The sequence below is a fragment of the Barbus barbus genome (assembly GCF_936440315.1).
Source record: "Barbus barbus genome assembly, chromosome: 20".
Lineage (NCBI taxonomy): Eukaryota > Metazoa > Chordata > Actinopteri > Cypriniformes > Cyprinidae > Barbus > Barbus barbus.
Genome location: NC_136748.1, coordinates 27792313 through 28041263, shown reverse-complemented (window position 1 = coordinate 28041263; position 248951 = coordinate 27792313). Strand labels below are relative to the sequence as shown.

The 248951-nt window shown below is 37.2% G+C and overlaps 8 protein-coding genes and 1 pseudogene across 14 annotated transcripts; 3 read left to right on the top strand and 6 right to left on the bottom strand.

Annotated features, from left to right (window-relative positions):
* Positions 1–583: 583 nt before the first annotated feature.
* On the bottom strand, positions 584–6883 carry vsnl1b (visinin-like 1b). The gene is made up of 4 exons (XM_079443004.1): positions 6649–6883; positions 4467–4633; positions 2939–3154; positions 584–2275 (listed from the first exon to the last, which is right to left on the bottom strand). The coding sequence occupies exons 2-4, from the start codon at positions 4626–4628 to the stop codon at positions 2078–2080; spliced, it is 576 nt and encodes a 191-aa protein (XP_079299130.1). The 5' UTR covers positions 4629–4633; positions 6649–6883; the 3' UTR covers positions 584–2077.
* Positions 6884–15173: 8290 nt separating this feature from the next.
* LOC306886156 (AFG1-like ATPase) lies at positions 15174–27764 on the top strand. Of its 2 annotated transcripts, XR_013785609.1 has the most exons (14): positions 15174–15297; positions 15800–16017; positions 16100–16151; positions 16242–16343; positions 16721–16851; positions 17009–17108; positions 17602–17660; positions 18296–18378; positions 18795–18865; positions 19046–19146; positions 19231–19371; positions 19452–19568; positions 20799–21025; positions 27699–27764. XR_013785609.1 is itself a non-coding variant. In XM_079443058.1 (13 exons), the coding sequence occupies exons 1-13, from the start codon at positions 15189–15191 to the stop codon at positions 20925–20927; spliced, it is 1413 nt and encodes a 470-aa protein (XP_079299184.1). In that variant the 5' UTR covers positions 15174–15188; the 3' UTR covers positions 20928–21303. The 2 variants fall into 2 exon arrangements, 1 of the variants encoding a protein (XP_079299184.1); XM_079443058.1 differs by lacking the exon at positions 27699–27764 and having other exon boundaries at positions 20799–21303.
* On the top strand, positions 23135–29069 carry foxo3a (forkhead box O3A; the record flags this gene model as incomplete). The annotated part of the gene is made up of 2 exons (XM_079443056.1): positions 23135–23692; positions 27699–29069. The coding sequence occupies 2 exons, from the start codon at positions 23135–23137 to the stop codon at positions 29067–29069; spliced, it is 1929 nt and encodes a 642-aa protein (XP_079299182.1).
* Positions 29070–51058: 21989 nt separating this feature from the next.
* On the top strand, positions 51059–52479 carry ddo (D-aspartate oxidase; the record flags this gene model as incomplete). The annotated part of the gene is given in 8 exon segments (XM_079443872.1): positions 51059–51230; positions 51346–51362; positions 51366–51454; positions 51540–51695; positions 51942–52206; positions 52210–52366; positions 52369–52448; positions 52450–52479. Coding segments are annotated over 8 exon segments (966 nt in total).
* Positions 52480–52592: 113 nt separating this feature from the next.
* LOC306885903 (uronyl 2-sulfotransferase) lies at positions 52593–61148 on the bottom strand. The gene is made up of 8 exons (XM_079442709.1): positions 60795–61148; positions 59894–59931; positions 59614–59769; positions 59350–59429; positions 58270–58423; positions 57430–57527; positions 57086–57243; positions 52593–53492 (listed from the first exon to the last, which is right to left on the bottom strand). Exons 1-8 carry the CDS (start codon positions 61009–61011, stop codon positions 53221–53223), a joined length of 1173 nt encoding a protein of 390 aa, XP_079298835.1. The 5' UTR covers positions 61012–61148; the 3' UTR covers positions 52593–53220.
* Positions 61149–62861: 1713 nt separating this feature from the next.
* LOC306885889 (SAM and SH3 domain-containing protein 1-like) lies at positions 62862–164213 on the bottom strand. Of its 2 annotated transcripts, none has more exons than XM_079442692.1 (20): positions 163280–164213; positions 89594–89722; positions 88850–88897; positions 88641–88690; positions 84752–84789; positions 84130–84216; positions 83926–84038; positions 83015–83116; positions 79436–79568; positions 78560–78954; positions 78093–78167; positions 77805–77948; positions 77304–77436; positions 75995–76164; positions 75704–75913; positions 73903–74053; positions 67761–67892; positions 64941–65695; positions 63795–63926; positions 62862–63712 (listed from the first exon to the last, which is right to left on the bottom strand). In XM_079442692.1, the coding sequence occupies exons 1-20, from the start codon at positions 163769–163771 to the stop codon at positions 63671–63673; spliced, it is 3531 nt and encodes a 1176-aa protein (XP_079298818.1). In that variant the 5' UTR covers positions 163772–164213; the 3' UTR covers positions 62862–63670. The 2 variants fall into 2 exon arrangements, with proteins under 2 accessions (XP_079298818.1, XP_079298819.1); XM_079442693.1 differs by lacking the exon at positions 163280–164213 and adding an exon at positions 96404–96563.
* A 3310-nt stretch (positions 164214–167523) lies between these two features.
* LOC306886694 (syntaxin-binding protein 5-like) lies at positions 167524–204874 on the bottom strand. 4 transcript variants are annotated; one of them, XM_079444003.1, is made up of 28 exons: positions 204416–204874; positions 202077–202174; positions 189779–189860; positions 189493–189593; positions 188707–188841; positions 188482–188545; positions 188311–188394; positions 187153–187276; positions 186134–186212; positions 185514–185668; positions 184828–184900; positions 184608–184755; positions 184464–184531; positions 184255–184295; positions 183806–184026; positions 182270–182457; positions 181918–182043; positions 180919–181070; positions 179565–179627; positions 178745–178819; positions 178601–178648; positions 177653–177697; positions 173594–173833; positions 172173–172530; positions 171921–172086; positions 171717–171828; positions 170336–170556; positions 168253–169608 (listed from the first exon to the last, which is right to left on the bottom strand). In XM_079444003.1, the coding sequence occupies exons 1-28, from the start codon at positions 204557–204559 to the stop codon at positions 169567–169569; spliced, it is 3453 nt and encodes a 1150-aa protein (XP_079300129.1). In that variant the 5' UTR covers positions 204560–204874; the 3' UTR covers positions 168253–169566. The 4 variants fall into 4 exon arrangements, with proteins under 4 accessions (XP_079300131.1, XP_079300129.1, XP_079300130.1 ...); XM_079444004.1 differs by having other exon boundaries at positions 178745–178801; XM_079444005.1 differs by lacking the exons at positions 178601–178648; positions 178745–178819 and having other exon boundaries at positions 167524–169608; positions 204416–204869.
* Positions 204875–211741: 6867 nt separating this feature from the next.
* Positions 211742–213599, bottom strand: LOC306886775 (ras-related protein Rab-32-like; annotated as a pseudogene). The gene is made up of 3 exons: positions 213386–213599; positions 212735–212998; positions 211742–211879 (listed from the first exon to the last, which is right to left on the bottom strand). The product of its transcript is annotated as a ras-related protein Rab-32-like (transcript).
* A 2455-nt stretch (positions 213600–216054) lies between these two features.
* On the bottom strand, positions 216055–244460 carry LOC306886774 (metabotropic glutamate receptor 1-like; the record flags this gene model as incomplete). The annotated part of the gene is made up of 10 exons (XM_079444083.1): positions 216055–216880; positions 219744–220674; positions 225850–225976; positions 226406–226574; positions 226935–227181; positions 239960–240195; positions 241536–241785; positions 243029–243697; positions 243813–243847; positions 244351–244460. 10 exons carry the CDS (start codon positions 244458–244460, stop codon positions 216055–216057), a joined length of 3600 nt encoding a protein of 1199 aa, XP_079300209.1.
* Between the last annotated feature and the right edge of the window lie 4491 nt (positions 244461–248951).

The window sequence follows — 248951 nt, the reverse complement described above, 5'->3', positions numbered from 1 at the left end:
TATTGATTTCTTTAGTGAAAAAGTCTGAATGCGGAGAGAAATATACATAGATCAAGCACGGTTTACAAGTGAAAACAGTTCTAAACAAATTGTTGGTGGATTTTGACATGATAGGACAACATGAGATGGACTTTCTCACTGAAAGAAGCGTTATTATGGATTATGTATTTTGAACATAAGTGACATTTGAACTTAAAACACCCTAATGTTGGATTTGTTTCTTACAAACACACAGCTTTTTACTTAGAGATATTAATTGACTGGAGTGGTGTTTTTATCAGCTGTTTGGACTCTCATTCTGACGGCACCCATTCACTGCAGAGGATTCATTGGTGTAATGCTACATTTCTCCAAATCTGATGAAGAAACAAGCTCATCAACATCTTGGATGTCCTGAGGGTGAGTAACTTTTTATTTTGGGGTAAAATATTCCTTTCGGTCTCCAACCGTTAGCACCTGCTCATTCAGTATGTTCAGAATTTGTATTTGTCAGTTTAAACCTACATCCTCTGTCATAAACCACAATGATCTTCCTAGATATCATTAACCATCTGATTTGTGCTCACACACGACCAAGCACCTGCGTTCTGAAAACAACCCATAGATAGTTTATTGATTTTAATCACAATGTCATCAGTGCAACTGTTACATACCGAGTTGAAGACATGCCACAAATAAAACACAAACCTCATATTACACAATTAAATGACTGCTTCAATTTGGCTTTGCCGTATTAGGTACAAATATTTACAGGGCAAACATATACACTATTTATTGGGCAGTTGCATTTTACAAAGATGTGCCTTGTTCTCCGCCAAAGGGACTGACACCGTCCTGAATGTCACAAGATGTGAACGTAGGAGATCTGGAATGCCATATTTTTAAAGTCTCAGGAGAACGTAACATACGGAGGATACAAAATGTCGAGAATAACATAACGAGGGTACTGGAAGTAATTGAAAAGTTGCTCCTGAGGGATGCAGCTAAAAACCATGGGTACTGGAGTAGAAATACTGTTTTACAAAAAACGGTTGAATAAAAATGCAGCACACTAAGAGTAAACGTGTACCAAACCCATTTAGGATAAGGTTTTGTCATAAAACCAGGGGAAGCGGATTCATTACTAAACGCCCTCCAGGGAAAATTTGCTTAAAATGTTATATTGCCCTTTCTGTATTATTACTAAAAACGAATTCACAGGCAACCATTCATGCATGTGCGCAAAGTAAAAAAAGAGCGTAACACAATAAGAACGATGCCAGCGGTGGTCTTTTAACGTCAAGGAAAAGAAACATTGGTTTTAGACTGGTTATACAGGTTATTAGGTCCTCGTGTCGGTGCAAATTAGGATGAAACCAGCAGAAGCCAATGGCAGATGCAAATCATGACGGAGGCGGGGCTGGACGTGTGCCTTACAGAAAGCTTTTACCACACACATGGTACGTCTTTAAGAGGAAACATGCACCCGAGGGAGGACATCTAATGGATAGATGAGGAACGAATGTAAATCTCACACATTAGCATTGTTATTGATACTATCATTTATATAAGGCCTCCCTTGTATTATTTGTCAAGGTTGCCGAAATGAAGAGAGAGTAGATTTGTACACTTAGGACATGCATGCAAATAACACATTTATATTCTCAAGTACAAGCACGTTTGGAAGGAGGGCTGCACAAACCTCTCCGCCCTCCTTAATTTCGAGTATTGAAGTTCGACAGACTGATTTCATCGTAACATTTAGTGTGACGCGCTTCGGTTCCCAAACTACTGCGTGAAGTACGGAAGTAGTGCGGCGTGTGATCGGAAGTATTGCGGCTAGAAATTAAATACGGTGGAGCACTTCACTGACGATGGATGCGTGAAAACAACTGGACTCGTTTGATTTACACGTCTCACATTGTTGCATGTTGGAAATATACTCTAAACTCTTTAGCAGTTAACGTTCTCATGCATACTAGTTGTTCGATCACAAGAAGAAAGTTTGTTTAAAAGTAGTCCAAACATGTTACTCTTGTGGAAATGAGAGTGGAAATGGATAACTCGTTCAGTCCGGAGCATGCTAGCATGCGCAGCCTCACTTCTGCATGTCGCACTGCAAGAGCAGTACGATGGACGGGTCGCTCTTGGCGGCTTCTTTGAACTCATCTAGTGAGATCTGGTCATCGTTGTTTTTATCCATCTTGCTGAAGATCCGATCCACTCTCTGCTGTGGTGTCAGACCGTCCTCGTTCATCTTCATCATTATCACCGTGCCCACCATTTTATAAATAGCCTTCGCACAAAGAGGAGAAAAGACATGAGGAGGCGCTGATATGCCCAGTATTCGAGCTGAAATGTCCTTCTAATTTATTTTCTCAGTTTTGCCATTGGCACTTTCCATAAATATGATACATGGTAATTTTAAATGAAGTTGAAGTGTGTGAATTCTGTGCCACTAGCGTCACCAAGCAAATTACGTCCAGACCCATCGGGTCACTCAAATATACAGATCGCAATTCTGTTCCATGCTGCTAGTGGTGCAAACGTCACACACCTCACCTTTAAACAATTACATATGAAACTAAATTAAGGATGAATCTGCAACCTTGCTACTCATTCTGACATGTATTTATTTATTATTTCATACGGTGGGCGAGAGAGCTCAACGCGCTGCAACTTCAAAAAACACATGCAAATAGAAAAAGCACCAGCAAATCAAGAAAACATCTTCATCAGTTTGACAGCAGGTGCTGCAAATGCTCACAACACAACCAAATAAAGAATTTTATTTGCTTTGTGTTTCTTTGGTTGTGTTTTGAGTATTTGCAGCGCGTGTGTTGTCAAATTGATGAAGTTGTTTTCTTAATTTGCAGGTGTTTTTTTCTATTTGCAGCGCGTTGGGTTGTCTCGGCCACCGTAATTTCATACTTATTGCAAATAAACTTTTTTCTTATACCTCTATAATCTCCAGCATCTCCACTCGAGTGATCTTGCCGTCTCCATCCAGGTCGTACATGTTGAAGGCCCAGTTGAGCTTCTGCTCGAAGCTTCCCCGTGACGTGATGGACAGGGCACAGATGAACTCTCTGAAGTCGATAGTACCGTCGCTATTCTTATCAAAGGTCCTGAATGCATGCTGCGCAAACTTTGACGCATCACCGTAAGGGAAGAACTGCAGGAAAAAATTAGATTTGCCGATATTTTGCTTTAAATAAAAATGGAGGTCTCAAACTTTAACTAAATATTCAAGTTTAAAGCTGAACTTGTGAATCTGGACAAACTATTAGAAACTGCTGTGTTTGATTTTCTGTGGAACATAAAGAGAAAATATAATTCCGAAGAGTCTTCAAGCAGTTATTTTATTCAATATTTTAGTGACCTCAAACAAAATTGAGTCTTGTGACGTGCATAAGACTTCCTCTCTGCTTCAGACCAAGATTATTAGTGAATATCGTCTCACATCTGGCTGTAGATGACTTGAAATATTGCTGTTCAACTACATGCTTTTCTGTCCTTTTTGGACCTTAGTAGACGTGAACACTGTTCTATTTAAAAGTTCTTCTAAACGTCTGCCCACATACAGCTCTGGATTGACACGAACGTCAGTAAATAATGACAGCGTTTTCATTTTTGAGTGAACTGTTCCTTTAAGAGGGATTTGTGAACAATTCATTGATTTTCATGTGAATTTCCTACAGCAGTCACTGCAGGTTCTGTTCTTTGCTTCAGGTTCATTCCTCGGCAATTCATAAAAAAATAAGTGGGCATTGAGCAGTGGGTACAAGTACATCTAACAGCGTGTTTTCACTGAGGTCCTCACAGCGTCAGTCGTTTTTATGAATACAATTTCACAGACGGATGCTTTGACTGTAGTTTGTGCTTCGCTCCAGTAAAATGTGTTACCTTACTGTCCTACGTTAAACATACTATGACACTTACTTTCTTTTTTGTAGCTCTCTTCTCCTTTTCTGACCTCCTTATTCTACATCTACAGCTACATTTTTCAAAACGTCGTCTTTTTCCTGACATTTTTATTAAACCCAGTTATATTTTTTCAAATCAAAGTACAATTTCAGCATTTTTTTTTATTTTAGCCCAATTTGTTTTTAGCCTTTTCCATGACCTTTTTATTAAATCTATATTTTTGCATGGCCGCATGGTTAATTTCAATAATCCTCAAAGTAAAATTTCTAATTATTTAAAATTTACTGGCTAGGGAGTTCTGAACGGATGCCAGTTTTTCATCTCCTTTTTCCTGACCTTTTTATTAAATCTATATTTTTTCAAAGGTTGAATGGTTACTTTCAATAATCCTCAAAGTAGAGATATGTATAAAGTCAAACAGGTTTGGAACAACATGAGAGAAAATGATGACAGAAAATTTATTTTTGGGTGAACTATCCCTTTAAAACTTAGTAAAAGCCCCAAGTAGGAGCTCTAGTAATATTGATTTTTTAATTGCATTAAAACCTGTAGATTCTCACCTTAACATAGAGCTGCTGGAACTCCTCCAGGTTTAGTCGACCGCTGGGACAGTCTTTCAGGAAGCCCTTGTACCATTGCTTGAGCTCATGTTCATTAAACTCTGTGTTCTTCACAAGGTCCTCCATCACCTCAGGGGTCAGTTTGCTGTTCTGTTTTCCCATGATTACTAAATGAGGAAGAAAGAAATAATATAGAATATTCTCCCAGATCGAAACTGTTAATGAATGGCACGTTTACAGTTATTTTCTGACAACTGCTCTTCTCCTAAAATGAGAATCCGAGTTGAATTTTAATCCATCTATAGACACTGATATCAAAATAGAGCAACAACATAAACTGTCACAAAATAATATTTTTTTGATTAGTTGGTCACGTTTTAAAAGCCAGTGCTGATCATTTGTATATGAGCATCAGCCATTAAAAACAGTGTATTTGTAAACCTCTTTCTAAGGAGGAGGTTGGCTGATATGCTGTATGCATAATACAATTTAATAATAGCAAATAATAAAAATATTTTTCAAAGTGGTAAATGAAGATTATTGGAGTTCATTTTACAAGAAAATATTATTTCAATTTTTCTACTTCAGAATTCTACATTTATTGTAGTGTGTTAATTTGTAATTATTTGTGAAATTTACTAACATTTTTTGAGTGATTATTTTTTGTAGAGTACACAAATTTGCTGAAATAATGCTTATATATAATATATATAAGTTTATTTATTTTAAATCACTCAGATTATTAGAAAATGTGTGCTGTCCAAAGATTTTAGATATATACTTTTGACAATAGATTTTTAAAAACGATACCTTATTTTATTAGCCAATAAGGCCGCAGGACCTAATTGCAAGAAACAGTTTTATAAATAAATAAAAAAAGATATAATGAAAAGTGTATTGTCATTTAAGATTTTCTCAACGTAAGAGCTTTCTTCAAACTGCATGCCAATATTTGGTTACTTTGAAATATGAAATTGAAGTTATTGCATGGACAACAGAAATGGTGATTCCACATTATGTCAGTTCCCAAAATATTATGCACCTAACGAATTGGAAATCTCATATACACCGAAAATAGCTGACTTCCGCATTGCAAAATAAGCTAGATATATAAAGAAGGAGCAATTTGGTGTCGAGCATAAAATATGAATCTCCACATTACAATGCACACAAAATAGGCTAGTTGTAAAATGATGTCCAGTGTGATCAGCTCGTCCTGGCTGTGATGTTGTGCTTCTCGAAATAGATCAAAGTCACAAGAGTTTATGTGTAAATGGGCATCAGGTAAAATAGGCTACAAACGGGGAGGGGTTGGAGAGGGGCTTTTTATTTTCATGTGGAGCGTCTGTCTGCTGGCAGCCTCTCCTGCATCAAATCAAATGTGAGCGTGAAAAACAGAGCAGCCTCGAACACATTTGATAAGAATGCGGCTTTAATTAAAGACAGTCGGGAATTATTACCCACACCACAGATAAGATCGTCACTCTTATGTAATAGTGCTGAGGCTTTTTCAAGCACCGATGGCTGAACGAATGACCTTGAGAAGGGAAACCACTGGGAAGCGATGCAGAATAACGATCCGTGATCTTTAACGGAGGAGACGCGTTGAAGAGCATCGTGTCACCATCTGTGCGCTTGCTTTAGATGCTGTTTATACATCACGAGCCTTGTGGTGTGACAGAATATGGGTAGAACATCGTTTACTTATGCCGAGCCTACTCGGGCATTTTCACGTGTTTTTATTGATGCACCAATGTGAATTTGGACCGATCCGCCAGAGCCCGCAGAGAAAAGACGCAGTCCCTTTTGCTCAAATCACATCAGAAATCTCTCAAGTGAGGCTGAGAAGCATCAGTGCATCTCTCAAATTCATTACACAATACCAAAGGTTCGTCTCTGAGCAAATAGGCAGTAACAAGCAACCAGTGAGCTTTTGTTGCAATTGTCAAATGTTTTAATTAAAGCCTAATACACCCTTAACCTGCGCAAAGTGCTCAAATCAGGCCACGTAGGCTACTAATAACGCATGCGAGTGAACGTCACTCATTCATTCACACGTTCACCCATTCATCACCATTGACGCCTGTTAGATCGTTTCTCTGCATTAAATGGAAAAAGCAAAAAAAAAAAGAAACACACATGACTGCGACAGCTGCATATGCACGCATGCATCGCCTCTTACCTTTAAGTAACGCGTTAGAGGCTGATGGAAATGTGCTGGTGCTCGCAAGCCGTCCGGTTTCGCGTGTGTCGAACCCAAATTCGTCGCGTTTACTGAACGCCAAATAACGTGTAAAGGTGATTCCAGCAGACACGATCCCGCTTCCGTCTATGTGTGTGCGCTATGCGACGCAAGACATGCGGCATGCAGAGAGCATCACCACCACCACGCTATGCTGCTCCTCGCCTGCGTTTGCGCAAATTGGATGCTTGCAACCAGGGAGCTCGTGTCTATTAACAACAGTATGCATGCTTTACGTGCGAATCTGTTGGTGAATGGTCTTTATTAACTATTGCAAAATCTCTCTGTTCTGTATGTTGGGGTTCCCAAAGTCTCCAGTGCCATATGTGAGGGAATAATAGTTTATTTTAAATTAACCTCATTTATTCCGTTTTCTGTAAATGTGTTCATCTGACCTAGTTAAAATCCAGTATTCTTCAATTCACATAGGCATGCAATTTACTGGATTTTAACATTCCTTTTATTGAGAACCAAACATTTTCTACAAATAGTATAACCAAACATGTCAAGGCACGAAAGAAATGACAGAAAAATGTACAATGCTTTCTAATTTTTACTTTTAGACATTTTTCCAAAAATGTCAGTTTTAAATTGTTCAAACATAAATGCTGATTCAATTTAGGGTCAGTTTGAGCCCAGCAAAACACTGCAGAAAATTCAGTTAAAGTGAAAGAAAACAGTTGGTAAATGCGCTCAAATCTTAGGCTGATGATACACGGTGCAACTTTGGGCATTATTGCCATCAATGGGCAGCCAGGTGAGACACAGGCCCACGGCCGATGTAAAGTATCCAGATAAAAAATATGGGTAGCACTTTATTTTACTGTCCTGTTCCTCCTGTACATACTATGTACTTATTGTAGTAATTACAATAACTAGGTACTGTAAAAAGTGATAAGTTGACTTTGGAACTGAGGAAACCTGTTGCCTTAAAATGATTAAGTAAATAATAATAAAAATAAAAAAAAAGTTAAGTGAACTTGACAATTCACTTAACTTGTACTTTTTATTATTATTAATTACTTAATTGGGGAAGTCGTGGCCTAATGGTTAGAGAGTTGGACTCGTAATCCAAAGGTTGCGGGTTCGAGTCTCGGGCCACCATGTGTGTTCACGGTGTGTGTTCACTGCTGTGTGTGTGTGTTCACTGCTGTGTGTGTGCACGTTGGATGGGTTAAATGCAGAGCATGAATTCTGAGTATGGGTCACCATACTTGGCTGAATGTCACTTCACTTTAATCATTTTAAGGCAACTGGTTTCCTCAGTTTTTTTGAATTGTCAACTTATCACTTTTTACAATGCAGCCTATTTATGAAATATTGTGTGTAATCAAGCAGCACGCAGACTCAACCAGAGTAAAACAAGCAAAGTTTCACAAAAGTACAATATTTCATTGTGTTTGGGGCAAATATCTGCACTCCTTGAATGCAGAATTTGGGAGCTGTAGCTAACTGCTGTAATCACTGTAAAAAACTAAAATTGTTTCAACTTAAAATAATTTACCCCGCTGACTTAAAATTTTTCATTTAGTCAACTAAAATATTCCAGTTGTCCCTTTAATTAACATTGAGTAACTTAAAATTTTTAGTTTAGTCCACTTGAAATTTTAAGTCAGCGGGGGTAACTAATTATTTTAAGTTGAAACAACTTTTTGAAACAATATTTTTTTTACAGTGAGTGAACCTACCCCTACCCCATTACCTTATATTACCAGATCTTTCTTGGTTAAGTATACACTGTAACTATATGTAAGTACATGTAAAATAAAGTGCAACCAAAATTTGTTACTCATTCTCAATGGGAAATTGCCCAAGCAACATTGCTCAAAAAGTTGCCTCATGTCTCAGAGACCCCAAACATATGTAATATTTTCATGGGTGTTTGAAACGTTAATTTATCCTTATTTTTTACGTAGCTAAGAGCGGATGTGGCCATTTTAAACCTGAATGAGCGTGGCTTCTGGTGTCTTAGCTTCCAGTTATTTTTAACAGCACAAAACAGGTCATTACGCTGCTTGATATAACAAATTGGTATTTATTATCATATTATTTTAATGTATTCACTTAATTATAAACATACTATGTAGTGCAAATATTTGTACTATTTACATTAAAAAAGAAGTAACATGAATATGAGGGTTATTGAAAACCTAAATGAGGTTTTAAGATTTTCTAGTGATTTATAGCAGAGATATTGTATGTGGTTTTAAATGGCATCAATTTGAAGGATTTCTTTAATCACTTGCAAATGTAGTCTGCTTCCTTTTTGAATCAACAGCTCAACAGCTGAACCAGCCAATTAAGCGGTTGGAAAACTGTTGTATATATAATTTTGCTCACATTCATTTTAATTGGCTTCAGCCTTTCAAGTCATTTTAGTGGAAACACTAGGCCTACCTCTGTTTTGTTAGTCATTTACTCACCCTCATATTGATTTATGACGTTTTTTGTGTATGAAACAAAGGTTTCTTAGCAGAATGTCCAAGCTGTTCTTTTCCATGAAGGTTAATGGTGGCCACATGCATGGTCCTTCAAGGAAATGTCTGATACTGTAATATTTTTATAGTGACATTTTTATCATACAGAATAAGTAATTACATATTACTAATGCATTTCAAAGCAATAATAATAATATGTGGACCAAATGTTTTCATTTCTCTAGATTATTCATGTTTATGTACTATGCTGTAGGCATTGTGCTTCCAGTAAATGAACTTCATATAAACTATCATCTCTGTTTTGGCTCAAAAATGTACATTCACACATTTAGCAGATGCTTTTAAGGCGACTTATAGCTGAGGAGAATAAGCAATTCATCACATTATGATAATGATTTCTCTGGCAAAGCAGAACATCTGTAACCAAAAATGTTTCACAGTTGAAAGACTTCATTTTCAGCATTGACTATCTTTCCAACGTTATTGTTGAACTACTTTCTATAATCATATTTTGTATAGAAATGCAAACATGCATTTTTAAATGCTTTAATAATTAAGTCAGAAACAATAAATGTGTCAAATATGACATAATGTTTATTTGTCTTCTCTCAGTGTGACAGCAGAACTTCAGATTCTCGTTTCAGTCCCATTTATTTGATGTTTATATCAGCATTGGCATCAGTCTCCTGTGAGATTAAAACAGAATAAAAAAAACAAGATTTACATTCGTACAGAGTTAAATATGCATTAAAAACTATTAATGCTTCATAAACACTGAACCAAACATCATGTGGAGGTCTGACGTCCTGTGGATTTAAACATTTGAGGGGGACAAAAAGGAAAGAATGACATCATTTTCCCCTCTGATGTAACACAGCCCATCTATTCATGCTTCTATTCCTGTAGATGAAGCAGGGTTTCCTTCTTACCTGCTGTGATGTTTTGTGAGCAGTGATGCGGGTTGAAGTGAATGGGTGAAACCCGCAGGACGGTTTGGGCTGATGGGACGCGAGTGAATCACGGGGGTTCACTGAACATGACGGCGGTGCAGAATAATCCTCAGGATCCGGTGACTCAGCTGGGTTTTGTGAAGTCAAGAGGAATCAAGTTTAGTGAAGAATACAGTGCTTGAATGATGAAAAAACCCATAAAGATCATGTGTGTCAAAGATCGAGTACCAGCACTCGTGCATGACAATATCAACATCAATTTGTATTGTTAAAAGCACTATACAAATAATAGTGACTTGACATTCACTAATTCATCATGTTATTTCATTCTGTCAGTGGATTCAAGTGATGTATGTTTTTGAATGTATGCTTCATTTATTATGTTATTAACACTTGAGAGAAAGAAGCTCTACCAGATGTTTTCTCTTAATTACACAACTAATCGTGTAGACAGTATTTAACTTATTTTAGATAAACATGTCTAATCAGGTGTGAAAATACTCTATTAATTGTTTCAGAAAACTATTTCTGACCCCAAACTTTTACTTTTATTTAGCAAAGATGCATTAAAATGATCAAAAGTGACAGTAAAGATATTTATAACGTTACCAAAGATATATATATCAAATAAATGCTATTCTTTTGAACTTCATATTCATCAAAGATATAAAAAAAGGTTCCACAAAAATGAAAAGCAGCAAAACTGAAAATGTTTCTTGAGAGCAAATCAGCATATTCGATTTCTGCAGGATCATGTGACACTGAAGACTGGAGTAATGATGCTGAAAATACAGCTTTGCATCACAGAAATAAATTATATTTTAAAATGTATTCAGATAGAAAGCTGTTATTTTAAATTGTAAAACTATTCCACAATTATTCTGTTTTTATCAAATACTTTTGATCAATATATATGATGACGAGCATTCTTTCAAAAACATCTAAACATTTTATAGACCCCAAATTTTGAGCATTAGTGTATATAATATCAACAAATAAATAGGCATATTTAGACATGTTTTTTTATTATTATTATTGTTGTAAACCCTGTTTTGGACTAATGAAACACTGTTGTGTGGGTGTTGAATTTCTTAGAATTGTAATTCAGTTAATTCCTCGTCCTGCCATTCCAATTCAGCTTCCAATAAATCTCCTACTTGAGTGGAATTTAAATTCATTAACTCAAATAAAATGCCGCCAGTCTTTTGAACAAATTAAAACAGAACGTTATTTTGAAATAGAACGTTCTGAGAACATTCTATTACAATTGACTTGCTTCTGGAGGTGACATCACCATTCCTGGCTTCAGCTGCCAATGGGAGAATAAGCTTTCAGAATGCATGTCTAATTATAACTAAAGAAGATACTCCACCGGGTCAGCTGACATTTAATCAATAACAGAGGTGATGGATGAATGCAGCAGCTGCTTTAAAGAGCAGTGCGGAGAATAGAAAGAGGGCGATAAATAGATAATAGAATTCCCTGTAGCCACGTGAAAATACATTTTGAGCAGAACAGATGATGACATACATGGGATTTAGAAGGGCTAACCTTAAATCCTGTTCTCGCCTCTTCCTTGTAACCTTCATTGAAGGAGGAGACTCAGGATAGTGATTCGAAAGATCCGTGTGGGTCTCCTCGTGAAGCGCTTGGGGCCCGGTCTCATTCCTGTCTGTCTGGGGCTGAATGAGCCGCTCAATGAAACTGATTGCATTTCACTCCTGTTGTTTGGCCTTTGTGCCACATCCACAAGAGCACGCGTTAGATCTATAGACAACAAACAGAGAATATTGACATGGCAGGTTACTGGCCATTAAATGTACTAATACACTTTAGAGTGGGGGACATCCTTGATTTCTAACTTGATTAACAGGCCTGGAAAATGTATTGGAAGTTTCTTTAAACTCTCAGAAGAAAAAGGTACAAAATTGTCACTGTGTGATACCCTTTCAAAAGGTATTATATTATGTCCCTTTAAAGTGCTAAAATACCTTTTACAACCTCAGTGACAGTTTTGTAACTTTCTTTCTGAGAGTGTCCTTTAAAATGTTTTATGAGTGCTGAAACTGCTCGTTGTGAGTGCAATCTACATAAAAAAGTGCATGTACAGTAATCACAAGCAACTAATTAAAGGAAATTATTTGGTTGTAAGAGTGCGGGAATCATAAACATCAACTTGTTTGTAATTTGACCTATTTGAAAGGATGCTTGTTGAATTTCATAAAATAAAAGTAAATAATAAACTTTTACTTTTAGTCATTTAGCAGACGCTTTTATCCAAAGCGACTTACAAATAAGAAAAAGTAACTAAAACTAAAAGTTAACACTCTGTAAATACTCTATACACACCCATTTAAGAAAATACAGAAATTAAATCAAATTGACAAATGCATACAACAACATTTCAATAGTAAACATAAAAAGGTAAAAAAAATATACTTATTTCTTTTATTTCGATACTTATATCCTTTGCCGGTGTCCCAGCCTGGTGGAGTCGCATTATATATAATAAAATATATATATATATATATATTGTTACTGTACAATTATTAGTAAAAATCAGAAATTGAAATCGTTAAATTTCACAAATAATTACAAAGAAATATCATGTGATGCATTGAATGAAATACAATTTTTTAACGTTTTCTCCACCTGTTCATTTGGTTGACATTACTAAATTTATTTTAGATCAATATGCCTGATCAGGTATATCAGAAAATATATTTTCATATTTCAATTCTTTTCATCAGCAAGGACGCATCAAATTGATTAAAAGTGACATTAACTGCATTTCTAATGCTACAAAAGATTTATATTTTAAAATAATGTAATTCCTTAAAAAGAATACAAGGGAAAAAGACTGAAATTGTAACTGCTCCTTGTGAGGGCAAATGTTCTACATGGTCCTCAAACCAGCTTTTTTTATTATTAAAATAAAATAAAATTTAAATAGGTTTTGGTGATCAAATGTAGATAAACACTCATTATGCAATATGATAATTTTATGAAGAAGATATTCTTTCACAGTTGTATTTTCAGACTCTTATTAGCCCTCATAACAAGGCAGGTAATTATAGTAGCTGTCGTCCTTTTGCTTTAGATGTGTGTATTATTCTTCACTTTCCCCCAAAATGCATGTCTGGATCTATAGAAGGCTGAGACTTCACACACACAGTCCTCTTATTAGACTAAAGCATTGAGTGCAGGAGAAGACGAGTGCTTTTGACATGGACACACACACATAAACATCCATCTCCCTCACACCAGCATGAGCCTGCATTAAGCAGCTATAGACACAGAATGAAAGCACTACACATAATCAAATACAACGAGCACAGCTAAATAACGCTAACCTTGTCACCTTGCCTTCCAGTCAAAGCCAAAGCAAAAATAATGTCAAAAGCATGCAGGAAAGCTTCAGTACAGTTGCTCCTCTCATCATCCACAGCATGTCATGAAGCCACAGCGTGTGCTTCAGTGTTCATGATGCTGCACAGTCCTTGTTGTCATGGAAACAGGCATCCAGATCCTGGGCTGCTTCCCATCACGTTCATAAAACATTCTTCCATAAAGCTAATATGAGGTTGAGGAGATGGGATTATGGCTAGGCCGCTGGCTGTCATTATATATGTCAGCAGTAACTGTATTATGGCTGGCTGACTCATTATCAAATCCTTCAACACATGGGAAGATTTTACATGGATGCACACATTAGACTAACATGGGTATTATCAGTTGCATTAAAATGGAAAAAACATAAAATGAAAAGGAAAGAAAAAATAAACAGATAAACAAGGACACCTCAATGAGGAAGAATGGTTTCATTTAGACTTTTTAAGAGATTTTACAGTATTGGAAATCTCAGCAAGAAAGACTCAAATCTTAAAAGTGTTAAGAAATTTTTTCTTGTGAATAAGAAAGATAATGAACAGTACAACAGCGTGGACACTGCCAGAAAAATATAGGGATATATTTTTAAATGAAAAGTTTTAATCACACTTTATAAAATGAGATCGATAACAACTTAATTTTTTCCCAATTTTAAGGAATACACACGAGAATTTCCTATTTTCAAAAAAAAAAAAAAAAGCATGCTTTTAATATTTTGAAATATATTTTAGAAAATATATTTTGGACATTTTTATATTTTGTATTCGATGTGACTACCGTGGGTTTAAAACACTCTTTAAGTGACTTGACGCAACCCGTGGCTCTTCCTTGTTTTTATGTCTGCATTTGTACTGTTAAAGCTCTGCTCAAGTTTTTTAGGTGTTAGTATCAATATGTTAGTCTTAAGGTCAAGGCAATGTGCTCCAAAACTTGCATTTAGAAGATATAAGCATTCAAAGCTTGCAGTTCGTCACTTCCGCCAAAAGTTTGTTTTGACGTCACATCGTACTTCGTCTTGTCATCAAACTCTCTGTCCAATCAAATGCTCTCTAGAGTTCGAAGCGCCGCCCCCTACACTATAAATAGACGCGGAAGCTGCGGCTGAGCTCGGTCACAGCATTAGTATTTCTGTATGGTGAATGGCACGTAGTGCACTATATAGGGGACAGGGAACGATTCAGACAGTGTAAATATGCTTTCCATTGAGGAAAAAAGAAGTCTAGTTTCGCGCTGTGTCACGCTAACCGCCACACACACACACACACACACTCTCTCTATGTGCAGCTTTACGGAGCTCATAGTCTCTGAACGGCTTTAGCCCAAGCTGTGACATAAACGAACGCTATTGGCTATTTTAAAAAGGGGCGAGGCCGCTTGATATGTCCTGCCCTGTTTTCCTGTTTTAGTCAAAATGACGTCAACACGCTGCATGTTTCAAAGAATTTTAGGAGACCTCTGGTACTCAGATTTTGTACTCAATAAAAAAAAAAGAAAACCTTTAAGCCACGCCTGGCTTCTCAGTATTCAGGAGGCGAATTTGGGAATTACGCTAAACTCATGAATATCAATTAGGTCCTTCTGACGTTGTTTGCGAGCTGGAGCGGGGAGACACGTCAGATAATTCATATGCATGAACAAAGACCACGCCCACATCCACTGTACAGGGCGTCCTTGCATTAAAGCTTCCGCAGTTTGAAGCATCATGGCAGCCGCTAAAGCGTCCTCTGTGGCGCTCGGACTTCAGTTCTGTGTGAAAAATAAGCTTCTGTCGAAGTCAGCTTTACCTGGTATTGTCAGCTTTGTTAAAAGAGGTAAGAGCTTTCAATGACACTTGAATGACAGGAATATTTATGTGAAAATGTCATTATGTTCGACAAGAACACCCAGTATGTACCGAAATGTTTTTATCTTAAAATTATTACAGGTTTTTATCTCCTTTTTCTCTTGACTGTTGTCTTAAATGTATGTCAACAGCTACTAAAGAAATTATAATATCGTAATATTAGTTTGTAGGACAGTATTTACATAAATTATCTTCATTTTTGTTGAGCTAGAAAGTTTTGATCTAGATGTTAAAACTTACATTTAAAATCACTGCTAGAGAGCCTTGTTAAAACTGTACTCTTGATTTAAAAACGTATAGCTTTTTGTGACAACTAGCCCCGCTCTCCCATTGAACAGGTGTTAAATAAGAACAAAGTTGATAGTGGTCCTTTAGCATGAGAAATAGAAATGTTGTGCAATCATGCTGATCTTGTTCAACACAAGTATTCTTAACATCATTCATCTCAATCTCTAATTTCTGTCTTGCAGGTCTTGCCACAAGTATGTTATCTCAGACTGTTGAAGAGCCCAGTGCCACGGCTTCTCCAAGCAGCAGTTTTCCTGGACCGCTGGAGCATTACAACAGTCTCATTCAAGACGGACAGTTACGAGAAGATCTGCAGCAGAGGGCTGCTGTGGAAAAACTGGATCAGATGCAGAAGGATCTTCGAGGGTACAGCAATGAACGCTCAACGCTTTTCTCAAAGGTAAACAACACACATTTATGTGGCCTAAAGCAGTCAAAAATATGCTTTTAATAAATTCAGACTTCTTTTATCTCTGCAACAGTTCTTCTCCAAGAGAAAGCCACCGAAAGGTTATTACATATATGGAGATGTTGGTAAGTTCTGTGGCATCATATTGTGGCTCAGTCAGACTTTGTTGTCTTGTTATTGATCTGTTATCAATGCTTATTTTCTCATTCTCTCAGGCACTGGAAAAACTATGGTTATGGACATGTTTTATGATCACGTAGAGACAGCGAAGAAAAAAAGGGTCCATTTTCATGGATTCATGTTGGATGTGCATAAACGTAAGTTAACAATTTTTTTTTTTTTTTCAGATTTGAACAAGATGCTGTTTTATTGGTGTTTGTGCACTGATAATTCTTAGGTTTTGTTTATTTCTTATTTTATTTTTATAATATTTAACTATTAGTTTTATTGATTTTGTGATAACCTCATAACATTTGCTAAATATATTATTTTTCAACGTTGTCTGATATGGGCATCTTCAATGCTTTTTAAGCTAAAGACAGAAATGAGCTCAAAGTGCATTATTTAGCATCTGAGTGACTGAAATATTCCCAGAGCCCAAAAATATAGTTGTATATATCAATTATAAACCGATGCCAAAATGAGTAAAGTTGCCATTATTTGCTCTTACTCAGATAGACTCATGTTTATATAGGAATCCATCGGCTCAAGCAAAGTTTGCCCAAGAGAAAAGTGGGTAAAATGGCAAAGGCGTATGATCCTATCGCACCGGTTGCTGAAGAAATCAGTGAGGAGGCCTGTCTTCTGTGTTTTGACGAGTTCCAGGTGAATGTTTCACTCAGTAATCGTGTAGTTGCAATCTAATCAAGCTTTGTGATCGCTTCAGGGTACTGAGATCTGCTTCAGTGCGGTGACAATCAAACTGTACTGAGAATAATCGGTATTGATTCTTAAGGCTTCTTGTGCTTTCTCTGTTCGTTAGGTCACTGATATCGCAGATGCCATGATTCTTAAGCAGCTCTTTGAGAACCTCTTTCTGAATGGGGTTGTAGTTGTTGCCACATCTAACCGACCTCCAGATGGTAAGAAGCTATGAATCCAGCAAAATACTGAATGAATTTAGTTGTTATACACATTCTTTTGGGTATAAGGTAACCCTTATCAGTTGCTTGTACTAATCAATAGATCAACTGACTCTTTGAAAAGCCTGTTATTTGTAAATTTGTTTCTTCAAAGTGACCGCCAGTGACTATGCAACACTACAAAAAATATTTATAATAGTTGTAATTAAATTATTGGAGTATGTTTTACAAGAAAATACTATTTCAGTCTTTCTATTTAATTTTAATGTTTAATTCAATGTTATTTACATTGACAAATTTATTAAAAATTAAACATTATTCATAAATTTTTTTTAATGATGTTTACTAGCAATATCTGAGTGAAAATTGATTTGAAGTAAATCATGCACCATTATTGTTTTGAGTGTAGCATCACATAATGTGTGCGGTTTCTTTCAGTAACTCTTGGCTTCCAAATCCCAGTTTGTTTGGAGCGCAATATCTTGTTTTACAGATCTGTACAAAAACGGATTACAGAGGGTGAACTTTGTGCCCTTTATCGCCGTGCTGAAGGTAAGCACTTCAGCAACAGGTGTATTATCTAATACACTTAGTGCAGTGTTTATTGGTGTTATGTAGGGTACTTAAAGGAATAGTTGACCCAAATATGAACATTTGCTGAAACTTTACTTACCCTCAGGCCGTCTAAGATGTAGATGAGTTTGTTTCTTCAACAGAACAGATTTGGAGAAATGTAGCATTGCATCACTTGCTCACCAATGGATGCTCTGCAGTGAATGGGTGCCGTCAGAATGAGAGTCCAAACAGCTGATAAAAACATCACAATAATCCACACCACTCCAGCACACCAATTATTGTCTTGTGAAGTCCGTTTTTTTTTTATTGTGACGTTTTTAATCAGCAGTTTAGACTCTCATTCTGACGGCACCCATTCACTGCAGAGGATCCATTGGTGAGCAAGTGATGCAATGCTACATTTCTCCAAATCTGTTGAAGAAACAAACTCATCTACATCTCTGATGGCATAAGGGTGACAAATTTTGGCAAGTTTTAATTTTTGGGTGAACTATTTCTTTAATGCTCTTGTCTTGTTGCACGTTTGGGAATAAAGTCAAAAGAGTGATAATGCGTGTTAAGATGCTTTCAAGTGCTGCAAATAAAGCAGCAGTCTAATGTCTTGTAAACAGGACTACTGCCAAACACTGCGTCTGGATTCTGGAATAGATTATCGGAGAAGAAATCGCCCTGCAGCTGGGAAACTCTTCTACCTGTGAGAAAATTCATTATGTTGTACAAAATGAGATGTTACTGCATTAGTTTAGCAATGCACTCTTAATCAGTTATGGAAGTTGACTACTTTCTTTAATCAAAGACCAGTTTAAAGCTGAAGTGTCAAATTTCTGCACAACTAATATTACCAAAAAGAGTTACAGAAATGATAGTTTTCAAACAATCCAAACACACACCATTAGATGAGTCACTGTTGCTTAGGCAAGTCAGGATGTCAAGTTTTGAATATCATCATAAGTTTTACTAATGTTGTCCTTTCATATTAAGATGGGGCATTAAAATTTAACATCCAAAACATGACATGCTTTGCTTGAAAAGTCAATGTTAGTAGGAGTAAATAAAAACATTGTATTATGAAGTGATGAATTATTTATTAAATATTTTTGAATTATTTAGTTCCAGTGAACCTGATGTTGACGCAACACTCGATAAGCTGTTCGATGAGATGGCCTTCAAACAGAATGACAGTAAGTTGGCTGCTAATGTGTTTGCTAAATAACAAAACGCTCTCATTTAATTAGCTGATGGTTTATCAGTGGAATTTCAATGGCAGACCGTTAGATACTCATTGCTACAGATGTGAATGTACTTAACATTATGTGTGTTATGCATCCAAAATAATAAAATGTTCATTTTGTTTATCACAGTTACTCGGCCCAGATCTCTAAAGGTACATGGCAGGATATTGACACTTGCTAAAGCATGTGGGACCATAGCAGACTGCACTTTTGAGGAGCTGTGTGATCGAGTAAGCTTGCGTTTCCTATGTTGTTTCACCATCCTCCACTGAAATGAAATATATTAGTGAGTAATGTGTTGTTTTAACTGTTAGCCGATAGGAGCCAGTGACTACCTGGAAATCTCTGCTGTGTTTGACACAGTTTTCATCCGAAACATTCCATTGCTCACTTTGAACAAGAAGACGCAAGCCAGACGCTTTATAACTCTCATTGACACACTATATGAGCACAAGGTAAGTCATGATGAAATTCTTGTGATTTCTGTTGGAAGGTCTTAAGGCACCTCTCACAGTTCGGTGGAATATCTCCACAGGTTCGAGTCGTACTGCAGGCTGAAGCTCCATTGGATGATCTGTTTGTTCACGAACATCATGACGATCACGACCATCATGACACTCATGTTTTATTGGATGATCTGGGCATTTCAAGGGTAATTTACAAACTGTTTGCTATTCAGATTCTTTGAGAATTAAATAAGGAACCTTTTTTTTGTTGCAAGCTGAAAGTTTGGGGTTGGTAAGGTTTTTTTTTATATATATATATATATATATATATATATATAGTTGTAAAAAATGTTTTGAAAGAGATTTCTATAGTAAATATTGTGCAGTATTATTAACTGTTTTCTATTTTAACATATTTTAAAATGCTATTTATTCCTGTGATCAAAGCTGAATTTTCAGCATCATTACTCCAGTCTTCAGTGTCACATGATCCTTCTGAAATCATGCTAATATGCTGATTTGCTGAAACATTTCTTATCAATGTTAAAAACAGTTTTGCTGCTACACATTTTTGTGGAATCTGTGATGCAATTCATGATTCTTTGATGAAAAGAAAGTTCAAAAGAACAGCATTTGTTTGAAATCTTTTGCAACAAATGTCTTCACTGTCAATTTTGATTAACTTATTGTATCCTTGTTGAATAAAAGTCTTCATTTCTTTGATTAAAAAAGTCTTACTGACCCCCAAACTTTTGATATAGTAGGGTGTATGTTTATGTTGCTCAATAGGACTGGCCAAAATGAGAGTAATGAAATCACGATTGAGAATGTTCTGTTTCGTTATGGTGGGTGGGGTGTGCTTAATTGTCATGAAAATAAAATGCTTCACTAATACTGCAAAATAAAACCCCTTACTAGTCTTAAAAAAAAAAGTCACTTAAAAATCAACTAGTTCACCCAAAAATGAAAAATTGTTGAAATTTTACTCAAACTTAGGCCATGCAAGATGTAGAGGAGTTTGTTTGTTCATCAGAACAGATTTGGAGAAATTTAGCATTACATCATTTACTCAGCAATGGATCCTCTGCAGTGAATGGGTGCCGTCAGAAAGAGTCCCAACAGCTGATTAAAAACATCACAATCCACACCACTCCAGTACATCAATTAACATCTTAAGACAAAAACTGCCTTTGTAAGAAAAAAAATTCAAGACATTTTTAACTTCAGTCCATTGCCTCTAGCTAAAATACAAGTCCTTTAATCCATAATATTGCTTTCTCTATTGAAAACAAACTCATCTGCATCTTGGATGACCTGAGGGCGAGTCAATTTTTAGGTGAACCATTCCTTTAAAAATCTCTTGATTTTTAACCTTGATGTTGATCTCTTCACACTGATGGACAGCAGTGATTTGATTTTCTCTTTTAATGCATCAGGATGCAGGCAGCTCGCTGGCGATCTTTACAGGAGAAGAGGAGGTGTTCGCCTTCCTGAGGACAGTATCTCGCCTTACTGAGATGCAAACAGAGGAGTACTGGGTTGCAGGAGATCGGAGCTCTAAGTAGCTTTTTATCATTACTAACTCCATATACACAGCGGCCATCTCAACTATCTTAAGACTCAGCCTCTCATGAGGTCTTGGGATCAACTCCATTTTGATTTGGTGAGGACTGTATTTTAATCAGAACTGTATAATGCTGCACTTTATAAACGCACATGCAAACATGATCGAGAGACTAGCCTCTTTTTGAGGTTTGGTCTTGAATGATTGGCAGGTTTTTTTTGAAAGAATGTGGATATGGATCTGCCGAAGATGTTTTGAAATCAGGCTGCCTTTCTGGTTCTATAAATGGTTTGTGGAATATTTTGACAACCTATAGTTGTCAGATAGCTGATATGCAACCCATTTAAGATTGTTTGCATTAAAAATATTTGATCTTTTATTGATGTCTGATTGTTCTGAACCTTTCTCTAGTACTTCTGTTTGCAGGTAGGTTTATGTGGTTATTCATCATTATTTGTGTCCAAACCATAATAGGAGAATATCAGTCATGTGTATTTGGGTCTAATGAAGGATACCTGGTTGGGCCTTTGCTGTGGGGACCTGAGATTTGTTTCATTAGAGGTACTTGCTATATCAAGCTCATACTGAGGATTAGGGATCTGAACAAATTCCAAATTTTAAGTGTTACATTTTGGTGTGTATCTTGTCTATAGCACACATTGTGCATGAGTGATGCCTCAAATTTGTCAAAGAAAAGTGTGCTTTTGACTCAGACCAGTTCACCAATTTATTTATTTAACAGTCCTATTAATATTTTAAAAGAGGTTCTCCTAAATTTAAAAGTGCAAACACCTCTACTAAAAAATAAGTAGAATTTTAAAAATGTAATAAAAAAAAGTACACTTCTATGAGATAAAGACTCCAGTCATAGCTGGATAAAAGACAGTTAATTTTTTTATGAAATTGGTCACATTAAAAATAACAATATGCCTAATTTAATGAGAATACAGTAATGATGCTGTAATAGTTATTTTAATAATTCTAATAATAATCAAAACATTTATTTTAATTATAATTAATTCATCTATACATACCAGTGGTCTCAAACTCAATTCCTGGTGGTCCACAGCTCTGCAGAGTTTAGCACTAGCCAGCTCCAAATCACACCTGCGTGGAAGTTTCTAGTGATCCTGAAGACCTTGATTAGCTGGATCAGGTGTGTTTGATTAGGGTTGGAGCAAAACTATGCAGAGCTGTGGCCTCCAGGAATTGAGTTTTAGGCCAATGATCTATAATTTATTCAAAATAAACCTATTGCAGTATAGGCCAAAATGACCTATGAAAAAAAATATATTTCAAAGAATAAAAAAATGTAATAACATTCTATTGCGTGCGAGGCACTTTGTCTAGAAGCCATTATTGGAGAGCGTGTTAAATAAGAGCTCTTGCGATGGCATATCTGTGTAATTGTGAAGATGACGTGTGTGGCAGTGGATGTGAGCTCCTGTGCTGCTCTCCGGCCCTTTAAGAAGCAGTTCCTCCGACTGGTTCCAGGGGGCGGATGATCTTTGTGTTGCTGTTCTTCTTTGTAGTTTGCAGCGAAGCAGCAGCGCATTAAGGGCTTTGGCAGTGCTGGATCGCCCGGGTTGCGGGACGCAACGTCCTGCTCGGACATGGAAGAGGGATCATGGAGGTTTATTGGGGGAAATCGTGTGTGTGTTAGGACTCATTCGTGCTGATTTGCAGCGAGACGGCTGTGGAGGTATGGCTTGATCGTTTGAGGACACTTTAGCTCACGTACAGCCCTTCTGATCTCTTTCAATGAGCGATTTTAACAGGCGGCAGCTGCGTTCTGAAACAATGTAACATTCGCATTATGATGTAATGTTGCAATGTAACGCATTCGCAGCCAGACGTCATGCAACAATGTAACAAATTTGACCGTTCCATTCTTTATGCTTTTGAACCACGGAAGCTTCATTAAACGAGTAGAATGGAGGCATTTTCGCTTGTTTTGTCGTTTATTTAACGCTTAAAACTAACCAAAAGCGAGCGAGATTCATAAACGAGTCCTTCTGTGTGCTGCAAGTGGCCATGAGCGCATTTGTAAATATTCCCGAACATCTCCCATCAATTCGATTCCCTAAGTGTCCCGCATTGAAATGTGGACTCTAGAAGTGACCCATTAATGGCATGCACGAGGGCACTGCTCCTGTTGTGTTCAGAAAAGTCGTCCATACATCATTCATTTGAAGGAGACCAGGAAATATGGCAGAGGAGATAGATAAACCTTTGGCTGTGGACGTCGACATAGACCCTGATTTCGAGCCCCAAAAAAGGCCCAGGTCCTGCACCTGGCCTCTGCCCAGACCGGAGTCCAATGCCGGGAAAGCAGAATCAGCAGAGGTGGGAATCATTCTCGAGGAAGAGGCGGATGAAAATGGCACTGACGATGCTTCTAGTGGCATTACAGGCGCATCAAAGCCTGTCGGTGTGACAGAAGGAAACCAGGCTGTTGCTGCTCCTGCCATAGAAACCAGTGCTGCTGTCAGTGATAAAGACTCTTATGGTTCTCCTCTATCTTCCCAACATGCTCTGCCCGCATGCAACGACTCCAGCATCAACGGTCTGATTCCTCAGCAGCCCAGAAAATGCTCTGCCCGCAGGAACGCCTGGGGAAACTATTCCTACGCGGACCTCATCACACAAGCCATCGAGAGCTCGCCCGAGAAACGACTGACATTGGCCCAGATTTATGATTGGATGGTCCGGAATGTGCCATACTTCAAGGACAAAGGTGACAGCAACAGCTCTGCAGGATGGAAGGTACGTCAGGTCAAAGATACGGGTTTTTAACCTTGTCTTGCGTTACGTGCATATCGGGACTGTTCTTGAAATCCATGTTGCAGCTAGTTCAGGTTTATTGGGATATCTCAATGGCAAAAAGTGTCCCAATTTACTAGAATTCACACCTATATGTGCTTATTTTCTTACAGTGTGCAACATGCATGCTGGATATGTAGTCAACTATGTGGTTTGCTGATATAGTGCATGCTGTTGTGGTCATGCCAAAGGGCGTTACAGCAGAGAGGAAAGTGTCACTGAGGAAATCGCTTTTAAATGCCCCTGCTTTCCTCATAATTTCACCAAGTACTGAAGCATGATCAAAAGAACGAGATGTAGCAATATCTATAACATTTTCACTAATCATTCTGTGTATGATCAATAGGATCGCACCTTTTTTCGTGAAAATAAACTCCAACATTATAGGGCTTTTGCTACGCTCGCTTCTCTCATCCCTGTTTGATTTGAGGGATTAGCTTGGCCTGGAAAAGCAATTTATCCCAACATTGAATCAAGTCTAATGACTGCTCTTGGTATAGCTGGATTTGAATTGGAGAAAAACCTCTGGAAATCCCTGTGCAATCCTGCAGATGTAAGGCTGTTGTGCAGATATTGCATATAAAAAGATGATTTGGCACCTTCCCAAACAAGCTGTTTTTTACAGTGCAGATTGTGTCAAAGCAGCTTTACAGTATTAAATAGGAAAATAGAATAATTACTAATTTATTTAATATTTGCACTATGCATAATATAATTTGGATAACTTTTGCCCTTTTTGTATAATCGAGACATTTAAGAGTCAATGTATATTTTAAACCTCATAATGAAAGCAGTTCACAGTAACATGTAGGTTAGTTTCCAAATTGAATGTTTAAATCCTGTCTATTTGCTAAAACAGACATATTGGTGATTCTGTAAAAAAGAAAAAGGTCCAAGCAGATTGAAGCAAAAGCCAGCCGTACTCTGCAGAAAAAGCCATCCTGCAGAGTGTTTGCATCTGCCTGCCACTGAAGGAGGCAAAAAAGAGAAACCATGGGCATATCGTCAGTGTCAGGGCTGCTATTGGCTGTTATGTCCCCACCTCCACTTCTGATTGGCTCTCGGCTACAGCATAAGACGCAATCAGCTGACTGGAAACTATGTAGGTCAGTGTGTAGCAACATGTGAAGAGCTTTGGTGTTTGACTCTGAGAGACAGCATTGTGTGTAAACTGGCGGTGCTCCAGTGCTGTTCTGAGTGGTGCTTTGCTCAAAAGGGACTGCATCATGGTTTTCAGATGATTTCAGCCCCTCTTTTCAGCTATTATATTTATTTTTCATGGTCTTGTGTAGATTTAATTCAATAGAAAGCAGCACCACAGAATCTTTAAATTGATTTGCAGTGCTACATTCACATAATCTGACACTCTATTTAATGCAGTGGTTTACTAATGCAAATTTTATGAACGGATAAATCTCATGAAAACTGTCAAGAACAAACCTAGGTTTTGGACTCAAAAATATTATTATATAATAAACGTGTAGAATGGATGTCAATATGCTCTTCAGCAGCAGTTGTCATTGTAATTGCAGGAAGAGCAAACATGGATAAAATAATTCAAACTGGTTTGAGACCTGATTGAATTTGTCATTGAAGATGCTGCTCTTATTTCAAGTTTAGTTGGTAATGATCTGTTTTGTAATCAATGTAGAATACCAACAATCAATCTGATGGATGTTTTAGATTAGATTCTCAATCCAAGCAATTCAGTTAGCCAGTTTAACAAAGCAAAAAAAGGAAAACTGCTTGCGTACTTTAAGAATGAGTTGGGAAACATGTTCTTCTTCGAGAGGAGAAAGTTCTGTCTTAGATTAAATCCAGTAATAGGCTTGAAGCAAAGGCATTAAAGGGGACCTATAATGCAAAAATCACTTTTATAAGGTGTTTGAACACAGTCGTGTAGCCGCAGTGTGTGAAAACAACCAGCCTATAATGTTTAAAATCCACCAACTAATCTTTTAGAAAACCAATAAATCATGAACAGTCTCTCCAAACGAGCCGTTTCAGATTCTCCCTCTGTTCATGTCACCGAGGGGAAAAAGTCCTGCCCATTTGTGACGGTCTCTGCCCTATTAAGGCCAAAGTATACTTCGCTTTTTATGCGTAAACGAGGGACAGCATACAGTCGAACGCGCAGCCTTTCGAAGTATACTCCATTTGAAGTTGTACGCGAATGCAGGCGGTCAACACATGCGCACTAGAAACCTTCATTCATGTTCAGTGTCTGCTCTATTTTTCCCCGTTAAGTCATGACTGATATTTTTAAACTCTTTTAAACCAAAGCTGAGCTGTCTCATACCCTCTCGCTCGTCAATGTGAGCATCTGTTGTTGCAGTCTCTGCTGTTTTGTCTTCATTGTCGGTCTCTTTGGTTTCGTTTTCTACTGTGAAACAACGGCCTGGGACAGTGTTGCCACCATGTGGGAACACCTGATTACAGCAAAATAACTTCAGTGCGCATGTGCGACCTCAGCGTACAAAGTACGCACGGTTACAAAAATCAGAAGGTGGGCGTAAACTATCAGCAATGGCGGGCGTTGCGTTGCTATTGATGTTCATGGCTTTACGAACCTACATCGGCATCCAAACACAGCAAATCAAACGTGTTAGCATTTAGCTGCTATTTCAAATATGGCGGTCCAAGTTTCTGGTTAGTCTTGTTGGTCACGGTAACCCCGCCCCCAGCTTCTGACGCAAGCGGTTATTCCTTCTAGCCCAGCAATGTTTTGGTGCTACTTATGAACCGCTTTTACTGGTTCGGAGCTGGTGCTTTGGATGTCGAAAAACAAAGAACCGGTTTGAAACTAGGCTCTGGCTCCGAACCGGAACTAGGGAACTGCCTTGGTGGAAAAGGGGTATCGGAGAGGTTCAAAGGTCGTTAAGGTGATGTTCATGGACTGTGTTGAGCAGAGTCCAGCTTTCTACAAGATGTAGCAGGCACCGCATTTGATAAATTCACACCATTTTAGACTCGGTCTGCTTATTCATCAAAGAGGAAAACCATGTCTCGCTTGTGAATTATCACATCCCCTTATGCTGCATTATGGATTGCTGAACCTTCTGTGCTGCAGTCCACATTAATGCAGCTTCACTGCACTGTACTGCACTCTTAAACTTTGTACATGATTGAGGAAGTCTCCATGAATCTTTCAGCTTTCTCTGCAGTAGGAAAAATTTAAGATAGTTGACTAGTATTATGGTGCATTACTACCTTGAGAAAATCCTGGTCACCAAATGTGGTGTTTTATTAATGTTTATTACTGTTTTCTGTTGCATACATGAAGTGCCAAAACCCAAACACTGTTACCCAGTTGAATTTCACAACACAGACCAATTTTCTGCACAGCCCAACGGACAGCGTAGAGCGTGTTAATTTACTTGTAGATTGGTCTTGACCACAGAGCCCAGACCCAGTTGAACTGTGTGTGTGTGTGTGTGTGTGTGTGTGTGTGTGTGTGTGTGTGTGTGAGAAATTCAAACGAGAACAGTCTTTTTTTTTTTTTTTTTCTCTATAAAGCTGCTTTGGAATATTGTGTACTTTAAAATTGCCATTCAAATTTTGTTGAATTTCAGCACAGACTTTTTGATTGCAAACCTCAATGGGAATCACAAATGCCTAGCTGTTAATTTTTTTTTTAAGTTTAATTTACTTGGTTGAAGACCTAGGCTTTGAATTCTTGACCTACACAAATGGACACTCTTGATCAGAGGGGTCACATGACTCTTCGATCTCGGTTTAAAGCAATAAAATCAGAGTGGCATTGTTAGTCACAGCATTGTGCTCTCTAGAGTTCAAGATTATTTGATGCTTGAACATGAGGCCATTATTCTGCTTCTTAATAGTCAGATTGTTAATATATGGAGCTGGGGAATCTAAAACGAGAAGTATATGAATGTTTTAAGCATGTCTTATGATGCACAGCTCATTATCTACTCTTCTCTTTTTGCAGAACTCAATACGACATAACCTGTCACTCCACAGTCGCTTTGTCCGGGTCCAGAATGAAGGAACAGGAAAGAGTTCATGGTGGATGGTCAACCCTGATGGCGGAAAAGGGGGTAAAGCTCCACGGAGACGTGCCGTTTCAATGGACAACAGTAACAAGCTCATCAAGAGCGCCCGTGGCCGTGCTGCAAAAAAGAAGGCCGCTCTTCAGGCCACTCAGGACGGAAGCTCCGAGAGTTCCTCCAGCCTGTCCAAATGGACTGGCAGCCCGACCTCCCGCAGTAGCGACGAGCTCGATGCTTGGACTGATTTCCGTTCCCGCACTAATTCTAATGCCAGCACCCTAAGCGGACGCCTTTCCCCAATTCTGGCCAACCTTGAGGTGGATGAAGTTCCCGATGACGACTCCCCCCTGTCGCCCATGCTGTACTCGAGCCCTAGTAGTATGTCTCCGTCCACTGGACTGACCGAGCTACCCCGTCTAGCTGATCTTGCAGGAACCATGAACCTCAATGATGGCCTCTCCGACAACCTAATGGATGACCTTCTAGATGACATCAGCTTGACGTCTTCCCAGTCTCCAGGCCAAGACGAGAGTGGGGCCAACCTACAGGGAAGCCCTGTGTTTACCTTCAGCTGCTCTGGGAGCAGTCTGGCAATTCCCTCTGGCAGCTATGGCACCAACTCCATGTTTAGCCCTCCATCCGTCACTGGACTGAGGCAATCTCCAATGCAAACGATTCAAGAAAACAAGCAGGCTACATTCTCCTGCGGTTCCCTCTTTAGCGATCAGAGTCTGCAGGATTTGCTTAGTTCTGAGTCCAATAGTCGCAGCGATGTCCTTCTTACCCAATCTGATCCGCTTATGTCGCAAGCCAGTGCCTCCCTTTCCTGCCAGAATGCCCGTCGCAGTGCCCTGTTGCTGCGTAATGACCCTATGATGTCCAACCAGGCTGGGCCTGTGGGACAAGGGGGGCTCAAGAAGGTGTCGCCATCTGGATGGCAGATGAACTGTGTCTCGGGCAGCGAGTCAGACTACCAAAGCTTGATGAAGCAACATCTCCAACAGTCTCCCTTCAGAAGCACGTCTATGCAGCTCAACCCCTCCGATTCGTTGTTGTCAGGTTTCAATGGCAGTGTGACCTCTGTTCAGTCGGTGTCTCAGGACCAATTCCGATCTGACTTGGATCTTGAGGCGTTAAGTGGCAGTTTCGATTGTGACATGGACGCCATCACCCGCAACGATCTGATGGATGCCGAGGGCCTGGAGTTCAGCTTCGATTCACATCTCCTCTCCTCTCAGAATGCTAACCTGACTTCAGGAAGCTTCTCCAGTACCAAACGAACCTCCTCCCAAAGCTGGGTGCCAGGTTGATCCAGCCAGGCCCAGAAATGTAGTGAAGGGGCAGAACACCGCATTTGAGCCAACTGTCCACTGCAAAGCAACTGTACATTATGCTGTAGAAAAGCTATTTGACATCTATTGGAATGAGTTTGAGTCCATGTCAACGATTTACCCAGTCGGTGTTGTAGTTTTGTGGCTGTATGTTTTGTATCGTCATGATTGAGGCTGGTTTGACTGACGTTGTGAAAAGTTTCAATATATTTAACCACGAAGTGCGTGTAGGTTAATTTAAACACCAATGACTAGGTATTGACCTCAGCTGCTGGAATACATGAAGTGGAGTACCATAGAGAGTAGGTTGTTTATACTTGCATGAAGGCTTGGCCAACAGTACTTCCCTTAGTCCATTTAGAATACAAAATCCGAAAGCATCTGGGAGTGTGGAAAGAGTAAAGTCCGTTTGAAAGACAGCAGAAATCTTGAATACTCATTAATAAAGTGGTCCCTACAACAAGTGGAGCACCGTTGAGGGAAGGTTGTCTATATATAAAGGTTTAGGTAGCTGTTCTTCCTTTAGTCCACTTAAAATATAAAAACTCTCCATTGCAAACAAGGGTGCCTCCACAATAGAGAGAGCGCTTTCAAATCATTTACGAGTGTGGAAGCCAGTTTGAAAACCAATTAAAGGGATAGTTCACCCAAAAATGAAAATTAGTCCAAGATTTATTCACCCTCAGGGCATCCTAGGCATGTCTGACAATCCTCTTTCAGACGAACACATTCAGAGTTATATTTGACATTGTCCTGTCTGTTCTGTATAATTGCAGTGAATGGTGCCCCTTTTTCTGAATCAGAAAAATAATAAAAAATTAATCCATAAAACTTCTCCACATGGCTCCAGGGTGTTAATAAAGGCCTTCTGTTAGTTTAAGAAAAATGTTGATTCTTAACTTTATAAACTGTAATGTGCAGCTTCCGGTTGCTCAAGCAGGCGCGTTTACGATAAGGCGGTCAAGTGTGTGAAAGGTGCAACGTAAGATCCGGAGAGAAGAGTGTAATCTTGCGAGAACCAAGTTTTGTGTACAGCACAATGAAATGAGAGCAAGTAAATTGTATCTGTTTTGATTAAAATGGTGTGTTCGTGTCAATACCCGGGATGTTTAAATAAGTTTGTGAAAGGTGTTTTGTTTTGCTTTCTCCTCTGTGCATCCACGTTCATCACTCTCTTCCTGGATCTTATGTTGCGCCTTTCATTACACCTACGTCATCCGCTCGACCGCCTTTTTGTGAACGCGCCTGCTTGAGAGACCGAAAGCTGCACATTACGTTTTATAAAGTTTTAAGAATCTATATTTTTCTTAAACTAACGCATAGTTTCTGTTCAGAAGGCCATTATTAACACCCCAGAGCCATGTGGAGTAGTTTTATGATGGATGGTAAGTTTTTTTTTTTTTTTGTTTGTTTTTGTTTTTTTTGGATTCAGAAAGAGGGGCACCATTCACTGCAGTTATACAGATTGTAACCGGGACAATGTCAAATATAACTCCGAATGTGTTCGTCTGAAAGAGGATTGTCAGACATGCCTAGGATGCCCTGAGGGTGAGTAAATCTTGGACTAATTTTCATTTTTTGGGGAACTATCCCTTTAAGAATCTTGTTCTCATTGATCAACTGATACCTATGACAAGTGGATGATCGTAAAGTGGAGGCTGTCTATATATGAAGCCATGGACAACTAAACTTTCCTTGGTTCGTCTAGAATAGAAAGATTTCCAAAACCCACCACTGCGTACAAGGGTGCTTACACACTAGAGAAAGCTCTCATGAAAGTAATTTGGAAAGAGTCGGTCAGTAAGAAAACCAACTCAGAATGTTGAGTTCTTATTGGTCAGCTGGTACCTATATAGAGGATCATAGAGAGAAGGTCACAACTAAACCTCTCTTGGTCAATCTAGAAAACAAAACCCCTAAAACCCACCACTGCATATGAGGGTGCTTACACAGTAAGAATTTCTTATGAAAGCATTTGAGATGGTGGAAAGAGTTGGGTCTGTTTGAAAACAAAGCAAGAATTTGAATTTCCATTAGTCAGCTGGTACTTCCAACAGGTTGCACTGCAGAGACAGTTAAAATATCAATTTATGGTTGTCACTCTGGCAAACCCTTTGCGTTTTCTTCTGTCGTTGTGATACTTTAGCCCCATTGAAATCAAGTCAACTCTAGTCTGTAGGTGCCCTTAGGTGGTTGTTGTTTCTTGTAACTGTGATTGAGATGAATAGATTTCTAGTCCTCAAAATAAACTTGCCTTTTGCCAAACTTGTCCTCAGGACAACTGCAGAAATGGCCTGTTTACAACAAACTCTTGAGAATGTTTCTGTTGTCTGGAAAAAAATGGCCATGGAAAATCCATCTCTTTCTCCAACTATTTTTTTCTTTTTCTCGTGATTCTGTAAAAGGGAAGAGGTTGTGTTTTTGTGAAACCAGTGAACATGTATCCTTGACTCCTTTTACAGAAAAATGAACTGATATAACCTATTTTAGTGTTCTGCTGTATGATACTAGTTTGTCAGTGTTTCCCATGGATTTCCTAACACAACCTGTGCATTTATCTTGCTCAGAATTCTTGAACACTAGCATCTCCATCACCTCTAAACTGTTCACTTCCGTAATCAACCATTTTAGAATAGATTGAGCTATATATTTGTACTTCTGTGTACACACGCACACACCTCATTCATGAAGTCATTGCTGTATAAATTTTGTAAATCAATGGTTTTATGAACAATTTAGACATTTGTAAACAATTCTTAAATTGTTGCATTCAATGCCATTTAGTGTTTGTGTGCATTTACTGTACATTGACATGCATGCACCCAACCAAGAATGGGTTTTCAAAATTCTCTGTAAACCATACATTTGTTGTGCTTGAATTTCATGAATGAGGCCAGTAGCGTGTGTGTCTGTGTGTGTGTGTGTGTGTGTGTGCGCGCTGTACACTGAATATGTGTTTGTGTCTATACACAAATATTGGATTCATTCTAGAGATAAGGTATATTAACAGTTATACATTTTGGAACGCTGATTAAGGACCACTAGATGTTTGTGTATTTGTAGCAGGATAAAATGAAGCTAAGAGCATTTGGTGCTAACTGAAATGGTATTTGGTCAGTTCATATGGCTGGCATGTCACGTTCTTAGCATTTGTGTGTATATATCTGCACAATGGCTGGTGCTAGTACAAAGCGTGTATCAGTTGTGATGGCAGTGTGTTTTAAGCATCCTAACAGTTTAAAAATGAAAGGCAGCCACATTGTAGTATTACAGCCTGTACGGATAAGCTATGTAAGAAAACACCTATGTTGTCCTGTATTTCACTGTTGATCTTGAACATGCCAGACAACCAAATTCAAAGCTGATGAAAAAATAATGCAACTATTCCATTTGATGATATAGTAGTGCCATTCAGGGACAACTTGCAGATGTTTCAGTAGTTACACCTAATGATGTTTTAACATTACAGTCGAATGTACCTTTTGTTACGGTCAGCTTCACACCCAGAATTTTCATAAGCTTCGTAAGCACTGCTTTTTATAATCAGCTAGTCACAGAATTTCAGATGACTATAAAAAGTTGATTGTGCTGTTTACCTTTTGTTGACTTGGTTTTATATTGTTTAATCATAATTTGCTTCCTTTTAATTGCTTTTAATTTTTATATTTTCATTTCGTTTGAGTTAGGATCATTGTTCTTTTCAAAAGAACTGTAAAAATCATAATTTTGAAGTTTAATCTTAAAAAGGGAATTAACACAAATTGAGAACGTAATGTGTGTGTGTACCACTTTACACCACAATTGGTCGTTAGTTAGCATCCACTCAATGTTTGCTTGACTTGACCCTGTGTATTTTGTTACGTCCTTGGACATGCAGTGCATATATATAATGTCACGCAGTGATGTGTGACGGTGTTCTTTTCCCTTGTGAGTGTCTCTCTCTCCTAGTCGCTCTAGGTTTCGTCTGCTGATTACCTGGGAAGGCGGATTGGCTCCTTTCAGGGCGTCGCTGCCTTTAAAAACGCACGTCTGCGCAAGACAGGAAGAGAGGGGCGCGGCGTAGAGTGTGTGATCTGCCGAGAGGACGCGTTGGTGTCGGCGTTCCTCCGGCTTGTTGTACAGTTGATAAAGTGTTGAAATTATTTGCTTAAGGTTATTTTAACTGTTTTCCCCTCTGTTTAGTTTTGTTTTTATGTTCAAAACTGTTGGTATTAAAAGGTAACCTGTAAATAGAGCAAAGCCACTTCTGTAGGAAATGGGTGCCTTTTTCTTTTGGAAAAGTATATTTTCTCCTGGTTTTAATTAGATAGGGAGGCAGGGAAGTGGTATGTTTTTTCCTTAATTTCTTTTGTTAAGGTAAGAGTGCCTAAAAGAACCGTTTGATTTGTTTGTTGTTTTGGCTTATACTCATTTCTGAAGTTGATTTAGTAGCTTGTAAAAAAAAAAAAAAAAGAAGAGAGAAATTAATTAGTTGCTCCTACAATAAATGGAAGTCAACGCTTTCTTTTTGTGATGTTTTTTGTTACACCAGGTTGTCCCTAGACTGGTACGTAACATAAATTGGGGGCTCGTCCGGGATTTGAACCCGGGACCTCTCGCAATCCCCTGAAACAATGACGCATCCTGAAACAAGTTCAGATTTTAAACACACATTATGTAAAGGAACTCTGTTGTATCAAAGTTCCCTTACATAATGTGTGTTTAAAATCTGAACTTGTTTCAGGATGCGTCCAGGTGGGTATGCGACCTCAGCTTCCAGTGGAGGGGGTGTACCTCGTACTAGGCAATAATTTAGCTGGAGGTAAAGTTTTTTTCGCAGCCTATCATTGTGGATACCCCTGAGGTGTTGGAGGAGCTGGCAGGAAAAGCTGAACAGTCTTCTAGTGCGTTTCCAGTCTGTGTGGTAACGTGCGCTCAAGCTCGTAACCTCCAAGATGTTGTTGACTTGTCAGATTCGTTTTTAGTATCTGATGGTGAAAGTGGAAGCTAAAATTTTCGTTCAGCCTGAGCTAATGTTACCTGCAGGTGAAAGTGTTCACAAAAATCATAAGTCCCTTTAGGTAGGAAGAAAACAGTTGGCCATATTGCAAAAATCTGATCCTTCCCTGATTGCATGTTGCAGCTGCTATTGACAAGGATAGTCTTCCCGAGTATGGGGTTAAATTTTATTGGGATAACGAAGTGCTTATGCATAGGTGGAAAAAGAATGACACTTTTTGTCATTCCTTCAGCGTACCGTGCACAAATATTTAAATTTGCTCATGACCATGTTCTGTCGAGTCATTTGGGCATTAGGAAAACCTACGAGAGAGTGCTCCGTTACTACTTTTGGCCGGGGTTGAAGTCCGATGTCTCCAGCTTACTGCCGTTCATGTCATCTATGCCAGCTGACCGGTAAGCCTAATCAGAAAATAATTTCAACACTTTATCAACCGTACAACAAGCCGGAGGAACGCCGACACCAACGCGTCCTCTCGGCAGATCACACACTCAACGCCGCGCCCCTCTCTTCCTGTCTTGCGCAGACATGCGTTTTTAAAGGTGGCGACGCACTGAAAGGAGCCAATCCACCTTCCCAGGTAATCAGCAGATGAAACCTAAAGCGACTAGGAGAGAGAGACACTCACAAGGGAAAAGAACACCATCACACATCACTGCGTGACATTATATATATATATATGCACTGTATGTCCAAGGACATAACAATTTCAATTTTGGATAATGTAAACAAGGTAGTGCAAGGCAAGGTGCATGTAAATAAAGCTTGTTCAACACAAATTGTTTCTGTAGTCTTTAGTTTAATTTGTTGTAAAATAAGTAAGTTATTTAAAGGAATAATTTACTAAATTTGTTTATTCATTGGGACAGATTTGGAGAAATGTAGCATTACATCACTTGCTCACCAGTGGATCCTCTGCAGCGAATGGGTGCCGTCAGAATGAGTGTCTAAACGGCTGCTAAATACATTACAATAATCTACTAGTAATCCACACCATTCCCATCCAACAATTAACATCTAGTGAAGCAAAGATGCATGTAAGAATCTAACTACGTAATTGTTTATAACTATTGGTTTCCTTTTGTAATTGTTGCTTGATTTGTGCATGTTTCTCACATGAGAAAACCTTTGCACTGGAGGGAGCGATGTTATGGAATATGGACTCGTATTTTGGCTAAAAATGGCTGAATGGAGCGTTTTTTATAAACTTGCATCTTTTTGCTTCATAAGATGTTAATTGATGGACTGGAGTGGTGTGGATTAGTTGTTTATAATTGTAATGTTTTTATCAGCTGTTTGGACTCTCATTCTGATGGCACCCATTCACTGCAGAAGATCCATTGGTGATCAAGTGATGGAATGCTAAATTTCTACAAATCTGTTCTTAAACTCATCTACATCTTGGATGACCTGAGGGTGAGTACACTGTCAGGTTTTTTTTTTTTTTTTTTTTTTTGGTGAACTATTCCTTTAATCCCCGTCCATTCAAACTGTTCACCTGATCGGAAAATCTAATGCTTTTAAACCATTATTTGCATAATTGCAAACAACATGCAATGAGGTCTAAGAGTCAGTTGGCAAACATCCTCATTTATTTGATTTAAGTGGCAGTTTAATGTGGTTCATGAATGCACATAGACTTAATTTAATGAAAACCCTGTTTACTCTCCAGGCCATACAGCTTTCATCTAAAATACACTTTTAAAAACAGAACTATAAATCCTCCAGGTTGTGTGGCTTAAAAGAGTAACACGTTTAACAGGCCTTTTTAAACGTTTAACAGGCCATAAAGTTATCTTTGGTTTTCAGAAGCTCATGTTCAACATTCAAATTTCTCACCTCATTTTCTTCCTGTTATGCTTCAGTTTTGACACTTTAAAAATAACCTTGGAGCATGATGTTGCCATTACTGTTCTTGATGGTGAAAATGATGCGACTGAAATCATTTGATGTAACCCAAACACACCTCAGTCTCATCAGACCATCATTTTCTCTTTTGGTTTTGTCACATGGCTTCTAACCACTTTCCCAAACTGACCAAGTCTGTGATGGACCAAAGAGATTGTCAGTGTCTGGACAGTTTCAGCCTAGTGCTTCCAAGAAGGTTCAAACCTTTGCCTGCCAGGTCTTTTCTTTTCCTAGTTTTTCCAGTGGCCCCTCGCTGCAGAACAAAGATCCAGGGGGTGGAGATGGGTGGGTTTAGGGATCAGGGGGTGGAGATTGGTAGGTTTAGAGGTGGAGATGAGTGGGTTTAGGGATCAGGGGGTGGAGACGGGTAGGTTTAGGGGTGGAGATGAGTGGGTTTAGGGGTCAGGGGGTGGAGACGGGTAGGTTTAGGGGTGGAGATGGGTGGGTTTAGGGATCAGGGGGTGGAGATTGGTAGGTTTAGGGGTGGAGATGAGTGGGTTTAGGGATCAGGGGGTGGAGACGGGTAGGTTTAGGGGTGGAGATGAGTGGGTTTAGGGGACAGGGGGTGGAGACGGGTAGGTTTAGGTCTATGTAAGGTGGGAGGAGTTGGATCTAGATCCATCCACACCCCCTGGATCTTGTGTTCTGCAGTGAGGACCATCTCAGTTTTTCGCCCTAAGAAGGGCGTCCAGATTGTCTGTGGTTACCAAGGAGACGTGTCTTATGAAAATATATGAAATGTTCATTCAGACTGAGCCTCTGTTGTCGTGGTGTTTGATTGCTGATATTTTTCCAAAATGAATGTGTATTCATGCACACGTAGCAATCACGCGCTCATTCATAAGCGCTGTACAATCAGTGGTGATTGATTGTGTTAAGAAAATCATTCATAATGTTTTACTGCTCTCTGTAGGGAGGACAACAACCCCCTAGTGACAATAGCTGTAAAATGTGTCCTTGTGCACTCATTGGTGAGGATCTCTGATTGGCTATCGGCTGCTTTTGCCAGGAACCAATCGGTGCTTCTGTATCCAAGTCAACTTGGAATGTTGAGCTATTTAAATCCAGAGAAGATGGATCTGATTTATGGACTCTTACATTGAAAATCGCCCGATTGGAAAGTTGTATGTGTTTAAAATGACAACCAGCTAAGTATTCTTTACAAAAATCTATTTGATTTCCATCTCACACAAAGTCTTGACTACCTAAGCTGTTTGAAATCTTGCATTTGATAAGATTAGTATAATAGCTCTTTCTGAAATATAAAGAAGAAAAAGGTTTACCTTTGAGACAGGTCTGTTCTCTGCTTGTCAGCACAATACAATCGAGTCACTTGACTGAGTTTTCATCGCCCTCTGCAGGTTAAAATCCCTTCATTTGCCTTCAATTAGTTTGCTTTATAGATATAACAGTGCGATATTTACACTACTAAATTTTACTGCGATAATATATTTTTTGTGCTAAAAATAAGTGTCTAAAGGAATGCCACTGGAATTTCTGTGATCATTAAGAACCAGTTCAAACATAAGTATTAAATAACACCACATTTGATTCTTTTGACAATTCTAATTTTGAGCCCTTAATTATATATTAAAGTTTATGATATGTAACGTATTGAGACTATTAAAGTAAACTCGCTTGTGTTTGGATCTGAAGCTGTGATTTACCGCCATATTTTTAAAGCGCGTCTGCGCGCGTCTTTCGTCTCTATAGCAACTGAGCAAACACTGCTACATTGTAGCAAAAGATTACAGCAGAGACACTTTTAAAGTTATTTTGTTTTTCCGTATATTTAGTTCTATCTTTTGAACGCGCTGCGAGTAGACTGCTCTACAAACAACTAATAAAGCCAGTTTCACAGCTGTTTCTGAGCTGAATCTGGGGTTATGAATTGAAGATGTCACATAAATACAGATTCGGTTCGTCAGTGGAAGTGGAGCAGCTGGAGGAAGAACTGTCTGCTCGGATTCAGGCTCTGAAGACTGAGATTGAGGACAATGAGATTTTACACCAAATATCCTCAAAACCATATAGGTGAGACATCTGATAATTATAACTTTCATTAATGTCATTAACCAGCATTATTAACTGCATTAGCCTATGCAATGTTTAACATTAGTTCATGTACATTTACATATTTAAAAACGTCATGGAATTTGATTAATTTGTATTTAGATTCATATCACAAGAATTTTATGTATTTTAGGTATAATATTTGTTAGTGACTTGTTAATGTTTATGTTTTTATACTATATGAATTATTCAAAATATTTTCCTTCCTGATGTATTCAACAGACCAGAATATTATTAAAGGAAAAATTGAAATTGGCTGGAAATTCGTTTTTGTAGATGAGTTTGTTTCTTCATCAGAACAGATTTGTAGAAATGTAGTATTACATCACTTGCTCAGCAATGGATGCTCTGCAGTGAATGGGTGCCGCCAGAATGAGAGTCCAAACATCTGATAAAAACATCACAATAATCCACACCACTCCATCAATTTAATTGCATACAGCTGCATTTTAACTTTAAACCTGGACCCCTGGAGAAAGACATTATGAATTATGTACTTGTATTTTGGCCAGAATGTATTTGTGATGCATTTTGTTTCTTACAAACACGCAACCTTTCACTTCACAAGACATTAACTGGTGGACTGGAGTGGTGTGGATTATTGTGATGTTTTTATCAGCTGTTTGGACTCTCATTCTGACGGCACCCATTCACTGCAGAGCATCCATTGGTGAGCAAGTGATGAAATGCTAAATTTCTACAAATCTGTTCTGATGAAGAAACAAACTCATCTACATCTTGGATGGCCTGAGCATGAGAGAATTTTCAGCAAGTTTTTTGGGTGAACAATTTTTTTTTTTTTTTTAATGATCTACTCTTGCCAACCTTTTCAGCTCCGTCCATATTCCAAAAGAGGTGTCTTTCCTTTTTCCTAGGTGGTCACTGGACAGACTTTTCATTTATCTAAATACACAGATCTGAATAATTTTCCAACCACTGAAATGTGTGTTTGAGAGTTTCTTTCAACAGCTCTCTGTCTTCTAGCAGTTCTGGTGAAAGCAGCGGTGCTAATCTTCTTGAGAAGGATGAAGATTCTGAAGATGTTGCCAAGGATCCTGTAACTGTCAGAGGAGCTTATGTGTCTTTAATCTACCTGAGACACCTCAGGATCAAGGTAAAAACCAGTCAAAAACTGGCATTAAAGATGTGATAGGTTTCAGAGGTTTTGGTCTTTCCACCAACAGAAGCACCAAAATGTAGTCCACTCTTCAGTGTCACATGATCCTTCAGAAATCATTCTAATATGCTGTTTTGCTGCTCAAGAAAAATTTAATATTATTATTATTATGTTGAAAACAGCTTGTGGATGCCTTTTCAGGATTCCTTATTGGATAGAAATTGTAGAATTACAGCGTTTATTTGTAACATTATAAGTGACTTTACATTCACTTTTGATCAATTTCATGCATCGATTAATAAAAATATTGATTTATTTAAAAAATCTTACTGAACCCAAACCTTTGGACAACAATGTATGTAATTAATTTAACAGGATCAAAATGAGCACAAATAAGTAGTTCATTGTATTTCCTCTAGCTTCTATAAAATGATTCACAAAGACAACCATACTCTACAAAATTCATTGTGCCGGTTGAAAAAAGTTCATAGGTTACCTTTTGCTGAATCCACATTTTAAATGCTATCTGAACATGTGCCGTGTAAATACCAGTGTCATACCACCAGAGTATTGTTTTACATGGGTTTTTTTCTCCTGCTATCTCACATCAGGGTTTTACTCACTTTGAGTCCTGTCCTCTCTTTTGTGTAGCGTACCTGTCTGAGCATGCTGAACTACCTGCGGTCAGTAGAAAGGACTCTGGTGATGGACACTGCGTGTCTGGAGCTGGCTGGAGGAGATCTGGTGAGAAATGTGGAGGAGACGGTCTGGATGAGCGCTGCTAGAGGAGATGATGGCTCTACCGGACCTCTTGGATCTCATCACTACATCTACAAAAGCCCAGTTGATTATAAGGTTCCTTACTTGCAAATTCACTCAGTTTTTTAGGAACAAACTAATGCAATGTGAAAGGCAGAGAGTGTGAAATCTCTCCTCTGCTTTAGGTTCACTGTGCAGAGTTTATGGAGTTTCCTGAGGTGGAGAACCTTCATGACTATTACAGCACAGATGGGAGCTGCATCTACACGCAGGACCAGCGAGGTCTCTACATCATCTATGATGTGGCCCTGATAGACCTGGAGGAACTGGAGCAACATCTACTGCTCACAGCGTCTCATTTCATACAGAGGAGCAGAGGTCAGGGCAGAAGCTCTTGTCTATAGATTTTTATCCTTAAATATGCTCATTTATCATTAACATATGCATGTTTTATGATGATTTATATTGCAATGCAAGATGCAACAAGCAAAATGTTAAAAGTAAGGTACAGCAACTTGCATAATCTCATGAAACTGTGTTCACAACTTATTTTACTTTATCAGAAGAATCTCCATGTGATAAAGTCATGGTGACTACAGTTAAGTAAAACTATAAAAAAAAAAAATTCAATAAAATAAAATCAATACAAAACTATTTTTTTTCAGCTAGTTGTGAAAGCAATTTTCTGAATTTTCTGAAATAAGTAAAACTAATTTAACAAAAGCTAATAAATAAAAATTTATAAAACTGTATAGACATAAAAAAACAAGTATAAAAAGACAAAAACACACAAAAGTACCAAAACTTTAACCAAAATAAAGGTGAAAACTAAAAATAAAATGTAATTCAAAATATTAAGCAAAACTATAATAGTATATCAATAATACTAAAAGAACACAGGGAAAAAGATTTTGAACAAGAAAACATTTATGTCAGGACCGTATTTTTATCCTTTGTGAATTGATTAGAGGATGAAAAGTAGTTTAGCATGTTTTTGACTTGACAGTGTAAATACAACTTTAGTTTTTGATCTGTTTGACAATCATCATCATCATGTTGTTCTCTCAGAATTACATGCATCTGATGGATCTGTAGGAGAACTTCACTCCTTGGCTAAAATTGATGTGGATCGGTTGGCTGTGCTTTTAGACATATGGACATGTGAAACACAAAATACAGGTACATGACATGACTAAAATTTGATTATTCAATGATACTATACTCTACCATTCAAAATCTGGTAATGTTTTTGAAAGAAGCTCACTGTTCTATTTGAATATGTGTTAAAATGTGATTTATTCCTGTGATGCAAAGCGTCTTTCTTAACATCATTACTCCAGTCTTCAGTGTAACCTGGTCCTTAAGAAATCATTTTAATTTGTTGATTTGATGCTCAGGAAACATTTCTGATTATAATCAATATTGCAACCGAGATACATTTTTTCAGGATTATTTGTTGAAAGTGCAAAGGAACAGCAATTATTTGAAACATTGTAATATTATGAAATGTAATAAAAAGTAAAAATTTACCCCAAATGTTTGAAAAGTAGTGTACATCAATGATAATCTGCTGTCTTGTGTTTGCAGCTCTTGAATTGCCATTTGGAGACGTATCAGCATGTCACCGATCCAGAGGAACAGCTCGGGTTGGCTCAGGTCATCACAGACGTCATGCACAGAAGGCCACAGATGGATTTAACCGCTGGATATTTTGTTCAAGCTTACAGGGACTCGATCGGCTGCCTCCAAAGCCACCAACAGCTCATCAAAGTAGTGCTAAACAGTCAGGTAACCGAGCATTTGCTCTTTACTCTAGTTTAATCCACCTGAGCTTTCATATTATTTTATTCTCTGATGTTTTCTGAATGTTAGATTGATGACCAGCGGCAATATCTGAAGAGAATATGGAGGGAGGGACAGAGTGGTGGTTCAAGTGAATACGGCCTGCCTCCAAACTACATCCCTAAACATCTGGTTTCAGTCGGTGGAAGCCGGTAAGGAAAAATATCAACCTTATCTTCAACATAAAATCAAATTTAAATTCACTCTGTGTATTTTTCTTACTAAGTGTTTGAAGACTGGAGTTATGATGCTGGAAATTCAGCTTTGCATCACAGCAATAAATTACATTTTAAAATGCATTCTAATAAAAAAACTGATATTTTAGATTGTAATAATATTTGACAATATTACTGTTTTTACTGTATGTTTTATGAAATAGTGTAACTATAGCCTTTGTGAGCATAAGAGACTTCTTTCAGTAACCTAAAATATTCGTAATCATTCAAATTTTGACCAAAAACATTAAAAAGGTGGAATACATGTTTGAGGATGTCTTGTTGTTCTTTAATTGCAGGCCTGCTTTGAAGAGTGTGTATTTCTTAGAGATTCACCCCTCACTGTGTTTGGCGTCTCGGCTGTACGAGGGCCCTGAACGGGCCTGTGCTGAACTGTGTGAACTGCACAGAGCGAAAACACCAGAGCAAACTGGAGCAAAAGCTCCTGGAAACGGCCCTGCGACATTGGCACACTCTTGCTGCACCTGGAGCAACCTACAGTTCTCAGACACAGAAAGATGTATGTCTTTTTTGATCCAAATAAGCTGTCAAAGTTGTTGTGATGTTTAGGGGACAAATAAAAAGAAAAGCATCTTCTCTCTTTTGAAAAGCACTTTATTCACGTTAAAGCATTAATGAAATAAAATTCAGTACAAAATCAGACAGACAATTTTGGGTTAAATGCATTGTCACTTCACAGTATGATAAAGCAGAGATGCAAATAATCTTTAATAGATGCCTGATACAGTCAGTGTTCTGTATTGTTTCAGTTGTTCTCAGATGGGTTCATCGAGAACCTGGTCAGAGAGCTGGGACTGTCTGTTGTGAGATCTGCAGAGGAACAGGAGAGGAAACAAGGCAAAGACAGACAGTTGTTCATGCTGAAGACGTTCTGCACATTACTAGAGCTCGTCACACTCCGTCACCGCATCATTGAATCAGCGGCAGAGACCCAGCATCTGTCCCAGTTGAGTTTACAACTGCTGAGCAGTTTAAATTTTCCTTGATTTAAAAAATTAATAAAAAAGAACAGAATTCATTAAACTATCAATGCAGAATTCAAAACTTCAAATCCAGTTCATATAATTGAAAATAAGATGCAAAAATGGCTCATTGCTTTATTTCCACAATGGTTGGGACAGAAATTGCTCGAAGCCCATTTGACAGACATGGCAGCATGCAAGTAGACTGTTTAATTTTTTGAAGTCAGAACGGGTGGAAAATTATCATGAAAAATTAAATGATGACTTATTGGAGCAAAGAAAAAAAGTGGACCTGTGGGGTAAAATGACCAGTAATATGCCATCTTTAATATATTAATTTAAATACAAAATAAATATTAGGAATGTGAATTACATTTTTCAAGTAACTAGTAAAGTAACTCATTACTTTTTAATTTAGAAGGAAATATGAGTTACTTTTCATATAAGTCACACTCGTTACTTTGTTTCCCATGTCTTGACTGACAGCTCTCGTGTTGCCATGTTGAGAGAAATCGGGAGTAAGTGCAGAGGCATTGTGTAGTAGCTATAGACTAAATACGAACATGCATTTACTCCTCTCACCTGCACAAAAACAGATTCAGTATTCCTCAAAATCAATTTAAACATTCAAATGCAAACTCAGAATATGACGCAAACCTGCAATAATTAAAGCTGCAGTCCGTAAGTTTTGCCTCTTTGTCGCCATCTCTATTTGAAAACCTGGAACTGCAGCTCTGTGCAGAATTATCTTCTGTGAATCTAACAATCGATTAGCTCACATCAAACCATGCAAATTATTATTATTGTTATAATTTATTCTCAAATTATTCGTTAACATCAGCATTGCATGACTATGAGTATAGTGTGTATTAGCGTGTAGATTTCAATTTCTGTACAGTCTAATCTCTAATTGTCATGCCATTCAAATTTCATATTAAGAAATTCTTTTAACCCAAAAAGCAAACTATGCTCCCTTCGAACTGGTTGTCTTTAAATACAAATCTTGTGTAATCTGTAATCAGAAGCACATTTAAAACTGGAATATATATTTAATTTCATTCACATGTGTTTCATAAACGCGTAATCCTTTCTGGATCACAATCCGCCATCAAAATGATACATTTAATTATTCTAGCTGCTGTGAGAAAAGGCTATAAACGATCCGCTACCTGCAGGATCCTCACATGTGATAGCCTAGTAGCTGGGACAACTTCTTTATGTTTACAGACAGGAACGTAATGACGCAGTGCCATGCTCGAATTTCCCGCGGAAACCTACCAATTAGAAAACATTATTATAAGCTAACCATTGTGAATCGGGCTCAAGTAAAGCGATAGTTTTAAACACTGGCTGGTTATGTACTTGCTCAAATAGTGATTTCGGATCATTTTTAACCCAAAAACGTTACGGACTGCAGCTTTAAATATGTTAAATAAGACAAATATCATTTATGTATTTAATCCCATTTTATTAACCAATGTCTTTGCTACAGACCTTCGATGATCCAATTCAACTATACTAATAATCTAAAATGACACATTTTTGTTGTTGCTGAATAGTGTTGAACTTTCTTCTCCTGCGTCATATTTTTCATGCAACTAGCGGCGCCCCTACTGTACAGACGTGAATATACATTTCCTTCAGCCTGAGGCGTATTCATTTCACTTTTGGTGTGAAAGGGCATATACATATGTAAAATAAGAACTTTTTTATATTAAAAACAAACAAGCAAGCCCTGCCCAGATTTAAAAAGTAACTCAAAAGTAACGTAACACATTACTTTCAATAAAAAGTAACAAAGTAACATAATTAGTAACTTTTTTAGGGAGTAACGCAATATTGTAATGCATTACTTTTAAAAGTAATTTTCATCAACACTGTTAAAAAGTATATATCATTGTTACAGCATATTCATATAAGCATATTTTCAAAATAATTACAATTTGATATATCTATATCTGTATATGTCTCTCTCTCACTCTCTTTCTCTGTATACAGTATTTCTATCTGTCTATCTATCTATGTGTGTGTGTGTGTGTGTATATATATATACACACATACATACATACATACACATATATATATATATATATACAGTATGCTTTAATTTTAAATGTCATAGTGTTGATGGATTTTATATTATTATTCATTTATATTAGTATGTTTGATGAAATAGTTCAAACAAACAAAAATTCATAATAAGATAAAATTGTCATCAGTTTTATTTTAATATTTTATTTTTTACTTAATTTTTTGTTTCATAGTTTTGATTTAAATCTGTATTATTAAAAATGTGGAAAATAGTGAAAAAACAAACAAACAAAACTAAATAAATAAAAGGATAAAATAGTACATAGTCCTCAATTATTTCTGTTACCTGGTGAGCTTTGCTCGGCTGGGGAATCCGAACACTTCCTTCAGTCCCAGCAGCTCTCAGAGGCTCACAGCAGACTAAGGCTTAGAGAGCATCGGTATATTATAACTCTGTGGACACACACTACCCTGTCTTGTTTTTAGCCGATATTGTGTGACGTCCAGCCCAACATTTCTTTATGCTCTGATGTTTGTCCAAAGGGGCTGAACTGTGGGATGTCCAGCGACAGATTGACTCTCTCGGTGAGCCCAGAAGTTCAGAGGCTGTCGCGAGGCTCCTGCAGCTACACAGGGACGTGCTCTTCCTGCGCTTTGATACCGCAGTGCGCTACATGATCGGTGCTGGTAAATTACAGATTTCACAGTATTTGGGCCAACGACTACAATGTTACAGAGGAGAGCGTTTAAAAAAAATCTTGTTTAAAATTCCTATTCCAAATTAGAGATGTAATCTTTGTATATTTATGCTGGATTCATAAATGTTTGAAAACCTTTAAAAAAATATATTTTTATTTCCATTGACATCAGATGAAGAAATATCCAGTGGTGAAACCATTAGGGAAATAATAATAATAATGTATAATAACCTTTTTCAAATTTTCCTTAAACTTTTCATAGATGTTAAAGTACACATTATTATTATTATTATTATTAGTAGTAGTAGTAGTGGTAGTAGTAACATTTTTTTAAGAGAAAAATATTTGTAAAAATATAATTAATTTTGTCTTTTGTCGGTTTTACCATTTCACAACCTAAAATAACCTTATCATGAATAGATCAAATTATATTTGAAAAAGAAAGTAACATTAGTCTAAATTTTTATTTAGTATCATTAAGATACTAGCCTATTATTTTTTATTAATATTTTGAATTTTAAATTTATTTTCTGTTTTCATTTTAGTTAAAGCTTTAGTTAGTTTGTTGTTTTTGTTTAATTGTTAATAGTTTTTAATAGTTGTGTAAAATAAATAAATATTAAATAAATACATTTAAAAAGTAAAATATATTTTTGTTTTAGTTGTAGTCTAGTACATACAGTTAATGAAAATGAGAAATGTTGCTTTGACAACTAGCTAAAATAAAATAAAACTTTTTTTGTCAGAAAATGAGTATTAAATTACTGACCCGTATTCACATAGTACTTTTTGATTCTCCACAAGGGAGGCGTTCCTCTCCTCTGGAAACCTCTCGGCCTATCAGAGCGTGAGTGAAAACATGAGCCACGCCCTCCCTCTCATGAGTGACAGCATGATACGGAGGGGGTTAAATTTAGTGACAAAATACTTTTAATCTTGAGGTGTGTGTTCTTCTGTTCTGTAACTTGAGAGTACAGATTTATAGTGTGTTCATACATCACTGTTTGTTGCCATTTTTTAGGGTCTTGATGATAACATGGAAAATGTGGAGAGAAAAACGGAGGTTGCGTCTAAAACTCAAGACTCCATACAGTCCCTGATGAAGCAGCGGGGGTTTTTACTGCTGTGGAAGCAGATGGAGGTTTTTAAAGAGAGCTGGACTCAACGACAGACGGGTGTTGAGAAAATAAACACCCCTGCGCTGTTTAAACACTTATCTCAGCTTTACAGGTCATGCACATTTCATCACTCTGTAACACTCACTCTTTCATAAAAGAAACAAATATGTACAGTATGTGTTTACTTGACCCATGATCTTGTGTTATAGGGTGGAGATTTACTTTCCCAGCATGCAAGCTCTGGCCCAGCAGATGGAAAAGGAGAAGGAATATGAGATTTTGCTGTCCTTCCACCACCTGGAGCAGCAGAAGTTGATGTCAAAACTTCTGATGGCAGGTAGTGCATGTGAAACCGGGTAGTTATGGTAAAACTATTAAAACATTTTTGTTAATTAAAATTAAACTAAACTAAAATATACTGTAAATGATAAACTTGGACCAAATGAAAACTAAACTAAGCTAAACGAAAGTCATATATGCTGCCTTGACAAATAACCCAAATTAAATTACGAATGGACTACAATAAACTGAACTAAAAACTAAAACGGAAATAAAATAATTGAATCCTAAATAGTATTATTTAAAAAAATTAATGTGACAAAATGAAAATGACAAAAGAATAAATTAAACTAAAATTAAAATTGAAAATATAAAAACAAAAGCTAATTCAAAATATTAGTAAAAACTATAATAGCATATAATTTATAAATTATAATAGAATATTAAGTTTAAGTTGAAGCACTAAAAATGAACTGGAAATAAAAACTAAATCTGAATTAAACTTAAAACCGAAATAAAAATAAATTAAACGAGTCTTAATTTAAAAAGAAACTAAAGCTAATTAAATTGGCAAACGAACATAACAAAATGACTAAAATTAAAGTAACATTTAAAATGAAAACATTATATGAAAATATAAAAATAAAGCAATAAAAGTTAAATAATAAATTTAACTTTTTAATAAAATCTATACATTATATTAGGGTATGAAGTTTAAGTTGAAGCACTAAAATTAATAACTGGCAATAAATAAGAACTAAATCAAAATAAGAATAAATAACAAAACTGAAAAAAACAAAACAAACCTATATAAAAACGACAAAAGCACAATAAAAAAAACGAAACAAATCAAAATGAAAACTGTATAAAATATAAAAATTAATTATAATTAAAAATATAAATAACTATAATAGTATACTAAAATAATACTGATGTTTACCTGCTTTTTATTTACAAACACTGGCATCTGTAAAGGATCTGAACAATCAACAGGCTGTATTACTGCAAAACTAAAGAAGTGATGCAGTTTTGAGGAATATTTATTGTAAATGTTCTAGTCTGCCACCACAATGCTTAAAAGTGAGAAATAATAAATCTTAAATTGTGAAGTCATTTTCGGGAGTTTGTTAGTGTGATTCTTTAACTGATGTCTTTGGCATGGTCCATTTGAGACTGATGATTTTGCCGTGTTTGTTGTAGTTACTGAGACTCTTGGAGGTCACGGAGTGTGACATGATCAGAGCGCTTCAGAAGAGGGTTAGCATTGAAATGACTCTAGTGATGTCGGAGCGCTCACGGCATGACGCACGGCTCCCCGCAGGTACCCAGCATCCTCTTCTCCTGCAGGAACCCAGAGGAGATCAAAGAGCACGATGGGAGGATGGCGCCGGGCCTGATTCTCTCTGCAGGCTGTCATTAGAAAGCCAATAAACTTCACCACAGCTAGTCTCTTATATTTAGAATATTGTAACATTTTCATCGCAACAACAAAAAATAGTCCTCTCTGAAATGCATCGATTACCTTCTGCTGTCTTCACATGTCATGAACTGTGGAAACGGCCTTCGATGAAGCACAGTGTTACTCTAGAGAGGCCACAGATTGTGAAGGACTTCATCCAGTGGTTGATGAATGGTGTTGAGCGTGAGACTGATGAACAGGTAAATATTTCTTGCTACACTTCTAAAAACAAAGGTCCCTAAAGAGACACCCCCTTTCAGTGAACAGTTCTTACATTTTTTTTTTTTCCCTTAGTGTGAAGAACGTATATCAATATGATAAAGAACCTTTTTCCACTGTAAATCCATCTATGGGTGTTAAAGGTTCTTAATGAAACTTTCAGGTTCATAATAACCTTTATTTTAAAGAGTATAGGGTTAAGATAGCATTTTTCAAGTTTCGAGTTCATTTGCAAAAACAGATCCATTTTTAACAATTCTCAGATATCATGTTTTGTGCCTTCCAATTAATCTCAATCAAACTGCAGTTGGGTTATTTTGACTAGGTTAAAAAAAAAAAAAAAACCTTGATAACATAACATAATAAAAAACATGCTTTTTGAAAATGTAAAAAAACGGAGTTATCTTTTTTTTGCAAATAAACTCTTCAATTAATAATGGACTGATATATGGAGTGTTTTCTAGGTGACGTTCTCCAGCGCTCATCTGCAGGAGTGTTTGACTGAACTGACTTGTGCTGTAATGAATCACGAGCGGAGCATCTTCCAGCGATATTCCCAGTTTCATGAGCAAATCCTTCAACAGCAGGAACGACTTCTTTACCAGAGAGAGCAGGTTTGTCTACACTATTCATGGTTTTGTGTCTCTTTTGCTCACTAAGGCTGCATTTATTTGATTAAAAATACAGTAATAACCATCATATTGTAACATGTTAATTCAATTCAAAATAAAATTTTTCTATTTGAATATATTTTAAATTGTAATTTATTTCTGTGATACATTTTTTTATTTTTCCAGTCATTATGGATCACAGTCTTCAGTCACATGATCCTTCAGAAATCAATCTAATATGCTGATTTGCTGCTCAACACACATTATCAATGTTGAAAACAGTTCTGCTGCTTAATATTTTTGTGAAAAGTCTGACAAATAGGAAGTTCAAAAGAAGAGCTTTTCTTTGAAATAAATATTTTGTTACGTTATAAATGTCTTTACTGTCACTTTTGATCAATTTAGTGCATCCTTGCTGAATAAAAGTATGAGTTTCTTTTCTTTTTCTTTTTTGTTCTGTTGGTGAAGTGAAAAGTTAAGATGCATGTATTTTTCTCACCTGTGAATAATCTGTATCCACAGGATGTTAAAGAGCTGGAAGCCAAAGAAATGCAGGCCAGTGACCCCTATAGAAAGGTATACGCATGTTTGTGTGTATATCTCCATGATTCTTCACTACATGCTCATTAAACACGTCTGGTCTCAGGTGGCGGATGCGTGTCGTGGGATGATGGCTGACATCACGGCTCTGCGTGCCAGAGTTTGTCAACTGGAGGAGGAGAAGAGAAGCTTGGATCAACATCTCCACATCAAACACGCTGGTTCGCCAGCTAATTTCCACAGGCGTCCTTCTGAAGGTGTGTAAGTTTTCAGTGTTGACATAAAGACTAAAGCCGCAAAAGTTAAATTTTGATATCATAAAATCATTCAAACATGAACTACAGTTTATGTAGCGTGATGTCAGCTGGCTCAGCTCTCTGGACAACGTCTGGACAAATACCATATGAATATGGGCCAAGATGTGCGACAGCTGGTGAGCAGCGTGAGGAAGGAAGGTGTGGACAGAATCATCAAACTGAAAAATAAATTATCCTCCACTAATGATAACGAGACCCTCATTCACACACTTCATGAGGTGAACCGCTGGAATGAGCTTTGTTATAAAGGAATAGCCATACGTTATATTTTAATATCTCATAAAAATATCCAAGTCATAGTTCACCCCTAAAATAAAAAAAAGAAATATATACATATATAAACACACATTTATTAGCAAATTAATGAATAATGAATTAATAAATTTTGTTTTTTTAATTATTTGTATAGAAATAAAGCCTATTTGGGACCATGTAGACCTTTTGATTTCTAATGTGACAATCTTCTTGTCACTAATGTAATGTTAAAAAATATGGAAATATTGTGGTGTATGTTGGTAAGATTTAACTTTGAATAATGTATAAATATCATATTAAACATTTACTGGAAGAATGTTTGTTCATAACTGAGAAAACCTTAGCCAAAGTTCTAGCTGGTAAGTAGGACAGTCTGTTATTTATTGACTTTATTGGCACAAATTCTGATTTTATGGTTGTCTTGCATGGATGTTAAAGTCTGTGTGAAGGGAAATAAAATGCAAAGTTTAAAATGTGACCGTGCACACGTTCATTTGCTCACTGGAGCAGTTTGTCTGTACCGTATGTTGTAGTTGATCTGAGGGATGAAGCGTGTAGAGGTGGTCGTGGTTGGAGCAGGTGTGATGGGTTTGTCCACTGCTGTGTGTGTCGCTGAGACGCTTCCACATTGTTCTGTGACTGTTATTGCTGAGAAGTTTTCACCAGACACCGCCGGTGATGGAGCTGCTGGAATCCTCTTGCCCAGAGAGTTTCCTGGTGAGATGATGCATCAAACCTGTCGTTTATATCATATGTTTGGGATTGTGCATATCCATTTTTAGGCAACCAACCAGTCCGGTCTAAATTGATTGTTACTGTCCTCTCTTACTAGACATCCCTCTTGAGCGGTAACGGCGTTGGTTCAAGGAGTCGTTCGATCATCTTCTGGCCATTGCAGATTCCCCTCGAGCCTCAGATGCTGGCGTGTACTTGAGCTCTGGGTAAAACCCTGATAACAAAAAAGCAATAAGATGATATATTCAAGTATTTTTCATCTTTCACAATCTTTACTTTGCTGCATCTTAGGTACCACATTTTTAAGGAGATACCCTGCGACAAAAAGCCCTTCTGGTCAGATATTGTGTTTGGATTCAGATACATGACGGATCGTGAAATGAAGCGTTTTCCTAACAAGTTTGGTCAAGCGTTTACCACATTAAAGTGTGAATGTCTGAGCTACCGGCTACTGGCTGCATATAATTCAGCTTTGCATCACAGTTAATTTTATTTTTTTTTTAAGATATATTGAAATAGAAAACAGCTATTTTGAATTGTAATAATATTTCACAATATTACTTTTTACTCTGATCACAAAAATTCATCCTTAATGAGCATAAGCAACTTCATAAAGCTTGCAAATTTTTGACTAGTAGTGCATTTGCACACAAATAAGAAAACTACAGGGCAATAGTAATCATAATAAACCAGTGTTATGTTTTCCACTAGATTAAGAGCAGTTGGAGGTCAGATCATACATGAAAAGGTGACTGATCTTCATAAACTGGCCCTGAATTATGATGCCATCATGAACTGTTCAGGCCTCGGCTCTCGTTTTTTGGTGAAGGATGAGGAGGTCTATCCAGTACGAGGACAAAACGCTCCATGGCTGAAGAACTTCATCCGAGATGGAAATACCTACATCTACCCAGGCATCAGGTACGTCAGCATCAGAGGCACGCGGCAGGCAGATGACTGACGGCTGGAGGTGGATGAGGAGGACAGCGCGGGGATCCTGGAGCGCTGCTGCCGGCTGGAACAGTCTCTGCGAGCGGCTCAGGTGATGGGCGAGTGGGTGGGGCTGCGGGCGAACCAGCAGGTGGAGCGCCAGTATCTGAATGTGCAGGGCCGTCAGGTGCCTACGGTCACGGCAGCTGTGGTGTTACTCTGAGCTGGGGAACGGCTCTGGACACGCTCGATCTGCTGAGACAGAGTCTGTTTGGAAAAACCACCTCAGGCCAGACTGTGAATCTGCTGTGTCGTAGTCTAATAGTGATGCTGCTTTACATTTTTATGCAGATATTTTTGCTGATAAGAAATGTCACTTAAATCTTAAGATAAATATGACATCAGTTTGCATCTAAAATGTTTAATAATTTCTTTATTCATTTGTAGGTTGTTTTCAATATGGAGGTAGAATGTATTGTTTACAGAATCTGAATGAGAAAATAAGTAAATCGTTAGATGTTGAAAGGCATTTTCATATGCCAGTTTATGTTGTGTTAGAAAATACTATTCATTTATGCAGTTCTGTTGCCGTCAACTAATGAATGACTCAAATTTACTGATATAAGATTGTCAGTGTAACATCAAATATTTTTGAAGAATATTGATTTGACAATCTTACTACTAACATTTGTTTTGTAAAAAATAAGACACTTGACAGAAATAACAAGTACTCATAAGTGATAATGGATATCAGGTATTCACAAATGACCACTAAAATCAAAATTCCGTCACATAGAATACCACCAGCACTGGGAATTAACCCCCCCGATTTCTGTAAGAAACAATTATTGAATTTGACAAATATGATGCAGGGCTGTTTTACACGCACCCTCACTTCAGTGCAATCATTTTTTTTTCTTTTACAAATAAACGTATAAAACCATGATTTTCAAGCTTTGTCCAGTTTTATGGTTCAGTAGGACCTGAATGATCAGTAATTTGACTCCCGTAGACTGTATCTGCTCCGGTCTCAGAGCATCTCTCAGGTGTGTTCGGTCCAGTCGAGTGAGTCTTCGGTTTCCTCTTCCTCCAGCTCCTCCTGTAGGTCTTTCCTCTGAAGCACACTGGAATAACGTCTGGAGGGTTTTGGGCCGGATCTCAGGCCGATCTTCCTCTTGGTGAGGTGGAACTGAGCTTTGACGAAGTTGTAGAATTTGTACTCGTAATCCATGCGCTCATAAAGCACCTGCAGGGCCTCTAGATTAGGAGTCTGCTTGTGGATGGTGCCTGTCATGTTCCCCAGCTTCCTGTATTCTGAATCAAACAGAGCCAAACACAGATTTAGACTCAAATTTAACATTTATTTTCATAAATATTACTAAAAAGTCTAATAATAAATTAATATTAATTAAGCTTAATACTGAAAAGATATTTAAAAAAAAAATACATTTACATACATTTAATTTTTAATAAGTCAAATTACTTTAGAATTCATTTAAATATATCTATATAATTTATATTCAGGTTTATACACACACACCTCCAAAAGTATTGGAACAGTAAGGCCAATTCCTTTATTTTTGCTGTAGACTGAAAACATTTGGGTTTGACATCAAAAGATGAATATGAGATGAGAGATTAATATTTCAGCTTTTATTTACAGGTGTTTTCATCTGGATCTGATACACAATTTAGAAGATAGCACCTTTTGTTTGAACCCACCCATTTTTCATGTTACCAAAAGTATTGGAACATGTGACTGACAGGTGTGTTTTGTTGCCCTGGTGTGTCCTATTAACTGATTATTCAAACAATAAATAGCACTGAATGTCTGCGCTCCGTTTCAGATCCGTGCAGACTGCATTTATAGTTAGTTAGACGTGTAACCAACATGAAAACCAGAGAGGTGTCTATGGGTGAAAAACGAGCAATTGTGAAGCTGAGAGAAGATGAAAAATCAAACCATTGCACAAACACTGACAATAGCAAGTGCAACCATTTGGCATCTCCTGAGGAAGAAAGAAACCACTGGTGTACTAAGTAACACCTCAAACGGGTAGATCAAGGAAAACATCTGCAGTTGATGACAGAAACATTGTGACAGCTGTAAAGAAAGACCCTAAAACAACTGTTAGTGACATCAGCAACAACCTCCAGAGGGCAGGAGTGAAGGTATCACAATCTACTGTTCGTAGAAGACTTCATGAACAAAAGTACAGAGGCTACACCAGAAGATGCAAACCACTCATTAGCAAGAAGAATAGGAGACGAGCCTCAAAAATTCTGGGACAAGGTTTTATGGACTGATTTTATGGACCAAAGTGATGGAAAGGCTAAAGTTTGGAGAAAGAAAGTATCTGATCATGATCCCAAACATACAAGCTCATCTGAAACACAGTGTACACAGGTGTACATTATAGTACACATTACACAAGTAATGTAATGGCTTGGGCTTTCATCGCTTCTTCTGGGACAGGCTCATTAATCTTCATTAATGATGTAACACATGATGGCAGCAGCAAAGTCTACAGAAATATTTTGTCTGACAATTTACAGAAAGATGCAACCAAACTGATTGGGAGATCCTTCATCATGCAGCAAGATAATGACCCTAAACAGTGTCAAAACAACAAAAGGAGTTCATCATCAGGGGCAAGAAGTGGAAGGTTTTAGACCGGCCAAGTCAATCTCCACACTTAAACCCTGTAGAGGATGCATTTTACCTGCTAAAGAAGAGACTGAAGGGAGTAACCCCCCAAAACTGAAAGAGCCTGAACATGAAACATGAAAGCCTGGAAAAGCATCACAAAAGAAGAATGCAAAAGTTTGGGGAGGTCACTGAGTCACAGGCTTGATGCAGTTATCGAAAGCAAAGGATTTGCAACTAAATATTAAGTCTTTTTCACTTTAATCTGTTAATTCTATCGGTTCCAATACTTTTGGTAACATGAAAAATGGGTGGGTTCAAACAAAAGGTGCTATCTTCTAAGTTGTGTATCAGATCCAGATGAAAATACCTGTAAATAAAAGCTGAAATGTTAATCTCTCATCTCATATTCATCTTTTGATGTCAAACCCAAATGTTTTCAGTCTACAGCAAAAATAAAGGAATTGGCCTCACTGTCCTGATACTTTTGGAGGGCACTGTATATATAGACAGAGTTTATAAAGTAATTATACAAAATTTATTGAAATATAATTTGTATGTTTATGTAATCTGACCTAAAGTCATTACAATTAAGTTGTGGAGTGCCCAGGCAAACCATCTGAAATATACGATTTACAGGTACATCTAAAAAAATTAGAATTTTGTGAAAAAGTTCATTTTTTCTTGTAACTTATTTCAAAAAGTGAAATTTTCATATATTTTAGATTCATTACATGTAAAGTAAAACATTTCAAAAGTTTTTGTTTTAATTTTGATGATTAGAATTTACAGCTCATGAAATTAAAGAATCAGTATCTCAAAATATTAGAATATTTACATTTGAGTTTCAATTAATGACCATCCCTACAGTATAAATTCAGTGTATCTCTTGTTCTTTGAAACCACAATAATGGAGAAGACTGCTGACTTGGCAATGATCCAGCAGACGAACATTGACGCCCTCCACAAAGAGTCATTACTGAAAGCTGTGGCTGTTTACAGAGTGCTGTATCAAAGCATATTAAATGCAAAGTTGACTGAAAGGAAGAATTTGGATAGGAAAAGGTGCACAAGCAACAGGGATGACCACAAGCTTGAGAATACTGTCCAGCAAAGCTGATTCAAACACTTGGGAGAGCTTCACAATGAGTGAACTGAAGCTGGAGTCAGTGCATCAAGAGTCACCACGCTCAGACGTCTTCAGGAAAAGGGCTACCAAGCCACTTCTGAACCAGAGACAACGTCAGAAGCGTCTTACCTGGACTGTGGAGAAGAAGAACTGGACTGTTGCTCAGTGCTCCAAAGTCCTCTTTTCAGATGAAAGTAAATTTTGCATTTCATTTGGAAATCATGGTCCCAGAGTCTGGAGGAAGAGTGGAGAGACACAGAATCCATGTTGCTTGAAGTCCAGTGTGAAGTTTCCACAGTCATTGATGATTTGGGCTGCCATGTCATCTGCTGGTGTTGGTCCACTGTGTTTTCTGAAGTCCACAGCCATCTACCAGGAAATTTTAGAGCAGTTCATGCTTCCTTCTGCTGACAAGCTTTATGGAGATCCTGATTTCATTTTCCAGCAGGACTTGGCACCTGCCCACACTGCCAAAGGTACCAAAAGCTGGTTCAATGACCATGGTGTTACTGTGCTTGATTGGCCAGCAAACTCGCCTGACCTGAACCCCATAGAGAATCTATGGGGTATTGTCTAGAGGAAGATGAGACAACAGACCCAACAATGCAGATGACCTGAAGGCCGCTATCAAAACAACCTGGGCTTCCATTACACCTGAGCAGTGCCACAGGCTGATTGCCTCCATGCCACGCCGCATTGATGCAGTAATTCATGCAAAAGGAAGCCCAACCAAGTATTGAGTGTATAAAAACGAACATACTTTTCAGAAGCCTGACATTTGTTTAAAATATACTTTTTTATTGATCTTATGTAATATTCTAATGTTCTGAGACACTGAATTTTGGGTTTTCATTATCTGTAAGCCATAACCATCAAAATGTCAAGAAATAAAGGCTTGAAATATTTCACTCTGTGTGTAATGAATCTATATAATATATGGGTTTCACTTTCTGAAATGAGTGACAAAAAATATTGACCTTTTTCATGATATTCACATTTTTTGAGATGTAACTATATATGAATTTATACTGAGAACTCAATGCTGAAAAAAAAAAACAAGCAGCTTTGTTACCAACTAACCATCAGCTTGCATGCTAAACATCATCTCTGTAAATCTGAAAGAAGTCTCACCTGGACTTTTGTAGATGTTCAAGACGTCAGAGAAGAAGTGTGGAAGGAGTCTCTCCAGCAGAAGCAGCACATCCTCAAGTTCCTCCAACACTCCTACCAGCAGATAATGATCCAGAACGTTTTGCTTGGCCGTCTCCAGCGCCCACAAACCTGGCTCTCTAGTTCATGACAGAAGATTGCACCATATATTACTCAGTTCCAATGGCATCCACTCATGGGCACGTACTGATAGTGATGGAAGCTTTCAAATGAAGCTTTGAAACATTTACAAATCTCTTGTTTTGGAGCTTGGATAAAAATGCTTGAAACAAATCACATAAGTAACATATGAGCATAAAGGTCACCTGCACTGAGGATGCTGCCCACAGAAATATGGGATAATGTAGAAGAGCCGGGGGTTGGAGCATTCTGGGTAACTTTCCAAGATGCACTTGTTGATGTCCTTTGGTCAAGAAGAACATATTGGAAACATTTACATTTATGCATTTAGCAGATGTTCTTTATCCAAAGATGAACAAAAGCAATGCATCCAAGTGGCAACAGTAACATTTCACAGTTAGTTATGCTAGTGCGGTTACACTGATTTATAGCTGTTGAACTGGACTGAAGCTCTGAGGACAGTGCTGTGTTTATAGATTCATCCACAAGGGGTCTGAACATACAAATGCTGTGACTGTGGGGTCATTCATATCAGTCTCCAGCCAACCAACCACCCACGCCTGGCTATTTCCTGCTGGTGAGCAAACAAAACCACAACATTCCAGGCAAAGTGAACAGATGAAAATTAGTATTAAGACAGAAATCATGCATATCCATGTGCATTGTATAGAACGTATATGATTGCATTGGTATCTTTGGAGAAACTGTAAACGTCTAGTTGTCTAGTGTTTCCCTCAGTTGACGTCATTGTACACACTACTGTACATCGCCTGTAAAGCACTACCACACGTCACACTAATGACTGACAGGAAAAGCAGCAGCAGTCAGTCTCACACTAAATATAGAGTGAGTAAACTGTGCTAATAAACGCTGCCCGCTGAGCAGTGAAGGAGGCATTCATGTGAATCGCACAGTACACACTTCATTCATTCACTCGCTGCTCATTACTGTACATTTGTAATGTTTCTCTATCCTCAAATGAACGGCTACTTTCTTCAGAAACACATTAGTTTTAAAGCTCTTACTAAGTATCTCTCGTCGTCTTTCATCCCAGGGGTCCGGACGACGTGATTCTCTTCCCCCCTCCAGTCGCCGAAGCGCCGGAAGAAATAATTGGACAGGAATCGGTTGATGGGATCTCTGATGATGTTGATGTGCACGGGCTCATCCGTTCTGAATCTGATTACAGTACAGAGAGAGAGGACTCGTGTTACAATATACCTTATTTTACACCTTCACAGTCGTTCATGGCAAAGATGGAAGTAAGGGTTAGTTTGTTGTGATATTCCACACATATTCAGCGATATTAACTCTAAAATGGGTTTGCAGAAAGTTTCCAAAACAGTACTACTGTTAACTGTGGAAGTCAAATAATATTTCTCAAGCTTTTTCCCCATTATTTGTGCTCAATATAACCCATCTAACAGGAAATGTTCTAAGAACTTTGGCTGGCAAGGTTTTCTAAAAGTTATGAACAAACATTTTTCAAGTAATATTAATAGTTCAAAATCAGTTACCTGGTCTTTATTAATGCTCTCAAAATGTCAGCACAAAAAACATTTATATATTGCTCTCTTTTCTGAAACGTCTTCTAACATTTTTAAACGTTACTACACTTTTCAGAATGTTCAGAGAACATTCAAAAGTAACACTCATATTGTAATAATCTAAATGGAACGTGTTAACATTCACACAACCAAGAAAAAAAAAGAAAAAAAAAAACTGGACGTTTTGAATGTTCAGAGAACATCTAGAAATAATGTTTTCATAAAGCAACATTTCTATTCGCTGGGAATGAGCATTAATCTGCAAAAACTATATTTATTTTGCTACTTTCAGGTCTCTTGCGCTAGTTCATACAAACATGAATGCTATGTTTTTTTTGTAGCGAAAATAACCTAAGACTTTAGCATTTTTAGTAATAATAATTAACAATTACTCATTAATTAATATAATCAATACATATTAAGAATAATTGCAGAATTTCAAAATCAAAATTCAAATCAATATTTTCTCTTTTGATTTATTTGATGAGTTTCTGTAAGATACAGTCATTCAGATCTCTGTTGGTTTTTTTGACTATACTAAATAATGCATCAACTTACCTGCTAAAATTGAGAAAATGCACATGTCGGGTATAAAGAAATGGCTGAGGAGTTGTGCTGATGTTTCTAATCAGATTTTCCTACACAGGAATGAAAGAAGAACAGTTAACATGAATTACTAGTGATGGTTCAGTGGTGGCTGATGGCTCATACAGTATATAAACCTATGGGAATTATAATGAATTAATTCAATGGCAGCTGATGTGATGCTCAAAAAATAGGAAATTTTTACATTTTCAATTGACAATGATAATTTTTGATTACCTGTTCTTGTTTGGTGAGTCTGGTCTTGTTGTGAATATCAGAGGAAATGAGGGTGAACTGATGAGTGTCCGCCAACATGCGCAGCAACAGAACTATAGTGCGACTGCCACACTTCCCCACTCTGTTATACACAACCTGACTCGGGAACGGTAGAGCCTGTAACAGAGAAAACTCTTACAACATTCAAAGCGTTTCTACTAAAGAATAATCTTACATATTAAATGGCATAAACATGCATATGCATCAGTTAAGTACAGGATATTACATGCAGTGCTCTTACTCTGGGTGCTAAAGATCCATGGCCACCAGCAAAACTCCCTAAAACGTTTAAAATAAAATCAAAATAAATCCATCTACCATACATATAATTGTGCATATTGAATTATGCATAGAATCTTATGATAGAATCCTTATAGCTCTTGAGAAGAAATGCCAAAATATTCCATCCATCCACAATAATTGCACATTTATTAAGTTTAATCTGTATATTATTTGTAGACTTCATAGCTTGGGGACTAAAATGTAAGACTGGTCTCTTTTAAATGAGTATTTTAAGAACTGATGCTTTGTCAAATCCACAGGTTCTTCCACTCCTCCATCAGTTTTGGTGACTGCTGTTATTGTAGGACAATGAAAGGCCTCATATCATGGGTTTATATGGACTCGTGTGGAATTCACCGGTGGGTCTCATGAGCTGCTCTGAAAGCCAAAAACAACACTGCTGTGGAATAGACTCATAGTGGAGAGAGGAAACTTTGACAGTCCACTCTTTATGAACCTTGACTGATGCCATTCACCTGAGAACAGAACTACAGTAGCAGGCTAAAACTTTAGAACTTTAATGAATCATGAAGGTGCATTCAATTAGTGAGACATATCAGGAAACTTCATATTGCAACAAATGACCAGTTTAGACTCGAATACTACACATTTAAAGAACCTATTAAAGTTACTTGATAAAAAAATAAATAAAATGTGAGGTTTTCAGTCAAAAGTCCAATTAAACAAATGCATGTGTTCACCTAGAAGTTCAAAACAGTGGTAGTTTAAAAAACAAAAACTCAGGACAAGTAATTTCATGCATGCATGCATTTCATATTGCCATATCAGAAAGCAGAATTCATTGTGACAACTTACCCCATGAGTCCTGATAAACGCATACAGTATGTTTGAGGTCTTACCGAGATAATATCCCACATCCAGCAGGATTTTTGGCGCTTCTCCGTTTAACTGATATAACACCGAGCCCAGGCAGAAGATGAGGAGAGCGGTCAGACAGAAGAACAAATCCCGGCGCGATATTCGGAGCAGAACCACCGCGAGCCAGTTCCCCCTGCGGCTCCTCACGCGCATGTAGCCGCTCAAGTGTTTGTGAGAGGGGGGATTTCTGAAAGTCATTTTCTCATGACTGGAATCCAGAGAGATGATACTAATCTATCTGCTCTGTATTAACGCACTACCCATGTCATTCTGGTCTCAGAGGGGCGGGACAGCGCCTTGTCTCCATGTGTTCATGTCTCTGTTAAACCTGCGGTGTGCATGGAGGTTTGGGGGCGTCAGACCCCCAGTTTGGGTCTCTCTCGCTTTTCTTTCAATTTTTTTTTTCAGAATTGCGTCATATAAATTGAGAGTTATAAAGTCAGAAATGCGGGATGAAAAGTCGCAATTACTTAATTAAAAATTAATTATTATTTTTTTATTCAGTGGCGGAAACGGGCTTCCATAGTCTACAGGTACATCTCAAAAAATTAGAATATCATGAAAAAGGTCGATATTTACAGATAATGAAAGCCCAAAATTTAGTGTCTCAGAAAATTAGAATATTACATAAGATCAATAAAAAAAAAAAAAGGACATTTTAAACAAATGTCAGGCTTCTGAAATGTATGTTCATTATGCACTCAATACTTGGTTGGGCCTCCTTTTGCATGAATTACTGCATCAATGCGGCGTGGCATGGAGGCAATCAGCCTGTGGCACTGCTCAGGTGTAATGGAAGCCCAGGTTGCTTTGATAGCGGCCTTCAGGTCATCTGCATTGTTGGGAACCAGCTTTTGGTACCTTTGGCAGTGTGGGCAGGTGCCAAGTCCTGCTGGAAAATGAAATCAGCATCTCCATAAAGCTTGTCAGCAGAAGGAAGCATGAAGTGCTCTAAAATTTCCTGGTAGATGACCACTGAGCAACAGTCCAGTTGTTTTTCTCCACAGCCCAGGTAAGACGCTTCTGACGTTGTCTCTGGTTCAGAAGTGGCTTGGTAGCTCTTTTCCTGAAGACGTCTGAGCGTAGTGACTCTTGATGCACTGACTCCAGCTTCAGTTCACTCCTTGTGAAGCTCTCCCAAGTGTTTGAATCAGCTTTGCTTGACAGTATTCTCAAGCTTGCAGTCATCCCTGTTGCTTGTGCACTTTTTCCTATCCAAATTCTTCCTTCCAGTCAACTTTGCATTTAATATGCTTTGATACAGCACTCTGTAAACAGCCACAGCTTTCAGTAATGACTCTTTGTGGAGGGCGTCAATGTTCGTCTTCTGGATCATTGCCAAGTCAGCAGTCTTCTCCATTATTGTGGTTTCAAAGAACAAGAGATACCCAGAATTTATACTGTAGGGATGGTCATTAATTGATACTCAAATGTAAATATTCTAATATTATGAGATACTGATTTTTGACTTTCATGAGCTGTAAGGTCTAATCATCAAAATTAAAACAAAAAAAACTTTGAAATGTTTTACTTTAAAGGTAATGAATCTAAAATATATGAATGTTTAGCTTTTTGAAATAAGTTACAAGAAAAAATGAACTTTTTCACGATATTACATTTTTTTTAGATGTACCTGTATATGAGAGATCCTCAAATCTGGCCCACTCCTGCAGAGTTTAGCTCTAACCCTAATCAAACACACCTGAGCTGCTAATCAGAGTCTTCAAGATCATTAGAAAATCACAGGCAGGTGAGTTTGATCAGGGCTGGAGCTAAACTCTGCAGCAGATTGGCCCTCCAGGGAAAGATTTGAGGAACCCTGGTCTATATTCACGCTTGAATATAAAGGTCAAAAACATAAAATTACAAATTAGACGTTGCTAACATTTCACTTTCCCTCCAATGCGTTTACAACCTAATTTTTAAGATACGAATGGCACGGTCATTTTGTAACTTGAATGTGCGCTATTTCCAGCGTTTGCAAATTATATGCTGATTCTTAGAAATGTATGTAGTCAAATGGAATATAGCTATATGGAAATAAACTAATTAAGAGCTTTTTGACTTTATTAGTTTTTAAAACACATTTGTCTCTGAAAATCCATTTTACAGTTCATTCATACCAACTTGCATTAGTCCATAAAATACCAGAACCCTTCTTTATCTCAGAACAGAATGTTATAGATTAAAATAGGTATGATAACTGTTACAAGAAAATAAATCCTATATTACATCAGGAAATAAATATGCTTTGAAATCAGTTTGAACATTACTGAAAATATAAGAATGCGGCATACAGAAAACATGCTTTTTAGTCTCAGCAGATTTTTTAAATATTAATCAAAATAACAAAAAAACTGCTTCTGGAAAATAATAATTATGATAATGGTCTATCCAATATATCCAAAAAATATTACAACAAATCTAGGTTTCCACGCAGAGTCACTATTATATGTACATTTTCAAAGGCAATATTTATGGTTCGCACAAACTCCTAGAGTTGCTTAAAATTGTGACTATTATATATAGACCATTACAGACTGAAATCAAAAGCTGATTCAAAGCAAATCACTCATTGGTGGCTTCATTCAGAACACATCCACATAAGAAAGTCAAACTATTTCAGTTTCTACTGTGCTGTCTAAACCCTAAAAGGACAGAATAAGTCAGGTAAGGACAAATTCTAGCTGGAAAAAACATTCGGCTGAATCAAAAGCAAGTAAAATTCCATTAATATTCCAGCCCTTGTCAGTTTTGATTGATCAGGAATCAGTTCAGCAGTGTTTTTAAGCTGGATTTGTTATGTGCTTTCGATCATCTGTCGCTCTCCAAAGCTGCTCCCACAGTTCTGAAATCCTCAAGGAATCCCACATATCTCTGACAAACTTCTCAGTGGGATCTGTGAGATATGAAAAAGTCAAAGTTAGACACATTTGTAAGTGACGCTCATCATGCTGTAAGTCATCAGCAGACAGACTCACTGCTATACGATGCTGCTTCAGAAGCTGATGGATTCTCGTCTGATCCATCACAATGGCAATGTCACCCAAAGGTTTGTCCAGATCTTCAGAATATCTCTGAACCAGAGAGAAGGGCACTCCATAACGGCCATGCTGAAAAACAGAAATGAAGAATATTATAATAGAATATAATACTATATTTTACACTATATTTAACTAACTACATTTTCCATTTTTCTGAATAAAATTGAACTTTTCCCATGCAAAACTCTGGATGCTAAAGAGTGTTTTTATTTTGTTGTGATGTTGCAATCTTGTTTAACCCTTTGGTGAAGTCAACAGGGTAGACACGCATTCCTTAAAAATAAATATATAAAAGGACTATATTTTGTACTAATATTTTTTTTTATTCAGTATATTTATTCCCTAATATTTTGTATTTTAAGGGAAAGTCATGGGACTATATTCACCATTTATTTCTATAAAAAATAATGCAAATAAAAAGTATATTTATAATATTATTTGTAGTTCATTTGTTGGTTTAAAAATTAGCAAAAGCATTTTAAATACAATATTTAGAATATATGGGTTTTGCATATATTTAGACAGCCAAAAAATCTATGTTTTTATATTTTTATTTCCCCCATTCACTTCCAATGGTGGTATTTTTAAAAATAAAATGATATTTTGTTTCAATAATGTTTATTTCTTCATATTTAGTATTTTGAGGGTATTAGACAATATATATATGATTTATTTCTTAATATAAATCATAGAAAAACATTTAGTGCTGTTTTCAATTAGCTACAGTGTTGAATTACAGTTCATTACAGTAAACAATTAATTGCAGTTTTTAAGTTAAAAAATACAAAACAATTCAACTTTTTCGCGGATGATTTATATACTTTATTGCCCCCACAAATTGCTCTATTTTCATATTTTTAATTTTCTTCCATTGCAATGGTGGTCATTTTTTTTAACTGTAAAGAACACGTGTGACTATTTTTTAGACCATTTATCCTTTTCTAATCATGTCCACATTTTTTGTGTTCATCTTTTTTTGAGTCTTAATGCTCAAACACCACCACTTTAACATAATTAATACTTTAATATAGACCATTTATCTTTAATATACACCATTAAATCAAGTTAAAAAGGCAGATATACCTTGTCAGAATATGGCTCTTCTGTGAGGTCGATACCATCAGAGCACAACTTTTCCTCCACTAAAGTCTCCAGGTAGGGCGTTTTTCCCGAGTGAACTTTCTTTGTAGGTCTGTAAATGAGTGACTTGGAGATCCTGGGAACTTCTGGACAGGGGTTTGACTTAGATGTGCTTATCTGCACCTCCTTTCTCCCGAAGCCAGTGTCAAAGCCCTTCAATGACGGCAGTGGAAGAGGTTTCGGAGGAACTGGTGGTTTCATGCGCTGTGTGCTTGGAGGAAGATCATCTGCAGGCACCACATCATACTCCACCACTGAAACGCTGGAGGATGGCTGAGCTCCGTTTCCAATCTCTTCAGACTCGTCAGGTGTGAGAAGGTTCTCCTGACCTTCACCTGGATTCTCCTCAGTACTATTGGACACCGTTTCTGAGCTGTCCGGCTGCTTTCTCTCAGGACATCGCAGATGAAGTTCCTCTACTGAGAAGTAAAGTTTCCTAAGCTCAGTTTGAGTAGACGGCTGATCCAGCGCGTCACAACTGCGACTCAGGAATCTTCCTCTGAACATGCTGTGGTTTCTCCTCAGATGAAGACTCTTGATGGAGTCGATCTGCAGTGGAAGTGGACCGTCCTGTCTGGTTTGTGGGTTTAACCTGCTGGAATGGCAAAGGGGTGGGATGGGAAACTCAGGGGAGGAGAGATGGCTGGACTCAAAGCCTGATGAGGACCTGCTTAAATGAGACGTCTTTTTGCCTTTGCCTACAAGAAGATTCATGTAAAGAAGATGTGATTCAACATGGAACAACAGGAAATATATATATAGAAATATATTTTAAATTTTACACTACCACTCAAAAGTTTGGTGTAATTTTTTTTGAAAAAGAAACAATTTCTTTTATTCAGCAAGGGCACATTAAATGGTCAAAAGTAACAGTAAAGACATTTATAATGTGTTTGTGTGTGTGTGTGTGTATATATATATAAAATGAACAAAATATCTTTAAAAAAATATCTGACCCAAAACATTGGAACTGTAGTGTATTTACTTGACAGATCGTAGACTTGTGTAAAGTTCTGCATGCAAAGAGAAACTGGCATGTTATGCAAAGTGATGAAATATATAGTTTACGAGAGAGCAGAAGGTTCTGGATGGAAATGGACAGGAGCAGACAGGAATAAGCAGGCGTTTCAGATGAGTAGATCATAGAGCGTTTTATTCCATATCTTCTGTAATGACAATAACTGGTCAGTGACACAGACAGAGCTCAACCGCCGTCAGTCCCGTGACCCCTCACAAGAGTTTCGCTCGGATCCATGAACACGGACCTTTTTTAGCCACAGTTGCAAAGAACATGTAAGACATTTTGGATGAATCTCACAAAACCTGTCAAGAACATTTCAGGGTCATATTTAATCCCAAAATCACAGTTATATTTTGCTTAAAGAAACAAACACTATTTTTAGGACCATAATCAACTTTTAACATTGTGAGATATCGGGAATTAAACACAGGCCCCCTTCAAACGGTTAAAAAAAATCTCAAAATTACTGTAATGCAAAAACATTATTGTAGAATTAATTCATTTTAATACAAGAAATAAATGAATAATATTACAGATTAAAATAATATGAACAAAAATATTTGTATTTTAATTAAATTCATGATATTTTTATATATAAAAAGATTATTAAAATCTGTATTAATACATTTCGGGGTCATATACAGTATAATCCCAAAACCAGAAGTTATATTTTACTTAAAGAACTGAACACTACTTTTAGGACCATCATGAACTTTTTGCATCGTGAAACAGTCAGGATTCATTTTATAGTCCTTTTATTTTTATGTAAAATAATATTAAAATTAGAATGAGTGACAGGAGTCTCAAATGCTGCTTTTTTGCCCTTATAACTAATTAAAAAATAGTATTAGTGTTATGACAAGCACCATTTAAAATAAGAGGAATTACACAAAAACATCTGGATGCATTACTGTAATGAGAGTTTGCATTTACATGTATTCATTTAGCATTTACAGGTAAATGTGAGGGGAAAATGTGTTTCAAAGATTTAAAATTGAAGAAGAAAAACTAAATTAACTTTAAAAGAGGCTTTTCTCTAAACAACATTTAATTTGGTAGTTTTTAAAAAGAGATTTTGGGGTGAAATGCGTCCTGGACATGTTTTCATGAGATTCAATCTTTTAATTCTCAAGACATATTGATGTCATCGCAGCTATGATTGTATCTTTTGTCTTTACCAGTGGAGCAAAATGTATCGTTTTGTTTTGTACTGTAAATATCTACTTTAATCTCATATGTTTACATATCACAAATGATTTTTAGGCACATCTAAAGATATTGTGCAACATTATATCATTTTTACTAGAAAAATATACACACACAAACAGCATTGTCTCGCAAGCACAAGCAAAAAAAGAATGACTCTTCACAAGGGCTCTTCACATGAGCATGTTAGGACTAGAATTATTCATTTATGTGATCAGATTTCAAGCTGTAACAGTGAATAATACTGATTCAGGACCAAACTTCCTCACTCTTTTCGTTCAACACAAATTCAGCAAGCGCAAAAAACGGCCATTCTCGAATGGAAATGGACTGAAGTGAAATCTCAAAGCAAAGTCACATGAAGAGAAACTGATGCCGAGCTGTCGGAAACATGGATGAGATGCTGTGAAAGTCCCAGTGCTCCTCACAGCAGAGAGAGAGAGGAATGAAAGCAGATCTGACTGGATTCATGCAGAGATCACAGACAGGAGGAAGAGGAGGGCTGGAGAGTCACAGACGAGGAAGGCTGTCATTACCGTTCTCCAGGTTCTCGCTGCTCTCGTAGCAGCCCGAGTCACGAGGAGAGTCCGCTGGCGGCACGCTGCTCTCCGACGGAAGCTTCTCCTGGGAGTCTCCGGACGATCCCTCGCGCTCCGGGTCACTGCAACCTGCAGATCAAACCACAACAACATATGATGAAGACACAATAACTGCAAGAGCAATTTACACCTTTTTCAGATTGCATTTAACATTATAGACCAGTGGTTCTCAAACTTTTTACACCAAATACCACCTCAGAAAATATTTGGCTTTTCAAGTACCACCATTATGACCCACATTAAAATACAGTAGCACTATGCACAGTTAAAAAAATAAAAAAAATTTTTATAAAAAAATTTATTATTAAATTAAAATATATTGTACCTAAAAGTGAAATAAAAACTAATGTACATAAATGTTTTAAAAAAAACCTGTACTTAAAGATTAAATGAAAATGTATGGTACTTAACATTTAAGTACAGTAACTTACAGTTTTAACTTTTAAATTGCTACAATACATTTTCATGTAATTTTTAAGTACAGTACAGTTTTTATTTAACTTTAAAATAAAAAGTACTTGATAAAAATTAAATAACAGGCTGTATGTGTAGCTGCAAGTAACAACAATCAGGCCACGTGTCCAGGAAAGCCAGCTGAAAACGGCCAGCTGTGAGCGCTTATTTTAGAGGGCAGCGTATTTTAGTTTTTTTTCAGTTGAGACGCTGTGGTTGCTATTATATGGAATATCTGCTGAAGTAATATGGCAGACGCATCGCGAATGAAATGTTTCTCCAAGCATTATTTTTCATAATATTATGGTACTCCGGCAATTCCATCTGGTAAAGACATAAACACTCGGAGACAATATTAACTTCTCCATTGTTATTCAGTCGTAGTACAAGCAGGGTGTGACGATATTAGTCCCGCCCCTCCTCCACTGTGATTGGTTAGCTGACTAAAGTGACTAAGTTTTACCCAAAGTTGAATATTCTTCAACTCTCGGCGCCGAGAAAAAAACGCCCGAGTGCTCAGCATGAAAAAGACGCTCCCATTTAAAACAATTTAAAAAATTTGCTAGCCTCAGGGGAAAAAAAAAACAAAAAAACGCTTTGGTGGACACATGGCCTAATTTATATTTCATTCAGAGATTCCTCTGCGTACCACACTTTGAGAACAACTGTTATAGATGGTTTCATTGGGTGCACGCGCCTGGCCCGAAGTTAACTTCCGGTCTTTGTTTATCGTTCTGCCTAGTGCCTAGTGGCGCCGGCTACAAACGCAGTTAAAGTTAAAGTGATGAGTAATGAAGTTGCTTTGTGTACAGCCGTTACCGGAGAAACCTCTATTTCTCCCGCTTTAAAGCAACTCCTCCTGGCAGAGAATGAATTTGCATGTTTCAATAAGTCCGCCTGATTTACGCAGCAAACATATTTTGCTTGTTATATAAAATAATCTACTCTAGAGGGACTTAGCTGTTATTGATTCTATTTGGAAGTCTACCAGAAGTTAAGCCAGTAACGGTTGTTTATTTTATTTTTTGTGTAAAATTTAATGTCGCATCTGGCCTATAATGAATATTTGCAATGCATATAGATCATATTAATTTATTTACATGATGTATGATGCTTTCAAGCAATTAATCATTAATAATCATTAATGATGTACCAAAGCACATGCTATTTTTGAATTTTATGTCATGGATTTAACTGCAGCTTTAGTTAATGAACATTTTTATTTTACATATTTTAGTGAATCATATTTTTCCATTTTTTTAGAGGTGGGGACGGAGAGCTGGGTTAGTTTATTCTGAAGGGTTTCTGTGATGGTGTTAAAAGCGGAGCTGAAGTCCACAAACAGGATCCTCACATAAGTCCCTGGTCTGTCCAGATGCTGCAGGATAAAGTGCAGTCCCATATTGACTGCATCATCCCCAGACCTGTTTGCTCTGTAGGCAAACTGCAGGGGGTCCAGTAAGGGACCAGTGATGTCCTTCAGATAAGCCAAAAATCTTTCAAATGATTTCATGGCTACAGACGTTAGAGCCACAGGTCTGTAGTCATTAAGTCCAGTAATTTTGGGTTTCTTTGGGACGGGGATGATGGTGGAGCGTTTGAAGCATAAGGGGACTTCGCACAGCTCCAGTAATTTGTTAAAGATCTGTGTGAAGATGGGGGCCAGCTGGTCAGCACAGGATTTCAGACAGGCTGGTGACACACCGTCTGGGCCTGGTGCTTTCCTTCTTTTGTTCTTCCTGAAGACCTGGCACACATCTTCTTCGCTGATTTGAATTGTAGGTGTGGGGGAGACAGGGAGGTGCGGTCAGGGTAGGCAGGGTAGGCAGTGCCTCACCAATGTTGACATTACATTTATTAATTCCAAGAGCTTTATTAATTCACCACAAACCACATTATTAATTGCATTTATTTTATTCCAAATATAAATTTTTGTAACAAAAATTTTCAGGAATACACATATAATATACTAATTTTGCCATAGTTTGCTCCTAAAAACCATTGTTTCATGCAGGAAATTCAAGGCCATGGCCATTGAGGTAGAGGTTAGCAGTGCCTCTTTGGTCCATAGAACGTAGTTTACGTAGATTTGCGCATGCGCAGTCAGTTCTCATGCTGTCTTTAATTATCAACATTGAGGCAGAGACCGAGTTTGCTTCATGTCACGTGATCCACTCGCTCTCACTCAATCCGCGCTTCCCGATACTTTGCATCTAGCGGCGCCTAGCGTTGGCTGTCAACCTAGTTCGACGGCTGTGAACCGTTGGATATTTGGATATTATGGATATTTATTACTTAAAAAGATTTTCAACATTGTCCTATGAAGAAAAAAGAGCTTTTTTGAAATTGAGAAATACACCCAACAAAGAGGACTTTTACAATATATGAACATATATGCCACATTGATAGGTCACAGCCTACCCATGACAAGATTTCACCGCACGTTACTGGGGGGAGAAGAGGGTTGCTGGAGGTGTTAATGGTTGTGTGGAGAGGTGTTCAGGGCGGGTATGAGGTGATTTTTCAAAACAACAATAAAACTCGTTCAAGTCGTCTGCCAGGTGTTGATTCTCCAGAGTGCTGGGGGATGGTGTCTTGTAACTGGTGATATCCTTCATGACTTTTCACACCGAAGCAGGATCACTGGAAGATAATTTTTTCCTTCGCTTGTCAGAATAATTCCTCTTTGCCACTCTGATCTCCTTTTCCAGTGTGTATTTGGCCTGTTTGTACAAGACTTTATCCCCCTTTCTGTAAGCATCTTCTTTGGCCTGACGGAGCTGTCTGAGTTTTGCAGTGAACCATGGTTTGTCATTGTTGTAGATTAGATGAGTCCTTTTAGGAATGCACATATCCTCACAGAAACTGATATATGATGTTACAGTCTCTGTGAGCTCGTCCAGATCGATGGCAGCGGCTTCAAAAACAGACCAATCAGTGAGAGAGAAACAGGCTTGTAAATCCTGCTCTGTTTCGTTAGTCCATCTTTTAACAGATCTTAATACAGGCTTTGCAGATTTAAGTTTCTACCTGTAGGTTGGAATAAGATGAATCAAACAGTGATCAGAGAGTCCTAAAGCTGCTCGTGGAACAGAGTGATATGCGTCCTTTATTGCTGTGTAACAGTGATCCAATATATTACTGTCTCTGGTGGGACATGTGATGTGCTGTCTGTATTTTGGCAGTTCACGGGAGAGATTTGCTTTATTAAAGTCCCTGAGATGATTAAAACAGAGTCTGGGTGTTGTTGCTCACTCTCTGTGATCATATCAGCGAGTTTCTGTAAATCTACAGTAAATACTCGGAATTTGTGCTCTGCATTTAACCCATCCAAGTGTACACAGAGTAGTGAACATACACCCGGAGCAGTGGGCAGCCAATGCTGCGGCGCCCGGGGAGCAGTTGGGGGTTTGGTGCCTTGCTCAAGGGTCTCACCTCAGTCATGGGTGAGGGTGGAGAGAGTGTTGGTTATTCACTCCCCCACCTACAATCCCTGCCGGACCTGAGACTCAAACCCACGACCTTCAGGGTTACAAGTCCAACTCTCTATCCATTAGGCCACGACTAACCCAGACCCAGATAAGTCCTGCTGATTAATTCAAACAGGTGCAATTAATACAGGTAATGAGTGGAGGATAGGAGGGCTTCTTAAAGACAAACTAACAGGTCTGTGAGAGCCAGAATTCTTGCGGGTTGGTAGGTGATCAAATACTTATTTCATGCAATAAAATGGAAGTTAATTATTAAAAAAAATCATACAATGTTATTTTCTGGATTTTTTTTAATATTCTGTCTCTCAAAGCGGAGGTGTACCTACGATGAAAATTACAGATCTCTCCATTCTTTGTAATTGGGAAAACCTGAAAAATCGGCAGTGTATCAAATACTTATTTGCTCCACTGTATTTTAAACAGAAATGTCAGGCTTCTGAAAAGTATGTTCATTTCTATGCACTCAATACTTGGTTGGGCCTCCTTTTGCATGAATTACTGCATCAATGCGGCGTGGCATGGAGGCAATCAGCCTGTGGCACTGCTCAGGTGTAATGGACGCCCAGGTTGCTTTGATAGTGGCCTTCAGGTCATCTGCATTGTTGGGTCTGGTGTCTCTCATCTTCCTCTAGACAATACCCCATAGATTCTCTATGGGGTTCAGGTCAGGCGAGTTTGCTGGCCAATCAAGCACAGTAACACCATGGTCATTGAACCAGCTTTTGGTACCTTTGGCAGTATGGGCAGGTGCCAAGTCCTGCTGGAAAATGAAATCAGGATCTCCATAAAGCTTGTCAGCAGAAGAAAGCATGAAGTGCTCTAAAATTTCCTGGTAGATGACTGCGTTGACTGTGGACGTCAGAAGACACAGTGGACCAACACCAGCAGATGACATGGCAGCCCAAATCATCACTGACTGTGGAAACTTCACACTGGACTTCAAGCAACATGGATTCTGTGCCTCTCCACTCTTCCTCCAGACTCTGGGACCTTGATTTCCAAATGAAATGCAAAATTTACTTTCATCTGAAAAGAGGACTTTGGACCACTGAGCAACAGTCCAGTTCTTTTTCTCCACAGCCCAGGTAAGACGCTTCTGACGTTGTCTCTGGTTCAGAAGTGGCTTGGTAGCTCTTTTCCTGAAGACGTCTGAGCGTGGTGACTCTTGATGCACTGACTCCAGCTTCAGTCCACTCCTTGTGAAGCTCTCCCAAGTGTTTGAATCAGCTTTGCTTGACAGTATTCTCAAGCTTGCGGTCATCCCTGTTGCTTGTGCACCTTTTCCTATCCAAATTCTTCCTTCCAGTCAACTTTGCATTTAATATGCTTTGATACAGCACTCTGTAAACAGCCACACCTTTCAGTAATGACCCTCTGTGACATACCCTCTTTGTGGAGGGCGTCAATGTTCGTCTTCTGGATCATTGCCAAGTCAGCAGTCTTCCCCATTATTATGGTTTCAAAGAACAAGCGATACCCGGAATTCAAAATATTCTAATATTTTGAGATACTGATGTTTGACTTTCATGAGCTGTAAGCTCTACTCATCAAAATAAAAACAAAAAACTTTTGAAATGTTTTACTTTACATGTAATGAATCTAAAATATAAAATACATTTTTAGATGTATCTGTAATACACACTACCGTTCAAAGTTTTGGTGTCGGTAAGATTTTTGAATGTTTTTGGCATTTATTTGATCTGAATAAAAACAGCAATAATGTGAAATATTATTACGATTTAAAATAAGTGCTTTCTATTTAAATATATTTTGAAATGTAATTTATTATTGTGATGCAAATCTGAATTTTCAGCATCATTACTCCAGTCCTCAGTAACACATGATCCTTCAGAAATCATTTTTAATATCTTTTGTAACATTATAAAAGTCTTTACTGTCACTTGTCACAATTGGCCAATTTTTTTTTAATTTTGCCTAAACTGTAAATGGTAGTATAAAATTTATAAAAAGTCTTTTATAATCAATACAACTACCATCGTCTTTTAGTGACCCAATATTAAATCAGTGAGACCAGTAGACTATTCTATCTGTCGGTGTGTGTGTGTATATGTTTGTGTGTGTGTGTGTGTGTGTGTATATGTTTGTGTGTGTGTGTGTGTGTGTGTGTCTCTCACTGTCACACTCCTGCAGCAGCTCGACGGCGGTGAGCAGCACGGCTCTGTGTTGAGGATCTCTGATGTTCAGCTCGTCCAGATCTTCCTCCTCCAACAGTTTAAACGTATCCAGATCCTCATAACCATTGAACAGGAACGTAGGCATGTGCTCCTGCGCGACAGTAAACCAGGGTTATGATCATTAACTGAAACTAAAACTCACTTGTTGATGAAATACAAAATTTTGAGGCTAAAATACCATAAAATATAACTACTAGATTAAAAAAATCTCTCCATTATAGGGATGGGCATTTTTGGCAATTTCTTATTTCGATCATCGATAGGTTTCAAAAACGATTAATCATAATTAAAAATATGACATGAAAACATAAAATCTATGAAAACATGAACACAATTAGATGTTAGATTATGATTATGATGCAGCAATGTTATTAAAAAAAGAAGCATCTAAAAAAGAATGAAGCTGACTTTATGACAATAAACTGAAACCTGTTCTATGACACTTCCTATGATATTAATCAGATAACTTAGATACATAACATAAACGTATCATTACAACTTGTATCTGCACAAAAGGATGCATATGCCAGTGAATTTTAAGTTATGTGCTATAGTGAGAGAGAGAGAGCGCTCCCGCTGTGATGCGCTTTCAACAACGCGCTGAAACACGGGCAAGGACAGAATTCACTCTAGATTTCACATTCTATAAAAGTCTCATTATAATGTTTATGTCATTAATGCTTATGGCGGATTTGTGCTATTTTCATCTACATTATCAAGTGATTCCTAAAATCGTGTTTTCAAAGCCATACGAAGTACGAAAACCATTTTAATTGAAGTATGCCTACTGTATGATGACAACAAATATGATGAAAAAAATCACTGTTGCATTATAATAGGATCAGTATTTTTTTAAAAAGAAACATCTAAAAGCAATATGACCCTCTCAAATAACTTGCATTGCATTTGAGCATGAAACTAAATACTGGTAATCTGCAGCGCATTTAGCTGCATGCAAATAAATGTTAACATCCCAATGCATCCTATATTACATTAATCAGATTTGTATGTAGCTAACCCAGACATCACTACGTGACTTCAAAGCCAAGCTTCTCTCTCTTCTCTTGAACCGCATGCTCTTGCAAGCTAAACAATCAGAGCTCAGGGTGCCACCCATCAGATTTTTATATATTTTTTCCCACGATCATCGTTTTCATGATCGATCGTCGCTGTCACGCCAAGTACTAGAGTACTCGATCGCTGTTGCACATCCCTACTCCATTAATGTTCACTTCAGTATTTTATTATAAATTTGTAAAATCAAAAGCTATATCTGTTAATATTATTTACTGGATAACATGAACTAACAATGAACACTTGTATTTGTATTAACTTACAATAATAGCGATTAAAAAATACTGTAACAAATGTATTGCTCACTGTTATTTCTTGTTACTTAAATGCATTAACTAAGATTAACTAATGGGACCTTATTTTAAAGAGTTACCAAAATTACTAACTGGGTACTAAAGTTACTATTAAAAACTTTAATAGTAATATTTACAGTAAACAAAATGAATAAAGAATAAAGAAATAATAGAAGTATATAACAAAATTAACAAATTAATATGAAAGCAAAGTATAAAAATAAAAGCTAATTCAAACAATTAATAAAAATAGTGTAATATATAATAGTATATTTATAATATTAATGAACTTGGTAATGTTCTACCATTAAAATATTGCATCAAAAAGTGTCAGATAATTATGGGATTCATTGAACGGAGCGTTATTGCATTACTTTGAGATTGATGCGCTCCAGAAGCTCCTCTACAGAGGTCGGTTTAGGAGGGCGATTTTTCCTCCTCTTCTTCACGCTGCGTTTGGGTTTCTCCTCTTCCTCGTTCAGCACGTCCACGTAGATGAACTTAAACGTTCCCACCTTGTTATTGAGGAGCCCCATCCACGTGCCCATGGGCGGCTTACTGATGATGTCGATCAGATCTCCTCTCTGGAAGAGCAAACACATGCTACAGACACAGAGCAACAGAAGCTGATGGTCAGTGTATTTCTGAGAGACCAGGCGTCTGACCTTGAGCTTGAGGGAGTCGGTGTCATACGGGCTCGGGGTGAAGTCTGTGTGAACCAGAGCTCGGCCACAGAAGGGTCCTCTGTAGGGCAGCTCGTCTTCATCACCGTCCTCTGATTTCACACTCTCACGGTTACTGGTGGACGAGTCTGTGGTGCTGACCGTCTGACCGCCTGCAAAACAACTCCTGCTTTAAAAACTACCCTCAAAAACCTGCTACTCTTTAAAGTACCATGGAAATACCATAGTATATGAATATGGTAATCATTTAGGACCACAGTTCTATCAGCATTTTAGTTCATTTTTTGTTTGTTTTTTAAATTATATCTATATTATATAGCTTTCTGGTCAAATTCACAGTCAAACATTATTGAATAATGATGCTGACCTATAAAACTGTTTAACTGAGCTTTGTCCAAGACAACAATTTAGATTTCTTCTAGCAAATAAAATAATTTCAAATCAAAAATGTATATTTTATGTGCATTTATTTGATAAGCAGCTGCGTAATTAGTAAAAAAATTTGTATCACAAATTCAAATTATTCTATTCTATTCTGTTACAGAGCATAAATTCCGAGTATGGCTCATCATACTTGGCCAAACGTCACTTCACTTTATATAAACAATTACTTAATATTAAGATTTTTAAATAGCTTAAATACTTGTTTTTATTTTAAATTTTTGGTAAGTTTTACTAATTTTTGTTATGTGCTTTCTTCGTTTTTATTAGTTTTTTTAATTTCTAATATGCTGTAATATTTTTAATATTAGTTGAATTGTTTTAATTTTTTATTTCAGTTCTAGTTGTAGTAATTTTAGTACTTCAAAATTTAATTTCTATTAGTTGGCAATGCAACATTGCATTTTTATTTCAAAATGAGAAAATGATTTGTAATATTAATTATTATACAAATTTATGCATTATACATATCTATTATTCATATTTTTGTATTTTCTTTACATTTTTCTATTTAGATTTAATATAATTTTTATTTCAGTTTTAGTAATTTTAGTGCTTCTACTTAAGCTTGTTTTATTTCAGTTAGTTGTAAATTATTCGTTTCACAACTTTTTTTTTTCAGTCAATAGTCAACACTGCAACTTTCAGCTTTTTCATATTTTAATGAAAACACAATATGGCAATTTTTTCTAGTGATGATCATGGTTTTATATTTGGCTTTTATATATTTTTTATTTGATATTACTTTTATAAGGTTTTATATTACAAAGGCTATATTTGTTTATTACATTTTGTCTGACATTTTCACAAACAAGCCTTTCAAAAGTATATGTGAAGCAGATAAACTCACTCGTGGAGCTCTGTCCGCTGAGGGAACTCCTCAAACTCTCCACTGATCCTCCGGCCTTGAGTTTGGGTTTCTCCAGAGAGTCTGTGTCCGTGTGAGGAGACTGTGGGCTGCTGGGAGCTCGGCTCGGGCTTGACTGAGAGTCACAAGAGAACAACAACACACTGAAATCAATACAACTGCCAACAGAGGGCGCCACAATTGTAAGATGGTAAAATGTAATTTTGCTCAATGATAAGTGGGGTTTGCATCACTATTACTTTTGCTCATTTTAGAGTCAGAGATAGAACAACCTAAAAAGCAAGCAACCTGATTTTTGCTTTGTAGACTAACTCTTTGACTTGGGCCAGTAAGCAACCACCACTCACAATTAGTCTCTTGGCTTTGCAAGTTTAGACTGTATTCTGCTTTGACAAAAATTACAGGTTTGCTATACTGGAATTGCTCAAATCCACAGTCTTTCCAGTATCTTGCATTATGAATGAATCTTTATCAAACAATCACCTGCTCTGATGGAGAGGAATTATATTTCTTGGATATGCGTTTCCTCATGGTCTCTTTAACAGATTTCACCTTCTTCCCCAGAGAGATACGGGAAGGTGTTGGAGATCTGGATGCGTCTCTCATGCTGATATTACCATTTTCATTCTGGAGGATAGACGTGACATTATGCACAATCTTAATCTTCTCAAAATGATAAGAATGAAATGGAAGAAGTCTGGCATAAATAGATCTGAATGCATTTGGAATAGATTTTATGAATTAATTTGCATGTTTACAATGTGTCCTTACTGTGGGGTCACAGCTGCTGTTGCTCATGTACACAGATCGGCTTGTGAGATCAAATCCTCCAAAGCTGCAGGTCCTCTGTGACACAACAGTTAGTAAAGCACTATATGGATCAAGTTATATCTCTACATTGAAATCTTGACATACAAGTTACACATGAAGTGAATAATGACTTAAATTTTGTCCATTCCTCACACAAAGCTATCATATGACTAGGGTTTTTGTCATTTTGGAGCTAGTATAATAAAATAAAATAAAATAAAATAACATGAAATAAAAGACTAAATAAAAGACTAAAGTAGAGGAAATAACAAAACTAAAAATAAAAACAAAACAAAACCAAATAAAATATATTTTTTTATATAATAAATAAACATATATAAAATAAAGAATACATTCAAAATAAATATAAAATATAAATTAAAATAAAATGTCATATAAAATAAAAAAAATGCAGTGGCAGCACTCACTCCATGGTAGTTAGAAGGGCTCAGGGCTCGTCTCATCTCCCCATCCGTCACGGAGCGGGACAACCTGGGCTCGACCACACCGTCTGCCTCAGACAAAGAGGATCCGCTGCCTGCGTCCAGCCCAGAAACCGCTCCGCCGGGCCTCATCGAGGGCTCCAGACCCTGACTGCTGCTGGACTTACTGAAGGCCTTGAACAGCTTGTGGCTGCTGTAGGTGTCTAAGCTACTGGAGGAGGGAGACGTGGTCAGACTGTCCGAGTCTCTGTCCAGAGACAGCTGTTCATGAAGCACAGAGCTCAGACTGTCACCCTGGGACACGGCGAGACATTTATGAACCCCAGAATACAGAGAGAAGCCCTCTTCGCCCAACAGGAGCACTTCAGGACTCACAGGGTCTAGATGGGAGAACATGAAAACTTAGTTGATCCTTAATACACATTCTAGGTCTTAGTGTAAACGATTCATCAGTGCAAATGCTGTTTCAAATGCTAGTTAATAACTTAATGTTTGGCTTTGTAACCCTTCATCAAATGAAGGTGTAGATTTATGAAATGTCAAGTCAAGCAACTGCACAATATCAAAAAAGGAAAATAGTGTGTCAATAATGTAAAATAAAAAGATAAAAAAAAAGATTTTCAGTTAAAGGCATTTCATTATTGAATTCAGTGATGTCATCATCCAGCTCAGTTCAGTTTAAATAGTGTCTTTGCAATCAGGTCGACAATATCGCTGGAAATGAAGTGTTCCCAACTAAGCAAGCCAGAGGCGACAGCGGCAAGGAACCAAAACTCCATCAGAGACAGAATGGAGAAAAAAACCTTGGGAGAAACCAGGCTCAGTCGGGGGGGCAGTTCTCCTCTGGCATTCATCCCTCACCTTTTGAGCCATGTTTTTTGGCCTCATCGATTCTGATAAGCTTCTTTCTCACGCGTCGAGTTGAATTGACAAGTTTATGAAGTCGACGAAAGGTGACAGACTCTTCCAGCTCATCTTCCGACTGTTCTCTCGACTGTATGGGATCAGGAAGAGAAAACTGGTTAGGGTATAGCTTACTACTGATGAAAACACAAAATAAATATATAATGAAATAAAAAAACTATATAAAAGAGACAAATATAAAACATAAAAACTAAATAATCATAAAAAGTAAAATAAGACCAAAAAAAAACCAAACAAATAAAATAAAATAAACTGGTTACTACTGATAAATACACAGAACAATAAAAAATAAAAATAAAATAAAAACAAAACAATATAAAATATTAAATAATATCATAATATAAAATATCAATAACAAATATAAAACACAAAATAAAATATTATAAAACAAAATACATAAAACAAATCAAAATAAAATATTTTATATGAATTCAAAAAAGAAAAGAAAGAAAAGAAAAGAAAAGAAAAGAAAGGAGGTTTACCATATACAAGGTAAAAGGTCCATGCAGACACTTTACATGTGATGGAAAATATTTTGACTCATTATTGACCACATACTTTCAGTGGTCTTTAGCATACGGTAAACCAAAGATCCCCTGTATGGAAACTATAAAAATAGATGACTTGTGAACTGAACAGAGAGACTCTCAAACTCATGAACTTCAACAGGTACAGTAACTCGTCCTGCAGCGATTTGCTCCAGACAGGACTGATTCCTCAGATCATGTGTTGTTGAGGAGAGCGATGAAGTGATCAGACACACCGTTTTCACCTACTAGACCATAACAAAGGTGAAGAAACCCCACAGACACACACTGAGCCACATCTAGAGACCAGAATATCACAGAGACGGAGGGTGCAGGACTCAGTTCTGGCTTATTTTCAGCAGGTGGAGCAGCCTGTATTTCTCAGAATCAACTGTTTTAGCGGTAGACGGCTGTGGGCTCAGAAACCACATGCAGAGGAGACAGACACATCTCGACTATAATTACCCCATCATTTACGGTTCATACTTATAATGCAGAATAGCATGTGTCTGACAGCAGGTGCTAAACATGCGTGGCTCTAGCCACACTTCAGACCCATAAAACATCACAGGCCCTGAAATAAACCCGGTGAAATGTCAAATCCAGTCAGCCAGAGACCATTAGAGTCGGAGCGTTTGCTAATGTCTGCTATAAACGGCTCTTGTGTGCGAGTCTTAGAACTGAACTATTTCAGCGGGTGGGATGTTACGCAACTGGCATCTGTAAAATTCAAGCAGAGAAAGTCAAACTATTTTCATCGATGAAAACACTGTAATAACTGGTCATATTTTGGACGTGTTGGGAAACTCAGACGTCTCAGCATTAGGCCTATCACAATAACAACTTTTTGTTGTGCGATATATTGCCCCAGAATATTATTGTCATTTTAAAGACCATTTTATGCCACTATATATATTATCATAATGTAACAGCATAATAATGCAAGAAGGCCTACACACATCCAAATGACAACAAACTTAATTTTTAAGAATATTTAGAATATGGAAATTGAGTATCAAAATATTAGATACCTTGAATAAATAGTAAATAAAGTGCAAAGTAACAAGTAGAAAAAAAGGAAGATGCACAAAGAACTTGTATGGAGATTTTTCCCTGACCTTCTTTTCTCTGTAAATTAAGGGTGCACACTATTGCTGAAAAACACAACCTCTACTTAGCAGTCAGATGTCCGTATGCACAAAGGCACAGGCTCCTAAACAAGACCATATCTGCAGATGAAACTTTTTGTAGAAGCATTTTTTAAATTTGAACTAGCAACTCATGACTACACCACGTTATGTACGAGAAGCTGCAAAAGACACAGGCGCAAATGGAATGTACAAAACATGGTGACATAAACTTTTAAGTAAATATAATGGGCGATATATTGTGTCACCAAAAACGATCGAGGTCATGTACATATATTGCGCGATAAGTTGATATATTGATTATTGCGACAGGCCTACTCAGCATGCTGAATTCCTCACATAAAAGCTTTTATTCAGCAAGGATGCATTAAACTGATTAAAAATGTCAGTATAGACATTTATAATGTCACAAAACTGTTCTATTGGTTATTTTTTTCTATATGTTCTTTTGAACTTTCTACATATCAAAGAATCATGAAAAAAATAATCACAGTTCCATAAAATAGGAAGCAGCACAACTGTTTTCAACATTGATAGTAAGAAGAAATGGTTTTTTTCAGCAGCAAATCAGCATATTAAAATGATTTCTGAAGGATCATGTGACACTGAAAACTGGAGTAATGATGCTGATAATTCAGCTTTGCGTCACAGGAATAAATTACATTTTAAAATATTTTCAAATAAAAATCAGTTATATTAAATCACAATAATATTTCACAATTTTACTGTATTTTCGATCAAATAAATGCAGCCTTGGTGAGCATAAGAGACTTTTTTAAATAAAATAAAAAATCTTACCAACCCCAAATTTTTGAACAGTAGTTTAAAGAATAACATACGATTAATAAGGTGCATGTTGAAAAAAGCATTGACATTTCCATGCAACCAAAAATATAGGGTAATATCATAACATTAGTTAATAAGTGACATTATATGCTGAAATTCAGTTTAAATATCAGCAAACAAGTTTGTGACCAAAAGATGTTTAATTTTTTCATTAAATGCTGAAAAATTAAACAATTATTAAACGCTGCAGGACAATGCAGATGCTGACCAGATACTGAGTCTCAATGATTTGTTCATATCACTAACCTTAAAAGCAATCATAATACTTATGCATGTCTTTGCAAACACAACAACTAAAGTGCAAAAGCCCAATATCATTATTTATTTTTTTTAGCATGCAACAAACGGTGGCTCTGTCCAGTGGAATTGGTGGAATGGATCCTGCATCCGAGCACCTTAATCACACAATCCCTGCACAAAAGAGCTGTGGGCCGCTGAAGAGAGCGCAGCCCTGCATTCAACCGGCCAAAAATGCACAATGGGGGGTTACAGCATTGAGGGGATGAATGGGACCCCGCCTGGAGGCCCAGAGGGGCCGTGGATCAAATCTAGGACATGACGGGGGGATGGAGAGGTGACAAATCCCGCGGGTAGTGGTGAAAACCCTGCTGTGAGTGTCTGTAGACAGAAGATCCGCCAATAAACAAGTTCATCACAACAAACACGGCTAATGGATATTTACGCCTTCCACGTCATAGATCGTAGATGCTTCAGGAGGACACGGGTGACTTTGGGGGAGAGCTGGATTTTCGAGATGGTCCTCACTGCAGAACACAAGATCCAGAGGGTGTGGATGGATCTAGATCCAACTCCTCCCACCTTACATATACCTGAACCTACCCGTCTCCACCCCCTGATCCCTAAACCTACCAATCTCCACCCTCTAGATGTGGATCCAACTCCACCCCCTGGATCTTTGTTCTGCAGTGAGGGGCTACTGGGATTTTTGCAAGAAGTTGTTATTAGCAAACACAGAAAGTGACTGGGAAACTTACGTTACAGTAGGAGGATTCGGTCATGGAGGGACTGGGTGTGTTGGTGCAGTTGGTCGTGTCCGCACTGTTGGACTGCTTGTTCTGCGTTTCATACTCCTTCAGCTGAGGGAGCCAAAAAAACCTGTTAGCCAATGTCCCATCCTCAGTGGTGGACAGTAACATAATAGCATAATATTGTCATTTTTACTTCACCACAAAAACATTTTCATTATTTCACTGAGACACGATAGCTTTATCCAATTAATAAACAAGCTGATTCGTTCCAATGAATCTGTTGAATTGGTTCTCAGATTGCACGGAGCAATTTATTTGTGAATCGGACTAATCCAACTGCAGCTGTTCTTGTGTCAACAACTCACTGATTCAACGATCTGGTCAAAATGAAAATGTCATGACTTCAATGATATAAAACTAGCATATTTGTATAGCGTTCCATTAAATTGTTAATGCATTTTGCCCCTTGTGACATCTGTGCATTGTATTTTTATACTGCTTTTTACCACATTTACACAATTTTTGTTTCCCTTAATATTTAAAATAATTTTTCACTTGTTTCCACAGCTGAATTATCAGTAGTTTAACCTGATATTTTAGTATATTGAAGTTTAATGTTTTGATAGTATATAATAAGTTTTGGTAATAAAACTAAGTTTGCTTATACATTTGTTTACCTATATGCAAATCAATCTAGTGCTGGCTAGAATAAATAATAAAGTTCAATGTTCAGTACTTTTAATAATGAAGATTGTTTTTACTTTTACTCAAGTAAAATTGACACTGAGTACTTATTTTGGAGTATTATTTTATTAGTTTATCTGTACGTTTACTCAACTACTTGATTTGTGGACTTAGTCCTCTACTACCCATGCATCACATTAGGGAAGTGAAATGGGTTGTGAACTCTTTCTTACCCGAGCCAGAGCCTCCTCCACCGTGATCATCTTCTCCTTCACCATCATCATCAGCTGGATGCGTTCTTCATCACTCATCGTGATCTCACTGGCCACGAAGCCCAGATCTTCTCCTGTGAACCAGAGGTCAAAGATCATGCGTATTATTTAAAGCAATATTTTATAAAGATCAAATGGAATTGCGACTAAAAATGGGTGAAGAACCTCTCGGTGGCGCTCGAACGCTCCCTTTCTGTGCCTTGCGGAAGTTTTGCCAGAACGATTTGTTTTTCTTTCTGTCCCATTTTCCTGCTGTTAGACACGGTTTTAAACACAATGAATGTCTGAAGAAGTATTTCTTGAGATATTTAGGATATAAGTCAAAAGTTTGGAATATATCTTCAAATTACATTTGAAGATATATTCAAATAGAAAACAGTTACTTGAAATTGTAATAATATTTGACAATTTTACAGATTTTTTGATCATATAATGCAGACATTCAACCATTAAAAAACAATTATTTCAAATAGATACTAAAGGAAAAACAAGTGTTTAAATCATCATGAAGTTGAGACGTGGAAATAATAATGAGTAGGTGTTACATCTTTTGACAAATGAATCATCATGAATTCATAAGATTTTCTAAATAATATTATAGGGTATCTACAAACGAACACTGCTTATCCACTAAAATATAAAAAAAATGTTAATTAGAAAAATTGTACATTCACTCTTGACTTTTCCAGGCCTTGAAATCACAATTTTAAAATTCCCTTATACTCCCACTGACTGTGTGAACCCTGATTTTACTCATTTTTATTCAAACAAACAATCCAGTACATACCAGATCCATCTTCAGAGCTGGACTTGTTCATTGATTGCCTGTAAGAAAAAATTAACACACAAATGAACTCCAGCAAAAGCATCTCCATCAAAACATGATCACACCGTGTCTCATCTCACCTGCTCTCCCACATTATTCTCTTCATTTTCAGCCCCTATCCATTGATTTCTAGGAATGTGTCTGTGTCCTAACTGCGGGGCAGTGGATTAGACTCAGCTGTCTGTCAGAGCGCATAAAGACACATACTGCTGCCGGCCGCCACACCACACCTCACTGCAACAATGGAGGCTTTTTCACACACCGGAGGGGTTTTACAGCGACAGAGCGCTCACATGGCCATTGAATTCCTCTCCCTCTCTCTTTATTTGTCTTTCTCTCAGCAGATGCGTGCTGCTGATGTTAGCATGTACCTGAGCTCTCAGAAGCAATGCAAACCTTTAGCCTTGTGAGGGCAGACATATGTGAAACTGCAATCAAATGCATCTTAACCCTGCATGTTCAGTACAACAATTATTAGTAATGGTTTTATAAGTAAACATTGATATTAAAAATGATCAATTTACCAAGTAACATTGTTTGTTGGTATGAGTATATACTAAGTTTGGAATCGGCAAGATTTTATAATGTTTTTGTTCTTTTGCTCAACAGGGCTGCATTTATTTGATAGAAATATAACAAAATCAGTAATATTGTGAAAAATTATTACAGTTTAAAATAACTGGTTTCTATTTGAATATATTTTAAAATGTAATTTTTTCCTGTGATGCAAAGCTGATTTTTCAGGATCATTAATCCAGTCTTCAGTGTCACATCCACAGAAATGATTCTAATGTACTGATTTGCTGCTCGAAAAAAACAAACAACAAAACAATATTATTATCAATGTTGAAAACAGTTGTGCTGCTTCATATTTTTGTGGAAACTATTATATATATTTCTTTATTGTTTTTTAATTAAGTTCAAAAGAACAGTATTTATTTGAAATGGCAATCCTTTGTGACATTATAAATGTCTTTACTGTCACTTTTGGTCAATCTATTGCATCCATGCTGAAAAGTTTTCATTTCTTTAAAAATAAATACTGATCCCAAACTTTTGAGCAGTAGTGTATATAGCATATATGTTATTTTACTCTAATTACTATGAATTATATTTTAAGCTATCTATTGAATTTTTTTTTAATAAAAGCAAAAAACCTTGAGAGACATTACAGTAATTTTATCATTTTTTACTATGGTAAAATAATTGTATGTGGTCTTTTGTTGCTTATTGTTTTATTTCACAATAGCTTTGACCGTGGCTCATCCACAAGAATCTGGTTTTTATTGTTTTGTTTCATTAATCAGTTGAAATTGGGAATAATGAAACAAAAATAAACTAAATTGACTCGTGCATTACGTGTATTAACATGCTGATGGTGGCGATTCAGATTATCTCTCATCCGGTGCACAATGGAAGGAAGGAAAAAGAGAAATGAAGAATAAAGAGGTCAACAGGAAATGCATGCATCATCTCCAATGTCCCGATGACCGGATGTGATTCATTGTTGAGTAACTCTCAGGCCTGCTGTGTCTCATTTAAGTACGTCTAGGAACTCAAAATATCCCATTTCTGGTTATTAGGTCAGCTCTAATGGAATCTGCACACCTCGGATCACTTCCTCCTCACTCTTAACCTCAACATGATCCCTGACACATAACATACCCCTCCACATGTCACTTTTCGACGTAACTTGTGTTCACTCTCACCCACCCTTCCTTCCCCTAAACAGTTATCATCTCCCTCCTTCATCAACTCTAACAGCTGACAAATTTGCCACATTCTTCATTAATAAAATTACAAACCTCACTGCACAATTTTCCACACCACAATCTATCAAACACATCTTACCTGCAAACATACACTTGTTCACATCCTTCTCTCCACTCTCTGAGGCAGAAGTCTCTAAACTCATCCTTTCTAGTCATCCTACTACCGGTCCGCTTGATCCTATTCCATCTCATCTCCTTCAAGCCATTTCTCCTGCAGTTGTACCTGCACTCACTCACATCGTTAATACATCATTTCACACTGGAATTTTTCCCTCAGCATTAAAACCGGCTCGGATAACTCCACTTCTTAAAAAACCCACTCTTAACCCAACTCTTTTAGGGAACTATAGACCGGTTTCCCTTCTAACTTTCATTGCAAAAACACTTGAACGAGTTGTGTTCAACCAAGTCTCTGTCTTTCTCACACAGAACAACCTCCTGGACAGTAAACCAATCTGGCTTCAGAAGTGGACATTCGACTGAAACTGCCTTGCTCTCAGTTGCTGAAGCCCTAAGACTTGCAAAAGCGGCTTCCAAGTCTTCATTACTTATCTTTCTGGATCTGTCTGCTGCTTTTGATAAGGTCAACCATCAGATACTCTTGTCAACCCTATTGAGAAAGGGCATCTCAGGAACCGCACTCCAGTGGTTTGAGTCTTATCTCTCAGATAGGTTCTTCAAAATATTTTGGAGAGGTGAGGTATCCAAGTCAACATCTAGCTACTGGGGTGCCTCAGGGCTCAGTTCTTGGACCACTTCTCTTTTCTGTCTACATGGCATCACTAGGTTCTCTCATTCAGAAACATGGCTTTTCATATCACTGCTATGCTGATGACACTCAACTCTACCTCTCATTCCATCCTGATGATCCGACGATAGCTGCTCGCATCTCAGTGTGTCTAACAGACATTTCTTGCTGGATGAAGGACCATCACCTTCAACTCAACCTAGCTAAAACAGAACTGCTTGTAGTTTCAGCTAACCCATCGCTTCATCACAATCTCACCTTCCAGTTAGGCTCATCTACCATAACTCCTTCAAAAACATGTTGTGCCCGGTCCTGCAGATTTGCATTATACAATATTAAGAAGATCAGGCCCTTTCTCTCTGAACATGCAACACAACTCCTTTTTCAGGCTCTTGTTCTGTCCAATTAATTGTCTACAATTAATCCAAAATGCTGCTGCAAGATTAATCTTTAATGAGCCAAAAACAACGCACGTCTCACCTCTGTTCATCAATTTGCACTGGCTACCAATAGCTGCTCGCATTAAATTCAAGGCATTAATGTTTGCCTACAGAACCACCACTGGCTCTGCACCCCTTTACCTAAATCCATTACTTCAGACTTATGTGCCCTCTAGAAGCTTGCGTTCTACAAGTGGACGACGCATTATTGTGCCATCCCAAAGAGGCACAAAATCACTTTCACAGACTTTTTCATTAACTGTTGCCATCTGGTGGAATGACCTGCCCAACTCAATCCAAGCAGCTGAATCCTTACCCATCTTCAAGAAACGGCTAAAAACTTATCTCTTCCATCTTTATTTAACCCTCTAACTCTAGCACTCTCTATTCTAATTTTATTTGATCTATCGGTCTTCTTTTTATTTAAAAAACAAAAGAAAAAAAAACACACATTTGACCTTCTATCAATTGCATATTTATTCTCTAACTGCTAGCTTTTCTTGTAAAACTAACATTAGCTTTTTTTTCTATTCTATCTACTTTCTTATAAAAAAACAAAAAAAAAAAAAAACACTAGGTTTCTTTTTTCTATATTCTATCTACTCGTTTTCTTTATATATATTAAAAAACAAATTTTTATGTGTACTGCATTAGGCTTACCAATACTTGTAATAGCACTTGCATGTTGTTGCTCTTTTGTTGGTTTTGATTGCTTCTAATGTCCTCCTTTGTAAGTCACTTTGGATAAAAGCGTCTGCTAAATGACTAAATAATAATAATAAATAATCTTAAACATTGGTGACTAGAAAGTCCCTTAATCATGTTCTTGGAACAAGAGCAGTTTGCAAAAACTGGATGAGAATTATTAAAATGCAACAACGCACACATACCTTCTCTCCACCTCAGGTGTGGACACGGCGCTAGACAGACCCAGTGACTCCTGGGAGGAAAAATAAAGACATTTTAGACTCTTAACAACAAATATAGCCTGAGATAGTGTTTGAACAAAGAGTAAAGATGACACTGCTGGTGTCTTTCCCATAAAAGCACAACTTCCTGGACAGGTCATTCCCTCCACTGACCGTGATTCATTACCCACCTGGATTTCCAACCGCAGCTGAAGGGATGTTGTTGATTCAGCCTTTCCCTGAGAAACAAAGTCATACACAAAACCCTCAATGACAAACTCTTCATTCCTCATTCTGTGATAACTGTTATCTAGCTGAACCAAATGACACATCTAACATCATTTTCATTGTGAAATTTCTTGCTCTTTTGAAATGTTAGACTATTTGAAAAGTTTCTGGTCAATTCTTTTTTTTTTTACTTAACACTTTTATTCAGCAATGATGCATTGAATTCTTTAACGGTCACAGTAAATATATTTATAATGTCACAAAAAAATTAGATTTAAAATAAAAACTTTCTATTCATTAAAAAATACAGAAATGAATATATTGCATCATGGTTTCAACAAAAATATCAGCACTGTTGTCAACATTGATAATAAGATAATTTTTTTGAGCAGCAAATCAGCATATTAGAATGATTTCTGAAGGATCATGTGACATTGAAGACTGGAGTAATGATGTTGAAAATTCAGCTTTGCATCACAGGAATAAATTACAGTTTACAATATATTCAAATTATATATTTTTAATCATAATAATATTTCTGTTTTTCTGTATTTTCAGTTAAATAAATGCAGATTTGGTGAGCAGAAAAGACTTCCAAAAACATTAACCAACCTCAAATGTTTTAAACAGTAGTGTAAGTGGACTTTATTGAAAAATAAACATACAATATGCCTTAAATAGAGGCTCATGTGAGTTGTTTTTTTTACCGTCTCTGCTTCTTGAGCGACTCTGCGTTTGCGTAACTCCTCCATTCTGTCACACACTTCGCTGTAGGACGTGCTGTAATACTCTGAATACTCTTGGGCCAGATCCTCGATGTTACCCAGAGAGCCATCCTATAACACACAAACAATACAACCATTATCTGCAGTCTGAAAACAGCAGTGAGGAGAAAACGGCCTCTATAATCATCGCAAAACTGTGACGTGTATCCAGTTCTCAGTCCAAACAACTCTCGACAGACCAGGTTTGGGCCTTTGAAAGCTGCTTCAGGTATGGTGTGTATTGGTGTACTGGCCTAAAATGTTCTGGTCAATATTCTTGGTCAGGAGAAATCAGCTTTCCCTCAGCATGTCTTCCTGGTATTGTATTGACACACAGAGACGTGACCTCTCTCGTTTACTCACTGGAGACCCAGAGGGCAAAGCATCTCAAGATCTGCAAGCTCATCTCCTAAAAAATTCCCTTAAATTTTTTCAGCACACTGACGTTTTAGTCAACTATGGCACCCATATAAGAATGACATACTATACATTTTGATGGTAATGAGAAAGGTTTGGGATGCAGAAATTTCAGCAAAATTATAAGAACCTGCTTTAAAGCAGACAAATAAATATTGAACATTTTTACTAGATGAAATGTAAAATAATGATATGTACTTCTAGTACAAAATCCCTCAGTTAACCTCAGTTTGAAATGCTGGTAAATGGCCCATGGCACTGACAAAACACACTTGACATTAAAATAATGACATTTACAAGGCTACTGGGTCTTATTTTTACATTATTCAAGTGAACTGTCATCAGATCCCCAGGCTTAAAATTAAATCACAACAATATGAAATGTGACATTAAACACAAAGTAAATCCATATGCTATCACTAAATATTATATAAAGACAACAAAAATACTTAAGATGTAGGATGCATGCTAAAGAGAACTTAAATAGATATAGAAATAGACATTAAACATAATAATAAAATAAAATAAAAAATCCCTTTCTGGAAGACACTAAAAATAAAAAATCCCAAACTTACCAAGATATTCATGAGGTCTGCCCATACATGCGAAAAACTGTCCGGTGTGCTCAAATCCCCACAGATTTCTTGATCAGTGTTTGTTTCACTATCCATAGTCAAAATGATAATCTACTGCTCCAAATATAAAACTGCGTTTTAAAGGCACATCCTCACAGACAGAGAGAAGGACAGCAAGAGCCAAATGTTGTTTATCCTGTCTTCAGATGAGAAAACCATAATGCACCACTCATGGGTAAAATATTAAAGAGAAAGTGAAGCAATCTGGAACGTCTTCTGGCTTTAACACTCCTGCTGTCCAACAATCACATGCCCAAATATAAATCACAGCCAACTGGAATCAAACAGCATGAGATCCAGCACTGATATATACACCAGTCAATGAAACGCATTAAAAACAGAACAGAGCTGAGAAACCACAACTACTTATTTGTGAAGTCCTTATAACTGGCTTTTAATACTGTCCTGTCCGAGTGCAGAAGCCCCTGAAGGATCCCGGCATCACAGTCAGTCTGAGTCGGAGCGCACCTGCGTGCTGATGGATGATGTTCACAGACACTGAGCAGTTTATTGAGGGCGATTAATATTCAAAGACTGAGCTGCGCTGTGCTGGAGGAAGTGACACTTCCAAAGACTGACTTGGCTCAGATTCACACACATCAATGAGCCTCAGAGACGGCCATTCAACAGCCAGACAGCCTCGGAAGACATCAACAAGGAGATTCATTATAAAAACAAACACAACAACCAAAATAAGACGAGCATGAGATGAGCTTTTACTGATTAATAGGTCTATTTCTATATGTTATGCATAAGTCATTAATTAGCACTGCTTCCAGCATCAGAATTATTATAATTTATACTTGAATGAATAATAAGCTATTTGACAAAAGGGTTACAGTATTTTCAAGCATCATGCAGTTACTACTCACTGTGAACGGACTTTTGATTTTCACTTGATTTTGACCACTTTACATTACTCAGAATACCCTAACAACCCCCTAGCAACCACAAAGCAATGCACTACTCCAAACACCTTAGAAGTAACCACACAGCAATGTGCTAAAAACCACTAAGATCACCTTAGCAACTGCTTAGAAATGCCCTGGCAACAACCTAGCAACAACAGTTGGCAAACAACACTCACATACAACGCTCTAAAAAGAACATTACAAATGCTACCTTGGCAACTTTTATTATTTTATCTTAGTTCATATTTTTTATTTACAGTAAGTGTTGAAAATGGATCCTCTGCAGTGAATGGGTGCCGTCAGAATGACAAAAACATCACAATAATTCTCAAGTAATCCACACCACTCCAGTCAGTCAGTTAATGTCTTGAAGTAAAAAAAACAAACAAAAAACAGTTTGTTTGTTGTTTGTAAGAAACAAATTCATCATAAAGGTGAGAACTTTAATTTTCAGCTTGTAAATGGTGCTTGATCTTCTGAGTCAGACCACATGACTTTTTCACTGGAGAAAGCAATACTACGGATAAAGGACTCTTATTTTATGCAGAAGGAACAGTTTAAAGTTAAAAACACCTTAATGATGGATTTCTTTATGACAAACATTCAGCTTTTTTTCTTCAAATGATGTTAATTGATGGACTGGAGTGGTGTGGATTATTGTGATGTTTTATCAGCTGTTTGGACTCTCATTCTGACGGCACCCATTCACTGCAGAGCATCCACTGGTGAGCAAGTGATGTAATGCTACATTTCTTCAAATCTGTTCTGATGAAAAAAAACACCTGCATCTTGGATGGCCTGCGGGTGAGAACATTTTCAGCAAATCTTCATTTTTGGCTGAATTATTCCTTTAAACAATGTACATTTCTGGTTGAAAGGAAAATGTGCATTTACTGGATGGTATAAGAACTTGCAACACAAAAACAACCCCCACTAATAACATCAAGTGAACCTTGATGACACGCATATAGTGTGTTTAGCACTGCTCAGATGCTTTAAGACACTCATTCTTCTCAGTTTAGTCATACTGTGGTTTGTTTCCGTATTCTCACAGACACAATCTAAAAGTAGATTAACCGCTGTGAAACTCTGACCTACTGTTTGTATTTCTTTTCCCACAGTCCTCCAGAAATTTATGAAAAAACATGGGAGATCTCTCTTCAAATAATCAAGCATGTCTTGGGTTAGAAAGCTAAACTGCAATTTGCTAAAAATGGCTTAAAATGCAGTGTCGTCTTCATGAAAATGCTGTAACTTTATATCGACGAATGCAGAGAAGATCTGAGGCACAGAATAGATTCTTATACTCGTGAGACGCTTCCTTCATCCGGCTGAAAACATGCGCATTCCTCCAGAGCGAGAGGCACAGGGGTCTCGTGGTTGTGCTCTCTGTGACTAGCTCGACTGTCCTCAAAGAGAGAACCATTCATTTGTTAAGTGACATGCCCTCCAGTCAAAGCTGTGCGAAATCTGGCCACTTTTCATCAGTTAAGAAAGCCTGCGATGCTGAAGAGAAAAGCTCTGTGACGGGCCGATCTGAGCTGCCCAACACAGCCAGCCTGTGATAAACACTTTAATATGGTCCAATCACATGGTCTCTCTGCTGTCTCCTATATGTCTCCCTTTCATTGCATGCAATCAGCAATTTTCAAGCCGTTAAAAAGAGCTATGAAATATTCATGCATTGAAACCACAGGTACTGTATGTGTGCAGTAATAGACCATAACCACATATGAATTATGCATGGAAATCAACTATAAACTGTGAAAGAGTGAACTAGTTATTTTATTTATTTACATAATGTAAAATACATAAAATGACAAATAAACTAATGATTATGTAAAGCTGTCCTCAATTGTAAATTGCTTTGGATAAAAGCATCTGCTAAATGACTAAATGTAATTGTAAATTTAAATATAATTTAATTTTTACACTCTTATATAATCCAAGAATTTACGCTAATAACCAAGAAATTAATTCCTTCTTCATAACATAAATGCACATCTGAACATAAAAGCATAAACCAGTAAAATTAATTAATTCAACCTTACATCAAACTTCTCAAGCCACCAGCGGGACATGAGCATGACATTTTAGTTAACAGGGTTTTAAATGGGGTACAATGTCACACCACTCTGGACAGAATGAAAGCGTCTGAGCGGCTCGAGGGTCTCAGCATGTGTCGGGATGACGCAGCTCATTTATCTTCTCCTCTCTGTGGAGCCGGTCAAACAGAAGTTGGCTGCACCTCCTCATTAACCAGGGACCCTGGGCATGATGAATGGGATGAGGGGAATATCACAGCGGCTATAATGGCTCTAATTCCCCGGGTTATCTGACAGCAGGACTGTAAGAGTAGCCCAGGGTCACGACACATTCACCTCAATTAGTTTTCAACAGCTCCTGGGAGACGATATCTCTGAGGGGAATGTGGCTGTCGCATTAATTACATTTCATACAGCCCCGCTGCCAAACTCAGACTGCAGCTACAAGAGGACGGCTATTTTAAAGCAATACCCAGGTGAATAGGGTAAAAAAAAAAAAAAAGGAAAAAAAGTTTCGCCATACAGTACTTTCCCAGTTGATTGATTAAATTAAGAATTAAGAAGTTTTCTGAAATGTTATGTTTAAATATGCAAGCACTTATCTGCATATATTTTCAGAACAGAAATCTAAAGATTGGATAAAGACAGGTTCAAAATTCTCATTGATATATTAGAGCGGGGATTTTGGCTCTTTTTTTTTAATCACTCATTAAGTCTAAAAACACTGTCAACAGCGAGAAAAAATTAATTTTCACCATGCCTTTATGAATAAAGTGCTGTATAAAAATCAGGTGAATAATATGACTAAACCTCTCCGTAAAAACCCTTCAGAATAAAACTGTAAAGTTTGTTGAAAGAGAAAAAAAACCCCAACTCATTTTGACAAAAATGATTTTTAAAGTATTGTAAATGAAATCTATATTGTAATTAGCATTTAATAACAGATTAAATGCAACAACAAACATTTAAAAGTGTATTCTGGATGTTTTCTTTCCATTACAGTCTGAAGCAACGTGCTATGCAAAATAACCCAAAATCTAGTGCATGAAAAAAAAACAATGCTTTTGTCTGAAGCATAAGCATAAGGAATTTGAAGAATAAGCAATATCGAATATATACATTTTCTAAACCAGATTTTTAATCCAAACTTGCCATCACAATGATAGACAGTCACGGTTTCTTATTTTGGCCTGGTATATGATCAAATGAGGTGCAGACGTACACATAAGTCATATCTATAGAGCAGAATATCACATAGATTTAAACGTGGACTTTCAGTGAGAAACAACACCTTAGCAACCACATAGCAACACCTGGGTACTATTCAGAACACCCAAGCTTTTTGGCAGCAACTTTTACAAGTATGATTTTCCATTTTCAAATGTTCCTGTCACAACTTAAAGCACACACATTTCCTCATCTGATTCATTTTGAAGGAAACCAGAGATCCTGATATACTTATCAACAAATATCAACTTAAGTGCACACACATCAGTAACCTTCATCTGCACACACACACACACACACACACGCGCTCCATACAGCAGCAACAGAAAATGACACAAGCAGGACTTCTCCAGGATACATTTCAGCTGCATCACTGTCATTGATTAGCCCACGCACAAATGTGGAGGGCAAACATCTTAAAAGTTTATAAATGATGACTATGCTGTGCAGCTGGAGACCTTTCCGAGCGTGTGAGGAATTCCTGGGTTTCTCTCGCTCTGTCTGCGGGATTCGTGAACGTGCTGAAACATTTAAACCAAAGAGGTTCTTTAATCAATTTCTCAGCCCCTTCCTGTCTTTAGTTCACAAACAAATACATATTTATTCACTCGTTTTAAGTTGTAATTCTCATTATCATTGCAAACTGCATGATTTAATGGCATTACAACAAATAATGATATATAAACTCTTTATATATCATGGTTTTATTTGTTGTAATGTACGTATATGTATATTTTTCCCCATCCTTTATTTGATCATATTCAAACAGACATCTCAAAAAGAGAGAACAAATAAAGTGTTGACTTTGGAAGGTCAATGGCCAAACTTTTAATTTACAGTACTCAGTAAGACTGATTTTGCAATCTTGTCTAACAAGTTGGACGTTCACACAGTTTGTGGTGTTCAGGATCTGAGCAAGAACAACCGAATGAATGACAACATCCCCTAAACCATAATCAAAGCCAGACGAGCTTGAACTCTCAGATTAAACAGAGCAGAACGGGCTAGTTGTCACATGGGACGTTCTCAGCAAGTTTATCACTTCTTCACAAATGTAAGGATGGGGAAAGTTGTCGTATGTTTTTAATGTTATAAATGTGTCAGTGTTGAAGATAAACAGATGCAAGAAGGAAAAAAAAAAAACATTGAAAAATATTCTGTATCCATGTAAAAAAAAAGACCAATAGGAATTCTGTTTTCAAACTTCTACATTCCTTAAAAACATAAAGCACCCAAAACTAGACACAATCTAAAACTGAAATGAGCTATAAAATAATCTAGAAATGCCATAAAAATCTTAGGCAGAAAAATAATTGCAGAAGTTTAAAGATTTAAAACAAGCTAACCTGAAAGTTCGAGCAGCAGCAATGAAAAGATCTTAAAAACTATTGACAACACATTTATATTCCCTCATTCAAGTCTAATAACTCATCTGAAGCATCATGAAAGTTAGAACATGTCCGTTTACAAGTTCCATTGGAGCTGAAAGCCAACCCCCCATTGAAAAGTCACACTCACCACTATTTTCGTGTTGAACATGCGGCTCCTCAGTCCTCGACATGCATGTCTGAAGCTCTGTTTGACTGCTGAAACTTTCCCTGGACGCTCAGAGAACAATACACGCTGCTCTGACGGAGGACTGACCCCCACACATCCATCACACAGACACTCAGCCAGCGGTGGGAGTAAATGACATGAAATATACTGCAGGGTGGAGCTGCGAAACCCTCCCTCTCTCTCTCTCCAGCTGTGGGACAGTCAGAGCAGATACTGCCACCGCAGTTGAATAAACTCCTTCCTATGTGCTTTTAAAATGTGCGCCTGTGAGGCTGATGGGGCAGAAGCAGATAAGATTACCCTGACAAAAGCTCAACAGATCTATCTTATTATCAGCATGGGTAAAAAGATACGGTCCATACGCTGCTGACGGGAGGAAACCTAATTCAGGAGGGCACAGAAACACTGTTTGATAAGTTTGATATGGAGAATTTGTGTGCACTTAAACAGATTAATGACAGACATCAGGATGAATCTCACAAATAAATTTCAGGTTCACACAACATCCTAAAATTAAAGAGCAATTATATTTTGAATGAAGAAAATCAAGCCTATTTTGAGGACCTTAAAAAAAAATTGCATTATATTTTCATAATTTATGAAAAACATTCTAATTATGGTCAAGTCAAGTCAATATTATTTAATAATAAAAGTATGGGCAGTATAAATGACACAGTATTACATAAAACAATATAGTAAAATATAATATAATAATATAATTATTTTTAATTGCAAATCAAAAAGAAAAAATAGGAAATTATACTTTGTATAGTTAATTTTTTGTCAAGTCATACTCAATGTTTTCTTAATATAAAATAAAATATAATAATATATTATGCAAATCATATTTAACTTGCATATCAAAAACAAAACAAAACAGGAAATTACATTAAATTTACATTAATATAATATAATATAAGACATAATGCAAGTCATATTTTACTTGCAAATCAAACCAAACAAACAAACAAAACAAAAAACCCAGGAAATTACATTTTGCATAAAGATGATAAAGTTTTTTGCACAAGTCATATACTTAAAATATTGATGATGATAATAATAAAATATATAACAATTGAAATATTGATTGAATAATAACTTTGTATTGAACAACTTAATTATTTTTTTTATCATGTTTTCTTGAGATTGAGCCATTAGGGAAACAAACAATTGTTTGGTGAATAGCTTCAGCTCACAAAGACTTATAAACCAAACTCGTTTGCATACACAGAGCTCTAAACACCAGTAGATGGCAGCAGACATCAGCTTCACATCACTGTCCATTAGAAGAGGTTTGAGCTGGACTGATATTAGTGATTAGCAGCATCTCCTCACACAAGCAGAACCAAAACCACTAATACCATGGCGTATATTGACAGTACCAGTCCAAATCATATGCCTCATTCATTCAATGTGTGCTGTTCTTTATAAGTGATCTCACCTGGTGAACAATGAAGTATATAGTAGGGAAAAAATCCCACAGACTTAAACTGAAAGAGGGAATATTCGTATTAACAGTAGTAACCAATATCATTAAATTGAAATAATTCAGTAAAGCAAAACTCAAACGGCAACATTGTCAGATGGCTGCAGTGACACCTTCGCTAATTAAAATGAGTGATCTAGTTTTGTTGCATCATGCCGTTGTCTCTCAAACACTCACAGACATTACATTCACTTACACAGCACTATTGATCAGTGAGACTGTGAGAGGAAGTGGCTGGGAGTCTGTTTGTGGGTCTGGACATCATTAGATCAGTGGCAGATGGCCGGTCGGGGATCTGCATCACGTCTGTGTGTAAAAAGGGCATTTTTGCGCACCAGTGCACCAGCAGAGCAATTGAGCCTGTCTGTCCACGTCTCTTCTCTGGATTTCACATCTCACTGGCTGTTTGAACTCACTCATACTGCACCAGTTCATACAACTGCACTCTACACCACTGACAGGCCACGTCTGAGATAAACACACTACTGATTTACGATGCAGACACAATGCTCATAAGTCAGACCACTTATAGAAATTAAGCTGCAAAAACAGGTTGTTCAGAAATCATATTGAGAACATTGAAATATGCCTGCCCATTTTGGAATTATTAGGACACTATAGTTTTTATTAATGCTTTGAATTAGTTATTCGTTTTAGATTCAGTAATTTGGTCCAATATCTCTATAGAGTTTTTATTTTAATTTTAGTTTTTAACTAATTGAAAATGAGAAATGCTGATTTCACAATTAACCGAAATAAAATGTTTAAATTGTTTCAAATATTTTATTTCAGTTCAAGTTTATTTTATTTCCAGTAACAAAATTCAATGTTTTTAATTTTTATTTTATTTTAATAACCCTGGCCCACCTACATTTCCACCTACTCAGCAACTACAAATCACATTATATATTTATATGTGCATATATATATATATATATGTATATATATATATGTATATATATATATATATATATATATATATATATATATATATATATATATATATATATATATATATATATATATATATATATAAGTATATATATATATATATATGTGTGTGTGTGTGTGTGTGTGTGTGTGTGTGTGTGTGTGTGTACCTACTTAACCATATTTTGGGGACAAATTTGTACAAAATTTCCAAAAACCTCCCTTATATATATATATATCTGATGACATTTAAGCCACACAGATTATATTCAAAAATCTTTCCAATACTTAAAGTAATAATGTATCTTATCCATTTCCAGTGCATAAAACAAAGTGCTCTGGATTTGTTTCAGCACTGAATCTCTCGGTTCATTGTTGAATTTTCCTATTTTTCACATTATGAAGGTAAAATGGGTTGCAAAGGCCATTTCATTTTGTCTTTACAAGTCAAACAGCTGGTTTAATTTTCCATATTTCCAAAAGCGAAAACCTTTTTTTGGCACAAGAAACCTCATCTAACATTATAAGCGGACTTCTAATGAATGCATCCCCTTTAGTGAGAGTCACAGAATCACACAGCTCTCGTATGGTGAACCGAGTGATTCACATCAGGGCTTGTCGTTCTGTTTGTTGTTTGTTCCAGTCATCCAGTCAAACGAGAACACATGTGACTCATGCCCATAACAGCTATCACTCAAAATCTAGCGTGATGCTTCCAGACACTGGATATCTGGCTCTCTTGGGGTCGTACAGCCCCATGTTGGTCATGTTGTGTGATTGTGAACTCAGCGTGACCTTCTGCGTCTGAATAGCGGAAAGCACATCCAACGGGCCACAGCTGTGCACAGAACATTCACTCTTCATTCAGCTTATTTATTTGGTTTTGCATTATGTGGCTTTAATTCTGCCCTCTTAAAAACAAAAATCAAGGCTGATTCAGAGGATTGCCAGGTGTTTTGACGTTCCCGCTTCTCACACAATTGCACCAATCAACATTTCTGTGCCAATTACATCCACTAATTATAATTTATGAACCATTTTGTGAATGCACTGCATTTTACGAATGTCTCTTCATGTTGTTTTGTTGCTGGTTATGGATTAAAGCAAATCACTCAAACCCACATAAATATCTGCAATACAAGTTATAGATCTGCAGCCCATTTCACTTCCATAATGTGACATATAAGGAACAGGATATTCAAGTTGTGAGCGCTGTATATGAGTTTATCAGAACAGATTGAGAAAACATCACTTGCTCACCAATGGCGCTCCTCTGCAGTGAATGGGTGCCGTCAGAATGAGAGTCCAAACAACATCACAATAATCCAGAAGTAATTCACACCACTCCAGTCCATCAGTTAATGTCTTGTAAGGTTACAACTGTATGTTAAGAAACAAATCCATCATCAAGGTATTATAACTTTAAACTGTTGCTTCCGGCCAAAATATCAGTCCATAATCCATAATAGCTAATGCTTCCTCCAGTGAAAAAAGTACATCCCCTGTTGTTCTCTCATCAAAATCCAGAACTGTTTTTGCTTGTAAATAGTGCTTGATCTGTGCAGATTTCTCTCCTGATTCAGACGAGATGACTTCATCTCTGGAAAAAGCAATAACATGGCTCACATTTTAGCCAGAGGCAATGGCTTGAAGTTAAAAATGTTAAAATGATGGGTTTGTTTTCTTACAAAGACAGCTTTTCACAAGACATTGACAGATGGATTGAAGTGGTGTTGATTACTTGTGGATTATTGTGATGTTTTTATCAGCTGTTTGGACTCTCATTCTGACGGCACCCATTCACTGCAGAGCATCCACTGGTGAGCAAGTGATGCAATGCTACATTTCTCCAAATCTCTTCCCTTGAAGAAACACATCTCCACCTTCATTGCCTGTAGGTACGTACTTTTTTTTTTTTTTTTTTTTTTTTTTTAGCATATTTTCATTTTTGGGTCATCTATACTCCTTTAACCACACTAATTAACTGTGACAGCAATGACATTACAGCGGTTGAGCATTTTGACTAAAGATTACGTAAACACACCCTTTTCCCCTTTGGAATGACGTGCACGGTTCAATCGTGCACTATAGCATCAAGATCCTACATTAAGTTAATTTCACATTGACATTAATAATGACAAATCAACGAAGGCATGATGTGTATGTGTATAAACTGAGCAGACTGTAAATAAGCCGAGCTCTGTGTTTAAGACACTGCATGTGTTTTGACCGTGACGACCTCCAGGGCAGCAGGATGGCGTCTGTGTGGCCCGTCTAACGAGGACAGACAGCTAAGTGAATTTTGACAGGTCTCTAGAGACAAACAGGGTTAAACAGACGTGCCTCTTTGTAGCCAGCTGTCAGTCACCCATGTACTCCTGTCACACAATAAACCCACACACTGACAAACAAAAACACTTCAACCATCTCCCATAGTATATGCTTGTGTTTAAATTATGGCTAGCATTTGTCTGTCACTGGATTTAGTCATTACAGGCAGACCAAACCAGAATATCACATTTCATCTACCTTGTCATGCAAAAAGATACTTTTTTTTTTTCAGGAAAAAGACACCATATATATTTTAACCTCTGAAATGGATCATGTTTAATTCAAAGAAGCCAGCATTGTGCTTTTTAATTAGCCATGGATGAGTGATCTGGAATTGCCATGGACTCTATCTGTGATCCGCAACACATCGGTCTGCAAGGAGTTTCTAAGCATGTTATCATCTCAAAGAAAGCATCTCAGACTCTCACCTGCTGTAAAGTCAATAAAGTGACCCAGTGAAAACACACTGACCTCACTTCTCAGCGGCTGACCCACATACTCATCTGACAAACCTCAGCAGATCAAAGTGGATTTAAAAAAGGAATTTCCTTTAGAATAACATGAACATGAGTCTGTTTTAGTTTCTTGGTGACTTAAAAGGACTTTGGAATCATACATTACACAACAGCAAAATCAGAATAAAACAAAATGACCAGAAAATGCTGAAAATCAACAATTCGCAAAATGGAGCTGCATTGAGATCCTCGTATCTCTGGGAGTGAAGCATTTAGGGCCTCAATAATGATGAAACCACAAGAAACGTTTATTAATAACCAGAATCTAAAATGATATTGAGATATCTTTATTTATTCTTGAGTTACAGGCATGCAAACTCTGGAAAAAAATAATATTTATGTCACTCAGACAGGTATGTTCAATGCAATGGGTTTGATGGAGGAAAACCAGATACATTTCTAGTTTCAACGATATTTGTTCTTCAGACATTCCCCTTTAAAAGAAAAAGTATAAGCTGTATGCAAAGTGACCCACATTTGGTTTTTGACCACTGAAAATTTACCCATGGAGCCACACTGAAACCTTCATATATCTGGAACCGAACCATTTATGGCCTTAAAATGAAGACGCCAAAAGGACAGTTTTTTAAGAACCAAAATCTAAAACGAATGCCTTTAATATGTCTTGAATTAATGCAAACATTGGCAAAAAACACAAGAATGCTTTTCCCATTTTTGCATGGTCACCATTGCCATATAATGCAACAAAGATCGCTAAAGTCAACAGATTGACCCAAAAGATGTGAAAAATAAAAGGAAAGACAGATCACCATGAACATTTCAGTTCCACATGACTGCAATCTCATTTCAGCTTCACCTCCACCTACAACTGCAAAACATCACTCTGTTTCTTCCTAAAAGAGAACCCTTGTTGTTCTCATCTTTGAATACAGGATTATTGTTTGCCGGAGCAGGAACGGGGACATCTGAACGGCGCGTCCTCTTGTCCTCAGCTCTGACTTCTCTCTGCCATCTGACCGCTGATGCTACTCTAGGCTCGTCTTTTCCAGCACACTGCCTCTGACACCTTGATGTTGCACTTAGAAATCTTCTAGGGACCGGCTTTACTGGTTACACAATGTCCTTTTGGCAGCACATAACCACCTCTTCACATCCCAGCACATTCATCACCGACACACGAATTCCTGACAACCTGTAGATTTTTCTATAGCTGTCCTATCCTGTCTATACATGCTGGTTTCCAGATGCATCTGTATATTAACGTCACAGATAAAGACAAAATTTTATACAATGCTGAGAAATCTGATTAGCTAATCATAATATTTTACAGTCAGAAATGTGTATAATGGACTGCTAAACTGCTATAAGTGTGTAGTATATTTTATATATTTAAGCACATTTTTGTATATTTATATAATTTATATAAAAACTTTGTATGTATATTATAGATTTTTCTCAAATATATCACTAAAATAAAAAAATGTCGGCTTCTGCAGTAAATGTAAACTAGAGGTCTCCACGGGTCCAAATATTCGTACCCAAACCCGAACAGACCTGTAAATGTGTTGCAAGGAACTGACCCGGATCCATTATTTTTTTGAAAGTGGGACCCGAACCCGTGCAGGCCCGAGAAATGCCTTAAATGTACTACCCGGACCCGACCACTATTTGAAAGTTGGAGCCGAACCCGGCTGGGAAGACACAGCCCCGAGTGCACCCATCCCGATCGGCACATATTGCACAGCAAATGCTATTAAGTCAATAAACATGTTGCGGAAAAAAAACCTTTTCCTCTCTCTTGGTCGGGTCGGGTCTCGGGTCCTCCGTGAAGACCTCTAACGTGAATTTGCGATGCCTTGAAAGTGCACAATACAAGTTTTTTTTGACAGTTATGTGTTTAGGGTTCAGATCGCGCTATATGTGGAGAATAATGTGGGGCAATCAGCTCTTTTTTTTAAAGTGCCGTTTATTGTTTTTTGCAAATTAACTCTTCATATATATATATATATATATGTGTGTGTATGTATATATATATGTGTGTGTGTATGTATGTATATATATATATATATATATATATATATATATATATATATATATATATATATATATATATATATATATATGTATATATATATATATATGTATATATATATATATATATATATATATATATATATATATATATATATATATATATACATATACATATACATACATATGTATATATATATATATATATATATATATATATATATATATATATAAAATGTATAAAAATATATAATAATAAATAAATAAAAATATATAAAAATATATGATATTAATATATTACACTAATATATTTCTACAATCAGTTTATTAATACATTTAAATAATTTGTAAATAATTTATATTAGATCGTATTTTAATCACTTACATCATTTAATATAATATAATATAATATAAATCATGAGTAATGACTAGACTTTTTTAATTGTAATAGCATGACATGAAATTTGCATTTGGTTATATTGAATTTGGGTTTACGTCTTCTAGTATAATCCAAAGAAATTCTGAGTTTAAAAGCACCAAAAATCTCTTGCACATACACTCTCTTCTGGATGAATAGCGTTACATGACGTTAATTAAAAAACTAAAAGCAATTAAGCGTCTTTTGTCTTCACACATCATGTACTTTAGACACTAGACAGATGCAGCATCACATCCAATAATGAAGCAGTGAAAGCTGTGCTGCTGGCATTCAATACGCATCATGAATCATGAAATAGATTGATTTTTCAGTCCCCCCCCATGTGGCCGATTTAAGGTTGGTTACCCAAGTGTCAGGTTTTCACTGCTTCTCCATCAACACAAGAGCCCAGCTCACCCGCCGCGATCCTCCAAACACACAGACACAAAAAACCCAAACCTTCAATACCACAGACACCCTGAAAATAAAGAAAACTAAACACGATCTAACATCTCCATAGGAATATATTCCAGCACTGAATCATGTCAAGAGTCGTCTGAGAAGCACAGATTAAAAATATAAATCACATGACATGAACAAAGACATGATTGAACTCTTAAGGTGTAGTTTTAGGGTGATTTTAACATAAAAGCAGCTTTAAATTGTAGGCTGTGTAAGATGCACTCACACATTTAAAACAAAGCCCAATTAAAGCCAATGTGAATCACACCGCAGTCAGATAGACGTCTCTTTCTCTTTCGCAGCTCTGCTGGCTCTCTCCTTATTTAACGAGTGTCTCCGTATCCCAATCCCATCTTCAATAGCAGCAGCACCGCTGGGCAGATTGAGATCTCAATTACCCTGCTGCGCTCCATTCATCTTGCTCTCTGTCCGTTTACTTCCTCTCCTCTCCATCCATCCCTTTCTAATCTTCCTCTTCTCACTCTTCACAGTTCCCTTCCATTTCCAATACCCTTTTTTATTTTCCTGTTCCAGTGCAATTTCTCATTCGGAGGACAAATCATAAAACTCTCCTCAGTCACAGAGACGTGTTCAAGAACAAAGCAGCAGAACTCAGAAAATATTACACAAACACCTATAAGCAACCGAGCACATTTCACTGGAGCAATATGATAAAAGACATCAATGTTACATTATAATTACAATTAGTTAACAATAATAAAAAATAAGACATATTATAATTATTCATATATTATTGTTGATAATATTGATTATTATAATGTAACAACAGTTTCAGGTACAGGGATGCTGAATAAGAATAATAATATTAATAATAATAATAATAATAATGAAGAAGAAGAATCTATTATTAATATTATTATTAATGCTTAAAAAATAAAAACTACCACATAATGATTATATATCATACAAAATATAATTATTAAAATAATAATTAGTAATAATTAGTAATAATCAATTTTAATAAATTATTATTATTAATGAGAATAATAATGAGAATAATATATATATATATATATATATATATATATATATATATATATATATATATATATATATATATATATATATATATATATATATATATATATATATATACACACACACACACACACACATATACACATATATATACACATATATAAATAGTAAAATATAAATAATAATAATAATACAACTACTAATAATAATACTTATAAGTTTTCTAAATTAAATATTAAAAATATTTTATATTATTATATTATTAATTAGAAGACAAATATTAAATTATTCATAAAAATATAAAATACATATATGATATATAATAATAAATATAAATAATAATACAATTATTATTATTATTATTATTATTATTATTATTATTATATGCATTTATTTTACTATATTATATACACATACTGTACATATTCACAATATATTCTACAAGAAAATACTATTTATTTTATTATATTAGCATATATTTAATATTTTTTAAGTCAGAAGCTATAAAGTAGGCAGTGTATTCTGAGGTGGAGAGTTGGCCAGTCAAACAGAGAAGCTGATGAAAAGCTAATGTGAGTTGATAGTTCACTTTGATGAGATTTATGCTTCCCTTCATACTGAGAGAATATTGCTCTTCTGTGCAGGGGTATTAGCTTTCAGCTTTAGCAAATCATCACAAACACACAAAATCAGCTCAGAGAAACCACATACGAGGCCTCAGACTTACTGTCTGCTGGCTTCAGAAGCGAGTTGAGGATATTTTTGATGGCTGTTTCCTGCAGCTTAATAACATACTTGTCAGCCAGCTTCCCTTCATTTCTCATTTTCTAATAAAAATGCTCAATGTGCATTTCGGTAGAGAAAACCAGATTCGCAGCAAAGCTCTTGCAGTGTGAGATGAATGCTGAATCAGTCAAACCCCAGGGCTCACCAAACGAACAAATCTCATCTTTGTTTGATCTTGGTTAAATAGTTGAACTTTAATGGTAAGTTAGTGGTGTTGTGGGTGGACTAAATCAAGTGCCCTCAAAAATACAGGATGATTCAAAACAAACAAAAGTACCATCAAGCAAAAACACCAGGATTTCTGCCTTGAACCACAAACTGAGAAAGAAGGAAAGCAAAAAAGCCCCAAAAAGCTTCCAATTCAAGAATAACCCTTTCTAAATGAGATGCTAAATGCAAAGAAAAGAATATAAAGTACAAGAAAATGTAAATATCAAAAATGTTCTCAATAGACCTAATATTTCATATGATGCAAGCACCTCGTTCAGAGGTCAACAACACAAAAATAATGGTGTAAAAATTATTTTCACTCAGAAACTGAGTAACACAGTAAAATGGCAAGTAAGATGTTGAATTAAATCTAACATTAATTCAAGAAAATATTAAGATATTACAGAAAGATTGAAACAGTATTTTCTTTTTATATATACAGTATCTCACAGAAGTACACCCCTCGCATTTTTGTAAATATTTTATTATATCTTTTCATGTGACACTGAAGAAATGACACTTTGCTCCAATGTAAAGTAGTGAGTGCACAGCTTGTATAACAGTGTACATTTGCTGTCCCCTCAAAATAACTCAACACACAGACATTAATGTCTAAACCGCTGGCCACAAAAGTGAGTACACCCCTAAGTGAAAATGTCCAAATTGGGCCCAAAGTGTCAATATTTTGTGTGGCCACCATTATTTTCCAGCACTGCCTTAACCCTCTTGGGCATGGAGTTCACCAGAGCTTCACAGGTTGCCACTGGAGTCCTCTTCCACTCCTCCATGATGACATCACAGAGCTGGAGGATGTTAGAGACCGTGCGCTCCTCCACCTTCTGTTTGAGGATGCCCCACAGATGCTCAATAGGGTTTAGGTCTGGAGACATGCTTGGCCAGTCCATCACCTTTACCCTCAGCTTCTTTAGCAAGGCAGTGGTCGCCTTGGAGGTGTATTTGGGGTCGTTAGCATGTTGGAATATTGCTCTGCGGCCCAGTCTCTGCTTCAGTATGTCCCAGTACATGTTGGCATTCATGGTTCCCTCAATGGTTCCCTGCATGAGTAGCTCCCCAGTGCCGGTAGCACTCATGCAGCCCCAGACCATGACACTCCCACCACCATGCTTGACTGTAGGCAAGACACACTTGTCTTTGTACTCCTCACCTGGTTGCCGCCACACTTGCTTGACACCATCTGAACCAAATAAGTTTATCTTGGTCTCATCAGACCACAGGACATGGTTCCAGTAATCCATGTCCTTAGTCTGCTTGTCTTCAGCAAACGGCTTTCTTGTGCATCATCTTTAGAAGAGGCTTCCTTCTAGGATGACAGCCATGCAGACCAATTTGATGCAGTGTGCGGCGTATGGTCTGAGCACTGACAGGCTGACCCCCCACCCCTTCAACCTCTGCAACAATGCTGGTAGCACTCATTCGTCTATTTCCCAAACACAAACTCTGGATATGACGCTGAGCACGTGCACTCGACTTCTTTGGTCAACCATGGCGAGGCCTGTTCTGAGTGGAACCTGTCCTGTTAAACCGCTGTATTGTCTTGGCCACCGTGCTGCAGCTCAGTTTCAGGGTCTTGGCAATCTTCTTATAGCCTACGCCAACTTTATGTAGAGCAACAATTTTTTTTTCAGATCCTCAGAGAGTTCTTTGCCATGAGGTGCCATGTTGAACTTCCAGTGACCAGTATGAGAGAGTGAGAGCGATAACACCAAATTTAACACACCTGCTCCCCATTCACACCTGAGACCTTGTAACACTAACGAGTCACATGACACCGGGGAGAGAAAATGACTAATTGGGCCCAATTTGGACATTTTCACTTAGGGGTGTACTCACTTTTGTGGCCAGCGGTTTAGACATTAATGGCTGTGTGTTGAGTTATTTTGAGGGGACAGCAAATTTACACTGTTATACAAGCTGTACACTCATTACTTTACACTGGAACAAAGTGTCATTTCTTCAGTGTCACATGAAAAGATATAATAAAATATTTACAAAAAATGTGAGGGGTGTACTCACTTCTGTGATATACACACACACACACACATACACACACACATATATTCATTATGTATACATACACACAGACGTGCGCGCACACAAGAAAAGATTTTTTCTGCAAGAAAAAAATATTTATATTAAAGCACATTTTGTGTTCAAATATATAATAGCATAATGCAACATACCATAAAAGCAGCATCACTTACAGTCTGATGAAGATGCTTCAAAGCAGATGTTTCCTTTTTTTGTGTGTCTCAAGTTGTCTGTGCTGAACATGGCAAAAGGCCAATCTCAGATACCAGACACAGAAACTGACAGAAAAAAACAAGACAGCTACTGAAACAGATGTGTTCTTTCACGCCACAGAATGAGTGAGAAAGAACAAAACACCAGAATCATCTTTCAGGACGTCTGGAACAGTGACATCTGCAAACACCAGCACAGAAAGTGAAACTTTTTCCCAATGCATGCTAAATTAAATGCATCTGTAGTCTATTCAAAGTTCCTCAGTGTTTAAAGAGAATTTGCAACCCATTGAAAGTTAGCATATCTAATAAAGATCATTTTGGATGTCATAAGAAAAAAATAGAGCATGCTGTGTGTCCTGAGGGAGTGGCACCTTGCGAACGGCACACAGAAAGTACAGCAAGGCCACAGCTGTGTGATTATCACGGTTTCCACTAGGATGCTCTCAATCCACTGAAAAACTAAATCTGGATTTTTGGAAAACAAAAGGTAAGAGGAGAAACAAATCGGATGTGATGGCTTTTCAGTGAACATTCATCATAGTGACAGGACGTCACAGTCAGTGTACAGAAGAAGATTCTTGGGGCGAACCTCAAACCATCCGAGCGCAACCGTTGGAGCGGGACAGAGAAACACAGCAAAACAAACGGAAACAAGGATCGGGACCTGCTTAAAGAGAAGAGACAGAAGTCAAAGACTGTTTCTGTCCACTTCTGTTACTCTTACCTTTTAGTACTATTTTTTTATTAATGTGTATAGTTTGGGGTCACAATGTCTTTTATGCTCACCAAGGCTGCATTTATTTCATCGAAAATACAGTAAGAACTGTAGAATAATTTAATATTATTGCAATATATAATAAGTGTTTTCTATTTGAATATACTGTAAAAATGTAATTTATTTCTGTGATGCAAATCAGAATTTTCAATATCATTTCTCCAGTCTTCAGTGTCACATGATCCTTCAGAAATCATTCTATGCTTATTCTTTATTCTCGGATGAATAAAGTTCAAAAGAACAGCATTTATTTGAAATTTTATTTTGCTATTATTGAGCATTTTATTTGAAAATATCTTTTGTAACATTACAAATGTCTTTACTGTTCATTGATCACTTTAAGCTTTTAAGCATTTTTGCTACATAAATTATATTAAAAAGTATTAATTTCTTTAAATAATATCTTACTGACCCCAAACTTTTGAACAGAACTAGATAGACTAGATCTTTTTAATTTTCATAAGATAAGCAATAATGTCCCTGAATTCAGTAGTAGATGCTGATATGCAAATGCTGAGGTCACATATTTTTTTATTCATTCCGAACAAGCTTAAAGAATTACATATTAAAACAGGACAATTAATTATCAAACCTCTAAACATTTAAATTAGCTGTTTACAAGGTTATTCAGAATTATAAATGACAAGAGATGAACTCTAAATCGACTGCACAATAATGATTTGCATGCAATGTTTGTGTTTATACTTTGCACAGATCATCAAAGTAATAGAAAATAATGAGGGTTGTGTGTAATTATGCATGTGCAGATAATTGTCTCCTGCAAAGATGCGGCCTCTCTTGATATGTTTTGAATCTGGCTGCAGATTCGTGATTAGTGTAATTAATTTCCCTGAAATACATCTATTTGCTGCCAACATATAGAGCTAATGCCATAAAGAATTAACTGCCCTGTGAATAATAAAGCTCCACTCGGGCTTCTGGGCAACTCCAGCACTTTTAATGGAGCCCATGGGAGCTATTTGACCTTGAGTGTTAACATGAATATTCTTTAGAGTTTCTGCGTCAACACTCCGGACGTTTTTTTTTTGGCTGTGATAGAAGCGCTTAAGAGCGAGCGGGTGGGTTATATACAATTCCTCTGATGCTAGTAAGGGTTTTATGAAGGTTATATTTCCCTACAGCCATCTCACTTCTGTTACTGTAGGGGAAAGACACTGAAAATGAGATGATGGCACTACAACAGCACATTTACACATACTAGAGCACAAAACAAACATCTGCTTCAGCTGGTTCACTTCCCACATTCAATATTCATCAGATTCCACAACAACATAAAGCTTCCTTCCCGACAATATTATTTAACTAGATGTCACATTAACCAAACTGCTACAAAGGGACAGTTCAACTAAAAATATAACTTCTGTCATTATTTGTCTCATTGGGAGAAACAGACTTATACTTCAGACTTATACTGTATAAACAAACTGAAAAAAAAAACCTTGGTGATGAAGTCATAACCTTGAGCTCATTAACACAAGACCGCTCACCCTCAGCCGTCCCTGCTGAATGCTGGTACAGTATGCAGAGGTTAGCCAATCACAACAGAGGTCATTAACATATTTGTATACATATAAAATTGCATTTGGTTAAACTTAAGAGCAAAAACAGCCTGTTAAAAGTCAGAGAGAATGATCATAAAAAAACTAAACATAAAGAATTTTCAAGTAGGAGTTTTAGGAAATCTCCCCGTCTTTCCTTGACTGATCTTCATGCCAAATCAGGAAGGATGTGTCCACATGATGCACTGAGCAGCTAAATGTCAACGGGCCAGACATGCTGCCATCTCAACGCATTTGAGCTCGTGTTTTCCTCGCCGTGTTCATCAGGGGCAGCAGCGGTCCAGTCGACTGCCTTCACATACAAACTCAGCGCACACTCTCAAACACACACCAGAGTTCGCTTAAAAGTAATCTTGCATCTTTTTCCATGTAAACCACAATGCAAGAAAGCTGAATGAGACAAAATATACTATGTATAACTAATAAAACTCTATGGTCTTTTTGAGTCACTGAAATTACAGGGGTCTCCTACTTTGCAGTACATTTTCATGTCTCCATTATATTGGAATTTGAATATTTGGAATTTTAAAGAATTTGCAACAGAAATGTTCCAAATTGACATCATCCTCCAGGAAGTGACATTATTTTGAAGGTAAAAGAGCAGCACAATCACTATTGAGTATTATCAATGGAGCCTAGCTGGGGTTTAAAAACACATAATATTCAGTAATATTTTCAAATGGACTGCACTGACACTTGGATGAGAACAAAACTTGACCTGAATTGAGATGAATGATGACACTACTATCTTTCTGTACTTCATAATTCATGAATTTGCCATATTGAGTCTCTTATTAAATTGAACTGAATCAACATTGAACTGACGGGAGCTGAATAATGACATTATATTTGGAAGAACTTTGCAACATTAATACTGCTAGTTTCCTGTTTATTACTGTGAAGCTGCTTTGAAAAAATCTGTATTGTATAAAATGGGATGTTTTATGGTGTTAGTTGCTTTGTAGTCTCGCGTAGCCAGACCTTCAGACTGACGGCTGAAGGTCTGGAATAGATGGCAGCTTTTATTGGCCAAGGCCCGCCCATGATGCCGTTTGACCAATATGTCAAACAACCAATCACAGTTTGTTTCGTTCAGCGTCACGTTTCGGTAAGTGGAAATGTCGCCACAATAACAGACACATATGTAAAACTCCCAGATGTATTTTAAAGATTCTATGCCGCGAACTTTAAATATTTCACATAATTTTGTAAATCCAGCGTTTATTTGATCCTGATAAGCGTTTGTCGTCACAGTTGTAAACACAACGGCTTTCTTCTTTTGTGAGGGGGTTTGGTGCCACGGCATCTTTGTTTCCAGGCGGAACGTTAAAGAACGCGACACACACGTCTCCTGGAAATCCTATAGAATTCAACCAATCCGACGATGACTTCGACACTCCTGAAGTGTTTCCAGATAAGTGTGCCATATGCATCAGACGTCTGAGGCTGAGACTAGTTGCTTTGTGTCAATAGACCGTTCAATCCTGTTTGATCAAATAAAAAAAAATCTCATAATATCGTCATGTCTAAAGATTTTTAACAAAGCAAGACAATTACCTTTGAGCTGAAGAGAGTTTAAAAGGTACTGCAGAACAGAACTGACCACCAGATAGTCATTTAAGGACACATGGAGATAAAGTTTCATTAGAAACATGCAATCTGCTTTATATCTGAACATCTGAGCCACCCACAGCAAAAATGACAAAGAGCCACATGGGAAATAAATGACTGTAAATCATGTTAGTGAGTTCATATAAATCATTGACCTTATAAAATAACGCTTAAAATAAAGTCCTTCTGCATGAGTTCAGTGATACAGAGTTTAGTCCCATGTAGTGTTGTTTTTGGCTTGGCTTTGTCTTCTAAATAATGCCGCGAGTGGGGCTTGAGGAAGTGACGTCGCCTGCGTCTGCGCAGTGCGCCCTGAAGTGAGACACCGGAAACAGAAATACTGCAAAATAATAATAATAACGCGACTAAACGAGACGAAATAACGTTATAACATTTCGTTTTGTCTCGTTTTAGTCAACGAAAATGAAGAGACAATTTAGCATAGTTTTTATTTTGTAAACCACATTTAGTCTCGTTTTTATTCATCAACAATATTGCATTATACATTTAATTATCGTCACATGACCAGCATTTACGTTGCGTCTCGTCTCGTTTTCGTCACGTGATAAAGGTTCGTTGACGACGATATTTAGTCATAATTTGTTGACGAAAGCAACACTAGTCCCATGCACATTTGACAATAAACTCAAATGCAAATCACACTATTATTTCGAAGATTATTGGAGTATATTTTACTAGAAAATATTACTAGAAATATTACTTCATAAGTGGCATTTCTTTCCAACTGTTTGTGAAATGCACTAGCAATTTCCATCCAAAATAAGTCAAATGCAAGCACACACAAAAAAGATTTTTTGAAGTTGTAAATATAAATATGTTTTGAAAAAACATACTATTTCACTCTTTCTACTTCAAAATTTCATATTTAATTCAATGTGTTACTTGCCTTTTCTTAGAAATTGGTAAATTTCATAAATAATCACAGTGTGAAAATTGTTATAAAAGTAAATGCAAGCACACTGTAAAAACATTTTTTAGCAGTTATAAATAAAACAAAGATTATTAGTGTAGGTTTTACAAAAAAAAAAAATACTTTAGTCTTTTTACTTCAAAATGTCATGTTTAATTCAATGTGCTACATGTCATTTCTTTGTAAAAACTGTTTCAAATGAAATTAAAATGCAACAATAATGTAAAAAAAAGATTATTTGAAGCTCTAATCTAAGATTATTGTAGCTATTTTTACAAGAAAATACTATTTCAGTCTTTCTGCTTCAAAATATCAGTTTTCTGTCCAAATATATAAAGTGTCTTATATTTTCACAAATAACAGTAAGCGCAGCCTGTTTTGTTTGCTAAAATAACAACAAAAAATCCTTTTATTAAACATTGCGTGACTCCATAAGTGCTGTAGCCCCCATCACAACCTCACTCCTCTTCTAGCAGGGTTGCAATTTCACGTCGCAGGGCGCCAAGGTCGTTTCACCTCTAGGGACGAAGCGTAAGCTGTATCAGCAGTGCCATCAGCGCTGTGTGTCAAACGTCTGAGGTTCACCAGCAACCAGCAGCCCCACCAATAGGGTTGGGCATCGTTTTGATTTGAACGATTCTGATTCCGATTCCGATTCTTCCTTTCGATTTCGGTTCTTTTCGATTCTCAATTCCGATTCTTTGTGGGCTGGAGTCAAAACATGTCACAGGCTCATTTGATTTCACAGAGGATAATTTTATTTTGATTCAATATGAGTTTTAGTTTTAGGAGCTGCAGCCCATGTAGGAGAAAATTACCACATATGCGGTAACTTTTCTGTGGCACTCTTCCACTTTCTCCGCTGGCATTTTCCCCTGCTTTGCTGCCAATGGAGTTTCACAACGTGTCTCCACCGGTTTAGCATTAGCAGCAGTAATATTAGGACTGCTACTAGCGTGGGCAATTTGCATAACGCTACATTCATCTACGAGGGAAAAAAAAAAATTTCAGTAACGTTGTTGTTCACCAAATTTGGTCAAGCGCTTTATTGTTGTCACTTATCTGATTGTTGTGACGAGGTAACGTTACTAACGTTGGTTAGCGCAGGGTTGCCCAAGGAGGACGAGACAGTGGACCTGCGCAGCACGTCAAACACGCTACACTCCTTAATTTGTACATCATGTAGGCGTTTCGTCATATTCGTAGTGCATCCTCCCGTGCAAGATATCATTTTGTCACATGTGTTGCACTGTGCCGACCCAGGCTTTTTTAGTGTGAAATAAAGCCACACTTTTGAGCGCCGCTTACCGTGCTCCATAGCTGCAACTGAACAAGCGCGCGGCAAGCACTTCCGGAAATACGGTGGCCACAATGGAAACCAAAACTTGCGCGTTTGGAACCGATGATCGGAATCGAAAACAAATTTTAGAAACAATTCCAATGGCATCGTTATTTTTTTAACGGTTCCAAGTTGGAACCGGTTCTCGATGCCCAACCCTACCCACCAATCACTCGCTCCAGGGTTTGCTTAAGGAGGGGCTCCATGGATGGCGTGCATGGCAGGAGTGTGGCAGGTGCACGGCCTTTAGCGCACACACACTGCTGTGTGTTGGCTGGATAAACTGCTTTATTTACTGCATCGCCAATTAACAATTAACAGCTAAGCTAAATATATAACCTGATAACTGAGTGTCTGAGGAGGGTGACAGATGCCAGCCTGAAATGACTAGCGCCAAAACATACTCTTCTTCTTCTTCTTGGTTTTTAACGGCGGCTGGCAACCAACGAAAATAGGTGCATTACCGCCACCCCAAAACATACTCTATGCAAGTAAATAAATGTAAATGCTTGGACCACGTGTTCCAGTAAGACAAACCTGAAGGGGGCGATGTACTTACCGTCACATTTCTGAGACATTAAATTGTTATTAAAGGGATACGCCACCCCAAAATGAAAATTGTCATTAATCACTTACCCCTGTCGTACCAAACTCGAAAAAGCTTCGTTCGTCTTCGGAACACTATTTAAGATATTTTGGATGAAAACCGGGAGGCTTGTGACTGTCCCGACGGTCCTTGTGACAGCGTACGCTGCTGGAGTCCAGCGAATATTCTCCAAAATGGCGCTACGCTGACTCAGAGGAGACGAATTGTTGAATAAAATAGTTTTTTTGTTATCTTTGCACAGAAAAAGTGTTCTCATCGCTTCATTAAATTCAGATTGAACCACTGATGGCAGGTGGACTATTCTGACGATGTTTTTATACTTTTATGGACCTTGACAGTGCAATTTACTATGCAGTCAATGGGACAGTCACAAGCCTATATATATAAAAACATATATAAAAAAACAAACAAACCCCCCCCCAGAAAGCAGACTACTTTTAAGATGCACACACTGCGTACTCGGAAACACTCTATAAATGATGGATGACGATGGAGGGCTGAAGTCTCCATTACTGTCCCTTGAATAGAGAACAGAAGCAGAAGATGAGCAGCACCTGTCAGTCGCTCACATGAACACCTCCTGATCACAGTCACAGAGAGCAGCAGTGAATGGAGGTGTAAGAACACTGTTAAAAACAGCACATCTGATACAGTGTTCTAGCATCTCGTTCTAAAGCACATGCTGAGATATAATGAAACTTACAGGAATTACCATTTTTGTGCTTTTTTATTCACTCTTATCTCATGTCAAGCCAATATGACTTTATTCTTTGCAACAACTTCACAGCATTGTTAAGGATTAACAATGCAGACTAATTTGTACAGCCTTCTTTGAGCATATTTACCAAGGGTGCCGATATTTTTGGCCATGACTGTATCTGCACGAACATGCACTATATATTCAGAAAGCATCCTCATAAATAGCCTTCAGCGAGTCATAGAGGAGGTGAGGAAGTGGAGTAGAAAACTGAATCACGAACAATCATGATCTAACGTTCACAGTGTCTTCACAGGCCATCATGATTGTGCTCCCTTGCAGACGTAGAAGAAGAAGAGATCTGGCATCCTGCAGACATCAGCTGCTTTTCATTTCAGGGCCTCATGGGTAAATTTAGCATGGGCGCACAGAACTCGCCCAAGCTGATGTATGTTTGTTTTCCCTCTCTCTCAGGCTGTAATTGGTTACAAACAAACGAGGACGGAGCGCAGCGGGAGGCTGGATTAGATCGAGGGTGTTTTGCACTCACACTCATAAGGGCAAATTGGAGAGATCGGAGACCTGTAAGACCTCTGCGCATCCATAGATTCCTTCCAGACAGCAGACGTGTGACTAAACTCAAAACAAACCAATTACTCTCAGCGGGAGCTGAAAACTGAGACCAGATTGAAGGATCTTGGAGTAACAAAAACAAACCGTACAGATGAGTCCTACCATGTACTGTATTATTACATGAACGTCCAGGTCAGACCTTATATTATCCTAATTACCAAACATGTCAGAACACCTACAGAAAAGGCATAAGTCAAGAGCATATAAAAAAGCAAATGACTAGGGATTTCTGAGCATGGCTGATTTGTTGATGAACAACATAATAGTCAATAGCCCCGTTTCCACCGCAGGAACTTTACCCAGGAACTAGAGACTTTCTGCTGGTACTCTGTGTATCCACCGCAGGAACCAGGATCTAAATAAAGTTCCGGGTACAAATTTGCCCCTCAGAAAGTCCCTGCTCGCGTGGTCGTACTTTTTTTCAAAGGTCCGGAACTTTCGGGGGCGGGACTTGGGTGCTGAGCATGCTGATTGGTTGAGTTCAAGCAGCATTGCATTTCAACGACCATATTCGCTTAATTTTTTTAAATATTACTGTTATCTGTTTGGCGTCTGACAAATGACTAAATGTAAATGTAAATGTAAATGTTATCGTGTCGTGAAATATAGCTTTAAAAGTATTTCTGTAGTTGTTTAAAACTCAAATCTGCGATTTATTTATAAAGACAGCACCTATTTGAAAATGTGCTTCGCCGATTTCAGAGACGTGAGCTCCACGCGATCACAGCGTGCTCATGTTTTCCACTGAGAGGAGCATAACCTCAGCTAGTCCTCTCTGTAGTGGTTAAACATGAGATATAATTCACTTTGGGTAAATCTAACAGGTAATCTTTGGTCTTTATTCTATTATTCTATAAATCGATTATTATGTTGATAATATGAAAATGAAAAGAGGCAATGCTGTTTGATATATTATTTCATTTCATTGTAATGTATATTCCCTAAACTACATTTCTGCGGCTATATTAATATGTTTAAATGAAAACTAAAAGAGGCAGTGGTGTTTGATATCATATTTCATCCTATTGTAAATACAGTGAGGAAAATTTCAGTAGCCGAGGCAAGCTGACTGATGTTATCAAGTACGCTGCTGTTTGCAGAATTACCAGACTTGCGTCGTCCCGTCCACGACACTCCCAAGTCGAAGTCTGAACCACCGAGGATGCAAGTCTGAAATTTGCGTATTTGGTATTGAGAAACAAGCGCAGACCTAAGTCACCAGACTATTTGCCTATTCTTCTCGGTACTTTAGACCGCAATGGAAACGGTGGATGGAAATGGTAGAATAATGGAAATTATTACAGACACATTACTGGACATAAAAGAGAACTAAACAAAAAGCAAACAAAAACAGAGCTTATGTAACAAATCCACCACCTTCAACAAAACATCTCAAAGCCTCCACGTTCTGTTGCACTCTGTTCATCTCCAATAAACTGCAATTTAAAAGCAAATTGGCAGAGGAGTTACTAAAAAAGGCCTTGTCAGACATGCAAAAATATTCACATTAAACTTGTAGATATTATAATTTCGTGCAGCTGATTCAATGCACAAATGAACTGTATTCAGATGAGGAGCGAGAGAACATCATGAATATTCATCTGGTGAAAATGGGCCAGAAATATAATGGTGCCAGTAGATGTACAAACACTCCCCAAATCAAAACGCAATATATACGTCTCGTTCAACACACAGGACCCAGAATACTAAATAATCTACACTTTAACTGCCTCCCGCATACAAAAGCAGCTTTTCTCAGCTTTGTCTTCCAAGAAATTAGATGCGTTCTAAACTAAATGTACTTATGTAGTTATCTTTTAACCTAGTCTTATATGGTTCTTAATAGTAAAGGTCCACAAAACGTTTAAAACAACCCTTTTCAGATATATTGTTCAGAATATTATATCTTTTGAAATATATATATATATATTTTTCAGATATATTGTTCATTGATCCTGTGGCAATGATTTTAATTCTGCAGGTCAACAACACATGAATGGCTTTTGCCAGTAAAACTGGCATGAAAATAACAAATACATTCTACTGTAATTCAAAATCTGTGGACTAAAGGACTAATCCAGATTTTCTGCATGGATGAGCAGACAGATCTCCATTTAACAATCAATGGCATTATCTGCATACTGTAGAATCAAGCCAGGCTGACTGGAGGAGGGGACAACGGTCTTTAAAAAAAAAAAAAAAAAAAAAAAATTTATATTATATAAATACATTTCATTTAAATAAATAAAAAAAAAACTTGCAAATGTGCATTTTTGACTAAACATATGCAGTATGCATACTGAGACCAGAATATTATTGAGACATGTATTAAAAAAAAAAAAAAAAAAAAAAAAAAAAAAAAAAAAAAAACTGTATGATCAATAAGTCATGGCAACATATGTTTTTCCATCAACCACTTTATCTTAGTATTGAGATAATAATTTTTTTTAAATTAAAGATTAAATTAAAATCTTAAATATTTTTAAAATTATTTTTATTATATATATTTTTTTAATTGTCATTATTATTTTATATTAAATTTTGTTATTTTTAAATATATAAAATTTTAATTATATGTTAAATATTTTATATTTTAAATGTGTATAGCGTGTATTAGTTATATTCAGTTTTAGTTATTTTAGTAAATCACATTAAATTAATTATTATTATTTTATATTATTTAAATTATTTTATATTTATTTTAGATGATTTTACTTAAGTTAAAGTTTATTTTAAAGTAAAAAAAAGTGTTTAAGGATTAAGTTTTAGTTAACTAATAGCCCTGCTCATCAAAATGGTTTAATTTCAACTTCACTTTAAGTTATACAAGATTAAAAAAATTAGTTAAAATGCCTTGTACAGCTCATTTGATTATACTTACAAATTTAAGACTGAACTAAATTGTGACCCTGGACCACAAAACTAGTCTTAAGTCGCTGGGGTATATTTGTAGCAATAGCCAAAAATACATTGTATGGGTCAAAATGATAGATTTTTCTTTTATGCCAAAAATCATTAGGATATTAAGTAAAGATCATGTTCCATGAAGATATTTTATAAATTTCTTACTGTAACTATATCAAAACTTTATTTTTAAATAGTAATATACATTGCTAAGAACTTCATTTGGACAGCTTTAAAGGCGATTTTCTCAATATTTAGATTTTTTTGCACCCTCAGATTTTCAAATAGTTGTATCGTGGCCAAATATTGTCCTATCCTAACAAACCATACATCAATGGAAAGCTTCGAAAAACTGACACTTAAGACTGGTTTTGTGGTCCAGGGTCACAATTTGTTAAGTTGAATTAGGTGAAATTTTTACAATGTTTGTCTTTTTTGACTTTGCAACTCAAGTAACAACCCTAGCAACTGCATAGCAACACCCTGGCAACCTCTCATAAACAACACTCTAGCTCTGACATGTGACTCTTACACATGCATGTCAAACAGTCCGTAAATCTGCACTATATAACTGAATCTTCACATGCACGACACAGCATTAGAGGAAGGTCAGCTAACAGCGAGCCTGAATTTGCCTAACTCTCACAGGTGAGTCACACAGCACCGCCGGCGTCTCTGTTCGGCCTGATTCAGCCTCATTATGCCATATGGGCAGGTCACCCCGCAACCCAAATGTATAAAGGTGAGCTGCGGGCATGCTGGGTAAACGTAGCTGTCACTGCAGTGCGGCACGTTCACGTCTATCTGCATGTGCGCTCCTGGCCACAGCGGCCCGCGATCAGGCCCGTAAGCACACCAGCATCGGTTTGTGACTGAGCAAACGAGTTCCCATGATGCATGAGGCCAAAAATCCAAAAATAAAAAGGAAACATCTGCTGTCATTGTCAGAGAACTGTTGGTACAGATATACAATGACTGAAATAGTCTTTGAGCTTTAACCTGAAATTATTCTTTAAAACAGTAGTTTTCAAACCGGTCCTGCGAGCACCACCAGCACATTTTCTGTGTCTCCCTCATCTATCACACCTGATTCAGCTCATCAGTAGAGACTGCAAGACCTTAAATGAGGGTGTCAGATATAGGGAGACATACTAAATGTGAGGTGCTAGGGGTGCTTGCAGGACCGGTCTGAAAACCACTGCTTTAAAATAATAAGGAAAAAATGTGACGTTGCCCACAACATTTGTTAGAGATGGACAAATTTACATTTACATTTATTCGTTTAGCTGACGCTTTTATCCAAAGCGACTTACAATTGCTATATATGTCAGAGGTCGCACGCCTCTGGAGCAACTAGGGGTTAAGTGTCTTGCTCAGGGACACATTGGTGTCTCACAGTGGATTCGAACCCGGGTCTCTCACACCAAAGGCATGTGTCTTATCCACTGCGCCATCACCACCCCAAATGCCATGGTTTTCACGGTAGATCTGTCATCTCAACAGTGCGGCCAGAAGAGCAGTCTTCGTCATATTAGGTTTGTTTTAAAGGGATAATTCTCCCAAAAAAGACAGTTCTGCCATCATTAACTCAACCTTGTTGTTCCAAACCCATGTGAAATGTTGCTTTGGCAGCTAACCGACACTTTAACTCAAATAAAAAAAGCTAAACAGAAATATAACATTTCTAAAACTTAATTGATATTAAGCTGAAATAAAACCTAAAAAGAAAGAAAATTAGAAAAATTTCCTTGGCAACTATAACAGAAATAAAAGTTCAAGTACTAAAATCACTAAAACGAATAAAAAATAAAAATACAAATAAATAAGTTTTAGGACAACTTTGATGTAAGGTTTTGATCCACCTCAAATATTGACTAGTCAAAATATAACAAGCTAAATATGATCAAATATATTAAAGGTGCCATAGAATGCACTGATACAATATTTTAAATTGTTCTCTGATATTTACATAGAAGCTATGTGGCTTAGGTAAGGGCAAAAATTCTCCAGAAATGGTTTTACATGTCCATTTGCAACCCTAGGATTTCTCCCTATAGAACTAAATGGTCTGTTATTACCTTATTTGGAAGGGTCATGAATAATAAAGTTGAGCTCTGCTCTGATTGGCTGTTTCACATTGCGGCTCATTTCAGTAGCTCACACAGCATGAAGGAAACACAGGGCAGTTATATCATTGTGTAATTATACTGTACATAAAATGCGGGCATCAGGGAGTCGCTATTAATATACTGGGCATTGAAACTTCGAGATTCGCGATCGCATGTACTCTGTTTATACTATGGAGCGGCATTACTTCCCACACATTTTACAAGATCAGATGCTTGTCAGTGGTGCTCAGGATCTGTAAATCATTTGCCATCATCCTCATCTCTCCTTACTCTGTTTATGTGGTGAGTGAAATCTTATGTACTGTAATGTAACAGGCTACCGCTAGCAAGGAGCTAACCATGTCCCTTTAGTGGCTCGCGTTATTTTATTAGAACGCGTTATTTGCTTTCCGTGCCGTTCTGAATACAGACACCAACCCATCCCTGCACTTCACATCCCCTGCACAGCCTGGAACATAACATTTATTTCCATGATTTGCCATTTTTCTGTTGTCCTCGCTTGTTTCTTCACAATACCTGCAGAACTTCTGATGGTTCGGCTGGCGGCTGGCCTAGAACATGGACGGATATATGCAAATGTTGAGGGCGTAACTATTAGTGATCCCGACTGTAACGTCACAGTCTGTGTTATGTTCTGATTCACCTATTTTTCAGTGGCCTTTTGCATTCACGAGATTAACATAAGGAGGAGGAAACAATGGTGTTTGAGGCTGACGGTATGTCATTTCCATGTACAGAACTGTTATTATTCAACTATGCCAAGGTAAATACAGTTTTCCATTCAATGGCACCTTAATAATAATAATAATCAAAATATTATAAATGTTATCATACAAAAAACCTGATGTGTATGCGTGTGTGTGTTAAATGTTAAACATTATGTTTTCAGAAAGTGTAGAATTCAGAACAACAGCGGAGCAAATCTCACCACAATGATGCTAAGATGCTGTAAGTGGTTGTCAGGGTGTTGCTATGTACTCGCTTTTCTGGGTGGTTTTTAAGGGCTAGTCCAAGTCAAAAGAGTTCATTTATGGTTTGAGTTCCTCCTTCAGTGTTAGTCTGTGCACCTGATTCAAGATGCACGATTTGAGCAAACATTCATGTCTGTAGTACAAAAAATGAAGTTAAACCTCACCTGATACTTCTGGTTTGCTTAGTTGGAGATTAAAGACCTTGAACTGAGCTGAGCTAAATTACAACACCATTGTCTTTTGGAGCCAATTTACTGCAGAATTTGAATTTGTCTCATATTTTATATGTGTCTGAAATAAAATTCAGGTTAAGGATTTGAACAAGCCTCTAACCGAACGAGGAACTGTGATAGTGCTGCTTGATTTAGCAAAAGCCACTTATGAAAATCACGAAGGCAAGTCTAGGAAACAGATGATGTGCGAACAGTGGGGAATGTCATTTTACATTTTATTTATCACTTTATCTAATTAAGAGGACAACCCCCCTGTCCACCCACCGCCCGCGAGATAACTAATGATCACGGCGCTTTGACGTGACGCTAAGTGACAGATCCGGCCGCAATTTACCGCCCTAATGAGTGTTTAATCTGCGCTGGTGTGAGATAAACTCCCCGAGGGCTTCCACTCGTGTTTTTACTGCCGATAAGCTTTCATTTATCACCAATTAATGCAGCTTCCCACCAGCAGCATCCCGCGCTTCATCATCAGCGTAAGCCCAACTGACAGCTGCCCATCAACATCAATGACCGGCAGACAGAAGAGAAAAAACAGCCCGGTCGGCACGACATATTACGAATGACAGATGCAAAAATGACGCTGATCTCTGAGACAGATGGAAGATGAGACTGGAAGGGTCATGGGATGGGGGCGACGAACAATGTCATACACGTAAATTCACCCGCTCCCGTGAGGGGAGGCAGGACCACGCTGTCAATTACAACATCAATAATTAAAATAGTTGTAGGTCCCATTAGCAGGGATGTACTTCCATGAATAGTTAATGATCCTTGCAGGCACTTTGACCACGTGCCCCTGCGAGGTAAAGTACACTCTCTGCAAGACAGAAATTCTCTCCGCAGAGAGAAACCCTGCCGTCCTGAAACCTGTCCCAGTGACAGTCCTGCTTTGTGCTATTTTTATGCATCCTGATACTCAGCGTTTAGAAACTGAAACCTTGTTTTCTAAGAACAGGATCGAACACAGAGAACGTTTCATCACAGAGGTATGACAAACATCTGTGAATCTCAGAAAACTTGTCTCAGACTTGTTTGGGTCATTTTTTGCATTGTGATGTCATTTTTATAACCCCTAATTTATAAAAAATTGGAAAAAATCAGGTGGCATTTGGCCATTTTGAGATTATCATTATTTTTGTTTGTTAGCTAGTCTAGTTGAATTTTCTTTTTACAAATACTTTTGGGGAAATTAAAAAAATTTTAACAAAATTTTCACAATTTCAAAAATGTAAACATAATACATTTAAATTTTTGAAATTTGGAATTTTTTGTTATAATTTTTTAATTTCCCCAAAAGTATTTGTAAAAAGAAAATTCAACTAGACTAGCTAACAAACAAAAATAATGATAATCTCAAAATGCCCAAATGCCACCTGATTTTTTTTACCCCCACTCCCTCCACCAACAATCCCTGCCGGACCTGACACTCGAACTCGCAACCTTTGGATTACGATATACATACATACACACTATATTGCCAAAAGTATTGGGTCACCCCCTTCTAATGAACAGGTTTGACTACTTTAGTAATTTCCATGAGTACAAATCTTAATGTTTAAGCATATAATGATATTCTAGGGAATTGTGTGCTTCTAATTTTATAGCAAGAGTTTGGACAGAACCCTTTTCTAGTCTAACATGACAGTGCCTCTGTGTATAAGACATGGTTCAAAAAGAAATAATTGATTCAGTCAGTGTGGAAGAACTTGACCGGTCTGCAGAAATCCAAGTCTTGATCTCAGCAGAACACCTCTGGTGTGACTTTAAATGCAGACCTTGAGCCGAAAATTCATTGCCTACAATTGTTAAACAGTCTAAAAATTAGCCATCTAAAAAATGGAAAACAGCAGGACAAAGCAAGCATCTGCTCATACGAAGAAAAGACAGCTTGAATTTCTCTCATGTCAGAGTGTTTCATCGGAGTCAAACCCCTTTCTCAGCACAGGACTCCTGTCAGCAACAAAAGCACACTGTGTTGGTTAAAAACCTCTTCAATCACAGGCACATTAAGTCTCATGTGAAGTGAATTTCACTAACAGATGGATAAAATGGGCTGTTTGAAAGACAATGCAGATGAGATTCTGCATTAGAGCAGAATTACGCCTCACCAAAGCAAGAACAGTGAGATTAGAGATGCCGACTCATGCTGGCCTACACAGAGCGGGGGGAAATATGTCAGCACACAAACATCAGATTAGAACTGTACTGTTTAACATAAATCTGTGCTGTCCAGACTCAAACCCGTCTCAGATTAACAGAGCGAGTGCATGGCTGCGCTCCAGATCGTACAGCAATCAGCAATCCAGTTTATCTGAGCAGGTCTGAAACTGATATAATGACAGAACAGAAAAGGGTTTTACTTCAGAACAGAACACTAAAATCAAGAAACAAGGCATTCAAGTCGATCACAGTTATATATTCATAGTGAAGTGACATTTAAGCACATTGCAACATCTAGACTAGTCCATGTTCAGATAAGTAACAAACATTCAAAAATCAAATAAAACATTTCATTCATGGGGATGAACACAGAAACTAGCCTCATTATAGGTCAATTTATCTATAATCTCTTAAGGCTGGAATATCTATACACGTATATCTAAACAGGATTTTTGTCCTGATTTTCCACAGATTTACAGTCTGGAGAAGTTGATGCTAGTTACCAAAGATCAGAGCCAGTCTGTAGATTGGAGTTGGCTTAACTTAACTTAAAGTGACAACCATCAGTTAATACTTCAAATCTGTTTATGAAGTATTTACATTGATGTTCAATGTGGAAGAGCTTAAAGAGAGCACACTGAGCTTAATTGGTGCAGCAACAATTTGTAATAAATTTTATGTAATATTTATTAAAATGACAGGATTTTGATAAATAAATAGTCTAGGTCATGTATTAAATTCATACATATTTTAATGAACAAATATTATTAACAATATCTATGAAATTATACTTTTTCTTATTGATGTCACACTGAAGCAGTGTGATTTTTATAGTAGTGTACCCTTTAAGCTCACCTTAAAATATTATGAAATCTTTAAAAATTACAGTACTGTAAAACGACAGACCAGCAATAAACTGTCAATTTATAATATTATGGATGTAAAAGTACAATCCAGTAATGTCTGTGAAGTAATATGTTAGCGTAGCACACAATCTTATACAGCTAGTCAGCTAACTGTGTTCTGTAGCATCTGCGCTGTGTTGCTAAAACTATCTTTTGGATCTAACTCTAATTATTTCCCACATCCAAGTTCCAGGTTATAATATGCAAAAGTCTGAACTTTAATCTCTTAATTTTAATATAAGTAGTGAAGTTTACCCAAAATATAGGCTTAAAAGTCTAAAAAGTGCCTCTTTTGGTGAACGTTTTTAGACAGCTTTCAAAATGTCTGCCAGACAGAGTGAACGAGCTCTTCATGGGTCCACTTGGATCCGAAAACCTGAGACCCGAGCTTTATATTCGACTGTGAGATCGGTAGTCGAATCAGGCTCCTCCTATCGAAGCATCGAATCGTTGACTATTCGGGGTCACCCCTAGTTAATTTGATTAGCTTTTATATACCAAAGTGTATTAATATTACTATTTCAAGGATGAGGGCAACCTGTTTATGTTGGCATCAGTGTAATATGAATAGCTTCTATCAAGTGACAATTCCCATGAAAATATTCTAGAGGTTAACTTGGCAACATAGCGTGCCAACCTGATGCTTCCTCTGAAGACTGCTTAGATGTGTTGGACTTGAAGCAGCGCAGCTAGACCGATCGCTGTGTGTCATCAAATACTGCGAGAGCTATAAGAGAGCGGGCGTCCCTTATGCTTTCTCTCACTGTACTTTGATGTCATACACCGATCGAGTCGAACACACCTCTTTACTCTTGCGTGTCACGTGACCGAGTGTAATTGGTTGTAAAATCACGTTTTTTTTCATATCGCGATATTATCGCAAATGCAATGAATCGCTCAGCCTTAGTCATAGTATAGACTGCATCTCTCCAGATATAGGTCTTTCTTGTAAATCTGTCCATACTCTTCCTCCTCGCATGGATTAGAAAGATTAGGACATTTCACAAGAATAATTCCACATCATTGTCTCGCGTGTCTGAACAGCTGTCGCAGGTCATGAAGACACAATCTAATCTTCCTTTGTCTTCAAATCCTGATTATTACATTTCTTCTAAGATCTCCTCCGAGTGCCGTTTAAGATGAACATACATTTTCATCCGATGTCATGATTTCTCATTTAAAGTCACATGTGAGTTAAATCACTGATGCTTTCACAATGAAGAGATAATAACAAAATAGTGTAATTGACATTTTGGGTGGTGCTCAGAGCGTGATATACTGAATCTATGTGAGTCTCTGCTGATGATTTGTGTTATTGCTTTTTTAAAGATCATTATTTTGTGTGTTTGGTGTAACAGAATATGTTGACATGCTTTAATGTTCAAAAAACAGATTATTTTTCAAATACTGTACATTATTGTAGTTCCTCTATGTCCCGCCTCCCTCAAACGCACCGTTTTCTACAAAGCCCCTCCTTCCGACAAGCAGTCTGCTCTGATTGGCCAAAGGGCTGTCAAAAAAAAAAAAAAAGTCAAATATTCGTCGAATTTAAAATAAAAATCCACATTCGGATACAAAAACGCAGCAATCGAATTTTAAATGCGTGTCATACGTGCCACAAAAGATGAGATGACTATGTAGGTGTCGTTGCATTTTAATGCTTTTTTAATGTCTTTTCAGTTAATAATCCACTGCTCATTCAAAAAAATAGCGGAAAAAGAGAACATCACTGTTATTTTAAACATTATGTACTTTCAAAGATAGTCTTGTTTTTTTTATTGCTTTGAAGAAACGTGCATTAGTACGGTAATATTTTGCTCAATGCGCCCTCTTGTGGCCTCAGGAGAGAAGCCAAAAGCTTTTTTTCCCACGAACAGAAATTATGCCTTTTAAATCCGAATATAATTCGAATTTTGCTAATATTTTAGTACAAAATTCCAATTTAGTTTTTCAGTCAATTTGACAGCCCTAATTGGCCAGCTGACACAGTACATTGTGACACCACAAGCACGCATCGGAAATGTAATGCCCCTTACCATAATCACGAACTTCAGCTTTCAAAGTAAATATAAAGACAGTTAATAATGTCCTTAGTTTTACCATCAGTTCAAACCTGAAAGGGGAACAGAGTCGCGTGACAGACACAGTGATGATGCTTGTATGTATTTGCAGTACACAAGCCGCGGTTAAGACAGCTGACAAAATGGGAGAAAAAAAAAAATCGATTCTCCGATGCATCGCGATTCTCTCTTCAACGATTCTGAATCAGAATAGATTCTGAGCTTGTTTTTTTTTGCGCGCTAGAGACGCGGCGTGCTTCATTGCACAGAATTTGCGCTGTGAGACGTGTGCATTGCTTGACAGTGTGTGCTTCCACCCGCTGTGTTTTGCTTTAGATATGCTTTCATTTATGCAGTTTGGAATGCAGTAGATGCACGAAACTCGCACACTGACAGACTTTCACGTGCGCTTTGTGTTTGTTTGTCCTGAAGCTCTTATTTATTTTAAGTAGCCTGCTTATATAATAATAAAAAATCTAAATTTTGCACAAAATAAATTTGATATAAAATGTATATGAATATATAGCCATGTGCAGTAATATTGAAAACTGAGAATGGGACGCATCTTGATATTGAGTTGATAATGATAATCGTAATTGAACTGAATCGTGAAACCAGTGAAGATTCACACCCCTATTTTTAAGATGGCAGTACTGACTGACAGAGGTTCCAACTAGAAACAAAAAGCATAGAAACTGCAATTTTGGTTAAAATGTAAAGTTGTAAAGATGTATTTGCACAGCAGAAGAATTAATTGGGGAAAAAACGTAGATCAAGAATCGTTTTGGAATCGGATCGTGAAGTGGCTGAAGATTCCCACTCCTGCAGATCGTATACAGCTACATAACACACTAAAGAAAAGGAAAACAAGAAATCGCATCATATGACCCCTTTAAATGTGTTTTTTTTCCCAGGTGCACAGGTCTGGTGTCATATTAGCTGGTGTTTGGGCTGGTCTGCCTGCCATCTGGATTGTCTGGGATTATCCTGGAACGACCGACTGACCTGCACAAATCCTTTCCTCACTTCAATACAGAGAGAACTAAACTCTACCTGATATACACAGAATTTATAAATTTACCTAAAAATGAACACTGTACCTGATCAAACTGTCAGCTTAAAACACAAACATTCTGACAGGAAAAACCCACTCAAGTTCTATTGCGCCCTACTTTTTCTTTTTATAGCAAATCTTTCAGAAATATGTTATTTTGCAAAACTAAAAATGGGTTGCAAATGTTATTTTGTCGACTAATATAGTGAACTGCCATTTGATAGGTATAGACTGTCTTAACGATATGCTTTGCTTGTTTTTAACAACATTTAAAAAATAATACAAACTATGGTAACGTCAATCAGACGTGTTTTTCGGTCTACATAGGCATGTTTCAAAAACTAATAACGCACAGATTCTTTAAAATCAGAATTTCTGTCCATGTAAAAGTAGGTGACTAATTATTTCAGATATCATATAGTTCTGCTTATACTCACCTACACTGAAAAAATATTATTTTGAAAATAAAATTATTGGATTATGCTTCACAAGAAACAACTATTTCAGTCTTTCTACTTTAAAAATGTAATATTTTATTCGATGTGTTACTTGCCATTTCTATGTAATTAGCCTATATTTTAAATTTACCAGCAATTTTTTGAGTGAAAATTGTTTCATGGTAATGTTAATTTCAGTGATTTTTCCTAACTGACAACCGTCGCTCGTTAACCATTTATTAACCGTTAACCGACAAGATTATTTTAAATTAGAACAGAATTAAATTAGAAAAAATAAGTGTCTTTGACCCGTTAAAAATACTAACATTTGTTTCCCAGGGATTCATTTTACAAGTAGCCTATGCAGAGTTTCGGTTCATTTTTGTGCTGCGCCATACACATACTGTGCTCATCACATTTTTGAATCTCGCCATACACAATCAAGACTCAGCTAATGAGCTGATGGAAAGCAGCTATTGGCCCGACCAATTAACCCACTATCTGACGAATAGCAGCCCTTCTGCAAACTGTCACGCGGGCAACGCCTACTTGAATTCATTACCGTTTCATGAGATCTATGGTATCATGCGGTCTGTGTGACCTTTATTTTCTGCTGTGCCTGAAGATGGAAGAAAGAAGAAAGTGGGTCATGTGATCGGCTGTATTTCATGCACGCGTGTTTAAAATGACCTCTTGCTTTGTGAATGTGCAATTACTCTCGGCACGTCCTGGCATTTCTTGTGTGTGAAGCAATAAAGAGGGTCAAGAAAAAGGGTGTGAAAAGCTGGCACCGGAACTCATAGTCCAACTTGCAGCATTGCATATGCATTTCATACATATACATATATATATTTCATATTCATTTAGATCAGCAAGATTACAAGAATTTAAATGTGCACATGCACTAAGCTGACAGAAATTTGTATAATATCATGAGAAATGTCAAGCAGAACTGGTTTCCAGAATCTCTTCTAACACTGACAGACTAGAAGAATGAAAAAACACCACAAAGGGCACATCAGGCATGTTGGAATGAATCATGACATTGATGAGTGAACATGCACCTCAACGGTGGCATCTGATGAAAACTACAGATCCTCAACACTTAAGATCATACAGACGGGCTGGACCACACGTTTACATCAGCATTTACCCCGTCAATTGTGCTTGTGTTCAATACAATGCTTTTGCTTTCAAACACTTTGACAAACCACATAATAGCACATTTTGCTTTTTGGAAGCAGTATTTTTTTCTTTGCAACCTCAAAATCTACCAACAGCCTTGTCAATGAATAATGGCCATTCTCAGTTTTTATATATTTTCAGTGAATCTGTCAAAATATAACTTTAGGATACTACAGTTAGTTTGTTTTCAAATTGGAAAGAATAAAATGCATTTTATATATGTATAGACAACAAGGAAAAATATTGCAGTCAGTAAACTCCAATTAATTTCAATTAAATTCCTCAAGGTAGTAAGATAGCAAATAAAATTGTGATTTAATTGTAATAGGATGCAGAATTAAAAAAAGTTCTGATATTCAAAATCTTAAACAAGAAAATAAAAATTTGAACGCAAAAAATATCGATTTGAAACTTTTGAAGAAAGACAGAAATATAAAAAGATAGAAAGAAAGAATGAGATGGACAGATAAAGAGTTGCATTAAAGTAAGACAAGACAGAAAAAAGGAAACATAAAAAGATGAAAAAGACAGATAACGTCCCATATTAAATCTCATCTGAGCACAGCTCTAATGTGTGTTTGCAGCCCGTCACAGAAGTCATGCACAGGACTGTGCTGTAATCACAGCGAGTGAGAGGCAGTGTCAGTGCTGACAGACCCTACAGAGCTGCAGTATCGATCAGAGTGTCTGTGCATTATCAGAGCTCCTCATGAGGTGTGAACGTCCCCTCACAGAACAGCTGCGCTCATCATGTGTGTGAGTGTGTGAGGCTCTAAAGGCCTGATGGAAGGAAAAGGCCATGCACGAAACAGTCTGTAAACAAGAACGTCTGATTGGCTGATGGAAGAGCTCTCCAGCGAGCCGCACAAGTGCACTTGAGAGTGCAATTACTGCCAGAAAGGCTGTGCAGATTCACAACGGCCCCAAAACCCCTGAACAACTATGAGCTGTAATACTGAAGGCTGTGGGACGCTACAGACGTGGGAACGATGGGGGTTAACAGAATATTAACTGCAGCCAGCAAAAAAGTAATGATCACCATTAATCAATAATTACTCAAAGTTAATATATATATGAAGTCATTTTGAAAAGAGGTAATGTTAATCGCTCAGAAGTTTTTGCAGCCTATACGTCTCAAAGTGGATTTCAAATAAAAAAGTGGAAAGAAAAAAGGTAAAAAATTTCTGTAAATTTACAAGGAAATTTAACAGTAAAATGCTGTTTTCATACAATAACAGTACGTTACTGTTTTTTGCAATGCATTGTGGGACAAGATGACCAGCAACAGTAAGACACTGTTATTTAAAAGCATAATACCATATTTTGCCTTGTACGTGCGCATAGGACGACATCTTAGTTTATCAGCATGAGGTAATTTTGCAGCTCTGCCTTTTATTGTTTAATTTCTAAAGTACTTATTACTTTTAAATATTAAAGTTTAAACATCCAATTAAGCTTTTGGAATCTAAATTGGATTCGTGATCATGTGTTTTTATCAGCAAGTTACCACAGGAGCGTGAACCCTTTGAACGAACTGTCGTCGTATCACACACAAACTGGTAAGAAACTCTCTTTTTTTTCTAACCTGCACATCCTAAACTTTATCTGAGTAAAAAATACTGTATAATGATGTTGTTTATCTTGTGTGCATGGTTAAAAGTTTAGCGTGAGGTTCACACCGTCCATTATCTGCTGCTGTTAGTTGCAACTACGCTTTTGGTTTTATCTGTAAGTTACCAAGAACAATTCTGAATATTAACATACATTATAAAGAGCCAGCAAAGCGTAATTTGATGACAGGATAGTGTGTTTTAATCACTGAACAGTAACCGAGCAAGATATGATAGCATTGTTAGCTCGTTAGCATACTGTATAAGTTTACTCAAACTGCATTTGATTTGCTATTTACTACCATCACAATTTATGCAATGGACACATGTCCCAATCTTTATGTAAGCAAAAGATATGTGTGTATGAACAAAATTCATAATTCTTGCATGATTACTGTGAATGTGCAAACCACTGCTAGGGATTGCAAAAAATAGCGGAATGACAGTCGACAGACGGTTTTATTTTATTTTTAAACTTTGTTTAAATGTTTTTTGTGGGGGATGTCTGTAATTGGTTAACTAGAGAAGCTATCTGTTCTTTACGTTATGTTATTCTTGTCCTTGTAGTTCAACTACTGAAGGCTGACTTTGCAGAGAAGCAAAGGACTCATTCTTTTAAAAATAAAGGTAAGTTTGCCTATTGTTTGTTGAAGTAATCATTCACCTAAAAATGGTTATCTCATAATTACTGAACCTTATGCTGTCTCAAACTCTTAGGACTTTTTCTTGGAGGACAGGTGAAGATATTGTCATGGAGAAATGATGTCTGTTCTGACCATACAGTGGAAGACCAGTGGGAACCAAACTGTCGAGCTCCAAAAGGAACATAAAGGTATGATTAATCACCAGTCATTTTGTCTGATATCAAAATATCAGACCAAAGGACCACAAATTAGAGAATGGAATTGCAAATACAGTGAAAATTGTTTTCACCCAATTGAATCACTTCAGAAAACTGGCTAAACCATGTGAGTAATAATCTTTATCCTCCATTTACTGTTTGTCTGTTGCTACTTGAAAGTTTGATCCCCATTCTTTTGCATCGTAGGGACAAACAGGCATATCATCTTCATTAAAAATCATCTATTGCATCATCAGAGTTTAAATCAGCATACAGGTGAGTAAATGATCAGAAAATTATCATTTTGATTTCCTACTCTGAATCTAAGAGGCTGTAGAATATTGCAACAAGTAGCACATTGTTTTTTGTTTTGTTTTTTGTTTGTTTGTTTTGTTTAGTTTTTTAATTTGTCATTTGCAGATACTGTGAGCCATCTTAAATTGTTTTCTTTACTAATAGATGTCTGCCACTCCTTCTGACCTTGAGAATATGGGTAACCTGCCTTTGATTCCCTGCTTGATCCTTCTTGGTAAGTATATCATATTAGATATGTCTGCATTTTGTTTCACTAAAACAAAGCTCACGCTCCAGACTGACACTAGTTTCTATTATCAGCAAAATATCTACCTTAAAGGGTTACTCCACCTCAAAATGAAAATTTTGTTATTAATCACTTACCCCATGTTGTTCCCGTAAAAGCTTAGTTCGTCTTTGGAACACAAATTAAGATATTTCTGATGCATTCTGACAGCACTCTGACCCTCCCATAAACAGCAATGTAATTAACACCATCAACATCCAGAAACGTAGCAAGGAGATCGGTAAAATAGTTCATGTGACATCATAGCTATGAGAATACTTTTTTGTACTGAAAATAAATAAAATAACGACGTTATTCAACAATTTGTCTCCTCCACATCACTGAAGCACTATTTTGGAGAGTATCTACTGAACGCAAACAGTATATGCTGTTCTGTGTCAGCTGCACCACGTGGATACGTTTTCTACATTTATTTACGCTTTCATTTGAATGAAAACAACGTATCCGTAACTTCGCACACTTACGGTTGAACCCCTGATGTCACAAGGATAATTTTACTGATGTCCTTGCAACTTTTCTGGACGTTGATTGTGTTAATTACATTGCTTTCAATGGGAGGGTTAGAGAGCTGTCAGAACGCATCAAAAACATCTTAATTTATGTTCCGAAGACAAACAAAGCTTTTACAGGTTTAGAACAACATGGGGGTAAGTGATGATTTTCGTTTTGGGGTGGAGTAACCCTTTAATGTGCCTCATATTAGAAACCACTTATTATAAATGCAGTATGTATGACTTATCAAAATCATACACTGGAAAATGTTTAGAATTGAAACTTGTCTACTCTTATTCTTTAGATACTTTGCTGGTATAAATCCAGAAAAGAGGATCAAAGCTGCATGGAGAAAAGAGGTGTCTTAAATAACTGGAAAAACTGCAGAAGAAGACCCAAGATGCCGAAGACGACCATCAGTCCAGAAGTATCTCATCCTTAACTCAAACTTATGCTGTCTCAAATCTGTAGTTCTTTCTCTTGAAGGACAAATTAAGATATTGTCATTAAGAAATATTTGCCCATACAATGGAAGACAAATGGGAGCCAAACCTGTCAGCTCCAAAAGGAACATAAAGTTATGATTAATCAAAGACACCAAAATATCAGATCAAAGGACCACAAATGAGAGATTGCAATTGCAAGATGTACAGTGAAAAGTGTTTTCACCCAAACAAATTGAATCACTTCAGAAAACTGCCTAAGTATTTGAAAGTTTGATCCCCATTTTCTTTTGCATTGTATGGACAAACAGACATTTCACCTCCATTAAATTATCATCTATATCAGAGTTTAAATTGGCTAATGCTGAAAAAACATTAGCTGGTGTTCACTGAAGCTTGATTTGAGAGTATATTTGCATTTTATGAACAAAGACTTTATGTACAGTATGTTTGGATGCATGCCTGTTTTAGGGCATATTGTAAAAGTTTATCTAGTGTTGTATCAAAATAAAAAACAAAACATAACTTGACTTTGTTCTCTTTTGTAATACACGGTCAAATAGAAAATGCAGGGTATAATCTGCATTTAAAATTGAGATCATGGCATTATAAGTAGTATGTAATTTAACAGATATATGCTGCTAAATTACAGTAGTATACTGTAGATGACAAAACAGCATTTTACTGTTAATTTAAAAAACAGTAGCACACTGTATTTTTACAGTATGATGCTGGCAACCTCAGCTGCCAGTAGATTACAGTTTTTTTTACAGGGAAATTTTTTACAGTGTAGTTTAAAAATAAGGTAGGAATATTTTTAAAAATCAAAAAGGCAAGAAGCTGAAAAATAAATAAATAAATAAAAAGGTCAAAATATACCCCCTCCCCAAAAAAAAAAAACAGAAAGAGAGAAAAGATGAAATAGAGAAATCTGAAAGAATAAAAAGGTAAAATTTAAAAAAAAAAAAAAAAGTAAAATTTTAAATAAAAATAAAAAAAATAAACAAATAAAAATATTTAAAAATATATTTTTTTAAAGGCACAAAGTTTAAAAACAAAAGGTAGAAAGATTAAAAAAAGTTTAAAAAAAACAAATAAAAAAAAGGGTAGAAAGTTAAATTTAAAATGTAAAAAAATGCAAAGGTAAAAACAGTCAAAACAAAACCTAAAAATAAAACAGGTGAGTGATGAAAAGTAAAAAAAAAATTCTAACAAAATCTAAAACACACAACAAACAAACATCAAAAAGAAGATAAAAAAAATTGCAAAATCAAAAAGGACGGATGGACAGATGGATGAGCAACAAGAAACCAGCTAGCAATCATTCAGAACACATTAGCAACGGCATTGCAACACCCTAGCAACCAGAGGCAACCTCTTAGCATCTTATTTATATAGTTACTGAGATCAAATCATTACAATCATCTGACACCTTTTATAAAATAGTAGTAAAATGAACTGAAAAGCTTAGCTTTTCATGCAAGGCACATTTCTAACAGAAAACACATTCGCAGTCTACTTGGAAAGCTGCACACACACAGATATTTATACCGTCTGCTCAGGTTTAGACAGAGCCACTCAATCTTGAATCTATAACCCGTCTGGTATAAAGTTCATCAGGAGCCGACTGAAGCCGAGCGATGTTTCTAATAAATACTGGGTGCTAAAACGTGTCGGATCGATTCTCCTTGGCTCGAAGCAGGACAGTAACTGGTTTTCAGTCGCAAAATGATAAACATGTGCTGACCTGGTGGATCTCGTCTCATCCAATTAGGCTTTAAACATGTAATGTGCATAATTCAGCATTCATTTTTGTCAGAGAGTGTGTCATTTTTTGAAATAACGAATAATAATTGTTGATAAATTGCTATGGGGCCTGTTGAACAGACACAGCAGTGAACATGTGAAAATATAAATAGCGGATGTGAAGATAAATATCCAATATTTACCAAAAACTGTCAGTGGAAAACATGTTGAGAAAATTTTGTAATTTTTCATAGTATATACATTTTACATCTTGCCTTCTTGCATTAAAGCATTGCTGGAAACCCTGTTTGCAACATATAAAACCTGTCCAATCAGACTGTGACGCTATCTTTAGTTTTTGTAAATCTTTAGGTTGGGACGGTGTTAAGACAGACAGTGTGAACACCAAGCAATCCAGGGCTAAATGTATCATTTTCTTTTTTGGTCCAAATGAACTAAGTGAACTGAGCTGAGAACCTTAATTGAAAAAAAAAATTCCCAGTAAAAATGCTAAATTACACTCTGCTTCAAATGTATTGCTACAAGAGGGGAACATTTTACATTATATTATATGTTCACATGATTTCAGTGACTGATTGCTTACTAAGCTTGTCTGTGTAAAATAGTTTTTACGTTATAATTCATAAAGACAAGGTTAGTTTTATCACTTTAAGATCATGCATAATGCATGTCTTGTGGCTATTCATTTAAAAAAGTGTTTTTTTGTGAAATTAAGTAAATTCCACTTCCTAATATTCCAATTCAACTTCCTGTGGAATGTGGCCAGTTCAATCTAAATTCCAACACTTAAATCTTTGAATCTTAAATTCTAAATGCCTTTATGTAACCCTGATCTTTTATTTTTTATTTAAATGGGTAGGTGAAAATTATTTTATTTGGTAATCAGCATTTCTCCCCAAATCACTAAGACAGAACCTGAAACATTTTGAATCTACTTGGAAACACTGGCTCTTTGTATGAAAATCAATCTTTAAAATGGTCAAAAGGCTACAAATGATCAATATGGATTTTTTTTACATGATTTTTTTTTTTAAACCACTCCAAAGGGTCTCTTTGAAAAATGACCCTCTCTAAAAATGCAACCTCAAATCGCTTGCATTATGCATGATGGTGAGCCATCTGTTAATATTCTAAAACTCATGGTAAAAAAAATCCTGCCATGAACTTATAGTGTAAAAGAAAAGAAAAATATTTCCCTTTAGACACATTTCATAAAGAACCCAAGTTTGTGAAGGATTAACAGAAGAAACCGTGTCAGCATGTCAGCAGCTCTCTGACCATGAAGGTCTGTGGGCTACACAGGTGCATTTGCACAGCGAACAGTAACAGTTACTCCATAAAAGGTTCCATTAAACAGTGTTCAAGCATGCATAAATGATGCACAAGCCGCGGTCACATAGTGCTGCACTGGCCTGATGCCGCTCGACTAGTACGGTGACTGCCTTCATCTCTAGTGGAAGATTTGTTTGGCCTGAGGACCAATTCTGCTGATATAGCCTATTTAACATGGAAACAAAAATAGCTTGAGCTGAGAGCACAGTTTGAGAATGTGACCAATGTCACGACTCAAAGAGAGAGAGAGGTGCGATCAGGCCACGTCGAGCTGCTCCAGACGTGACAGCTGCTGTGAATGTTCTTGAGGAACAAATACACTTTTTCCATCGATACGTGGCGGAGTGTAATCTGGAGCCGTTCTGCACATTTCTAACCATTTCTAATGACTAAGAGACTAAAACTCAAAACAAAACTAGATGGCTTATAATCAATGAAATGTGCATTTAGATGGACATTTTTATTGTTCATTTAATTCCTGAATTCAAAATAAATTAACAGAGTAGGGCCCAATGATTTCCGCGATGCAGAAAACACGGACGGAATCGCGGAATCCAGTCATAAAAACAGAATTTACAGTTTAACGCGGAATGTCATGGAATTTGTCAAAGTTTGGATGAATTAATCAAAAGTAGGTCATTACACTTCAATCAAATCGTGATATGGACTAGTATCTGTAAATATTAAGTCGATTTAACGATATGAATCCTGCATGTTCTGCGCGTCTCTGTATGAATGGAGCAGACGCGTGTGGCGCTCGTGGTGATTTCAGCGTCTGCCTTCTCAATGAGGACATAAATACATGAGCAACATCTCCAGAACTGCTCTGAGAGTCACTTCACAAGCATTTTACCATTTCATTTGAGTAAAACTAGCGTCATCATATACACACAGAACTTTAAAAGGTATTCACGGCAACCCGAAAAGTTTGGTTTAACTTAAAGACATTGTGCCAGAAATAGGCTACTACTACTACTACTACTACTACTACTACTACTACTTACTGTTAAAAGGAATATATAAAACTTATTTTTTTTTTTAAAGAAATAATAATAATCACAAAATTAAATTTTAATAGTAAATCCCCTTTATTTGCCAAAAGTTTTAAATGTTTAATTTTCATTCATTAAAATATAAATTAAATCAATGTTTTATGCCTATATCTGATAACCAGTAAAATTAAAATACACAACACAGAATTTCTGGGGGGGGGGGGGGGGGGGGGGACATTTCATAAGGCTACTGTAAGAATAAATAAAAATAGATTGTATGCATTCAGATAATTACATGCTAAAACACAGAATTTGGTAACAATAAAACATAAGGCGAGAAGAAAATAAAACATTTCATACGGCCCTAAACATGTCATTTTTGTTACACTTTTAATAAATTAATGTTCAATTGTATGCGTTTCATGACTTTAATTAATTAGACATGCTTTTTGATTAATAACATTTAATCTGACCATTAAAAAAAACAAAAAGAGTCCAGAAAAATTAAAACGGAAAATAACGGAATCCAGAAAAAATAAAACGGAAAAAACAGAATTTAGGAAAAAATAAAACGGATTTCATAGGGCCCTAATAGAGGTATTGAACAGAATGTGGAACAGCAATTTCCATGTGAAAAAATGACTACTGTATTGCTTTTACCCATAAAAGCTAAGTTTGAGTGTTGCCTTAAAGACTTGATTGATTGTATTAAAAGAAGATTAAAAAGACAAATATAGAAATACAGGTATTCAGATACAATATAATAGAACGACAGAAAAAACCAATAGAATGATAAAATGATGGAATGATAGAAAGACAAACATAAAAAGAAAGAAAGAAAGAAAGAACATTATATATAGAAAGAACAACAGACTAATGAACAATAAAATGAACAAACAATAGATAGATAGACAGATAAAGCAAAGAAACGAACAAACATTTCATAGATAGATAGAACTTGCAAACGAACAATAGATCGATAGAATGAACGAACAAGTGAATGAAAGAACGATAGACAGAATGAGTGGACGAACAATAGAACAAGCGAACAAGCAAACGAAACAATAGATCGAACAAGCAAACAAATAAACAAATGATCAATCAACAGATCCGTAAACTCCACTTCATGTCATTCCAATTCAAATTCTTATTGAACTTCCTGTGTATTGTGGCCAAATCAAGTCAAATTCACACTCATTAACTGAAACAACACCTCTTTCATTCTGATTTTTTTCAGTTATATCAGCATTCAACTGTGAATTGAGTGGAAGCACGGTTCGCTTCAGAGAGCTTCTCAGTTCCCACAAAACCACTGTTCTCCAGCGTAACAGGTACACAACACGGCTTCCTCTCTTTTGTGCCTTTCTAATGACATTTCCGCTTCAGCTTTTACCTCCTTTGCACCCACAAATTACCACCATCTCCAGCTTTCACAGGCTCTCGCCAGCGCAGGAGAAACGCCTTCCCTTTCAAGTCTTTGCGCTTTAATTAAGAGCCATGTGACTAGCATGTGTCTGTGAGCTGGCGGCGAGCGCGGCTATTCTCTCGGCCTGATTGAAATGCAGCGCACAGCGTCTAGACGCCGGGACCAGCTTTAGCATTGTTCAGAGCAGAATGGCCACAGAAAAAGCCTGATTTCTGAACATCCAGACAGGGGGAGAGGAGGATGCTGCACGGGTTCGGATGCGGCCTCATGCAGTAATCCATCCAGAGAGGCTGTGAAAGTGACCTTCAGTGAGTGCTTTAAAACAACAAGCCCGTCTGCTCACAGAGACATCACCAAATCATTTTGTTTATAAAGATTAATCCTTAGGTCTTTTATCACGTCTGGTAACCCATTACAAGACCCCATTTCTCCGCTGGAGATTTAGGTCAGAGACACAGAGGCTTTAGAAAAATTCTTACATTATGAAATCATGCATCGTTGTTTATTAAAGCTTGTTATATATTCATAAGGCATTTTAATGAAGCTGATCTAAGTTTTATAAAGGCATAAGTGGTAGTTGAGCATGAATTGTGATGCTTTTTCATCTGAAGCTGTCTTCACCGGTTTCTCAAATATGTCACTATAGTATTCACAAACAGACAGTCCCGTCCCAAACACCATGAGATGAGGCAATGTTTTTGTCTGGTTGGGATACACAAAACACAAAGCAATATTTGTGAACAAACAAAAAAATTGAGTTTTATTTTAACACAGTTCAGCACTTTTCCGTGCCTTAAAAAAAAATTACTGTTATGTTGCAAATTGAGCTGGGACAACTGGGATAACTCCAATTATAAAGTTTAAAAAATCCGTAAAAACTATTGACTATATGGTATTTTACGCTGAAGTACATAACACCATTTAGTTCATTGTGAAGTTTTAAAATAAATACAAATAAGTGGTGTAGACACTGTGATTGGCCACTTGGAATTCAGAAATTAAAACTACTAATAATGGCCATCACTTCACAAACTCATAACATGTTCACAATACATCTGCCTTGAAAGGGTCATACATTAGCCCTAAAAATCAATTTCTCTATGGAGAAAATTAGAGATGCACCGATTGCAATTTTCTTGGCCGATTCCGATTTCCGATTTTTTGGAAGTGTGACCTGCCGATACCGATTTTTGCCGATACCGATTTTCTTTCTAAGAACTATAACTGACAGCATATACAAACATAAACCTATGCAAATTTCAACTAAAAATTATTAATAAATAATAAAATAAATAATAAAAGAAATGATTAAACATTACAATTCCCCCAATCTGGACTAATTTACAGATTTTCTCTCACTTAAACAACTCTCAAAATAAAGTGCTCTGTTACTGGAAAGAGGAAGAAATGGTTAACTTAAAATTAGTTGCTTTATGTAACAAAACAGATGTCATTTCCCACTGTTTATAAATGGTCATTTTTTCCCCTAACCTTATTAAATGTCATCTTTCACATCAAATTCTCACTTTGTTTCAATTAGCATAATAAGAAACCATTCAAATTAAATTAGTATAACAAACTCTATCTTTCCACTGCTGAGGAAACAGAAGCTGCATCTGAAGTGCTATTAGATGCATTTACAGACAGTTTGGTGAAGCTGAGGTGCCATAAATGCATTTACACAGCAAAATTTCAAATGCATAAATCATTTTATAAGATTCATGATTCATTTAAACCTACAAATAAATGTTGAAAAAATGCAATGATACTTTTAAATATGACTAAACCACCAGTAGGTGGTGGTAAATGTCTGTTTTAATGAGAGAGCCATTCATTCATTCATTCATTCATTCATTCAGCAGATTAATTCAAACGGCTGATTCATTCAGAAATGAGGCAATTGACTGTCCTTATGATGGGCCACTGAATCATTGACTCACTCGATTCGTTCAAAAACGTGGATTCATTCAGTAACGAAACACCGCTGTGTTGCTCGGACACACAACAGTTCTGCTGTCGCTTTGATCGCAACTATTTTCGTCAATATTTTGTCTAAAATCTAGGTCACTTAATTTTAACCTCTTGTTTATTTAAATACTATTGTATAAAATCAGTGTCACATTGCAATCGAGCTAATATTGTTATTCAGGGAAACATCATGGCCGTCTGATGTTGCTTACCTAAATCTGAGACTGACCGACCGGTCACCGATCCGGACCGGTAATGCGAAAAATCGTCCGATTCCGATCACTGGCCGGTCAATCGGTGCATCTCTAGAGAAAATGCATGGGATTTTGACTTCCAGATCCCGACTCCAGCGCTCTATAAAACTCGTCTTCCCACATGATACATTAAGATATAGCCTATTAGCCTGTCGTTCATGCTGCTTATCCAATAAAGCACAATTTATCAAACAACTTCCATTTTGCTACAGTTCATCCTTTGAGAACTGCAACAGATACACATGCACAACTTTTCCTTAACCTAAATCTTCACATGGTTTGCAGTCTCAAAAGACAAAATGTACATGAAAAGCACATTGCAGCTTCCTCTTGCTCCACACTGACCATGTTCTACAAGCAACATCTCAATGTACATGTCAAGAAATGTGACAAAATGGGGACAAAGGAAGAGGAAATACAGATCTGGACACGAGAACAAGCTGTTTCCTTTAGTGGGTGTATGTGCGTGCGCGTATGTGTGTGGAGGTGAACAGAGGACAGGTGGTGGACTAAGAGTGCTGTGTGTTGAGTAGAGGTGCGAGACGGGCCGTATGCCCGCCAGACGGCTCGATTTTTCCATCTTGAGCTCCCATTTGGGAATTTGATTGCACAAGGATTGTGTGTTTACAAGGACTGAGAATCAGGTTCCATCTTTCAAAGAAGACTAGCTGCAACCGATTCATAAAGGAAGTATTACTTCTTTTTTTCTTAATTCTGAAAATGCAAAACGACGTATTTCAGAGTTTGCGTGTAATAATTATAATTTAGGCTAATTTAATTAGTTTTATATAAAAACAATCAATCAGTGATCGACCAATCAGCACACAGCAAAAAGTCATTTTCTTTCATGATATTTTTGTCTTGTTTTGCAGTAAAATATCTAAAGATTTTTTTGGAATCATTGAATCAAAATGACATGTTCTCTTTGTTTTCTGAGACATATCAAAATTACTTAAAACAAGGACGGATACCTGCCAATGGGATAAGAAAAATAAACTTAATTCAACAGGAAAACTAATTTATTTTTCTTAATTCTTACACTGTAAATAATCGAATTAACTAAATGTTGGAAGGGCAAAAATATTTAAGTTGAGCTAATTTTATTGCTTGGCCTTAGTTGAGAGGACATATTATATTAAGTCTACACAAACATATTTGAAAAACATTGAATAAATGGTTATTTTCAAATCCAGTCAACAATTAGCTATACTAATGTTGACTAATCTAATAAAAACATGTGCACTATAAAACTTCAGTAAAGGTTGAGCCAACTAAAAAAATAACAATTCAGCCAATACTTTGATCTGAACGTAAAATTTCCGTGGAACTAGTTACTAAATAATAATTAGTTGAAACCCTTTGAAATTTTTTACAGTATGAAAAATGTCATTTTGCCTCACAAGTAAGGGTGTGGACGATAAAAATGTCTCCATGATCTGCTTTTGAAGACATATCGTAGTATCGTGCAACAGCAGCACATTCTATCAGTTGCAGTTTTGTGAGTTTGTATCACAAAAGTACATTATTTGCATGTGTTTTAAAGCCTTGCCGGTGAAACGTTTCATTCAAGCGCTGGTCTGATGTGCGCTTTTTCTGAGCCGTACACCCGAAGCGCGCGAGCTAAAAAGCCTGTTTAACAGCGCCTGATTACTAACTTAAAGATTAAGTTATCTTTTGAGCTAATACTGTAAAAACACACAAGATTTACATATAGACTCATCTAAAATGAAAGTACACAGTTGAGAGAAAAACGGATGCGTGTATATTAGATGCGTGCAGGTCTTAAAGGGACAGTACTAAACATGCAGCCGACTGTCATTAAAGGGATAGTTCACCCTAAAATTTAATTTCTGTCATTAAAGGGATAGTTCACCCTAAAATTTAATTTCTGTCATTAATTATGTCATTATTTGATTTAAAAATGTTTAGATATTTGTATTGGAAAACAAGACAATAATACTAAAAAGTAAAATTCAAAAGGAAATTCAGAGCAGCTCATCTTATGGAAAATTTATTTGTGCCAAGAAACAGGTCTCAACGGGACGGTCGTGCCATGTGCCCGTTCCACATCCGAAGGGAGTGTTCTGTCCGTCCCAGCAAGAGAAACCGGCACATTCTGCCTGCCTTCCAGCAAAATCATACAGAGACCACAGGCATTTGAGTTGTCATGGCTACGTCACCTAACCAGCAGGATTAAAGCATATGAGCAGACTAAGATGTGTGAGCGCACATCCCCCCCGAAACAAACGCACAGACGCAGGGCCGGTTCAGATAGAGGGAGAAGTGTCGGACAAAGCAGATTACTTTCTCTCCTTCAAGCCGCCACAGCGGTAAATCAAAGCGGAGGTGTGAGAGTGCAAACGTTCACTGCAGACACAGTGCTAATCCATTAAAAAGCATGCTCACTTTATAAAAGAGAACCTCCGAACGGTTCAAAAACCACCACAGAGCATCAAATTACATGCTTGAATCTGCTAGAGATGCGCTAATAGAGAAATTTCAACTCGCATAATATTCATGGTAATTTTGTAAGTGCACTAAAGAAATTATGAATGAAATAATCTCTAATCATTCAATATATGCTAAACATAACAATAGGTAACATCTCATGTATTATTTACCACACCAAAACTGTTTTAATTAGTGAATCATTAGACTGATTCAAACCGATAATTCAGAAGTCCAATAGTGACTTGAGAGTCTTTTGCATAGATACATTAAAAAGAATTGCTCATAGGAGTCATTTGTTCATGAATCAGACTACGCTAGTCGTTCTGTATGTTTGCAGACAACAACTAAGGACAGAAATATGTCTTATATATTCATTATCCATGTGTAATTTCATACTAATTAAACAAATCTTGACTCTCAACCTACAACAGCCAATATTTATTTCACATCCAGGGCCTAAAATTAACACTCGCCAAGCGCCAAATGCGAGTGAATATGTAACGGTGTCAGTCGCCAGTTGGCAGGTAAAACCTCTATGAAATATAACAATGCAATGTAGTGAAAACAAAAGCCAGTTTTTCAGAGATTCACGGTTTCTGACGTAAGCAAATAAAACAATCTTTTCCGAAGACAAGATCATTGTGAAACTGTTCTGTCATAAGCGACAAGAGCGAATCAAATTGTAGGATACAAACGGGCTGATAAGGTCAGAGCAGTGTGATGGCCGGCTTGTCCCTACACACGGATCTAATAACCTTTACATGAGAAGATTTTGCTGCTTCATTTCAGAAGATTAACTTTTCCCTTCTTTATTCTTTATAACCCGAGAATGTGGTGACACACCAGGGGTTTCACCGCTCAAACGGTGCAGTGAAGTATAGTTTGACAGGCTGTGTGTTCGGCGAGGAGCGTCTCACTGCAGAACACAAGATCCAGGGGGCATGGTTGGATCCAGATCAAACTCCTCCCACCTTACCTAAACCTACCCATCTCCACCCCCTGATCCCTAAACCCACCCATCTCCACCCCTAAACCTACCCATCTCCACCCCCTGATCCCTAAACCCACCCATCTCCACCCCTATACCTACCCATCTCCACCCCCTGATCCCTAAACCCACCCATCTCCACCTTTAAACCTACCCATCTCCACCCCCTGATCCCTAAACCCACCCGTCTCCACCCCTAAACCTACCCATCTCCACCCCCTGATCCCTAAACCCACCCATCTCCACCCCTAAACCTACCCATCTCCACCCCCTGATCCCTAAACCCACCCATCTCCACCCCCTGATTCCTAAACCTACCCATCTCCACCCCCTAGATGTGGATCCAACCACGCCCCCTGGATCTTGTGGGCTGCAGCGAGCCCTACTTGCGTTCGGCTGAACACACAAACCGAGCTGCTTCAGACAGCGCACCAGTAGCGCTTCAGCAGACGAAAACACACAATATTGTCAAAACTTAGATTAAATGTTGTTATATATTTCAGAGCCTATTAAATAGGGCTGGGTTAAATAGGGATTTTATCGATTAACTCGAATGTGTAGTTTACGTCGACTTGTTTGAATGAAAATCGGTTTTCTCTAACATCCGCTGATGCTCCCCTCTGGGCTCCCGTATTCCCTCTGGGCTCAGCCCTGCCCCCGCGCGTTTGCCATATAGGGTTGGGCCGATTGACGATGCTACCGTCCATCGCCGATGGCTGATAGACATCACGATGTTAAGCCGGCATTGCAATCCCCCCCCTGCAATCCGCCGCATCCTAATACCATGTACGGAAAGAAAATGACGTGTACTACAGAACATATGGAATAAATACGAGATGGGAGGAAAATATATATTTCAATACTTTCTCTCGCAGTTTTATCATTGGGCAATCATACTGTATATAAAATTCCGGGCATCAGAGAGCCGCTATTATGCCTGGCATTGAAACTGCTTTTGAATGCACAATCTCTTTTAGTTTCACTTTCGATTCACGATCGCACGTACTCTGTTTATACTATGGAGCGGCAGTAGTTACCACACATTATACAAGATCAGATGCTTGTCAGTGGTGCTCAGGATCTGTAAATCATTCGTCCTCGTCTCGCCAAAAAACAACCTACAGTCATTGATATTCAATGCTGTTGAATTTTTTGTTTGCACTTTATCAGAACTACCTCCTATCTACTGAAAAGCAAGATGTTAAACTTGTATTTTTGTGAAAAAATGTTTTGTCATCTGCAGATTTAAATCGTAAATCTGATTTTTTTTCTTAGGCCATATCACCCAGCCCTACTATTAAATGTAAAAAAAAAAGGCTTTCAATTATACTGTAATGTTGAATGGCTATATTTAATAGGTAAAATTGAGGGAAAATGCATTTAATAGAGACGCCAGTAGCAGGACAAATTAAAAACATTGTAAATATATGTTTAGTCATTGTAGTAGTAATAACTGCCTGTTTTTGCAAAAAGAGCTTCATGGCCGTGTCACAGGCCATTGGCAGGTGTGGCAAAAAGTTAGTTTTAGGCCCTGTTCACATCCATAGGCCGATAACCAATATGACAGCTAATTTTAGAAATCGAAATAATTTTACATACTTTTCACTCTGAACACAAGCAAAACTGTAGTAAATATACAACTTTCAAGAGAAAATGTTCATTAAAACATTTTTATAAAAATGATAGATAACGGTTTACTACTTCTATAAGCAAAAAAAACAAAAAACTGGTTGAATCAGATGCTAGCTACCGGTTTTTGTGCAATCAAATCAATGCACTAAATAATTTGAATAATATAAATAATATGACAAAATAAGGCGTATCTTTGAGTTTGTAAGACAGGGTTATAATAGTTTAAAAATTAAAACCATAAAAAAAAAAAACTGGATTGTTGAAATGAAAGAAATGTTAACTGAAAATATAAAAAAATATTATCACTAAAATCTTCACTTAGTGTGTTATTTAACCAAAAATCCTAAAACTTAAATAAAAATTAATAAAAAAAATATATATACTATAAAAAAAACTAAAACTAATAAAATTGACAAAAACTCAAAACAAAATGACTACAATTCTGACAAATTTAAATGAAAACAGAAAATAGAAAAATAAAAACTAATTCAAAATATTAATTAAAAAAATATAATAATAGTATCTCAAAGGCAATAAAACTGATTTATGATAAAACTGGTTTAGCAATATAGTCCATTACTGGATTCAAAAACAGGTATGACAAAAAAGCTACTCTTTCAGAAATACTGGGCTCATGGTGCATATTTGATCAGAAACTAGCACTTTTCTAAGTACTATTACATCTTTACATACTACAGCTCAAGCTGCTGCTCTGACATTATTATTCCATGAAGAATGGGGGTCAGACCCGACATGAGCTTTACATCTCTCAAACGGCCATCTGAAAAGACACACACAGCTGTCAGCTGTGAGGAACCTAGGGGCCGCGGGCCCCATTCACAGATTAGCTTCTGCTGGACACCTCCTGTCTGAAAGCGCTCGCTGCTCTCCAGAGGAGCCGCAAACTATGGGCCGATCGTTTTCTCTGAATGACGCCGGTACTGTACAGATGACAGAGCGCTCTATTGCTTTGGAAGTGGCAGTGGGATTTGTCCAATCGGAGGGTTTTGTATGACAGGACACTTCCCTGGGGCCCCGGCTCTTGGAGACAAAGGAAAATATTTACATGTGAATTCAGCTGAAAAGTACATTACGGTTGTCTTCTCCATCACACGTGCGTTTTGCTTCAGAATATCGAGTGTAAAATGAACACTGACTGATATCCCACTGAACAAAATGAGCCTCGGATGTGGAAGAAAAGGCAAATATTGCACATTTCATTTAGCACCTGTAGCAGCTCCCAAAAGAAGTGGGAAGAGATTTGACATCTGGAATATAAAGAAAATGGCAACGAAATTGGATGCTAAATCCTTTGGGTTCCTAGATCCAAAAAAGCAACAATAAAAAGATGAAACTAAGCAAACACGTGAAAAAGCTTATTTTAAGAAAGAAATAGATTGTTGAATTCACAACCAGCTGTGAGCTGTACACCCAAAATCAGTTATTTTTTATAAATAATTATATATAATATAATAGATTAAAAAACATATACATAAAAAAAAATCATACAAATATATACATATATACACACACTTATATACATATTCACCAGCCACTTTATTAGGTACACCTGTTCAATTGCTTGGTAACACAAATTGCTAATCAGCCAATTACATGGCAGCAACTCAATGTATTTAGGCATCTAGATGTGGTGAAGACGACTTGCTGAAGTTCAAACCGAGCATCAGAATAAAGGGGGAAGAAAGGGGATTTAAGTGACTTTGAACGTGGAATAGTTGTTGGTGCCAGACGGGCTGGTCTGAGTATTTCAAAAACTGCTGATCTACTGGGATTTTCACGCACAGCCATCTCTAGGGTTTACAGAGAATGGTCCGAAAAAGAGAAAATATCCAGCGAGCGGCAATTGTGTGGACGAAAATGGCTTGTTGATGTCAGAGGTCAGAGGAGAATGGGCAGACTGGTTAGAGATGATAGAAAGGCAACAGTAACTCAAATAACCACTCGTTACAACCAAGGTATGCAGAATACCATCTCTGAACGCACAACACGTCGAACCCTGAAGCAGATGGGCTACAGCAGCAGAAGACCACACCGGGTGCAGCTCCTGTCAGCTAAGAACATGAAACGGAGGCTATAATTCGCACAGGCTCACCAAAATTGGACAATAGAAGATTGGAAAAACATTGCCTGGTCTGATGAGTCTCGATTTCTGCTGCGACACTCAGATGGTAGAGTCAGAATTTGGCGTAAAGAACATGAAAGCATGGATCCATCCTGTCTTGTCTCAATGGTTCATGTTGGTGGTGGTGGTGTAATGGTGTGGGGGATATTTTCTTGGCACACTTTGGGCCCCTTAGTACCAATTGAGCATCATGGATGTGTAGCCGACAAATCTGCAGCAACTGCGTGATGCTATCATGTCAATATGGACCAAAATCTCTGAGGAATGTTTCCAACACCTTGTTGAATCTATGCCACGAAGAATTAAGGTAGTTCTGAAGGCAAAAGGGGTCCAACCCAGTACTAGCAAGGTGTACCTAATAAAGTGGCCAATGAGTGTGAGTATATGTATATATATATATATATATATATATATATATATATATATATAAGCATCTGCCAAAAGCATAAATGTAAATCCCTTAAATAAATATGAATAAATTAAAAATAAAATATAAATAAATATAATGCAATATAATTAATAATAAAAAAAAAAAAATTCATTTTTTTTTTTATTTGGAACTAAAATTATGGAAAATGAAAAGATCATAAATTGAAATACCCGTTTACTTCAAATTTATGCACTTGACAGGCTTAACACTGCATTGGTTCAGGTTATACATTTTATTGATTCATGCATTCACATGACCTTTGCATTGCTAGCGCAATACTCTACTGTTTCAGCTTCATATAGTTCATGTTTTCTGAAACATGAAATATATCAAGCACTAATGTACAAACAAACAACAATAAACAAAGAGGCCATGAATTAGAAAGACCCAGATACAAACAATCACTTCAATGTTCACCATAGTCATCACAACAAATCTAGCCAAAAGCACTAAATGGTCAGCATCTGTTTAGTAGTTCAATCAGGTTATACAAGCATCATGCAAACTCTTCAGTCTCTAAAGAAAGCGGTTTTGGTGTGATTTTAAGGGCGCTGCCGCTGAAGTCCTCAGAGCTGTAAATGGATGGATTTGTCAGTAGATTAACTCTTGACTCTTACAGTCAGAGCTGTGCTGGACATCCACTGCGTCCGACCGCCGGCTATAACGGCCGTCTGCCAGCAGAAACCAGAGTCACTACAGACAGCAGATAACTAGCAGCTTTCACCCGAGCGGAAAGGATGTGTTAGTCCTCAAAATAACAACATATTATTATGATCTTCCACTCTGCTATAAAGATCACCATGACTTACAAATGACAAACTGTCAAAATCAGCTTAGTTTAAGTGCATAACAAAACATATGTCAATTCTATCCTGATTGTTATTATTTTTTATAAGCATTTATAATGACATTTACAAAAAAAATTTTTAAAAACAAACATTTTTCAAAAGCAAATACACATTAATTGTGAACAGGAAGAGCAAGGACATCAATTTAAAAATGTAAAAAGGGTTCATTTTGTGTGTAGCACAACTCTATGGACGTTTGAGGGTTGTTAAACAGCGACTCTTATGTTGAAGAGCTCTTCTGAGCAGCCAGTAACATCACGACACACAGCTGTGTTTGTTCGGCTAAAGTGTGCATTAAAGAGGATCTCCATCCCGTCTGTCTGCACACAGAAACCGAAAACAGATGCTGAACATGGAGCAAAACGCCCCTGTCTCTGAACAATTAACCACCAAAAGGGTGTACAGCATCCATGCATTATAACTCATGTAGAACATGTTGAAGAGTGATTCATACTTAATCTAAACATGCCACAATGGTTTAAAAAGCAAAGAAATAGACAAAAGATGCAATCATTATTGCGCAAAATGACATTAGAGTAACATCAGTGTTTGGAAACAATCAAATTAAATTCACACACATTAGGACTGGTAGTATGACCATATACCGGCTAATTTTTTTTTAGTTTTTAATTCACTAGTTTATCCATACAGAAATAACACTATATTATGGTGTATATAAAATATATAGCCTATATACATACACACACCGAGAGAGAGAGAGAGAGAGAGAGACTATATTATGATATATATCATTATCTTTATACTAAATTATTTAGTTTTCAACAACAAAAAAATAAATTATTAGTTTAACCCATAAATAATTACTACATGGTAATTTAAAATTAATTTCCAGCAAAAACAAAACAAAAAAACTATGGTGTATTATGATTTACTTTAGACAAATAATAAATAAATTAGTTAATTCATTAGTTTAAAAAAAGTTTAAAAAGAACGACACACTATTTCCCTGTTTAATGCTGTAAAGCTGCTTTGACACAATCTGCATTGTAAAAAGCACTGTATAAAATAATGGTGACTTGACTTTGATCTACAGGAATGCATTATAAAGGAATGGATTATAAATTGAATGATTTGTGATGGATTATCAACTAATTATGCACCTTTCTTGTAGGTGTGTTCAGAGAGTATATCATATTTTTAATTCATCTCAAAGTGCATACAGCACAAAATCTGGCAGTTAGGGCAAATTCTGTAAACACTGAATTTTTTTTTTTTTCTTGTGCTTGCAGGTTCATTCTGAGAATCAACCCTGGTGGCACCAAATGCCATTCAGAGTCACAGATCAGATGTGCGCAAAGACAAAGCATCAGCCTGAATCCCCTCGTGGTGTTTCTCATCAGAGAGCTCGTCAACTTTGCCAAAATTACTGAAATTTAACACAACAACACAAACAAATTTTTACTGTATTTTATTTCTGTGAAGTCTGTTTTGCCATGCTGCAGATAACAGTCCCCAGGGGACTGTGGTGATGCCCTTTTTCAGCTAGCACATGCTAGAGTTGAAGATTCGTAATTTGTATTTTTAAAAAGAACATGTTCAACAATTAAAAAGAATATTATAAAGACAAATGCTAATGAGTTATTGTGATCTTTATGGGGTTGTAAAATAATATGGTATATAGTGTTGTACTGCAATTAGATTGAAATAAAGAAAATAAACTGAACAGTACTAATATTGACAATACAGGAATAATATTTTAAATGAGAATACAGTAATAATATATCCAGCTACTGTAAAATTTACAGCATCTCTTTACAGTGTAGTTTCGGTGCCTATCCGTTGGCACCCGAACGAGCAGGGGGTAATAATAAAATAATAATAAAAGCTGCGAGCATCTTCTGGAGCGGACAGCAGCAAATACCAATAAAGGTACATATTCTTTCTTTTTCTGAAATCACTCACTGTTATACTGTACATTTGTTTATAATTTTTAAAAATATATTTAATCATCTTGTAAATGACACTACTAATAATCTATGTAATTAACGGGTTTATCTTTTATGAAGCCTCTTTGTGAGTTGAAGCATGGGCAAACTTGGTACTGGAGGGCACTGTCCTGCAGTTTAGCTTTAACCCTAATCAAACACACCTCTACCAGTTAACTTCATTAGGACCAGTGTTGGGCTAGTTACTCAAAGAATGTAATATATTACTCATTACTAGTTACTCCTTTCAAAAGCAATATTGTTACTTGTTACTTTATGGCAACAGTAATTAGTTACACTACTGTTTCTTCAAGACCCACAGAAGTTGTAACTGTGTATCTTCCACATAAAATTCTTATAGAATGTTACTAATAACATATTTCTGCCTCATCATCTGACCAAAATCTACATTGGATCGCAGTCAGAAGTTATTACAAATACTCAATAGTGATTGATACAACACTTCTACTCGAATGTCACTATCAATCTCATTAATTGTCATGTGCAGCTTTAAGCTAATTGTAAGTTCTCCATTACATATACATTTCATTATGTATTTTATCAAATCACATAAGTTTGTAAGAAACTGTTTGATTTTTCAAAAAGACTTTTAATTATAGTAATATAATGTAGCACATGTTGATCAGAGGGATGTGGGTGGGATGTAAAGCCAGAGTAAAGCACAACTTACACAACAGTGTTCAGATCATCTTTTTTCCTGCATGACAAAATCAATATAATGCAATATTTCCATCTGCTGAATGTAAGCTTTTCCATATTCCAAGCTTGCCTGCTGCACTGGGGACATCACATGCATGTGTGAGTCGTGAAAATTATGAAAATAAATCTAGGAATTATTTGATTGTTAGATTTTAAATCAGCGGGATTGAGGCAAAAGTAACTAACTAAGCTGTTTTATGGATAGTAACTGTAATATTATCACTGAAATCTTATTAGGAATTAGTTACACTACTAGTTACTGCAAAAAGTAATTTTATTAAGTAAGTTACTAGTATCCAGTTAGTTCCCAACAGGCTACAGCTAGGTGAGTTTTATCAGGGTTGGAGCTAAACTCATTTAATATTTAAACTATAAACAAATATACTGTACAGTATAACGGTGAGTGATTTCAGAAAAAGAAAGAAAAAACCTTAATTGGTTGCTGCTCTCCGCTCTAGAAGAAGTTGTTGTTTTTTTTCCCTCCCTGCTGATAGGTGCCCAAACTAGCTCTTCTGATTGGCCGAAATCCTCTGATCTCTGAAGAGTGCTCGCCGTTGCCTCTACAGGTGCACAAATCACTTTTGCTCCATTTGTCACACAGATATGTGGTGCAGACGGGAGAGTGAGTGAAACTAGTCTTTTGCAGGTGAAAAATACTGTAGAAAACATTGTACAAGTGTGCAAATCTCATTGCAAGAATTCAAATACTGATTTGTGGATGTACAAAATTCGCCCGTGACTTCACATTTTTGATGCAGGTGTGTGAATGTGTTTTGCACCATATTCACTGTAGCAATAGCAGCAAAACATGTGAGTACGAGTTTCTTGATTTGTGATTCGTAGAATAGGATTTGTGCTCCTGCAATGAAGGATCCAAGAAAGTGTAACTGTTGTGTCGTGTTTGTGGGAGAGAGAAAAAAAAAAATCTACAAATTTGCGACTTTTGTCTGTAGCCACACATGTGTATCAGTAAATTTGAAGCCATTGTCTACAACTATACATTCTGCTGTCACAGACACTCAGTTATTTTGCACCAAATTTACCTTCATAGTTATTGTAACACACTGAACTGTCATATTTCGATCAAACGCACCCGCTCCTACCCAGGCTGTTAGGTCATTTACAGCCATAGTTTATTTTGATTAACTGCTCCACTAACACAATAAAGCCGCACGCTGTGTGTTCCTGTTCAAAGCATCCATGCATAAAGACAGAGGCCAATGGCAACACAAATTGATTGTGCGGTGGAGCAGACAATGAAAAGGACAGCCACCATCAAAAAAGCACATCCCTGTTTCCCAGAATGCCATCGGACCGGTTACATCTGTCAAAGATAATCCATCAACATCGATTTGATACGGAGTATGTCCTACAAATCTAGTCTATAGGGTTTACTCTACTCCAGTGATGTTGTGAAGACTGCACACGTGGTTTCTATTTTTGCGCATAATTTTAGTACTTGGCTACCGGTGTAACCTGAACCATTTCCAGAGCGGACCTTTGCAAAAACGGTTTATTTGCAGCAAATATGTAGTAACATGGCAGCAAACTAAATTATTAGGATGTGCGCACAATGACAGCATTATGCAACAACAAAGCAAGCCACAGCAAAACATGAACATCAGAAACCACTGCAAAGTTGAGCAGATTTTATGCAAATGTGCATTGATGTAAAGACCAATGGGAAAGCAGAAAGTGGAGGTCATCTGATCCCCCAACAAATAACGATTGATATTCTAATCAAGTATTATACACACAAATATATGTGCGTGTTAAAAACACTTGTTACTTATAAGTATTTAAATTATTTAAATTAAGTCAAGTATTTAAATTATTTAAATAATAAGTATTTAAATGACTTATTACTTGAATGTGTTAAAAAAAAAAACACTTCATAATGAGATTTTCCCCCCACTTTGTATAGTTTTGCTTCAATTATAGGTTAGAATTTTGTTAATTAAAAAAAAAAATGTAATTAAATATATATTTATTCAATATAATTATTGCATTTCCAACAAAAAAAACTACAGTATATTATGATATTTATAGTTAACACGAGACTAAACTATTTAGTTATAAAATATTATTATTATTATTATTATTATTTTTTTAATTAATAAAGTAATTAAATAATAAATTTTTCCAAAAATTACTACAATCACATAGTTATATAATATATTTAAAAATATTTTAATTGAATTTACAGCAAAAAGCTATATTATGGTATATGGTGTTGCTGTGATATTAAATTATTCATGATGTTATGATGACATTTGACTTTGGTCCTAAGAGACACTGCATTCAAGTAACTAGCAATGGCTGCATTTGTGCACTGTTGTGCATTAGCATCTGAAAATATTTGCTTTGCAAATAACATTAAATTGTCTTATAGTGCAGAAAGAACATGCATCACAAACCAAATGTTACTTTACACTGACAACACTGTTGAGACTGAGTTTAACTGCCATACAAGAAAAGCTGACTAGCTTCTGCTTCACACTTAAGAGTGAAGAAAAACAGCACTATAATGACCAGTAAGACGTCTAAGTGGGTTTTAAGCACTACTGCAGTTGTGAGGCCATACATTCATGTGAAATAACGCTCATATTGGGTGGTAATCCTTCAAAATCCAGTAATCTTAAAGCGTTCGGGTCGCAGCTGTGAGGCTGGTTCACCCCTCACCCTCAGGTCACACAGTATCACAGCGCACTTCCATCCAGACAGCCAAGAAAATTTATTTATCTGAGCTTGTAGCAGCAAACTGCTGTAACTAAGGGTAAAGGTTTGTTAAAAAGAAACTTAAATGCAAAATCCTCTCAAAAGAGCTCTGAAGTCCCCCAACAGTGTTTCTGTCAGACTCATTCAGAAAGCACATCTCTGAGGGCCTCTTCGCAGCCAGCCTGCTCTCTGTTCCAGTTTAAAACTGACAGGAGAACAGATTCACTCGGATTTAAAAACAGCAAACACAAAGTATGAGTCCAAAACATGATGTAGTTTGTCCTGAAAGGACGGGCCGTTCAAGGGAACTTCAAAATGTCTCTGCGCCCGCTGCCAGACAGAAACCTGAGAGAAATGTTCGAAATCACAAAAACCCTTTGCTCAGATTTAATAAAAGGTCAGCGGTGACTCATGAAATGCTCTCCAGAATGCTGCACTTTACAGTTTGTGCCTGAATCTTTTATGAACATTATCCGGTGGAGAATCCGTGCACTTCTGTTGTCTCAGTCCTCAGAAAACACAGATCTGTGGAAGTCAAGCTCTTCATTATATGTGAGATGACGACTCCAAAATGAAAGTTCTGCTCTTGTTTCTCCTCCCCGTGTTGTTTGAAAGCCTTGGAAATGTTTGTGGAACACAAAATAAGCCAAGCAAGTTGCATTTTTCCATACTTTATAAGTAACTAAGGCTGTCAAGCTCCAAAATGCCACTTTCTATGAAGAATTCAAATGTAAACATACTCAATGGAAACTGACAAATAAATAAAGAGTAGATGATGACTGATGAGGAATTTCCATTTTTTGCCTGAATTATCAGAAACAGAACTGAACAATCAGTAAATATAAATCTGAAGTCAATTTATAGATAGATAAATAAATTAAAATATTTAAAATAATAATAAATAGTTTCAATGTATATTCAAAGTAATTTGAAATGTATGTATAAAAAAATATTTACTAATTTACCTAATTACTAATAGCTTAACTTTATTAATGTAAATAATTTATCAGTGTATTGTTCTGACAAATAAATAAATTCTTTAAGCACGGAAATCTCAACTGACTTGGTTTACTTCAATAAAATACCAAACTAAAAATGTCAATGCAAAAAATGTATCGGTGTAATGTTTTGAAAATAAATGAAACATAAATAATAATAATAATATTTAATGTTTTACAACCCCTTCAGTGACCTATCCTGACATAATTTTAAAAACAAAAACTGAACTGGATCAAATAAAGTGCAAAGTCCAGCTCTATTGTTTTTTCTCATCCTGTTTGATAAAAAAAAAAAAAAAAAAAAAAAAAAAAGTCTCATTGCAGGCAGAGTTGTGAATGCTGTTTTTAACCTTAAACTAATTAGTTTGGCTGTAAAACAAATTTAAACATGTAAGTGTGTCATCAAATGTTTTACAGCTGGAAAATTGATGCCTTAAACTGGTTTTAAGCCCCAGTGTGAGGCATTTCCTAACACAACTTACATATGATGAAGAAAAGTGATTTAGCAAAAGCCCAGCATACCGACGAGCCCCATGGATCCAAAAAAAACAAGATCTGAAAAGCCAAAACAACAAAGCTCCAAAATACAGCTTAACCAGATTAGAGGCTTTGTCAGGAAATATAGTTCTGACAATAGTCCATCAGGCAAAACAGCTCATCTCAACAAGCCAGACGAGTCAGAGAAACATTTATATCCAAAAGGTTATGCATTGAAGTTTAGAACTTAGGGTTAAAGGTTAGTTCAACCGGAGCATAGCATAGTTACATAACGTATGAAACGCTTCAGTTTTTTTTAAAAGAGCGCCGTGTGGAAAAAAAATCAGGATGCTGCTTCCTAATGTAAAGAGACAGGCTCCTTCCGAGTCACTAATGAAGCCAGAAAGAATACTCCATTGATGCCTTGATCTCTCTTGCCACATGCCACAAGGACCTGCTCACCCTGACCAGACACGACTCATCTGTGGTGACACACGCTTCACTTACACAAGCTTTTTTTGGAAAGACACCGGTTTGGGAAAGATCACTTCATCCAAGCCAGCACAGGAACCCTCATCCATTCATAATGCAGGTCAGACAGAATACGAGCTGCGCTTACTATCAACCTCCCACTGCTATCCAAACACACTAAACGGAGGCTGGGTATCCCATGTTCTGTGCTGATACAAAACCAACAGGAGGAATCAGTAGAATTTGACTGGAGGAGATGATCTACTAAACCTAAATCTGCAAATGGGTTAAAATGGAACAAGTAATTTTTCACTATTATTTAGAAAAGGATTTGCATATTCATGGGTTTAAATGAAAGATTTTTGTTATAAGAGACAAAAACAGCCTTATGCATTAAATGCACTCCATTCCTGGTATATAAAAAAAATAGACCTGATTTTCAAAAGTCAACAAATTTGCGACTGCTGAATGTAACATTTTTGACAAGCCAAAAAAGTCTGTTTCTAAGGAACATGTCATTTATAATGAAGTGAAGTGACATTCAGCCAAGTATGGTGACCCATACTCGGAATTCGTGCTCTGCATGTAACCCATCCAACGTGCACACACACAGCAGTGAACACACACACCGTGAACACACACCCGGAGCAGTGGGCAGCCATTTATGCTGCGGCGCCCGGGGAGCAGTTGGGGGTTCGGTGCCTTGCTCAAGGGCACCTCAGTCGTGGTATTGAGGGTGGAGAGAGCGCTGGACATTCACTCCCCCCACCTACAATCCCTGCCGGCCCGAGACTCGAACCCGCAACCTTTGGATCACGAGTCAGACTCTCTAACCATTAGGCCCAAAATTCAAACATAGTTCTTTCTCCCCTTACACACATTATCATGTCCGTCAAAAATATAAGCTGTCTGTCAGTTGGAATATTAGAACTGAAAACACTGACACGCTCATGGGCATCAATCATAAACAATCATTAAGAAAGAAAGAAATAATTATCACCTTACAATCCATCTGTTTTCAAATCCGTATCATTTGAATATCACAACATTGATGTCTGTCAAAAAATAACATGCAAAATAACAATAGTATTTACGAGAAGAAAGAGGTCCAGGGAGCACATGCTCAGACAGACTTAAAAGTATTTAGACAATTTTCACAACTTTCAAAATTGTTTAATGTAATTTTTGTTTCATAAACATTTGTTATGTTACAACAGTACAATCCATTGAACACACCGCACTTCAGTCCCATTTTCATTCCAGTCAAAAATTAAATATGGCACTACCCTGACTAAGGTCAATATTTGAAGTTTTCCAGTATTTACATTTACATTCATGCACTTGTCAGACTCAAGAGCTTTTATCTGAAGAAATGTACACCGTGTTGAAGGCATACATTTTTATCAGTTCAACCGTGGTCATTTTACTGGCAATTAAACCCATGATCCTGGCGTTGTTAGCATCTAGCATACACACACAAAAAATGATTTTACAATAAAAACATTTACAATCTAATTTAGCACATAACACAAAAACTGTACCCAGAATTCAAACAGTGGCTGAAGTATTTAGCCAGTATGTAAATCTGACAAAGACATGACAGTCAATATGAATATGGGTTTGCAAAACTAGGGCAAGTAAATCATTTTGGGTGAACTATTCCTTTAAACCCTAAATTTGGTGTTAAATGCATTCTTCAGTTCAGATTCCTCTCAGTCCACGGATACGCTTTGGAATAAGCCTGGAAAACCACAAATACATGTTTAAATCAAGCTCGCTCAAGCGCACTACGTTGTTAGTTGCAATCTCAATTTGCAAGACAATTTGGGAAGCAGCAGTTCGCATTCCGTGAAACCAAGGAAGCAAGTGAAAACATTTTAAAAGTGGGCCACTCTTTACAAATGCAAATGACAGTAATGATAATGAGGACTTTGGCATGGCATGAGACATTAAATGGCTCTCTAAGCTCAAAGCGCAATGAAGCCATCTGTCACCAGAGACCCGTCACTGATAAATGCGCTGATAAGACGGCATAATGGAAACACGACTCGGACAAGAACAAAAGCGGCGGCGGAGTCCAGTGACAGCTCACCGCAGAGGCATGACAAGCTCTCTGCTACAGGTGGATATGCCGCTGAACGCTGCAGCGTTTAATGAGTCCCTGTATACTAATGAAGACTGTTTATTATGTAAGCAGATATAGCAAGAAAACATATGCATAACAATAAAAGACGGAGAGGGACTCAATTTATTTAAAAATGTGTAACCTTTATATTGATCTATAAATGTAATTTATATTTAAAATGTGGAACTCATTGGCAGAAATACTGCAAAAAATTATTTATCTGTATTTTGTATTATAAATACACTGATGTTAGGAATAAAAATAGGCCCTATGCATTACAATCAAAGATGGAGAGGGACTCAATTAACTTAATTAAAAAAATTATAATAATTGCATTTAACAATAAGTATAATTTATCATTAAAATGTGGAACTGCACAGAGACCCCCCCCACACACACACACAAAAAACACAACTTAACTAGTATTTTATTACATATATTGGTACGCAGAGGGAAAAAATATGCATTACAACAAAAAACTGAGAGGGACGCAATTTATTAAAAAAATGGGCAACATTTATATTGAAATATAAATATTATATATTTACATTGAACTATAAATGTGATTTATTAAGAGTGAATTAAGTTTACTTTTTTTTCACCCTTAATTATTTTTTATTGTTGTAAGCATAAACATTAATAAATTGTGTTAGCATTATCTTAAAAAAAAAAGAAAAAGATTTGGTAATAGGGTAAAAAAAAAAAATTGAAGATTTTAATATGCACTTTTACTTTTCAAATGAGCACATGTTTTAATGATGTTCAGATATTTTTACTGGAATACAAGACAAAAATGAATCTGAACTGATCAAACATTATATGCACACATTTAATTTTCTCAGCCTTATTTAGTTTTTTATTGTTTTAAGCATAAACCCCTATAAATGTTGTAGAATTATCTTTAAAATAAGAAAAAATTAGCTAATAGTGTAAAAAAATGTATTGAAGATATATTTTGATATGTCATTTTACTTTTCAATGAATATATTGTTGTAATGATATTCAGATATATAATTTTTGTGAATGTTTGAAATGATCAAACATTATATGCACTGTTATAAAAGCATTAGTTTGTGCTTCATATTGTTTAATTAGTCATTGCACAATAAAATAAGACAACTAAACTATAAAGAGTTGTGCAGACCTAATCGCTTCTCAAGGTCCAAAACATGACTTTCATAATAACAAAACTGAATCTGATCATGCAAAAAAAGACAAAAACAAACATTAAATGTGCATTGCATTAGCCTGTCTATTATTTAAAAGCTCTTGAGCTTTGAATGATGCTCAGCGGAGATAACTGTGCAGTAAATCACTCTATTAATAGCATTCAGTGTAGTTAATGGATTACAGTTCTTGTTCTCCAGGTTATCGATTAGAGCCAAGACTCGCCTGCTCTCAAAGCCCCAGAGTGCACTAATGAATAACGACTTCAATTAAGGTTGTCTAATACTTCAACGTCTCCGGCGGGATAAAATCATCTGACTTGGAAAGCATCAAGCATGCCGCAACATACTGTACTAGACCAACAAGACCTCAGAAATAAGTTTAAGTTTATGATAAAAAGACAATATGATAACCACAACATTTAATGTGCTGCCACTCAATGCAACTGCTTGCTTGGATACTTGCTTGCAATAGTGATGGACCAATATATCAGCCAGAGCAATTATTCAGGCAATATTCAGACTTTTTAAGATTATAAGCAATGGCCATTGAAACGAATAGTTCATTAAAAAAAAAAAAATTACTAACCCTCAGGCCATCCAAGATGTAGATGAGTTTGTTTCATCAGACCAGATTTGGGGAAATTCAGCATTACATCACTTGCTCACTAACTAATCCTCTGCAGTGAATGGGTGCCGTCAGAATGGGTCCACACCACTTCATTCTATTTTGTTTGTAATAAATCCATCAAGACATTTAATGAACTTTAAATGACTGTTTTTGCTTGTAAACAATGCCGTGCATATTTCTCTCCTAATTCAGATGAAAGCAATACTATGGATAGAGGAAGTATATTTTAGCCAGAAGCAATGGTTAGAAGTTAAAAACAACTTAAGGATGGATTTGTTTCTTACAAACATGTTCACTTATTTCTAACAAAATTTTCACTTATATTAATTGAAGGACTGGAGAGGTGTGGATTATTATCGTGATGTTTTTATCAGCTGTTTGGACTCTCATTCTGACGGCACCCATTCACTGCAGAGCATCCATTGGAGAGCAAATGATGTGATGCTACATTTCTCCAAATCTGTTCCCATGAAGAAACAAACTACATCTTGAACGTTATGAAGGTAATGCACTTGGTCGACCACCACTGCACAAGTAAATATAATAATGCATGACATTTAGCAGGCACAACCTTTCTTGGATGTTTATTACTCCAAAAATGAGACTAAACACACACACCAGGTGAGTAAATTTCAAGCCAACGGGTAACCTTTGAAAGCAGGAAGAAAATGTAAATATCTCTGCAGCAAAACAAAGAGCCGGTGCAAACATTTTCAGGTGATGTGACAGGAGCTATAATGACGTAAAGGTTAGTACTCACTTTATACGAGTAGGGCATTTTGCTCAGGTCAATTCCATCCTTCACCAGCTTATCCCTTATCATTATCTTCAGCTTGAGTTTAGGATACACCACCGGCTGCTTGTGGTTCTCTAGTGCATTAATGTCATTGGAAAGTCCGACCCTGGGCCTGTCCCAAGTAGAATTGACCCAAGACTTGGTGCATTTCTGTTTGCAGTCACTAATTTGAGGGCATGTGCCATGTGGAAGCGGTTCAAGGGTGAAATACAGTCCTGGTGCCACCTTCCTGTCTTCATCTCGGAGTCTCTCCACGGCCCGGAGAACCTTTTCCCGGTGATATGGAGTGAAGACACCGATGGCATCTAGGTCAGGGTCTCCTATCTGTTTGCACACCTCCAGGTCATCATAACCATTGTCAACAAATGCCTCCACATACTGACACAGCTGGAGGGTTTTTAGCCACTCGTAGACGATAGTGGGTCCGTTGCTCATCATTCCCAAATCAGAGGACATTCCCAAAGTCCATTCCTAAGAGCACATAATACATTCTTCCCATCTTCAGTGCTATATCAACACTAGCAGTCCATCAGTAGTAAACAAGACTTTCCACTAATGCCTAAACATAGTAAATCTCAAGTAAAATTTGGTTTCAGTGCAAAGAATCCATGTAAACAAAGTTTAAAGTGCATTGTATTTACCTCAGAAATGAATACAAGCTTTAGCATATGAAAATATCCTCGTAAAAGTGTATGTTTTGTCATATATCCAGTCTCACAGCTTGTAAGCTCATGACCGACACTGGTTTCCTCTCAGCATCAGATTATCACTGGAGAAATGCCGTTTGTAGCCAGTGTCAGCGAGTCGCTTTCTTCCGCGTGTCGGTTTATTTTCCATTGATCCTAAACTTAAAGGAAAACAAAGAAGATGCTGCGAACCAGACAGACTGAGCGCGTCTAATTCAACGCAGCGCCAGACGCCAAATTGAAGTTTCCCTCCCCTTCATTCTGATGCGCGTTTCGTAGCTGCTGCTTGACTGTAGCGCCCCCTCCAGGCCGCAGGATGAACTGCAGTCATTCACAGGCGTGAAACTTAAAAAAAATAATAATAATTATGTCTGACCATATATAATTATTTTTATGCAGTTTTTCAATTTGTAAAGCATTATCAGTCGTCCAAATAAATTAATATTAAAGAACACGCAGGCAGAATTTTATGTCAGTTTCAGCTGCAATTTATACACAGATTTTATGCAGAATCTAAAAACATTACATTTTTACTTAGATAAAAAAAGTGTTATGGTAACATTTTTGTGTATTTAATATTAGCTTTTATTACATTCTGACACCTTTTTGTTTTAATTTGGCATCTATAAAATATATAATAATAATAATTTTACACACACACACACACACACACACACACGCAATTAAAGCAAACAGGTGACATGCAATATTTCTGGTTTCTATTTAGATCATAGCCTACATTTTATTTCATTTGTATTTATTTCAACAGGTAAAATAAGAACTAGAATCATTACATACATATTATCTAATGATTATTGAAATTATAAAAATAATCTAATTGTTTAATCAGTGATTTATCACTACAAAACACCTGTTCATTTTGATTAGGCATCTGAAATATATAAATATTTGTGACCCTGGAGCACAAAACCAATCTGTAGCAATAGCCAAAAATACATTGTATGGGTCAAAATGATAGATTTTTCTTTTATGCCAAAAATCATTAGGATATTAAGTAAAGATCATGTTCCATGAAGATATTTTGTAAATTTCCTACTGTAAATATATCAAAACATTTCTGATTAGTAATATGCATTGCTAAGAACTTCATTTGGACAACTTTAAAGGCGATTTTCTCAATATTTAGATTTTTTTGCACCCTCAGATTCCAGATTTTCAAATAGTTGTATCTCGGCCAAATATTGTCCGATCCTAACAAACCATACATCAATGGAAAGATGATTTAGTCAGCTTTCAGATTATGTATAAATCTCAATTTTGAAAAATTGACACTTAAGACTGGTTTTGTGGTCCAGGGTCACATTTGTGTGTGTATTGAAGAAATATATATGCGTATGCTTCTGGTTTCTATTCAGATTATACATTCATTTTTTAATATTACATTTATTTATTTATTCAAAATTGAGAGTGTAAAACTGTGGCATCTAGTGGCCAAAATATGCAAAATGAGGTGTGGAATCAAAACGGCTGTAAGGAAATCTTTCTGTTACATTTATTTTCCATTGCACAGTTATGTCTATAAACATGTTTCCTAAACTGTTGGGTGGCAGCAGATTAAGACAAACATTCATGTGAAAGTCTGAATAATAAAACTGTACAATAAGTCGGCTATGATGAGAAAACCTGCAAACCCATGAAGAATCTTCCCCAAAACCGACCCTTTTCAGGAGAGTATTTTTTTTCTTTTTCTGGAGTACAGCGATGATGTTCAGGGAAACTTAAATAACAATGCCGTGAGTATACTATCAGGAAAAAAATAAAAAATTAAAATCTCGCCTTCATAATCAATAATAGACAGTAAATACTTGTGATTTGTTGCTTTACAAACATCTCACTAGCAGGATTAAAGAAAAAGAGCCTAAATATAATGTAGATGGATGTTTCAAGTTTGTAAACACGATATCATGCTGCCTTTTGTGCAAGAGAAATCAGAGGACGGACAGAGATTCTTCAGGTGGTCTTTCCCTCTTCCACAGACAACCAATCAGATGGCTTGATTCAGCGAGAATATATACACGACCAGTTCATCTTAAAATGCACCCTTTCATTTTAAACAACATAATAAAAGTATTCAATTAAAAGTAAATGATATATTTCTATATATATATATATTTCAAATGTATAAATATATTAGAATATCATTAAACTGGTAATGAGGACAAATCTGAGAGTGAGCCACATTTACACATAGCATGTCTAATTTTGGTCCTTCTTAAAGAAACAAAAATGTCCAAAATAAAGACCAATACCAACTACAAAAACATTAATAATAAAATGACGGTGATGTCATTACAATATAAAACATATAGTGCAAAACCACACAACTGCTCATAGAAAAGAAAAATATATGAAGCAGAGAAGCTGGATTAGATTTTCAAACACCATGGCAACAGAAGGGGTCAATCTATCCATACATGTAGAGATGCCACTGATGTTTTAAATGATAAGGAACATCCTCTCGTCTCTGAGAGATCAACTTTCACAGCAGAGCAACTCTTTGGAGTCTAGTCAGATCCCGGTCACCATCTTCAGTAACTTTGACAGCGTCAGCACTCTCAAGTTTGTCTTCAGAAATATTCATATTTACAACATTTGGCAGCACTTTGACAAACAAAAAAACAAACAGAAAAGCGTTCATGGAATAGCTCACCCAAAAATGAAAATTTGCTGAAAATGTACTCATCCTCAGTCCATCCAAGATGGAGTTTGTTTGTTCATAAGAACAGATTTGGAGAAATGTAGCATCACATCTCTTGCTCACCAATGGATCCTCTGCAGTCCTGATAAAAACATCGCAATAATCCACACCGCTCCAGTCCATCACTAACACCTTCTGACGCGAAAAACTATGCATTTGTACGAAACAAATCCATCATTTTGGCTAAAATACGAGTCCATAATTTAGCTTTCTCTAACGAAAACGTCATCTTGCCTTAATCAGGAGAATACTATGCACAAATCAGGTGCTATTTACAAGTGAAAACAGTTCAGAACAGCTCTAAACAAATATGTGGGTGGAATTTGATGTGAGAGAACAACTGGGGATGGACTTTTTCAGAGGCATTATTATGGATTATGGATATATTTTTTGCCAGAAGCAATGGTTTATAGTTAAAACGCTTTAAAAAACACAGATTTTTGCTTCTCGTAACATTAATTGGTGGGCTGGACTCTTGTGGATTATTGTAATCAGCTGTTTGGGCTCTCATTCTGACGGCACCCATACACTTTAGCAAGTGATGTAATGCTAAATTTCTCCAAATCTGTTCCCATGAAGAAACAAACTCATCTGCATCTTGAATGGCCTGAGGATGAGTACGTTTTCAGCAAATCATCATTTTTGAAAGAACTACCTCTTTCTTATGCCTGATTGGAAAATAAGCGTCAACAGATTTGACAGATGCTCCTACTTTAAAACACAAATAGCAGCAATTTCTTGCACCTCATAAATAAGAAAACACACTTAAAGAAAACATCCCAACATATGCTTTCAAATATATTGTATCTTTAGTTTATAGAAACATGAGCATACACATATTCTTGCATACATGTATGTTCACGAACACACGTACGCACACGAGTCGAGGTTAGCATATATTCATGGGTCGCAAAGCAAAGGCAGAAGGTAATGTCCATCCGTGGGCTGCTGATCGAGAGTATGGAGTTGCATTGAACATTTAGTGGTCACCTCCACTGCAGCAACAAACACAGAGATAGATATATTCACCTCTCTGTGAGGATGACAAACTCATGCATTAGTCCATCCGAAAAGGCTTCTTAGAAAATACACAGAGAAATCCATTCGTCATGTACTTCAGAGGAGGAAGTCACCAGGTACTGTACTGAGTCTCGCATATGCCTTGAGATTTCCTCGTCCAGGTGCAGTTGCATCATGGGAAATGAGGAGGAGGAACCTGTTTTGCATATGAAGAATCAGTACTCTCGGCACATACCACCGGTGTCTCTCATGTCCGGAGAGCGGATGGGGTTTCTGACATGTCATTCATCACAAGGCACATAATCAAGATCATGCCTCACATTTCCCAACTCTCACTCGCACTCCTTCGCGATAAAAATATCCTGCTCCTGTAGATCAAAAATAATTCATGTGCTCCAGATCTCTGTTTGTATATAACCAGCAAATATTCAGCAGTTATTCCTACCGGTGAAACCTTTTAAAAGCACATCTGGGTCACATTTCACCCCCCAAACTCTGAAAAATGAGAAATTACAGTTTGCAGAAAATTTATTTTGCACTGTGAATAATTAGGCACATTTTTATTCTGTAAGGAAAGAAAATAAATAAATTTAACAAAATGTTAAAAAATATTTAAATTGATAAATATATTTATATATCATAGTGGTATTTGTACTGTCTTTAATTGTATTACAGTGTTTTTTTCTAAGCACAAATCAAAAATGAATGATCTTACAAAAACATTTGTCTTCATGCTAAATATTTTTTCTTTTGATTTTGGTGTGAAATATGAGCCAGACACGTTTTTATACAGACACGCTATTAGATCTTTATATTTCCTTAAAATGAACATCTTTCTCCAGTGTCAACACAGCGTATAGTGTACATCAAAGTCCCTAAAAGCTCTTTTGAGACCTGATCAGTGTAAACCAATACGTCCTTTAGACGAAAGAACAACAGAATGGTGCATGATCAGATCAGCTTTGCTGCCCAGGCTCGTCTGCAATTTCATATGGCAAAATAATCACATGATATGTGGTAAATACAGCAACTTCCAGCCCTTTAGAGGTGAAATTAAATGGTACTTCATCACATCTAACATAAGACAAGCCGGCCTTTTCCAAAGCTAACATGATTACTGGGTGAATCTCATGAAATCTAGTTATGCTTCAACTTAAGATCAAATTTATGTAATAGTTTGCTTAAAGAACACCACTGCCTCCTAAAAATAGGTTTTCTTTATGCAAAATATTGATTTTGGGGTGAAATATTAGCTAGATGAGATTCATCCCTATTCCAAAAACAAGAAAAAGCACTAATTTCCTAAATTAAATCACTAGACATGCAACCTATTCTTGCTCTAGTGACAGATTATCAGAAGCATTAAGCTTGGCAATGCTGCAGACGGTAGACCTTCTTTTGTCAGCTCTATGTCCCTCTGACACATTTCATTCTTAAATCTTAAATCTTTCATTTCCCAAAATGTCCTTTCCGTAGTTTCTTTGCAGACAGAATGGCAGTGAAAATGACAGCATGGCGGATGAAGGTACCGGTGATGGGCCTCCTCTCCCAAGACAAGATCAGGAGAGGAAACTCAACTGCCACCGAGAAGGGAAGGGAATCCCATCCTGATGCGTTTCACCTGTCCCGTTCCTTCCCCTCCTGTCTCCTCTGTCTTTCCGCAGCTCCTCAGCTCGAGGTAATGCTGCGTGATGCTGTGCTGAGCGCATGTGGCAGTCTCTGGACATCACAGAGAGAGAAAGATACAGGAAGAGAAGGAAGAAACGGAGGAGAGATGATGGATCTGCTGTCTTCATAGGAAGGTCCGCTGACTCCCTGCAGGGACCTCAGAGCTGGTACCATTTCTTGTCCTTGTATTTCAGCATTATCTGGTGGAGAAAGGCAGATGGTTTACTCTCTATGAAACAAATTAGCCAACACAAATATCACTGTTTGACTACGGCTGCATCTCAAAACCTAGAGAGCTGCCTACCTAGACAGCATTTCTGGACATTAATACCAATAAAAATTACAGTTTCTCAAAAAAGGAATTTGCAGGGCTCTTCTGATTTTTGTGGCCTAAAATGCAATATTTGTGGAATTTTCCACTAAGCGCTTCAGCAGTGAAAATCCACAAAAAAAAATCATGATGTAAATAGTGTAAATCAGTAAAAGAATACAATTACCTGTACATAATGAACACTGTCACTGAATCAGTGTGTAATCAGTGAAAGTGAAATTCACTCACATAATTTTAAAAGTGCATACTGTTGAAATAAAGCATTATGAGGACTAGCAAATATCCAGCCCAATATACATTATATTCAGTATTATATATAGAAGTTTAATAGCATCATTAACCATTAACAAGTTTAAATGCATCATTTTCAGAAAACAAGACTTAATATCTTAAGTCATTATGCATCTCAAGTAAATAAGAATGTTGAACTGGAAAATTACAAAAATACTGAGTAAAAAAAATCACTGTTTGCAGGGAATGATTGCATTATTTCACAATCCTGGAGGGACTGAAATGTGCTCACGAAGTTTTGAAACGCAGCCTCTGTATCATTTTAAAAAGCAGTAGTTGTGGTGAATAGCAAGTGATCGTCTCACATCATGAGCGTGTTTAGAGAAGGAGTCAGCGCTGGACATCATGGCTGCTGTCCTCTCCTCCAGCTCGCCTAGTTTCTGTCCTCTCTCATCCAGAGCTATCCTCGCCCGTGCCAACTCTCCCACCACACCGGACGCGGCCCCCTTCATGCCCTCCATACCACCTGGACCTGGGATGTGCTGCGCCAGGCTGCGTGAAGCCTTACCAGCAGACACCTCTCCGACTGCAGGCGAGAACATACAAGAGGGATGTGATTCAGTGCCAGCAAACGTTTTTCAAGAAAGTACAAATTCTAAAATAACACTTAGAAGAGAAACTTAGTATCATCCCTTGTCATAGCAGAAATTTAGAGCTTGTCTACCTTTTATCTGTGATAACCACTGAGGTGAGTGTGTTTCTTTTGCATCTCATATTTTGCCTGGCTGTTTTCACTTTTTGATGAGAAAGGAGTAGTCTATATTGTGCATTCATAACAAAATGTGTATTTTTTTCTTCTTTTTTAAGTAACAGTGCTGAAAGCAGATATTAATTTATGCAAATTACATGAGAAAAAAAATCTGAATTATCACTAACGAGAATTTGGAGTGAAATATGCCTAATTTTTGTGGGAAAAAAAAATCTTCCTAAAAATAAATTTCTGAAAAATAGTTTTAAAAAAAACTAAATAAAAAAATTTAAGTTTTTTTTTATTCTTTATGTAAAATTAGAGAGATTTCACAAAAGATCTTAATTTTAGAGATAACTTATGACCAATTTTCAGTCTTTGTGACATTAATTATATTGTTTTTCTCTATATAATACTTAGAAATAAAGGTTCTTTATTTCTTTCTGGCTCAGGTTAAAGGTTCTTTAGGAACCTTTCCATTCCACAAAATGTTCTTTATATTTTGGAAAAAAAAGGTTCTTTAGATTATATAACTGTTCTTCTCCACTCTTTTAAGTGTACTGTACATTAAAATGCTTTTCTACTGTAAAAAAAAATTCCTCACTGTAAATATATCAAAACTTAATTTCTGATTAGTAATATGCATTGCTAAGAACTTCATTTGAACAACTTTAAAGGCGATTTTCTCAATATTTAGATTTTTTGCACCCTCAGATTCCAGATTTTCTAATAGTTGTATCTCAGACAAATATTGTCCGATCCTAACAAACCATACATCAATGGAAAGCTTATTTATTCAGTTATTATTATTATCTCAATTTCGGAAAATTGACCCTTATGACTGGTTTTGTGGTCCAGGGTCACATTTGAAAAGTTTGATTGATTAAAAACAGTATAGATATCAGACAAAAAGAATGATAAACAATCAGACAGAATTTTAGATCACTTCTATTTAAGACAAACTGATTTTTATGTTTGAGTGCCAGATTAATGCTTACACAGATCCTCTCTGTCTAAGGACTGAGCCCCGCCTCCAAATAAGCCCTTGAAGAAGCCTCGGTTTGGAGCCTCTGGTGTCTCCACTGGAGTAAACAGCTCTCCAAGCATCTCCTGCAATAATGAGCACCTCAAAATAAATGCCAAAAATGGAAAATTTTGCCAAAAAGTTTACAGGTATGATAAATCAAAGTACACAGTCTGACCTGCAGGTTATCACAGGTTTCCTGGTTATAGGTGATTCTTTGGATCTCAGTGGGCGATGTGAGGTACAGGGCCTGGCCTTGGTTTGAGAAACAGAAGGTTCTGGCTATCCTCATGTCTGTCAGGGGAAGGTAGTTCACATCTAGCAGTGGCCGCAGGCTGGGCAAACTAAAATAAAAAGACGGTTTACAGACTTATGAGTCAAAAAACTAAATATTCTTTGAATCCTTTGAATATCAGGTTAACCATGTTACCTGAGGGTCATGATATGGCCATTGGCACAGAAGCAGGCGATGCCGACCCCTGCAGTCATCGTCACCACATCTGCTCGAAGTACGAAGGAGGTCTCTGTGATGTTGTGTTCATAGACACAGTTTTGGGAGGGCATCGCCACCACCTTAGCCTGTTTCTCTGAGCAGACCACAGCGTATTGACAGTCTGGGTTCTCCTGAGATGAAGGAGACGAGGTGGGCCGGCGTCTCCGTGGCCGTTCTCTCTCTTCCTCAGGGGCGTTGGGCTCATACCAGGACTCGTAAACGTGGGGCAGAAGGGTCCCGCTGGCATCCAGCTGGGCCATGCGCAAAATACCTCCCTTCAAGCGCACTACTGGACCTGTGATGACAAGAAGTCAAGTTAATTGTATTTGTATCATTAATACCTTCATGCCTTATAGTTGCATTAATCAGATTAGATCTGAGTGGCAATATAGTTACATTCTGCTATGATACAAGCAATTAAGCAGTTGAGATTTGCTATATAGTGTAATCACCCTACGCAAGTGCACTGCATGTATGCAGATAAAGTAGGACATTCTTATATATCCAACATTATTTAAAGAGCTAGGTAATTATATGGTTACATTTTGCGAAAATATAAACAATCACATACATAAGATTTGCTATACAGTATACTGCGCGTACTGTTTCCAATATATGGATATACTTATATCTTCAACTTTATATAAAGAGCTGGGTGATAGCTGTATTTTGCGAGATATGCTATATAGTATATTGTTTTACATGAATATACTAGATGTGTGTAAGTGTGAAACCAACAGGTGTGCCTTTTCCCATCAATCGCTGTTTCCATCCAAAGTTACGAATTGAAATGTAAAGCTCCGAATGGAACTTGTGTGAAAATTGGAATACTGCATAAAACATTTCCGAATAAAGTACCGTTTCCATCCCATGTTGTTCAAGAGAACAAAATCGTCACTTCCTGGTAAAGCGATTAATTTCAGTAGGACTGGGAATGAGAGCTCCACACAAGGGTGAAAAAAAGCTCTTCACGCATATTTTGCTCACTTTCAATTTGATCATGCAATTTTTAAAAAGTGACTTCTGTGCGAGCTGTGCTTCAACGGTACACTATTGACAATAAAAAATTCACTTTTTTTCTTTCTCAATTATCCACGTTATCTAATCACATGATCTATTGAGGCAAAGTTTTTCATTGCACATCTAGGAATTTATTCGCTGAATGTGTTTCCATCATATATGTGCATGTCTCCACATCAGGAAAAAATGATCTGCCTCAATGGAGTGCATACATTTTTATGCACTTTTTAAGATTTTATGTGTCTTGGCATTTGTATCCGGTGTATTTTTATGCAATATCCCAAAATCTGTGTAAAAATATGTGAATAGAAACATAGCTAATAATAAGCACATCTTACCACAGAAAGAAATGCCCACAGGCTGTTGCATCCTCTGCTCTGGTGTGGAGGGCACTGTGAGGGCGATGGCCAGCATGCTGCCTAATGAGTTGCCCACCCACAGGCTGGGCATTGCCACAGTCTCGCTCTTCTTGGACAGGGAGTCACAAAAGTAGAAGGAGGAAATGACATCGCGTGACTCTCTGTCAATACTGGTCACACTGGAGCTGCGTGAGCGGCTGAATGAGTTGTCCCTGGCGTCTGAGAACACGGTGACCCATTAGGGACAAAAAGACAACAATAAGAGGACAATTAGCATTACTTTTTTTTAAAATCAAGTCTGAACCACCTTAGGACACCTGAAATCAAAGGACAAAAACAGTCAAGCCATTAAGCAGTTAATCTATTTCTGATACATTCTTAGTAAATACGTAGTATTAATATAAACAGGAAGACATACAGGAACTGCACACAAACCATTGCCATGAAATCACAGAACAATTCCATTCAGTATGAACAAAACTCGCAATCACCAATTACATAACATTGCTATGGTGTTTTATTTTCACTCTCAGAGACCCAGATGCACTTAGATAGCTTTCTGGCAAGGTTACAAACATTCTAAAAGCAATGCAAAGATGAGTCTCACCAAAACATGTTCATAAAAACTAGAGAACTTAACACAGGTTACTGCTGGTTTGATAATGTTTTATGTGTATTTTGGGATGATGAATTTTTATTTTTTTTAGTTTTGTGTAATGATTCTGTATTCCACTAATAATATTAAACTTTAATCTGTTCAAAATCAGACACTGAAAAAAAAGGTGAAGGAATGTTTCCAAAACCAAACTTGGACGGCATCATTCAAGACAACAGGCAATTCCCACATGGCAGGCTCCAGTGAGAGTTAGTATAAACCAGACCAGGTCAGGTCAGCCTAAAATAGGGCCACTCACTGGGGTCACAGAATGAGGTCTCACGGAAAGACGCTGTACGTTTCTTCATTTCCTTCACTGAACTCTGTTGTTTCTTACCAGGGAGAGAGCAGTGACGCCGTAACCTCCTTTCTATACGCAGAACAGCATATATTATAACTAGCTAGCTAATGAATATATTGCACCTAAAACATTTGTACACTTCTCTATTCATGCATGCCAGTCTATATAGGTCTATAACACTTGAAGAACAGTAGTGCATGATATCCCGAAAACATGATTTAAAGTATTTATTTGTTGTAGGGGTGGGCGATATGACCACAATCTTATAGTACGATTTAAGTAATTTTATTTCATGGTAACAATATACAGGTATCTCTCAAAAATTCAAAAATTCATTTTTTTTTTTAACTTATTTCAAAAAGTATTTTAGATTCATTACATGTAAAGTAAAACATTTCAAAAGTTTTTTTTTGTTTTAATTTTGATGATTAGAGCTTACAGCTCATGAAAGTCAAAAATCAGTATCTCAAAATATTCTAATATTTACATTTGAGTTTCAATTAATGACCATCCCTACAGTATAAATTCTGGGTATCTCTTGTTCTTTGAAACCACAATAATGGGGAACACTGCTGACTTGGCAATGATCCAGCAGACGAACACTGACGCCCTCCACAAAGAGGGTAATTCACAGAGGGTCATTACTGAAAGCTGTGGCTGTTTACAGAGTGCTGTATCAAAGCATATTAAATGCAAAGTTGACTGGAAGGAAGAATTTGGGTAGGAAAAGGTGCACAAGCAACAGGGATGACCACAAGCTTGAGAATACTGTCAAGCAAAGCTGATTCAAACACTTGGGAGAGCTTCACAAGGAGTGAACTGAAGCTGGAGTCAGTGCATCAAGAGTCTCCACGCTCAGACGTCTTCAGGAAAAGGGCTACCAAGCCACTTCTGAACCAGAGACAACGTCAGAAGCGTCTTACCTGGGCTGTGGAGAAAAACAACTGGACTGTTGCTCAGTGGTCCAAAGTCCTCTTTTCAGATGAAAGTAAATTTTGCATTTCATTTGGAAATCAAGGTCCCAGAGTCTGGAGGAAGAGTGGAGAGGCACAGAATCCATGTTGCTTGAAGTCCAGAGTGAAGTTTCCACAGTCAGTGATGATTTGGGCTGCCATGTCATCTGCTGGTGTTGGTCCACTGTGTTCTCTGAAGTCCACAGTCAACGCAGTCATCTACCAGGAAATTTTAGAGCACTTCATGCTTTCTTCTGCTGACAAGCTTTATGGAGATGCTGATTTCATTTTCCAGCAGGACTTGGCACCTGCCCACACTGCCAAAGGTACCAAAAGCTGGTTCAATGACCATGGTGTTACTGTGCTTGATTGGCCAGCAAACTCGCCTGACCTGAACCCCATAGAGAATCTATGGGGTATTGTCAAGAGGAAGATGAGAGACACCAGACCCAACAATGCAGATGACCTGAAGGCCACTATCAAAGCAACCTGGGCTTCCATTACACCTGAGCAGTGCCACAGGCTGATTGCCTCCATGCCACGCCGCATTGATGCAGTAATTCATGCAAAAGGAGGCCCATCCAAGTATTGAGTGCATAATGAACATACATTTCAGAAGCCTGACATTTCTGTTTAAAATATCCTTTTTTTATTGATCTTATGTAATATTCAAATTTTCTGAGACACTGAATTTTTTGGGTTTTCATTATCTATAAGCCATAACCATCAAAATTTCAAGAAATAAAGGTTTGAAATATTTCACTCTGTGTGTAATAAATCTATATAATATATGGGTTGCACTTTCTGAAATGAGTGACACAAAATATTGACCTTTTTCACGATATTCTAATTTTTGGAGATGTACCTGTATATCACGATTTATTTATTTTTGCTTTAAATAAGATCTTTATGATATCAACATTTTTGATACCAAAGATATGTCTTAATTCTCGTCACAAGTGACAATTCTATATATATATATATATATATATATATATATATATATATATATATATATATATATATATATATATATATATATATATATATATATATATAAATAAATAAATAAATAAATAAATAAAAAACTTATACTAGCCTTAAAACAAAAACAAAAAAACAAGCTCACTGAAGATAAGTAAACAGTCACTGATTAAATAAGAATAGGAAACTAATTACAAGCAAAAGGACAAAAAAACTGCAGTAGAACATATAAATAAGAAATGCTATATACATTGTATAAGGTAATCAAATGCATAAAAACACTGCATATTCTTCACTGTGTAAATTAAATACATATTTCTTTTTATTAAAGTTACAAACGTGATTTAGTCAAGAGCAGTTAAGAGATTTTCTCTCTTTTGTTGCTTGAGTAACATGAGAGTAGGAATATTAGACTGCTGTCACTTTAAGAGCAACCGGATCCAATATACTGTTACGTGTGTTTTCTCTCTCAGCTGTTTACTTTCACTTAAGACCTAAATTACTGTGTTTAAGAGGACACTTGCAAAGATGGGCATTTTGATATACATGCATACATACATACATACAAGGGTGTATTTAACCATTCAAGCCCTATAAATCGGCAAAAATTACTCAGTTCAATACCCCCGCACCATCTTAAAAATTACTCAGACAGCGCATGCATATAGCGAAATGAGTTCTTTCACTGCTGATTGTGTTTCAAAGGCTTAGATTCACTTATTTTTAAAGCGCAATGCTTAAAAATGCATACAAACGATAAGTTTTCATGACCACATAGCACAGCAACGTCGCGTGAGCGTGTAACCGCGATAGAGATCTCTGCCAGTTGGCAAATTTCTACTGGTTAATCATGTCTACCGGTATATCGCACACCCCTAATTTGTTGCATGCAAAACAATTATTGCATTTATTATTGTAGTGTCTACTATATCAGATTTATTCAAACTCTGCATAAAACGCCAACTATGACTAGTTGTTTTTCAGACATGTCCAGTTTAATTGGGCAGTTCTAGGCTAGAATAAGCTGCAAACTGGACCAGACTTTATGCTGATAATATAGGTAGACTGATTAAAGTAATGCCCAGATCCCCTGCAAGAGATGCACAGCTACTCCTAGAAACTAATGTGAGAGAACAAACGCTTACCATCTTTCTGATCAGCAATCATGTTTATTTTCCGGGATATCTTAGCTGGAAAAAAGAAAACATTCTTCTGAACATAAGTCATTCATCTGGGAAATGATGGTTACTAAAGTTAAAGAATTTAAGTAAGTATTAATCAACCGGTTTAAGAAAGAAATAAGCAGGTTGAGACTAAATTTATCAGCTGGAGGATCAAGATGTAGAATGAAGCCAAAGAGCAGCCATGAGCCCATCAGCAGCCATAAAAAGAGATGTTTGTTCATCTAGTATGTTACAATCAGAAGCAACTCGATCATGCCCGGAAAATTGCATTGAGATTAGTGGCAATGAAACCAGCACCGCTCAAGAGTCAGAACACCAGGAGCCTCATTTCTCTCGCAAATATCTGTCACTGTGTGTGATCGCCCTGTCTATGATTTCAGATGTTCAGTAGAGATCTGTGTGCAAATGCATTCAAAATCAGGAATTTTAAATGTCTAACATCATTTTCATCATCCTGTGTATTTTTACCCTTGAAACGCACCAGAGCAGGGTAAAAACCTGTAATGTTAAAGGTTAGAAAAAAGCATTTTAGATTTTCTTTTTAAAATGATGAGAATAAAACCGTTTTAATCTAAAATGTCAACATGTGCAGTATTTACAAACCATTTTAGAAAAAAAGATTCCAAAAACATTTTTTCCCCTTTAGATTAACATGTACTTATGAATCATTCACTACTACTACTTTGAAAGTGGTAAATACGGCTCTCAAATAAGATCTCAATGGTCCACCATTTATGGGCACACCTAACCACCAAGCAACAGACACACAAAGCTTAAGTTCAGCTCTACTACGCACTTAAGCAAACCCTTTTTAATTTGTTTGGTTAGTTCATTTGGTTAGTGCACAAGTGCCCATTAGCACAGAAACTGAGAGACCCAGACTGCTGTAATATGAACATTATACAGTACCAAAGTCTTTGGCAACAGTCTTGGATATCTGCTTGCTTTTGGACTTCACTGGAAAATGTATTGAATAAAACCAATCAAAGAAAATAAAAGATTTCCTAGGACAAAAAAGCTGTTTCTAAAAGGTGTGTTTATAATGTACCGTACCCTTGTCAATGAACTTTTGTTTGCTGTCTTCATCAGAATTGCACGGTGAACCGGAGCCTATAGCAACAACACAGCCTGCATAATAATGTGACACAGCCGATGGGGTCTTATGTAACTTTTGGCAACTATATGCATATCAAAGTTAAATTCCTTGTAAATGAAATGCACTTAGTCAGCACACCTGACTGGGAATCTGACTATGCTTGCAGAATTGTTTCAATTTTTTGCTGTGCTAAATAATTTTTAACTATAATACAGCTTCGCGTCCAATGCTCTGACATGCAGTGTTTGTCAATATGTCTGTCTATAAGTTGCAGTGTGCAATTTCTGCATGACCAATGGAACTGCATGGGTTTGGCGGGACTACCAGTTTATTCAAACCATGCCGACAGGGGTCCTTTAGTTCAGTTTAGTGGTGCAGAAATTACACATTGCACCTTAAAAGCCACACAAAATGAACATGCTTTCATCACAAACTCAACCTCATGTTGTATCAATATTGTTTTATTCCCTTTTGTTAAACACAAGTGTCTAGAATACTTGAAATACAGATACATATTACTACATTTCGGGAGCTTGAAAGTATAAAATGAAAGTGGGTGGTGATTTATGAAAAACAAAAGATTTCTGTTCTGCCTCCTTAAATACATGTTTAGAACAACAGAAGAGTGAGTAAATTATGACCGAAGCTTCATGTTTGAATGAATCGTTCCTTTAAGGGTCTGTCAATCAACTCATCATAAACTACCATCAATCAATGCTCTCAATATGTTTTGTTCTACCAGTAAATATAAGGGAGAAAGAATGAAGGAATGCTTACCTGAAGTTGGTGATTTGCATCTCTCCTCTGGTGCGGCTGATGCATCATTACCATCACAAAGACCTGTTGAAACAAACAAGTCTAAACCAAACAGCCTGGCTGACATTTATGCAATAAACATCACGTAACACTTAAATAATAAACCAACACAAAAATAGACTATAGTGTTAAACAAAGAGAAAAAGAAGAATGCAGACAGATATAAAGAGAAGGACAAGACCTTTGATGAGTGCCGTGTGACTTACTGAGGTAAGAAGAATGAAGCTTTTTCACAGATTCAGAATAAAAGTTAGAGAGGCCGGACATGCAAGACTTCTTATGCAGAGTGTCTTTATGAAACCAGAGAGACGAATATTGAAAGTGTGAGAGAAAACAATGACACAAAATCAAATGAACAGCAAATGAAGGCCTTTGAACTGACAGAGTCCAGAGACTGAATTCAGGGTAGATTGGACATTTGTTCTGCATTTATTATTTTCAATAAACGAGTGAAAATAATTGACAATAAATGCACAATATTAGTGATCAAGATAATGAATACTTCCCATTAAAATTAAAAATTGAGTATTTTTTTATTATTATACTACCAAATTCAAACAGAATTGGATGCTTGTTTCTGCCAGATAATACAAATAAAAATAAAAAAGGTAATTGTGACTTCTCAATCACAATTCAGACCCTTTTTTCTTTTAAAGACTGTTTTCTCAGAATTGCAAGATATAACCTCCAATTCAGAGTAAAAAATCAATTGTGAGATAAATTCAGAATTGCGGGAAAAAAAAGGACTGAATTGTGAGATAAAAAGTTGCAATTATTTTATTATGTGGTGGAAATGGACTTCCATACAAAACAGTACAGATGAAAAATTGTGAAGCTAACCCCAAAATGAGTAATAAGTGATTGATTACTATTAAATAATGAACAAACTGCCTTTTCAAACACCTCTTAAATTTGCTATTTGGGCACATAAATTGGTAAATTGTTCAGTGCATCACTAACAATAATGCGAAATGTCACATGGCCTTAAACTCAGTCTGTTGGCATCTGTGTATTTCAAAGACTGAAACTCAAACAACAAAAAGAACAAGTAAAGACAGGGGACAGAAAAGAACAAACACCGGCGCCCCTTTTTGAGCATATGGATCGGATGATTTTCTAAGATCGGTGCAGATGGTTCCTCGGCCAGAGATGACCACCTGGAGTTTGAAGGATGCAGGAGCACCATGGTCCGGAGACTGACACTGCTCATGTTGAGCATGTGCTTAACTTTATCAGACAGAAACACAGACTGACAACATGCAGAGGTTATGATTATTAGTAAGAGGATGAAGCGTTCTCTTAGATGTTTGTTCACCTGCCGAGGGCTGTCTGGTTTTGCGGGGTGAGCATGGTTGTCTGTGGTGAAGATCTGTTGATCCGTACAGCTCGGCTGTGCTCACGTTTAGAAGCAGAGTTTTCTGAAGGTAATCAACCACGGCAAGTCCATTACCATTGCCAAAAGCAACTCTGTAAAACACAACAGATTCACACTACTGGTCAAAAGTAACGAATGATTAAGATTTGCAACCAGGGTGCATTTATTTGATCAAACTACAGGAAAAACAATAATATTAAGACACATTATTACAATTTAAAATATGTTATTGCAATTTTATTTTATTAAAATACAATATTATTATATTTTATTGCAATATATTTTAATGTGTAATTTATTCCTGTGATGCAAAGCTGAATTTTCAGCATCATTACTCCAGTGTCACATGATCCTTCAGTAATCATTTTAATATGCTGATTGCTTTTTTCTTATTATTATTATTTTTATTGTTATCAACGCTGAAAACAGTTTTTTAAAGTACGGGTATTATGTAAAAAATAAATAAAAAATGCACTTAAGCATCTATAAATAAAAAGTAAACTGCTATTTCTTAGCTTTGACAGTTTGCTTTACAACATTTGTGCAGCATTAATTTAATCACAATTTCTACTCAAGGCTCCAGAAAGGCTCAAGGCTCTACTCAAGGCTCCAGATTTGTTTGTATATAGTTGTTAACAGACTGATAGACTTGAATATCAAATTAAAACGTCTTTAGCGATGGTAATCAGATATAAGAGCATATTGTGGCTCATTACATTTGTGCATTTCAACAGTATTCAAGTAGTTAAAATTCTTAATTCTTAATAAAGAACAATTATTCAAGCATGGCTGCTAGGGCTTTAATATGATGGATCATGACACATAAAACTTGTCTGAAAGATATTGAATAGCTGTTGTGGAAAGGAAGTGTTTTTAAATGCTCAGTAAGGACATCATATGTGCGATAAATGAGCTAGTGTTGTTGTTTCGTGGACTTACAGGCCATATGCAGAGTTGACAGCCAGGCTGGTGATCTGTTGTGGCGGCTCCCCGCTGACCCACACCAGCTGAATGAGCAGCTCCACCTGGTAACCCGGAGACTGTTTGAGAGGAGAACTCCTGACCCTGGCCAAGCAAGACACAGGACACAATTAACTACATGCTAATATAAGCACAGACCAAATCATGTGGTCAAACAGCCAGACATTTAACCAAAAATCTGGTCCACATGGCCAACTAACACAAGAAAAGACAGTTTCATTAACGTGAAGCGACCAAAGTCTCTGTTTTGTTGTTTTTACATGCTTGCTTAGGGATGAGTAAATCTGAAACAGATGAAAACAGGCTGTACTTGAGACAGGGCACATTATCTCGCAGGCCGTCAGACAAGTTGTTGCTGCTGGTGGAGGGGTGGGACTGAGGCAGGCTGGTCTGAGGGCTGGATGAGGTTCCTGGGGTGGAAACAGCTGACGCCTGCTCGCCTCCGCCCTCGGGAGACTCCACTTCATTCAGCTCACACTGCATACGCACCTCCAGGAGCTACAGACACAAGACAACTGTCATCAGATCCATCCAACCATGTGCATGTTCACAGATGAAGATACAGATTTCCATGCATTTAATGGCCAAAATTAAGTCAGGGTTCTATAGGCAGTTGACATGACAAGTAATTGCACTCTTTCATAAAAAAAAAAAAAAAAAGTCAATTCAATATTCTCTTGCATTTTCTTAAATTTGTCCATCAATACAACTATCTATGCAAATAATTTAATATTTGAGCATTTTCAACAAAACTGACTGTCCTCATCATGAACTGTGAAATACAGAAAAGTATTAAAATGAATGATATGGACAGAAATTATATGGATAAAAATACTAAATATATTAGCCTTATCTTATTATTCTTTTTTTTTTTTTTTATTCTGTGTTGAAATGATTTTAGAGGTTGACTCTACAAATTAAATGGCATATTACCTTGAAACAAAATATATTAATTTGAATTCTATGTGAATTTTTTTTTTCAAGGAAATATGTGAAGTCGCATGTAAAGTCAAAAATCTAAAAACAGAAAGAAATCTCCATAACTCCCAGATATAATTGAAGGACACCTAACAGGTATAAAATTAAGAAAAAGAAAAAGCTGTTGGAAAAGGAAATATATATAAAAGGGACATTAGCTTGATCTGCATATGGTAACACTGTTATTAATGGGTATAATGAAATATAAACATTTCTACATTTATATACACTGATTTCTCTTGTAAAGTGACTCGCTAAATTAATTTCTAATTGAGAAATCTCTTGGGGAGCTTTAATATTATATAATACTGCTAATACACCAGCAGGAAGATATTCTCCAGGCTTGTAAGTATAAAGAAGAGTTTTACCCACTATTAATTATATTTGTAATACTTATGTAGAGCTACTTCCATGTTCATTTATTCAGTCCTGCGGTGTGACACCTACTCATTAAAAAACAAGGTTTTTAGCATTCATAAGCATAAATAAGTGAGAGCTTTACTCATTTGTGTGGATGCAGCATATGGTATTCTAACTGCTGGAAACCATGTGTCAAAACAACTTAATGCTTAATGAAATATCCTGCAGTGTGCATACTAAACGCCATCTAAAACGGCTTTAAACAGCATTTTTCTAATTGCATTATAATCACCATGCAGTTTTTAGGACCTCGTATTAATATTAAGCATTTGGCACATAGCAGGACCATTTAAAATGAACTTGTGAAATGAAGAACGTAAATCAAATGCTGACCAGCTGCATCTGTGACAAATCTATACATTTTAAACTAGTATGTTGTTCATTTATCAACTACATATATACACAACCTGCACATTTACACATATACATGCATTTAAATGGGTCAGACCTGAACCACTTCAGTGGTGACTTCCTGTTTGCTGAACCTGTAGACTATGACATGAGCTGATACTCCAGCCACACAAAGCACACGGCTCTCTGGACACCAGGACAGGATCTGGATGGCGAACGGATCTTCATCTACAATTTCAGTGCTGGATTTCTCCTCTTTACCGCGGGGCTTCTCAAACACCTTCGCTGTTTTCAGCTTATACAAAACCTGAAGCATTACTGACAGACACAAAAGAACAAATTCAGCATCTTTATTAGTTGTCGCTAAATATTTTTACAAATTATTAGCAGATCTGAAAAATCTGCAAACTAATGTCTTAAATATAGCTGAGAGTGTTTTACTCTTGGTAGCTGAAAGTATAATCAAACTGGCCAACTCAAAATAATGCTGTAGGATGTACTTGTGACATAAAAAATAAAAGTATGTTTTCTGAGACAGAAACTCACATGCTGAGGCATCCCAAAACTTGATCGATCCATCAGCATGCCTGTTAATTTCAGAAAGAAAACAGAAGAAAACAATAACAGCCCTGGTGCCAAACAGAAAAGCATTTTTCCTTCCAATACCAAAAAATGATTTCCCTCTCTAATCCGATTACTATACATGAAAAGGCTTCGGGACAACAAAGAGTGTGTGCATGTGAGAGATCACTTACCCAGTGATGATAATCTCTGAGAAACTTAGTGTTCCCTGGCCCCAGTTACCTCCACTTATGGGCCATTCCTGCATAAAAACACAGATTTGAATCAGCCGTTTTAGGACTATCTGTTTTCTTAAACAGCGGAGGGTAAAGCGTTACCTTCTTACTGAACCCTTGTCTCTTCTGTCTGGAGCCCACTGAGTAAAGTGCAGGAATGACTTCAGCTGGACAGTCCGCAAAATATTCGCAGCAGGTCACCGGAGACTCGTGGATGGACAGAGGATACGGATTCTCAAAGATCGGATACCTGCTCAGAGAGGTTTTTATAAAACAGCTGCACAAACCAGGACAGTGTGTATAACGTTTGGCATTTACTCACCCAATTTGTGCAAGGTCAATGACAACCAAATCCTTCTCCAGCAGGACAACAACCGCATAAGGCTCCTGGAAATCTGTGGGGATACAGAAGGAACCATTATTTTAAACACTTAAATTGGGCATTTCAACAAAATGAAAAAAAATGTTTTTGATAAATATTTTTCATAACTAGATTTTTATTTGAGTTCTTGGATAAATGATCTACATTGCAACAACAACTGTCTGGTCTAAAAATGATAGATTTTTAGAAAATGTCTAAAGATTTCTTTCCTCATAACATAGCACTTTGTCTAGTTTTAATTTGTATATAAATATTAAATATACATAACATAAATATATGTCCTAGAAAAGCATTTATAAATATATAAATGTTAAAAAAGTATATAAAAATAAAAGAAAATAATTAATCATCAATAAAAAAATTTTTTTAATGATATCGTCCAGCCCAACAATATAGCAATTTGTCTAGTTCTGAGATTAACTACAAAAAAATAAAAAATGAACTAAATAATATAAATAATAAAAAAAATAACATATAAGACAATAACATATTTAAAAATAAAAAAATGAAACAATACTGCTTTGTTTTCTTTAATTGTATTTTGCCTCTGTTGTTTTTAAAGGCACTGTTAATTATACAGTAAAGGTTATGGGAGAAATCCAGCGATAGGTGGGGCAGTGACTTGCCGTTTGGATACGGGGTTTCACTCAGCGTAAGGAAATCCACTATGGAGTAGTCCATCTCCAGCACTGCAGTGCTTTTCCCATGCATCACAGTCAGACAGGCTCGCCTGCCCACTGTATCATATGACAAACCTCCACACAGTATCATGAATGGGTCCCTTAACAAAACAAATGAACAAATCTCATTTTTCCATGATGCAAAGAGAAGCCAAGCCGGAAGTGAAACAAATTAGTGCTTCATTCAGAAAGAGTGGAATGTAGAAAATGATTAAAAGTAATACAAAATGTACTGTCATATTAGCTGTATATTTTATGTCAGTCTTCTGAAAAACATCATGTCATCTCCATAAAACCCATAAAACCGAAGCGTCTATGCCAGACAGTGTCTCGCAATGCAAGGTTGCACAAGTCTCAAACCAATGCATCATGCTCTGTTTGCTTCCTGTATGCAACCATGAGAAAAATGTATTGTCATATTAGCTGTATATTTTATGTCAGTCTTCTGAAAAACATCATCCCCGTAAAACAGAAGCACCGATACCAGACAGTCAACGCGTGCAATGCATCATGCACTGTTTGCTTCCTGAATGCAACCCTGAGTTCAGCTTCCTCTGAGGCCTTACCCTGCCCTGGTAGTTTTGTACTCCACTTTCAAGATGGGTTTGCATGGCTCAGGCTTCTTTCCATCCTTGGGCTGTTTACCTGGGAGAGAATATTGCATGGTAAACAAGGTGTGCAAATAAATATGCCTTCATGTATTTTTATTTCCTTTTCTATCACCAGTCTCTGTGTATTCTTATCATGGGAACCACGATAAATTAAGTGTAGAAAACTTTAGGCACATCATGGTTTGATTTTGATTAATTTGATTTGAATTAGATTCCAAAACCATTGTACTACTACTCATTTTAAAAACAATAAAATTTTTAATTTTAACGATTAATAGTTAAACAGATTCTGCTCTTTTGATAAAGAATCATGATACACTTGTAAATAGATTATTTTGCTTCACCCTTACTAAGGATTTTAATTTCTTTAGTGAAAAATCTGCAGCATTAAAGCTGAATTTCGTAATTTTTTGAAGGTTGAAACACATTAACACAATGAAACCGTTTTTAGAAGCAGAAGTTGTCATGGCTGTCTAAACTTCTATAGTGGTGAACAACAACAACAAATATAATTTTTGCTCTCCCATTTGCACCAATAGCAAAAATCCATGAGAATGTATATATGACTTTACAAATGAGGAAAAAAGTATAGTGAGATTACATTGGTCAAAAAGGAAGATGTCAAATTTCCAAACACTCCAAATTTAGAAACACTCAAGTAGTTAGTTAGCATTAAGAATATACACAATTTTGTTAGATTTACAACATTCATAACTGTTGAAACGTGTCATCACTGTCTGTGAAAAGTGTCCATAAGTCATTCATTCATAGGCTGATTGCCTGAAAGTACAGTGACTCTTTAAAAACATTGATCTGCTTCAGAAACCTGTTTGGAAACAATCATTTTTGTTTCATTGGTGCTGCAAACGGCACTCAAAAGACACACTTCTACAGTCTTGTAATATTTATTCTGTGCTCCCTGAAGTGCTCAACCTGAGGAACTTGTAAGAGTGTTTGTTTGGGCAGAAGATTACCATGTGGCGTAATGATCTGGGCAGGCTTGGCAGGAGCGCGTACATTCCATGAGGTAAGCGTGCCATCTGAGTGACTGCACACAAACTGTTTCCCCTCGTGATGCCAAGCGACAGAGTGGATCGCCTACAGGCCAAACAAAAGATGAGTAATCAACCACAAGAGAAACCAGGTCAGGCAAACTACGGTTCATGTGTTGTGACAGCTTATATGAGTCAACAATAATAAACATAACAAACAAACATCTCAGTTCTGTTCCTCATAGATAACACAAACGCTGTAGACTAGATTTGTTTATTTGAGTACTCAATAGATGCATCAAGTGATCTGTCCATTTAGCCCCGTGTCACCATATGCATGGTAAAAATTATTTTTTTTCAATGCTGTAAACAACACAAATGTTATTATGAGTCCACTTCACACATAAAAAAAAATACTATTTCAAAATGTTATGATTATATATCAATATGGCCATAAAATAACGATTAATTATTATTACTATAAAAAAAAAAAAAAAAAAAAGAGTATTTTAAAAAAAGTATTTTATTTTACAGTACAACTATAAATTACAATATTAATATTTATGGCTGTCGTAATTCCCTCATTTTCAAACATTAAGCCAAGAAAATACTATTTCAGTCTTTCTACTTCAAAATTTCACATTTAATTAAGTGTGTTACTTGTTCCTTAGTTAATTATTAAATTTACTAGCAATTTCTGAACACAAATGGTTTCTGCTCCAAATTTTCTTTCAGTTTTTTTTTACTGTCCTCTGATGTGATGTGTAACTTTTAATGTGTAATTTACTGTCTTATGATGTGAACAGCAAGTTACCACCAAACATGTCACAACTAATACTAAAATGTGAATGTAAGGATGGCTGGAAATGTACAGCTGGTAACAAATTTTAAAGTTAAGTTTACTGCATTAAAGAGAATAACATGCGATTATAGTTGTGTTTTTGTGATCAACTACTGTCACATCTGAGTACTTGGAGTACATCCCATCTCTACTGGAGGCCTTCCTTCCTTTCAGGGAATTTACAGAATGAGAGAAAGTAGCTTTGCTGTAAACAATGCTCTAAATTTGGCTCGAAATGAAATGAGACATCCAGTCAGGGTGGGCTACTGGTCAATGTCCTACAATAACATTTGTCTCACCTCATCATAGTTGTACCGATAGTCAGCCTTCTTCGATTTCAAGTCCCACAGCACAACTATGCCACACTCAAAACCAATTAAAAGCTGCAAAAAAGAAACAACTTTTCTGAAATGGTGCAAACTGAAAGCTTTAGGGAATATATTTGATCCCGAAGGGTCAAGATTTCGTACTTTCCCTTCATCCATAGGGTTATCGCTGATATGAACCACAGGTCCAGGGTGAGTCTTTGAGGAACTGTTGAAGAGAGGAAAATATTTTAAGGTGGTATGCAGAGATCATTCATGATGACCTTGTGTAAATATTTGTACACAAGCCGTTTAATTAAAATCTCCCAAACCCAACAGTAGAAGAAAACACACGAGAATCACTGGAGTTCACGGTGTCTAGACACTCACAGTTCAATGGCTTTGTTCCACATGATCACATAGCCTGAGAGGGTGAAGGACTCCACATTGACAATGTGAATGTTCCCTCTTTCCGTGCCCACGTACAGCCATTTACTCTGAAACGGCAAATGGCAAAACGTGATCCTGCCAAGACAAGGAGAGAGCTGACTTTAATCAAAGTGAAATATTCCCTGTGATTATCTCATACGATGGCGAACATTTGACTGATCTGTGCCTCGTGACACATTAAGGATGAAATGGCAATAACAGCAGAGTGAAATCTGGCAATACCAATGAGTCACGGTTGATAAATCATCTGGTATTACTGTGGACGACTGTGCATTACTGCCATTGTGTCTTTTGAATGGGACACCAATCAAGACTACATGCAACTGAGGACACTTGAGAACATTGTCCTGCCCTCTTGTCTCTGAACAAACATTCATTTCAAGCCTTCATGGTCTGTAGATTAACAGAATATGCAGAAACTCAGTACATTGCTACTTATACAAGACAAAAACTTTGAAAGCCCAGGTAAGGCCAACTTTTGTATTTCTGAAGAAAATGTAAGTGTTGTTTGCCTGTGCTGCCACAAAAGCACAAAAGCTTCTCTTTTGTTGATAAGTGCCTCTCATCAAGAGATTATGTTTTGTACATGCCGTGTTCCCAAATGCATGTTAAAGCGACCCATTCTCAGAGCAGATGATATACAGTATATATAATTTGCGTTTCGATAAGCACACCAAATCATATCGCAAAAGTTGCTCATGGTTTATTTGTACACAGGATGCTTACCTCTCCCGATTAAATTTAAGAGAATGAAGGATGGCTGGAAGTTTTTGCCTCAGATTCCACAAATGAATACTGTCATCTGCCAAAGCACTAACCAGTGCCCCCTATGGACCAAACAAACAGGAACACAATAAAGGACTGAAGAGCTCTACATTTGTAATTCACATTTTGAACAGATTAAAGATTAAATATTCAACTAAAAGCTACAGGCAATGTGAGGGATAGGGATAAGACCTGGAGACAGTAAAGAAGAGGAAATGACTGTACAGATGGTCAGGGCAGAACTCACTTCATTGACAAGAAACCCCAGCTGGATGACAGCCGATCCGCTCTCATGCTGGCAGTTACACTCCACTCCTGCTCGGCCGAATCTGTAAGCTCAGTTAAGGTACATACATCTCTGAACACCTCAGAGTCCCAGTCAAATGTGCTGAACACAGGATATGATGACTAGAGTATAAAAATGCATTGCATACTTGAAGTGATATTTCACTCTCATCTACTTCCAACACAGTATTTTTTTTTATTTTGAAATGAGTTGTTAGGCAGAACGCCCAAGCTGCAATTTGCATACAACAAAACCGGATGGTGATTTTTACCGCCAAGCTCCAAAAAGTAATCCATATGCTTTCATACATATTCAAATTTGTATTACTCTTACATGTTTACGGCAAACAGCACTGATTATTGCACGTCAGATTTGAGAAAAACATCTTGGAGCTTTGCAGTAAAAATCATCAGTTTTCATAGCATAGAGAATAGCTCAGACTTTTTGATCAAGATTCTCTTTTTGTGTTTCAAGAAAGAAAGAAAAAAAATACAGGTTGCATTATAATAGAGAGACTACAATACTTTACTGTATGACTATATAAATAAACTGCAAAAAGTCACAGCATCTAAAAATATACACCTTCATATACATTTTAACATAAAAACTAGATGTTGAGAAAAAAAAGTCTCTCAACATATTCATTTTACATGGGGCAGTCGTGGCCTAATGGATAGAGAGTTGGACTTGTAACCCGAAGGTCGTGGGTTCGAGTCTCAGGTCCGGCTGGGATTGTAGATGGGGGGGGGTGTACACTTGGATGGGTTAAATGCAGAGCACAAATTCTGAGTATGGGTCACCATACTTGGCCACACACCACTTCCCTTCTCAACTACCCACAGACAATACGAGTAAGCCACCAGAGTTTGGCACTAGAGGGAATCTGTGTTCTCAGAGGTCTGTGCGTCATATTACAGAGGGTCTTGTCCATTGACTTACTAAATGGATTACACAAAGTCTCTAATCAGAGTCTTAAGTCTTGTCTGTGAATGCTGCTTCAGCCCTCTGGAGAAATGCACTGTAAATGCTCCCATAAACCCCTTCTCCAGCAGGACAACAACGATTGTCTCGGTCAAACAGTCATTCATATTCACCAGCACTGTGTTGCACTGCATGCTTTCTATGTGCATTTAGGCACAAATGAGAGCTCAGTTCCATATCAGGTTGCAGATTCCAGCGTTTCAGAATGGGTGTTGTTGGATGTTTATGCTAACAAGAGTTCTTTCAAATCTCTGTTAGATTGTAATATGCAGATACTTTACAGCGCAGATGCTTTACAGCGTTCACTCTTATAAAGGTTCTAAAACAGGAGTTTTCTCAGCAAAGCTATTGAAGAACCATTTTGGGTTCTCCAAAGAACATTTCATTAAACAGTTCTTAAAAAAGAACCATTATAAGAACATTTTTCCACTGTAAAGAACCTTTCATGGAAACACAGATGCCAATAAACACAACAAGGGGCGAAGGCTATCTCACTCTAGCAATATCCTCAGATCAGAAAGCTTCTTATCTGCCAAGAAGAATCACTGCAAAACAACATATGGACGCTGTATGTTGTTACCTCAGGACGTCGAACACACTTCTCATGCCAGGGAATGAATGCTAAAATAGTTGACACTATAAACAGGAAATGGGTTTCTCATCCGTATTGAATCAGTGGTTTCCTGCAGCAGTGTACTAATTTCCTCTTGAGTGACTTGAGACAACTGTGAAAACATATTTATAAGACCTGAGAGCCCTACAAGTACACCAAACCAGCTTAAAGTATGTGAAGCTTGACAGCATCTAATATGTTAACTCTGTGTTCTTCGGTCACACGCATCCTACTACTGCAAGCTAATGCACAGATCAATTATGGTAAACAACACTGGTAATACTGTGCACAGGAAGAGAGCCATTACACTGAAGATGAACTTACATTGCTGACGTGACAGTTGGCGAACAAGATAGCGCCAGAGAGTGCAAGAGGGCAATAAACTAAAAACAAGACAAAACTAATGCCTGTTTCATGCATTTAGTCATGTTAATATTTCACAGCTTCTTCATGAAACACTCTAGAGATTCACTGATCTAGAAACTTACAATTGCTCAGCCTCTGTAGGGTTCAAATCTCTAACCCACCAATTTATAGCCTTAAATATTACAAATTTAGTAAGTAACAAGATACCAGAAAATCATAAAAAGTTCCCTGCAGCCTCAGACCTATTTATTATAGAGACAAGATTAGAAAAACAGATACATGAGATATTATGGACATCAAAAGCTGACAGGAACTTCAAATATTCAGCTGTAATATTTGCACAGGCATGCACCAGCATTTTTTTATGGCAGCTAACAGTACTATGGAAAAACGATATTGTTTTGGTCGGTTGTATAGAACCATATTATATTATACTATATTATGTTATTTTAAAGCAAAATTAAACACAAATATTTAAATAAAGAAAGACAGAAAATGCGGTTCAGTGTTTTTGTAACTTATATTTACTTATGTAAATATTGGGAGGCCTCACTGTCGAAGAACTTTACTACAACTGGCATACTGAGTTCAATTACCCACATTTAATGTCCAAAACTTTATTTTCTGCTAACTGAATAAATGTAAAACTTTATTTTCAGTTTCAGTTTCCAGGTAAAATTTTCATTTCGGTGCATCATTATTGGGGATAGCATTCAGCTCTCTCCTACATACATTTCTTGAGATGCGCTGATGGGAAACCAAACAGGGATGTTTACACAGCAGATTCGCCTTCACCATATTTGGCAAATGGACTGAATAAATAACAGAGGGCTGTTATAAATAAGTTGCAGTGGACCACTGACTCTTTATTTATTCATAACTGTAAGCATCAAGCTCTTGACCAGCCAGTTTCTCCTCAGCTTAAGCTCTCTGTGGCACTGGATCAGAGCCCAGGGTCAGACAGCAGCTCTTCACATTCCCTGGGATCTGGAGCCCAACCGAACAAACAGATCGCTGTTCGATTCTATTACTGGATATAATGATCACCAGTCACCACAAACCAGCATATAACATTTTTTCATGAGAGACACTAAAGATAAATGCTGTCAGATATACACATATTAAAGCATTCATTTACCCGAAAACCAAAAATTAATTTACATTTATTCATTTAGCAGACACTGTTCAGGGTGTCGTGTTTTCGGGTGATATGAGTCAAAGACAAAAAAAGATGAATATTAGAATGTGTCCTGTTTAATTCTATTTTTTCCTAAGCAAAAAGTAATAAAAGTGTTAACACTTCGTAATTTATCTTCTTTGTCTACCTTCAAGACTCCGCTAAAAACATCTCTCTTTAATTTGCATTTTGGATAATGTGGCTTTATTTGGCCTTATGTGTTTGTATTGTCTTTTTAGGTTTGTAAATGTTTTGTATAGCACTATGTTTTTTATAGTCCCTTACTGGACCCCCCGCAGTTTGCCTACAGAGCAAACAGGATTGTGGATGATGCAATCAACATGGGACTGCACTTCATCCTGAAGCATCTGGACAGACCAGGGACTTATGTGAGGATCCTGTTTGTGGAGTTCAGCTCCGCTTTTAACACCATCATCACGGAAACCCTTCAGAATAAACTAACCCAGCTCTCCGTCTCCGCCTCTGTCTGTCAGTGGATCAACAGCTTCCTGACAGACAGACAGCAACTAGTAAGGTTGGGTAAATTCACATCCAACACTCGTACCATCAGCACTGGAGCTCCTCAGGGCTGCGTACTCTCCCCACTGCTCTTCTCCCTCTACACCAACGACTGCACATCTAAAGACTCCTCTGTCAAGCTCCTGAAGTTTGCAGACGACACCACACTGATCGGCCTCATCCAGGACAGTGACGAGTCTGCTTACAGACAGGAGGTTAAGGAGCTGGCTGTCTGGTGCAGTCTTAACAACCTGGAGCTTAATACGCTCAAAACTGTGGAGATGATCATGGACTTCAGGAGAAACCCCCCCACTCACCATCATGAACAGCACTGTGACTGCAGTGGAGTCATTCAGATTCCTGGGCACCACCATCTCTCAGGACCTGAAGTGGGATATTCACATAGACTCCATTGTCAGAAAGGCCCAGCAGAGGTTATACTTTCTTCACCAGCTGAGGAAGTTCAATCTGCCACAGGACTTACTGAAACAGTTCTACTCCGCCATCATCGAATCTATCCTCTGCACCTCAATAACTGTCTGTTAATAGCTCAGCTACCAAATCTGACCTCAGAAGACTACAGAGAGCAGTCCGTACTGCTGAGCGAATCATTGGTACAACCCTCCCCACTCTCCAAGAGCTGTACTTATCCAGAGTGAGCAAAAGGGCTGGTAAAATCACACTGGACCCCTCACATCCAGCATACTCCCTCTTTGAACCGATACCGTCTGGTCGACGTTACAGAGCTCTGATCACCAGAATGACCAGACACAGAAACAGTTTCTTCCCTCCATATATATCTCACAGAAGTGAGTACACCCCTCACATTTTTGTAAATATTTTATTATATCTTTTCATGTGACAACACTGAATAAATGACACCTTGTTCCAGTGTAAAGTAGTGAGTGTACAGCTTGTATAACAGTGTAAATTTGCTGTCCCCTCAAAATAACTCAACACACAGTCATTAATGTCTTAACTGCTGGCCATAAAAGTGAGTACACCCCTAAGTCCAAATTGGGCCCAAAGTGTCAATATTTTGTGTGGCCACCATTATTTTCCAGCACTGCCTTAACTCTCTTGGGCATGGAGTTCACCAGAGCTTCACAGGTTGCCACTGGAGTCCTCTTCCACTCCTCCATGATGACATCACAGAGCTGGTGGATGTTAGAGACCTTGCGCTCCTCCACTTTCCGTTTGAGGATGCCCCACAGATGCGCAATAGGTTTTAGGTCTGGAGGCATCCTTGGCCAGTCCATCACCTTTACCCTCAGCTTCTTTAGCAAGGCAGTGGTCTTCTTGGAGGTGTATTTGGGGTCGTTATCATGTTGGAATACTGCCCTGCGGCCCAGTCTCTGCTTCAGTATGTCACAGTACATGTTGGCATTCATGGTTCCCTCAATGAACTGTAGCTCCCCAGTGCCGGCAGCACTCATGCAGCCCCAAACCATGACACTCCCACCACCATGCTTGACTGTAGGCAAGACACACTTGTCTTTGTACTCCTCACCTGGTTGCCGCCACACTTGCTTGACACCATCTGAACCAAATAAGTTTATCTTGGTCTCATCAGACCACAGGACATGGTTCCAGTCATCCATGTCCTTAGTCTGCTTGTCTTCAGCAAACTGTTTATGGGCTTTCTTGTGCATCATCTTTAGAAGAAGCTTCCTTCTGGGACGACAGCTATGCAGATCGATTTGATGCAGTGTGCTGCGTATGGTCTGAGCACTGACAGGCTGACCCCCCACCCCTTCAACCTCTGCAGCAATGCTGGCAGCACTCATATGTCTATTTCCCAAACACAACCTCTGGATATGACCATGGCGAGGCCTGTTCTGAGTGGAACCTGTCCTGTTAAACCGCTGTATTGTCTTGGCCACCGTGCTGCAGCTCAGTTTCAGGGTCTTGGCAATTTTCACTTAGGGGTGTACTCACTTTTGCGGACAGTGGTTCAGACATTAATGGCTGTGTGTGGAGTTATTTTGAGGGGAAAGCAAATTTACACTGTTATACAAGCTGTCAGAGCAACAATATTCGCTCTGACTTAATTTATTCTTTTGATTTTGGGTCAAAATATGACTTGGATTTTTTCTTGACAAAATAAAAAAAAACATTTCCGATTAATAATCAATATGCACATGCAACACAGTTATACGTGCTATAAGGAGCAAATGAACAAAGCTCTGTAACATTTCAAATAGGAAATCCACACAAAAGTTTTACTTTTTAAAGCATCATATTGCCGACCACAATGGGTGACTCACTTCAAACAGCAGGGGCTTCCGCTGAGAGCAAACAGCAGTGCAATCTGATAAGGGTGCTGTCATACTATATGCCCTAATAATACAGGCCTCAAGTGCAAAAAGATTACAATGCAGCTAAAGCGGACAGGCTTGTCAACGTTCCCTGCAACCTCTGACATTTGTTCCTGGGAACAAAACAGTGCCAACATGGCAGTAAAGCAGCTCTCAAAAAAGAGAACAAGGAGGAAAAGAGCAATGCAGAGAAGAAATGAGAATGAAGATGAGATGATGTGGAAGGTGAGGACTAGTCAGAAAACTATCCAGACAGATGTTCATAAATGATCAAAGCCAGTTCAGCACAGCACAAGGTTGTACTTCTTTAATAAAACTGCCATCGGAGCATAATTAAAATTCTGTCTCTCTGGCCAAGAGCTGCTTGATTAGTTCATTAAATGAGACTCAAATATATCTAATAAGAATAATAAAAAATTATCTATTAACTAGGAAAGGAAGCTCATCAAGACAAGATTGTTGGACCTAAGTGAAAAAGACAGACAATGCCTAAGTGAAAAAGACAGACAATAGATAATGGCATTGCGGCCAGGTGCTGCGAGGGTACTAATAGGTGGTTGTTAAGATGTTTCGAGTAGCTGCTAAGTGGTTGTTTAGGGGTTCTGAATTAGTCCTGTCGCGATTACCGATTTATCGTCTGATCACGGTTATTAAATCTTATTCCAATTATTTATAAAATTATTATATATATATATATATATATATATATATATATATATATATATATATATATATAGATGATTATATATAGATATATATAGTTTCTGTAATTCATTCTAATCTATATATATTCTCTATATATATATATATAGAATGAATTACAGAAACATTCATTTTAACAGCTCTTAAATAAATCATATGGGTCAATTTTATTATCATTTGTAATTTTATTTTATTTATTAACAATTCCAAGTGAAACAAAATATCGTATGAGGCTTGCACTTTATTAAGTGACAAACCAAACAGAATTAAATAATTAAATCACAATTATTTGTATGAAAATCAATCACCAGCACAATATTAGTGATCATGATAGGCCTGTTTTAAGTGGTTGCTAGGGTGCTGCTAGACATCACAAGACTGTTAAGATGTTCTGGTTGCTAGGGTGTTGATAGTCCATTGCTAGGGCATAGCTAAGCGAACATACTAACATATTAAGACATACAGATACATAATGGCTTTGTTAGAGAGCTGTTAAGGTGCTCTGAATGGTTGCTAGGACACTGCTTGGGACACTGATATTAAAACTATTAATATCTAATATCTACAGCAGAATCTGGCATGCTTCTTCAACATGCTTCGGCAAACAGGCATGCACATACCACATTAATGGCAAACTCTTTGTGCAATGCAAAAAAATAAAATTATAAAGCTATTTGACTTGTACTCTACAGCTTGTACTCTCTCTCCCTCATCCAAGCCAAACATGAGCCATTAGTGATAAAGTCGAGATAGGATCTGTCCAAACAAGATTAAGAACAGTAATCAAACAGGCCCTGGTTGCCTTAAACAAACCTAGAGTCTCAAATGGCCGTTATTTAAAGCACTTGGAGTTGGATGCTGCCAACAGCAGCCTACAAGAGCAGCAGAGAGGAGAGGGTCATAGATCACGAGGCAATCAACACTGAAACACCACTGATGATACTAAAAATACCACTAATCAATTCAATTTATACCACGCTAAAGCCTAATAAAAAATTATTCGAGCATAAATTGTAAGCACCACTGGCTACGTAAATAAGCAAGGAGCTCCGAAGATGGTATCAGTTTTCAGCACACATTTCCTCCACTTGGTGAGATCTGCAGCACTTCCTCATTCAGATAAGTTTCTTAATCCACAATTCAGAGTGGTTTGATTAACTGTTTATTAACCTGGTTAACTGTCTGCGTCAGCATGCTTGGCACTCTTTTTTTACTGCCTTTTTTCCTCTATGACATATTTTAGTAATCATCCTAATTTAGATATAATTATAAAGCTTAACTCAAAAGCCATCCTTGTAATCGGACTAAAACCTTTTATTGTGCTCCTACCCCTAGTGGGTGGTGTTAAGAGCAATATTACCAAATTTACCACAATATTTTATAATCTAAACTTTTGACAATCTTGACAAAAACACATATCCATGGAAAGGTCTGCATCTTAAGGTTCCATATTGGTGGTTATTTTGTGATAGAAGTAATATTGTAACAAATGTATACATTTGTGAGAAGAAAATGCATACAAAACGTCAATGAGAACACAATTTTTGGTAATGCCTTAACAAAATCTCTCAGGAACCTCAATTTTTGTTATATCAACTTCAAATTTGGTTTTAATTTTAAGAATTATTTTAGATAAAATAACCTTTTAGTACAGTGCATTACAGAAAACTTAAACTCCTATAACTTTTTTAGTCTCTTATTTTTTTTAAATACTTTCACTTTTGGCAATAATCTAAAGCCTTCTTTAAAAAGAGACCAACGTTAGGTCTGTATTCGGTGCATTTTCACATCTATGTTAAAAAAACGAGGCAACATTTGAGTAGTTAAACCGGAGTCATTTAAAATGTGTTCTGAGTAGTTTTTAGTGCATCGCTACATGTTTACTTGCTGGTCCAAGTAAAAAATAACCCACCTGCAAGTCCCTGCGATATTCTGGTCTCTAGATATGGCTGAGGACCCACTTTGGATATCATTTTGTTGCTGAATTTATTGACCTGCAAACATTTTCAGCACTTTCTTTGTGGGAAAAATCAGTTCAGTTATGTGAAATAGATTGTAAACTGTGCTATACAGAGCTGAGAGCTCAACATTCTTGTTGGGAGCATTATAAAATGATTTAAAAAATTGAATAACATTTATATCATGCTAAAGCCCAATAAAAAATTGAGTTACATGCCTTACAAATATATGTATATAATTATAATCCACGCCATGAGAGAAAAATTGCACCATTTATACACTATTCCTGCATTCACCAGCTCATTACAAAAATCACAAAAAATCTAAATGTATACAAAATCTGGTAAACATTTTGCAGTACAATCAACACAAAATTTTACAGTTCACTTATGAATAAAAAAACTGATCTAATATACCTAATGTACTCTTTAGGTCAGAAAGCTGTGGCTCAGAAATCTAGTCACATGCTTTTTAACCCTGCGTCCCTCTTTTTTAACTCTACATCACCTGATTGGTTAAAGTTCTTACAGCATTATGCAGCACTCGTCTTCAGTGAAACAGTTGCAAAATAAGAGAGGATGAAAGAAAGTTGCATTCTCAAAGAACAGGAGGCAACTTCCTCATTTGGTAAACCACGGCGGTTTGTGGTAATTCTATACACAGATGCAAAGAAGGCTTCCCTCGTTCGACTGACAATGTAAAAAATGTGATGCTCGACTCAGGCTCAAGTTTTTGTGGGTTAAACAGAAAATTCTGATTTCTTGGTTTAAACATGTATCTTAAAGAAACACTTTAAAGTTTCTTAAACACTTTTGTTGGCAGTGGTTGATTACGCTTTTAAGTCTTGCATAAAACGTCAGAGCATATTCAGAACAAAAAGCATTCAGCAACAATCTATTCGTCAATTATTCATGCATAAACCTCACAAACGTTTGCTCCTTAGCACTGTAATTTGGAAAAACATTACCAAGCAGTGACGAGACTGCATATTAAAGAGCGCTTAACTGTTTTAATGCCGCCAAGCATCTCTAACAACAAACTGCTTGTATTTATTTTAAAGCCAAGACAGCTGAAACTCCTCCAAACTCCTCAACGTCCAGCAAGGTTTCTACATGAAAACACACAGATAGAGACACAGGAGACCAATCATGTTAAATGAGATATTTACTGTTAGTAAACACCTCATTGAGTTTGTGTCATCTGAGCTGTGGCGGTGTTTCCCAATGCTGGGGGCAATGAGGCAAATCGATACATGCTGTCTTTTGATAAATAGCCCAATCGACTGAATGACAGTAAGCCCATCAGCTCTCACTGCACATTAACACATCCAGGCAACAGCTGAGCAAGAGGAGTGAGCCAATCAACTCGACTCTCCACCACACAGAACACTGACCTGGTGGGTGGCTTGTGACTTTCCACAAGGAAAAAATGCCATTGATACAGTGAAGTCTTGGGCAACCTACTGCTCACCATTACAAAAGCATAATAGAGGTGCACTCCCACGACCAAGATTCAAATCTGACAAGACGTCTGGCCTTCAACCATGCAACCTTTTATGGTACAGACGGGCGGTATAACTAAAATCATGTATCATGGTGTATTTCACAAAATAGATGATGACATGAAATATTTTTGGGAAGCAGACATGCATTGTGACATTCTAATACATTTTTGATAATAAATTTGTATTAATGCATAAAACTAGAAAAGTTAAAACAGACAATAAAGAATTCCTGAAAAATATTTCAGAGGGCCCTGATAATTTTAATAAATTTGTAATAAATTATTACATTTTAAAAAGTTTTGAAATCAATTGATTAGACTTGCTTTTGATTGGTAAAATGGAATTAAACCGTTAAAATGGAATCCATAAAAATTTAAATGGAAAACTGAGAACAGACTTAATGTTCAAATGTATTAATAAATTGTTAAACTGTACAAATTTAATTATTTCAATTAATTATAATTTAATTTAACAATGAAAACATAATACGGAAAAATTTCAATAGAAAAAAATACAATTTTGAATAAAATAAAACAGAATATGGGAATAAAATTAAATATATTTTATAGGGCACTAAAAAGTTTTTTTTTTTTTTTCATTAAATTATTGTTCATTAGTATACATTTTATAGTTTTTTTGATTACAGAAATCTAATATAAATCAAATTTTTATTGAAATATAAATAAAACCAATTTCATAGGGCCTAAAAAATGAACTTTTATCAATTTGTTGTAGAATTTTCATTATTTGAATTAATTAGACATTTAACAATTAAAACTGAACCTACAATGACTCCTTGTTTGTTTATTTGCATGTAACAATTATTTCCCGCAACTATTTACAGATTGTAAGAAAAGCTGGTCTTGCATGTCATAAACTCCTTTTTTTATAACTTTTTGCTTTTCATTTTACATACAGCACATATTGTTGAAATATGCAGGCTTTGTCTTACTTTCTTTTTTTTTTTTAGTTTGCATTATGATGTTCCCAGTTAATATTTGTTTTGGATTTTGTGAAAACCATGATAAAAATACCATTAAAAAATATATTTAAAAAAAATTCTACCATTGCAAAATATATACCACCCAGCCCTGCTCTGTAGCCATGTTTCTTTCGACAGAAACAATATATCTGGTGTATATCTGAACATGAAAACACTCAGAAATAAGCTGAAGCAGCTTTGCGGAGTGTGTGTGGCTCTAACAGACTTGCCCAGCAGGACCAGTGATGTTTCCAGCACGTGCGAGGAGGCTTTCTGGCAGATAGTCACCAGCACCAATGATGAGACGAGCTCTGCAACATATGGCAGTGGAGCTGCTCATGCCACAGTGGAGATATCATTAATGAGCGCAGCTCCTCTAGGAATAAAGACCCTGCTTCTAGGAAATGTGCCTCTGAAATGAGGCTGCTCGTATACATGACTCTGTGAGGAACGGGCTGCTTTGATTTTTACCGCCTGGAATCAACTGACCTTCTCACTGATGACTGAGCATTTAGTACATTAAAGCATCAGTTTTGAAATGCTCCATGTTTATATGTTTTACATTTTAGTCAAGCAATTGAGGTACTGTAGATATGCGCCCAGGCTACTATATATGATATTTTTAAATATACATAGTTTTACCATAGTTATATAATATATAATTATATTACATATCAGACACCTTGCTTTAGATATTGGCATTAACATTGTTACTGAGTAACACGTATCAGTCACTCAATTATACTAGGCATGTTGATTTGCTAACGCTAATTTTTTCCACAAGGCCGGGTGTCTTTACTTTAGTTTTTCATGTTACTTGAGTCAGTAGAGTCTATGATGCTTCTCTAGGGTTAATATTCATATCTCCTGGGGGAACAGCAAGGCTCTTAGAAGCTGATTTGCCAGAGGATGTTGTTACTTGTATTTTGCAACTTACATAATCATATGTTTCTGTGGAGTTTAGTAAAAAAACAAAAAAACATGCAAGTCAATTACCTTGTGCAACAAGACTTCCAGCACAGAAGGGTGGGAGGACTGCCTTTGTTTAAATATACACAAACAAAACGACCGCATTTGACACTTATTTTCCCCCAGGTACCAGGCTGGGTATGTTGCCGGCTCTTCAAGTAAAGGATACAGTCTCAGGGCTCCACTTTGTGTGCCAATAGCCAGAATTTTCTGCACAGGGTCAAAAGCCATGGAGGAGGGTTGATAGGGAAAGCCATGTCGCACTGTCTGTGAAGCAGAAGATGATTTGCATTAAACTACAAAGAAAATAACAATTAGCTAAAATAAAATAACATTTATTTCAGCTAGTTGCCAAACCTCATTTTCATTTAGCTTAGGATGAAATACAAATAAAAAAAAACTAAAAAATAAAAAATATATATAATAACGACCAAAAACTAGCTAAAACATACTACAATTAAAATGAAAAATGAAAATATAAATAAGAAAAATATACAGAAATAAAATAATTTTCTAAATATTAACAAAAACTATAATAGCATATCAATGATACCATACTGCCTCAGAAGACTAGGAATATAAAGCACGTTTAACATGCTTTTTGGGAGCTTTACAGACATGTTATTGCATGCATAAATATCTACAAAAATGGGCTGTTTGTGTTCCATGGAAATACTCCATGTGGGTCATTTTTGGCGAACTCCATTTTTCCTTGGAGAATGCTCAGGAAACATGATTCCATGTCAATCATTTATAGCAAAAGAACCAGTTAAAGACCCGAGCTAAGAAAACACAATGTTGGTTAAATATTGCATATGCGGAAACATCCTCATGTTGGTGCGTATTCAAGATATACTTCAAGTCAATATACATGAGGTCCTTGCAGATAAAACCAAAACAAAAATGAATAATATATCCAACCACGTGGAGGAACACAAACAAGTTATAACAATTCAGGAAAACACAAATCATTCAAAGTTAGCAAGGTCTCTATTCTTATTAGTGGTTTTAGTAATGAGGTGGGGGCCAGGGGTTTCAATTAGGATTTAATTAGTTAGAAATTAGAAACAGATGAGGTTCAGATCACAGGATGCTGATAAACTGATAGCTGACTAACATCTCAAATACTGTAGTGGTACCACGGTACAGTGATGATATCAAATGGTAACACACTGATATTTACCACTGAATGATTACCACATTTACATGCTCTGGTATTACAAGGACTGTTTTATAATGCCTAACAAAAGCCCAACCAATACAGCCTGCTGGTTACCAGAGCATTCATGTAGCGATTGCAATTAAATATGGAGAAAGCACATATCTAAAATGCAAAATAACATGCCTTATTATAGAGATAAAGATCCATTCCAAAAGCTCAAAACATAACATTTGAAACTTTAAAAAGTTGTTAATACTGTAGGTTCAGTTTGTGAAAATTAAAAGACTAAATATTTATTATGAGCAAATGTTGACATATGTAATATTTGTTCATTAAACCATGAAAAATAAAAAAGTTAAATAGTTATCAGATGTTCTCTAATTGTATTTTTGTGAAATATTTTGTCACAGTTTTGTTATAATATTGTTTTGAATGATTATTATTTACTATTTTCATAGCTTGATTCTTGGTGAATCGGTTAAGGTCAGTTTGACCCGCATAATAATTATTAATTATAACAGCATATAGAACTCACGACAATTAAGAAAATCATATACAAATGTATTATAGATAATAACAAGTGAGATTAAAGGGATAACATTAATGGTCATGTGATGTGCATTTTCGGTTGTGTAGTGTGAACAGAGTTCGTTTCTGAAACACAGTGATAGACAAGGATTTTAAAATGCTGTTAAAAACAAAAACACACAAGAGTAAACAGGGCCTTAAACTAACTTGAACCATTTAGCTACTCTGATTTTCCACAGTCAGCGAATTGGAAAACAAACTATCCGTTCACACTAGCAAAGGAGCCCATCTGTTCTACAATCCAAATTAAACTATTAGACAAAATATTAAGCACAGGTATTTCTTGACAGACGAGAAATATGACAAATGATTCTGCCTCATCCCAAGTCATTTGCTCATTAAAGGGTTAGTTCACCCCAAAATGGAAATTCTGTCATTACTTACTCACCCGCAAGACCTTCATTCATCTTCAGAACACAAATTAAGATATTTCTGGTGAAATCTGAGAGCTCTCTGACCCTCCATAGACAGCAACACAACTGTGGTACTCTCCAAACAGACCTTTCTGGGAACATTTCAGTTGCGCGGGGTCAGAGAGCTCTCAGATTTCATCAGACATATCTTAATTTGTGTTTTCCGAAGATTGAAAGGGTTTGGAACCACATTAGGGTGAACTAACCCTTTAAATGAATTCGGTCTTGAAATAAACGTCACCGATTCGTCAACCTGCTTTTGTAATTAGAATATCGATGCGAGTTGGGGCCCCTCACTCACTCACTCACTCACCCCCCATATGAGATCACAGTAACTAATCCCACCTTGCAGAGCTGGAAATGCTCTGACTGCAGAGTCTCCTGAATCATGTCATTCTCCCGGTTTCCCGATTGAAGAGACGCGGCGGCGGAGGAGGAAGAGGACGCAGTCAAGCCGTCCAACAAATTCCTGATATTAAACTTCTTCATGTTGCCTCCAGCAAATGCGAAACGAATGCAAAATGTGCATAAACAGACGGTGGCGGAGACAGCCACACAAGCGCACTGTTGTTGTATTTGTCCTGGTGTCTCACATGTCAGGCAGTGTTGTCATCCCGTCTCGTGACATAATCCCACGCTCATTTCCTAAACACGGCCGTCGCTCGAATGTCACTTCTTTTTCATTTTAATCGCGACACGGGCAGCGTAATCCAGTTAGATTTGGCAATCTCGCTGTGCTCCGTTCCCCCCGCTGCTAACGCGGAAACGCAGAGCGCTGCAATCACCGCGACGCGTCTGCGCTGTGGAGGCGACACCCGGATGTGCGGAGAGACGCGCTGCGGCGCGCTTGGCCTGTGGCAGCTGTCTATAATAACCTTCAGGAAAGTCAACAGTTCTAACATTAGATGATGATTATGATGAAGATGAGGGCAATCACCCACCCAGATTTAACCGGATTTATTTTATTACACTCAATAATAATACGCTTATATGGAATCAATATAAAAAAATCTCTCTCTCTCTCTCTCTCTCTCTCTCTCTCTCTCTCCATATATATATATATATATGTGTGTGTGTGTGTGTGTGTGTGTGTTATTATACTATTATTATATTACATTTAAAAAATAAAAAATAATAATATTGAATTGTTAAAATTTGTATTATTATTACCTATCAATATTTAATAAATTCTGTTTGGATTTAATGTAATAATATAATCATACTATTAATAATATAATATTTAATAATATAATGAAATAATTTAATACTATTTTTATTATAGAATGATAATATTAACTTATTTATTATATAAATAAATATTTTATTATTAATATTAATTATAATTATAACAATTATGATTTTTTTTCAATAAAATAATACTATATAATGTTATTATTATTTTATTTATTTATTTATTTGTTTGTTTAAAACATTTATACATTTTTTACTTCAATTTAGAGGGGAGACTAAAGCTGGAAAGTAATATTTTTCTTCTCTTGTTGTCTAGTAAAAAAAGATGAGTTATTTGACCCTTTCTGACAACATAATCTGAAGTCAGCACTATTTGCAGTAGCTGTCACAAGGGGAATCTGCCATTATAGCCTATTGTATTAAAATAGAATTAAACAAAAGAAGCAAAGAACATATCAAAAACATAATTTTTAATTTTTTTTTACAGCCATGTCACCCAGCAGCCCAAGACTGGTTGCCCACTGAAGCTAAGCAGGGTTGAGCCTGGTCAGTACCTGGATGGGAGACCTCCTGGGAAAACTAGGATGCTGCTGGAAGAGGTGCTAGGGATTCCAGCAGGGGGTGCTCACCCTGCAGTCTGTGTGGGTCCTAACGCCCCGGTATAGTGACGGGGACACTATACTGTCAAAAAGCACTGTCTTTCGATGAGATGTTAAACCGAGGTCCTGACTCTCTGTGGTCATTAAAAAATCCCATGGCACTTCTCGAAAAGAGTAGGGGTGTAACCCCGGTGTCCTGGCCAAATTCCCGGACCTTATCAATCATGGCCTCCTAGTAATTCCCATCCACTTGATTGGCTCTATCTCTCTCTCCTCTCCACCTGTAGCTGGTGTGTGGTGAGCGCACTGGCGCCGTTGTGCTGTGGCTGCCGTCGCATCATCCAAGTGGATGCTGCATACTGGTGGTGGTTGAGGAGAGACCCCCACATGATTGTAAAGCGCTTTGGGTGTACAGCAATACACAATAAAGCGCTATATAAATGCATCATTCATTCATTCATTCATAAATGACAACAAACAGGAAATATTCAGCTATTGTTTTGGACAACATCTTATAAAATTAACATATAAAATGTGAAAGCCTTCCTTAATCTGAAATTTATGAAAAACACTCTGGACCTGTTCACCATATCATTTAAAATCCACCTACAGTATGTTATATACAGTAACTGACTCATGCCTTTGTTAATGTTCATGTGGTTTTATTGTGTTTTATATTGGAGGACACAATTCACAAAAATCAAAGACAATTTTGATAAAAACTGCAACTAGAGAAAACAGATTTTAGTGCAACTGGAATATAATATCCCAGCAAATTTAGAGTTGCTAAAATATTAATTATTTTATTTCATTAGTTACATTTATATGCATATACATTTATACTCAAAGTGTATTAGAAAAGAGCGCAATTAACAGTATAACTAATTAACTCAACAGCTTTCTCTCTGTTACAGTGCTGGTTGTTCAGGTCATCTGGGACTCTCAGTCTGGGTACAAAATATTCTCAATGAAGCCTGTGGCAGACTCATTTGGCCCGTTCCTCCTGTAATGGCTGCTGTTTCCGGATGCTTAGTAACACACGGTCTCCAGGGTCTCCTCTCATCGTCTCAGGAGATTAATGATGTAATTTTCAATCCTACACTATTGTCTATGCAGAAAAATATTACAAAATTCTACATAATACCGGGCATACATAATAACTGCAGTATATGATGTGTTTTGGGATAGTGGATCCAAACACTGTAATTTGTATATTGGTTGCTTTATCATCACAATGGCTTTAAAATAAACTTTAAACTTAAACTATACTTTTAAACATTTGAAATGGTACCATTTCTGCTTCATTATGGGTAAACGACAAACTTGGTTAATTGTAAGATACAAATCAGTCAGGTAAACTATTCATTTAAATACTGGCCTCCTTGAAAGCACCACCTTAGACCCACTAGATGGAGCCATAATCATTCTTACATCCCAAATCAGCATGGACAAGAATGAGGTGATTTGGATGTTGAATATTAAATGAAAATAACATAATCTCTATATTATAAGAGATAATGCCTTAATTATAGCATTACCAGCAATACTATCTGAGAGCAGCAGTAACACTTTACAATAAGGTCCCATTAGTTATTGTTAGTTAATGCATTAACCAGCAATACATTTGTTACAGTATTTATTCATATTTGTTAACATTAGTTAAGAAAAATACAACTGCTTGTTAGTTCATAATAGCTCAGATCCATTAAATGATGATTATGATGAAGATTAAGGCAATCATCGTAATGGCTTTGCTCAATTTTAATTTAGTACATTGAATAATAATAATATATGATTATATTGAATCAATATAGGTAAATATTTATAAATACAATATAAATGTTGTATATAAATATTCAAAAATATATTTTAAAATATTATTATTACTATTATAAAAAAATATTTAAGAAAATAATATTATTTACTTATATTTAATAATATTTGTTTGTTTTTAAGTAATATATTTTTGCGATTATTTTAAAGAGTCAGAAGTCTAAAAAGTCTACTATAAATAGGCTAGTATAACTATAAAGTCTAGAATAAATCTAGTAAAATATTTATTTGATTTTACCAATCAATATCCATTAAATAATATCAGATTCAACTTTTGATTTTTAAAGAATGTATTGGTAAATTTTGAAATTAACATGATTATTAAGATTATTAAATGCAATGTATTAGTATACAATATTTTTTAAGTTCAAGTTCATGCAACTATATGTAGTTAACTAATATTGACAAATTAATCTTTCTTGTGAAGTGTTACCAAAATATTGAAAACATTTATTCATGTTAAACCTTTGTTTTAATTAGTTTAATCCTAAAACGTCTTTCTGTTTATGAAAATCACAGATTTGTAATGTTGATCCCATACAGACTCATACAGGTCAAAAACTTTTGCAGAAAGGTCATGTTTGGTTTGCGTTGCAGCTCCTCATGTGTCCTGTGGACTCTCTTCTGTCCAGCTTCCCTCCTACTTGTGTGAATCTCAAGCTCTGTACGTCAGCACAGTGATCATCCGCTTCTCCATGAGAGCCATCTGCTCACACACATGGAGCCACTGCTTTACCCATCGCACACAAATACAGTCTCTTGTGTCCCATGACAGAGCTTTCTCGGGGTAAGTTGTGTCTTGCGTAAATGGGAAGGTTGATGGAATATGTGAACGATTTATGAGTGCTTATTTTGCTGCAAATTACTCACAATGACCTCGCACCAGACATGAAAATATTTAATATTCAGAAAACAATTTGGCCCCCAAATTTCTTTGCAGTATTCAATGGAGCGCTGACAAGGATTTCCCGCAAACACTCCTTCACTCAGCCTCTGAAACTGGGTCTGAAGTATATAGGACACAGACTTTGTCTTTGATGCTTTTCCTCTAAGCAAAATATCCACTTCAAATGCACCCAGAAACAGTTATAATGCATGTGAACCCATTAGAGCTGAACATTTCAAGCAGTATAAACCAGCCACATTTCATTCAAAACACCAAAGAGTTGCTAAAAGTTTCATGTGTTAAGATCAATAGTAAAGACTCTGAGCTTCATCAGGACCGATGAATTCACTCCACATTATTTGTAAACAACTGCAGCGGAGGGGCTCAAATAAGTGGTATGTAGAACAGATCCCTAGACGCACACCAAGGACGCTACAAAGTAAAACTACGAGACGGTGCGGAACAGATGGGAGAGTAAAAATATCTGCCCTCGTATACACACCATGTCAGCAAAAACCTGCCTTCAGGCTCAGCGTTCACACGATGAACCAGAATGAGACCACCACAGACCACTGTCCAAGCAACTGACAGATTAGTCAGCAAATTATTGACAGACAGAAAATGGAAATGTTAGTCATTTTAACAGAAAAACTATAAAATGCCATACACATCCCCTGCAGTGAATGGGTGCCGTCAGAATGAGAGTCCAAACAACTGATAAAAACATCACAAATAATACTCAAGTAAATCCACACAACTCCAGTCAGTCAATTAACTTTAAATGTTGTTTCCAGCCAAAATATGTGTTCATAATCCATAATAACACATCTGTCCTCGCTCTCCTGTAGTCCTCTCACATCAAAATCCACCAACATATTTGTTTAGATCTGCTTTGGATAGTGCTGTCAAATGATTAATCGCATCCAAAATAAAAGTTTTTTTTTTTTTTTTTACATAATATGTGTACTGTGTATATTTATTATGTATATATAAATACACACACATTCAGTATATATTTTGAAAATATTTACATGTATATATTTATATTATTATATTTTATATTATATATAAATATATTTAATATGCTGTATAAACATAACATATTTTTCACAAATATTTACATGCATGTGTTTGTATTTATATATACATAATAAATATACACAGTACGCACTCATATATTATGTAAACAAAAACTTTTATTTTGGATGCGATTAATCGCGATTAGTTTTGGACTGGTTTTGTTCACAAACGGTCCATATTTCTCTACTAATTCAGAGGAGATGACTTTTCAATGGAGAAAGCTAAACTGTGGACTATCTTAGACATATGCAATGGTTTTGAAGTTAAAAAAAGCCGACATGATAGAGATGTTTCTTACAAACATACAGTTTTTCACTTCACAAGCTTAATTGATGAACTGTGGATTATTGTGATGTTTTGATCTGCTGTTTGGACTCTCATTCTGACGGCACCCATTCACTGCAGAGGCTCCATTGATGAGCAAGTTATGTAATGCTATATTTCTCCAAATCTGTTTTTAAGAAGCAAACTCATCTACATCTTGGATGACAAGAGGGGGAGTACTTAAAAAAAAAAAAGTTTGCATGTTTTGATGTCACATTTCATAGTGTTTAATATAGTACAATATATATACAGTCTCACAATGACTGAACCATTGCCACTGCATTTTAAAATAAATTAACAAATAAAAAGAAATCAAAGTGTATGTTGAATTTTAAGTTTTTTTTTAATTAGTAATTAATTAAATTTTTTAGAACTTTGAAATTAGCATATTTATTCACCAAAACTTGCACAGAATAATTTATTCATAGTTTTATAACCCTGCTCTCATTATTGAGCAAATTACTTAATTCTCTTTTTAATAAATTTTGAATTGCATCACATTTCATCTTCAGCAACAACATTATGACTCAACAGTGCCTTCTTGTTTTCTCACAATACAAGCATGGAAATCTGCCAGAGAAGGTAAAAGCGCTACACCTGTACAACCTGTCTAGCAGCACTAACAGATGGGAAGCGCTTAAGGACGGGACAGGAACATTTCTGGTGCCTCTGGGGGAACGCGGTGACACCATCACACCTGTGTGACAAGTTACACAAAAAAAGTGTACGAGCACAAAAACCCGTTCAAACCTGCTTTTCCATGCACAGAATCCTGAATATGTTGGCAGCGGATGCAGTGAGTTGAGGCTGCTGTGGAGGCTTGAACGCAGTATTGTTTGCTCAATATAGTCCAGATCTCTGGGGGAGCATCAGAACGCCAGAGTTCTTCACATTCACTCAAAAATGCGCGGCAAAATTGGGTCACGCTGGGAATGGCTTCCTATTTCTGTGACATTTACCATTGTGTATGGAAGCTGTGCATCCTGCTGTGTTTGATCGCTCCCCTGACCTGGATAATCGCTGTATGAGGCATATTTCTCTTCTATATTTTAAATAATTAATCATTTTATAAACTTGATCAAATAGAGCGGGGCACTGGCCTTGATTAGTGTATGTTTTGGGCTTATCAGTTACTGAAGTTTGCAGAAGTCATGCTCTGCGATGGAAATTCTGCCACTTTTTGTCAAATAATGTAAGGAGAGATATATTAGCTTGCCATCTGAGGCACAGCACTACACATTTATGCTTGATAGGGAATTTATTTTGTAACACAGAAGCCCTGATGGAATATGGAGTATTATCCCGAAGCTACATTTATTTTTCATCAGTCTAACTTCATTAGATTTTATGAAAATATAGGCCGTGTCCCTGTGCACGCTGCTTTCTGCAGAGAGAAACATAATGAATTTGGCATCTTGACCGTATTTCTGTTCAATCCTGAAATGTTGTAAGCTGAAATGCATACGGCTGATCTCGGTTAGTCTTCAGTCCTTGCATGCTGATGTATTTAATAACCCGTGAGCAAGTAGCAGATTAGCAGGGGAAATGAGACACATCGCCGCAGAGGTATTTATTAGATACTCAGCATGAAACTCATCCAACATGGTACTTGCTCGTGGCCCCCAAAATGTTTAGATGAGTATGAATCATTGACAAAAAAAATAAAATATATAAAAAATAAAAATTGCAAAATGATATGCTATACAGAAAGAATTCTGCACAGTTATCCCTTGAGTTTAACCTCAATAAGGAAGCTTCTCAGACTGGGATTTTGCTCTTTGACTGCTGCTTCAGGTTGATCTGCATGTTCTGCTCTTCTTCTTTCACTGATTCCTCATTATTCTGGAGAATGTGCTTAATGAGGAATTTAGCTGCTTCATCCACATTGATATTCTCCTAAAACGCAAACAAAACCATAAAACTCCACTGAAGTAATGAAACAGAAGTGCAATAGTAAACGTGACATTACTATACACTTATAATACTATAGGCAATATTATAGATAGTGGCTAAAACATACAATTTCTTAAACTATAAACAATATTTTCATAAAAAACATAATGATATCCATTCATTCAGTCTTCAGTGGCACATGATCATAATTGTGCTCAATCATTTCTCTTATTATCAGCAATGTTGAAAACAGTTGCTTAATATTTGTGTCGAAATCGTGACACGCTACCGTTAAAAAGTTTGGGCTATGATTTTTTTTCAAAGAAATATTACTTTAATTCTTCAGAATCTTGGGGAAGAAATGCATCCGTTTCCACAACAAGGTGAAGCAGCACAACTGTTTTCAACAATGATAATACTAAGAAATGTTTCTTGAGCAGCAGATCAGTAAATTAGATTGATTTCTGAAGGATCATGTGACACTGAAGACTGGAGTAATGATGCTGAAAATTCAGCTTTGCATCACAGGAATAAATTACATTTTAAAATACATTTAAATAGAAACCAGTTCTTTTAAACTGTAATAATATTTCACAATATTGTTATTTTTACTGTATTTTTGATCAAATAAATGCAGCCTTGGTGAGCTGAAGAGACTTCTTTCAGAAACATTAAAACATGATTAATGTTCACATAAATAAAAAAATAAAAATAAAAAAATAAAAATTAAGTTTATATTAAGTGTAATTATTACTAACACATGGAGGCAGGGCACTGGTTGGGTGAGGATTGAAAACCCCCTGTTCCTTATTCAAAATTGGTCTAAATATGGAAATGGCACGATAATAATCAAGCCACCTTTGCTGATATCTGAAACCATCCAATGGCAGAGTTTCTCCAGAAGAGAGGCATTCCTCCGGCACACTTTAGTCTCATCACATTTATTGGCCCGTGGAACATCAGGGATCGGATGGCCATTTTTCAGCATTACTTGACCATCAAGTTCATGTTTCCAGTTCAGACCTCCATCCAATGTTGACCCATTTGTCACATCATACACAACAAGTGCACCACTGGATCCCTTGAAGTACACGCGGTTCAGTCCCCTTACACGCACTTGACCTAAATAAACAAGAAAACAACACTTTAATCAGAAAGCACCAAATTAGCCTTTGAGATGCAGAATTACGTTCCTAATTGATAGAGAAACAAAAACAGATCAGTTTACAGCTATTTCAGATCTTACAGCATGACACGTTTTTCTTGCCTAGAGATTTATAGTCAATTATAAATCTGAAAGTGAAACTGTGCCACTAAATGGTATGAGGACCAGTGGAACTAAAAAACAACTATTTTTGGTTAGATACATTTCTGTTCTATTTTGATGCCCCTTTTCTCATATTCATCAACATTATTAGAGTTTTATGCACTGATGATCTGTTGTGACCTATTAAAATAACAACCTACATAGCTCTATTATACTAATTTCAGGTTTAAATAAAAACTTACCTGCTATATCCCACAGCTGTAATCTGACCTGTGTGTGACCGTCCCAATCGATCACCTTCATGGAAAAATCTACACCTATAGTCGTTTTCAACTCCTCGTAGAATTGATTTTTCACACATCGTTTAACAAAGCTAGTTTTCCCAACTTTATGGTCTCCAATCACCAAAACTTTAAATAAATGTTCAGTGAATCCTAATTCTGAGTCTCCTAACATCTTCCTGGAGAGCGATAACAAATCGCATCTGCGGTATATGACCTACTTCAGATTTATCCCGTCGCGTTTTCCAACCATGCTACCAAGAACACAGACAGTTTCCAGCAGTAAAAACCGTAAAACAAAGATTTCAAGGTAAATCAAATGTCAAAGTTCATGCATTTTGAGCGTTTCAGGTGCAAAGCGTGCATAAAGTGACAGTGAGACACACAGGTGTTGAAGACGGTTCTTTAACATGGTCATATGAAAGCAATAACTGGTCACATTTTGGGAAATGATTAACTAAACACCTACTGAAGCAACAACCCTGAGAGCTTATTTACAAAATATACAATATGTATCATAAACCTAATAAAACATGCTAACCAATTCCTAACAAATACAACAGAACTAAATGTAATCTGTAGAAACATGTAGTTTATCTTAAGATCTACAGGCTCATTCAATGATTTATTCTTTTAAAAAATATAATAGCACAAATGTTTTCTTAAAGCTAAAGTATAGTTTCAAGACTATAGTATGCAACACTTATTGCACTGCAACAGAAAAAAAAGAAAACTTACAGCATAATCATTTCAGATAATATCTAAAATGTTACCTGAATACAATCGTGTATAATTGCTTAAAATCCCATAATAATTTAGTAACCATCATGTCATATAGGACTTAAATGGTCATAACAAGAGGATATAACTGTCTACACTGTGGTACATTCTGGTGAAAGTGCCGTCGGTGGCCCAGCTGAGCATTAGGGGATCTTGAATCTTCATTAACACACTGACTTTATAAAGTATAAGCATTTGGAGCTGATATGAAAACATTTAATCAACAGTTACCAAATACAGACAATAATGTCTAATGGAAAAGTCCATGTAATAATACAAACTCTAACTTTATGTTATGACCATTTAAATACAGAGATATATGATATACATTTACATTTTCTTCATTATAAAAAAAAATCACACAAATAGAATAATATATACACTTCCTATTGTACTTTAAACACACAAACTATACAAAAAGTACATAAAAACAACACGGCATGAAAAAAATACAGTTGGTTTTGACATTGGCACTTAAAAACCACTGATTTTTTGCTACATTGTGCTACCAAATTTACTAGGCATCTGTTATCTACATTTATTATAGTTTACTGCATACATATGCTGCATGATTTGATGCTTTAACTAGACCTAAAACTGTTTGATGATCATGTTTATTTTAATATAGACTTTTAAAATGCAGTTTATAAAAGTTATGAATGTATAAAACAACTTAAACACATTAAATAGTCACTGATAGAGTTGCTGCACATTGTTTGAATTCCTAAATCTTCATTTTCTGCTACAATGGTTGTTTTTCTGCAAATTTGATCTATTATGAAAAGCATAAATAGCTCAGAATATACAGCATTACAATGACTGGTGTTGGTTTCATGTCAACTACTGCTGCTATACTAAAGCAAGTGATAGTGACACAAATCAAAGGGCACCGACACGTTTGGTTCCTGCTTTTACACAATCCGGCACTGACATTAAGGTCCAAAATTAACTTGTTTGCCACACCTGCCTATTGCGGGTGAATTGAGAAAAATTACAGGATGCTGAACTGTATTTTGCTTTATTGTTCATTTCAGGGTTATCATTGTTAACTAAAACATAAAGAAACATTAAATAAATAAATAAATGTTAGCCATAGAGTCATAGATGAATGAAGGTCTTACAGGTTTGGAACAACATGAGGGTAAGTAATTAATGACAGAATAGATTTTTGGGTGAACTAACCCTTTAAATGAAAAAGACAAAAAAACAACTAATAAAAATGACAAAAAATGACTAAAATTAAAATGAATTCAAAATATTAAATGCAAACTATAAGAGTATATCAGTTAACATTTTTGCCACACCTGCAAATTGCAGGTGAATTTACTAAAAATATTACAGCCATTAAACAGTATTTTGTTTTATTGTTAATTTCTGGGTTATTACTGTTAACGATAAAAAAGTAAAACGATAAAAAAACTAAAATAATTGAAATAGAAATTAATATAAATTATACAGGGCAAATTTAAAAAAAAAAAAAAAAAAGACAAAAACAACAAAATTACTAAAACTTGAACTGAAATTAAAATGAAAAAAGTTTAAAAAGTAATTATTTTCAATACTAACACTGAATCATTTAAAATAAGTAGATGGTACACAAGCTTCTCCATGTCTGTGAAACTGTGAAAGATGTACTGGCAAAATTTTATGTGCCTTTTGCACTTGGCAAGTCTTAATTTTGGACCCTGCTCAACATACATTCTCTTCCATATTCTCTCTTTAAATGAACCATATATAATATTAAAGCTCTCCAGTGCAGGCGACTCACAGTCACATTATTGCACAAACTAGTACAGTAGCTATAATTTTTTTTACAAAGCTGGAGCTGACATGATCTCCTAAAATCAATTTCAAAGGGTCGAGGAGCTTTGCTTATAGTCTCTGAGAATGACGGAGGCATAAGTCAAGCTTGGCGGTGTGCATAAGACTGACTCGGACACAGGGGAGATAGGAATGGGGCTGCCCGAGCCGAGCGAATCCCGAAACGGAGAAGGTGGCATGAGGGCCACAGAGTCCTCCATTGCCATTTTAATCTGCACCAACTCCTCCTCGTCGTGGATCTGCGCATTGTCATACATGTAGCCGTGAAGAAGCCCGAGCTGCTCGTTTTCAACATCCTCCAAAGGGGAGGAGGGTTCGTCCAGGTACGCACCCAGTTGCATGGGCAAAATCGGATGCGGGCGCAATATTTGGGGCTGAAGGGGCAAAATCACCCTGTCGCCCAGCTCAGGCAGGCTAATGATCTCATCCAGATCGGGCATATTTGAATTGAACTTGAGCATCTCTTGATCTGCAATACAATGTTGAGGGAGAACACTGTTTTTTTGTGACACGTGTTGCTCGGGAGTGTAATACGTCATATCGGTGCCCGTCTCCTTCATAGGCTTGCTGACAGGCGGCTGCCTGAGAGCCATCAGAGGAGGGCTGCCCGAGGGAATGTATCTGATCGGGTCGCCCTCGTCCTCCTCGGCTACATTATACAGAGTCTTGGTGCTTAAATCGGAAAACTCCATGCCGGGGTTATTGTAGGTATTAGTTAGGGGTTTGATGACAGCCGTCTGATTGGATCCGGCTTCCTGCCTCTTCACATGTACAGACAGTCTGTGCCACATGTGTTCCCCTTTCGGAGGATGTCTTGAACCTGGTTCAGACCATGACACAGACTTTCCATTAGAACTATGAACAAAATAAAGACGGCTGTTATTTCACAGGAACCGAGAAAGGTGAACACAAGAACAACATTTCTGGTTCGTGTAAAAAATTGTGCAAAAAAATATACTGAATAGTATTATTCAGATATTTGGCATATGCTTAAAAACTTTTATTTTTACAGATCATTCTAATATGAGCAAGATCTTAATCACAGTATACAGGTACATCTAAAAAAATTAGAATATCGTGAAAAAGTTTTTTTCTTGTAACTTATTTCAAAAAGTGAAACTTTCATATATTTTAGATTCATTACATGTAAAGTAAAACATTTAAAAAGTTTTTTTCGTTTTAATTGATGATTAGAGCTTACAGTTCACGGAAGTCAAAAATCAGTATCTCAAAATATTAGAATATTTACATTTGAGTTTCAATTAATGACCATCCCTACAGTATAAATTCAGTGTATCTCTTGTTCTTTGAAACCACAATAATGGGGAAGACTGCTGACTTGGCAATGATGCAGAAGACGAACATTGACGCCCTCCACAAAGAGGGTAAGTCACAGAGGGTCATTACTGAAAGCTGTGGCTGTTTACAGAGTGCTGTATCAAAGCATATTAAATGCAAAGTTGACTGGAAGGAAGAATTTGGGTAGGAAAAGGTGCACAAGCAACAGGGATGACCACAAGCTTGAGAATACTGTCAAGCAAAGCTGATTCAAACACTTGGGAGAGCTTCACAAGGAGTGGACTGAAGCTGGAGTCAGTGCATCAAGAGTCACTACGCTCAGACATCTTCAGGAAAAGGGCTACCAAGCTACTTCTGAACCAGAGACAACTTCAGAAGCGTCTTACCTGGGCTGTGGAGAAAAAGAACTGGACTGTTGCTCAGTGGTCCAAAGTCTTCTTTTCAGATGAAAGTAAATTTTGCATTTCATTTGGAAATCAAGGTCCCAGAGTCTGGAGGAAGAGTGTAGAGGCACAGAATCCATGTTGCTTGAAGTCCAGTGTGAAGTTTCCACAGTCAGTGATGATTTGGGCTGCCATGTCATCTGCTGGTGTTGGTCCACTGTGTTTTCTGAAGTCCACAGTCAACACAGCCATCTACCAGGAAATTATAGAGCACTTCATGCTTCCTTCTGCTGACAAGCTTTTTGGAGATCCTGATTTAATTTTCCAGCAGGACTTGGCACCTGCCCACACTGCCAAAGGTACCAAAAGCTGGTTCAATGACCGTGGTGTTACTGTGCTTGATTGGCCAGCAAACTCGCCTGACCTGAACCCCATAGAGAATCTATGGGGTATTGTCAAGAGGAAGATGAGAGACACCAGACCCAACAATGCAGATGACCTGAAGGCCGCTATCAAAGCAACCTGGGCTTCCATTACACCTGAGCAGTGCCACAGGCTGATTGCCTCCATGTCACGCCGCATTGATACAGTAATTCATGCAAAAGGAGGCCCAACCAAGTATTGAGTGCATAGAAATGAACATACTTTTCAGAAGCCTGACATTTCTGTTTAAAATGTCCTTTTTTTATTGATCTTATGTAATATTCTAATTTTCTGAGACACTGAATTTTGGGTTTTCATTATCTGTAAGCCATAATCATCAAAATTTCAAGAAATAAAGGCTTGAAATATTTCACTCTGTGCAATGAATCTATATAATATATGGGTTTCACTTTCTGAAATGAGTGACAAAAAATATTGACCTTTTTCATGATATTCAATTTTTTTTAAGATGTACCTGTACTGTAAGCAAATTTATATTAAAGTAACAGTTTACAGTGGGGTCCAAAAGTGAAAATGTGGTATTTTTTCACATAAACGTGGAAAAAACAATTAATTGTGAAAAATTCAGATCCTGCACTATGATGACTAATCAAATGTACTTTGAGTAAATGTTTATAACGAGGGTTAGATTTTCTTCCACTAAACCTCAAGAACATGATTTTCAGTTCCAGTGCTGATGTCATTAAAGAAAAAAAACAACAACTAAACTTTGAAAAATTCTGAATTTGTGTGAAAATTCAAATCAACTTTTTACTCAAACATTTTTACAAATAAAATATATTTTAAATAATAGTGCATAAATACAAATGCATACTATAACATTACAATATTTAATTGAATATATTAAAACATTAAATATTACATTAAAACACAGCAAAATAGAAGCATTTCTATTAGTGCTCTCAAACGTTTGGACCACACTTTAAATCCCAGTATACATTACAAATAAAAGGGATTTCATCTCATTCTATCATTTTCACATTTTATCTGGAAGTTATTTAGACTCTAAGCAAAATATCAGATTATTCATACCAAATTAATTAGTCTGGCATCAGTGCAGAAACAGTTTTCGTTATTAACACAAAAGACTAATATTATAAGCAAATAGTTACAACTCTAAATTTTGACCAGAGCCATTTGAAAGGCACAAAGATCTTGGACTTGTTTGGGACAAGTCCTTCTCTCTATTTTTGCTCTATGCTTCATACTTCATTTGTCTACTGGTATAAAAATTATAGCAAAATCTCTTCCAGTTGACAAATTTCAACCATTACTAATAAACACCATCATAACGATTCAAAAACTGGTAGAGGAACAATAATAATTCTTGCTCTTTACCATTACATACATTTAAAGCTACTATAGTCCCACAGTCTCTCCCAGCCCTGCTGCTCAGACGCCCCGGGTGTGCAGGTTTTAATTGTAGTTGACCTGCAAATCACAAGATGTCTGAGAGGGACGTTAATTGAAGAAGCTCCTGAAAATCGCATGATCTTAAGGTCTGGAGAGAAGCTGGAATAACAGGACTGGACCCATGGGCACTAATGCAACAGGATGGAGAGAGACTGTTCTAATGCCACTGAGCTACTTACTTGGCATTTCCAGATGCTTTCTTCTTGCGTTTGAACATGTTTAGCAGGCTGTTGCTCCTGCAAGCAATTTTCCCATCACCCACGTGCATGCGCACCACGTCGGAGGTGGTGAACGCGCTGCGTACGTTCCTCTCGGGCTTGGCGATGATTATGTAAATTTTTGGCGTGAACATGCAGCCGAGAGCCACCGTCACGCTGAGGCTCACAGAGAACGATGTGGTGATGATCTTGTAGTTGGAGCCGAAGTAGATCGGCACAAAGGCCAACCAGATAATACAGGTGGTGTACATGGTGAAGGCGATGTACTTGGCCTCGTTGAAGTTGGCAGGGACGTTGCGAGTTTTAAACGCATAATAGGTGCAGCTGAGAATGAGCAGGCCGTTGTAGCCTAACGGCGCAACCATGCCCAAATTGCTGGTGTTGCATATTAGAAAAACTTCTCGAATACTTGGGTACGATTTAATGGGCTCTGGAGGCTCCAAGATGATGAGTGTGACCTCTAAAGTCAGTTGCACGCTGATGAGGATGAACGCGATCACCACTTGTGCCCAGGCGCTCATGAAGCGTGGTTTGCGCGTGCATATTTTCTTCTTGCTGCCGGCCAGAATTCGAGCGATGCGGTTGGTCTTGGTGACAAGAGCCGAGTAGCACATGGAGGCTGACAGACCCACGAGGAGGCGCTGCAGGTAACACGAGGCTATGGTGGGACGGGCGATGAGAGTGAAGGGGCAAATGTAACCCAGGAAGATGCCAGCCAAGATGATATAGCAAAGTTCACGACTGGAGGACTTGACGACCGGTGTGTCTCGGAACAGTATGAAGATTAAGGTGACGAAACTGGTCACTAGGATGCCCAGACATGAAAAGACGACAGCCGCGATGGATTCAGGATGACTCCACTCCAGGTAGCGCAGGGGAAGGGGCTCACAGACTGAAGAGACAAGACAAAATGATTAGATTATATATGAGACCATAAACATAATGCATTCAATTATTAATCATAATGTTTGCTAAGGTAAGCATCCCTATTTTTCTTGCTTATATTTTGCTTTTAATGGTGTGCAAATAATTTTCTAAGCATCAGACTTTTTATCTCGTAGACAATGGGGAAGTCGTGGCCTAATGGTTAGAGAGTCGGACTCGTAATCCAAAGGTTGCGGGTTCGAGTCTCGGGCCGGCAGGGATTGTAGGTGGGGGGAGTGAATGTCCAGCGCTCTCTCCACCCTCAATACCACGACTGAGGTGCCCTTGAGCAAGGCACCGAACCCCCAACTGCTCCCCGGGCGCTGCAGCATAAATCATAAATAGCTGCCCACTGCTCCGGGTGTGTGTTCACTGCTGTGTGTGTGCACGTTGGATGGGTTAAATGCAGAGCACGAATTCCGAGTATGGGTCACCATATGTCACTTCACTTCACTTCACAATAAACCCAAAATTACAGATCAGAATAGCAAAGGGACTCAACTATACAGAGCACCCCAGAAATGGCAAAGCAATGCAACAAAACCCACTCAGAACAACCCACCCACTTATTAGCAACTGCATAGCAACGACTCAAAAAACTTGGGGATGTTTTAGTTTATCAAGTAACAATAAGTATCCACGTTGAACATCAGTAAGTAACCACCTAGCAATACCCCATTAACTACATTAAACACAGTAGAAACTGCACAGAAATACATCAAAATCCACTCAGAGCAACTGCATAGCAAAGCCCTGGCAATGACCCAAAAAAGTTATTTTTCAAGGGGACAGTAAGTCTTTGAACACCCTATCAACTGCACAGCATCACACTCAGAATACTTAAAGCAACTGCATAGCATCACCCTGGAAACAGCCCACAAACTTGGCCCAGTAAGTAAAAACCTAGCAACACCCTAACCACATAGTAATGCACAAAAACACTTAAAATACTTCAAAAACCACATAGCAACAATTTGGGAACAACCCACAAAACTTTAGGAGGAGCTCTGTTGATTTGGACCATTTTTTCATTGGACAGTAAGTAATTACTTTAAACATCGTAGAAACCACAGAGCAAGACACAAAAATACTCTAAACACTTTGAAAACCACAAAGCAACATCTTGGCAACCAGCCAAAAACATTTGGGATGAGTTCTATTTTAAGTTGTTTTTTTTTACTAGAAAGCAACCACCAAGCAACTACATGAGATGCATCAAAACCCACTCAAGCAACTGCATAGCAATGCCCTGGCAACGACTTGTATATTTTTATTAATTTATTTTTTAAAACACTTGGGATGGTAAGTAACCACTGTGAATTCTGAACACCCTAGCAATCACATACCAACACACAAAAATACTCAGAACACTTCAGCAACCAAAAACAATGTCTTGGCAACTGGCCATAAATTTCCGGGGTGGGTTCTCTTGATTTTGGTCAATAAGAAACCACCTAGCAACCATTTTGAACAAACTAACAACTGCACAACACACTAAAACACCTTTGAACACCTTATTAAGCCCTGGAAACCACTCTCACAATGTATGCTTTGGTTCTCTAGCCATCTAGCAACAGTCCAGAAATACTCAAAACACACCTGCATAGATTTTTCCAATTTTACTGTGGACTCATATGTCTATAGTCATAGGGTGTGAGACATTATGAATTAATGCTTCCACCAATAAGCAAACACTCTAAGAGGTCAACAGGGTGTTAAGATCAAAGCATGCATTGTTGAATATGCATTAAAAATGGTAAAAGCATACACTTTGCATTGCTTTGTTTCTTTTTAGGACTGGCCATCTGAGTGTGGCCAGCTCGCTTATGCACCAAGTACCAAAGTAGGTTTCCAGCTCACCTAAAAATAAACAGCCCTTCCACTAAGGGACCGGGGGTAAGAAAGAACCAAGCCAAAGGAGACTTGAGAGACTGCAGTAGGAGAGAGGAAACCAATGCTTCCTCATTACCAACACCAGTATTCATGAAAGACACTTTACCAATGATAAAACACAAGGAGAGCGCAAGAACAACCATTTGTATCTAGAAATACATGCATCACAAATTAAATCTGTATTTATCCCATGTACATGGGTTATTCCTGAGCTAGGGTGAATCTGTGCATTACGGCAGTAGCATAGAATGGAGCTATACTACAGTGAACTGATCAAAAATACATTGCAAGGACACTCTACGCTGCTGCATTGACATTGACCATCATAGTGTATGAAAATAGGCCAGAGAAGTAGGCAGTGAAGTAGGGCTGTCACTGGCGATAAGTTGTATGGTGCAGGCAATCTGTAAAAATGATAAATGGCCTTCAGGTGTCATGGGAAACCTTTTGAAAATAGGACAGTGAAGGTCTTTTAAAAAGCCAAATCAGTAATGTAAGACTTGGAGAATGGGATTCTGCATGGATGTTTGATGACGCATCTTTGATGCTTTGATTCAGACACATGCTTTTTCCTTTGACTTCAAAACTCAAAACCAATTAAAGTGATTCAAACAATGTAGGAAAATCATTAACAACACTTTAACATTTACTGAAGAAAACAGGTGTGCATGTACATGTCCGTGCAAAAGTCACCACAGTAATTCTATTGTCATGTAAAAATAGTAAGTCTGATTGCTTAGAAAAATAATATCACATCTCGAAAAGCCGTTCAATTTGAGGTGTCATTCTTGTCTGGCATAAATGGTAAGACTGGATTTTAAAGGTTGTAGACAAGTTATATCTTTGAATATTTAGCTTTACAAAAATATTTCAAATTTAAAAATGTGTTAGATAGATTTCCTGGTCCTTATGTTATTATTCGAAAAGAACCTGACAAGAATTATGTCATTGCTACACCAGAGAGAAGGACTAAAATCCAGGTTTGTCACGTGAATTTACTTAAACCTTATTATGTATGGAAGGAATCAGCATATTTACATACAGTAGAATCAACTGTTTTGCTGGTAGATCATACATCATGGAGTAATTTGTCTTCAACAGATTATGAAGCGGCCGTGGAACCTGAAGATTGTGTTATGTGTCCTCGATTAAGTAATTCGGAAATTTTTTGAAATTTGCCAACTTTCCTGAAATATATTCCAACTGGAAAACATTCGGAATTGGTTATGAATTGAGGAATATTCGTCTCTCTTTTCTGATGTACCTACTCAAACGCACGTTGTACAGCATGATATTGATGTGGGTGATTCTCCTCCAATACGGCAAAGGACCTAGAGACGGGAATCGCCCTCGGGTCTCTGTCGCTTAAATAACTCTGGATGGTGTATATGCATATAATGTTATGAGTTTCGGATTGCGAAATGCACTGGCCATGTTTCAGCGGCTAATGAATTGTGTGGTAGCTGGCCTTGAAGGGTGCGCAGTTTACTTGGACGATTTGGTAGACGATCTGTCCCGTCTTTGTTTAGGCGCTTGAAGGAGGCTGGGCTTATGGTGACGGTAAATAGGCCACGGTGACCTATTTGGGTAAGGTCATGGGTCATGGGTCATGGTGTTGTCCTTCCGGTGAATGCAAAGATTGAGGTGATCGATAAGTATCCTCCACCCTGTATAAAGCGGGAGTTGATGCGCTTCCTTGGGATGGTTGGATATTATCTGAATTTTTGCAGGAACTTTTCAGAAACTGCTGCAAAAATTTCTGAAACTGTTTTCAGAAATTTGTTAAAAGCATCACGTACATTCGTTTGGAGTTCTACCAGTCAAGATGCTTTTGAAAATGTTAAAGCGCTGCTGTCTAGTGCTCCAGTTCGACCACTTTCTGTCTTATCAGTCAAACTATTCAGTTATAGAAAAAGAGGCGTTGACTCTGGTTTGGGCGCTTCAGCATTTCGACATTTATGTGGGAGGGGGGTGGCACACCCGTTGTGATTTATTATGATCATAACCCCCTGATGTTTTTGACAACTCTGCAGAATCCTAACCAACGATTGATGTGCAGATCTTTGTTTTTGCAATCTTATAATTTGTAGGTTAGCCACATAAGGGTAATAACAAAAATTTTGGTGGATGCCCTGTCCTGCGCACCTGTGTCTTAAAGTTTGATGTGATTCTTTTTTTTTTGCTTTATTGTTGTGTTTGTCATTGTTTCTCCTCCCAGGGACCAGGATGCTGAGTAGTGATGGTGCTGCGGTTAAGGTGATATTTTCTGTTACAGTGTTAAAATAATGATGAGGTTATGATTGGACGTATTCAACATGTACAGTAAACCTAACAGTAACTTCTTGGGTTTTATTTTATGGGTGAGGGTGTGACAACACTTTGGGTCGCCATTCGTTTTGGTGTGTGTGTGTGTGTTGTGTCTGTGTCTCTGCAGGAGTCTCTATGATTGCTGCGTGATTGGGAACACCGGCACGTAGTTGGTTTTTGCGCTATAAAACTTCTCTTTGTTCTTGACGGATGGCGCTCTCTGCTCTTGGTTGGATCCGGTGTCAGCTCTCTGGTCTTAATGCTCTGCTTTCTTGGCTTGAGACGAGTTAAGTAATGATTCATTTTAGGCCTGATGGTTAAATAAAGTTACTAAATACACTCGTATTTACATTAACAAATGTTAATTATTATTAACAAATGTTAATTATGCCACATACTTTCCTTTTAGTTTGTCAGTTGTCTCCCCTAGACATCTACAGTATGAAATCAAATAGAGATAAAATGGAGACTTTTGCTTCATTCTTCAGCTGATTCTAGTAATATCATATGTGTCCCCTAGAGCTTCAGAAGAGATCTCAACCTCAAGAAACCAAAATACCATACTTTTCAGTACATTTCTCTTCAAAGAATTAAAATTTTTTGAACAGAACGATGCAAATTAATTTTACAGGTCTATACTTTGACTTTATATCAAGTGTAGTCTCATTTACGTCTATTGTTATTTCTCCTGAGGAATTTTAGGAGAACCACCTGAGACAGTTGATACTTGAAATTAAAACCAATCACATTTATGTTAGCATTACACTTTTTCAGTTTTAATTTATTGAATATTTGGGCTGATATGATTATGCTTTCAGCTACTAATAAGAGTGTAGTACTTTTAGCTACAACAATTCAAATTTATAATTTCTCCAGGTTTAAAGTCTAGGGCTGAAGTTTAACAAAAGACCACTGCAAATGATGACTATTGCAAATGAAGTACCATGAAGCTCTTTGTCCGGCCACCATCCCAGCTCACAGGCTTTGCAGGTGAACTCATCCAGGACATATTCATTGTCCTTACAGGCCGTGCAGATCCAACAACAGCTCACCTCCCCTTTCCTGATCACCTGCGAAGACACATTACACACGTTTTACTTTGTTTTTAAGAAGAAATAGATGCAGTGGAAATAAAGGCAACTTTTTGCATGAGAATTTTTACTAATAAATATTAGTGCTGTCAAACGATTGATCTCGATTAATCGCATCCAAAATAAAAGTTGTTTACATAATGTGTACTGTTTATTTATTATGTATATATAATATACATTATATATATTGAAAATATTTGTGTTAATATATTTATAAATTTATATAATTATATTTTATATTATATATAAATATATTTAATATGTAACATATTTTTCTCAAATATTTACATGCATGTCTTTGTATTTATATATACATAAATATACACAGTAAACACTCATATATTTTGTAAACAAAAACTTTTATTTTGGACGTGATTAATCGCTTGACTGCACTAATAAATAACTAACCTTGATCTCTCCTTTGGAGCAGGGCTCACTGCAGACAGATCGGACCATCTCACTGAGGTTCATCTGGATCATATTATCATCGATACTTAAAATGCCTTCATGCCACGAGCCAACGTTTATATAGTCATAAACGCCAGGCTCCACAAACTGCAGGTTCATAATGTCATACCTTTAAAAAAGAGAGAGAAGGAAATTCATCTACAATACAACTATTATTATCGCTCATAGTTAGGGTTAGTAATTTAAACAAACCCCTAAATCTAAGTATTAAACTTCAGCATGTAAGTCGTCCTATGTTGTGACCCAATTTTCTTTGGAATAAATGCACTTTATTAATGCAAAATATTGAATATTGAATTATGGACAAAACATCCAGAAAAGCCTGCAAGTGAGTGTTTTCCAAAGTCAGGCCAATGGACTTATTGGACGCATGCTCCATGGTGGTTTAAAAATTAATTAATAGCTATTTTTGTGTTATTCATTTAGTGCATAAAACATAGATTTATGTAGGCCAGTAAGTAAGACTGACCTGCCTGGCAAGTCCCCGTTTTCATCGAACCACACATCTTCTCCAGACACACCAGTAAACGAGGTCCTGAGGAGAAAGTCCAGCAGTTTGCTGCCATCAATGGGGTCCATGGCGTCACAAAGTCCAACGTGACCCGGACACAAGTGCTCATGCATGTCATGAAGACCGTGAGCCATGGCATAGATGGCATTAATGACAAAGCCCATCTTACTGTCTTGGACATAGTTGTCTTCTAGGCTTTCATAACCTGTGAGAATCAGCAAACCATAAAGTAATTATTAGAACATCCCTGCAATGCAACTTGTGTGTTTTAGTCAACATGAAACAACACTTGCAACCCATTTCACTTCTTTATAGGTCTATAAAGAAGTGAAATGTTTGACTACTGGTTGACATTATCCAACAGCCTACATGCCCTAAGTGATGTTAGTCTTTTCATATAGGCAATGAAGTTTTCTTTAGAATAACGTTCACTAATGAATCTGGTCTATGAACTTCGGTTAACTCACCACCAGAGGTCACTCGCTCACCACATGGACTTTTGCACCACACTAACTGTTGCACGCCACCTCAGATTACAATTCCCATCATCCATTGCACTGACGACACACACAGCTGATTGCACTGATCACACAGCTGATTGCACTGATCACACACCCTACATAAACCATAGACTTCCTCTTCCTCTCTGCCGAGTATTGTTTTGCGTATAGCACTCCCCTAGTGTTAGCTGCCTTACCGAGCCGTCTGTGTTCATGTTTAGCTCTGAGTCTGGTTCTGCGTATAACACTCTCCAAGTGTTAGCTGCCTTACCGAGCCATTCTGTGTTCTCTAAGTCTAAGTTTAGTTTATTTTGTTTATAGTCTCGTTTCCCTTGTATCGTGGATTTACCCTTGTCTCACCATTTCGTTCACCTCGTTACAGAATACTCGGCCACACAAGGATCCAGCAACTTTTCAGAGGAACTTTGGCCAGGTATGGACAACACATATACTATTTGCTATTAAGCAAGACACACGGTCGTTGAAAAGCCATATGCGAGAATTTTTAACCATAGCTCACTATTCAGATTTACCAGACATTATTTTGATAGAGATTTTCTGTGATGGCATAAATCAACCACTTCGGTCTAAGCTTAGACGCGAGGGCCCGCGTTCATCACTCTGTCAGTTTATGGATTATGCTTTGTTGTGTGTTGGCTCTCCATTCACTGTGGGTGTCGCAGAGGAGGAATGCGTCTTTGACTGAGATGGTGGCTGCAGAGTGCGCTCACAAAATGGCGGCGACAGCGGAACCCGATCGCAAAATGGCGGACACAACAACACCCCGTTATGCCATTGCTGCCAGTCATGAGCCAAGTCAAGTCACCATTGATCGTCGTGAGTATAGTGACGTCTCCGCTGATCTGCCAGAGTCTCACCACGTCTCCGCTGATCTGCCAGAGTCTCACCACGTCTCCGCTGATCTGCCAGAGTCTCACCACGTCTCCGCTAGTCTCAACACTTCACCGCTAACCGTCCAGAACCACGTCACGTTCTGTCTGTCACACCCAGATATTCAAGGTCAGTCCTTCAGTATCCTAATCTGGTATGCCGTGTGAGGGATGCACCACTGGTGTCTGCACATGCAGATGGTATCCCCAAACCAGCTCACTTTAAGCCTCCTGTTCCTGCACTAATTTCCCTGTCCGAAGCATTTCCCATGATGGGGATCGCTTTATGTTGCGTTTGGGCTGTGTACACCACCTTGGAACTGCCCCAGGCGATGGCACCCGCTGCAGCTTCTCCAGAGGTGGCGGCACATGCTGCAGAACCTCCCGGAGCGGCGGTGCTCGCTTCAGCTCATTGTATGGTGGTGGCGCCCAGCAATGTACTCTCAGCCTGTCCTGTCACGGCTATGGAGGCCGTTTATGAATCCTCATCCTGCCCTATCACGGCTATGGAGGCCGTTTATGAATCCTCGTCCTGCCTCTTGCCTTCCTTAAAACTGTCCACGGAGGCCATTAATGAACCTTCTTTTGCCCATGTCACAGCCTATAAACTGTTGTCCTGCCCTGAGTCAGCCGAGGAGGCTGGTTGTGAATTACCAGTCCCATCAGTCACAACTGAGGGGGTTATGGGTGAACTTCCTGACCATTGCGTTGCACCTCTAGGGGCCGTTTGTGAACTCTTAACCCTGCCTGTCATGAACTCAGAAACTATAAATGCACCCCATATCTGTCCCGTTAACCTTATCACTGCCATGGGATCTTTAAATGAACTTGTGTTCAATGCCTTGGTCCTTGAGGCCACATATGTTCTGCTTGTCTCTTGTGTCTCAGTTTCCCCTAGGTCCCAGTCTTTGCCAGGGGTCTCTGCTCCGCCGTGGTGGTTTTCTGCTCTGCCGTGGTGGTCTTCAGTTTGGCTCTGGTGGTCTTCTGCTCCGGTCTGCTCTGTCTGCTCCACCGTGGAGGTCGGCTGTCTGGCTCTGGTGGTCATCTGCTTCGTCTGCTCAGGTCTGGTGGTCATCTGCTCTGCCGTGCTGGTCTTCTGCTCTGGTCTGGTGGTCTTCTGCTCCGCCTGCTCTGCCGTGGAGATATTCTGCTCTGCCCTGGTGGGCTCCAGTTCCATCGACTCCTCCCTGGCTTTCTGCTGTACCAACTCTGCCTCGGTCCCCGGCTACTCCACTTCCACGTCAAGTCAAGTCGAGTCAAGTCAAGTCATCTTTATTTATATAGCGCTTTTAACAATGTAAATTGTGTCAAAGCAACTGCACAATATCAAAAAAGGAAAATAGTGTCAATAATGTAAAATGAAAATATTAAAAAAGATTTTTAGTTAAAGGCATTTCATTATCCAGCTCAGTTCAGTTAAAATAGTGTCTTTGCAATCAGGTCGACGATATCGCTGGAAATGAAGTGTTCCCAACTAAGCAAGCCAGAGGCGACAGCGGCAAGGAACCAAAACTCCATCAGTGACAGAATGGAGAAAAAAACCTTGGGAGAAACCAGGCTCAGTCGGGGGGCCAGTTCTCCTCTGGCCAAACAAACCAGCAGTTCAATTCCAACTGCAGCAAAGTCAGATTGTAAGGGCTCAACTGGTTCCAGTGGTCTTTTCCCGATGGCTGTCTTAAGTGGAGGGGTCCTCACTGGGGATCTGTCTCTGGCGCTCATCTAGGTGTCCTGGTCTCCGCTGACGTTCAGGGCTGTAGAGGTCATCTCTGGGTGCTGATCCACCATCTGATCTGGATACGGACTGGATCTGGTGACTGCAGTGACCATCTGGGCTGGATACGGACCGGATCGGGTGGCTACGGTGACTGGGGATATGTCCCCGGGGCTCATCCAGGTGTCCGGCCTCCAGCATCTGATCCGGACACGGACTGAGAAACAGAATAGAAACAGACAAATATTAGCGTAGATGCCATTCTTCTTATGATGTAACGAGTACATCATGTGTTATGGGGAGTGTTCCCGGTTCCGGTTGATCTAATTAATGCAGCCTAACAATCCTTTAACGGATTTGAATAATAGAAGTATATTAGTGTGTTATGTGTAAGCCAGGTTAAAGAAATGTCTTTAATCTAGATTTAAACTGACAGAGTGTGTCTGCCTCCCGAACAGTATTAGGTAGATTGTTCCAGAGTTTTGGTGCTAAATAGGAAAAGGATCTGCCGCCCGCAGCCATTTTGATATTCTAGGTATTATCAAATGGCCAGAGTTTTGAGAACGCAGCAGACGTGGAGGACTATAATGTAATAAGAGCTCGCTCAAGTACTGAGGAGCTAAGCCATTCAGGGCTTTATAAGTAATTAACAAGATTTTAAAATCTATATGATGTTTGAAAGGGAGCCAATGCAGTGTTGACAGAACCAGGCTAATATGGTCGTACTTCCTGGTTCTAGTAAGGACTCTAGCTGCTGCATTTTGGACCAACTGTGATTTGTTGATTAAGCGTGCAGAACAACCACCCAATAAAGCATTACAATAGTCTAACCTTGAGGTCATATTGAGGTATTTCTGCATTTGGCGTTGAGAGCATAGGTCGCAATTTAGATATGTTTTTGAGATGGAAAAACACAGTTTTACAGATGCTAGAAACATGGCTTTCAAATGAAAAATTGCTATCAAACAACACACCTAGTTTCCTAACTGATGAAGAAGAATTGACAGAGCAGCCGTCAAGTGCTAGATAGTTGTTCTAGGTTATTACATGTGGGGTTTTTAGGTCTGATAATTAACACCTCTGTTTTTTCAGAATTTAGCAGTAAGAGGTTACTCGTCATCCAGTTTTTTATATCGACTATGCATTCCGTTACTTTCTCAATTTGGTGTGTTTCACTGGGCCGTGAAGAAATATAGAGCTGAGTATCGTCAGCATAACAGTGAAAGCTAACACCATGTCTCCTGATAATATCTCCCAAGGGTAACATGTAAAGCGTGAAAAGTAACGGTCCTAGTACTGAGCCTTGAGGTACTCCGTACTGCACTTGTGATCGATATGATACCTCTTCATTCACTGCTACGAACTGATGGCGTTCAGATAAGTACGATTTGAACCATGCTAATGCACTTCCACTAATGCCAACAAAGTGTTGTAGTCTATTTAAAAGAATGTTGTGGTCGATAATGTCGAACGCAGTGCTAAGATCCAGTAGAACTAATAAAGAGATACAACCACGATCAGATGATAGAAGCAATGTCATTTGTAACTCTAATGAGAGCAGTCTCAGTACTATGATACGGTCTAAATCCTGACTGGAATTCCTCACAAATACTATTTTCCTCTAAGAAGGAATATAATTGCGAGGATACTACCTTTTCTAGTATCTTTGACAGAAAAGGGAGATTTGAGATCGGTCTGTAATTAACTAAATCTTTGGGGTCAAGTTGTGGTTTTTTTAATGAGAGGCTTAATAACAGCCAATTTGAAGGTTTTGGGGACATATCCTAATGACAGTGAGGAATTAATAATAGCCAAAAGAGGATGTATGACTTCTAGAAGCAGCTCTTTTAGTAGTTTAGATGGAATAGGGTCGAACATACATGTTGTTGGTTTAGATGATTTAACAAATTTATACAATTCTTCCTCTCCTATAGTAGAGAATGAGTGAAATTGTTCCTCAGGGGATCTATAGTGCACTATCTGATGCGATACTGTAGCTGACGGCTGCATGGTTACAATTTTATCTCTGATAGAATCGATCTTGGAAGTAAAGTAGTTCATAAAGTCATTACTGCTGTGCTTTAGGGAAATGCCAACACCTGTTGATGCTTTATTTTTCATTAATTTAGTGACCGCATTGAATAAATACCGGGGGTTATGTTTATTTTTTTCTAGAAGAGACGAAAAGTAATCAGATCTAGCAGTTTTTAATGCTTTTCTGTAGGATAGGGTATTTTCCCGCCAGGCTATACAAAATTTTTCTGCGCAGTTGGATATGCTGAGGAATTGAGAGAAATCAGGAAGATTCTCTACTCTACTCATTCTCTTCTCTACTCAAGATGGCGCCGAGTATGGCTGCTGTGGTGTGGAACGCTCCCGTACTTTTGTTGTTTTTGTTTGTTTGTTCTGTGTTTAGTCATTCTCCTACTGTCAGTTTTACCAGAGACGAACTACTGGACATAAGGCAACACACACCGGACATTTTTTTTCCGGTTTTTGATTATTCAGACGCTTTGTTGGATGTTTTGGTCGGAGGGGCAGCGGTCCTAGTCAAACGCGCGCTCAGACGGAAAAGAGGGAAGCGCGCCGGCGCGCTGGTTAAACTCCGCGAACGCGGCTTCCGAACTGCGCTCCCAAGCATTCATCTAGCGAATCTCCGATCCCTTCCTAACAAAATGGATGAACTACTTCTCCTCACCCACACAAATAAGGACTTTACAAACTCTGCTGCATTGTGCTTCACTGAAACCTGGCTGAGTGAAAACATCCCGGATAACATGCTTCATTTGCCTGGATATCAGCTGTTCAGATCAGACCGCATCACAGAGCTAACGGGGAAAACGAGAGGTGGTGGACTATGTTTCTACATAAATGAAGGTTGGTGTTCAGATGTAACAACTCTGAAGAAGATGTGTTCTCCTAATTTGGAGGCCTTCTTCATAAACTGTAAGCCGTTCTATTCACCCCGCGAGTTTTCATCCTTCATTCTCGTGAATGTGTATGTGCCTCCGGACGCGTGCGTGAGCGCCGCGATGCAACAGCTGGCTGAACAAATATCTGAAACAGAGCAAAGGTACCCGGACTCTTTTTTAATCATTCTTGGAGATTTTAATAAAGCAAATCTCTCCCGCGAACTGCCAAAATACAGACAGCACGTTACATGTCCCACCAGAGACAGTAATATATTGGATCATTGTTACACAATAATTAAAGATGCATATCACTCTGTCCCACGGGCAGCTCTGGGGCTCTCTGATCACTGTTTGGTTCATCTCATACCGACCTATAGGCAAAAACTCAGATCTTCTAAGCCTGTATTAAGAACTGTTAAGAGATGGACTAATGAAGCAGAGCAAGATTTAAAAGCTTGTTTTGACCTCACTGATTGGAGTGTTTTTGAAGCCGCTGCCACCGATCTGGATGAACTCGCAGAGACTGTAACATCATATATCAGTTTCTGTGAGGATATATGCATCCCCACCAGGACATTCTTATCATTCAATAATGATAAACCGTGGTTTACTGGGAAACTCAAACAACTTCGTCAGGCCAAAGAGGACGCTTACAGAAGTGGGGATAAAATCTTGTATAACCAGGCCAGGAACAGACTAACAAAGGAGATCAGAGTGGCTAAAAAGAACTACTCTGAGAAGTTGAAAAAAGAACTTTCAGCCAACGATCCGGCGTCGGTATGGACTGGTCTGAGGAACATCACCATGTACAAGACACCACCCCCACAGTCTGTGGAGAATCAACAACTGGCTGACGATCTCAATGTGTTCTACTGCAGATTTGAAAAGGCCAGACTGACACCCAGCACCCGCTCTGATCTGCACTTCACACATTCACCTTCCCCCCCTGCAACCCCCCTTACTCCCTCCCCCACCATTCTACCTGCGTTTAAAGTCTGTGTAGAGGATGTGAACCGGGTCTTCAGAAAACAGAAATCTAGGAAAGCTTCAGGACCAGACGGTATTTCACCTGCCTGTCTAAAAGTCTGTGCTGACCAATTGGCCCCCATCTTTACACAAATCTTCAACAGATCTCTGGAGCTGTGTGAAGTTCCCTGCTGCTTCAAACGCTCCACCATCATTCCCGTCCCCAAAAAGCCCAAAATCACTGGACTTAATGACTACAGACCTGTCGCACTCACGTCTGTGGTCATGAAGTCACTTGAGAGACTGGTCCTGGCCTACCTGAAGGACATCACTAGACCCTTGCTGGATCCTCTTCAGTTTGCCTATAGAGCAAACAGGTCTGTGGATGACGCTGTCAATATGGGACTGCATTACATCCTGCAACACCTCGACAAACCTGGGAATTATGCAAGGATCTTATTTGTGGACTTCAGCTCGGCCTTCAATACCATCATACCTGACCTTCTCTCAGACAAACTGAGACAGCTCTCTGTGCCCTCCTCCATCTGTCAGTGGATCACCAGCTTCCTGACAGACAGGCAGCAGCTAGTGAGGCTGGGCAAACTCACATCCAGGACTCTCACCATCAGCACTGGCGCCCCTCAGGGTTGCGTTCTCTCCCCACTGCTCTTCTCTCTCTACACGAATGACTGCACATCAAAGGACCCCTCTGTCAAGCTCCTGAAGTTTGCGGACGACACTACAGTCATAGGCCTCATCAAGGACGGTGACGAGTCTGCTTACAGACAGGAAGTTGAGCAGCTGGCTGTCTGGTGCAGTCTTAACAACCTGGAGCTGAACACGCTCAAAACTGTGGAGATGATAGTGGACTTCAGGAGAAACCCCCCTGCTCTCCCCCCACTCACCATCATGAACAGCACTGTGACTTCAGTAGAGTCATTCAGATTCCTGGGCACCACCATCTCTCAGGACCTGAAGTGGGACAATCACATTGACTCTATTGCGAAAAAGGCCCAGCAGAGGCTGTATTTCCTCCGCCAGCTAAGGAAGTTCAACCTGCCTCAGGAGCTGCTGAAACAGTTCTACTCTGCAATCATCGAGTCTGTCCTATGTTCTTCTATAACTGTTTGGTTTGGTTCAGCTACCAAAACAGACATCAGAAGACTACAACGGACAGTTAGGACTGCTGAGAGAATTATCGGTGCCCCTCTGCCCAGCCTCCAAGAACTTTACACCTCCAGAGTGAGGAAAAGGGCTAAGAAAGTCACTCTGGACCCCTCACACCCAGCTCACTCTCTCTTTGTACTGTTGCCCTCTGGCCGGCGCTACAGATCACTGAGCACCAGAACAGCCAGACACAAGAACAGTTTTTTCCCCCAGGCCGTATCCCACCTGAACAACACATAACACACCCCGGTACTGTACATCTATAAATAACCCATCAAACCTTCATCTGTACATAGGACACATGCACATTCACAGTTCTGTCTATGGCCAAGTCTCTTTTCTGTATATTTTTATTTTTATTACTATTGTTATCCTTAATTATTGTATATTCTCTTCATTAGTGTTCTTTATCACCTTAATTATATGTTGTCTGCACTATGTTTGTACTTTCTGTACTGGAAGCTCCTAACACCAAGACAAATTCCTTGTGTGTGCAAACACACTTGGCAATAAAGCTCTTTCTGATTCTGATTCTGATTCTGATTCTGAAGATTACTTACAAAGCAGTCTTTTGTGGTAGAAGTGATGGTGATGGAGATATCATCGCTTTGCTGCAGAATTTCAACACCACTAACCTCAATTCCATGTGACCGTATTAAATCTAGAGTATGATTTTGACAATGAGTAGGTCCGGAAACGTGTTGTCTAACCCCAATAGAGTTCAGAATGTCTATGAATGCTGATCCTAATGCATCTTTTTCATTATCGACATGGATATTAAAATCGCCAACAATTAAGACTTTATCAACAGCCAGTACTAACTCAGATAGAAAATTCCAGCAAATTCTTTAATAAAATCTGTATGGTGCCCTGGTGGCCTGTATACAGTAGCCAGTACAGACATCACAGGGGATTTATCACTAACACGTGTTTCTCTAGATAATGTTATACGCAGCACCATAACTTCAAACGAGTTATACTTAAAGCCTGCCCTCCGAGAAATACTGAGAATATTGTTATAAATTGTAGCAACACCTCCCCCTTTACCTTTCGGATGTGGCTCATTTTTATAGCAGCAATCTTGGGGGGTGGACTCCTTTAAATTAATGCTTTCCTCTGGTTTTAGCCATGTTTCTGTCAAACAGAGCAAATCTAGATTATTATCATTGATCAAATCATTTACAAAAAGTGCTTTTGTAGAAAGGGACCTGATATTCAGTAAGCCAAGCTTTATCAATTGTTTCTCTGTATTGTAAACATTTTTTATTTGTTGAACATCAATTAAATTGTTACTCTTAATTTGGTTAGGACATTTTCTGTATTTTCTAGTTCGGGGAACAGACACAGTCTCTATAGTGTGATATCTAGGTGAAGGAGTCTCTGTGTGCTGAGAATCAACTTATATCATGAATCTGGTCTATAAACTTCCGTTAACTCACCACCAGAGTTAACTCGCTCACCACATGGACTCTTGCACCACACGAACTGTTGCACGGCACCTCAGACTACAATTCCCATCATCCATTGCCCTGACGACACACAGCTGATTGCACTAACGACACACAGCTGATTGCACTGACGACACACAGCTGATTGCACTGACGACACACAGCTGATTGCACTGATCACACACCCTACATAAACCATGGACTTCCTCATCCTCTCTGCCGAGTATTGTTCTGCGTATAGCACTCCCCTAGTTTTAGCTGCCTTACCGAGCCATTCTGTGTGTATGTGTAGCTCTGAGTCTGGTTCTGCGTATAACACTCTCCAAGTGTTAGCTGCCTTACCGAGCCTTCTGTGTTCATGTTTAGCACTGAGTCTGGCTCTGCGTATAACACTCTCCAAGTGTTAGCTGCCTTACCGAGCCATTCTGTGTTCTCTAAGTTTAGTTTATTTTGTTTATAGTCTCGTTTCCCTTGTATCGTGGATTTACCCTTGTCTCACCGTTTCGGACTCTGTGTTTACCTCGTTTGGATTATTGCTCAGGTTATCGGACTACCCCCCTCATGAATCAAAGTAAATGTGGCTGACAATTGAAGGAGAAAAAAAGATCGCTGTGTTAATTCAAAGGAACGGGCAATGTCAAAGGACACCCTATCAGCTTATTATCTGGTGACCTGTAACAGGCCAGCAGGAAGCAGTATCAGGCACCATAGCTGATAAATATGGTGTATTTCAAAGATAAAAAAATAAATATTCAAAGAAAACGCTCATCGTAACATGGCTCTCACATTATATATGTAAGTTAAAGTGCATTGCAGCAAGCAACAGGCGAAAGCTAAAACCTAGGCATGCTTCGCTTGTCAATCCCTAATTTTTTGGGATGGGCTAAAACCATAATATAACAGTGACACTTTGAGAAAAACTGAAACATTAAATATTGTACATGTTTTATTAATAATAGAGGCAGATTGTGAGGATTTCTCAGTGTTTCTAACCCCCTGGCTCTCTTTTAGATCATTTATGTTTAAAAAAAACGACGTCTTTTATTTGGTATGTCAAAGTTTTGTTTACATGCAAAGTGTAATAATTATGACTGGAGGCTTCAGTAAGGATATGATACTGTGCTATGATATGTCCACCCAAATATCATCTCATCACAAAATTAATCTCATCAACAATTCATCAAAATCATTCCAATAATCAGATTTAAAAAAATTTGAAGAACAAACAATAAAGGAACAACTTGCTGTCTAGCTTCATTTATTTTAGATTTTTACCCTATATTTACAATACGACAAAAGATGATAATGTGTCTGTTCACTGTTATTTTTGTCAAAATTTGTGAACCCCAAAACATTTTTCAGCATAGTCACAGTATGACATCGATACAGTCTTCTTATTCATTATTTTCAGTTGTGCATGTTTAGCAGATGCATGTTGTTAGTGGAGCCGAATCTATAGAAATAAGAAGAGTGACCTCTTAATTTCTTCTCTCTGAAGGCTCTGATTCATATTAGCACAAGCAACTAAAAATGTCTGGAACTTAAAAGAGTTCCCCACTGGAACATGCAGCAAAGCCAACTGGCATGATAAATCTAGCTGTTATTGGGATATAAAGTTCAAATCGAAGTGCCCTTATACTGTAGATGCTCATTTCTTTTTTGGGAAAAAAAAACATCCCAATAACTTCATATATTAGAGGTCAACCGATATTCATTGCTGCATTGTGACCTTATTGACAAACTCTCTTATCTAATAATGTTTACTAGTGATATGAAAATATACAGTGAAAAGACAAAGTCACACAACATTTTATTTTTAAATCATATGATTGATTTATATCAGTCGACCTCTATCTATATTGCTGAAGTAAAGTGCCTCCATGTTAGCTCTTCAGAAAAATATTCACTTACCATCTTGGAGTTCTAGACAAAGAAATAATAACAGAACAGCAGACTATGACTATTTCTCTGTTTGATTATTTGTAACAGTTTTCATTTTGTGTTTAGGTTTACATTTCAAAAAGTTACAAATGAACATTTTGCATAAAGTTAGCCTCTTGCCTAAAACAAATAAAAATAAAACAATAAAATAAAATAATGATAAAGCAAAGCAATGCTGTAACAAATATGGACAAACAACATGAAAATAGCATAAACATAGATCAGATAATAAAGTGAGTGGCATGCTTCCCTGGAATTATTATACCTTAATATGACTCTAGTTGTGTAAAAGTCCAAAAATTTAAAAGCATCTAACAAGCTAAAACATAAATATATTGCTTTGTGAAATTGCATGTGGCACTGCAAATGCAGAAAATAAAGTCCGGTGTCATTTGACAACATGCTTACTGAGTGTTGTCTCAAAACAGTGCTTCAGCTGATGTTAAATATCAACCCAGCCAGATTAAAATGTGCCATAAAAAGAGTCAATTTACCTAGATCACCTTTTCAGTCAGCAGAGAAGATTTCAAAGATACAAAAAGAGCAAAAACACAAAAATATGATTTTAAATTATCATAAACCATATAAAAAATAGGTATGTTTTTCATTTCCTTCAGTTTTGGGAAATAAGCTATAGCATGCAAAATGGGTCATTCCTGTTCTGCTGTACCTTTTTAACTCTGTACATTGATCAAACAGGATGATTTTTTTTTTTTTTTTTTGCATGACAAATAACTATTTCCACAAATCATCAAATAATCCTTAAAATCCATTGCTCACACTCACTGTTTGTGCCAGTCCAAAATACCAGTTCATAATCCAAAATAACACCCCTTCCATCCTCTGTTATCCAACTGTTTTGGATAGTTTTCAATGGTGCTTGATCTGTGCATATTTCTCTCCTGATTCAAACAAAAGTACTCTAGCTGGAAGCAATGGTTTAGAGTTAAAACACAATAATGATGGATATGCCTTTTGCTTCACAAGATGTTAATTGATGGACTGGAGTGGTGTGGATTTTATGTGGATTATTGTGATGTTTTTATCAGCTGTTTGGACTCTCATTCTGACGGCACCCATTCACTGCAGAGGATCCATTGGTGAGCAAGTGATGTAATGTTAAATTTCTCCAAATCTGTTTTGATGAAGAAACAAACTCATCTACATCTTGCATGGCCTGAGAGTGAGTAAATATTTAGCAAATTTTAATTTCTGTTTTTTTTTTTTTTCATTTTATAAGTTAATGCGTAACATTAACCTGTTACGCATTAAAGAGAATTAACAAGTTAATTCTTTAAAATTCACCTCTACGTTCACTTATTTGTGATTTTTGTAATGAAATAAAACAGTTAATATTTTATCTAATATATTAGGTCATCTATGATGGGACATGAAAATGTACTGCATATTAGGAATGACCCATATACAGCCTCTCTCTCTCCTCGTACCTGAGCAGTTCTTCTTATAAATCATGTTTTCTTGTGGATGTCCTGGGAGGCGGCACTGAAAACGATGCTGCCAGAATTCAGCAAACCAGGGGTTTCTATTGTTGGTGTTGAGTCGTAACTTCAGGTAATACTCATCGAAGGACGTGACTTCCTCCGACTGTAGCTTCACAGTGATGCCGCCCACAGCTTCCTGCTCGTAGCCCTCCACGACCTCATCCCTGTCTGCCCAGCCGTCACTGAAGGAAACGGGTCACAGAGTGTCTAATTAGTCACCTAATTACCACCAGCTTCCTCTTCAATCTCACCTGCAATGCCTGAATAACACTGACGCTCGAGTGCATTGACCTACTTTAGCACAGGCTAAAGAATAGACTCAGCATGCACAACCCTTACTTTGTGTTAGACGGTTCATCATCAAGTGATGTGATGATAGCTGCCAGCTGATTGATATAATCTTCTCTGATGCTTTTAGCTACAACATTCAAGATAAAATATTGTACAGCTGGCTGCCTTTGCAATGAATAAGCTGCCATTTCAAGCATGTCAAAAAAGCATGAAAACATTTACATGAACTATACAATAGCAAGATGTAATCCCATGCTGTTTTTTTAGTCCCAGTCCATCCTTGCTTGAATGCGTGTTGTTTGAGCTCATAATAAAGGTGTCTTTCTGTGGTCATGGCATCATCAGAACCATCTGCCTCTCAGCATCTTCTCGGCAGCATGCCAAAAAATGACTATTATTAGTTGACACTTGACACAGATGACAATTTACCATGAGCAGCTGACAAGCATTATGTGTTCTCAAAGTGATTACAGCTTACCGAAGAAATGCCACAATCAAGTGTTGCTTCAACTTTTGAAACATGAAAACTGTGGTCAAAAGTCGATCGAAGGACTTCTTGTGGAACACACAGGCTTGACCTTTGACCTCATTTTTGTACATTTGGAACTTCTGCCGTTTTCAGAATTCAGAGTAGTTTTATAATCTAAATATTTACAGCTAATATCCCATTTTCACAATTCTGAACACAAAAGAATACAAATAAAACACACCACAAAACAATCAAATTTTGTTACAATTTAAATTGACTAAATTCCTCTCAAATACATAATATTAAAACTAAATCATTTTCATTGTTACTGAGCGCACACTGTTAACTAGTCAAATCAGCCTGGTGTTGACTATTATGTCTTTCAGTAAGTTACTAAATTATATAGCTTTTTAATTAGCCTCATTTAAAACAGTCTCCTTGACCCAGAATAAAGCAGCCTTGTCCAAACGATGTTCCTATTTTCAGTCCATAGAGACTACTTTGGCGTCAAGACAGAGGTATAAAATACTTTACATCAACAAGAGAGGATTCTGCTTTAAAAAAAAAACTAAAGTCATCCATCATTTTAATATCTCATTAATAGAAACCTGCAGCATCAGGAAATGGTGATCATTTCTAAGCAGAATCCCTCTGATAGATCTGGTGCTTTATGAAACTATCAAGGATTATGCTTTAATACCTCTAAATGTCCCCAGTGTCCCTGAAGTGTCACATTTCATTAAATTAAAAATGAATAGTCACCTGCCAATGAGGAGGAATTCTCCAGTTACACCAAGGCGTCTCATGGCAATGAGGAGACCACGAACGGTCATCCCCTCACAGAAACACACCACCACACGAGCTTTGGGCAGACGCTCTCGCAGTTTCCTCAGCAGCCGGTCAAAGTGCTTCTCCCCAGCGTTGCTGTAGATCTTGTCAGAATGGGCGATACACAAACCTTCCTGAGATGCCAGTTCTTTAAAGGCCTCCATCCCGCTCTCACCATAGTTCCCTGAAGAATGACATCCAACACAAGAGCGTCTAAATCAGAGAGTCTCTCAATGCCTCAGTCCAGCTTAATGTCAATGCAATGAGTTTGGAAACTTAACTGTGTCTTCAGAGTTCCTCTTACAATTACAAGTGTCATATCCTACCTTAATAGTCTTTTGTTTTTGGCTAAATAGGCAGTTGCCAGGATGTAAGAACTGGCTCTTTTTATTTTATGAGTGTAAACATCCATGTAACATTGACTTGGATTGTGAATTGGATTGAAAAGTTTCTAAATTCTAGGTATTGCCAATTACTATAAACATCCAATTAAGTATTTCTAGAAACAAGTTGGCATTAATTCTCAATGTTTGGCTCTTATGTTTGTTATTGGTGTATATGACATTGGACTTGTTTCAAAATGAACGAATGAACTACAGACGATGACAGGTATTTGTTTCATTGAATGATTTGAGAGCTCAGCTTGTGACCCTGATTGTGCTTTCAAATGCTGGTAAGAAGATTACAGTGTTACTTTTTAATCACAGATTGGGACTAATGTGATGTGATATGAGACCAACATCAATCGCTTGATAACGATATGGTGATTAAAAAGTCTGTTCAAAGACACTCAGCATGTATACTGATTGTTTGACCTTTTTGAGGAATTTAAGTGATATTTGGATTCAAGTAGTGTAATCTCTGGTTCTTCTGGTCTGATTTCACTTTACCATCCCAAACAGACCTATTTATGTTATTTAAAATGCAATCTGGGCTATTTTTGAATGTCAGCTCAAGATTTAAGCACGGGATGATCATGTAGAAAAGAAAAATCATAAATAAGATATATTTCAAACCTGATCTTTTTCTCCTGGACACCAGTGAGACTAAATGGAGTGCAAATGGAGATTTTTGCTTAATTCTGCTGTTTCTCCTAAAAAAAAGATTCCGATAATCTCACGTGTTCCCACAAGAGTTTCAAAGAGATCTTAACATCTTAAACTGTGCCCCGTTTTGCAAAAATGACAAAGTCTGCAATTACAAGTTAAAGATCTCTCTAGGAACTCAAATATTTCTCATAAAACTCTTCCAAGACCAGAGGATCTGACCTGCTATGCACAATAAATTTTATAGCTGTATGTTAGAACTGACTAATTTGTGTCTTTTTTTCCTTTTAATGTATTTTAGGAGAACCTTCTGAGAAACTGAGATACAGGTTGATACTTGAGAACATCTCCTGAGCTGTATAAAAAAGCTCTATAACTCACCCTCAGTGTGAACCGCTGACACATACGTCCAGTTGTAGCGTTTAACGATATCCAGAAGAGCTCTGGCCTGAAGAGTGTCAGAGGGCACAACCCTAAGGAAGTACTTAAAGAGGGTTTTGTCGCTCAGATCAATGCTTGTAGCCGAGTAAGCAATCTGAGGGATGTTGAACAGCTGCAGCAGGTTCTGAACTTGAATGGCCACCGAACTGGATCCAGGTCCAATCACACCAGCGATGGGCTTTTTGGTGGCCGGCGACTGAGCGGAAAGATTTCCCTCAACGCACCACTTCTGCCCATCTTTATCATCTCGGATGGAGATGAGCGAGTCTCTTATGAACTCAATACTCTGTTCCAAAGCCACTGATGAGTGCCAGCAGGAGTCCCTGATCTCACAACCCAGAGTGATGTTGGGAAGAAGGTTTGGATCAGAGTTTATTCTATCTAGTGTATGAAACATTGCTTCCACTCTTTGGATCCCATACTGTTCTCTGATCTCCCCACACTTTCTTTCCGCGACCTTCTCTGCCGCAGGTTGATGATGGACAGAAAACAGAGCGCCGATGATGATATCGCCATCCATCCTTGCCACCGAGCGGGAGGCTGCTCTGGGAACCACTGACCTCTGATGAACATCAGCTGATGAGATGGGACAGGTACAAAACAATAAGACTGAGAAACACAAAATAAGGAGGAAATTCATTCTCAACATCATCATCCTCATGGTGTCAGATGTCTTCAGTTAAAATCAGCTCCATCTTTCTGTTAAGACACAGATATTTGTTGCATTCCAGTCCAGCCATCATCATCCAAACAGCTTCCCTGCAGAATGAAGATGAGAATGAATCACTTCAGAGCACATTCTAGCAGCACCTACAGATGCAATAAACTCTCATGGTTTGTTTTTTAATTAAGTCAGTGAACTGAGTGTGTACTGCGTTCAGCACTATGAACAGCAGCTCTCGCTCACAGATGAGCCAGAAAGTAATTTCGTCAAAGGACGATGACATACGCAATCATAATGAAAATATATGCTTATTATTTGTAGATGATACAGATATTTGACATTCACAGACGATACAAATGCAAATCATCCTAGATATCTGATGTGGACATATCTGAATCAAACAGACATTGAAACAACTGACAGAAGTTTCCTAAACATGCTCCATGTGTCCTGTAGATGAGCTGTTCTATGCTATGATTAAACTAAAATATAATAGTCAGCATGCAATATCTTCTAACAGTACTCTAGTTTAGTGATCTGGCTGATGTATTATATCTGTGTCATGCATTCAGTGCTCATTTAATCAGCTCATTCTCACCTGAAATCACAGCGCATGTCGTCACATCTCTCTCCTGAGCTGCTGGAGCACAAACTGAGCCTCCTGTTTTCATCCTCCAGCATGAGCGCAGGAACCTCCTCCTTTATCATCACTGCATGTGAAAGTGGCTCACACACCAAACACAGACACAGACACAAATACTGAGGAATATGAGAGAAATATTATATTACATTTAGCCAAGTATGTGTTACGTGTGCCTTCTTTAAAATGAACAACTAATCTAAAATGCATTTTTTATTTATTGTATATGTTGTTTCTAAATAGTACTTACTGCAAGATTATCCACATTCCCCTTCAATTATGAAAACATCTTCGAGACGAAATCAGGCATATATATACAGATACACATATGTCATACAATTGATATTAAAGTTTGCAATGAGAAAACATCAATATCACATTGTACAGAAATTCAGGCACATAGCCTATATACTTAATGACTGTATAAAATAAAATACACCTCTGTGAGATATTTGAGATATATTTAGATATATTTACACAACTTTGAGACGTCCTCTGTGCTCATATATTTATGCTATCTAAAAAGATTAACAAAGATATAGAACTGAATTATTATCAATACTTAAAATATCAAGTAATGAATAAAAGCCTAATAAGAATATTGAATTGTGTGGCATATTACTGTCAAGTGACAGAGCCCTCTGGTGGTGATATTAACGTACTACACCGTATTCACACACTCATTTCACCTTGAAATATCACTGATTCTCCATGTCCCACAATTTCACTTGCCATTAATTTATAAAACAGCAACATTGCTAGGTACTAAATTTGCAAATGTTTAAAATAAGGCAGTGGCTATTTGCATTAAGTGTAAATAGCGATAGATGTTATTTACACTAAGTGTAAAACGTTTTGACTAACTCAATCACATGTTAGTGGGAGGGGTTAGTGTAAATAGCCTTTGCCAACGGGCTATTTTCACTTAGTGTAAATAGACACTCCATTAAAATAAATACTTATTTTTTGTATCTAACAGATTTTGAAATATGAGTGATGAACATGAAACAAATTTTTGTTGAAAACACATTTTATTGGTCATTAATTTAAAAAGGACAATGCTAATAGTAACATTTGAGTAAACCGCTTTGGGTATTTGGAATAAACAGGGTAAAATTCATAATTTGAGAATGAAATATAATAATGTTGAGCTCAAGATGATCATTGAATGCATTCATGCTCTGCAACTATGAGAGATTCTCAAACTCTCCTGATCATTGAGTGTCACAAAGACAATCAGTTTGACTGTGATCTTGAGGATGAGTGATCAGGAAGAGACATCAGCTTTCCACATTTAGCGTAAGATGAGCTCCACAGCCTTTAACATTTGAAGTGTGTTTAGAAGATGAGCTCTGACTGACCCTCAGTTACTATAGTAACAGAGCAAGCACTTGCTAAGAGCTGTTTCCTGTGAGTGAGGAACTAAATCTTCCTCAAGATGGCGCTCAGAGACTCAGAAAGAAAAACTCCTGTTGAGATGCATTCAAATCAATCAAGTCTATAAGTAATCTTAAATCTATTACAGCTGTTAGTTGATGAGAAAGGAAATGTCAGTGTGTTGTCAACTGTGTGTCTCACAGGAAGCATGTTAAATCTCACACAGAGACACTGAGGAGCCCCAATCAAGCCTAAATCCAGCTTAGAGGGGTTCAGTGAATGTACTGTTGAATGTGTGTGTGTGTGTGTCAGAGACGCTGTAGAAGGACAGACAGCCAGCCGACCAGTCCAGATACACTCCTACTCTGTTAGAGTGACTTGAAGAGGCAGATATGACTGTGCTTGTATTATTGTGTCTGGCAGTGAAACTGTCATTAAAACAGTTCAGACTCCAGGACTTTTCATTATATCCAAACCAATATTCAGCCATCCTTTCCTGCTGATTCCTTTATATGTCACTGATATATCAATCTTCCCCTTATATTCGGTCTCCCAGTAACAGCGTCCAGTCAGACTCTCTCTACACAGAACCTGCTGAAACTCATCAAATCTTGCTGGATGATCAGGAAATAAATCACCTTTCTGTTACTCTTAGACAGAGAGAGTCGAGTGTTTGTCTTGTTTAAATCCAGAGTGAGATCGCAGATATCTGAACACAAGAAAAGAAATTATAAACTTCATAAAACACAAAAGCAACAATATTTAAGGTGTGTACAGGTTTTGTGAGGATCTCCTAACTAGCTCCACAGTACAAATACTTAATAAAGTGACTAAATAATTATTTCATTTTAACTCAACAATACAAAGGTTTTTGTTATTTGTGAGGTTTTGGTAGGTGTGGGATCAGGGAACAGAAACACTGTTCTTTCAATATAAAAGCAACAGAAGACTGTGTGTGTACTATATATATTTGTGTGTGCCAAATTTAGGGGCCAAAATTGCCAAATTGCATAGACTTCAATTATTTATATATATATATATATATATATATATATATATATATATATATATTATTATTATTTTTAAGTTATATTGAAGTCTATACAATTTCACCATTCAGACAGCTAAATAAACATGGCCTACATTTCTGTGGTCCTGCTGTAACCCTGAACTTTTCACCATGATCCACACTGTAAAAACAAAAGATAATACACTTACATAATGAAGATATCTATATAAAAATAAACTGGTTAAATTAAAGAATAATCTATATCTAAAAAAAATGATAAGGGTACATCTGAATAACAGCTCACCCCTGTTAAAATTTCAGGTATTTGAGATGTAAAAAGTTGATCCAAATCACGTTAAATCATTTTCCACCTTTAATGAGATATTAAAACCAGCTAAATTCCACACATCAAACAAATACAAATAGTTTCTGTAGGAAATTAAAAAACCATGGCCCACAAAGGGCTTATAAAGGATGTGCTGGAATCTGTCAAAATAAAAACTTGTAATTGTAATTTGAGGTGTAAAAGAAGCTCACATCATAAAATGCCGGTAATGTGTGTACCTGTCCAGAAATTGTTTATTTGCCAAACAACCAAATCTGTGCCAGCGACAGAGGGATTTGGGTGAGCATCAGATCCACAACTATTTTGATGCCTTATAAATCCTCATGATTGTTCCACTTTCTTAATTACGTTTGCATGTACATCGAAGCATACCTCTTCACTCCCATTTACACGCAATTTTCATTATTCTGAAGTGTGGCTATTTTTACCTCCATTATTCACATAACCCACAGCACAAATGATCACACACAGTAGGTGTGTTACTGGCCACTGTTTTAATCTACTTACATCAAATGCAAAATGCATGTCTATGGACATATTGGAAGGTAATTAAGTGCTGTAATGAACATTGCAATGCTGCTGTAACTGGGTTTGCCTTCGCTTTGCTTCATTGCGCCGTCTCTGGACAAAGATACTGAGCAGAGGCTGTTCAGCGAGTTGTGTGGATTCATGTAAACATAGTCATTGATTTGTTGTCATGTGGGTGATTTAATGCGCAAGAAATTGTTTTGCTGCCAGATGTTGATTTCCAAAAATTACATTATATTTAATGCAAAACTAATTCAACAAGATCAAATTAATTTCATTTTCTCTCAAGCTAAGCCAATTTTAAAAGTCCTCTGAATTTTTTTTTGCCAAAGGCATAGTGTGCTTAAAGTATACATTATTTGGGAACATGCTTGAGCAAACTAATAAAAGTGAACATTTCTGAATATTTTAATTGTTCCGTTTGTTAGATGAACAGATTAACAGTTTATATTCAGACATGCTTGTTTAATGTCCAAGGAATCACTGATCGCATTGCCAGAAACCGATATATAACATTTTAACAGGATAGTTCAGTTTCCATCATATTTCTGTATTTACCAGCAGATACTTGAAAAACTATCAAGACAAAGAAAAACAAACTATACAGAAATAAGAAACTCAACATACTGACATTACATATGACTACATATTAGATAAATATTACTGCATACTATACTTATAAATGATACACGATAATGATCCCAGAACTATTTTTGTTCAAACTTACCTCTATCTCAACAATGAAGGACCTCAAACACAAACATCATAAAGTTAATAAATCCTGTCTCTTTAAACAGCTGTCTTCCTTTATCAGAATAGTTCCTGGTTACACAGCATCACTTGTCATAAACTGGCTGAACCAGTTTCTATTTTCGTAAAAAAGGGGAGCACCACAAATAAAAATGTTGCTTTCTTCCTTACTGCATATGTACTTCCTTACTGCATATGTACTGTGTTAATAATGTCCTGCAGAATAGACAAACCTAAATCACACAGTACACACACACACAATCTTCTCTATTTTATATCCTAGAAAGCGTTTTAGTCTAACATGAACTGACAGAGCAGGATCACCAAATCCAACAAGGCAGCATTAAACGTTACTAAAATCTGTAACCCCTTCTCTATTTCACAATCAACAGCCTCAGTTTTACCCAATTTTACTCTTGTGATGTCTAAAGTACACTGTTAGACATTTCAAAGGGTTTTCAACAGTGTTTCAACAGTGTTGCCAGTAATTTACTGTAAGATTTACAGTAGCAATCTGTATTTGATTTATAGTTGCAAACTACTGTTTTT

Bases quoted from the DNA above. Each gene is read 5' to 3' on its own strand.
- vsnl1b (XM_079443004.1), bottom strand. From the start codon at position 4,628: ATGGGAAAACAGAACAGCAAACTGACCCCTGAGGTGATGGAGGACCTT. The intron at 3,155-4,466 runs GTGAGAATCTAC...TTTTTCCTGCAG, and splicing joins TCCAGCAGCTCTATGTTAAG to TTCTTCCCTTACGGTGATGC. The intron at 2,276-2,938 runs GTATAAGAAAAA...CTTTGTGCGAAG, and splicing joins AGATGCTGGAGATTATAGAG to GCTATTTATAAAATGGTGGG.
- LOC306886156 (XM_079443058.1), top strand. From the start codon at position 15,189: ATGGCAGCCGCTAAAGCGTCCTCTGTGGCGCTCGGACTTCAGTTCTGT. The intron at 17,661-18,295 runs GTAAGCACTTCA...TCTTGTAAACAG, and splicing joins CCTTTATCGCCGTGCTGAAG to GACTACTGCCAAACACTGCG. The intron at 19,569-20,798 runs GTAATTTACAAA...TTAATGCATCAG, and splicing joins ATGATCTGGGCATTTCAAGG to GATGCAGGCAGCTCGCTGGC.
- LOC306885903 (XM_079442709.1), bottom strand. From the start codon at position 61,011: ATGACTTTCAGAAATCCCCCCTCTCACAAACACTTGAGCGGCTACATG. The intron at 58,424-59,349 runs GTAAGTTGATGC...TACTGTAATCAG, and splicing joins CATTTTCTCAATTTTAGCAG to ATTCAGAACGGATGAGCCCG. The intron at 57,244-57,429 runs GTGACCTTTATG...GTCATGAACTAG, and splicing joins GGGCAGCATCCTCAGTGCAG to AGAGCCAGGTTTGTGGGCGC.
- LOC306885889 (XM_079442692.1), bottom strand. From the start codon at position 163,771: ATGTCCTCTGATTTGGGAATGATGAGCAACGGACCCACTATCGTCTAC. The intron at 76,165-77,303 runs GTGAGTTTATCT...GTTGTTTTGCAG, and splicing joins CAGCGGACAGAGCTCCACGA to GCGGTCAGACGGTCAGCACC. The intron at 67,893-73,902 runs GTGAGAGACACA...TTTGATCTGCAG, and splicing joins GCTGCTGCAGGAGTGTGACA to GTTGCAGTGACCCGGAGCGC.
- LOC306886694 (XM_079444003.1), bottom strand. From the start codon at position 204,559: ATGAAGAAGTTTAATATCAGGAATTTGTTGGACGGCTTGACTGCGTCC. The intron at 184,756-184,827 runs GTGAGTAAATGC...CTCTCTGAGCAG, and splicing joins ATTGACCTTGCACAAATTGG to GTATCCGATCTTTGAGAATC. The intron at 173,834-177,652 runs GTAAGCGTTTGT...CCGTGTTCTCAG, and splicing joins GATTGCTGATCAGAAAGATG to ACGCCAGGGACAACTCATTC.